The 288,358-nt window shown below is 43.0% G+C and overlaps 2 protein-coding genes across 4 annotated transcripts; one reads left to right on the top strand and one right to left on the bottom strand.

Annotated features, from left to right (window-relative positions):
* The first annotated feature begins 73,242 nt into the window (after positions 1-73,242).
* On the top strand, positions 73,243-115,194 carry ky (kyphoscoliosis peptidase). The gene is made up of 7 exons (XM_060833973.1): positions 73,243-73,296; positions 75,124-75,243; positions 82,431-82,506; positions 91,356-91,473; positions 106,812-107,000; positions 109,769-109,959; positions 114,287-115,194. The coding sequence occupies exons 1-7, from the start codon at positions 73,243-73,245 to the stop codon at positions 115,192-115,194; spliced, it is 1,656 nt and encodes a 551-aa protein (XP_060689956.1).
* Positions 115,195-121,119: 5,925 nt separating this feature from the next.
* Positions 121,120-241,715, bottom strand: cep63 (centrosomal protein 63). Of its 3 annotated transcripts, XM_060834347.1 has the most exons (14): positions 241,656-241,715; positions 217,642-217,717; positions 214,127-214,310; positions 196,696-196,791; positions 195,887-196,015; positions 194,739-194,852; positions 183,915-184,169; positions 173,884-174,029; positions 160,210-160,353; positions 156,092-156,206; positions 145,257-145,454; positions 138,479-138,678; positions 129,757-130,096; positions 121,120-122,249 (listed from the first exon to the last, which is right to left on the bottom strand). In XM_060834347.1, the coding sequence occupies exons 2-14, from the start codon at positions 217,683-217,685 to the stop codon at positions 122,061-122,063; spliced, it is 2,154 nt and encodes a 717-aa protein (XP_060690330.1). In that variant the 5' UTR covers positions 217,686-217,717; positions 241,656-241,715; the 3' UTR covers positions 121,120-122,060. The 3 variants fall into 3 exon arrangements, with proteins under 3 accessions (XP_060690330.1, XP_060690332.1, XP_060690331.1); XM_060834349.1 differs by lacking the exons at positions 183,915-184,169; positions 194,739-194,852; XM_060834348.1 differs by lacking the exons at positions 214,127-214,310; positions 241,656-241,715 and having other exon boundaries at positions 217,642-217,713.
* Positions 241,716-288,358: the final 46,643 nt, after the last annotated feature.

The following is a 288,358-nucleotide window of genomic DNA, read 5'->3' as shown; positions in this document are numbered from 1 at the left end:
GCAGTGTGGAGAAACTGAGGGATCTTTGTGTTCAAGTGCACAGATCACTCAGAGATGCCACCCAAGTGGATAGGGTTGTTAAGAAAGCATATGGTGTTTTGGCTTTCATTAACAGAGGGATCAAGTTTATGAGCCGCGAGGTTTTGCTACAACTCTACAAGTCCCTGGAATATTGTGTCCAGTTCTGGTCGCCCTATTATTGAAAAGATATGGTGGCTTTGGAGAGGGTGCAAGGAAGGTTTACCAGGATGCTGCTTGGACTGGAGGGCTTGTCTTATGAAGAGAGGTTGACTGAACTTGAACGTTTCTCTTTGGAGAGAAGGAGGAAGAGAGGGGACCAGATCAAGGTTTACAAGGTAATGAGAGGCTTTAGTCAATAGCCAGAGACTTTTCCCAGAGCAGGATGGACTGGCACGAGGGGTCATCATTTTAAAATTAGGAGAAAGGTATAGAGATGTCAGAGGTACATTCTTTATGCAGAGAGTTGTGATTGTATGCAATGCACTACCAGAGGTGATGGTGGAAACAGAGTAATTAGGGACATTTAAGCGACTGCTGGACATGCACATAGATAGCAGTGAATTGAGGGTGCATAAGGTAAGTTATTTATTTTAGATTACAAATAAATCTCGGCACAACATTGTGGATTGTAGGGCCTGTTCTGTGCTGTACTTTTCTATGTTGTATGTTCTAAAAGGTAACTAGCAAGAGAATAGGGCCCCTCAAAAATCAGCAAGGCAACCAATGTGTGGAGCCACAGGAGATGGGGGAGAAATTAGGTGAGTATTTTGCATCAGTATTTACTGTGGAGAAGGAGATGGAAGATACAGAATGTAGGGCAATAGATGGTGACATCTTGAAAAGTGTCCATATTACAGAGGACAAAGTTAAAAATCACAAAACACCAGGTTATCGTCCAACAGGTTTATTTGGAAGCAGTAGCTTTCGGAGCGGTGCTCCTCCATCAGGTTTCTACAGAAATGCAGGAAGGCAGGAAAGATCACAAACCCACTCAGGTCAATCTACAACACAGACTACGTGGAAAGACTGCCACCGCACCTCTCACAAACTCCTCAATCATTCGTGCATCAACTCTAAAGCAGGCACAACAACCTTGAAATTAAGATGGAGTCCACACTCTCAGGTTGCGCTCAGGATACAGCAGTACAGTTGATGGGACATTGCCAAACAAGCAAGGCGCCAAAACTACATCATTTAATTGCAAACCAAGAACAAGAAACTGGAGTCAACTTGGACCCCACTGGAGGGCCACTGCCCTGGGCATGACACGTATGCTCAAACTGTCAGGAGATGTGTAAATGCCAGATTCATCAGCCGTACCCACAAGGTAGAGCAGAACATCACCTGATCACAACGCAATGCCATCTATGCTTTCAAAACCAATCCAACATTGTCATCAACCCAGCAGATAAAGAAGGAGCCATCATCATTCAGAATAGAACAGAATACTGCAAGGAAATGTATCAACAACTGAGCAACCAGGAATACTGCAGACAACTATCGGCCGATCAGATCAAAGAGCACACCCATGAACTAAACACATCGATCATGTCTTTGGATCCAGTCCTTCAGAGATACCTACGCATCCTTATCCCACGTACTTCTCACACAGGCTGCTTCTCCTGTCTTCCAAAAATACACAAAGTCAACACACAAGGACGTTCCATCGTACAAGGCAACGGGGCCCTGTGTGAGAACCTCTCTTGCTATGTTGAAGGCATTTTGAAACCCATTGTGCAGGGGACCCCCAGCATTTGTCATGACACTACAGATTTCATACAGAAACTCAGCACCCATGGATGAGTCGAACCAGGAACATTCTCGTCACAATGGACGTTTCAGCACTCTACACCAACATCCCCCTTAATGACGGCATTGTGGCAATAGCCTCAGTACTCAACACCAATAACTGCCAATCTTCAATCACCATCCTACAACTCATCTGATTTATCCTCAATCACAACATTTTCACATTTGACAACCAGTTCCTTATCCAGACACACGGAACAGCCACAGGAACAAATTTGCACCTAAATATGCCAACATTTTCATTCATAGGTTCAAACAAAACTTCTCTATGCAGAACCTCCAACCAATGCTATATACCAGGTGCACTCATGACATTTTCTTCCTCTGGACTTGTGGCAAGGAGTCACTAATAAAACTACACAGTGATATCAAGGAGTTTCATCCCACTATCAAACTCACCATGGACTACTCTCTACTATCTGTCTCATTCTTGGGCACATGCATCTCCATCAAGGATGGACACCTCAGCACCACACTCTACCGCAAACCCATGGAAAACCTCATGATGCTACACTTCTCCAGCTTCCACACAAAACATATTACAACAACCATCCCCTATGGACGAGCCTTATGCATACTCAGGATCTGTTCAGATGAGGAGGAACGTGACAGGTACCTAGAAGTACTCAAGATGCCCTCATAAGAATGGAGTACAATGTTCAACTCATCGACCACCAGTTCCGATGTACCACAGTGAGAAAAAGTAATGACCTCCTCAGGAGACAGACACGTGCTGCAACTGACAAGTCATTGTCCAGTACTTCCCATCAACTGAAAAACTACACCATGTTCTTCGCAGCCTGCAACACATTATCAATGAGGATAAGCACTTCGCCAAATCTTCCCTAGGGCTCCACTTCTCGCCTCTAAATCTCAAAAAGACCATTGTTCATAGTAAACTGCCTGGCTTTCAGGACAACACCATACAACCATGTCATAGTAGATAATGGAAGACACGTCAGAATGTTGACACAGATAGTACCATTACACGTGGGGATACCTCCCCTCATGTATGTACTCATGCGATTTAGTCAATGTTGTCTATCTCTTACGCTGTAGGCAAGGATGTCCTGAGGCATCGTATATTAGTAAGACTGAGCAGAGGCTACAGCAATGGATAAATTGACACTGCACAGCAATTGCCAGACAGGAGAGTTCCCTCACAGTCAGGGAATACTTCAGTGATCCAGGACATTCAATTTCGGACCTCCGGGTGACAAACCTCCAAGGCGGACTTTGGGACAGGCAACATCACAAAGTGGCTGAGCAGAGGCTGATACCAAGTTCGGTATACATGGGGTTGGGTTCATGTCACACTACAGGTGACCCCGTTGCACTGCACATACACACACACACACACACACACACACACACACACACATACACACACACACAGACATATATAGGTTTGTGTGGTGCGTTTTATTTTGCTGAAAAACTGCACAAATCCATGTAAGATTCTGTAAATCCTTTTTTTTAGATTAGAATCAGTCTGGCACAGACAGTGTCACAGGGCAACTCTCACTGTCAATGCACTGTTTTATTAGCTGGCCTGTATTTATTGCCCATCCCCAGTTGTCCTTGAGAAGGTAACAATGAGCTGCCTTCCTGAACTATGATCCTGTCCCCTAGCTGCCTGGCAAAGGAGCAGTGCTTCAAAACCTTGTACTTCCAAATAAATCTTTTGGACTATAACTTGGTGTTGTGTGATTTTAACTTCCTGAACTTTTGCAGTTCATGTGCTGTAACACGACCCAAAATGCCGTAGGCAGGGAATTCTAAGATTTTGACCCAGTGACAGTGAAGAAACAGCAATATATTTCCTAGACAGGATAGTGAATGGGTTGGAGGGGAACTTGTAGGTGGTATCTGCTGTCCTTGTTCTTCTAGATAGTAGTGGTCACGGGTTTGGAAGGTGCTAGTAAAGGAGCTTTGGTGGTTAGCTTTAGTGCATCTTGTAGATGGTACGCATTGCTGTTAATAAGCTTAAGTTCTGGGGGAAATAACTGTTGAAGATGTTGATGGGATGCTGATCAAGCTGACTGTTTTGTTTTGGATGGTTTAGAATTTCTCAGGAATGTGGAAACAGGGATAGGCCATTCATTACAATCATGGTTGATTAAATACTTCAATGTCTATTACTCACTACATCTCCATAACCTAAAACCACATGATAATCAGAAATCTATTAATCTCTACCTTAAACATACTCAAATACAGCACTTTGTGGTAGAGAATTCCACAGATTCTCAATCCTCTGAGTAAAATAATTTCTCCTCCTTTCTAGCTTAAATGGCATTCCTCTTTTTTCACTTGAATGTTGTTGGAGCTGTATTCATCCAGGCCAAGGGGTGCATTCCCTGACAATCCTGTCTTTTCCTTGTAGATTGTGGACAGGTTTTGGGGAGTCATAAGGTGAGTTACTCACTGCAGTAATCCTAGCCTCTGATCTACTCTTGTAGCCATTGTATTTATCCAGCTGATCCAGTTCAGTTGCTGGCCAATGAAGACGGGCAAATTATTTTGTTAGTTTCAGGCCTTCTCAAATAAATATCATAATTTAAAAAGTTAATCTCTGAATGCGTATTGGAAATATTCTGCTTTGCAACTTCTGGAATTAATGGACAAACAGAAAAACTGTGAAGCATGCTCAACATTCACCTGATAAGAGATTATATTCAATTCACATTGTAATATTCCAATGAGTTCATATGTGTGAAAGTATGACCTGTGCAGGGGAAAATGAGCCCTCTTGGGCAAACCCAGATTGGAGCATCTGCAGGCTTAAGGAAGGACAGTAATATTTGATTTTTTTAACTTTATTTCTTTTCTACTTTTATACTAGGAAGACTGTAGTACTGAACTTTTTGACTTATTTCTTTATTTTTCAACTTCTGTAACTAAAATGGCACCATGTGTGGCAATATTGTACACTTTTCACTGTACTCTTGTATCCTGTACTTGGGTGCACATGACAATAAAGCCTAAATCTAAATCTAAACCTAAGGCACTATATTCTGCCAGTCACTGGGCTAGGTTTCACTTACTGAGCTCAATAACAGAAAATATTCCATTTTTCTTGCAGGAAATCTTCCAAAAGAAAGTGAAGATATTGACACTGTGAGCATGGGAGGTAAGAGAGAGATCCATGATCATTACTTGCAGCAAGGTGTAGATTGGAATTGTCAATGAATGATTGAATCGATCATAATTGAAGGCAACTTGAAGAGAGAATTAGGCAGGTTGAAGAGCAACTGTGTTTTCTGCTGTTGAGCCTGAAGACGAATTGCTTTTCTTTAATTCACTACCTGTTCTCAAAGCAAAATACTGCAGAGAGAGTCATTGAGACATAAAACCTACATCACGGAACCAGACTCTTCAATCCAACTCATCCGCACTGGCCAGACATCCCAATCTCTCCCAAGTCCATTTTCCAATATTTGGCCTTTAAGCCTCGAAACCTTTCCTGTTGGTATGCCCATTCGGGTGCCTTTTAAATGTTGTGATTGTACTTGGTCCAGCCAAACACACTATCCTCTCATTGAAAAGATCACCCCTCGGATCATTTTAAAATCTTTCCCCTCTCATCTTAAACCACTGTTCTCTAGTTTTGGGCTCCCCCACACTAGGAAAAAGATTGGCTATTCACCCTACCCATGCCCCTCACGATCTTATATATCTCTATATGGCCACCTCTGAGTTTCTGACACTCCATAGAAAAAAAGCCCCACTTAATCAGCCTTTCCCTTTAGATCAAACCATATGCTGGAAATCTTAAATAAAAATAAAAGTCCCAGAGAAACTCAGCAGCTGTGGTGGCATCTGTGGAGAGAGAAGCAGAGTTAATGTTTCAAGTTGAATGACTCATCTTCTGTACTATTTTTATCATTAAATATTTACTTACCATCAGTTGGATTCTGTTCGGGTATCAGGATAGTTGATCAGCAAAATAGTACATTTGGCTTAAACCCTGACATAGTCTGAATGTGTAACACAGCTTTTTCTTGAAAGATTGATTCTTGGGAAAAGAATTGCTCTTGAGAAAGTGATAAACCCAGTGTCATTGAAGGAATGGGATATATTTCCAAGTCAGAATGGCATGTGACTTGGAGGGCAACTTGCAGGTGGTGTTCCCATGTATCATCTACTCTTGACCTTCTAGTTGGTAGTGGTTGTGGATTTGGAAGGCACTGTCAAAGGAACCTTGGTGAGTTACAGCAGTGTCTCTTGTAAATGATACATGCTACCGTGTGTTGGTGTTGAAAGGAATGAATGTTGAAAGTGGTGGATAGGATGCCAATCAAACTATCTGCTTTGACCTAGATGGTGTCAAATTTTGAATGTTGTTGGAGCTGCACTCATCCATACAAGTGGAGAGTATTCCTCCCACTCCTGACTTGTGCCGTGCAGATGGTGAACAGGCTTTGGGGAGTCAGGAGGTGAGTTACTCACTGTAGAATTCACAGTCTCTGACCTCTTCATTCAGCCATAGTATCTTTATGAAAGGTTCAGTTAAGCTTCTGGTCAATGGTGAGGGTCCTTCTCTTCTGTTGGTTTGTAACCTTGTCACACTAGTATTACTTATAAGGTTATTTTGGGAGACATGGTATTAAGATATACTGTACTTTGTAATATTCTCAATTGTCGGACAGTTATGGTTAAGGTGAAGAATGTTTAATGTTCATCTGATCAGAGATTACATTCTAATCATTTTGAGATAGATCTGAGCTGAAATTTCTGATGTGGTCATGCAATATGTTAAGTTCTGTCAGTCACATGGTTCAGTTTTATTTACAAACTGAATAACAAACATTTACAAGAGAACCTCCAATAGAAGTAAAAGTCAATTCCTTTAGCTCAGGAAGTAAGAGAGATACCCCGATCATAATTTATGGTTTTCCCTGTACAGAGTGTAGATCGTAAAATCCATGATTGTCAGAGAGAGCAGGACAAGTTGAAAAGCAACCAGGAGTTACTAGTTTCTGCACTGACTCTCCAAATGATAATCTCACCCAATGGCATTCTCCTGTCTTCTCCTCATGGTCTTGTACATTTTCCCTTTTCAATTAACAGTCCAATTTCATCACGAATGCTTCAATTGAGCCTGTCTCCACCATAATCTCGAGCTGCGCAGACTCCATTCCAACCACTTGCTGTGAGTTAACATTTTTTACTTTGTTACTTTTGCCAACTACTTTAAATCCTCCCACTCTTGAACCCTTCAAACGTGGAAACAGTTTCTCCCTATTTGCTCGTTCCAGACCCTTCATGAGTTTGAACAACTTTATCCTATCTTTTCTCAGCCTTCTCCCCTTTAAGGAAAACTGTTCTTAATTCTTCAATCTATTGGTCTAGCAAAAAGGTTCATATAGGTGCCCATGATATCTGCTAGCCTGTCTGTGCATGGAGAGGCTAGTGTCTCCCTGACTCTGCCGTAAAAATATTAAAGGATTCTGCTTTCACTAAGTTTCCAGGAAGAGAGTTCCAAAGACTCTCAACCCTCTGGGGAAAGAAATTTTGTCTCATGTTTTTGTCAGGTAAGGACTAGAAAAGGTCCAATCCAGCCCTCTAGCTCCTCAAGAATAGTCTAGCAATGAAAACTAATCTTGAACAGGCCCAGGGTCAGCTCAGTTGTGACCCTGGTTGAGTGACAAAGGACATTGTAATGTTCTTTGGCGATACTGTGTGAGGCTCCTCAATGTCATTGGCTCTGCCATAGATGGACACTGAGGATAGTGTTGAAGTACAGAGACCTCATGTCTGTTCCTGGGAATCAGGTCACTTTGTGCAGGGTTTTCATTCTACGGTTCCACATCAGTTGGACACTGATCGAGTGGAAACAGTGCTCATTTTTCAAGGCACTGGCTGGTCTTGGAAAACTATAATGGCTACAGGGTGTAAGGAGATACAGCTTGTATCTGGGAAATGCCGATAGACATCTTGATCTGTCAGTCCAGTCGGACTGATGACACACAAACTCAAAGCTGAATGTTGCACTAGTGACCTACTGGATGCAGCTGAGCAGCTACTTTGGAATCCTCATACTTCCCTGGTGCAACCCAGCAGAATATTCAACACGTTAGTATTTGGGTACTTACCAGTTCTAGGGTCACCTGCAGTCTCAAATATATTGGGGAGGTTGGTGACTGTCTCCCTCAACAATTACAGTGCTCCCCTGATGGCTCTAATGCTCTGATAGTGGGAGGCAGTTGATACAAGTCAGCATTACACTGTAATATGCTACATCAAGTCCTGAGGGTCACTCCTGTTGTCAGACACTGTGAAGCCTTGGACAGTTTGATCTGTCACAAGCTGCACCATTCACCTTGATCACTCTCTCCTCCCGCCATTCCCTTTGACCATTCTCCCCCCATGAATTATAACATATAAGACAGATGAACTAAGAGCATTGATTACTGCATGGAATTCTGATGTTATTGCCATTACAGAGACATGGTTAACAGGGCGAGCAGCTTAACATTCCAGTATATCGCTGTTTTAATGTGATAGAAAGACAAACAAAAGCGGTAGGGGAGTTGCATTGCTGATTAGGGATCACATTATGGCTGTGTTGAGGGAGGACACATCGGATGGATCTTGCAGTGAAGCATTATGGGTAGTCCTCAGGAATTGGAAGGGTGAAATCACAATGTTGGGAGATCTCTATTGACCTCCTGACAGTCCACGAGACACAGAGGAGTAGAGATGTAGTCAGATACTGGGAAGATGTGGAAAATGCAGGGTAGGTCTGATGGATGAATTCAACTTTCCTCTTATTGTATAGGATTCCCTTAGAGCCAGGGGCTCAGATGGAGAGTAATTTGTTTGATGTGTCCAGGAGGGCTCTTTTAAACAGTATGTTGACCATCTGAAAGAGACAAGGTCACACTTGTTAATGTATTAGGGAATGAGCCAGGACAGGTGATTGATGTTTCAGTAGGACAGCATTTTGGGCTTAGTGACCATAACTCCGTAAGATTTTCCTGAAGAAGGGCTTATGCCCGAAACGTTGAATTTTCTGTTCCTTGGATGCTGCCTGACCTGCTGCACTTTTCCAGCAACACATTTTCAGCTCTGATCTCCAGCATCTGCAGACTTCACTTTCTCCTCGAAGATTTTGAGTAGTCATGGACAAGGACAAGAGTGACCCTCGGGTGAGGGTGCTTAATTGGGAAAGGGCCAACTACACTCAAATTAGACAGGAACTGGGGAATGTTGATTGGGAGCAGTTATTTGAGGGCAAATCTACATCTGACATGTGGGCAGCTTTTAAAGACCAGTTGATGAACATGCAAGACATATATGTCCCTGCATAACTGAAGGATAGGAATGGAAGGATTTAGGAACCATAGATTACAAGGGAAATTGTAAGTTTACTCAAAAGGAAAAAGGAAGCATATGATACAACTAGGTAGCTACAAACTGATAAAGCCCTTGAGGAATTAGGAAGGAACTTAGACATGGTGTTAGGAAGGCGAAAAGGGGTCATGAAATGCTTTGGCAAACAGGGTCAAGGAATACCCCAAAGTTTTTCATGCATATGTTAGAAGAAAAAGGATAGCAAATGAAAGAGGACTTAAGGACAAAAGAGGGAAGTTATGTGTGGAGTGACAGGAGGTGGAAGAGATCCATAATGTGTACTTTGTATCGACTATCACCAAGGAGGACATGATTGGGGTCTGGACGTCTGGATTGGGGTGTGAATACTCCAAAGCATGTCAATATATTGAAGGAGGAAGTTTTGGGTATCCTCAATTGCGTTTCAGTAGGCAAGTCCCCAGTCGGGATCTATCCCATGTTACTGCGAGAGACAAGCAAAGAAATAGCTGGGGCATATTGTCACATCCTTTTTGACCACAGGCAAGGTTACAGATGACTGGAGATTAGCCAATGTTGTTCCCTTGTTTAAGAAAGGAAGCAGGGATAATCCAGGAAACTATAGGCGGATGAGCCTGACATCTATGGTGGGGAAGCTCTTAGAACATAGAACATAGAACATTACAGCTCAGTACAGGCCCTTCAGCTATTAATGTTGTACTGACTGTGAAACCAATCTGAAGCCCATCTAACCATACTATTCCAATATCATTCATATGTTTATCTAATGACCATTTAAATGCCCTTAAAGTTGGAGAGTTTACTACTGTTACAGGCAAGGCATTCAAGCCCTGACTACTTTCTGAGTAAAGAAACTACCTCTGACCTCTGTCCTATATCTATCACCCCTTGGTTTAAAGTTATGCCCTCTCGTGCTAGCCATCAATGTCTGAGGAAAGAGGGTCTCACTGTCCACCCTGTCTAATCCTATGATCATCTTATATATCTCTATTAAGTCACCGCTCAACCTTCTTGTTTCTAACTAAAACAGACTCAAGTCCTTCAACCTTTCCTCATGAGACCTTCCTTCCATACCAAGCAACATCCTAGTAAATCTTCTCTGAACCCTTTCCAATCCTTCTTTTGATGTGGTGACCAGAACTGTATGCAATACTCCAAGTGTGGCTGCACCAGAGTTTTGTACAGCTACCAATAATGGTTAACGCACCGTACACTTTCTTAACAACCCTATCAACCTGGGTGGAAACTTCCAGGGATCTATGTATATGACACCAAGATCTCTCTGCTCATCTACACTGCCAAGAACCCTGCCATTAGCCCAGTACTCTATATTTCTGTTACTACTTGCAAAGTGAATCACTTCACACTTTTCCTCATTAAACACCATTTGCCACCCCTCAGCCCAGCTCTGCAGCTTATCTATGTCCCTCTGTAACCTGCAACATTCTTCGCAATTATCCACAACTCCACCAACCTCAATGTCATTTGCAAATTGACTAACCCATCCTTCAACGCTCTCATTCAGGTCATTTATAAAATGACAACCAGCAGTGGCCCCAAAACAGATTCTTGTGGCACACCACACATAACAGAACTCCAGGATGAACATTTCACATCAACTACTACCCTCTGTCTTCTTTCAGCAAGCCAATTTCCAATCCAAACCATTAAATCATCCTCAATCCCATGCCTCTGTATTTTGTGAAATAGCCTACCATGGGAAACCTTATCAAACGCCTTACTGAAATCCATGTACACTACATCAACCGCTTTACCCTCATCCACCTGTTTGGTTACCTTCTCAAAGAACCTCAAGGGTTAGGTGGATGTGGACTTCAAATGAACACAATATAACACTGTTGATGTTGTTGTACACAACTATCCAAATAGAAATGGGTGCAGTGCCTTGACGAGAATCCACACTCCAGCTGACCTCTCTCCATGGGACAGCCCATCTGGAGCTTGGCAGTTACTGGGACATAGGGGAGCACTCAGATGCATATAAGCCCAAAAGAAGATTTAATTCCATCTTGCACTGTACAATAGTCAGAGTATCCATTGGTCAGAACAAACACTCAAGCTAACTGCTTTGTCTGACTTTCAATGCTGCTGACTGGTAACTCCATGGAGACGGAGATCAACATGAAAGCCCTGAGACTTTTTTTTTGTGCGAATTCTAATGTGCATACACGCAATCCTCCTCAGTGAATACAGAAAGCAACAAAGAACTTTCTTGTTGATATACTCAAGGCTCAGAGTGTCTGTGCAGCTGAGACTGTTGTTGAACTTCCAATGGGGATTTCCACTCCTGAGCTTGTTTCTAACACTACCTTGAATGTGATCAACACTTCACCTGTGTGGGAACACTCTCCTGGAGGTGTACACTAAGCTGGTAGAACGTGTACATAAATAATGGGTCCATGTTTCCTCAAAGGATTCTTTGGTCTGGTACTTCACAACCTCCTGCCATCTGTAAAGGATTTCTGGGAATTAAAAGAGTTTAGTGCCGACAAGAGGGAAGGGTTTCACTTCTCTAATTTGCATGTCGTATAGTTTAATTTACCAGTGACAAAAGTTTGATAGTTACAAATATATGATATCAATATGGACTTCAGCAAAGCGCTCAACAAGGTTCCACAGGGTAGACTGTTAGACTATGAAGGTTAGATTACATAGAATCCAGGCGAGCTATCTAGTTGGTGAAAAATTACCTTCAAGGTAAGAGACAGGTGGTAGAGGGTTGCTTTTCCCTGTAGGGGGCAGTGTATCAGGAGTCTGTACTCTGCTGTAATTGGAAGTTGGAGGCTGAAGTGGCAACATTTCATAGAATCCCTACAATGTGGAAACAGTCCCTTTGCCCTAACATTTCCACACTGACCCTCTGAAGAGTGTCCTACCTAAACCCATTCCCCTACTCTATTACTCCACATTTACCCCTAACTAATATATTCCTGAACACTATGGGCAATTTACCATGACCAATTCACTGAACCTGCATATCTACGGATTGTGGGAGGAAACCCATGCCGACACCTAGAGAATGTGCAAACTCCACACAGACAGTCGCCTGAGGCTGCAATTGAATCCGAGTCCTAGGCAGCAGTGCTAACCACTGATCCACTGTGTCACCTATTGCAACTGAGCAGCTGGAGCTGATTGAGGCCTTGAGCCTGAAGCCTCTTTCCCTGCAGCCTGTCTGGAAGCACTCAGGAGTTTGGGATTCTCTTTGCTGCTGTCTTTGGAAACCTGGTGCTGAAAATACGTTGCTGGAAAAGCGCAGCAGGTCAGGCAGCATCCAAGGAGCAGGAGAATTGACATTTCGGGCATGAGCCTTCTTCAGGAAGGGTCATGCCCGAAATGTCGATTTTCCTGCTCCTTGGATGCTGCCTGACCTGCTGCGCTTTTCCATCAACACATTTTCAGCTCTGGTCTCCAGCATCTGCAGTCCTTACTTTCTCCTTGGAAACCTGGTGGCCTGCATTTCTCCTCAGTGAGTTGAAGATTGCTGTAATAACACCCGCTACATCTGGGGAGCGCTGGGATTGAGGCCAGAGCTTGGGGCTTTGTTTGCTGCCTACTTGGAATGCTCAAGTTTGGGACTTGCTGTTGTTGCTGCTGGCATGAGAAGTCTAGTGGCCTGTACCTCTCTCCAGTAGGTACCTAGTGGCCTGTACCTCTCTCCAGTAGGTACCTAGTGGCCTGTATTTCTCTCCAGTTCCGAGACCCTAGACTTTTCTGTTGTGTGCTGCTGGTGAGGCTCGTTCCTGAAGCCGGGACACTTTCTATAGTTGGGGGATTCAGGCCTAGCCAATAATGGTTTGGGGCCTGAGCCATTGCCTGTGAGTAACTGTGGTTTGGAGCCTGGGGCCTGTGATGGACGGAGGCCTGGACCCTCTCCTTAATACAAATTCCTACTTATGGGTCTGTACTATCACATTTTGCTGCCAGTGACTGCTGCTTTTGGACTTTACCGAACTATTGTTTAGACCTGAGAGTTGGATAGTGGGTCGGAAAACGGTGTGGCTTAATAAACCTTTATTTTTATTTACCATTTCTTTCTGTTACTTATGTAAGGGGTTGTGGTGGTCCTGGTGGGGAGGGTGTTGTTAACTGCAGGATCCACTAAAGTAACTTCTAGGGTGGGGTCCAGTTGTTCCTGTGTGGGGCATGGTTGCATCTTCTGCTGGCTAGGGGACATGTGATCAGGGATGGTGATGCTGCTGCTTGGTCTGGAGGAGGCCTGCCTGACACACATTTACTCCTTCCTGTGCTAAATTTTCATCTACTTGGGCTAGGAGGAGGCCCCGGAAGGTGCATTTTCAGTAGAGCACGAGGGCGATGCTTACCGGGTGTTCTGTTCAATGGAGGTAATGCAGTCCCATACCTGCAAGGAGGTAGGCCACCTCTGGAAAACAACCATTCAGCCCCCACAGGAGGGTGCCGCATCAGCCCAGGATGCCCGTGAGGTGGAGGGAGAACATCTGAAGCAGTAGATGTTCTGGAAGAAAACCAAGCATTTGGGGGCGGCCTCCAAGAAGGATTCCCCAGGTAGCCCTGAGACATTTGGCCCCCAGACTGGTCTGCGTCCTCTTCCAGAAGATAATGACACTGGGCCATCATGAAAGAAAGAGTTTTGGAACCCAGTCTGTGGTTCATTGATACAAATATATGAGTGAAAAGGCAGGATCTACAGGCACTTAGAGATGTAAGCACTCATTTGGGGTAGGCAAAAATGAGGACTGAAGATGCCAGAGATCAGAGTTTAGATTAGAGTGATATTGGAAAAGCACAGGAGGTCAGGCAGCAATGAAGGAGCAGGATTCGAGGGGATCCTGCTCCTCAGATGCTGCCTGACCTGCTGTGCTTTTCCAGCACCACTCTAATCTTGACTCATTTGTGATAGTCAGCATGGCTTTGTGCATGGGAAATCATGTCTCATGAATTTGATTAAGTTTTTTGAAAGGGTGACCATGAAAGTAGGACTTTTGCCCGAAACGTCGATTTCGCTGCTCCTTGGATGCTGCCTGAACTGCTGTGCCTTTCCAGCACCACTAATCCAGAATGAAAGTAGTGCAGTAGACATTGTCTGCATGCATTTTAGCAAGCCCTTTGACGAGCTACTGTATGGTGGTTTATTGAGTAAGATTAAATCTCTTAGGATCCAGAGAGAGCTAGTCTATTGGATACAAAATTGACTTGTTGGTAAAAGACAGACGATGATAGAGGGTTGTTTTTCAACCTAGGGGACTGTGACCAGTAGTGTGCCACAGTGATTAATGCTGGGTCCACTATTATTCATCATTTATATAAATGATTTGGATGATAACTTAGGAGATATGGTTATAAGTTTGCAGATGACACCAAGATTGGTGATATAGTGGACAGTGAAGACGGTTTTCTGGGAATATAGTGAGCTCTTGATCGCTTGGCCCAATGTGTTATGGAATGGCAGATGAAGTTTAATTTAGATAAATATGAGGTGTTGCATTTTGGTAGGTCAAACTGAGTCAGGACTTGTCAATGGCAGTGCCCTGGGTCTGTTATTAGAACAAAGAGATCTAGGGGTACACATTCATAGCTCATTTAAAGTGGAGTCACAGATAGACAAGGTAGTGAAGAAGGCTTTAACATGGTTGCTTTGGTCAGAGCATTAAGTATAGGAATTGGGACATCCCGTTGCAGTTGTACAAGAAATTGTTAAGGCCACATTTGGAGAACAGATACCCTCAACTATCCAAAAGTAAAGGACTGCAATGAAACCTTTCATAAGCCAAAATGACATAAAGTGAAGAAGCATTAATTTATTTAGGAATAATTTCACTTTTCTTTGTCAAATCAAAAATCCTTTTCGGATTTCTTTTGGTTAGCGAAAACAGATTCTAATGTAGGTCTTCCATAAAAGTGAAGTGACGTAAAGTGGACTTTCAAAAAGCAGGGGATACCTGTACTATTAGAATTTCTGGTCACTTTATCATCGAGAGTATATTATTTAAATAGAAGAGCGCATTTAGCTATAAGGAGAGGCGAGATAGGCTAGGAATTGTTTCCCTGGACTATAGGAGATTGAGAAGTGAGCTCATAGAAGTTTATAATGTCATGAGAGACGTGGATAGGATAGGTAGTCAACAGCTTTACCCTATGGTAGGGAAGTCTAAAACTAGAAGGCGTACGTTTACAGTGACAGGGGAGAGAATGTGTCCGCATTCACAAGGGCTCCCAGACAGCGAGAGAGTACTTACAGGGAATCCTCAGAGTGTGTCAGTATTTATAAAGTGAAAGAGTCATTATGTACCGGTCATAATGTTAGTGTTTACAAGACATCGCAAAGAGAATAGGAGAAAGTGAGGACTGCAGATGCTGGAGATCAGAGCTGAAAATGTGTTGCTGGAAAAGCGCAGCAGGTCAGGCAGCATCCAAGGAGCAGGAGAATCGACGTTTTGGGCATAAGCCCTTCTTCAGGAATGAGGAAGGTGTGCCAAGTAGGTTAAGATAAAAGGTAAGGAGGAGGGACTTGGGGGATGGGCGTTGGGAATGCGATAGGTGGAAGGAGGTTAAGGCGAGGGTGATAGGCCGGAGAGGGGGTGGGGGCGGAGAGGTCGGGAAGAAGATTGCAGGTCAAGAAGGCAGTGCTGAGTCCGAGGGTTGGGACTGAGGTAACGTGGGGGGAGGGGAAATGAGGAAGCTGGAGAAATCTGCATTCATCCCTTATGGTTGGAGGGTTCCTAGGCGGAAGATGAGGTGCTCTTCCTCCAGGCTTCGTGTTGCCATGTCTGGTGATGGAGAAGGCCAAGGACCTGCATGTCGTTGGCGGAGTGGGAGGGGGAGTTAAATTCCTTCACCTCTGCCACATCTGCTCCCAGAAGGACTGATTCCAATACCGAACAACGCAGATGGCCTCCTTCTTCAAAGACCGCAATCTCCCCTCAGATGTGGTTGACGATGCTCTCCACCGCATTTCCTCTACTTCCCGCTCCTCCGCCCTTGAACCCCACCCCTCCAATCACCACCAGGACAGAAACCCACTGGTCCTCACCTACCACCCCACCAACCTCCAGATACATCGTATCATCCTTCATCATTTCCGCCACCTCCAAACGGACCCCACCACCAGGGATATATTTCCCTCCCCTCCCCTATCAGTGTTCCAGAAAGACCACTCCCTCTGTGACTCCCTTATCTGGTCCTCATCCCCCACCAACCCAACCTTCACTCCTGGCACCTTCCCCTGCAACCACAAGAAATGCAAAATTTGCGCCCACAGCTCCCCCCTCACTTCCCTCCAAGGCCCCAAGGGATCCTTCCATATCCGTCACAAATTCACCTGCACCTCCACACACATCATTTACTGCATTCGCTGCACCTGATGTGGCGTCCTCTACATTGGGGAGACAGACCGCCTACTTGCGGAACATTTCAGAGAACACCTCTGGGACATCCACACCAACCAACCCAACTCCCCCTCCCACTCCGCCAACGACATGCAGGTCCTTGGCCTCCTCCATCGCCAGACATGGCAACACGACGCCTGGAGGAAGAGTGCCTCACCTTCCGCCTGGGAACCCTCCAACCATAAGGGATGAATGCAGATTTCTCCAGCTTCCTCATTTCCCCATCCCCCACGTTACCTCAGTCCCAACCCACGGACTCAGCACTGCCTTCTTGACCTGCAATCTTCTTCCAGACCTCTCCGCCCTCCACCCCCTCTCCGGCCTATCACCCTCACCTTAACCTCCTTCCACCTACCGCATTCCCAACGTCCATCCCCCAAGTCCCTCCTCCCTACCTTTTATCTTAGCCTCCTTGGCACACCTTCCTCATTCCTGAAGAAGGGCTTATGCCTGAAACATCGATTCTCCTGCTCCTTGGATGCTGCCTGACCTGCTGCACTTTTCCAGCAACACATTTTTCATCTCAAAGAGAATGTCTATATGTCTGGGTGTCCATGAGCGTGTGTCATATTTAGACAGCATTAATGCATATTGTCCAGTCATATATTGCAGTATATAAGGGATTACCCTTGAAGTTTATGGGTGCTATAAATGGAGATTTCTTTTTCCAGCTTAAATTAAGCAGCATTATTTAATGAAAATTCTGAATTTACTTTAATTACAATTTCACAGAAAGGTCTTTGCTTGAAGCAGAAAACCCTTTCGTGCAGCGTAGCGACAGCACAGGTTTGTTTTTTCACACAGTATATTTGTTCACATTGTAGATTAAAATTGTCAATAAGCATTGTTTTAAATTAGTAATTATTCTGGCATTTCTAGTTGTTTATTCCCTGCTGGTCCAATAGTTTGCTAATAATTAAATCTATTTTGTTGCTCCAAGAACATTGAAAATAACTAGATTTTCTGTAACATTTTTCTTCAACTTGCATGTCTAAACTTAAATTTACAAGCAACAACATAGAGCTGCAAAACGTTCTATATTTATTATTCCTATCCATTGTTACTTGTTCATTGAACTATCCTCCAAACATGTGAATATATCATTCCCATTAGCATGTGCAAAAGCATTTTATACCCCACCTTATTGAATGCATTTTTTTTTGGAAATCCAAATACAGTTAGTTCTTCAATAATGCGGTGGTTGTGTTCTTGTGTAACATCGCATTGTGGAAAAATCACATTTTAGGAACAGCACTTAAAGTGTTAGCTACTTAATCACATTACAACCAACATATGTTTTAAATGTTTGCACTTTAGAAGCAGTGTCCCCAATTCTTCAATTGCTCTGCAGTGAATTTGTGTTAATGAACTGCAAGTTATAGCAAAATGACCTGGACACCACATCCATTGGTTTTCTTTTTTCCAACTTGCTGCTATACCCTCAAAGAAATGAAATTTGTCCAACATAATTGTATTTTCACAAAACCATGTTGACTCTGCCTTATGATTTTCTAAGTGTGCTGCAAACACTTCCTCAGTAGTGGATCCCAATGACAGATGTTAGATGTTTGACAGTCTCCTACTTTGTCTTTCTCCCTCCTGAGCACATTTTTCCAATCCAATATTACCTGTCCAGAAACCTAGGTATTTTGAAAGATCCATCTACCACCAATCTCTTTAAGGTCAAAAGGACTGGTCAGTCTTAAGTAGGAAAGAGTGAACACTGCAGATTCTGGAGACTCAGAGTCAATTAAGTGTGGCACTGGAAAAAGCATAGCAGGTTAGGCAGCATCTGAAGAGCAAGAGAGTCAACATTTCAGGCATTACCCTTGCTAATTTAAGTTCTCAACCTTCTGGCTTCCCACAACTTTTGGCAGTATTGTACATATTTCCTCTAATTTGATACACTGTTTTACTTGCTTAGTTAGTCACAGGCTTGCAAATTTTTCAGAATCTTTCTTAAACTCATAGAGTTATAGAGATGTACAGCATGGAAACAGACCCTTTGGTCCAACTTGTCAAAGCCAACCAGATATCCCAACCCAACCTATTCCCACCTGCCAGCACCCGGCCCATATCCCTCCAAACCCTTCCTATTTATATACCCATCCAGGTGCCTTTTAACTATTGCAATCGTACCAACCTCCACCACTTCCTCTGGCAGCTCATTCCATACACATACCACCATCTGCACGAGAAGGTTGCCCCTTCAGTGTCTTTTATATCTTCCCCCTCTCACTCTCAACCTATGCCTTCTAGTTCTGGACTCCCCCACCCCAGGGAAAATACTTTGTCTATTAATCCTATCCATGACCCTCATGATTTTATAAACCTCTATAAGGTCACCCCTCAGCCTCCGACAGTCCAGGGAAAACAGCCCCAGCCTATTCAACCTCTCCCTATAGCTCAAATCCTCCAAGCCTGGCAACATCCTTGTAAGTCCTTTCATTGACCCATCTGATCAACATCCCTTCTTCACTGTCCACTACACCTCCAATTTAGGTGTCATCTGCAAACTTACTAACTATACCTCTCATGCTCACATACAAATCATTTATATAAATGATGAAGAGTAATAGACTCAGCACTGATCCTTCTAGCACTCCACTGATCACAGGTCTCCAGTCTGAAAAACAACCCTCTACCACCACCCTCTGTCTTCTACCTTTGAGCCAGTTCTGTATCCAAATGGTGAGTTCTCCCTGTATTCCATGAGATCTAACTTTACTAACCAGCCTCCCATGGGGTACCTTGTCGAAAGCCTTACTTGAAGTCCATAGAGATTAAGTGGACCGCTCTGCCCTCATCAATCCTCTTTGTTACTTCTTCAAAAAACTCAATCAAATTTGTGAGACATGAATTCCCACACACAAAGCCATGTTGACTATCCCTAATCAGTCCTTGCCTTTCCAAATGCATGTACATCCTCTCGCTCAGGATTCCTTCCATCAACTTGCCCACCACCAACATCAGGCTCACTGGTCTATAGTTTCCTGACTTGTCCTTAGCACCCTTCTTAAACAGTGGCACCACGTTAGCCAACCTCCAGTCTTCTAGGACCTCACCTGTGACTATCGATGATATAAATATCTCAGCAAGAGGCCCAGCAATCACTTCCCTAGCTTCCCATTGAGTCCTGGGGATTTATCTAATTTATGCATTTCAAGACATTCAGTACTTTCTCCTCTGTAATATCGACATTTTTCCAGATGCCACCATCTATTTCCCTACATTCTAAATCTTCCATATCCTTTTCCACAGTAAATACTGATGCAAAATACTTGTTTATTATCTCCACCATCCCCTGCAGCTCTACACAAAGGCCGCCTTGCTGATCTTTGAAGGACCCTATTTTCTTCCTAGTTACCCTTTTGTCTCCAATGTATTTGTCAAAACCCTTTGGATTCTCCTTAACTCTATTTGCCAAAGCTATCTCGTGTCCCCTTTTTGCCCTCCTGATTTCCCTCTTAAGTATACTCCTACTGCCTTTATACTCTTCTAAGGATTCACTTGATCTATCCTGTCTATACCTAACATATGCTTCCTTCTTTTTCTTAACCAAACCCTCAATTTCTTTAGTCATCCAACATTCCCTATACCTACCAGCCTTCCCTTTCACCTAACAGGAATATACTGTCTCTGGACTCTTATTATCTCATTCTGAAGGCTTCCCATTTCCCAACTGTCCCTTTACCTGCGAACATCTACCCCCAATCAACTTTCAAAAGTTCTTGCCTAATACCATCAAAATTAGGTCTTTCTCCAATTTAGAACTTCAACTTTTGAATCTGGTCTATCTTTTTCCATCACCATTTTAATCTAATAGAATTATAGTCGCTGGCCTCAAAGTGCTCCCCCACTGACACCTCAGTCACTTGCCCTGCCTTATTTCCCAAGAGTAGATCAAGTTTTGCACCTTCCCCAGTAGGTATATCCACATTCTGAATCAGAAACGTTTCTTGTACACACTTAACAAATTCCTCTCCATCCAAATCCTAAAGACTATAGAATACATCTTTGTTGAGAATCATGAAATATCTCTTGCTACTGTATCTCCAACACATGTTTTTTTTTTATTCCCCATTTCTCTTTCATCAACTCTGGCCTCCTACACTTGCATTGGATTTAATTAAAGTTTCTGAAATAAGTTTTAGACAAATGTTTTTAAACGTCAAACTGAATGTAAACTTCAATCATACTTACATAGAGAAATTTTGACATTAAAATAATTAACTAAGTCTGATTAGTCATAATCATGTCTTATAACCCGTCTAATTGAGATATTATAATATGATAATAGCATTGTTTCAGGAAACTCTCCTGTATAGACTGTGGATGAATCCTCCACACTATTTTTGTCAATTTGATTCATTTAATCCTAAATTAATTATTGTGGTACTTTTCTGACATGCCTCTGTTATTTCTTGGTGTTTACCTTGTATAATCATAAAAATCATACTGAAGATTGATCTTTGGATCCTTAGATGCTTGTCCTGGTTACTTAGCAACCATGGCTCTGTGATGGTTATATCATACTAATGATATAGCTTAGCACTGTTGGATGGGCAGCTGGTTTTACCTGCACAGAGTGACACTAACAGCATGGCTTCAGTTCCTGCACTGGCTGAGGTTACAATGGAGGATTCTCCTTCTCAACCCTTCCCCTCACCTAATGCATTGAGACCCAAAAGTTAAACCACCACCTCATCTCAGCTCCAAGGCATTTCTGCAGCAGTTTCTTAATGTAGTGTCCTTGGCCCAACCATTTTCAATTGCTTCATCAATGACCTTCCTTCCAGCTTAAGGTCAGAAATGGGGATATTCACTGATGATTTGACAATGTTCAGCACCATTTGTGACTCCTCAGATATTGAAGCAGTCTATCTTTAAATACAACAAGATCTGGATAATATCCAGCTTGGGCTCACAAGTGGCAAGATATAGCACATTATCCTCCACCATTTTCATTACCTACAGTCAGACCCCACCACTGAAAATATATTTCCCCTCCCTACCCCATCTGTGTTCCGCAGAGACTATTCCCTCCACGATCCACACCAACCCATCCTCTGCACCCAGCACCTTCCCCAACTGCCCCTCGAGATGCAAAACATGCATCCACACCTCCCTCCTCCTCTGTACAAGGTCTTAAAGGATCATTTCAAATGCAGCAGAGATTCTCCTACACATTCTCCCACTTCATTTACTGAATCCATTGCTGTCGATGTGGTCTCATTTACATCAGTGAGACCATGCACCAACTAGCGGAATTTTTCAGGGAACACCTCTGGTCTGCAAGCACCAGAAGAAGCCCACCATCCTGTGGCCAACTACTTCAACTACCCCTCCTACTCACCTAAGAACATGCAAATCCTGGCCCTCCTCCACCATCAAATCACCCATCAACTGGAGGAAGAACACTTCATCTTCTGGCATGAGACCCTACAAGCATACAACATCAACATTGACTTCATTAGTTTCCAAATCTCCCTACTGCCCACCTCATCCCAGATACAACCCTCCAACGCGGTACTGCCCTCTTAACCTGACCTACCTGACCATCTTCCTTCCCATCTGCTCCAACCTCCCCACTGACCCATCATAATCATCTCTCAACTGCATCCACCTATTGTCATCCCATCTACTTTCACCTCCCCACCACCCCTACATTCTTGATAAAGAACTTAAGCCCGAAACATTGACTCTCCTGGTCCTCGGATGCTGCCTGACCTGCTGAGCTTTATCAAGTGCCACATTTTTTGACAAGTAGCATTCATGCCAAACAAATGCCAAGCTGGACCATTACCAATAAGAGACAATGTAATCACTGCCCCCTGACACTCAATGATGTTACCATCACTGAAACACCCACTATCAACATCCTGGGGATTATTATTCACAAAAAAACTCATCTGGACTCACCACATCAGCACAGTGGTTACAAAAGCAGGTCAGAGCTTATGAAAACTGCTGTGGATAACTCACCTCCTGACTGGCCAAAGTCAGTCCATCATCAACAAGGCACAAGTCAGGAGATGGCTGAATTGGTGAGGCTCCAAATACACTCAATAAGCTTGATACCATCCAGGATGTAGCAGCATGCATGATTGGCACTACATCTATAAATGTCCTCTCCCTCCACAATCGATGCTCAGTAGCAGCAACGTGTACAATCTATAAGATACACTGCAGAAACGATCAAAGATCCCGAAGCAGCATCTTCCAAACCCATGGCCACTTCCACCTGGAAGGACAAAGGCAGCAGAAACATGGGAGTACCACACAATTTAACTTCCCCACGAAGCCACTCACCATCCTGACTTGGGAATGCATCACTGTTCCTTCACTTTTGCTGGGTCAAAATCCTGGAATTTCCTCCCTAATGGCATTGTGGGTCAACCCACAGCAGGTGACTTGCAACAGTTCAAGAAGGCAGTTCACTGCAACTAGGAAGAGGCAATAAATGTTGGCCAGCCAGTGATGTCCTTTTCCCAATAAAATGAATTAAAATATATGCAGCAGACTTTGTCGTATTCACTTATTTATGCCACCAGACCAATCATGCTGCATACAGACATATGATGATTTTTAAAAATTTGTTTTAAATCTTATTTTTAATATTTTGCTTTAAATCCTGTTTTAAATCTTATTAAATCTTATTTGCCAGTGCATTATTATGCTTATGCACTCCATCCATTCCTGCTTATGGTTACTGCTGTACCAATACCACGCTATAACCTTGACTGTTCTCTTTCTGTCTTCAGGAAAGGAAGAAGTGGACATACCCTTCAACCTACCAAAGTTGGCCTTTGATTTCAAAGGTAAGAGAGATTTCTTCCAGTTACAGCAATGATCCTAACTCATTAACAGAAATTCCTAAGAACAACATCATTTGGATTATTTTGGTGAATGGTTAGAAACAATGGCTAAATTATTGATACATTACTTAACAATATTAGTTGAAAGTCTGGCTTTAGCACATAACAAATCACTGATGATCATGGCTTGAACTTGGTGGTGTTAAAACTGACACCTGTGGGTTTAACTCAGCAGTGCTAAGTCAACAAAATTTCTGTAGAGGACTATGTCTGGGCTCCTTTGACACACTTCAGCTGTAAGTGTGATGTCTGCTGCTTGATACAGTGACATGCCCAGGGACTCAGTGAGAGACATTACAGGTTCAGGAATACTGGGGATCATAATGTGGGGGAGGAGGGATATCTGGATCTAAAGTAGGGACGGGGAGGAAGATGTCACCTCATCCTCCTCACCTCCTTGTCCTTAGCCTTCTGTGTTGCGCTGGCTGAGCTCATCCTCCTTCAATTCCTCAAAGAAAACTCTGTTTTAGTGTCAGTCAGTTTCCAAGACTAGATTCTTCTTATCATGGGAGCTGGTGGAATTTAACTCTGGTTAATAAACATCTGGTTAACAAATATCTGGAATAGGAAAGCTATTGTCGTTAATTGTCATCATTAGACTATCAGTTGTTCTGAAAACCCATCTGGTTCACTAAAGTCCAATAAGGAAGGAAATCTGCTGTCTTCGCCTGGTCAGGTCTACACGACTTCAGGCCCACCACAATTTGGTTGGCTCTTAACTTCCCTCCAAAAGGCCTACCCAGCCCCTCTGTTCTAAGGCAATTAGGGATGGTTCAGTGATGCCAATAAATTCCTCGAAAATGGGCAACAAATGACCAGTTAAAAAGTGCTATTAAATTTGTATTGAATTCCTCAGCAATGTATTTAATCTAGTCCACCTGTTCACAATTAACAGAGCTTGGGAGTGAGCTGCCAATTTCTGCATGAACGTTAACAGATTCCTCACAGCCAACCAGCTGCTTCAAGAGCTGCCAGACAGCTATTCCTGAGGCAGGTTATACCTCCTTTTTAGACTAAACAAGAAAAGTTACTGCTTCACCTTCGGAATCAATTTCCAAGTATCTTTACAATCCAACGTTTTCAGGAAAATTACTCCTAAAATGGTTCCGAAAGGCAGGTCTTTGAGCTAAGGCGACATGTTTCATATCTGAAATACTGACCTCTTTGGTTTGCCCTTGACAGAGAGTCACAAGCTTACTGTGGAGTTCCAGTTCCTCGTTACATTCAAATCCATGTTCTCAGAACATTCATATGGAGTTTTGGATTATAGTCCCATGCCATGGTTTTTATACTCCAAAAGATATTCTGCATTCCAGGAGAATTGAAGTTCACATTTTTTATGTGAGTGTTATTTCAGTTCACCACACTCCATAAATCTCACTGTTCTCTGATTACTAGCTCCCCGTATAACCAATAACCAATTCAGACACAATTCATTAATACATCCATCACCCTCATTCCATCAGTCTCAAGTCTTCCTTCAGACCATATTAGATGATGAGTGCCTTTTTCTCTTTAGATAAATCAATATAATAATATTAAAAACAACACATACAAAATAAAAATAGATTATATCCCCCTTTTCAGTTCTAAGTATCTTTTTTCCATTATATCCAACAGTTTTTTTTAGAACTCGTTGCTATCTTTGGAGAACAATCACGCTGCTGCTGTTGACCTATTTCAGTTTGGAGCTCTCTCCATCTTTCTCAAAGCTGCAATATCGACACTCACATTTCGTTAAGTGTACATTATCATGTTGTGTCTTATCATTGATGTGGCACCTAGTGGATATTGTTACTGACCCCCTTTTCAGAATTTCTTCCAATATTTTCAATAAGAAAAGTGCCATATTTACTGCCTCACCAAGAGCAGAGGTCTCTGCCACTAAGGTACGGTTTACAACTCTTCTGGTCTTTTTAGCTTCCCAAGCTAAAGGACAACTTTATGGTTCTAAGGAGTGGTCACCAGACCCTAAAAGTTAACTCTGATTTCTCTTCACAAATGCTGCTAGAGACCTACTAAGAAACTTAAGTTTTTGCATTCACAGTGTCCGCGGGTATTACAGTTTTCTGACTTCACCTGACAAATGAGCAGCATTCTGAAAGCTTGTGATTTTAAATGAACCTTTATATGAAACCCTACTTTGACCAGTAGCAATGGAGCTAACATTCTCCAAACAATTCTGCCGAGGCAAATTGACTGTTGATATATTCTGCATAATTTCCAATCCAAGCCCCCAAAAGCCTAACTTCCAATTTTAAATTCCGCTTTAAGCACACTTATGACATTTTCAAATTGACTGCTCCATTCCACAAAAAAAACTATGTGCATCGTAAACATGCCTGAAAGATGTCCCCTTTGGTTCTAAAAAGTCATGGCAGGATCTGTTTCTAACTAACCCCAACTTTAGCAAGACAGAAGTGTCAAAATCTAGAGTCATCTGTCGTCATATATACATCTATAGGTCAAATATACATCTGTAGGCCATATATACCATCTATATAACTTCCAGAGTAAATTGATGACAAAGAATCTCTTCCACCTTGAGTTGGTCTCCTTACAGAAATGCCTCTTTATTATCAATTGATTTATACTGACAATTATTCATTGATGACAAAGCCATAAAGCTGAATTGCTTTTCCTGCTATTGGCGAATCTATCATTATATCTTGGCCCCTCAGTTTTACTCCAAAATCTCATTCAACTTGTCTTGCTTTAGCTTTGTAAGTTTCATCAGGAGTCTCAATAGGCTGGTTGTCCCCTACCTAATACCTCTTTGTGCACCTTAATTCTCTCCAGTTACATATTTGTTTCTATTTAGCAGCCTTTCTTGATTTGTCTCTTAGAATTTTTGACCATTTTAGACTTTTCAGTCCCATGGGCTTCAGTTTCATAGAACATAGAACATAGAAAAATACAGCGCAGTACAGACCCTTTGGCCCTCGATGTTGTGCCGATCCAAGCCCAGCTACACGAGCCCACTAACCTCCATATCCCTACCCAATGCCCGTTTAAATGTCCATAAAGAGGGAGAGTCCACCACTGCTACTGGCAGGGCATTCCATGAACTCACAACTTGCTGAGTAAAGAATCTACCCCTAACATCTGTCCTATACCTACCACCCCTTAATTTAAAGCTATGCCCCCTCGTAATAGCTGACTCCATACGTGGAAAAAGGTTCTCATGGTCAATCCTATCTAAACCCCTAATCATCTTGTACACCTCTATCAAGTCACCCCTAAACCTTCTTTTCTCCAGCCCCAAGTGCCTCAGCCTTTCCTCATACGATCTTCCTAACATACCAGGCAACATCCTGATAAACCTCCTCTGCACCTGTTCCAGTGCCTCCACATCCTTCCTATAGTATGGCGACCAAAACTGCACACAATACTCCAGATGCGGCCGCACCAGAGTCTTATACAACTGCAACATGACCTCAGGACTCTAGAACTCAATTCCTCTACCTATAAAAGCCAGTACGCCATATGCCTTCTTCACAGCACTATTTACCTGGGTGGCAACTTTCAGAGATCTGTGTACATGGACACCAAGATCCCTCTGCTCATCCACTCTACCAAGTATCCGACCATTAGCCCAGTAATCCATCTTCTTGTTACTCTTACCAAAGTGAATGACTTCACACTTAGCTACATTGAACTCCATTTGCCACCTTTCTGCCCAGTTCTGCAGCTTATCTATATCCCGCTGTAACCTGCCACACCCTTCCTCACTGTCAACAACTTCACCGACTTTCGTATCATCCGCAAACTTGCTCACCCAACCTTCTAGCCCCTCCTCCAGGTCATTTATAAAAACGACAAACAGCAATGGTCCCAAAACAGATCCTTGCAGAACACCGCTAGTAACTGCATTCCAAGATGAACCCTTACCATCAACTATTACCCTCTGTCTTCTTCCAGCCAGCCAATTCCTAATCCATATCTCCAACTCACCGTCAATGCCATACCTCCATATTTTTTGCAGTAGCCTACCATGGGGAACTTTATCAAACGCCTTACTAAAATCTATATACACGACATCTACTGCTTTACCTTCATCCACCGCCTTAGTCACCTTCTCAAAAAATTCAATAAGGTTTGTGAGGCTCGACCTGCCCTTCACAAAACCATGCTGACTATCCTTGATCACATTATTCCTATCCAGATGTTCATAAATCCTATCCCTTACAATTCTCTCTAAGATTTTGCCCATAACAGAAGTGAAACTCACCGGCCTATAGTTACTAGGGATTTCCCTACTCCCCTTCTTGAACAAGGGAACTACATTTGCTATCCTCCAGTCTTCTGGCACTATTCCTGTAGACAACGACGACATAAAAATCAAGGCCAATGGCTCTGCAATCTCCTCCCTTGCTTCCCAGAGAATCCTAGGATAAATGCCATCAGGCCCAGGGGACTTATCTATTTTTACCCTTTCCAGAATTTCCAACACCTCTTCCCTACATACCTCAAAGCCATCCATTCTAATTAATTGTGACTCAATATTCACATCGGCAACAATGTCCTGTTCCTGAGTGAATACTGACGAAAAGTATTCATTCAGTGTCTCCCCAATCTCTTCAGCCTCCACACGCAACTTCCCACTACTATCCTTGACTGGACCTATTCCTACCCTAGTCATCCTTTTATTCCTGACATACCTATAGAAAGCCTTTGGGTTTTCCCTAATCCTATCAACTAAGGACTTTTCATGTCCTCTCCTTGCTGCTCTTAGCTCTCTCTTCAGATCTTCCTGGCTACCTTATAACTCTCAATCGCCCCAATTGAACCTTCACACCTCATCTTTACATAGGCCGCCCCATTCCCTTTATCAAGGGATTCCAATTCCTTATTAAACCACAGCTCCCTCACACAACCCTTTCCTCCCTGCCTGACAGGTACATACTTATCAAGGACACTCAATAGTTGCTCCTTGAACAAGCTCCACATATCGATTGCGCCCTTCCCTTGAAGCCTACTTTTCCAAGCCACACATCCTAAGTCATGCCTCACCGCATCACTAGAGTAAAAGTCACCCAATTATGGTCACTGTCCCCAAAGTGCTCACCTACCTCCAATTCTAACACATGGCCTGGTTCGTTACCCAGAACCAAATCCAGTGTGGCCTCACCTCTTGTTGGCCTGTCTACATATTGTGTCAGGAAATCCTCCTGCACACATTGGACAAACACTGACCCATCTAACGTACTCGAGCTATAGCTTTCCAGTCAATATCTGGAAAGTTAAAGTCCCCCATAACAACCACCCTATTACTTTCACTCTTCTCCTGAATCATCCTCGCAATCCTTTCTTCTATGTCTCTAGGACTATTAGAAGGCCTGTAGAAAACTCCTAACAGGGTGACCTCATCTTTCCTATTTCTAACCTCAGCCCAAACTACCTCAGATCTTCATCCATCGTCCTTTCCACCGCTGTAATACTATCTTTGACAAGCAATGCCACACCTCCCTCTCTTTTACCCCCGCCTCTGACCCTACTAAAACATTTAAACCCTGGAACCTGCAACAGCCAATCCTATCCCTGTTCTACCCATGTCTCCCTAATAGCCACAACATCGAAATCCCATGTACCAACCCAAGCTGCAAGTTCACCTACCTTATTTCGTATACTTCTTGCAGTGAAGTATACACACTTCAATCCACCTTCCTGTTTACAGGCACCCTCCTTCAAGATTGATGCCATGTTCCTAACCTCCCTACACTCAAGGTCCTGCACCCTAAAGCTACAGTCTAGGTTCCCATGCCCCTGCAGAGTTAGCTTAAACTCCCCCAAAGAGCACTAGCAAACCTCCCCCCAAGGATACTGGTGCCCCTCAGGTTCAGGTGTAGACCATCCTGTTTGTAGAGGTCCCACCTTCCCCAGAAAGAACCCCATTTATCCAGATACTGGAATCCCTCCCTCCTGCACCATCCCTGTAGCCACGCATTTAACTGTTCTCACTCCCTATTCCTCGACTCTCTATTATGTAGCACGGGTAACAAACCAGAGACAACAACTCTGTTTGTTCTAACTCTGAGCTTCCAATCTAGCTCCCTGAAAGCCTGCCAAACATCCTCAGCCTTCTTCCTACCTATGTCATTGGTGCCAATGTGGACCACGACTTCGGGCTGCTCCCCCTCCCCCTTAAGGACCCGGAAAACACGATCAGAGACGTCACGTACCCTTGCACCTGGGAGGCAACATACCAAACGTGAGTCTCTCTCGCCCCACAAATCCACCTATCTGTGCCCCGAACTATCGAGTCCCCAATAACTATTGCTCTGCTCTTCTCCACCCTTCCCCTCTGAACAACGGGGACAGGCTCCGTGCCAGAGGCCTGAACCCCATTGCTCACCCCTGGTAAGTCGTCCACCCCCCACAAGTATCCAAAACGGTATACTTATTCGTGAGGGGAACAGCCGCAGGGGGTCCCTGCACTGGCTGCTTCCTCCCAGTCCCCCTCACTGCCACCCATCTGTCTGCAATCTTTGGAGTTACTACTTCCTTAAAGTTCCGATCTATGACTCCCTCTGCCTCATGAATGATCCTAAGTTCATCCAACTCCAGCTTCAGTTCCCTAACACGGTCTTGGAGGAGCTGGAGATGGGTGCACTTCAGCAGGGACGACCATGGCATCCCTCACCTCAAACATGTTGCAAGAGGAACATTGCACTGCCTTCACTGCCATCCCTCTAAAAGTAACCTTTTATATAAAAAAAAACTAGGTCTATAAAGAATAGAACAAGCAAATTGCAGCACTTACCTGCTTCCACAATGGATCTTATTATTAAGTTAGAGGAGGAGGGCGGGTGGGAGACAATACCTCTGTAGTGCCTCAGGTTCCTCTCCTGCGCATTTTTATAGGGAAAAAAAGCCTACCCAGGTAAGCTTGCGCTACACCAGCTTCCGGGTCCGCTCCGTGCTTTTTTTTAAAAAAAGACTTTCAAATGTAAACCGTTAAACAACGTCACCAAGCCGACAAGCAGCCACTGCCAAACAGCCCTTACCTGCTCCGCTGAGAGAGTGAGGCCTAGGCCTTGGAGCTGCGTGCTTTTATAGGGAAAAAAAATCTACCCAGGTAACCTTGCGCCAAACAGCCCTTACCTGCTCCTGGTTTGCCATTCTGTTTTTCCTTGTCAAACTCTATATTGCCTTCTGTCTCTTTCTGAACTGCTACTGTTTGACATCCATGCCTATTAATAGGATTCCTTTCAATGGCTCGTACTCTCTTTCCAGCAGCATGTTCATTCCCGAATCCATTGTTTGATCTTACACTGTTTTCTTCCTTCCAATATTTGTACCTCATGTTTCCAATTCATGAGTGTAATTCCTCATGGTTTGCATTCATCCAGGTTTTATATTTCCCAATGACCTTATTGGCTGTAGTTATAATAGTCACATTTTTCCATTGACTAACCCATTCTGCTAAATATTTGCCGTTAGTTATCCAGCTTAAGCTTTTGTCCTTTGGGAGCAATGGTCTCACTTGTACTATCAAAGCCAAATCATCAGACAAACTGTCAATGGTGATTGTTTGATCCTCATAGCTACGCAACGTCTGCTTATGAGATGTACTTGGTACCTCACTATTTTATATAACTCCTTTAGAATATGCAAGTTTGTACCCAAACGGTCTGATTCCTATGCTTTGCACTTATTATTTTTCCATCTTTATCAATAAAGGACCAATTTCTTTGAGGCCACTGCTTTAATGAGAGCCTCTCCTCATGCAGTACATTCAAATGCTCTGGAAAATGTTGGACTAATTCCCTAGCCAAAGGCTGATCACTCATTGCTTTTGGAGTTTCAGGATTTGTTGAAGTCTTTTATCAATCAGAAATGAGATTTAGATAAATGATTCCTTTGTCCAAACCAGTCTTTATTGTTCTAGGATGCAAGCAGTGAGTACTGATTCACATTATAGGTAATAACTCCAGCAAGTGATTCAAAGTACAACCTTTTAATAACATAAACATGGGAAAATCTTTGCGTGACTACTCAGCAAGCAGTATGTAGTTACAAAATTGCGATAACAGGCCTGACTGATAGCAAGTGAATACTGGTGCAGTTCACTGGGGCTGCCTGTTCTTTCCCAGGCCATCTGCTTTCCCATGGATCCTAGCCAAAAGATGTCTGCTTATTTAAGCTGCAGGTTTCTTTTTACTTACGAGCTGTTAGCAATACTAAATTTTTAAACTTCGAACTATTCTGTCCTTCATTATAGCTTTCAAAACATTTTATTCTTCCATAGATTCCAACAGAAAACTCGTTGATATGGACCATATTCTCCAACTGTTTGCCACCAATTCTTAGCAAGTATAGTCCACATTAGTGCAGATGGTAATTAACATATTGGATGATCTATCAAACTTTTATAAATCATTTTGTACATCACTGCATGTTTCCTCTCATACTAAAAGGATTGATAAAAAGACATTCTGCTGTTATATTCATTACTATTATGTTCATATTCACACACCTACCTCCAAATTCATGAGCAAACTCTCATCCATTATCACTGAGATATTTTGCTAGTGTCCAAGTCCAGTCGTTACCCAACTTTCCATTACATTATCTACTTTTTTTTAATCTTTATTATGCGTTATTATTGACTGACAAAATCTAGTTCCTAAATCTACAAACTGTTAAATGAAAATACTTTTGTTCTTTATCTCTTACATTTAAATCCATAGCTACCATCTCATTGAAATTGCTTGCAATGGGCTGTGTTTCTTACAAGTCTCATATTTATCACTTTTCCCTTCCATGAGATTATCATACAAGTCTTCCCTTATTCTTGATTTTACTGAAAGTATTAAGTTTTTAGAACTTGAAGGGACAAATTGCCTATGTAGTTTTGACAGAACTGGCTTTTTGCCTTCAAAACCTCTACCGCAATGTCAATAAAGCTTAGTTTAGAGTCTTTATGTTCCATTGTAGGAGTACCATAGTGATCTGATTATGCACAACGCAAATTCACAGATTTTCCAAAATGTCATAGCTTTGTCATTTTTCAGATTGAGTTTCATCTGTGCTTTCTCCATCAATGGTTGACTCAATAAACGGTATTTCACTGGACACATTTATGCTCACAAAATTATTGATTCAACTATTTTAAAAAGATTTTAGTGTGTTGTTATCCCCAAATCAGAAACCAGTGGAACTCTCAAATTCCTTAACTTTGTTTCCAATCCTTTTTACTCCGAGAGTCTAGGTAGTATTTTAATCAGCCTTTTCCAGTCACGATTTGGAGATGCCGGTGTTGGACTGGGGTGTACAAAGTTAAAAATCACACAACACCAGGTTATAGTCCAACAGGTGTAATTAGAAGCACTAGCTTTCGGAACGCTGCTCCTTCATCAGGTGGTCACAACTCCTGTCAAAGTTAGAAGTCTGTCTGATACTTTGGCACTGCCAATAAATTAAATGCCAGCACAGTTTGGGAAATTTCCAGAAGGAAGCTCCACAGTCTTATATACAACTTACTGAATTCAATTACATTCTCTTCCATAGAACTGTACTCATTCCTCCTAAATTTGTCAATGTCTGACTACATTGATAAACTGTCACTAAGTCATATTTTTGATCAGTTTTTGTCCGGGAAAATTAATAATCTGTCCAAATCTTCATTGTACTTAAGTGACTGGCTATAATTTCACAGGAACTTTGATTCTTAACAAATAAAAACTGAAAGAACTGCAGATGCTGTAAATCAGGAACACAAAAACAGAAGCTGTTGGAAAAGCTCAGCAGGTCTGGCAACATCTGTGCAGAGAAATCAGAGGTAATGTTTCAGGTCCGGTGACCCTTCCTCGGACACTTGATTCTTATTATGGTTCTATATGATAACAAAAGTGTTAACACTTGTGTTCTCTTTGGTAAAGAAATAACAGGGCCGACATTGTAACTTCATTCTTTTACTGGTCAAAGACTCATTTTCAGAAAATAGTGGTGGGTATATCATATCCTGAAACATCACATTTTGACTCAGCTGTCCCCTTCTGCCAATGTCAACGATAATTGTATTTAAAAAGGAGTTCAAGTTTCGCTTTGACGTGAGATCTTTATTTTAGTTAGCTACAAACACATATTCTTGATTCCCAGCTGCTTATGTTTATACAGCTAATTCAAACCCAATCAGCTATTTATTAATTTTTCCATCATCTCTTCCTCCATTCCATTAGGTCTCAACCATTCTTTGAAACTTCATTACAGAATAATTATCACAGATTGCCTGCCTCTTTGCCACCAAAACACCACACAAATCTGAAGTAATGACCATCAATAAGAAGAGAGAGAATTCTCTGAACACCACCCCTTGTCATTTAGTGGCATTACCATCACTGAAATCCCTGCTATCAAGTTCCTGGGAGTTACTATTGACCAGAAACTCAGTTGGACTCACCATATAAATAGTGTCTGCAAGAGCAGGTCAGGGACGAGGAATACTGCAGTGAATAACTCACATTCGGTCTCCTCAAAGCCATTGACAAAGGTAAAAGTTAGCTGTGTGATGGAGCACTCCCCACTTGCCTGGATGCATACACTTCCAATAACACTCTAGGCTTTCCACCATCCAGAACAAAGCATCCTGTTCAGTTTGAACAGCACCATTCATTCTCTGTACTATCGACACTCAGTATCAACAGTGTATCCTATCTACAAGATGCTCTGCAGAAATTCACCAAGGTTCCTCAGACAATACTTTCCAACTCATGACTGCTTCCATCCAGAAAGACAAGGGCAGCGGGTAAATAGGAACAGCAGCCTCTGCAAATTCCTCTCAAAGCCATACACCATCCTGACTTGGAAATATATTGTCATTGCTTCAGTTTCACTGGGTCAAAATGCTGGAACTCCCTCTCCAACATTGTAGGCATGGATTGGAGTGGTGCAAGAAGGCTGCTGTATCCCTGTAGCAGTTGGGGGTGAAGAACAAATGCTGACCTCAGCCACCATTTCAGCTTGTCCCTTTCAGCTGACAAAGTGCCATAATTTCCTCCTGAGAAATCTGGCTCTAGTTAGTTCCCTCCTCTTTGTCAATGCTCTTTAAACTCCATTTGAGTGACCAAGTTTTCTTAGAGGTTTTTTGGAGTTAGAGTAAGTTTTTGCTTGTTTACACTGTGTGTGTAGTTCTTTTTTTTAAACTTCCTTGATGATGCTATATCAATGCAGGTTATTACTGATGTGGCAATGGGTATTTTCATCTTTCCCACAGATACATGCTGAGAATCCCAGGCTTCATTTTCAATTTACTGATGTGAAATTAATACTTGTTGCAGAACGAAATGAAAAAGGAGAAGAGGTGGAAGAATTCTTAGTTGATAGGATGGCAAAAGTGGAACATGGAGGTAATCAGATTGACTGTGTTTGCCCTAAGCACATTTTAGACTATGGATTGTTTGTTCAGCTGCCATAATGTATAACTTGGTGAAAATCTGCAGTCTTAAACTCATGACTTCCCTGCTTTGTAGTATAAAGGCAGAATCTTTGTTCATGAGACAGGAGCTGGGAAATCCCTGACCCATCCCTGAGTGTCCATATTTTAATTGCAGGGCGGTGGGGATACTAGAGATGATCTGGGCAATCAGATTGGCCAACAACTCTCGGAATGGAACTTGCTCCAGACAATCATCCTCAGTGCAGCATCAAGTGACTGTGAGGCAGCCAGTATCGAGCAGCAATGCATTCGATGCCAGCTAGACAAAGAGACACACACATACACACATACACACACACACACACACACACACACACACACACACACATACATACACACACAGTGAGTGAGTGAGTAAGAGATAGACAGAGAGAGAGAGAGAGACAGAGACAGAGAGAGAGGGGGACAGAAAGAGAAGGAGAGACGTAGAGAGATGGAGAGACAGAGAGACAAAGACACACACAGACGGACACGGGGCAGCTCAGTGGTTAGTGCTGTTACCTCACAGCACCAGGGACCCAGGTTCAATTCCTCAGGTGACTGTCTGTGTGGAGTTTGTACATTCTCCCCACGTCTGGAAGGGTTTCCTCCAGGTGCTCCGATTTCCTCCCACAATCCAAAGATGTGCAGGTCAGGTGACTTGACCATGCTAAATTGCCCATAGTGTTAGGTGCATTAGTCGGGGTAAATATAGGGTAGGGGAATAGTTCTGGGTGGTTTACTCTTCAGAGTGTTGGTGTGGACTTGTTGGGCCAAAGGGCTTGATTCCATACAGTAGGGAATCTAACCTAATCTTAATACAGCAGACTTGTGACCCTTTGGTTAGAATTGCAAAATGAGTTGAAGAGAATATAGAAATTAGTTGACGAAAGTCAGACAAACCTTTCTGCAGCAATGTGTTAAGTGCTGCAAGTGGGAAGGAAAGAATGCCTATTTATGCTATCAACAGTGTTAACCTAGTCAAATCGAAGCTTAAAAGTCCACGGGTTTGAAGCATTGCATCTATTATGTGCAAACATTAGAGAGATGTAATTAACAAAACTAGTTAAAACATTGAACTACATGGACAGGTAAACATGGAAATTTTGGAACAAACTCTATTGGGTCTGGATAGATTTTATTTTGAGTGATGTGACTAGGTTTGGGCACCAAGACACAATGTAGATTTTCGAACATTTAAGACAATGGACGAAAGGAATAAGGAATGAAACAAAAATAGAAGTTGCTAAGAAAGCTCATCAGACCTGGCAGCATCTGTGAAGAGAGATAAAAGTTAATGTTTTGAGTCAGGTGACCATTCCTCAAAATTCAGTTTTGGGTCCCTTCAAGGAAATCGATTCGTAGAAATGCTGGATTACAGTGGGGTCTCAAACTGACTGGATTACTCCATGGGGAGCCTCCTTCTTCCTGCTTCCCACTCTATCGTGATTCCATGATTCTAAAAAATAGATCAGACTTAGCAGGAGCAGCTACAGAAACATCGGTTTAAGCTTAAAGCACTGCTGGCAAATAGGATAGATCCACAAAAAAATGTGGATGCATAATGTATGTAACAAGACGCTGAAAACTACTTTCTGAAAAGTCCTTTCAGAAATAAATGCCAGCAAGATGTTCAAATGAAAGAATACAAATGGAACCAATTAACCACTGAAGCAGCAAATTGAAAAAGTCCAGGCTTCTAAGGAAGCAAAAAATTAAGAACATGCTGAAGAGACTAACCAGTTTTTTAAGCAGGATAAAAAGGGAAAAAAACTGTACTGGATTGACAGAAGGCTAAAACTTCGATAGTTTTGAACAAATCCAATGTGTAAAACTAGCAGTTTCAAAATGAGAATCAAGATCTTAAGAACCAAAACAATAAATACCAAGAAGTTTTGAATCATTCAAAACCGCTTGATAACAAAGTGTAACAAAGCCAGGCTGCAGTACATCAGGATAAAGAAATCTAGAAAAGTAATTGCAGTCCTTGGAAGAAAATCTGGACTAGGCAATAACAGATAGCATTGCTGCTGATATCACTTATAACATCTCCAACTAAAATTACCATCATGAGTCCGAATGCATCAGCAAATTATTTGTGTTACAGAGACTCCTAGGTTCACTTGTCATTTTAACTGTTTAAATCTTTATTTGGAAAGGAGGCAGAGTTTGGTTCTATGGCTTGCCTTGAAGGGAGTCTGTCTTTAATAATTCAATGTGCTGAACGTATACAATGTTGTAACTCTGCCTGTTGCTTTGTTTGTGTGTCTCTAAGTATAGAAGTCAATTAACACAGAAACAGAAACTGCTGGAAAGGCTCAGCAGGTCTGCCAGCATCTGTGGAGAGAAATCATAGTTAACATTTTGATTCGAGTGATCCTTCCTCAGAACTGAAAAATGTCAGTTTATATGCAAAAGGCAGGGTAGAGAAGGGGGTAAGGAATAAACGGTGGGTGGGGGATAGAAAGCAAAGAGAGAAAAAGTTGGACAAACAAAGGAGTGGATAAATGTCTGGCTAGGTTGATGAATAGCTATTACTGGGGACTGTTGGTGGCTAACAATGGGTTGTGTGTAATAGCAGGCTACGTGATAACAAGGCCTGGTATATGAGGGTAGGGACAAGGATATAGGAGAGCTTAAGCCCAAAAGTTGTTGAATTGGATGTTGAGTCCAGGAGGCTGCGGAATCTCTTAAGTGGAAAATGAGGTGGTGTTCTTCCACTTTGCACAGAGCTTTGTTGGAGCACTGCAAAGTCTGAGACAGATGTTAGACAGGGAATGGGCTGTTGTGTTGAAGTGGCAGACAGCTGGAAGCTCAGTGTTTTGTTTTGCGGAAAATAAGTGAATGCGAAGTGAAGTAAATCTTTCTGAACCTGACATGACCAGAACTTGCAGGTCAAATACACTATCATTGTGTCACAAGTCCTGCCAAACTGAGCTACTATCATTTCCTAGCAACCATCAGTTCTGAAGAAGGATCGCTGGACCTGAAATGTTAACTCTGATTTCTGTTGCCACAGCTGTTGCCAAATCTGCTCAGCTTTTCCATCAAATTCTGTTTTTGTTTCTGATATACACCTGAACCAGAGGGGGTACCAATATCCTGGGCAGGGGTGGGGAATTTGCTAATGCTATTTGGGAGGGTTTAAACTAACTCGACAGGCAGATGGGAACCTAAATTGTGATTCCAGTGTCCAAGAGGCTGAGAGTAGTAGGGTCAGAAATATGGTTTCAAGGTCGCAAGAGTTCACCGGCAAGCAGGAAGGTGGTTTGAAGTGTGTCTACTTCAATGTCAGGAGCACCCAGAATAAGGTGGGTGAACTTTGCACCTGGGACTTCGATGTTGTGGGCATTTCAGATAGAGAAGGGTCAGGAATGACTGTTGCAGGTTCATTGGATAGACATATGGATGAAAATGAATAGATGGGCTTCAGATTCATTCCATAGGTCGGCATAACATCGAGGGCTAAAGGGGCTATACTGCACTGTAATATATGTTCTGTGTCCTATACAGTATCTATAGTGCTTTCAGTTTTTATTTTTAAAGAAATCGATTAGTTTGTTACAATGTGTGCATTACAACTTATAATGTGATTAACTGTTTTAAGTAAACCAAACCACACAGTGAATCAATCCCTGAAAAGCGATTGAGTATTAGACCATTTTGTTAACATGATGCAAGACTCTTCATCCCATCATAGGCCATGAAAATGGAAAGTGTTAATGCAGGTCCATATCAGATTCCCTTGGAGACGATATGGTGTCCTCATACAGCAGCAGCCCAAAACTCCAGACCTGTTCAAACTTTTATGACAGAAATTTATATATATTTATACAGTAATTATCATCTGTAAATTCAGATTTTTAAAATAGAGGGAAGACAGATTTCAGTTTCAGTTCCATAAAATAATTTTGTTTTTAAAGAGGTTAGAGAGTAATTTGGAAAAGTCACATCAATATATCACTCCAAGAAAGCATGTGACTTGGTAAGAGCTCAGCCAGATAGCTGTAAAGTTAATTGATATCATGGCCAGTTTCATGACATACAAAATACCGAATGATCAGAGGACACAGCTCGTTGAAGTTGGAGTTCAGGTTACAATCAGTTTCAGTTTTCAGGTTCAGAGCAGTTTCACCCAAGCAGAAGAGTTTTAGTTTGTGATGTCTCTGATCTGTGAGAGTTTGTGTAAAAGTTTTCAAGAATGGAAAAGAAGTTTGGACCATCAGGTCTAAATGGAAAGTAATGCCTAGGTCATCACATCTGAAATGAGTAAGTTAAATTTGAAATTAAAGAATTAAGGTCGAAGTAACACTTCACTGGGATTGAATATCTGAAAAATCATATTGCTTGGGAAAAGTTCGGACCCAAGTTGTTGTGTTAAAATCATTTTGAATTGACTTATCTATAGAGAACTTTGATTGCTTTCTTTTGCGTAATAAAGTTATGTTCTGCGTTAATAGAACATTGGCGGCCTCTTTTGAGTGTGTTCAGTGACTTATAAAAAGAAAACTTAAGGTCTATCAAACAAGTTTAATTCTTATTGGACTTGTACATTATTGGGATCATAGCACCTGGAAGCACACTTAAGGGTATGTAGTGATTAGAACCAGTTGGATCTTGTTAACCACAAGGTTCCTGATCCAGTTAAGGATTGACCCCAAGCTGACTGACCTCAGCCAGTGTGCTGTGGTGGTTTTGTTTTGGGGGACCTAATTCCTGAACTGACTGATCTACATAGACAGTTTGTTACTAGTACATTTCAGTTCCACTGGGGAACTTTTGTTTCACTGGCTGGTTGCAGACTGTGTGTTACTCTTTTTTTTGTTTTGTTTTATTTTGAGAAAGGACTATTCTGATTTTGTGGCAGGGCCTAGCACTTGCACTCTGGCTTTTAGTGCCTGCACTTTCTTTTTTGCGCTTGTTTTCACTTTTTGGTGTTTTGGACTGAGACCCTGTGAGTCACTTGCACCTTTCCAGATGAACTGTTCCTCTGAGAGCAGATCTGGGCCTCTGTGGATGGAACAGGTCTCTGTGGATACTGAACAGCTGTGTGCTGTGGGGTGAGCATTTGTAAAGCCAAGCTTCAGGCAAGTGGCTAAACAGTTCTTCAGGATCCGGTACAGCAAGCCATCGTAGTTACTGCTGATCTGTGGACTCAAGACAGCAAAGGAGTCCTGTAAGGCCTGACTTCGGTAAGAAAGCTGGTTGGCTGGTACTCAGGTGAGTGCACAACCTGGAACTTTCTCCTGTATGTGAGTTAGACAATTAAATTACTTGGTAACACCCAAATCAGAGCCAATTAAAATTAATGTTTGGTTAAATGGTCACCCAGTCACTACGGAAGTCAACAATATTCACTTGGGACTCCAACTTTTAAGCTTGCACAAGATCTCAGCCAGACTGAGAACATACACTGGAGAACCATTGCAAATTTAAGGATACGACTTTGGTTCTGGTCCCTTCGAGATGCAGTCGGTCCACTACCCCTGATGTTGGTGAAAAGACTCATGCCCAAGCCAACTGGAGTGGAATTGGTTGAGAACGGTTCACCTTGATTGCGTGAATATTTTTTTTGTGTGGAAAATGGCTGCTTCAGTGAAGTTCTAGTGAAATACCCAGCAGTGTTTCAAGAAGGGTTTTGGAGTATCAAAGTGGCCAAAGCCACTTACATGTTGACCAGGACACAATTCCAAGATTTTGCAAAGCCTGCTTGGTTCCATTTGCCTCACAGGCAAAAGTAGAGGCGGAAATCAGGAGGCTGGAGAGTGAAGGAATCATCAAACAAGTGCTGTTTGCAGAATGGGACATCACTGGTACCGATTGTGACACCTGACTTCTCGGTTTGCCTTTGCGGGGATTGTTAGTATTGATTGCACAGAAGTTAACCCTTGTCCTTTTAACCCGAATTGTGAAGTGAAATTAGGTGCAAACAAATAAAGTTTAAAAATTAGTTTAGGATTAAAATATATAAAGTGGAAAAGATGAACATTTCTGAAACTATTTAACAAAAGAATCTTGATTTCATAATGAGGGAGCTCCAGATCTTTTTGGACAAATATATTGAAAATGAACACTGAACATTATATCTTGTGTTCTTCTAACATTATGATACTGCAATAGCTTGGCTACAAAGATAGCAAGAGCACACTAAATATTCTCAAATATGACAGTCAGTGTCTAAACTTGAGATTGAAACTTTATGCAGGGAAAGCACGAAAGAAAGGACAAAAAGGAACCTCTGAAAAAAAACAAGTTTCCATCGAGGATAAAGGTAATGAAGATGATTTTGTGTTTTTTTGTTAATTCGAACAGTAATTGTGGGGCGGGGTCAGCTGATTTTAATTTATGTTTTGGCAAGATGACAATTTTCCAAGTTGAAATGTCCAATTAGTCCGGAAAGGATGTTGGTACCAGTGAAATGGAGAAAAAAGTAACCAGAGTGACTGAGGGAATGAAATGTGAAGATTAATGACATGAATCAATGATGTCTTCTCCAGAAAGGAAAATGTACAATGATTTAATGGACTGAATGCCGGTGATGCCATATGTGATTTTTCTATGTTTTAACCCATGTAGCATACACCACAGAGTTGAGTTCTGTTAAGTCAGACAACTTTAATTGTATTTATAACACTGTAATATCACAGAATATAACTCATAGTCTAACCCCAATGCTGTCTGATGATACTGTACATTACAAACATATTACCAACTGACTTCATTACACAGAACAAGTGAAGAGATGAGTACTTGCAGACCAGAATGTCATGTTTCTTAAAAGTACAGGTCAGTCTGTTCTGCAATATATACATGATATAACAGCTGACAAATTGCTTTCCCTCTTGCAAAACACAGCAAACAGCATGGACTTAGAAGAGCAGAAACTCAAACCAGACCGATATTTCATGGGCGGCACAGTGGCACAGTGGATAGTATTGCTGCCTCACAGTGCCAGAGACCTGAGTTTAATTCGTGCCTTAGCAACTGCCTGTGTGGAGTTGCACGTTCTCCCCATGTCTGCGGGTGTTTCCTCTGGGTGCTCCGGTTTCCTTCCACATTCCAAAAATGTGCAGGTTAGGTGAATTGGCCATGCTAAATTGCCCATAATGTTAGGTGTAGGGGAATGGGTCTGGGTGCTCTTCAGAGGGTCGGTGTGGACTTGTTGGGCCGAAGGGCCTGTTTCCACACTGTAAGTAATCTAATCTAATTTCCAGGGGGAGCTGGACAAGGAGCAAATGTTGCCATTTTAAGCTCTCAAAATGGAAGGAATGCATATGTCCTGACAAATGTCGCACCCAAAATTTGGTCAGATTGAGACATTGCTCATTACTGGCCATGGAGATCTCTGGGAGGAGATGGAGGCCAGAAATCAGAGACAGGGATCACAGACTAGAGATTGTGGGTCAGGATTGTTTCAGAGGAATTGGATTGGGTGACCAGTAGCAGTGAGATATCAAGCTCCAGTAAGGGTAGCTGTATTTCCCTTCAAGGCCAGAGAAAGTGCTAGTAAAACATTTGATACTGTTCTCATCTCCCTTCAGCTGTTGAATTTCCTGAGATGCTGCAAACCTACAGCTGTTAAGTTTAAATGGATGCTAAAATCAGATGAAGCAGACTCATTAAAATATTATAATAACTTGCACACTTTTAGGAGAATAGTTTGAATTTTTTTGCATGTTTGAGGATTTGAAGATTGAAGTTTCAAAGTAAAACTGCTGACATCCACAGAACTTCCTGCAAGATCTGATGAGCTGGGTCAATACACGTATTCTCTTTACAAGAAGTTAGAACTCTTATTTCCATCTAACTCTCACTTCTCAATCATGGGGAGTCAGACACCATCACTACCTCATCATCATCATCAATGTTTCTGATGTTAACCTACACTACCATATTTTACTCAAATCTTTATCCACATAATATTAATATTGTAAATATCTTCCCACACTGTCTTAAGCTGTGTGGTGCCTTGACAATCCCTCTGATCTGGCTCTGGTTTCAATCTGAGGCCTGTGCGTATTCCAGGCTCTTTTGTTACAAATCTATTTTTCCATCTCTCTTTGCTTAGCTAGTCACTGTACTATAGTTAATTTATATATTTGAGTCTAGTTTCATTGTCTCTCTGAACTGAGTACTCCACAGACAACCATTCATCTCCCGATGTGTGGATTTATCATATTAAATGCAAATTTCTTGACATTGGCATAAGCTTCTGGTTTCCTTGTCTTTGGAAGAAATGGTTGTTCCATTGCAGCTAATTCAGAGAATTCTATATGACTTCCCAAGAAGCCATGGGCGGCATGGTGGCACAGTGGTTAGCACTGCTGCCTCACAGCGCCTGAGACCTGGGTTCAATTCCCGACTCAGGCGACTGACTGTGTGGAGTTTGTACGTTCTCCCCGTGTCTGCGTGGGTTTCCTCCGGGTGCTCCGGTTTCCTCCCACAGTCCAAAGATGTGCGGATTAGGTGAATTGGCCATGCTAAATTGCCTGTAGTGTTAGGTAAGGGGTAAATCTAGGAGTATGAGTGGGTTGCGCTTCGGCGGGTCGGTGTGGACTTGTTGGGCCGAAGGGCCTGTTTCCACACTGTAAGTAATCTAATCTAAAAAAAGACTTGCCACATTCTTTGGTCAGTTGATCACAGCTGCTACTTTAAGCTCCTCCTTACAAATCATTTTAGCTCATTGATGTCTCTACCACTGAATTCAAATGGTAGAAGCTGGATATTATTAGTCAATATTTACCATTATTATAACACTTCCAAACTATGAAAAACAGGCATAAACAATATTTCTCCTTTTTGTTTAGAAGGTTACAAGGTGGATATGAAATATCTAATACAAAAGTGAGAACTCAAATTCTACATGTAGCTGGCTGGTCCTCATTTCCAAATCTTAACCCTTCACTGCTTAATCATTTCATTCATGAACTGGATTCAAGTGAGTTTTGGAACAGTTTGGCATCTAGTACACCATTGATTGCCTCCTGTAGTGTGTATGGACTTGCACCCCACACCTCTCTCATTTGACTTTATGTCAACTAGATTGGGCTGGTTCAAGTTTGAAACTTGTTTCTGTTCCTGAGATCCCTGTTTTTCCCTCTCTAGTATGCCCCTTGTGACCATCACCCACTGTGTCTCCCATGGTCTTTGTTCCCTGCCATTTTCCCTTTATTTGTGTTTATTTCCATTGATTAAGTTTTCTCCTTAATCTATTCCTTTTCCCTGGAACACTACTGCCATCTAGTTCTCACACTCAGTGGGGCTTCACCTTCACTGGTTACCTTGTAGATTGACCACGAAGGTAACCATTAATTAGATCTTTGGTCCTGGCCTGTCAGAGTGGTCTTTTATTTATTCATTTTGTTGGATATGGGCCTCACTAGCTGGCCAGCATTTTTTGCCCATCCCCAGTTGCCCTTGAGAAGGTGATGGTGAACTACCTTCTTGAACTGCTACAATCCACCTGCTGTGGGTTGACCCACAATGCCATTAGGGAGGGAATTCCATGATTTTGAACCAGTGACAGTGAAGGAATGCCAATATATTTCCAAATCAGGGTGGTGAGTGACTTGGAGGGGAACTTGAAGGTGTTCCCATATATCTGCTGCCCTTGCCCTCTGAGATGGAAGTGGCCATGGGTTTAGAAAGTGCTGACTGAGGATCTTCAGTGAATTTCTGTATGCATCTTGTAGATGGTACATACTGCTACTACTGAGCATTGGCAGAAGGAGTGAATATTTGTAGATGTAGTGCCAATCAGGTGGGCTGTTTTGCCCTGGGAGTGTCAATCTTCTTGAGTGTTGTTGGAGCTGCAGTCATCCAGGTAAGTGGGGAATATTTCATCACACTCCTGACTTGTACCTTGTAGGTGATGATCAGGCTTTGAGGAGTCAGGAGGTGAGTTACTTGCCACAATATCCCTAGCTTCTGACCTGCTCTTGTAGCCACTGTGTTTATATGGTGAGTCCAGTTGAGTTTCTGGTCAATGATAACTCCCAGGATGTCAATAGGGCAGGATTCAATGATGGTAACACCAATGACTGCCAAGGGGCGGTAGTTAGATTGTCTCTTATTCGTGATGATCTTAGTCTGACATTTGTGTGGCATGAACATTATTGGCCACTTGTCAGCACAAGCCTAGACATTGTAGGAGAAAGTGAGGACTGCAGATGCTGGAGATCAGAGCTGAAAATGTGTTGCTGGAAAAGCGCAGCAGGTCAGGCAGCATCCAAGGAGCAGGAAAGTCGACATTTCGGGCATGAGCCCTTCTTCAGATTTCTAAAGAAGGGCTCATGCCCGAAATGTCGACTCTCCTACTCCTTGGATACTGCCTGACCTGCTGCGCTTTTCCAGCAACACAATTTCAAACCTAGATATTGTCCAGATCTTATTGCACTTGAATATAGAACATAGAACATAGAACATAGAACAATACAGCACAGAACAGGCCCTTCGGCCCACGATGTTGTGCCAAACATTTGTCCTAGCTTAAGGACCTATCCAAGTATCTATTCAATTGCCGTTTAATGGTCACCAATGATTCTGACTCTGCCACTCCCACAGGCAGCGCAATCCATGCCCCCACCACTCTCTGGGTAAAGAACCTACCCCTGACATCCCCCCTATACCTTCCACCTTTCACCTTAAATTTATGCCTCCTTGTAACACTCTGTTGTACCCGGGGAAAAAATTCTCTGAATGTCTACTCTATCTATTCCCCTGATCATCATATAAACCTCTATCAAGTCACCCCTCATCCTTCGCCGTTCCAATGAGAAAAGGCCTAGCACTCTCAACCTATCCTCGTACGACCTATTCTCCATTCCAGGCAACATCCTGGTAAATCTCCTTTGCACTCTCTCCAAAGCTTCCACATCTTTCCTAAAATGAGGCGACCAGAACTGCACACAGTACTCCAAATGTGGCCTTACCAAGGTCCTATACAGCTGCAACATTACCTCATGTATCTTGAATTCAATCCTTCTGCTAATGAACGCTAATACACCATAAGCCTTCTTACAAGCTCTATCCACCTGAGTGGCAACTTTCAAAGATCTATGAACATAGACCCCAAGATCCCTCTGCTCCTCCACCTTACTAAGAACCCTACCGTTAACTTATTTGTCCGCATTTAACTTATCCGCATTCTTATTTGTCCTTCCAAAATGGACAACCTTACACTTGACAGGGTCGAACTCCATCTGCCACTCCTCAGCCCAGCTCTGCATCATATCTAAGTCCCTTTGCAGCCGACAACAGCCCTCCTCACTATCCACAACTCCACCAATCTTCGTATCGTCTGCAACTTTACTGACCCACCCTTCGACTCCCTCTTCCAAGTCATTAATAAAAGTTACAAACAGCAGAGGACCCAGAACTGATCCCTGTGGACCTCCACTTGTAACTGGGCTCCAGGCTGAATATTTACCATCTACCACCTCTCTGACTTCGACCGGTTAGCCAGTCCTCTATCCAACTGGCCAAACTTCCCACTATCCCATGCCTCCTGATTTTTCGCATAAGCCTACCATGGGGAACCTTCTCAAAAGCCTTACTAAAATCCATGTACACCACATCCACTGCTCTACCCTCATCCACATGCTTGGTCACTTACTAAATGATTCAATAAGACTTGTAAGGCAAGACCTACTCCTCACAAATCCATGCTGGCTGTCCCTAATCAAGCAGTGTCTTTCCAAATATTCATAAATCCTATCCCTCAGTACCCTTTCCATTACTTTGCCTACCACCAAAGTAAGACCAACTGGCTTGTAATTCCCGGGGTTATCCCTATTCCTTTTTTTGAACAGGAGCACAACACTCGCCACTCTCCAGTCCCCTGGCACCACCCCCATTGACAGTGAAGACGAAAAGATCATTGCCAGTGGCTCTGCAATTTCCTCTCTTGCTTCCCACATAATCCTAGGATATATCCCGTCAGGCCCGGGGGACTTGTCTATCCTCAAGTTTTTCAAAATGCCCAACACATCTTCCTGGAAAAGCGCAGCAGGTCAGGCAGCATCCAAGGAGCAGCGTCGACGTTTTGGGCATGAGCCCTTCTTTCCTGAAGAAGGGCTCATGCCCGAAACGTTGACTCTGCTGCTCCTTGGATGCTGCCTGATCTGCTGCACTTTTCCAGCAACACATTGTCAGCTCTGATCTCCAGCATCTGCAGTCCTCACTTTCTCCTCCAACACATCTTCCTTCCTAACAAGTATCTCCTCTCGTTTACCAGTCCGTTTCATACTCTCCTCTTCAACAATGCGGTCCTTCTCATTTGTAAATACTGAAGAAAAGTACTCATCCAAGACCTCTCCTATCTCTTCCGACTCAATACACAGTCTCCCACTACTGTCCTTGATCGGACCTACTCTTGTTCTCCTCATTCTCATGTTTCTCACATACGCATAAAAGGCCTTGGGGTTATCCTTGATCCTACCTGCCAAAGATTTTTCATGCCCTCTCTTAGCTCTCCTACTCCCTTTCTTCAGCTCCCTCCTGGCTATCCTGTATCCCTCCAACGCTCTGTCTGAACCTTGTTTCCTCAACCTTATGTAAGCCTCCTTCTTCCTCCTTACAAGACATTCAACCTCCCTCTTCAACCAAGGTTCCCTTACACGACCATCTCTTTCCTGCCTGACAGGCACATACATATCAAGGACACGTTGTATCTGTTCCTTGAAAAAGTTCCACATTTCAATGACATCCTTCCCTGACAGCCTATGCTCCCAATTTATGCTCCTCAGATCCTGTCTTGCAGCATCGTATTTACCCTTCCCCCAATTGTAAAACCTACCCTGTTCCACGCACATGTCTCTCTCAATAACCAAGGTGAAAGTCACAGAATTGTGGTACCATCACCAAAATGCTCACCCACTAACAAGCCCATCACTTGTCCCGGTTCGTTACTGAGTACCAAATCCAATATGGCCTCCCCTCTGGTCAGACAATCTACATGCTGAGTTAGAAAAGCTTCCTGGACACACTGCACAAACACTGCCCCATCCAATCTTCTTGATCTAAAGAGCTTCCAATCAATATTTGGGAAGTTAAAATCACCCATGACTACTACCCTGTGGCTTCTGCACCTTTCCAATATCTGTTTCCCAATCTGTTCCTCCACATCTCTGCTGCTATTGGGGGGCCTATAGTAAACACCCAACAAAGTGACTGCTCCTTTCCTATTTCTGACTTCAGCCCATACTGCCTCCAAAGGCAGATCCCCCTCGAACTGCCTTTCTGCAGCCGTTATACCATTTCTAATTAGCAATGCCACCCCCCCTCCTTTTTTAACCACCCCCCCTAATCTTACTGAAACATCTGTAACCAGGAACCTCCAACAACCATTCCTGTCCCTCTTCTATCCACGTTTCTGTGATGGCCACAACATCGTAGTCCCATGTACCGATCCACGCCTTAAGTTCACCCACCTTATTTCTGATACTCTTTGCGTTGAAGCATACACACTTGAGCCCATCTCTGTGTCCGCAAGTATTCCCTGTCAATACAGCCTCCCTATATTCTTGGACATCCTGAAAAACAGCTAACCTACTTGCTGGACTACAAGTCCGGATCCCATCCCTTGCCAAATTAGTTTGACCCCCCCCCCACCCCCCAAAGTGTGCTAGCAAACCTACCTCCCATGATATTGGTGCCCTTCTGGTTCAGGTGCAACCCGTCCTGCTTGTACAGGTCCCACCTTCCCCAGAATGCAGTCCAACTGTCCAAATACCTGAATCCCTCCCTCCTACATCATCCTTGCAGCCACGTGTTCAATTACACTCTCTCCCTGTTCCTTGCCTCACTGTCACGTGGCACCGGCAACAACCCAGAGATGACGACTCTGTCCGTCCTAGCTTTTAGCTTCCAGCCTAACTCTCTGAGCTCCTGAATGACCTCCCTACCCCTCTTCCTACCTATGTCGTTGGTGCCAATGTGCACCACGACTTTTGGCTGCACACCCTCCCCCTTAAGGATTCTGAAGACATGGCCCGAGACGTCTCGGACCCTGGCACCCGGGAGGCAACAAACCATTCGAGAGTCTCACCGATGTCCACAGAACCACCTGTCTGTCCCTGTAACTATAGAGTCTCCTATAACTAGCACTCTCCTCCCCTCCCCCTTTCCCTTCTGGGCCTCAGAGCCGGACCCCGTGCCAGAGACCCGGTCACTGCAGCTTACCCCTGCTAGACCGTCCCCCCCAACAGTATCCAAAGCGGTATACTTATTGTTGAGGGGAACGACCACAGGGGATCCCTGCACTGCCTGCTTCCTCCCCTTCCCAGTTAGAGAACTGTTACCCAGCTACCTCTGTTCTCTGGTGTAACTTTGTCCCTGTATCTTCTATCTATCACCCTCTCAGCCTCTCAAATAATCCTCAGTTCATCCAACTCCAGCTCCAGTTCCCTAACGTGGTCTGTGAGGAGCTGGAGCTGGCTGCACTTCCTGCAGGTGAAGTCAGCAGGAGCATCGACGGTCACCCCTACCTCAAACATCCTGCAGAAGGAACATTCCACTGCCTGGGCTGCCAGAACTCTACACTTAGTCTCCAAAACAAGAGCACTTAGTAGCTTACCTGTTCAGTCGACTGAGTCCTTTTTTTTAGGTTAGAGGAGGCGGGAGGGTGGGAGACACGTGTAGTGTCTCGGGTTCCTTCTCCACTCAAACTTCTTACCTTCCCAGAAGTCTCCGTTGATGACTTCTGGGTTCCCGCTCCTGGTTGAAAAAAAACAGACTGCGAAAAGAAAAACGTTAATTTAAACTGGTCTCCGCTTACCTTCCGGCTCTCCTCTCTGTGCCCCCGCTGTAGCTTCAGTATCTGAGGAATCATGGATGGTGCTGAACATTGTGCAATCATCGGTGAACATCTCCAGTTCTGACCTTATGGTGGAGGGAAGGTCATTGATGAAACAGCTGAAAATTGGTGGGTCAAGGACTACCCTGAAGAACTCCCTCAGAGATGTTCTGGAGCTAATATGATTGATCTCCAGCAACCATAACCATCTTTTTATGTTGAAGAATGTGATGCTGGAAAAGCATTCAATGAGCAGGATAGTCGACGTTTCAGATGCAAGTCTGAAACATCAACTCTCCTGCTTCTCGAGTGCTGCCTGTCCGGATGTGTTTTTCCAGCACCACACTTTTTGACTCTGAACTCAAACATCTGCAGTCCTCACTTTTTCCATTTTCATATGTATGACTCCAACCGCCCACCTGCTGCCTTTATCTTCTCTTTTTGAGGCTATTAGATTATTTGCATTGTGGAAACAGGCCCTTCGGCCCAACAAGTCCACACCGACCCTCCAAAGACCAACCCACCCAGACCCATTCCCCTACTTTTACTCCTTCACCTAACACAATGGGCAATTTAGCATGGCCAATTCACCTAACCTGCACATTTTTGGACTGTGGGAGGAAACCGGAGCACCCGAAGGAAACCCACACAGACACAGGGAGAATGTGCAAACTCCACACGGACAGTTGCTCGAGGCAGGAATTGAACCCAGGTCTCTGCGCTGTGAGGCAGCAGCACTAACCATTGTGCCACCCTGAATTTTTTAGTCAACAGCAAAATATACCTTTCAAATGGGGAAAAGAGCACAGAGAGCTAGGGAGGCTGGACAAAGGCAACAAAACAGCAGCATGGAAGTGTAACTCCAGCTCTTTTCTAATTTCAGGTTCTCCCTTGATCTTATCTGATACTTCCTAACTTTATTTCCGCTCTGTTTAATTCAAGTGGTCCATCATGAGCCAGCCCAAACATTTTGGGTTTTCCTACCCTCTGTAGGATTTCTAAATGCCCATCACTTCCATGCTGCTGTGTTGCTGCCTTTGACCAGCCTCCCCAGCTCTCTGTGCTCTCTTTCCCGGTTGAAAGATCTATTCTGCTGTTGACTAAATAATTCCCCAATAAATTATCCTTGAAGCTTGAGGCAATTCCCATATTTTCCAGACTAATGACAAGTTCACTCTCAGAGTAAAGTATAACTTGTGGCACCTTTATCCTTCCCCCACCTCACACCCCCCTTCCCCCAACCCCTCCCCCCTCCCCCACCCATAATCTTTTACCAACACACTGAATTAAGCTTCCTTCCAGATGGAAAATCTTTTCTTTCCCCATGATGAATGGTTGTGAGTACCTGGGTCATGTTCTGGGGACCCAGAATTGTTTTGGAGAATACTGACTGATTCACTGTCTGACTGTTTAAAACAGCCAGGGGTCAGTGTTTCTTTGAACACAAACCCCTGGCATCTACCCAGTTAACAGTCATACCTGAACAGGCACTGAACACCTTTAATGTTGCAAATATTGGTCTTGCAACTTGAGTTTCCAAGGGAAGCTGAAGTCAACGATTTTCCTTTACATCTCCTGGTTTCCTGCAGTGGAAACACTTGAGGAAGTTTCCCACCTGACTGCCATTCTAATATTTCCTTTTAAAGCCTGGGAACAATTCTGCCTGCTTTCTTTTCCACCTAGCTTTCTCAAGATTATTTGCCATGCTCTCATCTCTACCTCTGGTCTGCAGTAACTTCCAGAAACCAGCTTTCCTGAGTTTAGGGATTTGCATTTGAACACACAGTCCTCAATCCAGGAATGCTGTATGGACCCTGTATCTCAACGTGAAGCCTGATTAGGAATTTTTTGGTCTTCTCAAGAATTACTTACAAAGGTTTTCATAGATGACAGTATATTATAGGTGTGAATGATCAAGCTATTTCCTGAGACTAGGATGTTTTGCCTATACACCACTGATACTAACTGATACATGTATTTAGTTTTATTGCCCCATATTCAGTGGCACTCTCCTCACGTAACACACTAAACTCTGCGTGCACTCCCTATCAGCCTGTTCTTAATAATAATGCCCATTGTCTGAGTTGGCCACTTTAACTGCCACACTAAAGTTTCAAAAGAAATGAAGAAGATGCCAACATTTCTTTCATCAAACATAAGGGTAAAAGTGCAAGTTGGTTATTTCAGTCTTTAGGTTATGTGTTGGGGAAGAGATAGTGTGGTGATGTCGTTGCTGGACTGTTAATTCAGAGACCCGGGTCATGTTCTGGGGACCCAGGATTGAATCCAGCCATTGCAAATGGTAGAATTTGAATTAAATAAAAATCTAGAATTAAGAGTCTAATGATGACTATGAAACCAATGCCAATTGTTGGGAAAAACCCATCAGGTTTACTAATGTCCCGTAGAGACGGAAGCTACCATCCTTAGTTGGTTGGCCTACAGATCCACAGCAATGTGGTTAACTCTTAACTGCCCTCTAACAATTAGGGATGGCCTAGCCAGTGGCGCCCACATCCTGTCAATTTATTTTAAAAAGATGTTGCCTTCATCAGAGCTACTTTTATTTTTCTCAGCCTGAGGTGGATCAATATAAACTCACTTTCTCTTTCCCTTTCTTGGACATTTCTTCTTTCTTTCCTCCATCTATCTCTATTTATTCCATGGAATTGCAATTCTAACCTGAGCTATCCCAATTTTAATTTATCTATTTCACTATCCTTAAGTGTCTTCTCTCGAAATTTAACTTGTCCTAGTGCAACTTCTGTTTCTCTAGCTTTCCTTTTTACTGCCTAGTCACCCTTTTAAACCTGCCAAGACAAAATTTTTAGTTTTGTAGAATCCCTAGTGTGGAAACAGGCCATTTGGCCCAACAAGTCCACACTGACCATACATAGAGTAACTCACCCGGACCCATTCCCCAACATTTCCCCTGACTAATGTCTCTTGCCTACACATCCCTGAATACCATGGGCACTTTAGCATGGCCAATTCACCTAACCTGCACATCTTTGGAACACCCAAATGAAACCCACGCACACACAGGGAGAATGTGCCAAATCCACCCAGGGCTAGAATCGAACCTGGGTCCCTGGTGCTGTGAGGTAGCAGTGCTAGCCACTGACCGACCATGTCACACTTCTCATAAGTTATTTCATTCCAGCCCTAAAATAGCAAGAATATTAAACATGAGCAGCTTAGTACAAACAATGGTACAATAGGAATAGGCCGTTCTGGCCACCAAGACCTTGCAGATACAGGGCACCTTTTTAATCTAAAACACTTCTGCTTCAATGCAGTCCATATCCCTCCCTTGCATATATCTGTCAAGATGCCTTATAAACATTGTTATTATGTCTGCTTCAACCACCACCTCCCCTCACAGCACATTCCGGGCACTTACTAACTTTCATGTAAAAAAAATCTTACATCCACAATAAACATTCCCCCTTTTACCTTAAACTTATGTCCTCAAGTAGATGACATTTCTATTTTGGGAAAAGGACTCCGACTATCCATGCCTTTCATAAGTTTGTAAAGCTCTATCAAGTTGCTCCTTAGCGTCAAGACATTCAAGTGAAAACAAACCAAGTTTGTCCAATCTCCTCTAATGGCTAATATCCTCTAAACCAGGCAACATCATAGTCCACCTTTTCTATACTCTCTTCAAAGCTTCCACATCCTCCTTGTAGTGTCGTGACCACAGCTATGTTCCAAATGTGGCATTACTAAAGTTCTGTACAGATCCAACATGACTTGTCAATTTTTATTTTTTATTTTACATTTACTTTTAATCTTTGAGACTTGGGAAAATGTTTTGCAGTTTTGTTTTTGAAGAAAGCAACTTTTGAGGAAACAATTTGTTTGCCCCTTTACACTGCTTCTTTCACCTGTAGCAACTATTCCAAACGTCAGTCCCCCTCCTCCCTCAAATAAAAACAAACAGTTGCGATGCTGGAGATCTCTTCTGAAAACGTCTCACTGAGTTTGAAACATGAATGCTGTTTTCTCTCCACAGATGCTGCCAGACCTGCTCAATTTCGCCAGCGATTTTATTCTTGTTTATTTCAAAATCCCAAATTTATTACAACCAAGTGTGGGAAAGAAATCAGCTCTGCTCTTTTTAAACTCCTCTCAATCGATTGTAACATTTTGTTTTAATTTGTCTTTTTTTAGCACATAGCTATCATATTTCAATTATAATATAGCTTACTAAAAGAGCCAATCCAAGGTTTTCTGAGTGAAAAAAATAAACTTTATTACCTATCAGCCTGAAAGAAAAGAAATAAAAATGCAGCCTGAAGCAAAATATACAGTACAGGCAATAAGATTAAAAGGAAAACTGGGGTATCTAATAAAAACAAGAAGATTAAAGTTCTCAGAACCTTCACATTGCGAGTGAAAGCTGAGTTCACAATGTTGTCTTGCTTCCTCAGCAGGAGTGAAATTAGTAGACTCCTCGAGTTCTTGAGTAGCAAATTAATCAAAGTGTTCTTTTCAACATATCCTTTTGAGAGATGATAAGGTGTGTAGAGAGAGTGAGAGAGCAAGCTTATCATTTTTCCTTTTCTATCTGCTCTGCATGTAAGCTACTAAGATATGAATCATTTATATACTCTGGAATACAGTTCCATTGTTTTTTCTGAGCTGAATACTCAACAGGCAACCTTTTATCTCCCTGTATATGAACTTACTATGCATGCATGTATTAAACAGCAGATGTGTTGGCAGCAACATAGTTGTCTGGTTTCACTGCCTTTAGACGAAATGGTGATTCCTGTGCAGCCAGTTTAGAGTATTTCAAATGGGCTCCTAGGCTTCTGCTGTATCCTTCTGATGATTACAGCAGAAAGTTAAGGTCAGGATTTGTTCACTTTAACAATCATTTTCATTCATGAAGGGGGTCTCAGTTTTTAAAATCAGATGATACAAGTTGAATACAATCCTTATCATAAAATACTAGAGATCTGCAGCATAGAAAATGCTTCTTCGGCCCACCAGGTCTAACTATTCTAATCCCAGTTTTCAGGACTTGGCTCATAGTCTTGTATCTTAATAACAATACATATCTAAATACCTCTGAAAGGTTATGAGTGTTTATGCCTCTACCACCCTTACAGGCAATGCATTCCAGATTCCCACCACCACTTGGGTAAAAATATGCTTTGGTGATGTCATTATCTTCAAATCCACACAGAGATAAAATGGATACTCATATAAATATTTCAAGAAGATTATATTCTCCTGACCCCATATAATTTTGTAGTTGATTTGTGAGAATTTGTTACAATCTTATGTTGCAAGGACATCTGTTCAGACTTGATTTTCAGGTGTCGAAAATACTACTGTCTGATCTGTGCTTTTCATATTGCCATTTCATTCCAGATTTAACAATTTTTTTCTTGTCTTTGTAGACAAACACAATAGGCTGTAATTGTTTATTTTGATACAGATTCCTATTGAGTTAGAAGGGAAGTCCATGTCCTTATGAATAGAACATAGAACATAGAATGTTACAGTGCAGTTCAGGCCCTTCGGCCCTTGATGTTGTGCCAATCTGTGAAATTAACCTGATGCCCATCTAACCTACACCATTCCATTATTATACAAGTATTTGTCCAATGCCCATTTAAATGCCCTTAATGTTGGCAAGTCTACTACTGTTGCAGCCAGTCCGTTCCATGCCCCTCCTAGTCTCTGAGTAAAGAATCTACCCCAATATCTGTTCAAAATCTATCACCTCTCAATTTAAAGCTATATTCCCTTGTGTTAGCCTTCACCATCCAAGGAAAAAGGCTCTCACTGTCCACCCTATCTAACCTTCTGATTATCTTATACGTCTTGATTAAGTCACATCTCAAACTTCTTCTCTCCAATGAAAACAGCCTCAGTTCCCTCAGTCTTTCCTCGTAAGACCTTCCTTCCATGCCAGGCAATATCCTAGTAAATCTCCTCTGAACCCTTTCCAAAACTTCTACATCCTCCCTATAATGTTGTGACCAGAACTCCAGGTGCGGCCTTACCAGTGTCTTGTACAGCTGCAGCATAACCTCATGGCTCCGAAAGTCCCTTGCCAATAAGTGCCAACACACCATATGCCTTTACAACCCTATCAACCTGGATGGCAACTTTCAGGGATTTATGCACCTGGACACCGAGATCTCTCTGTTCATCTACACTGTCAAGAATTTTACCATTAGCCCAGTACTCTGCATTCCTGTTACTTCTTCCGAAGTGAACTACCTCACACTTTCCACATTAAACTCCATTTACCACTTCTCAGCCCAACGCCTCATCAGAATCCTTCAGCACTGTCCACAACTCCACCGAACTTAGTGTCATCTGCAAATTAACCGACCCATCCTTCTAAGCCCACATTCAGATCATTTATTAAAATGACAAACAGTAGTGGCCCAAAACAGATCCTTGCAGCACACCACTAGTAGCTAAGCTCCAGAATGAACATTTTCTATCAACCACCGCCTTACAGCTAGCCAATTTCTGATCCAACTGTTCAACCACCTTCAGATTTTTAGATCATTGGGATGTTTTCTGGAGCAGAGGTAACCTGTTTGAGAAGAACAGGTTGCTTGTGAACTGGAAGGAGATGAATATCTTGGCGGCCATGTTTGTTAGCGCTACAAGGGAGTATTTAAAGTAGTTTGGCAGTGGTGGTGGGATCCTCGACAGCAGGGAGGCAAGTGTGAGGCTGGAAGGAGATACTGTAATCATAAATAGTAATGTGAAGAGACAGGTTAGGCTGGAACACAACAGGGAGCAAGCAATGTCTGCTGGATTAAATTGCAACTATTTCAATGCAAGAGGGCTGATAGGTAAAGCTGATGAATTCAGAGCCTGGATAGGTACATGGGACTGGGATATTATAGCCCTTACAGAAACATGGCTAAAGGAGGGACAAGACTGGCAGTTGAATGTGCCAGGTGCTTTAGTGGGACAGAGGTGATGGAAAGAAGGGAGGGGGACTTTCATTTTTGGCGAGTATCACCGTAGTAATCAGAGATGAAATAACTGAGGGATCATCCAATGAGGCTTTGTGGGTGGAGCTAAGAAGTAAGAAGGGGAAGGTAAGGTTATTGGAGTTGTACTGTAGGCCCCCAAATAGTCAACGGGAATTAGAAGAACATATATGAAGGGAGATGGGGGAGACTTGCAGGAGCAATAGCGTTGTCATGGTAAGGGATTTTTAATTTTCCTAACATGGGCTGGGACTGCCATAGCATTAAGGGTATGGATGGAATTTGTTAAGCACATCCAGGAAAATTTTTTTAAGCGGTATATTGATGGTCCTACTTGGGAAAGGGCAAAACTTACCTATTCTTGGGAAGTAGGGCAGGGCAGGTGACTGAGGTGACAGTGGAGGAGTACTTTGGGATCAGTGACCATAGTTCTGTTGATTTTAAAATAGTTATGGAGGGGGACAAGACCAGTCCACAGGTTGAAGTTCTAAATTGAGGCAAGGTGAATTTTGATGGAATTAGACATGAGCTTTCAGGGGTTGATTGGAGTAGTTTGTTTGCAGGCAAAGGGACCTCTGACAAGTGGGAGGCCTTTAAAAGTGAGAAAGCTGGAGTTCAAGGTCTATATGTTCCTGTGAGGGTGAAGGGTAGGGTTGGCAGGAACAGGAAACCCTGGATGACGAGAGATATTGAGGCTTTGACCAGAAAAAAAGGGGTGTGGCTCAGATACTGGCAGCTAGGATCAAGGGAATACTTGGAGGTATCTAGGGGATACAGGAGTTTACTGAAGAAGGAAATCAGGAGAACAAGAAAGGAGCATGACACTAAAATAGGCGTTATTGTGGACAGTGACGAAGGTTATCAGAAATTTCTACAGGACCTTGATCAGCTGGGGAAGTGGGCCAAGAAATAGCAAATAGAATTTAATATCAATACGTGTGAGGTGCACAGAACATAGAATATAGAACATTATAGCACAGAACAGGCCTTTCAGCTATTAATGTTACACTGACCTGTGGAATCATCTGAAGTCCATCTAACCAACGCTATTAAAGTTCTTAAATGCTCTTAAAGTTGACGAGTCTACTACTGTTGCAGGCAGTGCATTCCATAACCCTACCACTCTATGAGTAAAGAAACTAGCTCTGACATCTATCCTATGTCTATCACCCCTCAATTTAAAGCTATGTCTCCTTCTGCTAGCCATCACCATCTGAGGAGACAGGCTCTCACTGTCCACCTATCTATCCTTCTGATTATCTTATATGTCTCAATTAAGTCACCTCTCAACCTTCTTCTCTCTAATGAAAACAGCCTCAAGTCCCTCAGCCTTTCCTTGTAAGACTTTCCCTCCATACCAGGCAACATCCTAGTAAATCTTCTCCGAACCCTTTCCAAAGCTTCCACATCCTTCCTTTACTGCGGTGACCAGAACTGTACGTAATATTCCAAATGTGGCCACAGTAGAGTTTTGTACAACTGCAGCAAGGACAGCTGGACAAGTTTCAGCTCAGGAGTCATACTCTACCACTGGACATATCAAGGGGCAATGGTTAGATTTTTTTATTAGAAAAAGAGTCATTGCTTGGCTTTTTTTGAATTGGTACCTACTAGTTTTCGGCCTTTGTCTGGAAAAAATCCAAGTCTCGCTCCATTTGGACATGATTGCTTCAGTATCTGAGGAGTCATGAATGGTGCTGGACATTGTGCAATATTTAGCGAACATCCCGACTTCTGTCCTTATGATGGAATGAATGTCGTTGATGTAACAGCTGCAGATGGTTGGGCTGAGGATACTGCACTGAGGAATTCCTGCAGGGATGTCCAGTAGATGAGACGTATGACGTCCTACAACCACAGCCATCTTCCTATATGCCAGTTATGACTCCTACCAGTAGAGAGTTTGCCCCTGATACTCATTGATTTTAGTTTCGCTCAAGCTCCTTAATGCCACACTCAGGCAAATGCAGCCTTAATGTCAAAGACTGTCACTCTCACCTCATGTCTGGAATTTGACTCTTTTGTCCATGTTTTAACCAAAGCTGTAATGAGGTCAGGAGCTCAGTGGCCCTGGTGAAACATCAAACTGGGCATTACTGAGTAGATGCTGCTTGATAGCTTTGTTGATGACACCTCTCATCACTTTATTGATGATCAAAAGTTGACTGAAGGGTCAGTAATTGGTGGGGATGCATTTGCCCTTATTTTTGTGCACAGGACATACTGAGCAATTTTCTATATTGTTGAGTTGATACCGAAGTTGTTTCTGTACTGGCACAGCTTGGTTAAAGGAGTGGCAAGTTCTGGAGCACAAGTCTTCAGTACCTTTGCTGAAATGTTGTCAGGACCTATACCCTCTACAGGATGAAGCACCTCCAACGTTTTCTTGCTATCACATGGAGTGGTTCAAATTGGCTGAATGCTAGTAAAAGTGATGCTGGGAACAAATGGGAGACACTGACTTGGATCTTGGCACTTCCAGCTAACTATTATAGAATTATAGAGATGTACAGCATAGAAACAGACTCTTCAGTCTAACACATCCATGCCAACCAGATATCCTAAATTAATTTAGACACATTTGCCAGCACTTGGCCCATATTCCTCTAAACGCTTCCTATTCATATACCTATCCAGATGCCTTTCAAATGTTGCAATTGTACCAGCCTCCACCACTTCCTCTGGCAGCTAATTCCATGTACGTACCATCCTCTGCATGAAAACGTTGTCCCTTGGGTCCCTTCCTAAATCTTTCTCCTTCCACTCTAAACTATGCCTTCTAGTTCTGGACTCCCCCAACTAGGAATAAGACCTTTTCTATATATCCTATCCATACCATTCATGATTTAATAAACCTCTATAAGTTCCCTCCTCAGCTTCCATTGCTTCAGGGAAAACAGCCCCAGCTTATTCAGCCTCTCTCAAGAGCTCAAACTCTCCAGCCCTGACAACAACTTGTGAATCTTTTCTGAACCCTTTTAAGTTTCACAAAATCCTTCCTTTAGGAGGGAAACTGGAATTGCACACAATATTCCAATAGTGGTCTAACCAATGTTCTGAACAGCCAAAACATGACCTCCCAACTCCTGTACTCAATGCTCTGACCAATAGAGGAAAGCATACTAAACACTTTCTTCACTATCCTATTTAAGTGAGACTCCACTTTCAAGTAATTAATGAACCTGCACTCCAAGGTCTCTTGTTGAGAATGCTCCAGCCTTACCTTTTGCACCAATATGTGGGGCTTTTCTGTCATTGACAATGGAGACATTTGTGGAGCTGCTTCCTCCAGTGAGTTGTTTAATTGTGCACCAGCATTCGTAAATGGATGTGGCAGGACTGCAGAGCTTAAATGCATTGCTGTTCTGCGCAATATTACAAGATGTTACAGAACTGAAAAAAAAAATTGTTTTGATTTTGCAGGTGCTACCGATGGTCAACAATACAAGTTAAAAGAAATTAAAGGTGAGTATTATGCAGTTGTACCTGTGTGTGTCCTTCCTTCACATGTGCCTGCTCAACTTTTCATCGTAGCAATGCAACACTTCTCTAAAAGTTTGTTTGGAGCAGTTCGCGCTTATTTTTTATTGAGCGATTATTCAAAAAATGATGAATTGTTAAATCAGCATGTTCACATTAATGACAGGTCTAATGTTGAAAATCCAGCTGATTATGAACCAGAATTATCCACAAACTGAACATTTCTCTCCCTGCAGATCAGTGTTTCACTCCAGGATGGAGTAAATGCTGGAATAGAGAGGCCAAGAGTTGAGCCCAGAGATGGTATCACTGACTTTTGTGTACACATAGGGCCCAAGTCTATCATGCGTCTTTAAGATCTCACCTCCATACTACCACCTGATGAAGGAGCGGTGCTCCGAAAGCTAGTGCTTCCAATTAAACCAGTTGGACTATAACCTGCTGCTATGTGATTTTTAACCTCCTCCACCAAGCCCCTCCCCAACCCCACGCCAGTAGCCCCTCCCCCATACTCAAGACATAAAATGGGCAGGATAATAGCTAAGTGGTTAGCACTATTACCTCACAGCACCAGGAACCCAGCTTCAACTCCAGCCTTGGGTGAATGTCTGTGTGGAATTTGCACATTCTCCCCAGAATCGCTAGAGCCAGGGAGTGTCCCAGAGAACTCGAAAATCGTTAACACGACACCCCTGTCTAAACGGGGAGTAAGGCAAATTACTGGCAGATCAGCCAAACTTTGGTCTTGGGAAAGATTTTGAAGTCCATTGTGAAGATTTCACCTTGGTTTCATCAAGGAGACGTCATGCCTGACAAATCTGCTAGAATTCTTTGATGAAATAATGAGCAGGTTTGACCAAGGAGAGTCAATGGATGTTACCTACCTGGACTTCAAGAAGGCCTTTGACAAGGTGCTGCACAGGAGGATGCTCAGTAAGATAAGGACCTATGATGTCAGAGGTAAGGTGCTGGCATGGATAGAAAGTTGGCTGTCTGACAGAAAGCAGGGAGTGCTGATAAAAGGGTCTTTCTCAGAATGGCAGCCAGTGACCAGCACTGTTTCGCAAGGGTCACTGGTGGGCCCACAACATTTCACTTTATACATTAATGATCTGGAGGATGGAACTGAGGGCATTCTGGCTAAGTTTGCAGACGATACACAGACAGGTAGAGGGGCAGGTAGCAATAGGGAGGCAGGGAGGCAGCAGAAGAATTTGGACAGAGTGGGCAACGGAGTGGCAGATTGAGTACAATGTGGGAAAGTGTGAGTTAAGAAAAACAGAAGCATGTACTATTTTCTAAACAGGGAGAAAATTCAGAAGTCTGAAGTGCAAAGAAATTTGGAAGTTCAAGCCCAGGATTCTCTCAAGGTAAACTTGCAGGTTGAGTCAGTAGTTAGGAAGGCAAATGTAATGATACCATTTATTTTGAGAGGTCTTGAATATAAAAGTCTGAATGTACTTCTGAAACTTTACAAGGCTCTGGTCAGGCCACCTTTGGTGTATTGTGCACAGTTTTGGGTTCCACATCTTAAGAAGGATGTACTGGCCCTGGATGGTATTCAGAGGAGGTTTACTAGAATGGTTCCAGGAATGAAACACTTAACATATGAAGAACATTTGAGGACTCTGGATCTATACTCAGAGTTTAGAATGATGAAGGAAGATCAAAATAAAACTCACAAAATATCGAATGGCCTGGACGGAGTGGATGTTGGGAAGATGTTTCTATTGGCAGGAGAGACTAGTATCCGAGATTAAGTCGAAGACCTTTTAGAACAGAGATAAGGAGAGACTTCTTCAGCCAGACTGTGGTAAATATATGGAATTCATTGCCACAGAAGGCTGTAGAGGCAAGCCATTGAGTATATTTATGATGGAGACAGATAGGCTCCTGATTGTCAAGGGTTATGGGGAGAAAGCGGGTGAATGGGGTTGAAAAACTTATCAACCATGTCTGAATGGTGAAGCTGACTTGATGAACTGAATGGCCTAATTTCTGCTTCTATATCTTCTGGTTTCTGATCCCTTCGGATTTCCTTCAGGTGCTCCAGTTACCCCCCACATCCAAGGATGTGCAGGTTAGGCAGATTAGCCATGATAAATGTGGACTTATAGGGAAGGGGACTGGTTCTGATTGGGTGCTCTTTGGAGAATCGGTGTAGACTGGATGGGCTGAATGGCTTCTTTTCACATGGTAGGAATTCTATGATTCTAACTGCTTGTACTTGTCTAAGTGTACTTCTAGCAGCCTTGTTTTCTGACAGAATTCAGGCCAGCACTCCCAATTCATACCATACACGCATTGAAAAGATAAACCACTAAGAAATATGATCTTTCACCAAGAAATTGAAAGTCCTATGGTGGCCTTAAGGTAACTTTTGAGGGAGAATGGATGTACGCCTGGATGACAAGTACCTTCACTGGAAAATAAAGTATCTTATCCTTCTAGATAGTTCCTGCAAGTTGTTCATAAGCCAGCAGTCTGGATAAGAAGTATCTAGACCTGGGTAAATGCAAGCTAACATTCTGCAGTTACATACCTGAGGTAGATATGTTTTGCTAATCCATTGTCATTGATTGTACATCTACACAGAGGGGTGATTCCCAGTATCAGTAATTTTAAAACAGCTTAGAAATATGTTGAAAACAAGTCAAAACATCAGTAGTCTCAGCATTAATGTAAAATCTATGGCATACAATCAGCTGCTTTGAGCCATCTACTCTCTGTAGGTGTTCATATTCCATTTGAACCTCCTCCCAATACATCTTCTGACCCAGCAAATTTACCTGGTATTTTGCATGGGAATACTTCACCAGTATATCCTTTCATTTTTAATAAAGTGCCCTTTGAAAGAGGGAGCCCTTCCCTTCACACTCTTGTGCCAGAGTGCAGTTGCAAGGTGGTTGAAATGGTGTACACCAAGGTCCCTCTGATCCTCAGTCCTTCTCAGGTTCTTACCATTCTTTTGCCATATTTGTCCTGCCTGTGCATCACTTTGCACTTATCCAGATTAAATTCTATTTGCCATTGATCAGCCCATTTGACCAGTCCATCAATATCGTCTTGTAGTCTAATCTGTTATGTTTCCCTCTAACCTTCCATTCCCTGATCATTCAAACAGACACTGGTATACTATGTTGTAAGTTTTTAATTGAAGGTAACAGTATAATATACATAGTGCTGAAGAGCTCAGACTTTGTTACCTTTTAATTGGTCTCCTAACACACTCCAACCATGCCTCCTGTGATAAATGACACAACCTCCTGTCTGCTCATGTACACAAGTAATGGACACACTTAAAGACATTCTACAACATTGTGCACAGATGATGCTTACCAATGTAAGCCTCTGAAAAAGTTAATGCTGAAGAATGAATATAGCACCATCCAATATGATGATGTCACATGGATTTGGGGAGGAGAACAGTTTTGGATCTCGACGGAATAACACTTAATTGTCATTCTCCTTCACAATCTCTGGAGCAACATTCATCACACCAATGTAACCTGTTCCTGATTGCTAGCATGTAATACACGACAGCTTCTTTAAGTCTGTTCTCTTCTGACTACTTAGTGGCTTTCCACTTCCACACTAGGCCTATCAGGCCCTATTGATCCCTATTCAGGAAGAGGGAGGGGACAGCAAATCTAGCAGAAGGACCTTACATCATGGTGAGGATTTATCTTACAAGAGATCGCATTGTTGGATTTAGGAAGGGAATGTTGTTTGATATTAACTAGAATTCTTATTGGATGACATTAAATAATTTTTCACAGCATATTTAAAATATTTTCACAAATGTGAAATGTGCCCTTCCATTTTCACTCTCAAAGACTACATAAATCATTTTTTTTATGTTTGTACATTTTTCGTATTAATTTGATTCTAATGTTCAACTGCCCGCAGTACCACATAATTCTAAATATTTTGTCATTTTGATCAAATGGTTAAGTTCATGGGGAAACAGGAAAATCAAGGACTCTGCCAGGTGCTGACAAAGCTAGCCTACCTGAGAGAGAATTTGCACGATTTTTTACCAGGCCTCTTTAAGATCATGAAATATTATAATATGAATATTAAATATATGATGCATCTCACAGATGTCAAAAAATAATATGGATTTTATTTTACAGATGACATGTACAACCTAAAGTCTATCAAAATGGATTTGTCTGAGTTTGAGGCTCTTGATACATATGCTTGTAAGGTAACAACTGAAATTCTAACCAATAGTCCTTCTAATTAAAAAGCTAAAAACTAGATCAGAATCCTCTCTATGTTCCAATTCCAAATCTTTATTGTTCATAATTTGTCAATTGCTGAAGTTTAAAAGGAAGTTTTGTAAAATTCACCGGTCTTAGCTTTCACCATATCCATGATCACTCAATTGACACTGTCTTCTCTGACTTTAAATTTAATTTCCACTTCACTTTGTAATACTGTTTGCGTACAGTCAGGATTAGACTTACATCCAATTCCTTCCTTCCCATCTTGTGGCAGTTCCCAACACCAGACTTTAAGCAAGCTAGGAGTTTATCCTAAGAAATTGTACAGCTTTGCTCAAGATGTGTCCAGTTTCACATCCAACTGAATTGAAACTGATCTTTGAAAACTCCAGGAGAAAGAAACATTAACTGCCTCAACCTGTCCATCCCTCTCACACACTCCGACCTCTCATCCTCACAACGCACAGCTGTCCCCTCTCTCCACTCCAAACAAAACCTCACCATCAAATTGGCAGACAAGGGAGGCGTGGTGGTAGTTTGGCGCACCAATCTTTACACCACTGAAACTGGACGCCAACTCGCACGGTGGCACAGTGGTTAGCACTGCTGCCTCACAGCGCCAGGGACCTGGGTTCAATTCCCGACTCAGGCGACTGACTGTGTGGAGTTTGCACGTTCTCCCCGTGTCTGCGTGGGTTTCCTTCGGGTCCTCCGGTTTCCTCCCACAGTCCAAAGATGTGCGGGTCAGGTGAATTGGCCATGCTAAATTGCCCGTAGTGTTAGGTAAGGGGTAAATGTAGGGGTATGGGTGGGTTGCGCTTTGGCGGGTCGGTGTGGACTTGTTGGGCCGAAGGGCCTGTTTCCACACTGTAAGTCTAATTTAATCTAAAAAAAAACCTCCTCCTACTGCCCCCTTGACCATGACCCCACCTCACACCACCAAACCATCATCTCTTAGACCATTCATAACGTCAATACCTCAGGAGATCTCCCTTCCACCGCCTCCAACCTCACAGTCCCCCAACCCCGCACCGCCCGTTTCTACCTCCTGCCCAAAATCCACAAACTCGACTGCCCCGGCTGATCCATTATCTCAGCCTGCTCCTGCCCCACCGAACTCATCTCTGCATACATCGACACTGTCCTGTCCCCCTTACTACATACCACCTACGTACGGGACACCACCCACACCCTCCACCTCCTCCATGATTTTCGCTTCCCCGGCCCCCAATGACTTATCTTCACGATGGACATCCAGTCCCTATACACTTCCATCCCCCATCACAAAGGCCTCTAAGCCCTCCGCTTCTTCATCTCCCGCCAACCCAACCAGTACCGTTCCACTGACACCCTCCTTCAACTGACTGAACTGGTCCTCACTCTTAACAACTTCTCCTTCCAATACTCCCACTTCCTCCAAACCAAAGGAGTAGCCATGGGCACCCCATGGGGCCCAGCTATGCCTGCCTCTTCGTAGGATATGTGGAACAGTCCATCTTCCGCAGCTAAACTGGCACCACTCCCCACCTTTTCCTCCGTTACATCGATGACTGTATCGGCACTACCTCGTGCCCCCACAAGGAGGTTGATCAGTTCATCCACTTTACTAACACATTCCACCCTGACCTCAAATTTACCTGGACTGCCTCAGACTCCTCCATCCCCTTCCTAGACCTCTCCATTTCTATCTCGGGCGACCGACTCAACACAGACATTTACTACAAACCGACCGACTCCCACAGCTACCTAGATTACACTTCCTCCCACCCTGCCCCCTCTAAAAATGCCATCCCATATTCCCAATTCCTCCGCCTCCACTGCATCTGCTCCCAGGAGGATCAATTCCACTACTGAACAATTCAAATGGCCTCCTTCTTCAAAGACCGTAATTTCCCCTCCGATGTGGTCGACGATGCTCTCCATCACATCTTCTCCACTTCCCGCACCTCCGCCCTTGAACTCCACCCGTCCAATCACCACCAGGACAGAATCTTCCACCCCACCAACCTCCGGATACATCGTATCATCCTTCGTCATTTCCGCCACCTCCAGACAGATCCCACCACCAGGGATATATTTCCCTCTCCACCCCTATCAGCATTCAGAAAGACCACTCCGTCCGTGACTCCCTTGTCAGGTCCACACTCCCCACCAACCCAACCTCCACCTCCGGCACCTTCCCCTGCAACCGCAAGAAGTGTAAAACTTGCACCCACACCTCCCCCCTCGCCTCCCTCCAAAGGCCCAATGGATCCTTCTATATCCATCGCAAATTCACCTGCACCTCCACACACATCATTTGCTGTATCCGCTGCACCTAATGTGGTCTCCTCTACATTGGGGAGACAGGCTGCCTACTTGCGGAACATTTCAGGGAACACCTCTGAGACACCTGCACCAACCAACTCAACTGCCCCGTGGCTGAACACTTTAGCTCCCCTCCCGCTCTGCCAATGACATGCAGGTCCTTGGCCTCCTCCATCGCCAGACCCTGGCCACACGACGCCTGGAGGAAGAGTGCCTCATCTTCTGCCTAGGAACCCTCCAACCACACGGGATGAATGTAGATTTCTCCAGCTTCCTCATTTTCCCTCCCCCACCTTATCTGAGTCTCAACCCTCAGATTCAGCACCGCCCTCTTGACCGGCAATCTTCTTCCCAACCTCTCCGCCCCCACCCCCTCTCTGACCTATCACCCTCACCCTCACCTCCTTCCACCTATTGTATTCCCAGCACCCCTCCCCCAAATTCCCTCCCCCCTACCTTTTATCTCAGCCCGCTTGACACACCAGCCTCATTCCTGAAGAAGGGCTTATGCCCGAAACGTCAATTCTCCTGCTCCTCGGATGCTGCCTGGCCTGCTGTGTTTTTCCAGCACCACATTTTTCACCTTTGAAAATTCCAGTCAATCCAAGCAACACCTCTCCAATCCCATCCTACAGGCCTGTCTCTGGATGCAGAACCTTGTTGTTGTGTTTAAGCTTGACCTCGACATTCTTGTCTTGAATCATTTCACAACTAAGGCCGCTTTCTTGTACTCAATACATGCCCTACCCTGACAATGAAGCCTTTCTTTTATTCAGGTAGCATCTACATTTATTGATCTGTCCATGTGTCTTGCGTACTTGTTCATTGGTGTTTCAGTCTATATAGTACATGTACTTAAAATTGTTCCTTGTCCTTCTAGACCTGTTTGATGTACACTATCCTCCTTCCAGTATCTCTTCTCTATCATCTGGCTGAGTGGAACTGGAACTGCTCTCGTCTAGTTACATTCTCATCTATCCCATTGCAGCCAAAGTGTTATCTGGAAAAGCTTCTCTTCTGCTCTTGCACTGTTACCTCTGGTGTCCACAGAAATCCAACCTTGGCATCTTCATCCTATTTGCCATTTACAGGCTATTCTTGGGCAATAACATCTGAAAACATTTCATGTGCACCCATCTCAATCTCACTATTGACACTTTTGACTCCTTTAGTGTTGCTGAATCATCAGAATGTTGATCAATGTTCATTACCTGCTGCACAGATGTTTACTGGGAAGGCTGAAACTTTTGCTTTCAGTTCTACTGCAGACTGTCTGTTTCTGTGTCTGACTGACTTCACCTCTGCCTTAACTCATGCATTCATGCCCTCCTCACCTGCAGACATCACTATTCCAACACACACCTGGCTGTTTTGACATGCCCTCTAACACCTTGAGTCCAGCTAATGCTTTGCTTCTTGTGTAGGTTAGGTTAGGCCATGCTAAATTGCCCATTGTGTTTTGGGGATGCATAGGTTAGGTGCATGAGTTTGGGGTAAATGTAGAGTAATAGGGTAGGGAATGGATTTGGGTGGACAACTATTCGGAGGGTTGGTGTGGACTTGTTGGGCCAAATGGCTTGCTTTCACACTTTAGGGATTCTAATCTATTCTATGAAATCTATAAAGTTATTATCATTCAGGAACTTGCTTTCTAAACACGCTTTGAAGGTGCCAGTGTTGGACTGGGATGTGCAAAGTTAAAAATCACACAACACCTGGTTATAGTCCAACAGGTTTATTTAGAAACACTAGCTTTCGGAGCACTGCTCAACCACCTGATGAAGGAGCAGCACTCTGAATGCTAGTGCTTCCAAATAAGCCTGTTGGACTATAACCTGCTGTTGTGTGTTTTTTAATTTTGCTTTCTAAAGAAGAGGAAAATATTGCTTCGAGCTTTTCATTTCTGTGAAAAAAAGGCATGTGTTATCAGCTAGATGGTCAATTAGCTGTCTGGGAAGAATACCAGCTGTAGAGCAAGGCAATAACACCTACACCTTATTAAAGCTGAAGACCTTGACATTTTGAAAGTTTCTAAACCTGATGTTCTCAAAGAATTTTGACCAGCTGATATAAAAACTACAAGTGCATACCCTCACAGCCTGCTGAATATTCAAATCTTTGAGGGACTCATGCCATAACTCAGCCACATGACTCTGGCTATCTGAGCCTATCCAGACTAACCTTTCAAGAGACTGATTTTAATGGAGCTACAATGTATGATTTTACAAGCTTTTCCTTTGTTTTTAATTGGTAAAATTTGTCACAATTATATAACACCAGAACTACTGATTTTCAAATGTGAATGTCTAGTGTAATATCTGGACTAAAACTTACTTTAATAGACTAAAATTATTTTAATATGTGACAAAACCACACATTTAAGTTGGACAAAGGCCTCACCAGGTGCCAGGTGGCCTGCTGCTGCATAGGGCGGGGGACCTAGGTGTGATACCAGCCTTAAAGTACAGTCTGGATGGAGTTTGGATGTTCTCCCCATACCTGCGTGGGTTAAATCCAGGTGCTCTGGTTTTTTCACCCAGTCCAAAGATGTGCAGGTGGATTAACCATGGTGTGCATATCTGATGTCCCTCCTATCGGAAGGCTGTTGTGGCACTTAAAAGCATTCAGAAAAGATTTACAAGGATGTTGTCAGGGTTGGAGGATTTGAGCTACAGTGAGAGGTTGAATAGGCTGGGGCTGTTTTCTCTGGAGCGTCGGAGGCTGAGGGGTGACCTAATAGAGGTTTATAAAATCATGAGAGGCATAGATAGGGTAAATAGAAAAGTCATTTCCCTGGGGTGGAGGAGTCCAGAACTAGAGGGCAAAGATTTCGGATGACAAGGAAAAAAAAATTAAAAGGGTGGTGCGGTGTATGGAATGAGCTGCCAGAGGAAGTGGAGGTTAGTACAATTACGACATTTGAAAGGCATTTGGATTGGTATATGAATAGGAGGGGTATGGACCAAGGTCTGGTAAACGGGACTAGATTAGTTTGGGATACCTGGTCATCATGGACAAGTTGGACTGAAGGGTCTGTTTCCATGTTGTACATCTCTAAGACTCTAAATTGTCCCCACCTGCAGGCTAGGTGGATTTATAGGGTTACAGGGATAGGGTGGGGGAAACTGGGTCTGGTTGGAATAGTCTTTGGAGGGTTGGTGTAGACTTGATAGGCTGAATGTTCTCTTTCAGCACTGTCAATATTCATGGATTACCTAACCCCACAGCTGGCTGAGGTTCAAAGTGGATTTGAGGAGAGGCAGCTGGGCTGAAATTAAATATTCATCCAGAGGCAACAATCCCAGTCAATTCTGCCAAGTAGGAATTAAAAGGCCCTCATCTAAAATGCACCATCATGACAATTTTTCCACATGCTGGAGATGATACCAAAGATGCAGTATTGAACTCTGGCTGAGAATTTTCTCCCTTTGCCTCTCAAGAAGAAAATAGTGCCTCATAATACAATTGGAATAAAGTAACAATGCACTGAGAACTCAAAGGAGAACTGCAATTTTCTCTAATGCTGACAGTCTCAGAAATCATCTGATCAAGTGTGGTCTCAGGTTAAACCCTAATACCTCAAGTGACCCAAAAGAATTTAGTGGGCGGCACGGTGGCACAATGGTTAGCACTGCTGCCTCACAGCGCCAGAGACCCAGGTTCAATTCCCACCTCAGGCGATTGACTGTGTGGAGTTTGCACATTCTCCCCGTGTCTGCGTGGGTTTCCTCCAAGTGCTTCGGTTTCCTCCCACAATCACAAAGATGTGCGGGCCAGGTGAATTGGCCATGCTAAATTGCCCGTAGTCTTAGGTAAGGGGTAAATGTAGGGGTATGGGTGGGTTGCGCTTCAGCGGGTCAGTGCGGACGTGTTGGGCCTGTTTCCACACTGAAAGTAATCTAATTTAAAAAACTTCGTACTGTTATGACACAGGGACAGCAAGCCAAATCAACTCAGATTCACTAAACTTGGATCAATAACCCAGTGAAATCAAAACATTCGATGGATCTCAAAATCACCCCATTGCTCCTAATTGGATATTAAGAATCACAGCTTTTAGATGCTGTGTTTATTACTCAAGCAAAAAATGATCAAATGAATCTATATAGTGTAGAAGTAAAAACAATGACTGCAGATGCTGGAAACCAGATTCTGGATCAGTGGTGCTGGAAGACCACAGCAGTTCAGGCAGCATCCAAGGAGCAGTGAAATCGATGTTTCGGGCAAAAGCCCTTCATCAGGAATAAAGGCAGTGAGCCTGAAGGATGGAGTGATAAGCTAGAGGAGGGTGGGGGTGGGGAGAAAGTAGCATAGAGAACAATGGGTGAGTGGGGGAGGGGATGAAGGTGATAGGTCAGGGAGGAGAGGGTGGAGTGGATAGGTGGAAAAGGAGATAGGCAGGCAGGATAAGTCCAGACAAGTCGTGGGGACAGTGCTGAGCTGGAAGTTTGGAGCTAGTGTGAGGTGGGGGAAGGGGAAATGAGGAAGCTGTTGAAGTCCACATTGATGCCCTGGGGTTGAAGTGTTCCGAGGCGGAAGAAAAGGCGTTCTTCCTCCAGGCGTCTGGTGGTGAGGGAGCGGCGGTGAAGGAGGCCCAGGACTTCCATGTCCTCGGCAGAGTGGGAGGGGGAGTTGAAGTATTGGGCCACGGGGCGGTGTGATTGATTGGTGCGGGTGTCCCAGAGATATTCCCTAAAGCGCTCTGCTAGGAGGCGCCCAGTCTCCTCAATGTAGAGGAGACCGCATCGGGAGCAACGGATACAATAAATGTTATTAGTGGATGTGCAGGTAAAACTTTGATGGATGTGGAAGACTCCGAAGTAGACCATTCAGCCCATTGAGTCCACACCAAACGTATGAAGAGCATCTCACCGAGACCCAATTCCCTACATTTCCCATGGCTAACCCACCTAACCTACACTTCCAAGGACACTGTGGGTAGTTTAGCATAGCTAATCTCCCTAACCCACACATCTTTGGACTGTGGAAGTTAACCGGAGCACCCAGAGGGAACTCACACAGACATGGGGTAACATGCAAACTCCACACAGACAGTCACCTGAGAGTGTAATTAAACATGGCTGCCGGAGTTGTGAGGCAGCAGTGCTAACCACTGATCCATTTATTCCATAATTTATTCCTAATACTTTAATAGAACAAAGCTAAACAATAAGGTAATGTAACTAATGTCTATAAATAATTTTTCATTGTAATCCCCACATAGACAGTCAGAAATGCATAGTTAAAAAATAAATTAAAACAAGATAAGCAGGTAGATAGGATAGTGAAGAAGGCATTTGGTATGCTTTCCTTTATTGGTCAGAGTATTGAGTACAGGAGTTGGGAGGTCATGTTGTGGCTGTACAGGACATTGGTTAGGCCACTGTTGGAATACTGCATGCAATTCTGGTCTCCTTCCTATCGGAAAGATGTTGTGGAACTTGAAAAGGTTCAGAAAAGACTTACAAGGATGTTGCCAGGGTTGGAGGATTTGAGGTTTGGGAGAGTCTGAACAGGCTGGGGCTGTTTTCCCTGGAGCTTTGGAGGCTGAGGGATGACCTTGTAGAGGTTTACAAAATTATGAGGGGCATGGATAGGGTAAATAGGCAAAGTCTTTTCCCTGGGGTCGGGGAGTCCAGAACTAGAGGGCATAGGTTTAGGGTGAGAGAGGAAAGATATGAAAGATACCTAAGGGGCAACTTTTTCACATAGAGGGTATACATGTGTAGAATGAGCTGCCAGTGGAAGTGGTGGAGGCTGGTACAATTGTGACATTTAAGAGGCATTTGGATGGGTATATGAATAGGAAGGGTTTGGAGGGACACAGGCCGGGTGCTGGCAGGTGAGACTAGATTGGGTTGGGATATCTGGTCGGCATGGATGGGTTGGACCGAAGGGTCTGTTTCCATGCTGTACATCTCAATGACTCTATGACTCTAAGATAAGAGTTCTAACTGGCCACTTTGATAATCATTTCAAAAATGAGTACTGAGTCTTTATGACATTTCTTAAATGATGTGCTGTATCACAGGCATGTGGGATTGTATCTTGGTGAACTCCTAAGTCAGTAGTCAATGCAAACAGCTTTCAGCAGGCTCTGAGGAATATTCACGTTTCTTATAAACTGTGACACTTTTCTCAGAACACCCAATGAACTGAGTGTAAAAGTCGAGAGAGGAAAATTCAAAAATATATCTTTCCAGTCTGGCAATTTCTGAACATACAACCTTCTGCTTTCAAAAAGCTGTCAAAGCCAGTTCACTCCATGGCTTCTTTGTTCACTGTATTTGGTTAGCTCGCACCACCTTCTCCTTAATGGACCAACACAACAACCAAGCAGCTGAAAGTCTTTGAGCACCTTGGTGCTAAAATCTCTTCAGTATTCTTAAAACACTCAGTATTCCAAACCCACTCCCATGTGCAAACATCAGTTTGTTCGAATTCTCTTGTAAAACAAGCTGTTGTTCAAAGTTCAAAGTCTGATTCTCAACTTCAGATCATAGCTAGGAGGAAAGATGCTGTTGAAGAGGCTTCTTGCTTTGTTGGGCAGTAAGAGGACCACTCTGTCGTTAGCTCAATCTATCCTGCCACCCTTCTTGAAGATGGTCCCAATTATGGGGTCGAAAAGATCTCTTGGTGTGCTCTCCTCATTCCAGGTGAGGTGAGGTGCATTTGTATAGCACCTTTCACACCCTCAAGATTAGCTAAAGCATTTTAGAGCCAATGATGTACTTCTGAAGTGTAGCCACTCTAATGTAGTAGCCAATCTGCTCTCAGTAATATTCCACATCCAGCAAATTACCAGATAACATTTTAATGATTGTGAAATAGTGGTTAGGACAACAGAGTAAATATCACTGGTCATGTTGAGAAAATCAGCAGTATACAGGACAGCCCAAAACTCAGCTGATGGTCTTATCTGAAAGAAGACACTTCCAACATTATAGCACCTCCTCAGATCCCAATGACAATTAGATTAGATTATATTCCCTACAGTGTGGAAACAGGCCCTTTGGCCCAACAAGTGCACCATCGACCCTCTGAAGAGCAACCCACCCAGTCCCATTTCCCTCTGACTAATGCACCTAACACTATGAGCAATTTGGCATGGCCAATTCACCAGACCTGAAAAACGTGATGCTGGAAAAACACAGCAGGCCAGGCAGCATCCGAGGAGCAGGAGAATCGACGTTTCGGGCAACCTGAAACGTCGATTCTCCTGCTCCTCGGATGCTGCCTGGCCTGCTGTGTTTTTCCAGCATCACGTTTTTCAACTCTGGTCTCCAGCATCTGCAGTCCTCACTTTCTCCCAATTCACCAGACCTGCACACCTTTAGACTGAACAGAGGATAGGGGAATGCTCAACAAGCCTGGCAGCATCTGTGCAGAGTGAAACAGAATTAACATTTCAGGTCAATGACATTAGCTGTGAAGAGTTACAAGTGTAAAGATGGAATGGAGCAAGGTGGAAAAGGGAATGTCTGTGATAGGATGAGGGAAGGGAGTAGCTAAATGACAATAAGATTGGTAGGAATAGCCACATGGAACAACTTTAAGTAAAAGAGAAAAACAAAAGCCCTTGGAGAAAAGAAGAATGGAACTTCTTCAATTTTCTCATTACTACACACAAGTGCGAGCCTGAATTCAATGCTCAAGTCCTTGATATAAAGTCTGAAACCACAACCATCAGACACAGGCTAGATCATGGCACATAGAGTCACAGTGAAGTCATAGAATCATAGAATGCCTACAGTGTGGAAGCATGGCATTCAGCCCATCAAGACCACACTGGCTGTCTGAAGAGCATCCCACCCAGACCCACACCCCACCCTATCCCTATAATCCTGCATTTGCCATGGCTAAGAACATAGCCTGCACATCCCTGAATATTATTGACCATTTAACATGGCCAATCCACCTAACCTGCACATCTTAGGAGTGTGGTAGAAAGCCGGAGGAGTCAGAGGAAACCCATATAGACATGGGGAGAACATGCAAACTCCACACAGACGGTCACCCAAGGGTGGAATCAAACCCCGCCTCTTGGTGCTGGAAGGCAGCATTACCAACCATTGAGTCACCATGCTGCCCTCATTAACTTTCATAACAAAGGTTTTCTTTGTAAACAGCAACACATCTTTCCAATTTTTAAAGAAAATCATTTTCTTTTCATAAATATATTTTTAAAATCTCTGTTCTTATCTTTGTTGGAATTCCCAATAGCTGACCTGCTAAATCATAAAAAAAAGTAAGGGTAGCCACACGCTTCATTCACGCAATACCAAAGGTTACAAATGAATTACTCCTACCTCTTGAATACCTTTATAAATATTTTGATACATCTTATAGATGACAGACTAAACGTTTTGCTCAATTTTAACCAGTAATTGTAAAGTATATACAAATGCAAATTTTGATGAATTGAAGTTTAAATTAATTAAAGTGATTTCATTTATTCATTACATGTCTTTTTGCCTGAACAGATTCCTCCAAAGAGCACTGTGCAAAAACTTGCAAAAGAACTATTAGCATATGCAAGTACAGATCTGGAAAGAGTCCGAGCAATCTGGATCTGGATTTGTTGTCACATCGGTAAATTTTCAGTTGGACAAGGATTAAAATTCTGTGCACGAGTTGTTTGCATCACAACTGAAATGCCTTTAGGCACTGGGCTTATGTTATAATTAGAAGCAGCACAATATCTTTACCCTCTCTCTAGTCTTCTTTCCTATAAAATTATGACAATGCAGGAGGTAATGAACCATGAACCAACAATAAAGGCTTGTACGTATTTACATTGTGTCAGCAACATAGTAAAACTCCTCAGGGTGCTGTACCAGACCCTTGTTAAACATCTAGGAGTTATTAGGGGTTGGCTGAAAGTGTGTTGTAAAGATTGTTTAAAGAGGAATATAGAGAGAGAGAGACACAAGGCTGGCGAGATTTAAAAACAAATGTAAGAGTTTTAATTCAAATGCATCTACTTATTTCACTTATCTATCCTATTAGTTCCATCATTAAAAAAACTCATCAGATTTGTCAAACATGATTTTGCTTTGACAAATTCTTCTGCATTTCTGCCAGCAATATGATTTTCTAAGTTACCTGATTCTATGGTCAGCATGGTAGATTCTAGTATTTTACCTGCAACTATAAGATGAATGGGACTTTAGGACATAGAATAGTACAGCACAGTACAGATTCTGCGGCCCTCGATGTTGTGCTGACCTTTTATCCTAATCTAAGGTCAAACTAACCAACATACACTTCATTTTATTATCATCCATGTGCCTATCCAAGAATTGCTTAAATGTGCCTATTGGACCTGACTCTACTACCGCTGCTGGCAGTGCATTCCATGCACCCGCCATTCTCTGTGTAAAGAACTGACTTCTGACATCTCCCCTAAACCTTACCCCAATCACCTTAAAATTATGCCCCCTTGTGATAGCCATTTCTGCCCTGGGAAAAAGGTTCTGGATATCTTCTCAATCTATGCCTCTGATAATCTTGAAAACCTCTATTAAGTCACCTCTCATCCTTCTTCACTCCAATGAGAAAAGTGTTAGCTTTATCAATCTTTTTTCATAAGACATGCTCTCCAGTCCAGGCAGCATCCTGGTAAATCTCCTCGGCATCTCTCTAAAGCTTCCACATCCTCCTTATAGTGAGGAAAACAGAACTGAACACAATACTCCAAGTGTGGTCTAACTAGGGCTCTACAAAGCTGCAGCATAACCTCACGGCTCTTAAATTCAATCTCCCTGCTAATGAAAGCCAATACACCATACGCCTTCTTAACAATCCTATTAACCTGGGTGGCAACTTTGAGGCATCTATGGACATGGAACCTAAGATCCCTCTGTTCCTCCACACTGCCAAGAATCCGGCCTTTAACCTTGTATTTCTGCATTCAAATTCAACTTCCCAAAATGAATCATTTCACACTTTTCCATGTTGTACTCCATCTGCCACTTATCAGCCCAGTTCTGCATCCTGTCAATGTCCCGTTACAACCTACAACAGCCCTCTACACTATCCACAACTCCATCAACCTTTTTGTCATCGGCAAACGTACTAACTCACCCTTCCACTTCCTCATCTGAGTCATTTCTAAAAATCACAAAGATCAGAGGTGCCAGAACTGAAATCACTGGTCACTGAGCTCCAGGTTGAATACTTTCCATCTACTACCACACTCTGTCTTCTATGGGTCAGCCAATTCTCCATGTTTGACCTTTTTTATATCTTAAGTGGTTGGATTATGTTTGTTGCCTTCCAATCACTAGAAACTGCCCCAGAATTGGAGCAATTTTGGAAATTCAAAACAAAATCTATATCTGTAGTTGCTTCTGGTAACGATCCAGGTCATTAGGATCAAAAGATTGGATTCCATTTATGTCCCCTGTGCTATTTCTTTACTCATCCTGATGCTGCTAAGTTAATCATTCTCACTACGCATTCTACATTATTTGAATCATAGCTTCATTATGGCACAGGAAGAGGCTATTCAGCCCGTCTGTTCCATGTTCATTCTCTATGGAGTTAACCAATCAGTCCCATTTCTGGCATAACTCTAGAGCCTTGGCAATTTAATTGGCTTCTAAAGTCTATCTGTTCAGCCCTCAAGCTATTTAATAAGATAATGACAAATCTGATTGTGGCTTCAACTCCAGATTCCTGCCTACTCCAATACCATTTGATTCCTCTGTTAATCAAGAATCTATCTCAGCCCTCAAAATATTCAATGGCTGCACCTCTACTACACTTTAGAGAAGAGAGCTACACAAACTCACTACCTTCTAAAAGAAGATATTACTCCTCATCTGAATCTTAAATGGAAATTCCCTTATCTTTAAGCTAAGTCTCTGCTTCCAGTTTCCGCACAAAAGGATACATCCAATCAGCATACACCTTCTCAAGTTTCCTTGGGATCTTATTTATTTAAACAAGGTCAACTCTATTTTTCTAAACACTAATGGAAACAGGTCCAGCCCATCCAATCATCCCTCCTGAAGTGATCCTTTCATCCCAGAGACTAGCCAAGTAAACTCTCTCCTAATGCATTGAATCTATTTCTTAAATATGAACCTCAAACTTATGCAGTATTTTAGTTGTGATCTCACCAATGCCTTACATTATTGTAGTAAACCTTCTCCATATTCTATTTCCCTTACAATAATTGACAATATTCCATTTACCTTCCTAATCGCTTGCTGTTCCTGCAATCTAACCTTACGTGATTCATTAAAACATGACTTTCTCCATAAAGGTTGAGAATAATGGTCCTGTTATTGTGCTCAATGTCTCTACTTAGGAAGATCAAAATCCCAAATGCTTTGCCAGCTAGTCTGTCAATGTGTCTTACCATCTTCAAAGATCACCTTCCAGTATCTCTGTACCTACACAAACCTCTCATGTCCCTCTGCTAAAATGCACCATTTCTCATCAAGAAGATATATTTGGTGTGATGAGCTATACCAAGGTCCCAAATTACGCAACTTTCAAATAATGTACATAAAGTCTGGGGGGAGAGAATAAAACAACAGAATTGCTTCTGCATTTTAACATTTTGCATAGCTATGTCAATTTTGAATTCCCCAAAAAAAAGGAAGACTTTCTCCCCCACTGACTAAGAATGATGCAAGAGAACCCTGAGCTATCTGAAAAAGGCCAGAATCCCATACTCTTCAGGCCTTGCTTAAGCCCTATTTGACTGTGCTTTGCTGAATCTCATCCCTTCCCCAAAGCTACTGGTGTTTTATTTTATATAGTCCCCCATTAATCTATTCAGGAGTATAGTCCAAAAAGCAGCAGGCCAGTCTGCACTGTGGTAGTTGAAGAAACTTACTAAGCAGTGATGAGAGCAACACTGCTCAGGAGCTCTGTACTGACATGAGTCTCCTGGGAGAAATTGGCTTGTCGCTGATATGTCGAGGAGAAAGTGAGGTCTGCAGATGCTGGAGATCAGAGCTGAAAATGTGTTGCTGGAAAAGCACAGCAGGTCAGGCAGCATCCAAGGAACAGGAAATTCGATGTTTCGGGCATAAGCCCTTCATCAGCCCTTCCTGATGAAGGGTTTATGCCCAAAACGTCGAATTTCCTTTTCCTTGGATGCTGCCTGACCTGCTGCACTTTTCCAGCAACACATTTTCAGCTTGTTGCTGATATATCCCCATCATTGGCATTATCTCAATGCTGCTCAATGCTGTCATTCCTTTGGTGCTGGAGAAGAAATTACTTCTAACAACTGACCTTAAGGATTAATATTAGCTGTGTCAGGTGTCAGTCATAGACTCAATATACTACAGTGATCCAAATAAGGGAGCGAATAGAAAGTTAGCACATGCTGGGAGAAACTAAATATGGTATTTTAGATTAGATTAGATTACTTACAGTGTGGAAACAGGCCCTTCGGCCCAACAAGTCCACACCGACCCACCGAAGCGCAACCCACCCATACATTTGCCCCTTACCTAACACTACGGGCAATTTAGCATGGCCAATTCACCTGACCCGCACATCTTTGGACTGTGGGAGGAAACCGGAGCACCCGGAGGAAACCCACGTAGACACGGGGAGAATGTGCAAACTCCACACAGTCAGTCGCCTGAGTCAAGAATTGAACCCGGGTCTCTGGCGCTGTGAGGCAGCAGTGCTAACCACTGTGCCACCGTGCCGCCCTAATTTTATAAAGGTCTAGGTTTGGGAAAGGTCGCAACATCTCTTTTTCGGTAATTAGTGCTTAAGTGAAGTGAACATGAAGAATTTGTTTCTTGTGGTTTCTTAGTGGTGTGTCTTCTTGAACCACTGCAGTAGGTAGACCCACAATGCTGTAATGGAGAGGGTTCCTGGATTTTCACACTGTGACACTGAAGGAATAGCGACATAGTTCAAGGTCAGAATTGTATTCCTAAACATCTGCAGTGTTGCAGATCACAAGTTTTGACATCTTTCAGTTACAGAGTTAGACATAAGATTTCTTCTGCAGGTAAGCTAATGATGTGTGCATACAGCAATTGGTGAATCATCATCAATCTCCATGACCAAAGACAGTGCATTTATGACCGTGAATCTCTGTTCAGAAAAACATGCACTGCACGTAGCATGAGCTTCTGCATTGTACTATTTGGAGTTTGATTCATTCATAGAATGTAAGGGTGATTGGCTGGGCCAGCACTTACTGCAAATTCCTAACTGACTTCAAAAAGATGGTGGTGACCTACCTTCTTCAACCACTGCAGTAGGTAAATCCACAATGCTGAAATGGAGGGGTTCCTGGATTTTCACTGAAGGAATAGTGGCATAGTTCAAGGTCAGAATTGTATTCCTAAACATCTGCTGCCTTGTCCTTTTCAGTGTTGTAGACCACAGGGTTTAGAAAGTGGTGTCAAGAAGTCTTGGTGAGTTGTTGTAGACGGTTGTCAGTAGTTGACAGAGTCAATGTTTCAGGTTATACCTTTCAAATAAACACACTGAACACATTTGTACCTTGAACATTGCCATGAGAAACACCTGCAGAGATGTCCTTGAGCTGAGATTACTGACCTCCAACAACCACAACCATCTTCGTTCGAGCCAGATATTGTTCTGATCAGCAGAGAATTTTCCTCCTGGTACAGAATGACTTGAGTTTTGTTAGAGTTCCTTGGTGTCACAGTTGGTTGAATGCAGCCTTGATGTGAAACTTTGTCACTCTCACCTCACCTCAGGAATCCAGCTTATTTGTCCATACTTGTAGCAAGGCTGTAATAAGGTCAGGAACTGAATGGCCCTGGCTAAACTCAAACTGGCCATCACTGAGCAGGTTATTCCTGCACAGGTGCTGCTGGATAGCACTGCCAATGACACCTTGGGGTAATATGGTGGCTCAGTGGCTAGCACTACTGCATCGCAATGCCAGGGACCCAGGTTCGACTCCACTCTCAGATGTCCATCTGTGTGGAGTTTGCACATTCTTCTTGTATCTGCATGGGTTTCCTCCAGGTGCTCTGGTTTCCTCCTACAATCCAAGAATTGCAGATTAGAGAGATTGGCCACGCAAAATTGTTTATAGTGTCCAGGGATGTGCAGACTATGTGGATTAGCCACGGCGGATGAAGGAGTAGTTCTGGGTGTGACTCGATGGGATGAATGGCTTGCTTCCACACTGTAGGGGTTTCATGATTCCATCACTTTACTGATGATCGAGAGTAGACTGACAGGGTGGCAGTAGTTGGATTTCTCTTGCTTTTTGTGTTTAGGACATACCTGGGCAATCTGTTGGGTAGATGCAAAACCAGCACGGAGCTATATTGGAGCAATTTGTCTAGGAATGTCCCACACAAAGATTGTTTGGAACATAAATCTTCACTATTATTGTCAGGATATTGTTAGAGTCTATAGCTATTGTTTTAACCATTTGTGGTCAGGTGGGGTGAATTGAATTGGGAGGAGGAGGCTGGGGTGTATCATTACTTAGTACATCTGACTGAAAATTGTTATGAATGTTTCAACATTGTCTTTGGCACTGATCCACAATCATTATAGATTGGAATATTTGTGGAAGCTCTTCCTTGGGGTTAATTACCTGTTCGTGACAGGATATAGCAGGGCAACAGAGCTACACTCTCTGAGACTATGTCTATGATTTCTCACTTCTGTTTTGCAGTCTGACATTAATGTTTATTTTGTAGCTTTACTAGGTTGACACCTCACTTTCAGGTATGCCTGGTGCTGCTCCTGGCATGCCTTCCTGCATTGGATTTGTTTGAAGTTTTATGTATCACATGGTAGCGTCACACATGCAATGAAAGATATTCTTCATGTGAAGATAGAAATTCACCTCGGTACTCATGTCAACATTGTCACAGGAAGATGCACCTTCAACAAGTAGATTACTGTGTATCCAGTAAATTTCATTGTCTTGATTATTGTCTCACCAATTGTCACAGCTCAGTCTAGTAGAAATATTCAACACCATTTTAGCTGCCTTGATCACAAGTAGTGCAATCTTGGTGATCCCACAGGCAGACTGCATTTTGTATCCTTTGTACACTTGTATTCTTTCCAACTCGTATTCAATACAGTAGAATACAGATTAATCAGTGGAAAGGGAAAACATGGTAATCAACAGGATTGCCCTCTTTAACTTGATGCCATGAGATTTTTTGGGAGTCTGGAGTCAATGCTGAGGACTCCCAGGACAACTCACTCCTGCCTATATACCACTGTGCCTCCACCCTTCAATGATCACTGTTGGGTATACAGTATGAGGAATTAGTATGTGGTAGTGGTTGGGGGAGGGGGTGTTGGCTCAACAGTGTACAGGCCACCCAAACCCAGCACTGCTACTGATGAAATACCTATGGTGCTAGGTCAGTGATGGGCACAGCAGCCACCCCACGCAGTCTAATGTCTCATCCCCTAGGAAGGGTACATGGTGAAATCCCACTTAGTGATTGTATGAAGAATATGTAGAATGTTCCTGAGCATTCCTGTGGTAAAGAACTGGCAGAGGTATAGTGAGAGACAGGCAGACTAGATGAATAGCAGATAATTTGTAGATTCAAGAGCCAGGTGAATAACAATTGTTTTTACAGTTACGATTAAGATTGCAAATGGCATATTGCTGCATACAAGTTGGAAGTCACAGGCATGGAGATACTTCTGGAGAGGGAGGGAGAGCAGTCAACCATAAAAGGTCATGTTGAAACCAGTGACAAAAAGAAGAAAATGTTTGGGCTCTTAAGTTTAAGATCTAATTTGAAGAATTAAGTGGTAATAATCTCTAGACTCCTCTGTATCACAGGTTGATGAGGAGAAAATCAGGAACTTCACTGCACAGTGCCAGTTTGACGAGGGAAAGCCTTGTGATCACAGAAACAGTTGAGGAACAGGGAGCAGTTGTGCTGCAGGAAGGGTCTTCACTTGAACTGAAATGGCAGCATTGTTCCTGCTGAGACACTTTACGGAGCAGTTAAAGTAGAATGAACCAAGGGTGAACAACATTTAGGTGTGAGGGAGCAAAACAAATAAATCTGTCAAATTGAATCATAAAACTGAACTGAAAAAAGTGAAAAGCTATTATCAGGAAGGAAAACAATTTTTTGGGAGATAATGTCCATGATATAGTACAAAAAGGGATTTTAAAAAAATACAAGATAAAGAATAAGACTCAAGCTGTCAAAAGTGGAGTCTAACTTTGATTCCCTTACAGGCCAATCGACGAACTGGGGAAGGAAAGTACTAACAATGGTGTCTGAGGAAGGGATGGGTGTGGAGAGAAATATGATGAAGGATTTTCTCACACTAGTTGGCCAAACAGCACATTTAAGAGGGAGGGCAATTAGGAACTAGCAATCCCATTGTAGGTTTAATGTCAGAATTAAAAGGGATATTGAACTTTCAAAGACAAATGTGCCTGTCATGAAGGTTCAGAGAAGTGAAAAACAATTTAGTTTGAATAAACTTTCTGTAAGGTAATGTGAGAGGACACACTTACAGTGAATATACTGAAGAACAAAGGATGTATAAACGTTTGAAAGAACAGTTGCTAATCACTAACTCATGACTAAGTGGTGAATAGAATCTTGAATAAAAACAATGAATTGGTCAAAAAAATGTCTGTTTGGACCACCACAGAATAAATTGTGCCCCATTATACAAGGGGTCTACTATAAATAAACCTTAAAAATGTGAAAAGGAAGATTATGGGTCAGAGGTGGCAAAGAAGTGACAACTAGTGCAGTGCTCATTTGGAAATACAGTTCTGACACAATGGACTGAATGGCTCCCTCCTGAACCAGAATGATTGCCTGATTCCATGATTTGTAGATTACTCAGGAAGATGTCACAGGGGAATCTATTGTGAAGAAGAATGTCATAAGATACTGAAACGATTTCCATCAGTGCAAGGGAAAGAGAATAATTACTGGGAAATAGAGGTGTTTAAAATTGTGAAAGGTTACGACAGAATCAATAGGGAAGCATTTATTTCCTTTGGTTCACAGTCTGATGTCATCAATTTTAAATGCACAGTAAGTAGAGAGTTTGAGGTGAATGTCTTTACACTGATGGATATTGGAACATGGAATGATTCGCCACAAGGGATATGCAGACTACACTGTTTATGGGAAAACTAGATAATTATTTGACGTAGCAATATTTATCAACAAGACTATAAGATATAAGAGTAGAATTAGGGCATTCATCCCATTGGGTCTGCTCCACCATTCAATCATAGTTGATATGTTTCTCAATCCAGTTTTTCTGCCTTCTCTCCATAACCTTTGATTTTCTTACAAATCAAGAATTTCCGCGCCAATGAGTTCCACAGACTCATCACCCTCTGGCTAAGACATTCCTCCTCATCACAGGACCAAAAAGTCATCACTCAGAGGCTGTGCCTAGTCTCTCCTAGTGGAGGAAGCATCTTCACCACATCCACTCTATCCAGCCTCTGAATTATTTGTACGTTTCAATCAGATCCCCCAACTCCATCAAGTACAGACCCAAAGTCCTTAACTGCTCTTTGTATGACAAGCCCTCCATCCATAGAGTCGTTCTGGCAAACTTCCTGTGGACCCCTCCAACACCAGCACATCTTTCGTTGGATACAGGGCCCAAAACTACTCTCAATATTCCAATATTCAATCACTTGTTTCATATTTGAATATAAATGTGTGATCTGATAAAAGATGATAAAACAGTTACATTTCATCAATTGTAAAAATGTCACATAGAACATATTCATTCAGGCTGTGAACAATACTATTCTTTAACCATTCATGTCATTACTGCTCTAACTGCCACACCCTCTCAGTGGGTTACTGAGTCATAGAAATGTACAGCAAGGAAACAGACCCTTTGGTTCAACTTGTCCATATTGACCAGATATCACAACCCAATCTCGTCCCACCTGCTAGCACCTAGCCCATATGCCTCCAAACCTTTCCTATTCATATACCCATCCAAATGCCTCTTAAATGTTGCAATTGTACCAGCCTCCACCACTACTTCTGGCAGCTCATTCCACACATGCACCACCCTCTGCATGAAAAAGTTGCCCCTGAGGTCTCTTTTATATCTTTCCCCTCTGACCCTAAACCTATGCCCTCTAGTTCTAGACTCCCCCACCTCAGGGAAAAGACTTTGTCTATTTATCCTATCCATTACCTTCATGATTTTGTAAATCTCTATAAGGTCACCCCTCAGCCTTTGATGCTCCAGGGAAAACAGCCCCAGCCTATTCAACCTCTCCCTATTGCTCAAATCCTCCAACCCTGACAACATACTTGTCAATCTTTTCTGAACCCTTTCAAGTTTCACAACATCTTTTCAATAGGAAGGAGACCGCAATTGCATGCAATATTCCAATAGTGGCCTAACCAATGTCCTGCACAGCCGCAAAATGATCTCCCATCTCCTGTACTCAGTACTCTGCCCAATAAAGGAAAGCATACCAAAAGCCTTCTTCACTATCCTATCTACCTGCAACTCCACTTTCAAGGAGCAATGAACCTGTACTCCAAGATCTCTTTGTTCAGCAACACTCCCTAGGACCTTACCATTAAGTGTATAAGTCCTGCTAAGATTTATTTTTCCAAAATGCAGCACCTCGCATTTATCTAAATTAAACTCCATCTGCCACTTCTCAGCCCACTGGCCCATCTGATCAAGATCCCATTGTAATCTGAGGTAACCCTCTTCGCTGTCATCTGCAAACTTACTAACTGTGCCTCTTATGTTCCCATTCAAATCATTTACATAAATGATGAAAAGTAGTGGACTCAGCACCAATCCTTGTGGCACTCCAGTGGTCACATGCCTCCAGTCTAAAAAACAATCTTCCATCACCACCCTCCTCTGTCTTCTACCTTTGAGCCAGTTCTGTATCCAAATGGCAAGTTCTCCTTTTCTTCCATGAGATCTAACCTTGCACACCAGTCTCCCATGGGGAACCTTGTCAAATACCTCACTGAAGTCCATACAGATCACATCTACTGCTATGCCCACGTCAACTCTCTTTGTCACTTCTTCAAAAACCTCAATCAAGTTTGTGAGACATGATTTCCCACACACAAAGCCATGTTGACTATTCCTAACCAGTCCTTGCCTTTTCAAATACACGTACATCCTGTCCCTAAGGATTCCCTCCAACAACTTGCCCATCACTGATGTCAGGCTCACTGGCCCATAGTTCCCTGGCTTATCCTTACCACCTTTCTTAGACAGTGGCACCAAGTTAGCCAGCCTTTAATCTTCCAGCATCTCACCTGTGACTATCGATGATACAAATATCTCAGTAAGAGAACCCGCAATCACTTCCCTAGCTTCCCACAGAGTTCTAGAGTACACCTGATCAGGTTCTAGTGATTTACCAACTTTTATGCATTTCAAGACATCTAGCACGTCCTCCTCTGTAATATGGACATTTTTCAAGGTGTCACCATCTATTTCCCTACATTCTATATCTTCCATGTCCTTTTCCACAGTAAACACTGATGTAAAATACTCGTTTAGTATCTCCCCCACTTTCTGCAGCTCCACACAAAGTCTGTCTTGCTGATCTTTGAGGGGCCCTATTCTCTCCCTAGTTACCCTTTTGTCCTTAATATATTTGTCAAGACCCTTTGGATTCTCCTTAATTCTATTTGCCAAAGCTATCTCATGTCCCCTTTTAAGCCCTCCTGATTTCTCTTTTAAATGCCTCCTATTGCCTTTATAGTTTTCTAAGGATTCATTCAATCTATCTTGTCTATACCTGGCATATGCTTCCTTCTTTTTCTTAAGCATATCCTCAATTTATTTCATCATCCAGCATTCCCTATACCTACCAGCCTTTCCTTTCACCCTGACAGGAATATACTTTCTCTCGACTCTCATTCCCTCATTTCTGAAGGCTTCCCATTTTCCAGCCGTCCCTTTACCTGCAAACAGCTGTGCCCAATCAGCTTTTGAGAGTTCTTACCTAATACCATCAAAATTGGCCTTCCTCTAATTTAGAACTTCAACTTTTAGATCTGGTCTGTCCTTTTCCATCACTAGTTTAAAACTAACAGAATTATGGTCATTGGCGCCAAAGTGCTCCCCCAATGATATCTCAGTCACCTGCTCCGCCTTATTTCCCAAGAGTATCAAGTTTTGCACCTTCTCTAGTAGGTATATCTACATATTGAATCAGAAACTTTTCTTGTACACACTTAACAAATTTCTCTTCATCTAAACCCTTAACACTATGGCAGTCCCAGACTATGTTTGGAAAGTTAAAATCCCCTACCATAACCACCCTATTATTCTTACAGATAGCTGAGATGTCCTTACAAGTTTGTTTCTCAATTTCTCTATGACTATTAGGGGGTCTATAATACAATCCCAATAAGGTGATCATTCCTTTCTTATTTCTCAGTTCCACCCAAATAACTTCCCTGGATGCATTTCCAGGAATATTCTCCCTAAGTGCAGCAGTAATGTTCTCCCTTATCAAAAATGCCATTCCCCCTCCTCTTTTGCCTCCCTTTCTGTCCTTCCTGTAGCATTTGAAATCTTTCCTCACTATCTCCCTGGCTCTCTACACTACCATCACCCACCCCCCCGTCACCATCTTAGCAGTTTAATTCCTCCCAAGCAGCTCTAGCAAATCTCCCTGCCAGTTTATTAGTCCCGTCCTTCATGTACAGGTCACTTCTACCACAAAAAAGCTTCCATTGATCCAAAAGTGTGAATCCTTCTCCCATACAACAGCTCCTCAGCCATGCGTTCACCTGCTCTATCCTCCTATTCCTGCCCTCACTCTCCAGTAGCACTGCAAGTAATCCATTTATTACTACTCTCGAGGACCTCCTTTTTAAATTCCTGCCTAACTCTCTGTAATCTCCCTTCAGAATCTCAATCTTTTCCCTTCCTATGTTGTTGATTCCAATGTGTTGAGAACATTCTGCACCCTCTCTGAGACATCCTTGATTCTGGCACCAGGGAAGTAACTCACCATTCTGATTTTTCACTGCTGACCACAGAAACATCTGTCTGTACCTCAGGCTAGAGAGTCCCCTAACACAATTGATCGCTTGAAACCTGATGTATCTCTCAAGACATTAGAGCCAGTCTCAATACCAGAAATGTGGCTTTTTGTGCTACATACCCCTGAGTGTCCACCACCTCCTACATTTTCCAAACAGCATACTTGTTTGAAATGGGGATAGCCGCAGCAGATTCTTGCACTACCTGCCGACTGCTCTTACCTTTCCTGGAGTTAACCCGTCTATGTGACTGTATCTGAGACTTTCCCCCCTTCCCATAATTGCCATCCATCATATCCCCATGCCCTTGTAAATTCCTCATTGCCTCTATCTGCCTCTCTAAACGATCCACTTGATCTGATAGGATTTGCAACCAATGGCATTTATTGCAGATATAATCCTCAGTAATCCATAAACTCTCCCTAAACTTCCATATCCGACAAGAAGAGCATGTTCAGCTACTAAAGGCAATTTTTGTTTCTTTCAATCTACAGACCCAGGAAATAGAACTGTCTTATTCCTCTACAAAACACTGCTCCAGGTTAAATTAATACTTATGACATATATATTTAAAGTTTAATCAAGAGACATAGCTCAATAAAACATGTAATCAAGAAAGAACCCACTCTACTCACTGCTGTAGACTTATTTTAAGGCCACGCTTAAAATTCACTTATCTGCTTCTGTGCTGTGACCTCTCCAAATAGGTTCCTCCAAGATCAGTTGTGAATTTCACTGTTTTTAATTTTCCCAGACGCACTCCGGTGTCCAACAATACATGTATTCAACAGCAAAGGCAGTAACTGCTAACTCTCAGTTAGCAATGTGGGTTTCTTCCTCTCTCTCTCTCTCTCTCTCTCTCCTGCACTGCCCTCACCATGTGCTTCCTTTGTATGTTCCTCTCCCGTTTAAAACTGTTGTTGTTTTGACTTTTTTTTTCAAAGTTCCAAAACAATGCAACAGCATATAAAACAGTAAATGCTGCTCATGGAATTTGAGAAAATCACCTCCAACACCTAAAATATGTCAAAAAGGGGCAGCTGTTACAGCCAGAAATTCTTCCTGTTCTCTATCTTTGATTACCCTATCAGAAGGATGTTGTGAAACTTAAAAGGGTTCAGAAAAGATTTGCAAGCATTTTGCCAGTGTTGGAGGATTTGAGCTATAGAGAGAGCCTGAATAGGCTGGGACTGTTTTCCCTGGAGGGTTGAAGGCTGAGGGGTAACCTTATAGAGATTAATAAAATCATGAGGGGCTTGGATAGAATAAATAGACAAAGTCTTTTTCCTGGGGTGAGGGAGTAAGAATGAGAGGGCATAGGTTTAGGCTGAGTGAGGAAAGATATAAACGAGACTTATGGGGCAACTTTTCATGCAGAGGATGGTGTGTGTATGTAATGAGCTGCCAGAGGAAGTGGTAGAGGCTGGTACAATTACAACATTTAAAAGACATCTGGATGGGTACATGAATAAGGAGGGTTCAGAGGGATATGGTCCAAGTGCTGGCAAATGGGACTAGATTAAGTTAGGATGTCTGGGTGGCATGGACGAGTTGGACTGAAGGGTCTGTTTCCATGTTGTACAGCTCTATGACTCTTGTTAGTTCCATGCCCCCTACCAACCCACCCTGCCCTCCCAGCACCTTCCTCTGCTGCTGTAAGAATTGCAAAACCTGTGCTCACATCTCCCCCCTCACCTCCGTCCTAGGCCCCAAAGTATCCTTCCACATCCAAATTTATCTGTACTTCCACACACGTAATCTACTATGTCTGTCGCTCCCGATGTGGTCTCCTCTACATTGGAGAGACAGGATGCCAACTTGCAGAACATTTCAGAGAACATCTCTAGAATATTCGGACTAAACAATCTCACCATTTTGTGGCCAAACACTTTAATCCACCTTCCACTCTGCTAAGGACATGCAAGCCCTGGGCCTCCTCCGCCGCCAAACCCTAACCACCTGACGCCTGGAAGAAGAATGCCTCATCTTCCGCCTTGGGACACTCCAACCACATGGGATCAACGTGGATTTCACCAAGTTCCTTAATTCCACTCCCCCACCTTATCCCAGATCCAACCTTCCAACTTGGCACCGTCCTCTTGAACTGTCCTACCTATCCATCTTTCTTCCCACTTATCCGCTCCACCCTCCTCTCCAACCTATCACCTTCAGCCCCACCTTCATCTCCCTATTGCATTTCCAGCTACATTCCCCCAGCTCAATCCCCCTCCCATTTGTGTTTCAGCCCCCCCGGGACACAATTTTCATTCCTGATGAAGGGCTTATGCTCGAAACATTGATTCTCCTGCTCCTTGGATGCTGCCTGACCGGCTGTGCTTTTCCAGCACTCCACTCTATGACACTGATCTCCAGCATCTGGAGTCCTCATTTTCTCCTGAATACATTCAGTCTTTTTCCCAGAGCTGGGGACTCAAAGAGTAGAGGGCATCAGTTTAAGATAAGAGGGCAAAGAATCAAAAGGAACCTGGGGGGCAACGTTTTTACACAGAGGATGATACGTATATGGAATGAGCTGCCAGTGAAAGTGGTTGAGGTGGATACATTAACAACATTTAAAAGGTATTTGGACAAATACATGAATAGGAAAGTTTTAGAAGGATATGGGCCCAGTGCAGAGAAAGGGGGTTAACATGGATGGAAATTTTGGTTGGCAGAGACCAGTTTATGCCAAAGGGCCTTGTCTCCATGTGGTAGGAAAAAGAAAGATGAATGTAGTTTATTGCAGGAGAACATCTGTTCTGTCAGAATTATGTCCTTGCATCATACTTAAAAAGAAATTAATCACAGGTTTTCTACCTTTTAGAGGTGGCTGATTTAACAGAGTCACCTATCCAGCTATAACTTGTAAAGATCCTTGAAATAGCGCTTCAAGCAAATACAAAGTTACATTTGTAACCTGCAAACAGGGGGGCAAAGAAATTTTCCCCTCTCCCAATTAGATTAGACTCCCTACGGTATGGAAACAGGCCATTTGTCCCAACAAGTCCACACCGACCCTTTGAAGACCCACCCAGACTCATTCCCCTACTCTATATTTACCCCTGACTCATGCACCTAACACTATGGGTAATTTAGCATGGCCAATTCACCTGGCCTGCACATCTTTGGACTGTGGGAGGAAACCATGCAGACACTGGGTGAATGTGCAAACTCCACACAGACAGTTACCCAGGCTGGAATCGAACCTGGGTCCCTGGCTCTGTGAAGTGCTAACCAGTGAGCCACCATGGAGTAATTAAGTTTATTTTTAAATGGACATGCCTTTACCTTCACAAAATCTGTTGTGTCTATCAACACCAAAATATCAATACATCAGAAGTAATTTGTACAAAATCCTTTTCAACACCTCTCAAAGGTATGATAAGTGCTATAAAATTTATTGTCTTTCATAATTCAAAAACGTAGTTTAAACCTCCATAAGTCATTTATACGTGTATTGCTTATAAGTTGCTGTCACCTGAGATTTAATTCTGTGTTTGACAGTTTATTATCTAACTTTCTCGTTCACTGTATGCCTTCCTGTAATAGTAACAAGTGAGCTTTCTACAGGTGGCAATGCTCTAGGTGCTCCTGAGTGTAGTTTTTGTCAATATTTTCGGATTTCTGTGGAACATTAAAGAAACAAATAATTCTATTACCATATATTCCTTGTTAAAATTGGAAGTGAAAGTAGCCAATTTTTAATATCTTTGCAGAATATGACGTGAAGGGATTTCACAACAAGGACACAAAGCACAATGGCCCTACTGATGTATTGAAGTCTGGAAAAGCAGTGTGTGCTGGATATTCAGGTCTCTTTTGTGAAATGTGCAGGTAATTTTGTTTCATTTCTACCTTTGCTCTCTTTTCCCACACTACTCTCTTTTTCTCTCTCTATCTCTTTGCAAATTTGAAATTTATATGGACTTTTCTCAACGTGCTGAGGTTGTAGAACATTGTTTTCAGTGGTCAGAACCAAGCTCAGGCACCATGGCTGGTTAATTCTTCAATTCCATTGTTGTTACAGCACTAGGTAATAAATTATTTACTGTCTGACCTTCTTTGAATTTTGCCACACAACAGAAGTGTAGGAAAGAGGCAGGAGGAGGCCATTCCACCCATCAAACCTGCTGAATAGATTAGTTTAGATTCCCTACAGTGTGGAAACAGGCCCTTTGACCCAACAAGTCCACACCGACTCTCCAAAGAGTAACCCACCCAGACCCAGTTCCCTTTGACTAATGCAACTAACACTATGGGAAACTTAGCATGGCCAATTCACCTAACCTGCACATCTTTGGATTGTGGGAGGAAACTGGAGCACCGAGAGGAAACCTACGCAGACACGGGGAGAATGTGCAAACTCCACACAGTCAATCACCTGAGACTGTAATCAAATCTGGGTCCCTGACACTGTGAGGCAGCAGTGCTAACCACTGACCTACCATGCCACCATCAACCTGAATCAAAAAGCTGAGTAAATGTGACATGCAAAGATTATAATCTCTGACATGATGACATTCCTTTAAGCATTGCACTGCAACCTTGATCACATGCTCAGGTCCTGGATTGGATTTTCTAGACTCAGTGTCAGCAAAAAGTGTCATTAATTAAGCCAAGCTCTGGTTTTTCAATGGTGGTGGAGGGTTGTTTTTCAGACTGGAAGCCTGGGACCAGTGAAGTGCCACAAGGATCGGTGCTGGGTCCTCTACTTTTTGTCATTTATATAAATGATTTGGATGGAGCATAAGAGGTACAGTTAGTAAGTTTGCAGATGACACCAAAATTGCAGGTGTAGTGTACAGCGAAGTGGGTTACCTCAGATTACAACAGGATCTGGACCAGATGGGCCAATGGGCTGAGAAGTGGCAGATGGAGTTTAATTCAGATAAATGAGAGATGCTGCATTTTGGGAAAGCAAATCTTAGCAGGGCTTATACACTTAATGGTAAGGTCCTAGGGAGTGTGGCTGAACAAAGATGCCTTGTAGTGCAGATTCATAGCTCCTTGAAAGTGGAGTCACAGGTAGATAGGATAGTGAAGAAGGTGTTTGGTATGCTTTCCTTTATTAGTCAGAGTTTTGAGTACAGGAGTTGGGAGGTCATGTTGCGGCTGTACAGGACATTGGTTAGGCCACTGTTGGAATATTGTTTGCAATTTTGGTCTCCTTCCTATTGGAAAGATGTTGTGAAACTTGAAAGGGTTCAGAAAAGATTTACAAGGATATTGCCAGGGTTGGAGCATTTGAACTATACGGAGAGGCTGCGCTGCCAGAGGAATTGGTGGAGGCTGGTAAATTGCAACATTAAAAGGCATTTGGATGGGTATATGATTAGGAAGATTTGGAAGGATATGGGCCAGGTGCTGGCAGGTGGAACTAAATTGGATTGGGATATCTGGTCGGCATGGACAGGTTGGACCAAAGGGTCTGTTTCCATGCTGTACATCTCTATGACTCTATCAGGAGGATGTAAAAGTTACAAAGCGGAAGTCACAACAAATCCTGATACTTACTTCTCTCTTGTGCATTATCCATGGGAATAGGACTCAATCATATGATCTGGAAATACAGCCCTGAAGAATTTTCATCTTTATTAGTGAGGATTGCTGGCAACTATTTTCAACTTCCTTCACGCTGGGGTAATTCATGTTCCAACTACGGCAAAACATTATTTAACTTTCCTTGGTCAGTCTGTTTTCCATTGCCATGTCTTCAAAATTCTTGAGAAGATTGGTAGCTCAGGTTGTAGATGAGGTTGTTGACTTTCTCACTGAGCTGGTAAGTTTGTTTGCAGACTTTTTGTCACCATGCTAAGTAAACTCATCAGTGCACCTCCAGAGAAGTGTTGGTGTTCTCTTCTGCTTGTTAATATGTCCCAGTTTGCTGAGCTGGGTGGTACCATTTCTGGTGTCATTTCTTAGTGGTTAGTGTAGGGGGTCTAACTCTACATGTCTGTTAATGGAGTTCTGGGTTGATTGCCAGTCCTCTAAGGAATTCTCAAGCATGTCTTTGGTTGGCTTGTCCTAGGATGGATATGTTATCCCAGTCGAATTTGTGTCCTTCTTTGTCCGTGTGTGGACACAATTGATAGTTGATCATGTCTCTTGGTGGTTAATTGGTGTTCATGTACCCTGATGGCTAGTTCTCATCTGGTTTGCCCTATGTAATGTTTGTGGCAGTCTTTACATGGATTCACAGAAGAAACCCAGAATTCCAGCAGTTGACATCCCCACCGCTAAGCAAAATGAGTGAATGGAACACCCTTAACAGAGGAATGCCCAAGAAGGGCTCGGGAAAGACAAGAACATTGTAATCCAACTGCTTCACAAAGGATGCAAGGCTATCATAATAAACAGGGCACAATACATTGAGAAAGCAAACACACTACTAGCACATCTGTACTTCACAACCCACTTCATCTTCAATGGTTAGTTATATAGGCAAATCAACAGAACACCCATGGGATCACCAATATCAGGATTAATAGTAGAAGATGTAAAGCAAAGTCTACAATAGACAACCCTTCCCACTATCCAGCCTAAACTTAGAGGATCCTTTATGTCATTACTAAACGTGCTCAACTAGAAGAAACCCATAAACTCATAAACAAGACTCTCACTGATGTAAAATTCACCAAAGAAGAAAAGAACAACAACCAACTTCCCCTCCTGGACATGATGATCAAGTGCAAGGCCACTGGTGACCTTGAGACCAGTGCACACAGGAAGGCCACCCATACACATCAAGTACTCAACTACCACAGCAGCCATCCCAACACCCACAAACGAAGCTAATCAGAATATTGTTTAAGTGAGCCATAACACACTGCAGCACCCCGGAGCTGTGCAAAGCTGAAGAAGAACATCTATACAGTATCTTCAAAAACAACACTTACCCAAAATCTGTCAGTACCTACACAACAGGAAGACACAACATATCTGGATACACTGGTCATCTTGCCATACTTCAAGGATATATTGGAAATAGCCACCAGACTTCTCTGATCCCTAGGTATCATGGTAGCCCACAAACCAACAAATACACTGACATCTATTGATGAGTACACAGATCCCAAATCCACAACTAATAGAACCAACATTATATAGAAATACCATGTAAATACTGCCACAAAGGGCAAACTGGAGGAAAACTAACCATCAGGGTACACAAACACCAGCTAGCCAGCAAGAGACACGCTCAACTATCATTTGTGCCCATATGCATAGACAAAGGACACCAATTCGACTGGGACAATCCATCCTCGGACAAGCTGAACAAAGACGTGCATGGGCATTGCTGGAAGTGTGGCACTCAACCTGGAAGTCCATCAACAAACATGTAGAGTTAGCCCCCATATACCAACCATGAAGAAAACCAGAAACAACACCACCCACTCAGCGAACTGAGCCACTTAATTTGCAATTGGGCGAGAACACCCACACTTCACTGGTGAGTAATGATGTTACTTTGTCTGCAAACAAACTTACCAGCTCAGTGAGAAAGTCAACAACCTCATCTCTTCAAAGTTCAACTTGCATTTATCAACTGTCTTACAAAATTCATTTTGAATCTTTGAAACTTGACAGCTCCAAGCTTGATTGTCAAGATTATACAAATGCACATTCTTCTTCACTCCTTCACTGTTACGCCATTGGTCTACCTGCTTGCCTCACTGTTCACCATTAGAAATCCCCTTTATGAAGATCTAAGGTCCTGTTGGCATTGATTAAGTCAGAGGGGGAGATACTAGTTTGTGTTTTAAAAGCAACAAGATTAAGGGAGGAATAGGAGACTGTGCAAGGTGAAGCAGTGTCCAGTCAGGCTGGGCAATATGTCTTAATATCGATGCAATGAATAAAAGGGATGTAGGTGGAAAGAACTGCATATATTGTGACTTGGTGGGAATTCATCGATTCAATAAAACATACAGTCAAAAAGTCAGAATTTCATACAGCACAGAATAGGCCCTTTGGCCCATTGAATCAGCACTGACGATAACTACTATTAAAGGCACACAAATCCCAATTTCCTGCAGTGTCCCCATATCATTGAATGTTATATTTCAAGTGCTCATCTATATATTTTTTAAAAGTTGTAGGTTTTTGGCAACCACTACCTTCCCAGACAATCTGTACCAGATTCCTACCATCACCACCCCACCCACAACTGAGTGAAAAGACTTTTTTTTATCTGAAATACCCTCTGAATCTCTTGTCTCTGACCCCAAAATTGTATCCTCCCATGTTTGACACCTCAATCATGGGGCCATCAGCTCTTTATTCACCCTGTCTAAATACCTCATAATCTTATACATTGCAATCATTTCCCCCTAAGCCTCCTTTAATCTAAAGAAAACAATGCAAGCCTGTCTAGACTCTTCTTAACGCTCAAATGAGCTAGGCAATGGCCTAGTGGTATTAATCCAGAGACCCAGATAATGTCTGGAGAATCGAGTTTAAATCCTGCCGTGGCAGATGGTGGAATTTGTTTTCAATAAAATCTGGAGTTAAGAGTCAAATGATAACTATGAAGCCGTGTACATTGCCCATCTGGTTCACAGTTCTTTAGCGAGGAAACTATCATTCTTACCTGGTCTGGCTTACATGTGATTCCAGGACCACAGCAATGTGGTTGACTCTTAACAGTTCCCTGGGATGGACAATAAACACAGGTCTAGCCAGCAGGCCCTCATCCAAGATATTAATTTTTTAAAAAATTCTCCATCCCAAGGAACATGCTATTGGATCTCCTTTGTACCCCTTCAAGTGCTATCACATCCTTCTTGTTGTGAGGTGATCAGAATTGCACACAATATTCCATGTCAACATGTCAACAAAAACTATGAGCATAAGAAATGGGAAAAGTAATAGGCCATTCAGCCCCTCAAGGCAGCTACAATAAACTTATGGATGAATTTTAACATTAGCTGCAACAATCCCAGGTACATTGATCCTCTTAACATCAAATAAACTGTCAGTCTCTGTCTGGAAAATGGACAATGAGCGAGCATGTTTAGGACCAACATCAGACACATGAGAACATAATCCAGGTCAAGTCCTGCCTGGAGGGAGCGTTGTGTTGCCAGAGCTGCTGTCTATTAAATCAATGCCCTTTCTACTGTCTCAAAAAGATTCCAAGACATAGTTCAAACAGCAAAGAAAGCAAATCATTTGTTCCATTTATTTTACTTTTTTTGTGGAATCCTGTTATGCAAAAATTTCCTGTTGCACCACCTGACAACAACCCTTCAACACAAATGACATGTATGTATTTAGAGTTATAGAGTCATAGAGATGTATAGCACGGAAACAGACCCGTCAGTCCAACCCGACCATGCTGACCAGATATCCCAACCCAAGCTAGTCCCATTTGCCTGCACTTGGCCCATATCCCTGTAAACCCTTCCTCTTCATATACCCATCAAGATGCCTTTTAAATGCTGCAATTGTACTAGCCTTCACCATCACCTCTGGCAGCTCATTTCATACCTGCATCACCCTCTTCGTGAAACAGTTGTCCCTTAGTTCCCTTTTATATCTAATCCCTCTCACCTTAACCTACACCATATAGTTTTGAATCTCCCACGCCAAAGAAAAGACTTTGTCTATTTACCCTATCCATGCCCCTCATGATTTTATAAGCCTCTATGAGGTCACCCCTCAGCCTTCAACACTCCAGGGAAAACAGCCCCAGCCTATTAAGCCTCTCCCTATAGCTCAAATCCTCCAACCCTGGCAGCATCCTTGTAAATCTATTCTGAACCCTCTCAAGTTTCACAACATCCTTATGATAGGAAGGGAACTAGAACTGCACGCAATATTCCAAAACTAGCATAACCAACGTCCTGTACAGGTGCAAGATGACCACCCAACTCCGATACTCAATGCTCTGACCAATAAAGGAAAGCATACCAAATGCCTTCACTATCCTATCTACCTACAACTCTACTTTCAAGGAGCTATGAACCTGCACTCCAAGGTCTCTTTGTTCAGCAACACTCCCTAGGACCTTACCATTAAGTGTGTAAGTCCTTCTAAAATTTGATTTCCCAAAATGCAGCACCTCACATTTATCTGAATTAAACTCCATCTACCACTTCTTAGCCCAATGGTCCATCTGATCAAGAGCCCATTGTAATCTGAGGCAAGCTACTTCGCCTACCATTACACCTCCAATTTTGGTGTCATCTGCAAACTTACTAACTATATCTCCTACGTTCATATAGAAATCATTTATGTAAATGATGAAAGGTAGTGGACCCAACACAGATCCTTATGACACTCCACTGGTCACAGGCCTCCGGTCTGAAAAACAACTATCCACTACCACCCTCTGTCTTCTATCTTTGAGCCAGTTCGATATCCAAATGGCGAGATTTCCTTGTCTTCCATGAGATCTAATCTTGCTAACCAGGGAATCTTGTTGAATTCCTTACTGAAGTCCATATAGATCACATCCACCTCTCTGCCCTCATCCTCTTTGTTACTTTTTCAAAAAACTCAATCAAATTTGTGAGATATGATTTCCCACGCACAAAGCCATGTTGACTATCCCGAATCAATCCTTGCCTTTTCAAATACGTGTAAACCTTGTCCCTCAGGATTCCCTCCAACAACTAGCCTAACAGTGACGTCAGGCTCACTGGTCTATCGTCCTTATCACCTTTCTTAAATAATGGTACCACCTCCAGTCAACCTGCAGTCTTTCAGCATCTCACCTGTGACTATCCATGATACAAATATCTCAGCAAGGGGCTGAATAATCACTTCCTGAGCTTCCAGAATAGACTTGATCAAGTCCTGGGGATTTGTCCACCTTTGCGCATTTCAAGACATCTAGCACTTCCTCCTCTGTAATATGGCCATTTTTCAAGATGTCACCATCTATTTCCCTATATTCTATATCTTCCACGTCCTTCTCCACAGTAAACACTGATGTAAAATACTCGTTTAGTATCTCTCCCATCTCCAGCAGCTCCACACAAAGGCCGCCTTGCTGATCTTTGAGGGGTTCTATTCGCTCCCTAGTTACCCTTTTGTCCTTCATATATTTGTAAAAACCTTCTGGATTCTCCTTAACCCTATTTGCCAAAGCTATCTTATGTTCCCTTTTTGCCCTCCTGATTCCCCTTTAGAGTATACTCCTACTGCCTTTATACTCTTCTAAGGATTCACTCGATCTATTCTGTATAGACCTGACATGTGCCTCTTCTTTTTCTTTACCAAGACCTCAATTACTCTAGTCATCCAGCATTCCCTATACCTACCAGCGTTTCCTTTCACCCTAAGAGGAATATACTGTCTCTGGACTCTCATTATCTCATTTCTGAAGGCTCCCCATTTTCCAGCCATCCCTTTACCTGTGAACATCTGCACCCAATCAACTTTTGAAAGTTCTTGCCTAATACAGTCAAAATTACCCTCCTCTAATTTGGAATTTCAACTTTAGATCTAGTCTATCCTTTTCCATCACCATTTTAAAACTAATAGAATTATGGTTGCTGCCCCCAAAGTGCTCCCCCACTGACACCTCAGTCATCTGCCTTATTTCCCAAGAATAGGTCAAGTTTTGCAAGTTTTCTAGTAGGTACATTCATATACTGACTCAGAAAATTGTCTTGTACACACTTAACAAATGCCTCACCATCTAAACCTTTAACACTATGGCTGTTCCAATTTGTGTTTGGAAACTTACCCGTAGACATCCTCTTATTCTTACAGATAATTGTAATCTCCTGACAAATTTGTTTCTCAATTTCCTGCTAACTATTAGGAGTCTATAATCCAATCCCAATAAGGTGATCATCCCTTTCTTATTTCTCAGTTCCACCCCAAATAACATCCCTGGATGTATTTCCAGGAATATCCTCCCTCAGCACAGCTGTAATGCTATCCCTTATCAAAATTGCCACTCCCCCTTCTCTCTTGCCTCCCTTTCCATCCTTCCTGTGGCATTTGTATCCTGGAACATTAAGCTGCCAGTCCTGCTCATCCCTGAGCCATGTTTCTGTAATTGCTATGATATCCCAGTCCCATGGTCCTCACCATGCACTGAGTTCATCTGCTTTCCCTGTTAGACCTCTTGCATTGAAATAAATATAGTTTATCAGTCCTATCTCGTTCTCTGCTTTATCTCTACCTGCCCTAACTGTTTGACTCATTTCTTTTCTCAACTGTATCAGTCTCAGGTTGATGTCTTCATCTCTTTCCTCCCCGCCCTCCTCCCCCCAACCCTGGAGTTTAAATCCTCCCGAGTAGCTCTAGCAAATCTCCAAACCTGCCTCATGAACCTCTCCAGCAATTTCTATCTCCACCTGATGTCCCCTTAGAGTTCTGTTCAGATAATTTCCTTCCTCCTTGTTTCATTAACCCTTGAATTAACCCAGTATCAACTGTCTCATAAATCAGTGAATTAAATTGGTTGCTTGTCTATTTCATCAATTTTAACACAACAAATCCCTCAAGCCATATTGGTTGTGGCCCAGGGTAGGCAATACTATACTCAAACACTAATGCTCTGATTATAATTCCCCACGTCTAGAGGAAACAGTTAGGGGCAGTTCAAATGAGGGCAACAGTTTACCCTCTCTGGTCCAGCTATTTTCTTATTATTGATGTGTCCTACTCAGCATGTGCCATTAAATGGATCCAAGCTAGCTGGTGACGGACAAAACAAGACCATTCTTATCCTTGCCAATGGGTTTATTGGCAGGACATAGCATTACACAGATCAGTGCTGCCTCACTACCAATTTAGTGTTCCTGCTGATTTACGTTATACATTTTTGAGAATATATATTGTAAATCATACAACCTCTCTTGTCAAGAGGAAGAAGAAGGCTTATGTTAGGATGAGATGTGAAGGCTCAGTTAGGGGGCTTGAGAGTTTCAAGTTAGCCAGAAAAGACCTAAAGAGAGAGCTAAGAAGAGCCAGCAGGTGACATGAGAAGTCATTGGCGGATAGGATCAAAGAATACCCTAAAGCTTCCGATAGGTATATCAGAAATAAAAGAATGACTAGAGAAAGATTAGGGCCAATCAAGGATAGTAGTGGAAAGTTGTGCATGAAGTCAGAAAAGATAGGAGAAGTGCTAAATGAATATTTTTCATCAGTATTCACATTGGAAAAAGACAATGTTGTCGAGAAGAATCCGGAGATACAGGCTCTGAGGCTAGATGGGATTGAGGTTCACAAGGAGGAGGTGTTAGCAATTCTGGAAAATGTAAAAATAGATAAATCCCATAGGCCAGATGGGATTTATCCTAGGATTCTCTGGGAATCCAGGGACGAGATTGCAGAGCCTTTAGCTTTGACCTTTATGTCGTCATTGTCTGCAGGAATAGTGCCGTAAGACTGGAGGATAGCAAATGTTGTTCCCTTGTTCAAGGAGGGGAGTAGAGACAACATGGTAATTATAGACCAGTGAGCCATACTTTGGTTGTGGGTAAAGTGTTGGAAAGGGTTATAAAGGATAGGATTTACTGTCATCTCAAGAAGAATAAGTTGATTATTCTTACGTCAACATGGTTTTGTGAAGGGTAGTTCGTGCCTCACAAACCTAATTGAGTTCTTTGAGAAGGTGACCAAACAGATGGATGAAGGTAAAGCAGTTGATGTGGTGGATATGGATTTCAATAAGGCATTTGATAAGGTTCCCCAAGGTGGGCTATTACACAAAATACGGAGGTGTAGGATTGTGGGTGATTTAGTGGTTCAGATCAGAAATTGTTACTAGTGGTGTATTGCAAGGATCTGTTTTGGATCCATTGCTGTTTGTCATTTTTATAAATGACCTGAATGAGGGTATAGAACGATGGGTTAGTAAGTTTGCTGACAACATTAAAGTCAGTAGAGTCGTGAATAGTGACGACTGATGTTGTAGGCTACATAGGGGCACAGATAAGCCGCAAGCTGGGTTGAGAGGTTTAAATGGAGTTTAATGTGTAAAAGTGTGAGGTAATTCACTTTGGAAGGAGTACCAGGATTCAGAGTACTGGCTAATGATAAGAATCTTGGCAGTGTAGATGAACAGAGAGTTCTCGTTGTGCATGTACACAGATCTTTGAAAGTTGCCACTCAGGCTGATAGGGTTGCTAAGAAGGCATAAGGTGTGTTAATTTTTATTGGTAGATGGATTGAGTTTCGGAACCATGAGGTCATGCTGCAGATGTACAAAACTCTGGACCGGCTGAATTTGGCATATTGCGTACTCTTCTGGTCACTGCATTATGGAAGGATGTGGAAGTGTTGGCAAAGGTTCAGAGGAGATTTACCAGGATGTTGCGTGGTATGGAGGTAACGTCTTATGAGGAAAGGCTAAGGGACTTGAGACTGTTTTTATTCGAGAGAAGAAGGTTGAGAGATGATTAATTGAGACATATAAGAAAATCAATGGGTTTTCCCTAGATGGTGATGGCTAGCATGAGGGGACATAGCTTGAAATTGAGGGGCGATAGATACATTGGACAGATGTCAGAGGTTGTTTCTTTAATCAGAAAGGAGTATGGGCATGGATCGCACTACCTGCAACAGCAGTAGACCCACCAACTTTAAGGACGTTTACGTGGTCATTGATAGGCATATGGACGGGAATGGAGTAGTGTAGATTAGATGGGCTTCAGATTGGTTTCACAGGTCAACGTAACATCGAGGGCTGAAGAGCCTGTATTGCGCTGTAATATTCTATTTTCTATATCTCCCTACAGTGCAGAAACAGAGCTTTTGACCCAACAAGTCCACACTGACCCTCTGAAGAGTAACCCACCCAGAATAAGTGGTCACCCTATTACTCTATATTTACTGCTGGCTATTGCACCTAACCCCCACATCCCTGACCACTATGGACATTTAGCACGGCCAATTTACCTAAGCTGCACATCTTTGGTTTGTGAGAGGAAGCCGGAACACCCGGAGGAAACCCACGCAGGCATAGGGAGAATGTGCAAACTTCACACCTGAGGCTGAACTCAAACCTAGGTCCCAAGCGCTGTGAGGCAGCAGTGCTAACCACTGAGCCACCGTGCCGCCCAAAGTAACTGAACAAAACCCCTTGAATTAAAAGAAGCATAACGAGTTAAATTGAAACTGCTATTGTGGGGTGAGATACTGCACTCATGATCCCATGTTGCCTACTGGTCAGAAAGACTCAAGTATACACAAAGGGACTGAGCGCTCTGTCTCAAGCGTTGCCCCAGAATGGGCACAAACACAGAAGAAAGGCAACAAGTCAGGTTTAATTAGCCCATTTATGTGACATTGCCTACTCCTGTTGGCTATCTGGCCAGGAATAAGAGCAGATCCAAGCGAGGGTTGGTGGGGGGGTGCAGGTGGGGGTTAGAATGCGCAAAGATCAGGAGCACAAGGCTGAAGTGAAATCAAAAGTTGAGTAGTTGCCTGTCAAATAATGAAATGGGGCAACATCCTGTCACAGCCCATATACATATGAAGAGCAAGTGACCTGGGATTCTGTGGACCATCTTCATCATCTATTACATAATTGCAACATCTTCTACGTTAAATCCCCACTGGTGAAGGGAAGAACTTAGGGTGGCATGGTGGCTCAGTAGTTAACACTGCTGCCTTACAGCATCAGGGTCTCAGGTTCAATTCCAGCCTCAGGCAACTGTCTGTGTGGAGTTTGCACGTTTTCCCCGTGACTGGGTGCTCTGGTTTCCTCCCACAATCCAAAAACTGTGCAGGTTAGGTGAATTGGCCATGGTAAATTGCCCAGAGTGTTAGGTGCATTAGCCAGAGGGAAATGGGTCTGGGTGGGTTACTCTTCAGAGGGTCGGTGTGGACTGGCTGGGCTGAAGGGCCTGTTTCCACACTGTAGGGAATCTAATCTAAAAACTCTTGCTAAGAGAGACTGTCATCCTTTATATGTGATCCCAGTCCTTGCAAACAATGTATCTAACAGCACAATTAACAAACCGCAATAGATATACTTGACTTCTTTAAACAAAAAGCCCTATATTATACTTGACATATTTAGCATACAACAATGGTTTTACACAATTCTTATGAATCATAACGCAAGATGTCCATCATCTAAGACAGCTATTAATTTCTTGCAACAAGCCAAAGACCCGGGTTCAATTCCCGCCTCAGGCGATTGACTGTCTGGAGTTTGCGTATTCTCCCTGTGTCTACGTGGGTTTCCTCCGGGTGCTCCGGTTTCCTCCCACAGTCCAAAAATGTGCAGGTTAGGTGAATTGGCCATGCTAAATTGCCTGTAGTGTTAGGTGAAGGGGTAAATGTGGGGAAATGGGTCTGGGTGGGTTGCGCTTCGGCGGGTTGGTGTGGGCCAAAGGGCCTGTTTTCACACCGTAAGTAATCTCTAAGTAATCTAAACTAAGACATAATGGGTGATTTTTGTCAACCAATTCTTCTTTAGAATTCACTTTCCTTTCCCAAATTTCCTTTATCGGAATGAAATCAATCCTCAACATTTTCTCAATAACATTCTTCATTGAATGATTATTATTCCAGGAGAATAATTATATACTGAAAGGGCATACTTTCCTCAGAATGCCTGAAATTCAGATTTGCCTCTGAATGTCCAGGAAAGGCAACCCAAGTCTATGGTTTCTGTCAGTGCTTGTATTTCTGCAGTTCAGGTGTTTTGAAAGAGCCCCTTTTATTTCCTTGTGCTCCCTTCCACATCACCTACTTCTCTCAAAAACATACTTCTTTAACATATTCCACCCTGCAAAAATGTGGCGTTTGTACCAATCTACCTACAATCACACTAACTTAGCTAAGAGATGAAAGAGAATCCACAAAAATTACTTTCCCTGCAGTAGGAACATTCGCACTGACATCTTGGTCAGGCAGTCACTTTTCAAAATCCAAAGACCCAAACCTTACTTCCATGCTCCATCAGGAAGTACTTTTGCTCTACAGGCTGGCTGTTCTGGTGCTACAGAGAAGACACCAAATTGTTTCCAAGTATCCAACTCTTTTTGTTTGAAATCTTATCAATTTATTTTCTCACTTGTTTGTCACCACCAAACGTCATGATCATCGCTTCCCTAGTTTGTTCCGCAGTCCTTGATCTAGTTGAACCACAGTCTCTGCTTGCCCTCCAATCTCATTCTGCACCTTGCTAGGTAACCTCTCCTCCTAGAATCACCAGAACATGATCATACCCAAGGGCAATGTAACCTCCAGTTCCATTCTGTGAACCTACACGGCATTATACTTGATGCAATTTCACTCCATTTTGCCAGTCCATAGATAATTTTTTCTGTCCAAAAAAACCCCCAAAGAACTATAGATGCTGGAACTTAGTAACAAAAACAGTAATTGCTAGAAAAACACAGCAAGTCTGGCAGTATCTGTGGAGAGAAAGCAGAGTTAACATTTTGAGTCCACTGACCTTTCTTCAGAAGAGAGACCTTCATTGGTGAGAGAATAAGAATCACCAAGCAAAATATTTAAGTTGATTCTAATATTTTCAATTAGATTCCCTACAGTATGGAAACAGGCCCTTCGGCCCAACAAGTCCACACTGACCCTCCGAAGAGCAACCCACCCAGACCCATTCTTCTGAACTTACCCCTGACTAATGCACCTAACACAATGGGTAATTTAGCATGGCCAATTCACCTGACCTGCACATCTTTGGATTGTAGGAGGAAACCGGAGCTCCCGGAGGAAACCCATGCAGACACGGGGAGTATGTGCAAACTACACACAGACAGTCAGCCAAGGCTGGAATCAAATCCGAGTCTCTGGCACTGTGAGGCTGCAGTGCTAACCACTGAGTCACCATGCCACCATGTCTTCTCAATAATTTCCTTTGCTAAACAGGTCAGACCCCAGAGCATCACCCTACATAGTTTCTCTTCTCAATACATTGAATTCAAGACTCATTGGACCATCCATGATTTTAACTAGGATCTCAAAACTTTCAAGAATTCATTTTTATTAGAGAATATCAAGCCATGTGAGCTAGATATTCAATCTTATTACTATTGCTGAATTCCCCCAACAACGGAATCATGGGTATTACCATTCACCACACTCTGAACTGGACCAGTCACATAATTACTGTGGCTATATGAGTAAGTCAGAGGCTGGAAATTCTATGGTGACTATGTTACATCTTATCATCCCAAATCATCTACAAGGTACAAGTTAGGGGTGTGATGGAATTCTTCTTGTTTGCCTGAATGAGTGCAGCTCCAACAACACTCAAGAAGCTCAACACCATCCTAGGGAAAAAACACAGCCTGCTTGAGTGTCACACCTTCCATCACCTTGAACATTCACTCCCTTGACCACAGATATACACTGGCAGCATTGTTTATTGTCAATAAGCTCAAATACAACAAATCAAACAGTAGGAGCAGCAGATATGTGGGAACACCATCAACTGTGAGTTCCCCTCCAAACCACTCATGATCCTGACTTGGAAATATGTTGCTGTTCCTTCACTGTTGCTAGATCAAAATCCTAGAATTCCCTCTCTAACAACATTTTGGGACCACCTTCAGCATAAGGGCAGCAGCATTTCAAGAAAGCATCTCACTGCTAAATTCTCAAGGGCATTTAGAAATGTGAGGCATAGTGATTGATACCCAGATTCCAAGAATTAAAAACAACAAAGTCATAGAGTCATAGAGATGTACAGCATGGAAACAGACCCTTCAGTCCAACCTGTCCATACCGACCAGATATCACAACCTAATCTAATCCCACCTGCCAATACCTGGCCCATATCCCTCCAAACCCTTCCTATTCATATACCCATCCAAATGCCTCTTAAATGTTGCAATTGTACCAGCCTCCACCACATCCTCTGGCAGCTTATTCCATACATGTACTACCTTCTGCGTGAAAAAGTTGCCCCTTAGGTGTCTTTTATATCTTTCTCCTCTCTCCCTAAACCTATGCCCTCTAGTTCTGGATTCCCTGACCCCAGGGAAAAGATTTTGTCTATTTATCCTATCCATGCCCCTCATAATTTTATAAACCTCCTTCTCTTGCAATCTACAGGCTTCCAAAACCTGACTTGGCATTGCAAACATGACTGATATAATACTCCTACTCTTAATCAAACCCAGTTGTTAACAAACCCTATCAATGTTAGCCCTAACAAGTTTCTCAAAAGAAGATCATAAATTGAATGTGCTTAATGATTGACTATACATTAAATGCCAACAAATTAGTCTTGCAGGTGTACAGTGTACTATAATTGAAGGATACTCTAAAGGCTACAACTATGATGTTGGGAAGAAGTTCACTGGAGAAGCTGATCATGCATGGAATGCTGTGTTTTTGGATGGGAAGTGGCATCTTCTGGACAGTACATGGGGAGCAGGCCATGTTAATGATACCTGCAGCAAGTTTACTTTCAAGTTAGTATTTCCTTTCAAATCATTTAAGCCCTTCATTTAACTTTTTTCTGAATTGCAGGCACTGTAATCATTAAGTATGAATATATTGCTATTTTGCTGTCTAGGATGAGTTATCTTTCCATGTTCTCATCTTTCCCTGAACTGAGGTCTCTTTGATCTTGTCCAAGAATGGAAACAGGTCACCATTTGCAGGCTTTTCGCTGAAGTTGCTCCTCATGCAGCGATCAGGGAATGGCATAGTCATTCATGAAACCCACCTAAAACATGGCACTTGGTGGGAAGTAAGGGATCTCTGTTCAGCCCCTTTCCCCTAAAGTTGGGGTGAACTCCATAGAAACTGGATTGTGATATTTGACACTACCTGATATTTTTAAGCTCTGATCCCCAGCATCTGCAGTCCTCACTTTCTCCTTGTAACCCTAATCCTTTGGCATTCTGCTTCTATCCAATGGACAGGCAGTATAGGTGACAAACGGGAAATGTTGTTCAGGTATTGACCTGGCATTCAAGTTCCAAAATGTCTTCCACAGCATGTGCCCACACCTTTTGGGCCAAATCACACTGGATGGCATGTTGGTGTAGCCTTCATTGCCTATTCTGGACCTATGAATTGTGGGTTAATTAAGAGGGCAATTCTGATCTGATGCTATGTTTGAATTGAACACCTCATTGAACTGCAGAACGTCAAACAGTTGAATGTGCATCAGCAAGGAATAGAACAACAGAGAAGAAAGTGAGGACTGTAGTTGCTGGAGATCAGAGTCAGGAAGTGTGGAATTGGCAAAGCACAGCCAGTCAGGCAGCATCCGAGGAGCAGGAGAGTCAAAGCTTTGGGCATAAGCCCTTCATCAGGAATGTGGAGATAGGGGGGAAGGAGCTAAGAGATAAATAGGAGTGGTGTGGGGCTGGGGCTGGTGGAAAGGTAGCTTGGGAGGTGATAGTTAGATGAAGGTGGGGGGTATCGGTGATATGTTGGAGTGGAGAGTGGAGCAGATTGGTGGGGAGAAAGATGGGCAGGTGGGACAGTTCAAGAGGGTGGTGCCGAGTTGGAGGGTTGGATCTGGGATGAGGTAGGGGGGAGGGGAGATGAGGAAACTGGTGAAATAGACGTTAATACCATGTGGTTAGAGGGTCCCAAGCTGGAAGATAAGGTGTTCTTCCTCCAGGCATCGGGTAACTGGGATTTGGTGTTGGAGGAGGCCCAGGACTTGCATGTTCTTGGTGAAGTGGGAAAGGGAGTTGAAGTGGTCAGCCACAGGACAGTGGGCTGGTTGGTGTGTGTGTGTCCCAGAGATGTTCTCTGAAACATTCCACGAGTTGGCTTCCTGTCTCCCCAATGTAGAGGAGACCACATTGAGAGCAATGGACACAGTAGATGAGGTGTTTGGATGTGCAGAAACACTTCTGCCAGATGTAGAAGGAGTAAAACACGTCTACCTTCCCTCACCATCCCTCCACCAACTGCCTCCCACTTCCCGCACGGTCCCCACTAGTGTGAGAGATCATCAACTACTTCCTGATTTTTTAAAAATACAACAGCAGCTGCTGATTTATTCTGGCTATTGGTGAAATTCCCTAAGAGTTTGGTGCTTCAAGTTATAATGCTTCAAGTTACTCTTGAGCAGACTGTGACGTGACAGATGCTGAAGAATTTTGTCCTGACTTCAAGAATCCTGCACAAAGCAGCTTCTTCCAGAGATGGGTGCACTGGTACACATCAGATAAATCCATCAGCATTCTTGCCCCCATCAAACTGTTCGTCTGAAAAGCTCATGTCTGACCTTGCTCTCAGGGAAGATGGTACCTGAATTATCCTTGCTGCCTGCCCTGGCCGCAAGCCATTCATTTCTAGTATCTCACCACCATGTAGATCCCACTCTGAAGTTATCCTCTCAGATAGACATGGCATCAGAATCTGAACTAATGAGTGTCAGTATGAAATTGAGTGTCAGTGCTGGGTGTGCGTCCATCACTCTGGTCTCCTGTTCCTCTGCTTTCCAGCCAGGGATCATCTCTTCAGGATCTGAATGCAGGAAAGCGCAAGAGTAATTTTCAGAGCATAGAGGTGCCTGCTTACACCATCTGCAGTGTATAGTTCAGCAGTGAGTGAGGGATTAGATGGAAATGGAATCTAAGAAGGAGGATGAGTTATGAAGATATTGTCACCTTCAGTGGTTATTCCTTCTTGTAGCTGATCATGGCCTCAGAAATGAGTATTTCAACAATGACTGGGACTGTCTACTCCATAGCAGCTGGGGCATACTTATGACCCTTCTTATCAGCCAGCTTCTGAATCTTATAGCTCCTTCACATTTATCTATCCTTTTCCAAAAGGATTAGAGTCTGTGCTCCTCAGGAGCAAATTTAACAGCAGAAAGCTGCTGTTTCTTGATCTATCATAGCCTTTGAACAGGCTGACAATTTCAATGAGGTTCCAGCACCTCTCTAATCTTGACAATCTCAATGGTCAACTTCAGATGTTTGGGGCGAGTGGATGCGCTTAAGATAATTGACCCCTCCCCTTTCCCCTCACAAACTTAGAAAACCTCCCAAGTTCTGAATTATGCCAGTGTCACATGCACCATTGATGAAAGGTATTTGGATGATTAGGAGATATGGCTTCACTTGCGTAGGTGATGAAAGTGAGTGATAAAGGTTGTATACTGATCCCAAATTCCTCTGAAAACAAAATAATGCCTGTTATTTTACAATGCAGCTTGGGAATTTTACTCCATGTAATTCTAAAATACTCTGTCTTTATACTGCAGGTATGTTGAATTTTATTTCTTAACTCATCCTACCCTCTTCATCAATAATCATTTCCCCAACGATGAAAAGTGGCAGCTCATTTCTCCAAAGATTCCCCTCAAAATATTTGAAAATATGGTCTTTAGGACAGGAGAATTTTATGATATTGGTTTGACATACATCCATCCAGAAGTACAAGTGGTGTCCACTGGTAAGTGATGAAGACATGTACCCGTTCTCAGAATAGTACAATAAGCTGAAGCATGAAATTATTGAGCTGCAACAGAGAACGAAAGACAAACAGAAAGACTGAGAAGGAGAGAAAGATGGAAAAAATGGTGTTTGGTTAACAGACAGAGAAGATAGGGCAGGAAACAGTGACAGTTGAAAAGAGAAAGACAAAGATATTAGTGTAATGAGCAGTTAAGCAGTTCAGAAAATTCTGAACCACTTGTTTGTACATGTGTCTTTGATTTTATCAAGAATGATATATACAATTGTAGAATTGTTATACTTTACTGTTGCATCCTTCCTACCTTTATTGTAAAATTATGAATAAGATCATTTTGGATAAACTAAACAAAGACAAAGAAGCCAAAAACAAAAACAGAAGTTGCTGAAAAAGCTTAGCAGGTCTGGCAGCATCCATGAAGAGAAATCAGAGTCAAGTTACCTCAGATCTGTTGGTAGCTATGCCTTGTAGCTCAATTTCTCCATCCCAGGCCACATCTTGGTTCATCACCTCTGTACCCCCTCTAGTGCAATCACATCCTGGAGTGAGGTGACCAGAACTGCACACAATACTCCAGCAGTGGCCCGACCCAACACTCTGTACAACTCCAACATTGCTTCCTTGTTCTTATGGTGTATGCCATGAATAATGAAAGCATATGTCTTATGTGGCACATTAACTATTCTATTCACATGTTCTGTCAGGGATCTCTGAATAATTACCCCCAAGATCCTTCTGTTCCTCTGAGCTACCCAGAGTCCTATTTCATCTTGTTTCTTCTTCCAAAGTGTATCACCTCACACTTATCAGGGTTAAATACCATCTGCCACTGGTCTGCCACCTGACCACACATCTATATCTTTGTATAACCTACAGCCATTTTCTTTACAGTTGTTGCTGTCTGAAAAATTGCTTAACCTTCCACCCACATTCTCATCTGTATTATTTATGTATATAACAACTAATAATGGCCCCAGTACTGATCCTTGAGGATCACTGCTGGACACTTGACCTCCAGTTACACAAACAGCCTTTTGCCACTACACTTTGTGACTTAAATCAGCTTATGATCATTTCACTAAGTTTCCCTGAATTTCAAGCTTTAACCTTCTGAATCAATCTCCTGTGTGGGACCTTGTCAAAGGTTTTGCTAAAATCCATATAATCTGCATCAACTCTACTTCTCTCATCCACACATAATCATGTTTTCAAAAAATTATAACGTGTTAGGCAGGACCTCCCTCTGACAAAGCCAAGCTGACGACCCCTACTTAACCCAAGCTTCTCCAAGTGGGTATCAATTCCCTCCTTCAGAATTTTCTCCAATAGTTTCCCTGCCACTGAAGTTAGACTCACCTCTCTGTAATTTCCTGGTTCATCTCCACCACTCCTCTGAGAGGTGGAACCACATTAGCTGTCCTCCAGTCCTCTGGCACCTCCCTCATGGCCAGGGAGGAATTTGCCTCTCCTCTCACAGCAGCCTGGGATGCAATTCATTTGGGTCAGGGGATTTGTCTATTTTTAAGCCTGACAGGCCCTCTGAACTTGCCCATTTCTGGTGTCAAACTGTGCAAGTTTCTCACAGTCCCTTTTCCCGAAGTCCATTCCTACTTTCTCTTTTCCATGGTGAAAACTGAAGAGACATATTCATTCAACACCCTTCTGATATCCTGCAGCTTCACACACAGGTATCCCCCTTGGTCTTTAATGGGCGCTACTCTTTCTTTAGTTAATCTCTTCCATTTAATGCATTTATAAAATGTTTTAGGATTTTCTCTAATCCTGTTTGCAAGTCCTTTTTCATGCTTCCTTTTTGCTCTTCTAATCATTTTCTTAAGCTCCCTCCAATACTCCTTGTATTCCACTAGGGCCATAGCTGAATTAATCTCTTGGACTTGCTAAAAACACCACTTTCCTTCTCTTCCCATTCTGAATTGTCCTAGATGTCCAGGGATCTCTGAACATATTTCTCCTGCACGTCCCTCTAAAGGGCACATGTTGGACCTGTACTCTCCCTCCTTCTTTTTGAATGACCCCCAGTGCTCCAGCTCCACTTCAGACTTACCTGCAAGGAACTGTTGTCAAACTGTTGTGGCCAGATCCTGCTTTGTATTCATGCAAGCTGCCTTCCACCAATCCAAATATAGCTTTTGAAGGCCATTTTTCTCCTTTTTCAAAACAAATTTGGATCGTGCCACATTGTGGTTGCTATTGCTAAAGTGATTCCTGCACTGAATACTTGTCCACTTTCATTCCCCTGAACCTCATCGAACACTGCATCATCCATTCTTGGGAATTCTACACATTTATACAAAAGTTCTCCTGGAATACATTCCAAGAAATTCACACCTTTTAAATCCTTAACACTATGACTGTACTAATTTATGTTGGGAAAGTTGAAACCCCCTCGCATAATTAAGACAAGACTAGATTTCTTACAGTGTGGAACCAGCCCTCCAAAGAGTAACTCACCTCCCTCTGACTAATGCACCTAACACAATAGGCAATTTAGCATGGCCAATTCACGTGACCTGCACATCTTTGGACTGTGGGAGGAAACCCACACAGACAATGGGGTGAATATGCAAATCCCATACAGACAGTTTTCCAAGGCTGGAATCGAACCTGGGACCCTGGTGCTGTGAGGCAGCAGTGCTAATCATCTAGCCACCGTAATGTTTCTCTGTTCCATCAATACTGTGTCCCCTCTCCCAGCCAGACTAATTTAAATCCCTCCCAACAGCATTCACAAATGTACTTGCATGGAAGTTACTCCCAGTGTGGTTCAATTACAGACCATCCCATTTGTACAAGTCCGTCCCATTTGTCAATAAATGATCCCAGTGATCCTGGAATCTAAAACCTTCCCTTGTGCACCAACTCTTGAGCCACACATTCATCAATCCTATTTTACTCTTTTTATACTTGCTAACATATGGCACCGGGAATAATCCAGTGGTTACAACCATTGAGGTTCTGCTTTCTAATAAACTGCCTGACTCCCTGAATAATTGATGCAAGACCTCCTTCCTCACTGTGCCCATGTCTTTGATACCAAAATGTACCATGACATTTAACTCATGACTGTCGCCTTTCAGTCACCTCAAAGAACTTTACAGCCAATGAAGTAATTTTGAAGTTACTGTTCCAACTGTAGGAAATGAGGTAATTAATCTGTACACAGCAAAATTCCAAAAGCACAAATTAGATAACTGACCAGGGAAATATTGTGCTTGAGATGTAAATTTTAGCCAGGATACTGGGGAACATTCTTCCCTTCAAAATATTGCCATGAGATCCTTTCTGCCCAACCAGGAAGTGTACTGGAGGTAGCTGGAGGCATTTGAGAGGACGTCACATGATTATTTAAATAGAAATAGTATGCAGGTTAAGGAATAAGGCATTAGCCCAAAAATGCTCAGAGAGCAGTGCAGACACTAAGACTAAATGGCCTCCCTGTACACTCCTAATGCTTCTGTAACAACAGACAGTTCCTTTACCTGAAAGTTGGTGACTTCAAAGATGCTGCATTCTCTCAATACTACACTGAAGCATCAACTCAGAATTTGTGCAATGTTTTACTTGGGGGTTTGTGGGGAGTCGGGGGCAGGGGGGAATGTAAAAGTGCCAAAGAATCAAGCTTAGCCTGATTGGTGGTCCAGATAATGGACACAGAGCAATTATGTTCATAATTTAGTTGGTTCAAATACAGTAATGAGATTGTAAGGAGATTGACGTGGTCGGGAGCCATAGCCTGTGAATGACTGGAGGAATTTCTCTCCATTAGAAAGAGACAATTGGTTATGTACAGTTTGAGAATAACTACTCCACTACAATGGGCCAAGGTGAGGAGGCAGGGCCTCTATAAGCTTGTAAGGGGATTGAATCTACTCTGTTGGCTTTGGTTTAACACCACACCCTAGTCATCTAGCTAATCAATGCTCTCCACCTGAATTAGTAATTAATTAGTTAAGTAATGTGCTGTTACTTTAAGTATTCCACACCAAACCAGAAGGAAAACCCAGTAAAACCAGATGAATGACACATACTGGTCAGACTTGTCAATATGGAGGTCCAATATGTTAATTTCCATGCAATTCATTTTATGACTGATTTTATATCTCTGGGAAAGCAGTAGGGAAGATCCAGACTTAGCTTTACCATGAAACTATGGCAAATGGCGGGATTACATTGAATAGGTTTATTCAAGAGAATGCTGCAAAGGTATGCTAACTTGAAAAAGTGACAGTTCACCAGTGAGGGGCATCTCTAACATGCTAAACTAATTTTCAATCATTTCAAACAGTGAATGGAAGAGTTATCATCAATGTGGAAGGACTGTATCCAACGTACTTCATTTTCAATCTGGATGGGAAAAAAGACTGTGGCATCCTAACCATAACTAAGTATGGCATGAAGCTTGAGGTTCTGCCACAAAAAGCTGGAGAATTCAGATTAAAGATCTATGCCAAACTATTTGATTCTAAAGAGGAAACTTATTCCTTTATATGTGGATATTTGGTTAAATGTGATTTTATTGAAGAAAACTTCAAGCTGCCAAAGGTATTTCACAATCCTTTAGGACCCAGCTGGATTACTGAGAACAAGGGTCTTTTGAAACCTTCACACCCCGAACCCATTATTTATTGTGATGATGGCAATTGTAGTATAAGGTTCATGCTGAACAGAGATCTCTCATTCACCAGCAAGCTGTCATGTGATGAAGTCAAATTGTCAGAGGAGGTCATGAGAAATCACGTCTTCAAAACTCATCATGGTAACTGGGTCGAATTCCAGATCCACCTCCCTGCAGCCGGTCTTTATGTTTTCACCATATTTTCCAAGGACAAGGCAAAACGCAGTCCAATACATGACCATGTGTGTGAATACTTCATTTTCTGTCGTGATCAGAACGTCCACTGGCCAAGTTTCCCTAAAGTTTTCAGCTCTTGGACTGACGGATGTGAATTAATTGAGCCGCTCTCTGGAATTCTGCCGCGCAACGAGATGGTGACATTCAAGCTTAAAATCCCCCATGTGAGAAAGGTCCAGGTTTATGGCAAATCTCCCTGTCCCTTGACCATGAGCAATGACGGCTACTGGGAAGGAAGGTGTTACACACAAGACTCCAAGTTCCTCAGTGTTGGAGTTTCAGACAAAATGTTTGACACAAAATTTACATTTGCCCTTCAATATGAGATAGAAGGCTCATAGCCCACACACACAGTTAAGACAAGAAATGTTTATTGTCATTCGCTGTGACCGGCAAAAATGGTGCTACTAGAAATAAAGAAACATCTTTAAAGAAAATGAAATTGCTTTGTCATGTGGCACTACCTTTACAATGGACAATAAGCTGTGACAGGTTGACAGTGGCTCACTGCTTCTTAATTCTACTGCTGGACAATAAAACAAATGAAGTGCTCAGAAAAGAAGACAGCACTTGAAATTATATTTGTCTTTTATGTTTTGGAATGCTCAAAAAGCATTTCACAGTTAATAAATTACTTTTGAAGTTTAGTCACATTTGTATTGTTGGGAAACAATTAAGCCACTGACAATAAGAAGTAGGGACAGAGAAGAACCGAGAAGATGGTAAAATTCAGTAAGAACAGTGATGGGAGGTGTGGCATTGTTCATCAAGGACAGTATTATGGTTGCAGAAGGATGTTTGAGGACTCGTCCATTGAGGTAGTATAAGCTGAGGTTAGAAACAGAAAAGGAGGTCACCCTGTTGGAAGCTTTCTACAGGTCTCCGCATAGTTCCAGAGATGTAGAGGAAAGGATGACAAAGATAATTCTTGATAGGTGAAAGTGACAGGGGAGTTGTTACGGAGACTTTACATTTGCAAGTATTGACTGGAAATACTACAGTTCAATGAGTCAGTTTTTTGACAAGTATGTGCAGGAAGGTTTCCTCACACAGTATGCAGACAGGCCAACAAGGGCGAGGCCATATTGGATTTGGTACTGGGTAATGAAACAGGCCAGATGTTAGATTTGGAGTTAGTGAGCACTTTGGTGATAGTGACCACAATTCGGTTATGTTTACTTTAGCGATGGAAAGGGATAGGTATATAATGCAGGGCAGGAGTTATAGCTGTGGGAAAGACAATGATGATGCGATTAGGCAAGATTAAGGAAGCATAGGGTAGGGAAGGAAACTGCAGGGGATGGGCATAATTGAAATGTGGAGCTTATTCAAGGATCAGCCACTACCTTCCTTGATAAGTATGTATCTGTCAGGCAGGGAGGAAGTGGTTGAGCGAGAGAACCATGGTTAACTAAAGAAGTTGAATCTCTTGGCAAGAGGAAGAAGACTTATGTTAAAATGAGACGTGAAGGCTCAGGGTGCTTGAAAGCACAGGTTAGCCAGAAAAGACCTAAAGAGAGAGCTAAGAGGAGCCAGTAAGAGACATGAATAGTCAATGGCGGATAGGATCAAGGAAAACCCTAAAGCTTTCTATAGGTATGTCACGAATAAAAGAATGTCCAGAGTAAGATTAGGGCCAATCAATGATAGTAGTGAAAAGTTGTGCATAGAGTCTGAGGAAATGGGAGAAGTGCCAAATGAATATTTGAAAAAGACAGTTTTTGTCAAGGAAAATACTGAGATACAGGCTACTAGACTAGATGGGATTCAGGTTCACAAGGAGGAGGTGTTAGCAGTTCTGGAAAGTGTGAAAATACATAAGTCCCCTGGACTAGATGGGATTTATCCTAGGATTCTCTGGGAAGATGAGATTGCAGAGCCTTTGGCTTTGATCTTTATGTCGTCATTGTCTACAGGAATAGTGCCAGAAGACTGGAGGACAGCAAATGTTCGCTTGTACAAGAAAGGGAGTGGAGACAATGGGGTAATTATAGACCAGTGAGCCTTACTTTGGTTGTGGGTAAAGTGTTGGAAAAGGCTATAACAGGTAGGATTTATAATCATCTCGAGATGAATAAGTTGATTAGGGATTGTCAACATGGTTTTGTGAAGGGTAGATCGTGCCTCACAAACCTCATTGATTTCTTTAAGCTGGTGACCAAACAGGTGGATGAGGATAAAGCGGTTGATGTGGTGTATATGGATTTCAGTAAGGCATTTGATAAAGGTAGGCTATTGCACAAAATACAAACACATAGGATTGCAGGTGATTTAACAGTTTGGATCAGAAATTGACTCGCTGAAAGAAGACAAAGGGTGGTAGTTGATGGAAAATGTCCATCATGGAGTTCAGTCACTGGTGGTGTCCTGCAAGGATTTGTTTTGGGGCCACTGCTGTTTGCCATTTTTATAAATGACCTGGATGAGGGCGTAGAAGGGTTAGTAGATTTGCGGATGACACAAAGATCAGTGGAGTTGTGGATAGTACAGAAGGATGTTGCAGGTTATATCGATAAGCTGCAGAACTGGGTTGAGAGGTGGAATATGGAGTTGAATGCAGAAAAGTGTGAGGTGATTCACTTTGGAAGGAGCAACAGGAATAAAGAGCTAATGGTAAGATTCTTCGTAGTGTGATTTCGAAGTCCAGGTACATAGATCCCTGAAAGTTGCAACCCAGGTTGATATGGTTGTTAAGAAGGTGCACGGTATGTTGGCTTTTATTGGTAGAGGGATTGGATTTCACAGCCATTAGGTCATGCTGCAGCTGTAGAAAACTCTGGTGCGGTCACACTTGGATTATTGCATACAGTTCTAGTCACCGCATTATAGGAAGGACATGGAAGCTTTGGAAAGGGTTCAGAAAAGATTTATTAGGATGTTGCCTGGTATGGAGGAAAGATCTTATGAGGAAAGCCTGAGGGACTTGAGGCTGCTTTCATTAGAGAGAATAAGGTTGAGAGGTGATTAATTGAGACATACAAGATAATCAGAGGGTTAGATAGAATGGACAGAGAGCGCGATTTTCATCAGATGGTGATGGCTCACCTGAGGGGACATAGCTTTAAATTGAGGGGTGATAGATATAAGACAGATGTCAGAGGTAGTTCCTTTACTCCGAGTGTAGTAGGGGCGCGGCACACCCTGACTGCAAAAGTAGTAGACTCGCCAACTTTAAGGGCTTTTAAATGGTCATCAGGTAAACATATGGATGAAAACGGAATAGTGTAGATTAGATGGGCTTCAGATTGGTTCCACAGGTCGTTGCAATGTTGAGTGCTGAAGGGCCTGTACTGCGCTGTAATGTTCTAACAAGAACTTGCACATGTGTAGAATCTTTAATGTAATAAATCCTCCCAAAGCGATTCACAGGGAGCATATCTGACCCAAAGTGATATAAAGTCAAAAAAGGGATGTTAAAGCCCTATTACATATTCCCTCATTGTTGAAAAGCCCAAAAACTGCTTTCAGCTGAAGATCCAATTTACCCATACTTCTTTCAATCTATTTACTGCATATGGTACACGTGATGCAGTCTCATCGACTGCACTCAACATTGCGACGACCTGTGGAACCAATCTGAAGCCCATCTCATCGACTGCAGAGAAACCAAACCCAGAATGAATGACTGCTTTTGTGAAATATCTATGCTCAGTCCTCAAGCATTCTCTGACCTTCGAGCCAATACAAACCCACATTTTCCCACTGTCCATAACATCTGCCAAATTTTTGCCCACTCATTTAACCTGTGTCCCTTTGCAGACATTAAAGCATCTTCACAACTTTCCATATTTCGCTTTGTATAATCAGCAAGTTTGGCAAAAATAAAGTTGTTCTTTTCATCCATATGTTTAATGCAGATCACACTGATTTATTTTGTTGAAGACTCATCACCGATACATTTCCCATTTCCATTTTCATCTCCAAAGTATAACCACCGGATCTTATTTTCTTTATTTGATCATTGGATGTGGGTGATACTGGCATTTATTATGCATCCCTAATTGCCCTTGAAGTAAATGGCTTCTCAGCCATTTCAGCACAGTCAGCCATACTGCTGTAGGTGGGGGGGAAGTGGGGTAATTGTAGGCAAGACCATATAACTTTCGCCAAATGCGGTTTTGTGACCATCAATGTTAACTTTATTATTATTAAGATTAACATTATTGAGATCAAACACTAATTTGAGACCATTGGTGATAGAGTGAAGTCTGGACTCAGTTTTACGCATCAATTGTACTGTAGGATGTAAATGTTAGGTCAGTTGAAACTTCTGTACCTCATCACCCTGAACTAATGCACTATTCTCCAGCTGTTTCTGAAGTCCCTGTTCTCCACCCTGAATCAGTGTCTGTCAGATTCAGTTTTTTTTTTAACATTACATACAGCATGATCACAGAACTGCAAGAAATTGAATCTAAGAGGCAAGGCGATTAAGTCACCAATAATCCTCCTTGCTAATAACTTTGCAACCCTTTCCCCATTAATTCAAAATAATTTATTTGGCAATCAAAAATTATTCAAAGCAAGCAGTGATTGTTTTTAAATCAGAATTTAAACATCACAGGAGGCATTGAGCACTGGGGGAAAAGTTGAATGATTTTTTTCTATGGTTGGACTATGGTTGACAAGGGAAGTCAGGAGTAGCAGAAAAGCAAAGGAAAAACATATAATATGATGAAGATTAGTGGGAAAACAGAAGATTGGGAAGCCTTTAAAAACCAACAAAGGATAACTAAAAATCAAGTGAGGGTAGAAGATAAACTACAAAAGTAACTCAGATAGTAATGTAACAGAAAATTGCAAGACTTTAAGCGAGGCAGTATTTTGGGAATAGTGATCATACTTCCATAATAAAATTTTAAGATGGTTGGACAAAAATAAGATGGTCCTTGAGTAAAAGTACTAAATTAGGGAAAGGCTAATGACAGTCGTAGCAGTCAGAAACTGGGGAAATTAGATTGGGGATACTGTTTAAGGGTAAATCCAGATCAAGGTCTAATATACAGAAGGATCTAGGTGTACAGGGCCACGGTTCTCAGTTTTGTTGCCACTTTCTGGATAAAGTGGTCAAGGAGGCATTTGGCATGCTTGCCTTCCTCATCAGAGCATAGAGGTAAGTCATGCTGCAATGGTTACAGAGCTTTGGAATGTTGTGTACAGTTCTCGTCACTACGCTACCAGAAGCATGTGGAGGATTTGGAGAGTGTACAGACAAGCAGTTTACCAGGATGTTGCCTGGTATGGAGGGAAATAGCTGAGAGGTAAAATTGGACAAACTCGGTTTGTTTTCACTTGGATGTTGGAGACTGAGGGGACAACCTGATGAAACAAAAGTTTACAAAATTATGAGGGGCATGAATAGAATGAAGTCTTTTTTTTCTCCAGGGTACAAACGGCAATTACTACGGGACGTAAGTTTAAGGTAAAGGGGGAAGTTTAAAGGAGATATGACAGATTTTTTTTTGTACAGAGGTTGGTAAATGGCTTGAATGCATTGCCAGAAGAGATGGTGTAAAGAAAAATGTGAATAGGAGGGGAACAGAAGATAGAGACGGATATGGACCAAGTAAATCCAATCTCTAATTTAAAAAGCCATCAAGTGTTGGTGCAACCTTGTTCCTGTGCTGTACTGTTTTTTGACAGAGGGTGGATGCCTGGAATGCACCATCAGAAATAGAGATGACAGTAATGTTTAAGAGGCACTCAGATGGTCACTTGTTCAGGCAGACAATAGAGGGATATGGACCATGCAGGAGGGATGTTTAGAATGGCACCATAATTGGCACAGATATTGTAGGCTGAAGGGCCAGTTCCTGTGCTGTACTGTTGTGTGTTCAGGTGATACTGTCCCTTCCTCTGAGCCAGGAGGCCTGGGTTCAAGTCCTACTTGCTCCAGAAGTGTGTAATAACATGCCTATTAAAAATGTCTCGGCCCACCTCAACACAAAAACAAAAGAAATCTTAAATAAAATCATAAAATGCTGGAAATGCTCTGCAAGTTAGGTAGCTCTGTGAAAAGTGAGCATAATATTTAAGGTCTGTAATTTTCCATCGTGTAATCTTTCATACTCAATGCATGTATAACATTAGGTCATAATATTACAATTGGCAAAGCAAAAATGCAAAAGGCTTTAGGTTCATTTTATATCAATCTAACACATAGCTAAATGTATTTTCATAAAACAAACTGGAAAAGTTGTTTTTATTGTGTATAAAGTTTATTGATAAATCTTATGTACATAAATATACAATTATGATTCAGCACTGGAGGCTTCCTTCACAAAACTACACTTCACTGATTTGTCCTTTCAGGAATATGCAGATTCTTCTAAGTAAAATTACCACTCTGGAGTGACAACCTGTCACTTTCACATAACTAAAAAGGTAAACATGATCTGAAACAGAGCACAATTTTATTAGTTTCCTTCCTTCAGTTACATTAATATAACTCTGCCAGTGAGAGCTGGAGTTTGAACCAAGCTGTTAAGCAGCATTTATTCACCACTATTTATAACAGCATCAAAAATGTAAACAAGTACCACAACTTCAGACATGGAAAATACTATTTAAACAAAAAAGTTTAAAACACAATTTATTAGTATGTTATTGTTGGCCATGACATTGTACAAACATACAGCAATCACGATGAGAACTGATGCCTTCTTTCCTTTAACAGAAACACTAATTTTCAGCATTTTGGGCAGATTATTGAAAAAGTTGGATCACTTCAATATCCTTAACACAGCATCAACGTAGTGACGTCAGCTAATTTTCAAAGGTCCATGTGTGTTTGCTCAGAAATATTGATGTAACCATTACCTTGTAAGCTTGACAGTTGAAATGTTGTAGGGGCTAGAGTGGTTTCTCAGAGCCATCTCTGAAAATAGAAGCCTTCATAGGCAGAGGTTGGATTTTTTGACAGCTTGATGTTTACCTCCCAAGAACAGCACAAACACACTTTGTGAAGCATGCTGGCTGTACTGGTGCAGACTAACATGATTACACACCACAAGATTACATAACTTTGGGATGAATAAACAAAAAGCTACAATACCACAAGTTATTAAGAAACCAAGTGATAAGAATGGTTAATGTATACCCTAACGCATAATAGGTATAGCTCCAGGAATCAAAATGCACCCATTACTGAGGCCAGATAGCATGAACAGTAGCTCCATTTATTCAGTCTCATGCTGAGTAAAGTTCATTATTTGGAGCCTGAGAATTGCTTTTCCATCACAGTGGAGTATACATATTTGTCAACAGTTCTTTCACTTTCAGTTTTGAGTTCCTCAATATGCGTGTCCAGACGCTGTAAAAGTTTCTGTGACCTCCTGTCCTCTTCCTCGAGATACCTGACTGCAATCGATGTCTTTGTGGATGCAATTTTGGGGCTCTGAAACACATTAACCAACATGAGTACAAACAATAAAACAAGAAGTAGGACCACTATATACAGATTAGCACTATCATGTACAGATATGAGGTGGCTTATGGTATGTGCTCAGAGTATAAATGAAGACCTCTAACTACAAATGGTGGCGATTTGATGCAACATTTGTGCGAAAGCTAAAGTCCTAACCAAACTGCATTCAGAGCAACATTTTTAGGCAACAGATCAAAACAATTTCAGGCACCTTGCATATCTTTTTTTCCACACGCTGCCTAAGAGCTTGGAAAGGGGAGGTGAGTGACAAAGTGCATTACTTATCCATGCACGTATCACGGCACAGGATAAACCTCTCTGCTCATTTAAACCCAACACACAAAAAAGCTCACCTCACGCAGTAATCTGTTATATTTTGAAGCAAACAACCATGTCAAATCTCACTATTTAAAGTAAAAATGAACAATTTTATCCTTTAAGTCCAAAAGAGAACATTAAACAACAACTATTTACAACTTCCTTCTCTTAAACCTATTTCTACATCCCCTCCTCCCCCGCCACCCGCACTCAACAATACTTGCCCGATAAATTCCCTTTTAAATTTATGGCAAAATCAATTTCAAACCAAGTTATTGTCTTCGGATGTCAAACTTTCTCTGTAGATTTCTCGAGGTCGGCTTTGGGGTTCTGCTGCACAAATTTGTTATGGACAGGCACCTTTCAGAGAGCTATCCTGCTGGCAGTCTTGGTGCTTGCTTGGCTGCTCTTTGCTGTTCTCCCCTCTAACTGTTCAAAATGTCTGATTTTATAAACCAAAACATATATAATTTCATTGGTTTGATGTCGTCCAAAACAGTAAAATTCAAACTCGATTGGATCTTGGTATCTGGGACATAATTTAAACTGATTGGCCAAATTTGAATTTGCTTTGGACCATGGCAATGCAGCTCCAGGCTATTTGTTTCAACTGAATATTACATTTTAAACTTTTTCAGCACTCTCTGTGCCTCTCTAGGTCCGTGCCAGGTTCCACCCTCTCAAAGGTACAGTACACACCTACAACTTCATAACATGTTGTTATTGTTGTGGGCAGCTTGTCGAGTTCTGCTACTTGTTAACTGGCAAGGTAGCTGTGGTAACCAGCAAGAAACTGATTTTTTTTATTCATGGTCTGTTGGTACTGCTGGCTAGTCCAGCTTTAACTGCCCACCTTTCATTATCTGGACATTTCTGTGGTCACACATAGGTAAGGATGAGACACAATTGACAACAGTTACTTGGCCTCATTGGAACAGATTTTTATTCCAGATTTTTTACTGAATTCAAATTTTGCCATTTGCTGTGGTTCTGTTCGCCGAGCTGGGAGTTTTTCTTGCAAACGTTTCGTCCCCTTTCTAGGTGACATCTTCAGTGCTTGGGAGCCTCCTGTGAAGCGCTTCTGTGCTGATTCCTCTGGCATTTATACTGGTTTGAATCTGCCGCTTCCGGTTGTCAGTAGCTGTCCGCTGCAGTGGCTGGTATATACGGTCTAGGTCGATGTGTCTGTTGATCGAATTCTATAAAAAGGATGGTCTACACCTGAACCTGAGGGGCACCAGTATCCTTGGGGGGAGGTTTGCTAGTGCTCTTTGGGAGGGTTTAAACTAACTCCGCTGGGGCATGGGAACCTGGACTGTAGCTTTAGGGTACAGGACCTTGAGTGTAGGGAGGTTATGAATAATGCAGCGATCTCGAAGGAGGGTGCTTGTAAACAGAAGGGTGGATTGAAGTGTGTATACTTCAATGCCAGAAGTATAAGGAATAAGGTAGGTGAACTTGCAGCGTGGGTTGGTACCTGGGACTTCGATGTTGTGGCCATTACAGAGACGTGGGTAGAACAGGGACAAGAATGGCTGTTGCAGGTTCCAGGGTTTAAATGTTTTAGTAGGATCAGACATGGGGGTAAAAAAGGGGGAGGTGTGGCATTACTTGTCAAAGATAGTATTACAGCAGTGGAATGGACGATGGAAGAGGACTTGCCATCTGAGGTAGTTTGGGCTGAGGTTAGAAATAGGAAAGGTGAGGTCACCCTGTTAGGTGTTTTCTACAGGCCTCCTAATAGTCCTAGAGAAGTAGAGGATAATATTGCGAGGATGATTCAGGAAAAGAGTGAAGGTAGCAGGGTGGTTGTTATGGGGGACTTTAACTTCCCAGATATTGACTGGGAGAGCTATAGCTCGAGTTCATTAGATGGGTCGGTGTTTGTCCAATGTGTGCAGGAGGGTTTCCTGACACAATATGTAGACAGGCCAACAAGAGGTGAGGCTATACTGGATTTGGTTCTAGGTAATGAACCAGGCCAGGTGTTAGACTTGGAGGTAGGTGAGCACTTCGGGGACAGTGACCACAACTCGGTGACTTTTACTTTAGTGATGGAGAGGGATAAGTGTGCGCCGCAGGGCAAGAGTTATAGCTGGGGGCAGGGAAATTATGATGCAGTGAGGCATGACTTAGGATGTGTGGATTGGAAAAACAGGCTTCAAGAGAAGAACACTAATGAGATGTGGGGATTGTTCAAGGAGCAGCTACTACGTGTCCTCGATAAGTATGTACCAGTCAGGCATGGTGTAAAGGGCCTTGTGAGGCAGCCGTGGTTTACTAAAGAATTGGAATCCCTTGTGAAAGGGAAGAAGGCGGCATATGTACAGATGAGGCGTGAAGGTTCAGTTGGGGCGATAGAGAGTTATAAGGTAGCCAAGAAGAATCTAAAGAGAGAGCTAAGAGAAGCGAGAAGGGGACATGAAAAGTCTTTAGCTGGTAGGATTAGGGAAAACCCAAAGGCTTTCTATAGGTATGTCAGGAATAAAAGGATGACTAGGGTAGGTATCGGTCCAGTCAAGGATAGTAGTCGGAAGTTGTGTGTGGAGGCGGAGGAGATTGGAGAGACACTAAATCAATACTTTTCATCAGTATTCACTCAGGAACAGGACACTGTTGCTGACGTGAACATGGAGTCACAAATGATTAGAATGGATGGCCTGGAAATATGCAGGGAAGAGGTTCTGGGAATATTGGAGAGGATGAAAATAGATAAGTCTCCTGGGCCTGATGGCATTTACCCTAGGATCCTATGGGAAGCTAGGGAGGAGATAGCAGAGCCATTGGCCTGGATTTTTATGTCGTCATTGTCAACGGGAATAGTACCAGAGGACTGGAGGATAGCGAATGTGGTCCCCTTGTTCAAGAAAGGGAGTAGGGATAGCCCTAGTAACTATAGGCCAGTGAGTCTGACTTCAGTGGTGGGCAAAGTCTTAGAGAGAATGGTAAGGGATAAGATTTATGAACATCTGGATAGGAATAACGTGATCAAGGATAGCCAGCATGGTTTTGTGAAGGGCAGGTCGTGCCTCACAAACCTTATTGAGTTCTTTGTGAAGGTGACTAAGGAAGTGGACGAGGGTAAAGCAGTAGATGTTGTGTATATGGATTTTAGTAAGGCGTTCGATAAGGTTCCCCATGGTAGGCTAATGCTAAAACTACGGAGGTATGGCATTGAGGATACATTAGAGGTTTGGATTAGGAATTGGCTGGCTGGAAGGAGACAGAGGGTAGTAGTTGATGGACTAAGTTCATCTTGGAGTGCAGTTACTAGCGGTGTACCACAAGGATCTGTTTTGGGACCATTGTTTTTTGTTATCTTTATAAATGATCTAGAGGAAGGGCTTGAAAGCTGGGTAAGCAAGTTTGCGGATGACACAAAAGTCGGTGGAGTTGTGGATAGTGAGGAAGGAAGTGGTAGGTTACAGCGGGATATAGATAAGTTGCAGAGCTGGGCAGAAAGGTGGCAAATGGAATTCAATGTAGCTAAGTGTGAAGTCATTCACTTTGGTAGGAGTAACAAGATGATGGATTACTGGGCTAATGGTAGGCTACTTGGTAGTGTGGATGAGCAGAGGGATCTTGGTGTCCATGTACACAGATCTCTGAAAGTTGCCACCCAGGTAAATAATGCTGTGAGGAAGGCATATGGTGTACTGGGCTTTATTGGTAGAGGAATTGAGTTCCGGAGTCCTGAGGTCATGTTGCAACTGTATAAGACTCTGGTGCAGCCTCATCTGGAGTATTGTGTGCAGTTTTGGTCGCCATACTATAGGAAGGATGTGGAGGCATTGGAACGAGTGCAGAGGAGGTTTACCAGGATGTTGCCTGGAATGGTAGGAAAATCTTATGAGGAAAGGCTGAGGCACTTGGGGCTGTTCTCATTGGAGAAGAGAAGGTTTAGGGGAGATTTGATAGAGGTGTATAAGATGATTAGGGGTTTAGATAGGGTCGACACTGAGAACCTTTTACCGCTAATGGAGTCCGGTGTTACTAGGGGACACAGCTTTAAATTAAGGGGTGGTAGGTATAGGACAGATGTTAGGGGTAGATTCTTTACACAGCGGGTTGAGTGTTCATGGAATGCCCTGCCAGTAGCAGTGGTGAACTCTCCTTCTTTATGGTCATTTAAGCGGGCATTGGATAGGCATTTGGAAGTTATTGGGCTAGTGTAGGTTAGGTAGGATTCGGTCGGCGCAACATTGAGGGCCGAAGGGCCTGTACTGCGCTGTATCTTTCTATGTTCTATGTTCTATAACGAGCACCCGAGCTACAAATCCTCTCACAAACTTTGCCATTTGCTTCAGTAGGATTCAAACCTTTGCTGCTAGAACATTTGCCTGGGCATCTGAATTATGAGTCTCATGATATTAACATTACACCATCACCTCACCTTACTTCAAGACTTTGTGTAACAGTACTACCATGTAAAGTTATTCTGTACTTTTTAAACAGGTAGGTGTATCCTTGCATTGGAAGCAATTACAGAAAAAGAAACGAAGCATGAAGAACACTGAACTATAGCAGAACAAGGCAGTGAGTAGACAGTAATATCCCTTGATGTTGGGTGTGAAGAGTAGGAGGCCCTCCAGTCAAACTGAACAAAGGCAGAGGGAACAATGTAGCTGTGCAGATGAATGTCAGAAGTCTGGACCTGAGGACGAGATGCAATGCTGGAAGTCGTTCAATGAACTTGCCTGAATACTCAAGGTCAGTATCTCATGCCATATCCACACAAGTGTATGGCTAGCCCCACAAACCACTCAGTGCAAAATCACACACCTACCAATAATCACCATCACAAAAACATACGACCCAGTCATTATTACATTGTTATTTGTGGGAGCCTGCAGTGCATGAACTGGTGCTGCATTATAACAGGGACTATATGTCAAAAGTAGCTATCTGGCTGGAAAGCCTTTTCACACATGCTGCGATTATGAAAAAAACACAAAGGAAGTCAAAAGTCTGCATTGCTATCATCAATCATGATTCACACAGCAGTCATATTGTGTATCCCAGTTCAGCGCTGCTACAAAAATCCCATATCAAGCACAAATCAGCTATTCAACTATGACAATCACATCATACAGATACATTACAGCACACTTCCCAACAGTGCTTGTGAATAATGGATAATAACTGTATTTGGTGGTAGCAGCACTAAATCAGGAAAACACAGGTTAGAAAGCAAATCTGAACACAGATGCAGATGATAAGAGCTGGGGCCAAAAGTGGGCCTGAAAATATCTGATCCCTAGGCATCCCTCCATATGCTCCATAAATTCTTTACCCAGTGCTATCTATCCAAAGGAATCCATGTAATCTGGGAAGGATCTGCAGTCTTCCCCACAAAATCACCAAACATGTTGCAGATATTAAGGTGCACGAGAGTTCCTTTAAAAGAGATGCACACCGGTGAGTAGGAGAATGCGTATATGCAATCTGGCTTGATTCATGAATTTAGGTTGGTGTGGTGACTTTTGTTTTTTGTATTGTGGCCAAACATTTGTGATAGTGGGATGGAAAGTAACATGTGTACAAGTGATTAAGAGGTTTTAAGGACCACGTTTCCGGGAATCTCAGTCAGAGGAGCTGATTATAGACTACCTGGAGAAGACGTAACAAAGAGGATTGATGAGGGCAGAGCAGTGGACATGATCAATATGGATTTCAGCAAGGTGTTTGACAAGGTTTCCCATGGGAGGCTAGTTAGCAAGGTTAGACCTCATGCCATACAGGGAGAACTTGCCATTTTGATACAGAACTGGCTCGAAGATAGGAGACAGAGGGTGGGAGTGGAGGGTTGTTTTTCATACTGGAGGCCTGTGACCAGTGTTGTGTCACAAGGATCGGTGCGGGTTCCACTGCTTTTCATCATTTATATAAATGATTTGGATGTGAACACAGGAGGCATGGTTAGTACGTTTGCAGATGATACCAAAATTGGAGGTGGAGATGACAGTGAAGAAGATAACCTCAAATTATAACAGGATCTTGATCAGATAGGCCAGTGGCTGAGGAGTAGCAGATGGAGCTTAATTTTGATCAATGTGATGTGGTGCATTTTGCAAAAGCAAATCAGAGCAGGACTTATACACTTAATGGTAGGGTCCTGAGGAGTGATGCTGAACAAAGAGACATTGGAGTGCAGGTTCACAGTTTCTTGAAAGTAGAGTCGCAGGTAGATAGGATAGTGATGGCGGCGTTTGGTATGCTTTCCTTTATTGGTCATACTATTGAGTACAGAAGTTGGGAGGTCATGTTGTGGCTGTATAGGACATTGGTTAGGACACTTTTGGAAAATCACGCGCAATTCTGGTCTCCTTCCAGAAGAATGTTGTGAAAGTTGAAAGGGTTCAGAAAAGATTTACAAGGATGTTGCCAAGGTTGGAGGACTTGAGCTGTAGGGAGAAGCTGAATAGGCTGGGGCTGTTTTCCCTGGGGTGTTGGAGGCCGAGGGGTGACATTATTGAGGTTTATAAAATCATGAGGGGCATGGATAGGGTAAATAGGCAAGGTCTTTTCCTTGGGGTGGGGGAGTCCAGAACTAGAGGACATAGGTTTAGGGTAAGAGCAGAAGATATAAATGGAAACTAAGGGGGCAATTTTTTTACACAGATAGTGCGTGCATGGAATGAGGTGTTAGAGGAAGTAGTGGAGGCTGGTACAATTACAGCATTTAAAAGGGATCTGGATGGGTATATGAATAGGAAGGGTTGAGAGAGATATGGGCCAATGGGACTGGATTAAGTTTGAATATCTGGTCGTCATGGCCGAGTTGGACCTTGCTGTACATCTCTATGACTCCAAATGGACCGGGATGAGTGCCTCTTCTCTTCGCCTTCTTCCTTCTCAGTTGTTTACCATACAGCTGGCTGTGAGGGTCTTTCCCCACAACCACCCTCTCTCACACCCCCTCCCTCCTTGATTTACTGCATGTCATGTTACTTTAGGAAATCATCCCTGATAGATTTCTAATTCAGATTGTCAATCATGTGAGGTGTCCCTTCATTGCCAATCCTCCTGCCAGGTAAAACCATTTCTCCTTACTTGCTCCATCAAAACCCCACATGTTTACAGTGTGCAACAAGCTGAAAATTCAGAGAGGAGTGCCATGCCTTCGTTTAAAAATGAATATACAATAAAGCAGACTCACCAAAGGCAGAAACTGCTCATTAGGAAGTGAATGGGCAGACTGTGCTGACAAATTGTCAGAAAAGTCTGCTTCATTTTCATCTGCAGACAAAGTGACACAAGAGGTGGCTCCACGCAAGGACTCAGAAAGCGAAGCATCTGATAAATCACTCCGAATGGTCTTGGAAAAGGTCCTCTCAGTGACTCGACCCTCTGTTAAATTGTGAAGGTTGGACTCAGAACACTGAGCCTGACTTTGCAAGCCACATTTGTCCTCTTCAGAGTGAGCAACCATCTCACGAAGTTTGTTTTGAAGTTCTTCGATTTCCTTCTTGTGTTCAAGCTGGAGCTCCTCCACTCGCCTACAAACATTCATGCAGAGAAATTTTTAGATTACACAACCGTGCTCACTATGAATGGAAATAAAGCTTGTGTTGGATGCTTAAAACGTGAATTCTTCAGTGGACGTTGCATGAACCATTTGGACATTTTAAGGGAATTTTGACTAAAACAAATTATGCAAAATTGATTTTACACCTTTAAGTTAGAAAACCTCATGCTGGTATCTGGTCCAGCCCACACATCACTCTAGTTACATGGCTCTAGTGACTGACTCTCCAGTGGACTAATGAACCACTTTAAAGTCATATCAAAACCAGTACAAAGAGTAATAAGAACAAACAGGATGGTCCATTTATTAACACAGTTTTAACATCGCAGCACCATTATCACAGATTTGCAATTGTTCAAAATGGCAGCCCAATATCACCTCGTCAGGGTGACTAGGGATGGGCTGATTTTTGTCAGAGATGCCCACTGCTTAAGGGTGATGAAGAAGGATCCTTAGAAGAAAATTCTGTAATGTAACCAATCTATTAAGGAGATCTCAATCAAGTCTTTGACCATCACCAACAACAACACACAGACAGAATCAAAGTACTGTCAAAGTTCAGAAGGCAGCTTTGCAGTCCAACATGTGCCGACTTTTCAAATGACCACCTAACTTGGTTCCATTCTTCTACCTTCCTTGCCCCCTCCCAAGCCTGCAGATTCTGCCTTTCCAAATAGCAGTCTAATTTTGACGCTTTGATTTTACCTGCTTCTGCCACACTTTGTGATGTGACCCTTTTGCTGTGTGAGGTTTGTTGTTGCTCAGCGTTTCATTGCACGTGTGAATGAGTTGGACAAGTTTTGAGGAGTCAGGGGTAAGTTACCACTTGCAGAAATCCAAACCCTGGAGCTGCTCTTGTAGCGATACAGTGGTAGGTTTATGGTTGGTCTAGTTCAGCCTTTGGTGAATGATAAGCCCCAAGATGTTGACAATGTTAATTTATTGACCCAGATATTTTGATGGATAGAGGACAACTGGGAGAGTGAGTACTGGAGTAGCACATTGGGATCCTGTGGAAATCCAGATTTATCAGACTCCATGGGTATTACCTTGGAAATTTGTTTATCAATGAACAATTCTGTCGCATTCAGAATCCTCTGAAAAAATCTCTTTAAGATCAGTGCTTAATAATTACATCGAATAAGTTAGAGGAATGTTGACTTGTTCTAACTCCAAAGTAACTATTAAACTGATTCACAACTCCCTGCTGAACATCTCACCTGCAATCTAACTATATGTTGCACTTATACGACAATCACTCTCCTACCTGACCTGATTCTAGCTCCCTGCATCCCTCTACCTGCTATGTTTTTGCCCATTCATCAACTCTGTCCAAATTCTCCTGAAGCCATTTCACATTTTCCTCATAGCCATCTAGTTTTCTGTCATCGGCAAACTTGAAAATTTTGGTTTTGGTCCTCACATACACATAATTGATATATGCTGTGAACAACTGGGACCCCAAGTAGCATTAATCCTGGTGGTACCCCACTAGTCATAGTCTCCCACACGAGAATGATCCCTTTTATTCATACTCTGTTTTCTGTTATGTCCTTAATCCATGCAATACACAACAAACTTGTTTAAAGTGCTTAAATTTGATGAAGTCCACCATAGAAGGTTGCTTAATCAAAAGAATCCACGTATACAATATTCATCAACTCCCTGTTATCAATTTTGTTAGAACTTTCTTCCAAAGACTTTACAAGACTTAATAGACTATAGCAATTTCTCTACTGTTGATACAATGCCACTAGGTCTGCAATTCAATTTTTTCTCTCTTCCTCCCTTCTCAAATAGTGGTGTGAGACAGGCTTTCTTAAAATTTACAGGAGCCATTCCTGAAGCTACAGAATTTTGAAAGATGATCAAAGACACATCAATCATATCAAAGCTGCTCCTTTCAACATTTTGAGAAAAAGAACATGTCCTTTGGAACATCAATTTTCAGTGCCATTAATTTATTCCACAATCTATTCTCCTGAGTCCCTTGGACCTTTAATTTTGGAAGATTTCTTGCATTTTTCACAGTGAAGATGAACATAAAACTAATCATTTAGATATTGTGCCTTTCTTTTACTCCCTATTACAAATTCCACCTCTTCCTGTTATTAACAAAACACCTCACTTTTTAGGTACAATTTGAAGCTTTTAAAGACCTTTTCGATAGTTTATATTCCTATTCTCTTCTTTTTATGATCCTCTATTCTAAAATTCCGCCCCCGCCCCCACTACAATCCTCAGGGCTATTACCATTTCTAGAAACTTTATAGGCTTTTTCTTTTAATATTACATAATCCTCAATTTCTGTTGTTAGCCAAGATTGACTGAGCGTTTTTGGGTTTTTGTGACTTGAAGAAATGCATAGTTGCTATAAGCCAAATTACAGCTCTCTAAAGACTATCCATAGCCTGCATACAGCCATATCTTTTAATCTATTTTCCCTAAATCAATTTGCCACTCATACCTTCATAATTCCCTTTGTTGAAATTTAACACATTCACTTCACATTCATCGTAGAATCATTATTGAAACCCTACATTAGATTAGACTTACAGTGTGGAAACAGGTCCTTCGGCCCAACAAGTCCACACCGACTCGCCGAAGCGCAACCCACCCATACCCCTACATTTACCCCTTACCTAACACTACAGGCAATTTAGCATGGCCAATTCACCTGACCCGCACATCTTTGGGCTGTGGGAAGAAACCGGAGCACCCAGAGGAAACCCACGCAGACACGGGGAGAACGTGCAAACTCGACATAGTCAGTCGCCTGAGTCGGGAATTGAACCCGGGTCTCAGGTGCTGTGAGGCAGCAGTGCTAACCACTGTGAAACCGTGCCGCCCACTACAGTGTGGAAACAGGCCATTTGGCCCAACAAATTCACACTGACTCTCCGAAAAGTAGCTGAAAATGTGTTGCTGGAAAAGCGCAGCAGGTCAGGCAGCATCCAAGGAACGGGAGAATCGACAGGAGCATAAGCCCTTCTTCAGGAATGAGGAAATTGTGTCCAGCAGGCTAAGATAAAAGGTAGGGAGGAGGGACTTGGGGAAGGGGCGTTGGAGATGCGATAGGTGGAAGGAGGTCAAGGCGAGGGTGATAGGCCAGAGTGGGGTGGGGGCGGAGGTGTCAGGAAGAAGATTGCAGGTTAGGAAGGCGGTGCTGAGTTTGAGGGATTTGACTGAAACAAGGTGGGGGGAGGGGAAATGAGGAAACTGGAGAAATCTGAGTTCATCCCTTGTGGTTGGAGGGTTCCTAGGCGGAAGATGAAGCGCTCTACCTCCAACCGTCGTGTTGCTATGGTCTGGCGATGGAGAAGTCCAAGGACCTGCATGTCCTTGGTGGAGTGGGAGGGGGAGTTGAAGTGTTGAGCCACGGGTTGGTTGGGTTGATTGGTCCGGGTGCCCCAGAGGGGTTCTCTGAAACGTTCTGCAAGTAGACGGCCTATCTCCCCAATATAGAGGAGGCCACATCGGGTGCAGCGGATGCAATAAATTGTGTGTGTGGAGGTGCAGGTGAATTTGTGGCGGATACGGAAGGATCCCTTGGGGCCTTGGAGAGAAGTAAGGGAGGAGGCGTGGGCCCAAGTTTTGCATTTCTTGCGGTTGCAGGGGAAGGTGCCGGGAGTGGAGGTTGGGTTGGTGGGGATGTGGACCTGACGAGGGAGTCACGGAGGGAGTGGTCTTTTCGGAACGCTGATAGGGGAGGGAAGGGAAATATATCCCTGGTGGTGGGTCTGTTTGGAGGTGGCGGAAATGATGGCGGATGATGCGCTGTATATGGAGATTGGTGGGGTGGTAGGTGAGAACCAGTGGGGTTCTGTCCTGGTGGCTGTTGGAGGGGCAGGTCTCAAGGACGGAGGTGCGGGAAGTGGAGGAGATGCGGTGGAGGGCATCATCGATCACGTCTGTGGGGAAAGTGCAGTCTTTGAAGACGGAGGCCATCTGGATTGTACGGTATTGGAACTGGTTCTCCTGGGAGCAGATGCGGTGGAGACGAAGGAAATGGGAATAAGGGATGGCGTTTTTACAGGGGGCAGGGTGGGAGGAGGTGTAGTCCAGGTAGCTATGGGAGTCAGTTGGTTTATAGTAAACGTCCGTGTTGATTCGGTTGCCCGAGTTAGAAATGGAAAGGTCTAGGAAGGGGAGGGAGGAGTCTGAGACGGTCCAGGTGAATTTGAGGTCGGGTGGAAGGTGTTGGTAAAGAGGATGAACTGTTCAACCTCCTTGTGGGAGCACGAGGCAGCGCCGATACAGTCATCAATGTAGTGGAGAAAAAGGTGGGGGGTGGTGCCAGTGTAGCTGCGGAAGATGGACTGTTCCACATATCTTACGAAGAGGCAGGCATAGCTGGGGCCCATGCGGGTGCCAATGGCTACTCCTTTGGTTTGGAGGAAGTGGGAGGATTGGAAAGAGAAGTTGTTCAGGGTGAGGTTGTTCAGTTATGCCTGCCTCTTCGTAGGGTATGTGAAACAGTCCATCTTCCGCAGCTACACTGGCACCACCCCCCCACCTTTTTCTCCGCTACATCGATGACTGTATTGGCGCTGCCTCGTGCTCCCACGAGGAGGTTGAACAGTTCATCCACTTTACCAACACTTTCCACCCCGACCTCAAATTCACCTGGACTGTCTCAGACTCCTCCCTCCCCTTCCTAGACCTTTCCATTTCTATCTGGGGCAACCGAATCAACACGGACATTTACTATAAACCGACTGACTCCCACCCTGCCCCCTGTAAAAACGCCATCCCATATTCCCAATTCCTTAGTCTCCGCCGCATCTGCTCCCAGGAGGACCAGTTCCAATACCATACAACCCAGATGGCCTCCTTTTTCAAAGACTGCAATTTCCCCCCAGATGCAATTGACAATGCCCTCCACCGCATCTCCTCCACTTCCCGCTCCTCCGCCCTTGAGCCCTGCCCCTCAAAACGGACCCCACCACCAGGAATATATTTCCTTCCCCATCCCTATCAGCGTTCCGCAAAGACCACTCCCTCTGTGACTCCCTCGTCAGGACCACACCCTCCACCAACCCAACCTCCACTCCCGGCACCTTCCCCTGCAACTGCAAGAAATGCAAAACTTGGGCCCACACCTCCTCCCTTACTTCTCTCCAAGGCCCCAAGGGATCCTTCCGTATCCGCCACAAATTCACCTGCACCTCCACACACATCATCTATTGCATCCGCTGCACCCGATGTGGCCTCCTCTATATTGGGGAGACAGGCTTATTTGCGGAACGCTTCAGAGAACCCCTCTGGGAACACCCGGACCAACCAACCCAACCACCCCGTGGCTCAACACTTCAACTCCCCCTCCCACTCCACCGAAGACATGCAGGTCCTTGGACTCCTCCATCGCCAGACCATAACAACATGACGGTTGGAGGAAGAGCACCTCATCTTCCGCCTAGGAACCCTCCAACCTAGGAGGGACAAACTCAGGATTTCTCCAGTTTCCTCATTTCCCCTTCCCCCACCTTGTCTCAGCCAGCATTTTCAGTCATCTGTGTGATAAGGTATATTAGCCTGGGTGCTCAGAACAAATCTGCCCATTGAAAAGCAATATGTATGGAAGTATACTGTCATAGGCTAGGTGAATTGGCCATGCAAAATTGCCCATAGTTTTCAGGGATGTGTAGGTTAGGTGCATTAGTCATGAGTAACTGTAGAGTAATAGGGTAGGGGAATGACTCTGGGTGGGATACTCTGAGCGTTGGTGTGGACTTGGGCCAAATGGCCTGTTTCCACATTGTATGGTTTCAATGATGATTCTATGATGAATGTGAAGTAAGAGTGTTAAACAAATGATTACTAATTAGTCCTTTTCAAATTATATAATTTGAAAATAGCTTGAACTCCAGTTGGTTCTACATATACAGTGCTTTAGAATACCACCATACCACTCTCCAGAAACTCATCCTCCACTGCATTACAACTCATTAGGTTTAGCCAGTCTGTAAGCAAATTAAAGTCATCCACGGTTTCTTCTATCCATGCTATGTGCTTCTCTAATCTTCTGTTTAACACCATTTCTTTTACAGCCACTCCAGTTTGGTGGCCTATAAACAATCATAAGGGGCTCTTATGATTTCATAGTGGTATCCCTACCTCTGAGCCAGCAGGCTTGGGTTTAAGATATACCCACTCCAGAGTTGTGTAATAACATCATCAAATAACACTGATCAGAAAATAATTTTAATATTGGGGTTTGCGTGGTGCAGTGATATTGCTTCTGTCTCTATATCAGGAGGCCCAGGTTTAGCTCCTATCTGCTCCACAGGTTCTTGGGGCAGGTTGAATTGAAAGTATCCGTCAGAATACTGCGATTCAACTTCTACCTGCTCCAGAGGTACGTCATAACAGGTCGATTAAAAATAACTATAAGTAATCAGCCCCTTGCTGCAATCAGCTTTACTCTCATACCAAAGTAAGAGGCGACTTCTAGATGCAGAAGAAATAAGCACCACCTTTTACCCTTTCTCCCAAATTCCTATTTTATACTCTGTGCACTCATGCAGTACTTTGCTGACCAAAACAGCTCTACACCTAATGAGGGAAGTCTCTCTGTATGTTTTCCAAAATAAAAACTGAATTCAATCTTCTGAAAATCGGAGGTGGAGAGTCCCATTTCAAGGCTGAAAATGTAAACTCAAGTTAGAGTAATTTTCAGCAAATTCCTAATTTAAAAAAAACTTTTTAAAAATAGAACATTAAACTTTAAAACTCTCTCATTCACCAGTTCTCAATGCGACAGGCACAAAGGGGTGAGGGGTGGGATCCAACGCCACAGTATCACGGGTGGTGAGGGAGAGAGGCTAGGCACTGCTCAGGGCCCTTCTGCCCCTGACTATTCTGCTCTATAAGGGAAAGGTTTCATTTCAGGTAGACTCCACATTTCTAAGGAAGCCAGGATCAGAAGATCAGGTTACAAGAGTAGAGCTGAGTCGCAGCACAAATAAATTTGGAGAAAAATGGCAACACAGCCACTAGCAATTTCTTGGAAGGTTTATTATATTTATGTTTAAATATCCCATTGCGACTCATTAACCTTGTTTGTAATTGTGCTGCACATTTGAGAGTTCTTCCAGTCCACTGCATTTCTACTATCTCTTGTAAAGTTTTTATTTTTAGCTTCATGCTGGCTTTTGCTTCATTTATGTCCCACTGCACGCTGAAAGTTTTCCGCAGGAATTTCTAACTAACCAATTGATCTCAGCCTTGAAAGTCTATTCTATTCCTCAGGTTCAACAAGATTTTTTGGAAGCAAAGTGTTGCAGCTTTCCACTATACTTTGTATTAAAAAACTTCCTATTTTTGCTCCTGAAACAACCTGGCATAAATTAGGGGATTAGTTCCACCTGCTGTTGATTCTCCTCTCAGAGGAAATAGTTTCTCATTTGCTAATTTGATTTGCCTTCGCCATTTTAATCACTACAGTTACATCAGTTCTCAATTTTATATAAAAAAGGAACATGAGCCAGGTTAATACAATCCATCTTTAAACTTCTGTGGATTTGTTTATTTTTAGATATTAAAATATTTGATAAATATTGCTGGCTTTCTGAGTTAATCACAGATATTGTGTCTATGACTGTAGAGTTTGGAAGGTATTGTAAGTGTAACTGATGAATTTTTATTCATATTGACACATTTGGTAATGTTGAGCAAAAATGGTCTATCGCTAAGTTGAACAGTATCCTAAGTAACTACTGCAAAATATGTAACCTTCATGTTGTAGCTATGAGATAATAGATGTTACATCTCTCTAAATAATGCCTCAGATTTATAATTTTAAAAAGATCCTCACGATAGGAGTGTCAAGGGCAAGATTTATTGTCCATCCCTAACTGCTGTTGAGCAAATGGCATTGACTCATCTACAAAAGAGAATCTGCAGTATGGAGCCAGACCAGGAAAGGATAGCAGATTTCCTTCTCTGAAGGACTTTACTAATCTTGATAGATTTTAGGGTCAATCCAAAGATATGCAGGTTATATGGATTGGTTTTGCTAAATTGCCCATAGTGTCCAGGGATATGCAAGTTGATTAGCTGTGGGAAATGCAGGCTTACAGGGATAGGGTAGATGGGTAGGTCTGGGTGAGATGTTCTTTGAAGGGTTGGAGTGGACTTGATGGGTCAAATGGCCTGCTTCCACACTGTAGGGATTCTATGAGGTTCATTATTAGTGATAACAGCATTTAATTTCAAAGCTATCACATGGTGTGGTTTGAACACATTTCTCTGGCACATGAGTTGATACTCCAGAGATGATAAACAAGTTAGAAATTAAATGTAGTGCATTAAGATGAGCTTTAACATATATTGCCTGACAAAGATTCCATACCTATCCTCCGTTTCTCTGATATCCGTCAGCTTGCTCTGTATCTGTAATAGAAGCTTTTCATATCTGTCCTGAGACACCTTAGCAGATGTCTCCAGCTTGCTTTTCACATCAGCCAATTCTTTTTGGAGCTGCTGGTTTTCCTGTTCCAGTTGCCTCAGAGATGAAAAATAGCCATTACGAAGGTCTGTTATCGAACAATTCTGTTGTTTTTGGAACAAATGGAGAGATTATTATTTTTTCCCCTTTCTCTCTCCTCCCCTTTGGAAGTCATGGATTCTTCTAGCTTATCAATACCAATCTTCAAGTTTCAATCTAGAGTCACAGACCACTCAACCACAAAGAACATCACTGCTGACCACAATCTTATTATCACGCACCATATACACAGCTCAGAATGAGTTTGGAACTCTTCTCAATGTCCTAGTCATCTACCCCAAAGGCAATGAGGCCAGTTATGCTGTCTGACATTGCAAGCCTGGCTGAACTAAGCAAGAGTGGTTGGATTAGCTAGGATCTTCTGTCAGGCATGGATTACTTTTTAAACAGGGATAAAATTCAGAAATCCAATGTGCAAAGGGACTTGGGAATATCGTCCAGGATTCTCTTAAGGAGTGGCACAGTGGCTTAGTGGTTAGCACTGCTGCCTCACAGCATCGGGACCCGGTTCGATTCCTGCCTTGGGCAACTGTCTGTGTGGAATTTGCACATTCGCCCCGTGTCTTTGTGGGTTTTCTCTAGGTGCTACGGATTCCTCACACAATCCAAAAACGTGCAGGTCAGGTGAATTGGCCATAGTGTTAGGTACATTAGTCAGTGGTAATGGAGGGGAATGGTCTGGGTGGGTTACTCTTCGGAGGGTCAATGTGAATTTGTTGGGCCAAAGGGCCTGTTTCCATATTGTAGGGAATCTAATCTAAAGTTGCAGGTTGAGCCAGTAGTTAGGAAGGAAAAATAAATGGCAATTACAAAAGCAATGATGTACTTCTGACTCTGGTGAGAGTGTTATGAGCAATTCTGGACCCCATACCTCAGGAAGGATGTACTGACTCTGGAACAGGTTCCAGAGAATGAATCCAGGAATGAAAGGCTTAACATATGAGGAGCGTTTCAGAACTCTGGGTCTATACTTAATGGAGTTTAGAAGATTGAGGGGGGATCTAACTGAAACTTACAGAATACTGAATGGCTGGACAGAGTGAGTGTTGGGAAGCTGTTTCCATTGGCAGAAGAGACCAGGACCAAGGGCACAGCCTAGGAAGGGAAGGCCTTTTAGAACGGAGATAAGGAGAAACTTCTTTAGCCAGAGAGTAGTGAATCCTTCGAATAATTGCCACTGAAGACTGTAAAGGCCTTTTAAGTATATTTAAGACAGGGATAGATAGACTCTTGAGTATCAGTGGGATCAAGGATCACAGGGAGAAAGTGGGAGAATGGACTTGAAAAAAATGATCAGCCATGATTGAATGTTGGAGCAGACTCGAATGGTGGTATGGCCTAATTTCTATTCCTATGCCTTATGGTCTAATATGCCCTTATCCCATCTACTTTTAACATTGCTGCTAAACGATCATTTTCCAATTTCAGGGTCTCTAACTGAAGTTGGGTGATCTGGAATGAAAGAAAAAGAAATGCACTTTAATATCTACTTTAAGTATTGAAGCATGTAATATTACCAATTATTCAGCATGTGTCCATTTTGATCTTGAAATATGTGAAAGAATATTAAAGTATATTAAAGTGAAAATCTCAAACTAAGTCAGGTTTGTTAAAATTAAAATAGAATATGAAGCACAAAAGTAGAATCAGTCAATGATGGTGTTTGTACTCCATTCACATCTTCTTTCATCCTTCCTACTCTAACAATTAGCACTTCACAGGAGGCTCCAAAGCAGTGAAGATATCACGTAGACAAAGAACAAAATATCTGCAAATCAACTACCCAGCTCAGCAAACTTTCACACAACTATGACAACAATTAGCCCTGCATCCCTTTTGCTCTCATATGCTCATCGAGCCTCATCTTAAACTTGTTTGTCTAAACTATTTCCTGCTGAATTATCATTTGATTTCTTGGTGACTATTTTATATTGATGGTCTCCAACTGCGTTCTTCCTCACATAGTACCTCTATCACAGAGGAAAAATACGGCAGCAGATGCTTGCAAACACCACTACCATTCATGGACTTGCAGGAACACCTACCTTTTTCATCTTTTCTGTTCACACTATCAAAGGCCTCAAGCACTCCTTCCAAGTGAAGCAGCAAGTTACTTGTATTACTTTCAGTTTAGTTTACTGTACTGGCTGGTCAGAGAAAGTGAGGACTGTAGATGCTAGTTTCCAAATCTTCCCTCCCCACCACCTCATCCCAGATCAACTCGATACCACCCTCTTGTCCTTTACCACTTGTCCATCTTCCCTCCCACCTTTTCTTTCCACCTATCCCACCTCCATCTTCATCTACTTATCGCCTTCCCAGCTACCTTTCCCCCAACCTCAACCCAACTCCCACCCTCCTATTTATCTCTCAGCCACCTTCCGCCCACACACATTCCTGAAGGGCTTTTGCCCGAAACTTCAACTCTCCTGTTCATTGGATGCTGCCTGACCTTCTGTGCTTTTCCAGCACTACACTTTGACTGTATCTACTGGTAACCCTGAAATGTGCTTCACAAGTGGAAAGGTCAAAGATAAATTGGGTAACCACTTTGTAGATCATCTCCCTCTGATCTTCCTGCTGGCTATCTGTTTCTACACCTGCGCCCATGTTGACCCTCTCACTCTTCTGGCTTCCAGAAAGCTCAATGCTAACATGTTTTCATTTGGTACTTTGCAGTTTTCTGTACTCACTACTGAGTTCATTCATTTCAGATCACAATCACTGCCTGTTTCGCATTCACTTTCTTTGCACATTTTGGTTTGACTATCTTGTTTCCTATTTGTTTATTTTCAGTGGCAACTATTCACCATTCTGCTGTTCACTCCCTTTGAGACACACCTTTGGTCCTTTTGTCCCACATTCGTTCCCTTTTGTCTTGCATCACCAATCTCAGTATTTTAATCTCTCCTGGCTTCCAACCTATCACAGACTTTTGCCTTGTAATCTTTGTCAAACTCTTTTTGGTGACTACTTTCATTTGCTTTAAACCTTCTATGTTTCAATCTCTTTCCAGTTTCTGATAAGAGATCAATCTCTTCTAACAGGTGCTGCATAACCTGTGTATTCCCAGCATTTTCTGATGATGTTTCAGACCTGTTTGCCGAGCTGGGAGTTTTTGTTGCAAATGTTTCGTCCCCTTTCTAGGTGACATCTTCAGTGCTTGGGAGCCGCCTGTGAAGCGCTTCACAGGAGGCTCCCAAGCACTGAAGATGTCACCTAGAAAGGGGATGAAACGTTTGCAACAAAAACTCCCAGCTCGGCGAACAGAACCACTACAACGAGCACCCGAGCTACAAATCTTCTCACAAACTTTGAATGTTTCAGACCTCCAGCATTTGCAGATTCTTATTGTGTATTGCCAAGTCGATGAGCTTAGCAATAATCTCTATACTTGTCAATTCTATCCCTGTAGAAATATACTCCAATTTTTGAATTGCATTTTATGGAATTATTAAATGGCTATTCAGTTTGAGTTTGCATTCCCACTCTGCATCTCACCTAGATTCATATTTTCCAAGTAATGGAAATATTTTACTAATCTTACCACAACGCATTAGCTCACACTAATGTGGTGAAATTTATTTGCCAATTACATTGAAAGTTTAGTATTGTCTTCTTGTAGTATGTTCTAATTGAACAACCCTCTATTTCACGTTTCTGCAAAGTTGTGTTTCAAGGCTAAATTATTGATACAGATTGTGAACTGGGGTCTCAGCAGCACTGATCACTGAGACTCCATTTTCCATCCATCACTCTTCTGCTTTGCTATCATAAAATTAACATCTGCATTCTGCCAACATTTTCTTTATTGTGAATATGGTTAATAATGCGATCATGATCAGATAATCTGTTTTGATAATGCAGATTGAGAGATGAATATTGGGCAGGAGACCAGACAGAACTCTCATACACTTCTTTTAAATAGTATCAGTGGATCTAGAGATGAATAGAGCCTTGTTTAATGTCTCATCTCAGAGACCTACCTTCCAACATTGTAGTGTCTCCTCACTGCAACAATGTGCTTATCATGATTTTTCTGCACTCAAGCCATGGAGCTAGTAGCTCAAAGAGTGCAACCAACTGAGCTACAATTTTCATATACTTATCTTTTATCCCTAGTTCTTGCCGGCTGGATATCCATTTTTCTCATTGCCCTGAGCATTTAAACATGCTCTCACTAAATTCATTAGTCTTTTGACAGAATGCAGGAGGCAGTTCTGCCCATTTGACTGTGCTGGTTCTGCAAATGAACAATGCACCTCATGGCATTCCTTTGACTTCTGCCCACAACTATAGTTCCATATTAGGATCCAGATCTCTCCTGAATAGCATCAATTGAATCAGTGTCTCCCACACTCTCAGAAGCACAATATAAACTTTAGCCACTTACTGAGTGAAGAGGTTTCTCCTCATATCTCCATTGCCTCTTTTATCAATTACCTTAAATCGGTGTCCTCTCATTCTCAATCCTTCCACTAATGGGAAGTTTCTCACTATCTGCTATGTCTAGGCAAATTATAGGGGAGTAAATAAAATGCAGTGACAACGACATGTATTTTTTTAACTACTAAGTGCAGGATACAATGAGTTAGGTCATTTAACTTTGTAAGGAAACATTTTATAAAGAAACCTAACTATCACACAATATCCAACCACAGCAGCTCATGTTGAATATAAATACCATCTGCTTCTCTCCCTCATCCTCATGATGGACACCCAAGATAAATCAATACTCTCCTAAAGACCAAACTGTCAATGAATAAAATAACTAAATGAATCAAGTAAAATAGCTCTACTGCCACAGACTGAACTGTGAACAAGATTCATGCGCCCACTTGCTGTGTTTTGTGATAGTATCATTCTGCCCTAATTCACAGTGGGGTGGATGAGGAATGTAACAGGTTGTGATAGGGAGCAACTGCTTTCTCATGGTTTCCTTCAGCCCAACTCATTGTTTCTCAGTCAAAAAAGAAAGGTGAGAAATAACTTTATATTTTTATATAACTTGTATATAACTTCATCATGTTTTTAAAAATGTTTTATGTTTTACGGTAAGTGAAATGAAAAAGTAAATGCTTGAGACTGATTTAAACACAAGAGTTAGGAGAATGGAGCTAGATTTATTACTTTAGGGGGAACAATTCTGATGATGGGCTATATTTGAAATTCTTGCTGTATTTTTCTGGAGCTCAGGTGATTGAGGAGTGAGTAAACAACCAGCTGAACTATATGCAGCAAACAGGTTTTGAGTCTGATCTGTGCTATGTGTGAATGTGGTTAACTCTGTTGTAACAGTAGTTAGATGGAAAAAGAAATAATCAAGGTTAATACCTAGCAACAGTTCTGACATTTCTTTGATAACTGATTCAAAGGTATTCAATGACGAAGGAGCAGCACGCTGAAAGCTTGTACTTTCAAATAAACCTGTTGGACTATAATCTGGTGTTGTGTGATTTTTAACTTTGTCACCCCAGCACCTCCACATCATAATAAGTACCAATTTTCTACCAAATCCTGAGTAGCCATCTGTACGTTTTAAGGCTGAAGAGGAGAAGGTCTAAACGTACTGCCTACATACAAGTGAGATTGAAGTCATGGAGGGAATTGACAATTTTACTTAACAGTCAGAATACACTGCAGGCTTAGATGTTCTTATGACTTCAAATGTTCATAATAAGAACAAACATTAACTTGCAATTATGTAGTATCTTGAATGAAGTATCATATCCCAAGGAGCTGTACAGGTGCACTGCCAAATAAAACGTACAAAAGTAGTAACCGGGACACAGGATATAAAACTTAATCCTTCTCCTTGGTAACTGCTGAGATCAGTGTCACATTTAAGCTGGAGATAATCTTCTGACTTCATGTTCACACTCAGTCTACCCTCTGTAAACTAGAGGTCATCAGAAACTCTGCTGCCATCTTAATTTACACCAAGTCCCTTTCCCTCATCACTCCTGCATTCACTGACCTTCACTAGCTCCCAGCTGAGCAATGTTCTGATTTTCATATTTTGATCTTTGTTTTAAAATCTCTCTATAACCTTCGATGAGCCCTGCAATGTTCTGAGATATCTGCACTCCTCTTGTGTATCCCTGATTTTAATTGTTCAACCAACATAGCATCCTCAGTCCTCAAGCTAAAATTCTCTCCTTGGACTTCTCTTTTTCTTCTTTCTGACAATCATTGCAACTAACCTTTGATGAAACTTTGCTGGCTCAGTGTTGTATGTTACTTTATAATGCTCCTGTGAAGCTTACGAAGTTTTAATATATTTATATTTAAATATAATGTAAGTTAATGTTGTTGCTGATTAAATACATAATTTAAGTGTCTTAGACGAGGAGAGGTAGACAAGGGTTATCAGAGCTAAGGGGCTCAGCAACTGAATGAATAGCAACTAATGACACTACAATCAAAACTAAGGGTGCATAAAGTGCCAGAATTCCAGCAGTGCAGATATCTGTGAGGATTGTGTTGCTGGGGTATAAACCTATCCCATTTTATATCCCACTCTTTGGCACTGATATCCTTCACTTCGATCAACAGAACCTCTTGACAAATTTATAAGTATCATGCAACTGGGACAAAACAAGTTGGGAGTTAGTTTAAATACCTTAACTTCTTTTACTTTCTTATCAGTTTTATCTAATTCAATCCGAAGCTGTCGTTCCATGTTGGAAGTGGCTGCACTCATGGTTGCAATTGTTAAATCACGCTGGTGCAATTCTGTGGTCAATTGGGCAATCTCCAGTTTCATTTCCTTCAGTTCAGTGTGGCGTTGATGCTCAAGAGAATTCAACTGGTCCCTAAGCTGTTACCAAAAGAAAAGACTGAATTAAAAGAAGTAACAGGGTTGTTGTCAAGGGTAACTTTAACTTCCTTAATATTGATTGGATCCTCCTTAGTTCAAATAGTTTGGATGCAACAGTTTTTATCAACTGTGCCCAGGAAGGATTCCTGACTCAATATGTCGATAGGGCAAATAGAGGTGAGGCCATATTGAACTTGGTGCTTGGCAACCGAACCAGGGCAGGTGTCAGATTTCTTGGTGGGAGAGCATTTCAGTGATAGTGGTCACAACTTCCTGACATTTACTACTATCATGGAGAGAGATGGTATGGGAAAGTATTTAATTGGGGAAGGGAGAAATTACAATGCTATTAGGCAGAAACTGGAGCGCCTAAATTAGGAACAGATGCTCTCAAGGAAATACATGACAGAAATGTTGAGGCTATTTAGGATGCACTTGCTGATAGTGCTGATAGGCTTGTCCCACGGAGGCAAGGAAGGGATGGTAGGGTGAAGGAATCTTGGGTGACAAGGGATGTGGAACATCGAGTCAAGAGGAAGTAGGAAGCTTATTTAAGATTGAGGAGGCAAGGATCAGACAGCACTCTAGAGGGTTACAAGGTAGCCAGGAAGCAACTGAAAAATGGATTGAGGAGAGCTGGAAAGAGGCATGAAAAAGCTTTAGTGGGTAGGATGAAGGAAAAACCTAAGGCATTCTACACTTATATGGGGTACAACAAGATTGCCAGGAGTCGGGATAGGGCTGATCAGGGATAGTGGAGAGAATTTGTGCCTGGAGTTGGAGGAGGTAGTGGAGGTCCCTAATGAATACTTTGCTTCAGTATTCACTACTGAGAGGCACCTAGACATAGTGTAAAACAGGCTGATATGCTCAAACAGATTGGTGTTAAGAAGGAAGATGTGCTGAAAATTTTGAAAAGCACAAGGATAGATAAATCCCCTGGGCCAGACAGGATATACAGGAAACAAGGCAAGATTACTGCACCTTTGGCAATGATTTTTGTGTCCTCATTGTCCGCTGGAGTAGCACCAGATGATTGGAGGGTGGCAAATGTTATTCTCTTGTTCAAGAAAGGGAATAGGAATAACACTGGGAATAACAGACCAGTCAGTCTTACTACAGTGGTGTAAAAAATGAGGTCTGCAGATGCTGGAGATCACAGCTGCAAATGTGTTGCTGGTCAAAGCACAGCAGGCCAGGCAGCATCTCAGGAATAGAGAATTCGACGTTTCGAGCATAAGCCCTTCATCAGGAATGAGAGAGAGAGAGCCAAGCAGGCTAAGATAAAAGGTAGGGAGGAGGGACTAGGGGGAGGGGCGATGGAGGTGGGATAGGTGGAAGGAGGTCAAGGTGAGGGTGATAGGCCGGAGTGGGGTGGGGGCGGAGAGGTCAGGAAGAGGATTGCAGGTTAGGAGGGCGGTGCTGAGTTGAGGGAACCGACTGAGACAAGGTGGGGGGAGGGGAAATTAGGAAGCTGGAGAAATCTGAATTTATACCTTGTGGTTGGAGGGTTCCCAGGCGGAAGATGAGGCGCTCCTCCTCCAGCCGTCGTGTAGTTGTGTTCTGCCGGTGGAGGAGTCCAAGGACCTGCATGTCCTCGGTGGAGTGGGAGGGGGAGTTAAAGTGTTGAGCCACGGGGTGATTGGGTTGGTTGGTTCGGGCGGCCCAGAGGTGTTCTCTGAAGCGTTCCGCAAGTAAGCGGCCTGTCTCACCAATATAGAGGAGGCCACATCGGGTGCAGCGGATGCAATAGATGATGTGTGTGGCATCTATTGCATCCGCTGCACCCGATGTGGCCTCCTCTATATTGGTGAGACAGGCCGCTTACTTGCGGAACGCTTCAGAGAACACCTCTGGGCCGCCCGAACCAACCAACCCAATCACCCCGTGGCTCAACACTTTAACTCCCCCTCCCACTCCACCGAGGACATGCAGGTCCTTGGACTCCTCCACCGGCAGAACACAACTACACGACGGCTGGAGGAGGAGCACCTCATCTTCCGCCTGGGAACCCTCCAACCACAAGGTATAAATTCAGATTTCTCCAGCTTCCTAATTTCCCCTCCCCCCACCTTGTCTCAGTCGGTTCCCTCAACTCAGCACCGCCCTCCTAACCTGCAATCCTCTTCCTGACCTCTCCGCCCCCACCCCACTCCGGCCTATCACCCTCACCTTGACCTCCTTCCACCTATCCCACCTCCATCGCCCCTCCCCCTAGTCCCTCCTTCCTACCTTTTATCTTAGCCTGCTTGGCTCTCTCTCTCTCATTCCTGATGAAGGGCTTATGCTCGAAACGTCGAATTCTCTATTCCTGAGATCCTTACTACAGTGGTGGGCAAATTATTGGAGAGGATTCTGACACAGGATTTTTGATTACTTGGAAAAGCATGGTTTAACTAGAGATAATCAGCATGGCTTTTAATTCTTTGAGGATGTGACAAAACACATTGACGAAGGTAGAGCAATGGATGTTGTGTCTGGATATAAGCAAGACATTTGATACAGTTCTCGATGGTAGGCTCATTCAGAAAGTGAGGAGGCGCGGGATATAGGGAAATGTGGCTGTTTGGATACAGAATTGGGTGGCCCATAGAAGACAAAGGGCGATATTAATGGAAATTATTCACCAGTGGTGTTCCTCAGACATCTGCTCTGGGACCTCTGCTCTTTGAGATTTTTAAAAAACGACTTGGATGAGGAAATGGAAGAGTGGATTAGTAAGTTTGCTGATGACAGAAAGGTTGGTGGAGTTGTGAATAGTGTTGAGGGCTGTTGTAGGTTGCAATGGGACATTGACAGGATGTAGAAATGGGCTGAGAAGTGGCAGATGGAGTTCAACCTAGAAAAGTGTGAAATGATTCACTTTGGAAGGTCGAATTTGAATGCAGGTTACAGAATTAAAGGCAGGATTCTTGGCAGTGTAGCTAAACAGAGGGATCTCGGGGTCCATAGATCCCTTAAAGTTTCCACCCAAAGTTGATAGGGCTATGTTATGGACCAGCCAGATCCCCTCAAAATATTTCAAGCAAGTGGCCCAGACACTAGGTGTTTTAAGCAGATATTTCAGTGAGGATGCAGCTGGTCAAATCACTTAGTTTTAATCAAAACAGAATTTATTTACAAGACTACCGAATGAAGCACAAACAAAAGAGCAAAATATAGAATAACTTAACCTAACCGAAAGTCCAAAAGATCATCTGAACTTAATGCTCCAAATACTCACAACATTGCCCATAAACACCCCTTTGCACCAAAGGTAAAATCAAACACAGGAGAGAAGTCAGACAGAGATTACCAGCATGGACCCGATTCTTTGGGTCCAGCTGCTATAGAAGACTACTGTGCTCAAACCAAACCAAACCAAACCAGAGAAAAATTGGAGCTTGGAGAACTGGCCACTCCCCTTTCATTGCATAGGTTCTTTTTTAAAACTTGAAAGCCTTTTGCCTGACTGGTCCTGGTCGAACTGGTCCTAAAACCCTTCAACTTAAGAGACTGCTTTTTTTTGGAGTCTGTGTCTTTTACAACCTCTCAAATAAAAACCAAGGACAACAGAACATTGTTAAAGGAGCAGCATCATCACAGTTGTGAAGGAGGTGTGTGGTGTGTTGGCTTTCATTAGCAGGGGAATTGAGTTAAAGAGCCGCAAAGTTATGCTGCAGCTCTATAAAACTCTAGTTAGACCACACTTGGAATATTGTGTCCAGTTCTGGTCACCTCATTATAGGAAGTATGTAGAAGCTTTAGAGAGGGTGCAGAGATTATCAGGATGCTGTCTGGACTGGAGGGCATGTCTTATGAAGAAAGGTTGAGGGAGCTAGGGCTTTTCTCATGGAACGAAGAAGGATAACAGGTGACTTAATAGAGGTGGACAGAATGATGAGAGGCATAGACAGAGTGGATAGCCAGAGACGTCTTCCCAGGGCAGAAATGGCTATCACGAGGAGTCTTAATTGCAAGGTGACTGGAGGAAGGTTTAGGGGAGATGTCAGAGGTAGGTTCTTTACATAGAGAGTGGTAGTAGAGTTAGATACATTAGGGACATTTAATCAACTTGGATAGGCACATGGACGATAGTAAAATGAAGGGTATGTAGATTAGTTTGATCTTCGATTAGGATAAAAGGTCAGCACAACATCGAAGGCCAAAGGGCCTGTGCTGTGCTGTACGTGACTGTTCGATGTTCTATACCAAAGTCTGTTAAATGTAGAATTAGAAGAGATCCATTTAGCCCATCAAGGTCCAATTGGTTCTATGCATGCCAAAGCAAACTGTTGCAGTATTCAGAAGCAAAAGGAATAAAATTAATGGATGGTGTTTCAGAGAAGGGCAACTGTGAATTAGGATCTCAAGTCATTACAAATTCACATGAATTAACGAACTAATAACTTGACCCCAAAATGCATTGTGACTTGCATTAAGCTGTACAAGGATTAAGTGATTTTTTTTTATTCACTCTGTGGTAGTAGTAAGAACTTGGCATATTGCTGCAAGATGGGATACCTGACCAAGGTAACAGATGACCTGGCTCTCAGTTGTAGTGGAAAATTACAGCTGGAAATAAACAGAGGTTGTGTAGCTCTAGTTTGATATAATATAGTGAGGGTATCTTGAGCTCATTAGTTTGTCTGTCCTTGAGCAACATAAAAAAAAACAAGGAGTAGCTGCACTGTGCTTTTCTTTATCTTGCATTATTGTATTCAACATTACTTGCGTGCGGTACGTAAGCAAAATTGTTTGTATCATTGTATAAATATAGGCTGACTGTTCAGCACGGGAGAATGCTGTGAGACAGTGAAGGCTTGGCAGCCTCTCTCTGAATTCACGAAAAATTAAGCTTCTTGAAACAAGACTTGAAGTCTCAGACTAAGTAATTTTCTTGACAGAATCTGGCATAGTTGGCAGGATCCCAATTAATATGGGATCCGAAAAAGGTAAAGGAGGAAATAGTGTGCAGGACATTCCGAGCTGGAAGGGGGACCGGGCCTTGTACTCCCCCCATGCTGGGGAAATGTAGTCTGGTCGGTGACTCCAGCTAAGCCAAGACTACTGAAAGATGGAGGTAAAATCATGAAGAACACTAAACTTACTAGGGCAGTGAGAGAGACTAAGAAGTGATAGTTATGCACCTGAAATAGGCTCGAGATTTTGAGACCTTGTGGATGGAAGAGAAACACTAGTGAGCACTTATTGTTGATTATGTGGGTAACAGTTTTTTTTCTCTTTTCCTTTCTTGGTGGGTGACATCTCTTTTAGATTGTGGAAATGTAAAATCGAGCCAGCAATCAGTACCTCTCCAGGAACGTGGCTATGAGACACCCAGAAGATGGTCCAAAGACAGAAAAGTGAACAAAACAAAGATGGTGTAAGGTGATAAGATCATGGCAATAGGTAGGAGACCCCATCGTTCAATGGCAGATACGGTGCTCCGTGAAACACAAGATTCAGATAAGTCATTCCTTTTTGTAGCGATCTTTATGGATGGTCCCAGGGCCGATGGCCCGATGGAGGCTGTTTTGGCTCAAGTAAAATTAAGGAGTGGCAAGAAATTAGAACATAGGACATAACAGCCCAGTACAGTCCCTTCAGCCCTCGATTTTGTGCCGCCCTTTGAAACCAATCTGAAGGTCATCTAATCTACACTATTCCTTTCTCGTCCATATGTCTATCCAATGCCCATTTAAATGCCCTTAAAGGTCAACAAGTCTACAACTGTTGCAGGCAGAATGTTCCATGCCCCTACGACATCGAGTAAAGAAACTACCTCTGACATCTGTCCTATATTTATCACCCCTCAATTTAAAGCTATGTCCCCTCGTGCTAGTCATCACCATCCAAGGAAAAAGGTTTTCACTGTCCATCCATGGTAACCCTCTGATTATCTTGTATGTCTCAGCTGCGTCACCTCTCAATCTTCTTTACTCTAACAAAAACAGCCTCAAGTCGTTACCTTTCCCCAGTCCTTGGGCATAGTAGAATGAACTAAATGATGCTAAAAAATACCCTTGCAAAGATTTTCCAGGAAACTGGACTAAAGTTGCCTGAAGCCTTGCTTATCACCCTGTACACCATCCAAAACCAGGTTAATAGAACCACTAGTCTAACCCCATTCAAAACTCTTACGGGAAGACCCATGATGACCAGCACCTGACACTCTCTGTTTACATCAGAAATAGCTCTGATGTGGGTCGATGAGAAAACCCTACAATATGCCCAAGCCCTGAGCGAAGCAGCTCGGACCAATCACTCAAAGGTAATACAGGTCATGCCAAAACCCCATGGGTCAAACACACACCCTTTTAGACTTGGCAATTAAGTGCATGTTAAGTCTCTTAAGCAAAGGCTCTCTCTCCTAGGTCAAAGGGACTATACCAACATTACTGACAACCTGAACTACAGTTAAATTGAAAGGAGATAAGGAGTGGGCACATGTGACCAACTGTAAAATACATAACCCTACCAACTCGGCAACAATGAAAGTGAATGAGGAGAACCCTGTGGATGCAATTCCTGGACCGTCTCACTTGTAAACATTTGAAACTATAGACGCATGGCCTTGTGCTGGGCATGCCAAAAGTACCCATCATTTATGTAATGATGACATAATAAAATGTGTATTGTGTTCTAATGCTGTTTTTAGTCAGAATATGCAGGGAATGGTTCAGGGTCTGAGGAGAGTTAAACATCTATTGCAGTGAAGGGGTTAAAAAGAGTATCAGAGACTTTGCAATGTTAGTTCTTGTAAGTTAAGCCTCCGCTGTCTGGCAGATTTTCCAGGATTCCCTTGTAGCGCTTCTCAGGGACGTGACAGGAGATCATGACCCGCAGGGGAGGATATGGAAACTAAAAGGATTTTCTAGCAAAGTGGGATGTGGTGGCAGGTCGCAGGCATGTATCAGACAGAAATGTGATTTGAATTGACCCCATATCAAGATCACCGACAATTCTTATAATGACACATTGAGTTTGTCAATAGAGGGGTCAGGGAGGCAGAGTGGAATTTTCTATGTGTAGTACCTGGGCAGAAACCCCTTGCACTGCTGCCTGAAGTCTCACTTCAGCTTTTAGAGAAGCTTCAGGTGCCTTAGAGTATGGCTCAGAAAAGCGGCTTCCTCTCAGTTACGGGAATAAAGCAACTAAGACAATTGAGGCACCACAATACTTTTTTGTATTTGGCCTATCAAAGTGTCTGTATGGCAGGAAAAGAAATTGTTGGGGATGTGTCCACATGCCGGCCCATTCACGGTGGGGGTTGGGGGGGGTGGGGGTGGGGGGAAAGAGTTATCCCCTTGTGGTCAGTATTCTTTAACTGGTCTGAAGTTGCCTAACATGCCGAAATACTTCAGGCGACATGATAACTCTGAGGACATACAGAAGTGGAAGTCAGCAGGGTATAATCTAGCCCGATTCAGAGATGAGTACCAACCCATCCATAACAGATCCCATATGCCCCCTTCCCTTGTAGTTGTTAAGAACACTGTTAATGATATAATTTGCTTCACACGAAATGGGAATATCTCTACAGACACTTATATGGCATCTAGTCAATGTCCTTTTATTATCCCCTGGATTGAACCTATCCAAAATTTGAGAAGCCAAGGTCACTTTTCATTTAATTGGTCTTGTGTACTTAATAAGATATCAGGCTTCTTGTAGAAAGACCCAGGTCCCAAATTGTGGAGGGACAGAGATTCCAAACTAACCTTACACGATGGTACCTATTTTATTTGCAATTTTAAAGCCTATCCTTGGTTTCCCTCAGATTGGAAAGGGTCATGTTACATGGGATATGCAGTAATTCGCATCAGAGTTTCGAATGGGTTACCTTCATCCCTGAGGTTCCTCACCTGGGTAGGGATGTCTTCTCCTTCTTTTTGAATCTGCATTCCGAAGAATTGAGCAAACTAAAAACAGTATTGGAAACTGTTGCCAATGATACTGCTGAGGCCCTGATTGAGATCAATGCTGAGCTGGTCACTGTTAAAACAGTGGCTCTTCAGAACCATTTGGCCTTGGATTTTCTATTATCCAAAAAGAGGGCGGCATTTGTGATATGGCATTGGGCAGGAATGCTGTATTTATATACCAGATAATTCGAAAATTGTCTTTGATTTGGTGACTCACATTCGTGTGAAAGCTGAGATTAAGCTCCCCTTTTTGAATCAAAGTGGTGTTCAGACCTCACCTGGCTGGCTAAGTAGGGATCTTCATTAGTCATTGGGCTTGTCACCTTTACTATCATACTCTTGATAAGTTGTATCATATAGAGACCTAAAGGCTGTTGTTGTACACAGTTTTTTCCCCATTTTCTACTCCAAAACTGGTGATAATCTATCGGACCGTACATGATGGCCCTTACAATAAACAAGCACATATGAATATGCACCCTTTTCGAGAAGGATCCTAAACTTAGGTGTTGATCTGGAAGATCACCAAGGAGGGAATTGTGGAAGTAGTAAGAACTGCTACACGATGGGATACTTGACCAAGGTATCAGGTGACCTGGCTCTCGGCTGTGGTGGAAAAATATTGCTGGAGATAAATATTTAGGTTGTGTAATTATAGTTTGATGAAATACAGGGAGTGTATCTTGAGCTTGTTAGTTTGTCTGTCGTTGAGCAACATCAAAAAAAAGGGAGTAGCTGCACTGTGCTTATCTTTATCTTGAATTATTTTAGTCAACATTGCTTACATACCGCACTGAAGTAAGGTTGTTTGTATCATTGTACAAATATAGGCTGACTGTTCAGCATGGGAGAGTGCTATGAGACAGTGAAGACTGTGGCAGCCTCTCCATGAATTCACAAAAAATTAAGCTTCTTGAAACAACTTGAAGCCTCAGACTAAGTAACTTCCTCAACACACTCGTGGGATATCGCTAGCTGGCCAGCGTTTATTTCCCCTCCCTAGATGCTTTTGAAAAGATAGTGGTGAGCTGCCTTCTTGAGTCACTGCAGTCTACATGCTGTAAGTAGATCCAAAGTGCCCCTACGGAGGGAATTACAGGAGTCTGAACTAGTGACAGTGAAAGAATATATTTCCAAGTCAGTGGTTTGCAGTAGAACTTGCAGGTGGTGGTGTTTCCACGTATCTACTGCCCTTAGTTATGGGTTTGGAAGGCGCTGTCCAAAAGATCTTTGATGAATTTCTGCAGTGCATCTTGTTGGTGATACACACTGCTGCTCCTGTGCATCTGTGGTGGAAGGAATGGATGCTTATGGATGTGGAACCAATCAAGCAGGCAGCTTTGTCTTGGATGGTGTCAAGCTTCTTGAGTATTGTTGGAGCTGCATCAATCCAGACAAGTCGGGAGTACACCTTCACACTCCTAACTTTTGCCTTGTAGATGGTGGATAGGCTTTGGGGAGTCAGGAGGGGAGATACTTGTTGTGTCATTCTCTCACCTCTGACCTGCCCTTGTAGCCATTGGTGAACCCAGTTGAGGTTTTGGTCAACGGTAACCCCAAGGCAGTTGATAGTGGGGGAATTCAGTGATGGTAACACGATTGAATTTTGAAGATGGTCACTGTCTGGCATGTGCGTGGCCACGAATACGACATGCCTTCTGTCAGCCCACACTTGGGTATTGTCCAGATCTTGTTGCGTCTGAACATGGACCGCTTCAGTATGAGAATCTGCGAACGGTGCTGAACATTGTACAAACACCAGCAAACCATATGAAGAAGGTAACATCATTGACGGAGCAGGTTGGGAGTAGGACATTATCTTGAGGAACTCCTGCAGAGATGACCTGGAACTGAAATGACTGACCTCCAACAATCACAACCATCTTCCTATGCGCCAGGTAATGACTTGAACAAACTGAGAGTTTGTTCCCTGATACCCACTGATTCCAGTTTTGCTAAGGTTCCTTGGCGCCACTTCTGGTTGAATGCAGTATTAGTGTCAAATGCTGTCAGTCTCACCTCACCTCTGGAATTCAGCTTTTTTGTCCACCTTGAAATCAAGGCTGCAATGATGTCTGGAGCCGAGTGGCCTGGTGGAACCTAAATTGAGTGTCATTGGACATCACAGTGTGCATGCCATCAACAGAAGGGAGGTTTCTGAGAGTTGAGGGCAGACGTAACAGTGAAATGTTAACAATGAAAGGACCAAGGTGCTTTTGGATGGCACAGTGGCTCAGTGGTTAGTACTGCTGCCTCACAGCACCAGAGGTCTGGGCTCAATTCAAGCCTCAGGTGACTGTCTGTGTTGAGTTTGCATATTTTCCCTGTGTCTACCTGGGTTTCCTCAGGGTGCTCTGGTTTCCTCCCACAATTCAAAGATGTGCAGGTTGGGTGAAGTGACAATGCCAGATTGCCTATAGTGTTCAGGGATGTGTGGGTCAGGGATAAATATAGGATAATAGGGTAGGGGAATGGTTCTGGGTGGGTTACTCTTCGGAGGATTGCTGTGGACTCGTTGAGTTGAAGAGCCTGTTTCCACACTGTAGGGATTCTATGATCTATGATGAATGCCAGTTTCTGCAATGGTTATTAGCAAGGTAATAAATAGAAACTGGGGACTGATAGCACAAAGGCAAGTGATTCACTTTAACCAACAAAATTTTTAAAATGAGCAATTAATGTTACTCCAGAAAAAGGAACAGACCGCAGTGTCTAATATTCATTGCATACCTTTCTAATGTCCATTTTGCAGCTACTGTGCTCCTTTTCCATTTGTCTCAGCTCCTCATCTTTTTTGCAAATTTCTCCAGACAGAAATGTACAGCGGTCATTCGATGAATCTAAACTAATAAAAGTGTCCTCTTTTAAAATAGGTATAATGAAGCTAGATGTATTATGACTAATCCAACTACCTTTCCTCTAAAATTTACAGTACTCTATTCAGCCAGACCAACAAAAAGACAAGTTGCTGCAGAAACTCAGCAGGTCTGGCAGAGAAAGCAGAGTTAAAGTTTTAGGTCCAGTGACCCTTCTTTCAGAACTGGTAATAGTTTGGAAATGGTGGTGTATACTCTAAAGACTGCGGTTGGGTGGAGGGTTCTGTGTGTGTGCGCGCCCGCACGCATTAGTAAGAGAGTGGGACACAGGTACAGTTAGCGGGGGGGGGGAGGAGGAAGAGGGAGAGGGTTGGAGACAGATATAGAGAGTGTGAGAGAGAGACAGAGAGAGAGACAGAGAGAGAAAGCTGATAATGGTGACCTTAAGTCAGTGAAAATGGGTTGGCTGTGCTGAAAGCAGCCAATGTAATGTCTGGGGGTGGGTAAAAGACATGGAAGGTGGTGTTCAAGATTGAAAGTTATTGAACATTGGTTCCTGAAATCTGCAGGTTCCCCATCACGTAAATGAGATTCTGTTCTTTCAGCTTGCACCAAAACTTGCTGAAACATCGCAGCAAGCCTGATACAGAGATATTGGCCATGAATCACACTGGTGTGTTGAAGTGACAGGCAACTGATGGGTCATTTTTACGGACAGAACAAATCAATTATCAAATTTGAATTTCGGATCCACTGTGAAGATGACATCACACTGTGAGCAGCAAATACAGCAGACCAGATTGAGTGAAGTGCAGGTGTATCTGGGGCTTTGGATAATGAGGAGAAAACAGGTAAATGGGCAGGTGTTGCACCTTCTACAATTGCATGGGAAGGGGCCATGGGGTGTGGTGAGGTGCTGGGAGTGGAGGATAAGTGGACTAGCATATCCCAAAGGGAATGGTCCCCGCAAAAAGCTGACGAAGGTGGTATCTGTTGTGATGAGGGGGCTTTCACAGGGGGTCTCAGAAACATCCACCTTTTTCTCAACTGCGGATTCCCCATCAGCGTGGTTAACAGGGCCTTTAGCCATGGCCAACCCATTTCCTGCACCTGTGTACTCATCTCTTTCCTTCCACAATAAGGTCCCTATGGTTCTCCTTTACCACTCCACCAGCACTTAAAGGGTCATAGATCGCCACCATCAGACACATAATCCCTTCACTCCCTTGTCAGTGTTTTGCAGGGTCCAGTCTCTCCAAGATACCTTGGTTCACTCCTTCTTCACTCCCAACATCTCCTGCAATTTCAGGAAATGTAACTCTTTCCCATTTACTCCTCTCTCCTCAGTTTGCATGAGCCCAGATATACCTTCCAGGGGAAGCAGTGATTTGTGTGACACAGTAGTTGCAAATTAGTATTGTCCAAAGAACTTGGAAAAAGGGAGAATTGGGCAGCCAAAGTCAATGCTGATACCAAAAGTATTGGGAGGAGTAGCTAAGAGTTTGCTGACTGCTGGAAGTTAGGAGCTAAACTCACTGCCAGGTTAATGTGCTAACTGATGCAAGATAAAAGCAGATTAAAGCCATTTCAAGCCATCTGAACAGGCTGGGACCAGAGTTCAAGTCGTCTGATAAACAGGTCAGTCACAAGGACTAACAGATAGAGATTGGCTTACAAAGTTATATGCTTTGAGGTACTGGGTCGAAAACAAATAAAAACAAAAGTTACAGCCAGAAATAATACTTTAGGAACTACAGGTTAATAAAAGGTGTAACACAGTGAAGCCGGGGTGGGGGGAACATGTACATAAAACAATTCAGCTGAAGGATACATTTGGTCCAATCAAGAGCCCTTGTACAAATACATTGAGCAACAAATGAGTGAGCTGCATGTGCAAATTCAACTCAGAAGGAATGAATGAAATTGTAATCATACTGAGACAGGCAATATCACAGTCAGGAAAGAGTACAAAATGTACAGGTTAGAGTCAGAGGTCGACAACATGGAGACAGGGCCTTTGGCCCAAACTGGTCCACGCTGACCAAAACATCCACCTACGCTAACCCCATTGCCCTGTATTTGGCCTGTATCCTTCTAAACCTTTCCTACACATTTTTCTGTCCAAATGCCATTAATATGGCCTCAACCACTTCCGCCAGCCGCTCATTCCAAATGTATACCACCCTCTGTTTAAAAAAAAGCTGCCCTCAGGCTTCCTTTTATTCATTCCCCTCTAAAGTTAAATCCCTCTAGTCTGCAATTCTTCAACCCTGGGAAAAAAGACTGACTGCATTTATCCTATCCATGATCCTCATGATCTTATGCACTTCTATAAAATCACCCCTCATTTTCCTATGTTCTAAAGAAAAAAGTCCTAACATATCTAACCTTTCTCTATAACTCAGATGGTTGAGTCCTGGCAACACCCTTATAAATTTATTCTGCACTCTTTCCAGTTTAATACCAACCATCCTATAAGCAAAGTGAGCAAAACTGAACATGATACTCCAAGTGTGGTCTCACCAACAGCCTGTACAACTGCAATATAACTTCCCAACTTCTACACTCAATGCCCTGACCGATGAAGGCCAATGTCCAAAAGCTTTCTTCACTGCCCTGTCTACCCGTGACTCTACTTTCAGAGATATGTGCACCTGAACTCCTGAAAAACAGGAAAACGCTGGACAAAGGGGGTGAGGGTAGCAGTAGCTATGGTGATTACAGATGAAATCATTTTGATTGTAGAAGGATATTCTATGAAGTGAGCAGATACAGACTTTATAGGTAGAATTTAGAAATAAAAAAGAAATCAACACTGTAGCAGTGTTAGCATAGGTCTCCCATTAGCAGCTATGAAGTGGTATATTCTATAAATGCATAAAGAAACAACTTGCAAAAGACAAGATAGTTTTAATGTGGGATTTTAATTTCCGTATAGATGGGAAGAATGAGACACAACTAGAAAGGTAGTACATTTGGAATCTTCCCAGACCAGTTTTCTGAACAAGAGGGCAAGTCAGTTTTGTAAAGAGCAATGAGAAGTATTTAGTTCCAAATTGAACTGTGGGTAATCTTCTAACAGTGATTATGACATGATTGAGTTTAATATGCTGTTTGAAAGAAAGAAATGTGAAAATTGGTTTTAGATGGAGGTAATGCTGATTTCAATACAAGTGCCAGTAACAGCCTAGAGTAAACAGAGCAATTCTGTTCATGGAAAGATCATCAGTGGAATACATTTTTAAAAATTGGACTATAGAGCAGTTCATACAGCTAAAGGGCAACAGTTCCATTTGCTAGAAAAGACATACATAGAAACTGATGGATGAGAGGCAATATAAAATGAAAAGGAAAAGCAAACATTGCAAAAAATGCATAAAAGAAAGCACAGGTCCTGACAAAGAAAAAATATATAATGCAGACAATGCAAACAGAGCGACAAGTAGGGATTATGGAAAGAAACACACCAGGATATCAATACCCAAAAGAATTATGAATAGTTTAGGAATATACAGTGTGGTCTGGAGCCATGCTAAAACCAGCAATATCAATAACAAAAAGGGAGAACTGTGCCACTATTTAAGCAGAGCACACGTCAAACATCCCAAGCAAACAAAGGGAATGCGAGGCATATCAAATTCACTAATTCAAAAGCAGAATTCTGTAGATGCTGTGAATCTAAAAACCAGACTATAAAATACTGAGAATGCTCAGTAGGTATGGCAGCATCTGTGGAGGGAAACAGAGTTAATGTCCCATTATTTGTTCTGACAAGTAGTGAATATCAAAACACAATATATTTGAAAAACAAGAATTTTCAAAGCTCTTGGAAAAGAGAAGGGGAATGGGAAGAATTCAGTAGATCGTTCAGCGTTGACATTGACAAGATTGGCACAATGGCTCTCTTTTACGATGTATGATTCACTGATTCACCCATATGCAGATGCTGCAAGAACCTGAACAGAAGTAAAAAGTTACAGTTATTAACTTGTGTCATGGCCTCAGTCTCTTTACAAATCTCTTGGCGCTTACTTGTGCTGAAGAAGCAGGAATTCTTCTTTGAGATCCACATCCTCTTGCAGGCTTTGTTGGATTTGCATAGGTACCTGCTGGAGTTCAGCCTGTCTGTGGGAAATATCACTACATGGCTGCTCCTGCAAGCTATCTTCTAATGATCTGCTCGGATTTAGAGTCAAAAACGGGTGTCAAAAAATATTCCATGCATTTATAAAGAGTTATCAAAATGTCTCACTTCATAACATGATTATTTCAATTCATTTCATTCCATCAGCTGGTGAAAAAGCATTATTTGTGGAGGGAGCAAAGCAGCAATTGATTAAAATAAAGCTAACCATTCTTTCAAATTATAAAATATTGGACTATATTTTTGTTCAAGAGTGTGTTGCTGGCAAGCTCCACATTTATTGTCAATGTCAAATTGTCCTTGGCAAGGTGAGCCTCCTTCTCGAACAGCTACCATTCATGGGTATACATATATCCACAATGCCATTAAGGAGGGAGTTTGAAGGTTTTGACCCAGCAACACTGAAGGAACAATGATATAGGTCCAAGTCAGCATAGTGATTGGCTTGAAGGAAACCTACTTGTGGCAGAGCTGGCATGTATATTGATGTCGCTGACCTTCATGGTGGCAGAGGGAGAGGGTTGGAAGATGCTGTCCAAGGAGAAATGCTAAGTTAGTGCTGTATTTTTGATAATACACACTGCTGGTAATGTGTGCCAGTGGTGAAAACAGCAAATGGTAAAAGCAGTGGCTGAGGTGCCAAACAAATGAGGACTGATTTTTCCTGAATGTTACTGGAACTGAACCCATTCAGGTAACTGAATAGTATTCCATCGCACTCTTGATTTGTGCCTTTATAGATGGTGAGTAGGCATTGAGGAGATAGGACAAGTGTTTTCTTTTGCAGAATTCCCAGCCTCTGAACTGCTTTTGTTGACATAATATTTAAATAATTTGTCCAGTTTAATTTCTATTCAAAGGTATGGAGAGGCAATGACCTAGTGGCATTATTAAATTAAACTATTAATCTAGAGACCCCGATAATAATCTGTAGAACCAGGTTTGAATCCTGCCATGGCAGATGTTTGGATTTAATTTTTTTTTAAAAAAAAACAGCAATTAAGAGTTTAATGATAATAATGAAACTGGTTTGTCAGGAAAAAAATCCATATTGTTCACTAATTGCCTGGCACTTGTACGTCACAAATGTCACTTGCCACTGATCAGCCCAAGCCTGAATGTTGTCCAGGTCTTGTTGCATTTGGTCATGCTTCAGTATCTGAGGAGAGCTGAACATGACCAATAGATGTTCCCACTTCTGACCTTATGATGGAATGAAGCTCATTGATGAAACTGTTGAAAATGGCTGGGTCTGGGACATGACTTGGAGAAATGCTTGTAATGACGTCCTGGAACTGAAATGATTGACTTCCAACAACCACAATTACCTTCCTTTGTCCTAGGTATGACTCCAACTAGAGAGCAGGTTTCCTCAGTTCCCTGAATTCGGTTTTGCGAGATTTCTTGATGCAACACTCAGTCAAATGCTGCTTTGATATCCAGGCCTATTATCCTCACTTCCCTGTTGGAATTTAAATCTTTTGTCCATTTGAGGACCAAGACTGCAATGATGTCATGAGTTAAGTGGCCTTAGTATGAACTAAACTGAACATAAGTGATCGAATTATTGGTAAGCTAAATGCTTTATGATATCATTGTCAATGGTCTCTTTCATGAATTTGCTTATGAGTGAGAGTGCATATAACTTGGAGTGCATTCAATTGATTGAAGATTAGTATCTGTAGTGCTAATCTAATGTTTCAGCCTCATCTTTTGCACTGATTGTGGAGGAAGGAGTTATTTGTGAAGCTGTTTTAATTATTCATCACCATTCATGACTGGATATGTCAGGACTGCAGTGCTTGGACTTGATTTGCTGCCTATGGTATTGCTTACAACTATCGAATGCATGTCGTTTTTGCTGGGCGATAGCCCAGTGGTATTATTGCTGGACTGTTAATCCAGAGACCCAGGTAATGTTCAAGGGACCATGGCAGATGTGGAATTCGAATTCAGTAAGAAATCAATCTGGAATTAAGAGTCTAATAATAACCATTGTCGATTGTCAGAAAAAAACCACTGGGGTCACTAAGGTCCTTTAGGTAAGGAAACTGCCATCCTCACCTGGTTTAGACTAAATGTGACTCCAGACCCACAGTAATGTGGTCATCTGTTAACTACCCTCTGGGATGAATAATAAATGCTGGCCTAGCTAGTGACATTTCCATCCCATGAATGAATTTAAAAATGTAATCTTGGGCTGGAGCTCAGGAGATTATTACAAATAAACTCAATTTAATTCATCAGTCTTTCTCTCATTCCTTGCCATGTTCTTGCCTGCCTTATCAATTTAATTTGCTCTCTTTAATTTCTGTAGCAGTCTCAAACTTCTCTCTTATCTCACTCTTGTCCCATTCCTCTGCCAGCCTAGTTTAAATCCTCTCTAGTAGCTCTGGCAAATGGACATCGGTCTCCCTCCAGTTCAGGAGCAACCCTTCCCTCTTGTACAAATCACTTCTGCCCCAAAAGAAATCCCAGCGATCTACAAATCTGTTTCCCTCGTCAGCCACGGATTCATCTGTCCTATTCATGTATTCCTGCTCTCACGAGCACATGGCACCAGGAGTAATCCAGAGATCACTAAGTGTCCCTTCCGTCTTTCTTCCGGTAAAATGGATGGGAGTAGGATGCTCCAGCCAGAGTTTACCCCACCTCCCGTTTTCCTTACTTTTTTCCTCCCTCTTTTCCTCCTTTCTGTGGTTTTCTTCTCCTTCTTTGTCTGCTCAGACTGTCAGCCTCGGGTACCCGGTCCCAGCCCGTGAAGTGGGGTCGGCAGTCCAAAGTGGGGATGCCAGCAACCAGTGGCCCAGAGCATAGCATGGTGGCAGCCAACAGTCAGATTTATTAACTACTTTTTGCACCAGTGCCCCAGTCTCTATTGATTGGTGTACGTGGAATGCCCAAATCCATTTGCTGCTGTACTGTTCTTAACCTTTACCCATTTGCCTTCGGTGGATCACATCACCATTCCGCACAACAAACAGCCATAGAGTTTCCAAAGTCAGTCTCTGCCTTTTTGGACCTGCCAGTTTCTATCTAACCAGCTTCCCATATATCCTAAATAGCAGCCATCTGCAAAGCTGGATCTATAACACTCTTCCTTCATTCAAGATATAAACAGACGTGGTAAACAGCCAAAGCCACACAACAGACCTTGAGAACTCTGCCTGTCATATGTTGCCAATTCCCATTTTCCCTACACTGTTGCGATCTAACCATTTATCAGTGGACATCGCAAGGTTGCATCCAATTCCATATATTTTCATTTCTTTCTGATAACTCCTTGTAATGGACTGTATTAATTTCTTTCTGTAAATCCAAACTAACTCTGCAGGGGCATGGGAAGCTGGATTGTAGCTTTAGGGTACAGGACCTTGAGTGTAGGGAGATTAGGAACATGGCATCGATCTCGAAGGAGGGTGCCTGTAAACAGGAAGGTGGCTTGAAGTGCGCATACTTCAACGCCAGAAGTATAAGAAATAAGGTAGGTGAACTTGCAGCGTGGGTTGGTACCTGGGACTTCGATGTCGTGGCCATTACAGAGACGTGGGTAGAACAGGGACAGGAATGGCTGTTGCAGGTTCCAGGGTTTAAATGTTTTAGTAGGGTCAGAGGTGGGGGTAAAAGAGGGGGAGGTGTGGCATTGCTTGTCAAGGATAGTATTACAGCAGTGGAAAGGACGATAGAGGAAGACTTGCCATCTGAGGTAGTTTGGGCTGAGGTTAGGAATAGGAAAAGTGAGGTCACCCTGTTAGGAGTTTTCTACAGGCCTCCTAATAGTCTGAGAGACGTAAAGGAAAGTATTGCGAGGATGATTCAGGAGAAGAGTGAAAGTAGTAGGGTGGTTGTTATGGGGGACTTTAACTTCCCAGATATTGACTGGGAAAGCTATAGCTCGAGTTCGTTAGATGGGTCGGTGTTTGTCCAATGTGTGCAGGAGGGTTTCCTGACACAATATGTAGACAGGCCAACAAGAGGTGAGGCTATACTGGATTTGGTTCTAGGTAATGAACCAGGCCAGGTGTTAGACTTGGAGGTAGGTGAGCACTTCGGGGACAGTGACCACAACTCGGTGACTTTTACTCTAGTGATGGAGAGGGATAAGTGTGCACTGCAGGGCAGGAGTTATAGCTGGGGACAGGGAAATTATGATGCGGCGAGGCATGACTTAGGATGCGTGGATTGGAAAAATAGGCTTCAAGGGAAGGACACAAATGAAATGTGGAGCTTGTTCAAGGAGCAGCTATTGGGTGTCCTTGATAAATATGTACCAGACAGGCAAGGAGTAAAGGGTCTTGTGAGGGAGCCGTGGTTTAATAAGAAATTGGAATCCCTTGTGAAAAGGAAGAGGGCAGCCTATGTAAAGATGAGGCGTGAAAGTTCAGTTGGGGCGATTGAGAGTTATAAGGTAGCCAGGAAGGATCTAAAGAGAGAGCTAAGAGCAGCCAGAAGGGGACATGAAAAGTTCTTAGTTGGTAGGATTAGGGAAAACCCAAAGGCTTTCTATAGGTATGTCAGGAATAAAAGGATGACGAGGGTAGGTATCGGTCCAGTCAAGGATAGTAGAGGGAAGTTGCGCGTGGAGGCGGAGGAGATTGGAGAGACACTAAATCAATACTTTTCGTCAGTATTTACTCAGGAACAGGACATTGTTGCTGATGTGAATATTGAGTCACAAGTGATTAGAATGGATGGCTTTGAGGTATGTAGGGAAGAGGTCCGGGGAATACTGGAAAGGGTGAAAATAGATAAGTCCCCTGGGCCTGATGGCATTTATCCTAGGATCCTCTGGGAAGCTAGGGAGGAGATAGCAGAGCCATTGGCCTTGATTTTTATGTCGTCATTGTCTACAGGAATAGTGCCAGAAGACTGGAGGATAGCGAATGTGGTCCCCTTGTTCAAGAAGGAGAGTAGGGATAGTCCTAGTAACTATAGGCCAGTGAGTCTCACTTCTGTTGTGGGCAAAGTCTTAGAGAGAATTGTAAGGGATAGGATTTTTGAACATCTGGATAGGAATAATGTGATCAAGGATAGTCAGCATGGTCTTGTGAAGGGCAGGTCGTGCCTCACAAACCTTATTGAGTTCTTTGAGAAGGTGGCCAAGGAAGTGGACGAGGGTAAAGCAGTTGATGTAGTGTGTATGGATTTTAGTAAGGCGTTCGATAAGGTACCCCATGGTAGGCTACTGCAAAAATTACGGAGGTATGGCATTGAGGGTGCATTAGAGGTTTGGATTAGGAATTGGCTGGCTGGAAGGAGACAGAGGGTAATAGTTGATGGTATAGGTTCATCTTGGAGTGCAGTTACTAGCGGTGTTCCACAAGGATCTGTTTTGGGACCATTGCTGTTTGTCATTTTTATAAATGACCTGGAGGAGGGGCTTGAAGGCTGGATGAGCAAATTTGCGGATGATACGAAAGTCGGTGGAGTTGTGGACAGCGAAGAAGGATATGGCAGGTTACAGCGGGATATACATAAGTTGCAGAACTGGGCAGAAAGGTGCAAATGGAGTTCAATGTAGCTAAGTGTGAAGTCATTCACTTTGGTAGGAGTAACAAGAAGATGGATTACTGGGCTAATGGTAGGCTACTTGGTAGTGTGGATGAGCAGAGGGATCTTGGTGTCCATGTACACAGATCTCTGAAAGTTGCCACCCAGGTAAATAGTGTTGTGAAGAAGGCATATGGTGTACTGGGCTTTATTGGTAGAGGAATTGAGTTCCGGAGTCCTGAGGTCATGTTGCAGTTGTATAAGACTCTGGTGCGGCCTCATCTGGAGTACTGTGTGCAGTTTTGGTCGCCATACTATAGGAAGGATGTGGAGGCATTGGATCGGGTGCAGAGGAGATTTACCAGGATGTTGCCTGGCATGGTAGGAAGATCGTATGAGGAAAGGCTGAGGCACTTGGGGCTGTTCTCATTGGAGAAAAGAAGGTTTGGGGAGATTTGATAGAGGTGTACAAGATGATTAGGGGTTTAGATAGGGTTGACAGTGAGAACCTTTTTCCGCTAATGGAGCCAGCTGTTACTAGGGGACACAGCTTTAAATTAAGGGGAGGTTGGTATAGGACAGATGTTAGGGGTAGATTCTTTACTCAGCGGGTTGAGAGTTCATGGAATGCCCTGCCAGTAGCAGTGGTGGACTCTCCCTCTTTATGGTCATTTAAGCGGGCATTGGATAAGCATATGGAGGTTATTGGGCTAGTGTAGGTTAGGTAGGCTTCGGTCGGCACAACATCGAGGGCCGAAGGGCCTGTACTGCGCTGTATTTTTCTATGTTCTGTGTTCTACGGACAACACTCATCAACACTACTCTACACCATGACTTCTTGAAAACAGCGTAATGCATTTGTTAGACATGGCCTACCCAGTACCAACTCATGTCAACATTCTGGCTGTATTATACTCCCCTAAGTGCTTTGTCACACTGACTCAACAACAGTTCCTAGTAACCTTCCTACAATTCTCACTTAACTGACAATATCTATAGTTATAGGTTTTTCTCTTCTTGAATAATAGAATGTCATTTGTAATTTTCCAATCAATACACACAATTCTTGAATCTAGAGTGCATTATGACTAACACATTTGCCATTTTACTTATTTCTTTTAATAACACAATGCAATATTACTCAAGTATAATGAAGTGTCAACTTAACACAGAATATAGAACATTATGACGCAGTACTGGCCCTCGATGCTGTGCCAACCTGTGGAACCAATCTAAAGCATATCCATCGTATATTATTCCATTTTCAGCCATACGTCTATCCAACGACCATTTAAATGCCCTTAAAGTTGGCAAGTCTATTACTGTTGCAGGCAGTGCATTCCATGCCCCTACTACTATCTGAGTAAAGAAACTTACCTCTGGCATCTGTCCAATATCTATCGCCCCTCAATTTAAAGCTATGCCCTCTCATGCTCGCCATCACCATCCAAGGAAAAAAGCTCTCCCTGTCCCACCCTATCTAACCCTCTTATTATCTTACACCTTAATTAAGTCACCTCTCAACCTCCTTCTCTCTAATGAAAACAGCCTTAAGTCCCTCACCCTTTCCGCGTAAGATCTTCCCTCCATACCAGGCAACATCCTAGTAATCTCCTCTAAACCCTCTCCAAAGCTTCCACATCCTTCCTATAATGCCATGACCAGAACTGTACACAATAATCCAAGTGCAGCAGCACCAGAGTTTTGTACAGCTGCAGCATGACATCATGGCTTTTAAACTCATTCCCTCTACCAATAAAAGCTAACACACTGTATGCCTTCTTAACAAGGCAAAAGTGAGGACTGCAGATGCTGGAAACCAGAGTCTAGATTAAAGTGGTGCTGGAAAAGCACATCAGGTAAGGCAGCATTCGAGGAGCAGGAAAATCTATGTTTTGGGCAAAAGCCCTTCATCAGGAATAGGACTGTGTCTATTGATTGGAAAATTGCAAATGGCATTCTATTTCTGATGAAGGGCTTTTGCCCTAAATGTTGATTTTCCTGCTCCTCAGATGCTGCCCGACCTGCTGTGCTTTTCCAGCACCACTCTAATCTAAACTCTGCCTTCTTAACAAGCCTATCAATCTGGGTAGCAACTTTCAGGGATCTACACAGATTTCTCTGCTCATCTACAGTACCAAGAATCTTATCATTTGCCCAGTACTCTGCATGCCTGTTGCTCCTTCCAAAGTGAATCACCTCACACTTTTCCACATTAAACTCCATTTGCCACCTCTCAACCCAGCTCTGCAGCTTATCTATGTCTTTCTGTAACCAGCAACATCCTTCAGCACTATCCACAACTCCACCACCTTAGTGTCACCCGCAAACTTACTAACTCATCCTTCTATGTCCTCATTTAGGTCATTTATAAAAATGACAAAAGGGTTATAAGAGGTAGGATTTATAATCATCTAGAGAGGAATAAGTTGATTAGGGATAGTCAACGGGGTTTTGTGAAGAGTAGGTCGTGCCTCACAAACCTTATTGAGGTCTTTGAGATAGTCACTAAACAGGTAGTTGAGGCCATAGCTGTTAATGTGGTGTATATTTCAGTAAGGCGTTTGATAAGATTCTCCACAGTAGGCTATTGCACAAAGTACAGAGGCATGGGATTGAGGGTGATCAAAACAGATTCTTGTGGTACCCCACTAGTAACTGAACTCCAGGATGAACATTTCCCATCAACCACCACCCTCTGTCTTCTTACAACTAGCCAATTTCTGATCCAAACCGTATATCACCCTCAATCCCATGCCTCTGTACTTTGTGCAATAGCCTACTGTGGAGAATCTTACCAAACGCCTTTCTGAAATATACACCACATTAACAGCTATGGCCTCAACTACCTGTTTAGTGACTATCTCAAAGACCTCAATAAGGTTTGTGAGGCACGACCTACCCTTCACAAAACCCCGTTGACTATCCCTAATCAACTTATTCCTCTCTAGATGATTATAAATCCTACCTCTTATAACCCTTTCCAACACTTTACCCCAATTGAAGTAAAGCTCACTGGTCTATAATTTCCAGGGATGTCTCTACTCCGTTTCTTGAACAAAGGGGACATTTACTATCTTCTAGTCTTCTGGCACTATTCCTGTAGACAATGATGACAGAAAGATCAAAGCCAAAAGCTCAGCAATCTCCTCCCTGGCTTCCCAGAGAATCCTAAAATAGATCCCATCCAGCTCAGGGGACTTGCCTATTTTCACACTTTCCAGAACTGCTAACACCTCCTTATGAACCTCAATTCAGTCTGGTCTAGTAGGCTGTATCTCATTATTCTCCGCAACACTGTGGTCTTTTCCCTATATGAATACTGATGAAAAATATTCGTTTAGGACCATCTCCTATCTCCTTGGACTCCATGCACAATTTCCTACAACTATCCTTGATTGGCCCTAATCTTTCTGTACTCATTCTTTTATTCTTGATATACCTTTAGAAAACTTTAAGGTTTTCCTTGATCCTACCTGCCAATGACTTCTCATGTCTCCTCCTGGCTTGTCTTAGCTGTATTGTTAGATTTTTCCTGGTTACCATGTAACTCTCATACACCCTAACTGAGCCTTAATGTCTCATCTGTACATACGCCTCCTTCTTCCTCTTGACAAGAAATTCAACATCTTTCATAAACCACGGCTCCCTCGCTCGACCACTTCCTCCCTGCCTGTCAGTGCATACTTGTCCAGGATACACAGTAACTGTTCCTTAAAGAAGTTCCACATTTCAATTGTGCCCATCACCTGCAGTTTCCTTCCCTATCCTATGCATCCTAAATCTTGCCCAATCGCATCATAATTGCCTTTCTCCCAGCAATAACTCGCGTCTTGCAATATCTACCTACCTCTTTCTATCGCTAAAGTAAACATAGCCGAATTGTGGTCATTATCACCAAAGAGCTCACCTACCCCCAAATCTAACACCTGGCCTGGTTCATTACCAGTACCAAATCCAATGTTGCCTCGCCCCTTGTTGCCCTGTCTACATATTGTGGCAGAAAACGCTCATGCACACATTGGATGAAAACTGACCAATCTAAATTACTTAAACTATAGTATTTCCAGACAATATTTGGAAAGTTAAAGTTGCCCATAACAATTACTCTGTTACTCTCACTCCTATCCAGATTTAGCTTTGCTATCCTTTCCACTACATCTCTGGAACTATTTGGAGGCCTATAGAAAACTCCCAACAGGGTGATCTTGCCTTTCCTGTTTCTTACCCCAGCCCATACTATCTCAGTAGGCGAGTCCTCAAAATGTTCTTTCCATCACCATAATAGAAAAAACAAAGAAAATTTACAACCCAGGAACAGGCCCTTCGGCCCTCCAAGCCTGAGCCAATCCAAATCGATCGGCGGCACGGTGGCACAGTGGTTAGCACTGCTGCCTCACAGCACCAGAGACCCGGGTTCAATTCCCGACTCAGGCGACTGACTGTGTGGAGTTTGCACATTCTCCCCGTGTCTGCGTGGGTTTCCTCCGGGTACTCCGGTTTCCTCCCACAGTCCAAAGATGTGCAGGTCAGGTGAATTGGCCATGCTAAATTGCCCATAGTGTTAGATAAGGGGTAAATGTAGGGGAATGGGTGGGTTGCGCTTCGGCGGGTCGGTGTGGACTGGTTGGGCCGAAGGGCCTGTTTCCACACTGTAAGTAATCTGTAAGTAATCTAATCTAATCTAAAAAAAATGTACTGTCTAAACCTGTCGGTCAATTCCTAAGCATTTGTATCCCTCTACTCATTCATCTGTCCAGACGCATCTTAAATTAATCTACCGTGCCTGCCTCTACCACCTCTGCTGGCAACACGTTCCAAACGCTCAGCACCTGCTATGTGAAGTACTTGCCATGTGTATCCCCCTTAAACTTTTCATCTATCACCTTGAAAGCATGACCTCTCGTTATTGAATGCTTCACCCTAGGAAAAAGCTTGTCTCTATCCACCCTGTCTATACCCTTCATGATTTTGTAAACCTCAATCAGGTCCCCCCTCAATCTCCTTTCTTCTAGTGAAAATAAACCTAACCTACTCAACCTCTCTTCATAGCTAGCAACTTCCATACCAGTCATCATCCTCGCAAACCTTCTCTGCACCCTCTCCAAAACATCCACATTCTTTTGGTAATGTAGCGACCAGAACTAATACTATCTTTGACTAGCAATGCTACACCACCCCCTCTTTTACCATCTTCTCTGTTCTTACTGAAACATCTATATCCCGGAACCATTGCATCAACCATTCCTGTCCCTGCTCTATCCATGTCTACGAAATGGCCACAATATCAAAGTCTTAGGTACCAACCTATGCTGCAAGTTCACCCACCTTATTCCGGCTGCTCCTGACACACTTCAAAACACCTTCCTGCTTGTCGGTGAACTCTTGTGACCTTGAAACCTCATTGCTGACCTCACTCTCTCAATCACCCGGACACTGGAACTACAATTTTAGTTCCCATCCGCCTGCTGAATTAGTTTAAACCCTCCCAAAGAGCATTAGCAAACTTCAACCCCGCCCCACGCCCCCCCCCCCCCCCAATCCAGGATATTGATACCCCTCTGGTCCAGGTAGACACCATCCTGTTTGTTGAGGTACCACCTACCCCAGAATGACTTATTCAACTGACACAAAGATTGTTAGTAATGCTCACTATTTTAGATTAGATTAGATTACTTACAGTGTGGAAACAGGCCCTTCGGCCCAACAAGTCCACACCGACCCGCCGAAGCGCAATTCACCCATACCCCTACATATACCCCTTACCTAACACTACGGGCAATTTAGCATGGCCAATTCACCTGACCCGCACATCTTTGGACTGTGGGAGGAAACCGGAGCACCCGGAGGAAACCCACGCAGACACGGGGAGAACGTGCAAACTCCACACAGTCAGTCGCCTGAGGTGGGAATTGAACCGAGGTGCCTGGCGCTGTGAGGCAGCAGTGCTAACCACTGTGCCACCGTGCCGCCAGATATATTTCATGCAACTTCTTTGCATGGATGCAGTATAGAAAGATGAGAAGGCCATATTGAATAGGCTTCTCAAAACTCACGTACCTAAAGAGAGACACAAATTTTAAGGATTTTTTACAACCTTGTCATCAAGATAAAACTCCCAATTCAATTGCCTTTCTTTCAAAGGATTTGAAACAATGGAACAACTTATCTTTTAAAATTTAATGTTTTCAATACAGTAGAATCTTGACTATCCAAATGAGATGGGCAGGGAGTATTTTGTTCAGATAACCAGAAACAGCGGTAATTTATGATGCTGGTTATCCTGCAATGCATACTATAATGCCGTTTTACTGACAACTGAATGCTGAATTGCCTAATACCGTTTTCACGGAACCTTGAGTCTTGTACAGATCATCAGAAATTTGGATAATTGAGGTTTGGCTCATCGAAGTTCTACTGTAGGGCCTGTCCTTGGTAATGAAGTACGTTAAAGTGCACCTGGGTGAAAGCAGCATCAAGACAGAGTTTGTCACTCAAAGTTTTAACCATCTTACAAATGCTAAGGTCATAAGGGCAACACATTTACATTTAGGGGAGGTGATGGCTCAATGGTAGTATCACAGGACTATTAATCCAGAGATCCACATAACGTTCTGGGAACCTGAGTTCGAATCCCACCAAGGCAGGTGCTGGAATTTGAATTCAATAAAAATCTGGAATTAAGAACCTAATGACGACCATGGGTGTACTGCCAATTGTTGGAAAAATGTGGCCTTAGGCATCAACACCCTCATGCCATGAATGAATAAAGATAACCCTTGATCAGATTAGATAAAAATATTTCAAAGTGAACTCCTTTAAATCTATCAAACACAACAGGCCCCAGTGCAAAATAAATGCTGATATGTAGCTTTTGATGCATAGGTTGAGCAAACATTATTGTGCAGGGTACTGGATAAACTGCCTACATTACAAATAGTGCAAAGGGGTCTTTCTTCCCTGCTCTGAAGGACCAGGGTCCTTCCCTGCCCGTCTCATTTGGATAATCGAGGTTCTACTGTATTGAGAGTTCTGAATCTTGGAGCAGAACTTGAAAATGTGGTGTTAAAATGAGTAGTGTTTAGTCACAACAGCAACAAAACAAAGGATCCAAGAATATGGTGTTATACTTTTGTCACCAAGTGCTTTCACTTGGTGACAAAAAATTAGGAAAGAGCTGCATTTATAGAAGACATTACGAGATCTCAGGGCATTCCAAGGTGCTACCTGAAATGCTCCTGAAGCGTTGTAATGAAGACAATATAGTAGCTTTTTTATGCACACCAAGTTTCCATAAAAAGCAATGCATTATAGCAAAGAACTGCAGCTCTACATTTTAGGGAAATATTTCAGTTTTTTGTTTTATTTATTCAAGGGATGAGAGTGCAATTGGCTAGACCAGCATTTGTTGACCATCCCTAAATGCCCAGAGGGCAGTTAAGAATTAACAGGTTGCAGTGCAGACATAGCAGTGATCTGATTAACATCTATAAAATTTCGACTGGACAGGATTGCACTCATGTGGACAATTCCTTTCAAATAAATTAGGTTGAGGCACAAATTAGCTAAGGCTAAACCAAGATTAGATATCAGAAAGTAAATACAGAATAATTACAGTGCAAACTGAGACCACTCGGTCCATAATGTTTGGTACCATTCACCCTCTCTCAGAGATAGGCTTTTGACTGATTGATTGAGCTTCTTCAAGTAGAAACAGAACCTGCCTGAGCGAGTTGGAGACCATCTTGTACTAGAGTTTTGAACTGCATAGAATTAAGAAGGTCAGAGTGATCCCCATAACTAGTTTCATCACTTGATGTTAGAATTGAATTTGCTCACTTTTTTTAAACGTAATTCCCAAATTGACCTGATTTTAACCCTCTCCCAGGAGACTGCAAACTTTTCAGATGCAGTCAAGGAATTGCTGTCCAATGGTGTATGAGATGCAGTCTTCGGTACACTCCAGATGCGGCAGCAAGCCTTTTCTTGAGGTAATATTCTTAGCCAGCTAATGCTATCACACTGCCAAAATCATTTCAATTGACAATATCATCCTTGCAATCGCTGGTTACCTGGCAGTTTTCTCCTTCGCTTGCAGTAATTCATTACACCGGACCAATTCTTTGTACAGTTGCTCCTGGTGAAGATCTTTACTCCGAATGATATTTTCTTGTGCTTGGAGTTTACTCTTTAGTTCTTCATTTTCCTCCACTGATTTCTAGTAACCAAACAAAATACAAAATTTAACTAAATTATAATCTGGACTCTTTATAAAATTAAGAGTTTAAAGGTAACACAATAAAAATGATATGAGAAACATTACATGCAAATTTGATTTCACACTTAAAATCCCACTGATTTTCCAGAGAAGAACATAAACATTAGGAGTAGGAGGGAACTGCACTGTTGTACTGCCTTAAAATTCAAAAATCTATTACTATCATTCTTGAGTATATGCAATGACTAAGCATTTGTAAACTTCTAGGCAGAGAATTTCAAAGGTTTGCAATCCTCTGACTCTACCTCATTCTTACTACTTAGGAGGAAATTCACACCATTATATCTTTAAGTTTCAGATTCCAAAAACAGTCTCTCAGCGTCTACTCTATCACATCCTCTCAAAATGTTGTGTAAGATCACCTCACTCTCTGGATGCTACAGTCTTTTTTTGGAATTCAAGATGGCACTATGGGCATTGCATTTATTGCCCATCACTATTCACTCTGGAGAAAGTGATGGTACTTTCTTGAACCACTCCAATTTTTATTTTGGATGTAGGGACACCCACGGTTGCTTTAGATCCTGCAGCTGCTTGATGTACTTGCTAAGGCATTTGAGGGCAGTTAGGAGTTAAGTACATTGTTATAGGTCTGGAGCCACAAGCAGGGCAGACTTACCTATCAGTGACCAGACTGGTCTTTGTGACAATCAACAGTGGGTACTTGGTAGTAGACTCAGGAACATTTAAGCTACTCTTGGACAGCCACATGGATGATAGTAAAATACAGCGTATGAAAGTGAGTTTGATCTTAGATAGGATAAAAGATCAGCACAACATCAAAGGCTGAACAACCTATGTGTGCTGCACTTTTCTATGTTACCACTGTGCCACTCAGGTTGTAAATAATTGTGGCTACAATACTGATTTTTGTAAGTATTAATAACCTGTCAAACTGAAATTGCCCTATTTATTTCTAATTTATTTTGTCATTCAACCCACGCTTATATGTTATCCTCAACCAAATGAACCCTTACCTTAGAACATAAAACAGTAGGCACAGTACAGGTCCTTTGGCCCACAATGTTGTTTAGATTAGATTAGATTACTTAGTGTGGAAACAGGCCCTTCGACCCAACAAGTGCACACCGACCCGCCGAAGCGCAACCCACCCATACCCCCACATTTACCCCTTACCTAACACTAGGGGCAATTTAGCATGGTCAATTCACCTGACCTGCACATCTTTGGACTGCGGGAGGAAACCGGAGCACCCGGAGGAAACCCACGCAGACACAGGGAGAACGTGCAAACTCCACACAGTCAGTCGCCTGAGGCGGGAATTGAACCCAGGTCTCTGGCGCTGTGAGGCAGCAGTGCTAACCACTGTACTACTGTGCCGCTCAGTTGTGCTAAGGATTTGTCTTAATCGAAGATCATTCTAACCTATATACCCTCAATTTACTGCCGTCCATGTGCTTGTCCACTCGCTTAAATGTCCCCAATGTCTCTGAGTTTACTACCACCACTGGCAGTGCATTCCACTCACCCACCACTCTTGGCATAAAGAACCGACCTCTGACGTCTCCTCTATACCTTCCTCCAATCACTTTGAAATTATGACCCCTTGTGACAGCCATTTCTGCCCTGGGGGAAAGTCTCTGGCTATCTACTCTATCATGCTTCTTATTACCTTGTACACCTCTATCAAGTCATCGCTCTTCCTTCTTCTCACCAGTGTGAAAAGCCTAACCTCACTCAACCTCTCTTCATAAGACAAGCCCTTCAATCCAGGCAGCATTCTGGTAAAGTCTCCTCTACACCCTCTGTAAAGCATCTACATCTTTCCTATGATGAGGAGACCAGAACTGGACACAATATTCCAAGTGTGGTCTGAACAGAGTTTTATAGAGATCAGCAAAACCTCATGGCTCTTAATTCCCCTGTTAATGAAAGCCAAAACATCATAACCCTTCTTAACAACCTGTCAACTTGGGTGGCAGCTTGGAAGGATCTATGTACGTGCACCCCTCTGTTCCTCCACACTGCGAGAATCCTGTCTTTAACCCTGTATTCAGCATTCAAATTGGATCTTCCAAAATGAATCACTTTGCATTTATTCAGGCTGAACTCCATCTGCCACTTCGCAGCCCAGCTTTGCATCCTGTCGCTGTTTTGTTGTAGCCTGCAACAGCCCTTGACACGATCTACAACACCAGCGACCTTTGTGTCATCGGCAATACCAGGAAACAGGCAGATGGGCTACCGTCAGGGGACGGAAAGGGAATAGGCAGGCAGTGCAGGAATCCCTTGTGACTGTTCCCCTCAACATACTGTTTTGGATACTGTTGGGGGGATGACTTATCAGGGGTAGCAATGGGGTACAGGTCTCTGGCACAGAGTCTGTCCTTGCTGCTCAGAAATGGAGGGAGGATAGCATTAGTCATTGGGGACGCCATAGTTAGGGGAAAGACAGGAGATTCTGTGGGAACAAGAGAGAGTCACATTTGGTGTGTTGCCTCCCAAGTGCAAAATTCCGCGATGTCTTGGATCGTGTTTTCAGGATCCTTAAGGGAGAGGGTGAACAGCCTCAAGTCATGTTCCACATAGGCACCAATGACATAGGTAGGAAAAGGGATGGGAATGTAAGGCAGAAATTCAAGGAGATAGGATGGAAGCTGAAAGCTAGAACAAACAGAATTGTTATCTCTGGTTTGTTACCCATGCCACGTACTAGCGAGGCGAGGAATAAGGAGAGAGAGCAATTGAACACGTGGCTACAGGAATGATGCGGGAGGGAGGGTTTCATCCACCTGGAAAACTGGGGCTCATTCCAGGTTAGGTGTGACCTCTACAAACGAGATGGTCTATACCTGAACCAGAGGGGTACCAATATTCTGGGGGGAAATTTTCTAATGCTCTTTGGGAGGGTTTAAACTAATTCAGCAGGGGGGATGAGAACCTGAATTGTAGCTCCATTGTACAGGAGGTTGAGAGGATGTTTCAGTAAAAACTGGGAAGGTGGTAAAACAGGGGGACGTGAGGCATTATTAGTGAAGGATAGGATTACAGTGGCAGAAAGGATACTGGGCCGGATGGGATCTATCCTAGGATTCTCTGGGAAGCCAGGGAAGAGATTGCTGAGTCTTTGGCTTTGATTTTTATGTCAACATTGTCTCCAGGAATAGTGCCAGAAGACTGGAGAACAGCAAATGTTGTGCTCTTGCTCAAGAAGGGAAGTAGAGACAATCCTGATAATTATAGACAAGTGAGCCTTACTTCAATTGTGGGTGAAGTATTTGTGGAAAGGGTTACAAGAGATAAGGTTTATAATCATCTCGAAAGGAATAATTTGATTAGGGATAGTCAACAGGGTTTTGTGAAGGGTAGGTCGTGCCCCAAAAACTTTACCGAGTTCCTTGAGAAGGTGACCAAACAGGCAGATGAGGGCAAAGCGGTTGATGTGGTGTATATGAATGTGGTGTAAGGGATTTGATAAGGTGCCCCACAGTAGACTATTGCACAAAATATAGAGGCATGGGATTGAGGGTGATTTAGTAGTTTGGATCAGAAATTGGCTAGCTGAAAGACAATAGAGTGTGTGACTGATGGGAAATGCTAATCCTGGAGTTCAGTTAGTAGTGGATCTGTTTTGGGGACACTGCTGTTTGATATTTTTATAAATCACCTAGGTGAGGGCGTGTAAGGATTGGTTAGTAAATTTGCGAATGACATTAAGGCTGATGGAGTTGTGGAAGGCTATTGTTGAGCTGCAGAGCTGGACTGAGAGGTGACAAATGGAGTTTAATGCAGAAAAATGGGAGGTGATTCACTTTGGAATGAGTAAAGGAATAAGGAGTACTGGGCTAATGGTAAGATACTTAGTAGTGTGCATGAGCAGAGAGATCTTGATGTCAATGCGCATAGATCCCTGAAAGTTGCCACCCAGGGTTGTTAAGAAGGTGTACGGCGTGTTAGCTTTTATTGGTAGATGAATCCTGTTTCAAAGCCACAAGGTCATGATGCAGGTGTACAAAACCCTAGTTGGGCCACACTTGACATATGGCGTACTGTTCTGGCCACCTCATTATAGGAAGGACATGGAAACTTTGGAAAGGGTACAGAGGAGATTTACAAGAATGCTGCCTGGTATGGAGGGAAGGTCTTATGAAGAAATGCTGAGGGACTTGAGGCTGTTTTCGTTAGAGAGAAGAAAGTTAAGAGGTGACTTAATAGAGACATACAAGATGACCAGAAGATTATATATATATATATATGGTGGACACCTTGGATTGAGATGGCCTACACACAGGGACGTAGCTTTAAATTGAGGGATGATAGATACAGGACAGATATCAAACAGAAGGATCTTTACTCAGAGCAGCAAGGGAGTGGAATGCCCTGCCTCCAACAGTAGTAGACCTGCCAACTTGGAGGGCATTTAAATGGCTATTGGATAAATATATGGATGATAATGGAATAGTATAGGGCTTCAGAGTGGTTTTATAGGTCGGCGCAACATCGAGAGCCAGAAGGCCTGGTACTGCGCTGTAATCTTCTGTGTTCTATAATGGAGAAGACCTTGGGATTTTCCCTAATCTTACTTGCCAAGCTTTTTTTCATTTCCCCTTCTAGCTCTCTAAATAAATCCAATTCTTTCAACAACAGCAACAAATCCACTTTCTGTGTTAGTAACAGCTCTACAGAAACAAATTAATTGCTTTTCAAAAGGCACTACAATACTTACTTCAATAGCCCTTCCTAGTAATTACAAATCTTTGACCTTTGAGTGTTAAGACTCAAAGCTTTTACTGCTGGGAAATACTTGTGTGGAGGTATAATTTGCCATAATGCCAAAATCCAAACCCTAAAATCGCTGAATAAACTGCTGACACATTATGGAAAAATTTGGCAGTTAAGATAAAAATGGGCAATAGTTAAGAAGCCAGGAGCTCCACTGTACCAAGAATATATCATTACAAAGTGAGATAGAGACCAGTCAATCTCCCAGATCTAATTCACTATTCAGACCCCAATTCCATAACCCTCAAGAAAAACCTATCAAGCTCAGATTTGATGTTTTCAGCTGCCCTCCAGCGAAACAAAAGAAACTTGTCAAGAAAAAGCAGAAGAAAATCAGGAAGGAGAAAAGGAAAATAAAAGAGGAACAGTCTGCATTAATGCAAAATTAGAGCTTATTGCTTTAACAAGATATTAAAATCATATATTATCAATGTTCATAACCACAGAATTTAAAAATCAAGTCGAGGATCATTAATAATCATGATTTGAAGGTTTTAGATGTTTGTGTCTGTAATAAAGGTTGCTCCAATAAAATGATGAGTCAAAGTTGATCATTTTGTAGGACATGGCATAAAGCCTGATAACGCAAAAGTAAAAAAATTACTTTTATATTGTGGAAACCTTTCATACCTCAATTTCATAGCAACATGAAATAACAGAAGCACCCTCGTCAGCATTTACACAGGTACTGGATAAAACAGGAAAGCTCACAAACCCAATATGCTCTCAAAACATTTAAAATTTGATCCTTTTGAAATTATGATAAAATTTAGTGGAGTTTGATAATATACAAAACTCAAAAATCAGGAAATGGGCTTCAAGCTGCATATTTACAAAAGCTTGCATTTACATAGTCTTTCCAACTTCAGTCGTTACTTGTGTTACTAACAATGCAAGCAGCAAACTCCTATAAATAGCAACACATTTGTTAGCAATCATCTCTTTTCGTGAGTTCTTTGAGGGATAAATATTGGCCAGGATATTGGGGAGAACTCCACTGCTGTTTCAATTTAGTGCCACAAGACCTGTTATATCTACCAAAAAAGCAGATAGGGCATTAGAGTAATGTTACACCCGAAATATAGTACATCCAACAATGTAGTACTCCCTTTTTACTGCACTAATGGCGTGGGCTGGGCATTGCGTTTTAAATCACTGGTGGCAAAACGACAATCAATTGACACACACAAGATGACTCCTGAAACTAAATTACAATGAATATATATTTTAGTTCCTACAGGACAATGTTTCCAATGGTAGCACAATCTTCTTAGATGTCATTCTCCATGTATAAGCCCAGCATCAACCATGAAGGGCACTGAAATCAACTGTGCATTCATCTTCAACAGAAGGCATAGCATAGAGTTACTAGGCCAATGGCAGAGCTTGACTGAATGGACAGAGATAGATAAAAGGAATGTTGAATGATGGGAAATAGTTCAGGACACCAATTTAATGTCAAATGTCAAAGAAGTAACAGTCCAAACATTAGCTGAACCACATGAATCCAAAAGGTCTCACATTCAGTAGGACTATATGATTACAAACCATTTGAATATCCTGGACTGGGGGGAAAAAGGGTGGGGGGGGGTTGGATTTAACATCAGTCAAGCTTCCTGCTCACTATTTAAAGCTTGTTGCAAAGCTCTGAGCATGGGCATCTGGTTAGAACAGTGAGACAGACTTGCACGTGATGACTTAAACAGCCTACCACCCATTACATAGACTCATGCGTGACAAGAAAACATGTGGGCAAGGTAACAAAGTATAATCATTGCCCACTTTCTTTAGGTTCACATAATCTTGTAAATGGCAAGGGACAAATGGAACTGTAGTGGGCGGCATGGTGGCACAGTGGTTAGCACTGCTGCCTCACAGCGCCTGAGACTCGGGTTCAATTCCCGACTCAGGCGACTGACTGTGTGGAGTTTGCACATTCTCCCCGTGTCTGCGTGGGTTTCCTCCGGGTGCTCCGGTTTCCTCCCACAGTCCAAAGATGTGCGAGTCAGGTGAATTGGCCATGCTAAATTGCCCGTAGTGTTAGGTGGGGTAAATGTAGGGGTATGGGTGGGTTGCACTTCGGCGGGTCGGTGTGGACTTGTTGGGCCGAAGGACCTGTTTCCGGGTTTCTAATCTAATCTAACTATCCAAAACAATAACTCAGAATGAACTGAAGTTTTAGATCACATTCTAGGCATTTCACTTTAGGATTTGAAACCTTTAGAGAGGGTGCAGAATGATTCCAGGATTGATCAAAAACCAGCCTAACTGAACTTTGAGAAGCTGGGATTACTTTCCTACAAAAACGTTTGCAGGCGATTTGATAGATGCTCACAATCCTGAGGGATCTAGATTATTTAGAGAAACAATTATGTCACCAGCAAGCTTGGAGATTTACATTTAGTCCCTTCAACTAACATTAACACATATTGTGAATAGCTTGGGTCTCACTAATCACTACCTGTAATTTGGAAAAGGACCTGTTCATTCCAATTCTTTGTTTCCTGTCTGCCAACCAGTTCTCTATCTATACCAATACAGAACCTCCAATTCCTTCTTCTTCAACCCTATGACTCTAATGTTACATGCTAATCACTTTTGTAGGATCTTAACCACATCCACCTGCTCTTCCTTATCAATTTCTTTAGTTACATTCTCAAAATATTCGCCAAGCACGATTCCTCTTTCGTGGGATCAAGCATCATGTCACACAACAGATCCAAGCTTGTTGGTGAGACAGAAACCAAGACAACTTTTCTTTGTAGATAGAGTTTATTGCTTACTCAGTCTTTTAGCTACTTCTCCATACCAACGCCTAGAATATTTGTCTCTAGATTACTAGTCCTGTTATATTACCACTTCTCCAATAAAACTAACAAAATATCCATGAAGATGTTATCTTTAAGGTGTTGTATTAATAAGCATTAATGATCTCTGTACATGCAGCAAGAACATACAGGGAATAAAATGGCAACACACCCAACTCAGCTTCAGTTTTAAAAAATCAGCTCAAGCTATTGTCATTTATTGGTTGCCCTGTCAGACACACATACCTTGATTTTGCATTGAATCAAAAATTTTAACCATTTGTTTGTCAAATCGGAGAGAGGTATTCACAAATAATGTGTTCAGACATTTTGGACATGATTACACATGCAAGAAGTGAAACTATCACTGTATTCTAACAGATGAAAGGCTTAACAATCAATTTTTCAATGTATAATTTCAGTTACATCACACTGTAAATTTTTGCTATAAATTCTGTGTTACAATCGAGCCTTCCACTATCACCTGATGAAGGAGCGTCGCTCCGAAAGCTAGTGTGCTTCCAATTAAACCTGTTGGACTATAATCTGGTGTTGTGTGATTTTTAACTTTAGACATTTTGGAGACATCTTTGGAGCAAATAGGACTTAAACCCAAGTCTTCTGGCTCAGACACAGGATCTCCACCATTATGCTACATGTGCCAGGGATATACTGAAAAAGGGTTAATTGATTACCTGACTATGACATTAGGATCTAAGAATTACCTATAGGTCAGAAGGTTTCAAGTCCCAACTGTGCCAGAGATGTGTCATAACAAGAGTAAATAAGTTAAATTTTTTAAAAATTAGGTTCAAGAAATGTCTACATTTCCTGGGACTAGCATTGGGAATAGCAACCAAGAAGGATAAATTGTTAGGTAATTGCAGCCTGTACTTTCTGCTTGATACATGAAAACATTATTGCTGTTTCCACTTTAGCAGACCCACCAGACTACTTAATGGGTCACAGAAAGGGCTTTCTTGAATGTTGTGTGTCATCATGAACTGATGTGACCCAAATCAGAGATATTTCATAGACATCCACCATGATAGTGCTAACTGTAGCAGCAGACTTTATATGGATATGACTGTTGGTGAATGTGTCTCAATTGTCAAAGTGGGATGTCAGAGAGCCCTCAGGGTGAAGACCTACTTGGATAAAATGTGAGATTGCAAGTGTTACGCAAAAAGTAAATGGAAGTTCTTGTAATTACACATCTTTGCTGTGTTAACTACTAAAGTGACATGTACCTATTTATTTGGAAAACTCTGATAAAAGCTTTAAAGTGTATTGCTTTTAGTGGTTTATTACAGTCGAAGATGTTAAAAAGTAAAATTTTGTCCATCAGTTTTCTTTCCCCTATTGGTGGCATGAAGACTTCTCTCTTTTTGAATGTTATGAATTGTTCAGTTGACAGCCATTATATACACTAAGTATGAAGTCAGGTTATTGTTGAAAAGGTTATTACATCAAATTGCCTTGAATTATAAACCCATCCACTAATTCAACTAAAAGGACTTTGGATATTCAACTTGATATGGATGTGCTACAATTCCAAAGAGTTGGAACTCTTGTTTCATTAGATTTTGTACCCATAGTAATAAAACATTTTTAAAATGAAACTTGATTAGCTGCTCCAATACAATGATGCTGTAGATGTAGACCACTCTTAAATTTTCAAGCCAGAAGTAATACAAGTCTTTGTTTCATTGCTTCCAGCATTGAAACTGCAAAACGTAACTTGCAATGACTGCTTGTACGCAAACTTTAGGGGTATTACTAATGTGATCATGATTTGGCCTTTTAATAACACATCTTGAGAGAACACAAACAGGGTGTATCCTATTGCTACCAAGTGTACATGCCTGCATCATCAAAAAAGGCTGTACACCCCTTCTTTCCACTGGACTCTACTTGAAAGCAAAATGTTTCTTATTACTCCAAACCCATAATAATGGAAACACAAAGATTTCTAATACAGAAGGAGGACATTGGATTAAATATCAGAGTGCAATACTCCTTACATTGGAGTATGGTTTGCTCCATAAGTTAACTTCCAATCAGAAAATTAGCCACATTCAATCAATTTCAAGCTCTGGACCCAGCTTTCTGTAAAATACTTTAACAGCTCCTTTTGTTATTTTAAAATTCACTATGACCCAATTGTTTCCGTGGGAGAGCAAACTTGATTTCAATTTGTAAATAGATTTTAAAGTACCACAATTTTTCACAAAGGGAAATAACTTATATCACAATTAAATTTGAATGCTCCAACCTGTATGAGTTGCTGCAATTGTTGCAGTTCTTCCTGCAAAAGTTGCTGTCCCTCTTTAAATTGCTGGTTCGCACCCTTCAGTTCATCCACTGTCATGTTCAGCCTCTCCATAGTCATGTCATTTACACAGATTGTGTCATTGGCTCGTTCCAACTGGCTCCTCAGGTGCTGCATTTCTGATTGGTTGGTTAGCTCAGTCTGCTCAATGAGCTGTTTCTGACCATTGAGCTGAGTCTGATATTTTACAGTCTGTTGCTGATGAAGGACACAAACAGAAGAAGGCCTCAGAACAAATCAGGCAAGAGCAAGTGCACAGATGGAACTGAAATTATACCAGCTGGGCAATTAAAATAATCACTATATTCAGGTCAAATCACAGCAGAATGCTCCAAGCAGTCTAATGAGTCAAACAGCCCACATCACTTACAATGCACGTAGGAAAGTCTTGCAGAGAGATGTTATTTAAGGGGAAAACAAAGTGTTCAGAACTTGTCTCCATCAAAAATAGAAATTGAGACCATTTTACATTTTTATTTAGTCACATGTTCAGATCACAGGTGTAAAGGTTTTCTGGTTGGTGGCGAGGTGTAACAGGGCAGGATTTCTAGGCAGTGTTTGACAGCGGAATCACTGATGGGCTGTGCAACTGCAGCTTTTCTGAAAAAGTCAATTCAACAGGGAGCAGCAGCACAGGTGTTTGAATGCACATCACATGACACTAGGCTATAGTGCAACTGGTCTATTTAAAATCAGAAGCTTTCAGAGCACTGCTCCTTTGTCAGGTCAAGTGTAGCCAATTTAATTTTAAATCCCTTCAAACACTGCTCAAATTTCATGACTGATATTCACGAGCAATCAAAAAATCGTGATACTGCTTTCTGAAGTGTAGGAAACAACAAGCTTTCCGTGGCAAACCAAAGGAATAAAGTATAACCCAACCTTCAACTTAGCCTCCTTAGCTTCTAACATTGGCAGACAGAAATAAAGGACCTGGTGCCCATGCAGTCTGCTGTACTGAGCACAAGGAACACTTCTGAATATTTTTCTGATACAATTTTCAGCTCCTGTCTTTGCTCTTTTCATTGTCTGCAACTCTGCTCATTTCTATTTCCCAGACTCCAGGTCTTGCCCATCATTTACACCAGGTTTTCTGCCAAAAGAAAATTCATACGGTGGCTGCTGAAATTTTGGTCTGCTATTCAACTGCTTCATGTTTAAAGAAATCTGTTCTTTCTAGAACTGCCCTCCCTTTACTGTTACCTGCTGAGTTTCAAGATTTCAGGATTGGCTTCTCAGCTTTACCCGGATAGATGGCTTTCTTTTCCTGGGCTGAAGGTCATTCCTCCATTTGCTTCTGAGCCTTACTTTGACTTCCACTTTCACTATTGCTTTGCACTGAACTCTCACTCACTGCTGCACTCCCTCTATTCCAGCATCTGATTTGTTTTTGGGGTCAGTTTATTCTTCATCCACAGAGAATTTTTCATTAGCTCTGACCTGTTGCTTTAGGCTCCCATTCTGTTCCAGATTCTGCACTGTTATTTTCAATTTACTGTAGCTGCTAACTCGTCACCTTTCTGGGTTGAAGAAGCTGCTCTTACTCCTATAGTTAGTGCTGACCAGATGTGCTTCTTGGCTCCTTTCAGCTGCTATTGTGACCAGCTCCCTCAATTGCACCCACGCTGGTATAAAAGGTTTGAAGTCAATGCCTGTCATTCTTGCTTTCAAATCCCTCCATGCCTCACCCAATTCTCTCAGTGTAACTTCTACCAAACTATAACCCTTCGAAATATTTTCACTCCACTGATTCTGATCTCAAACATCATCAACTTCAAGCACTCTCTCCTCCCTGGCTGAGACTTCAGGCACATGAGCTCCGAGATGTAGCTTTCTTTGCTTCTCTTTCCAGCTTTAACATACTTCTTAAGACCAATCTTGCATGACCTATTATTTCATGTAACTATGGTGTTGGTTCACAATATGGCTTTCCTTTCATACAGACTATTCTAAACACATCCAGCATTCTGTTTTCTTCTTCAGGGCCCCTTTCAGCCTCTTCATTCCTATGCTCTCATATTCTTATTACCCAGTCATGACCACCTTTCATTTTACACTTCTTAGTGCCCTAATTCCTAGCCACAACACACCAGCTCCTGTATCTCTCTAATCTCCTGACCAAGGTGTTGAGCTTGGCTCTTCTACAGAATCTTAAAGGAGCCTGCCACAACAGGGCCCCGCATTTAAGGAAAGGTACACTGGCAATGGAGTCAGTTGGAGGACATTCACTAGCTTGATTCTAGATATGCAGTGACTGTCTGATGAAGAGTGGTTGAGTAGGAAGGGCCTATACTCATTGCAGGTGAGAAGAATGAAAGATGACCACATTGAAACATACAAGACTCTTACTAGATTTAACAGAGTAGCTGCAGAGAACATAATCTCAGACTAAGTGGTTACATATTTGAGACGGAATGAAAAGAAATTGTTTCTCTCAAATGGTCACATACCCCTGAATATTTAGTTTCTAGCTTTGATCTTCTTGTAATGGTTTCAAGAACATATTCATTTATTTGCATTTGTGCTATTAATTCATTTATTTCTTTCCAAAAATTACACACATTGATTTTGTCTTTTTACCTTTCTCTACCACTCCCCTACCTCTGTGACTCTACTTACTGTTGTTTTGCTATCTTTGTCTACTCTGTTCCTTCCTTTTCCATTCTGGGTATCGTTATCCAAATAGCTGTGCTGTAAAAATATCATTTCCTCTACCTTCCTAACCTTACATTTCTCATTTCCAAAAATGTCCTCCCACTCTAATTAGAGTACTAATAACACCAAGATCATGGGTTCATTCCCCATCCTGACCAAGTATCGGATGGAGTTCGCATGTGGCAGGTTTGCACTTGCAGGGACTGTGTTTATGGTGGCTCAGCGATTAGCACTGTTGCCTTACAGCACCAGGGATCTGGGTTTGATCCCAGCTTCTGGTGTCTGTATGGAGTTTGCACATTCTCCCTGTGTCTGCATGGGTTTCCTCTGGGTGCTCCGGTTTCCTCCCACAGTGCAAAGAATGTGCAGGTTAGGTAATTTGGCCATGCTAAATTGCCCATAGTGTTCATGGATGTGTAGGTTAGGTGCATTAGTAAATATAGAGTAATAGGGTAGGGGAATGGGTCTGGGTGGGTTACTCTTTGGAGGGTTGGCATAGACTTGTTGGGCTAAAGGGCCTATTTCCACGCTGTAGGAATTCTACCTTCTATCTATAAGATTAAAACTATCTCTACAGCTTAGTTATTTGACTTTCCAGGACACTGCTCCCAGCATGACTCCCTTCTACTCCAGTACAAGTTCCCATGCCCACGAACTGTGAACCAGTCATCCCATACCAATTTCTGAGCCACACATTTCAGTTTCTTTACCCAAGCCTGTTTGACATTATGACCTTGAACATTCTGCTTTTTAATTTAGATTCTCACTGTTCAAATTCTATCAACAGAATTTCCTTTCTTGTCCTATCAATGTACCTGGTACCAATGTGGATGACTCTTCCCTCCCTCCTCCAAGATATTCTCCAGCCTCAACGAGACGTCCTTAACACTGGCACTAGCATGGCAACCTTCAGGATTCCTGCTTACAATTGCAGAGAAACGTATCTGTCCCCTAACACAACAATATTCCTATTTTCTCCTCTCCAACTGAATATTTCCCTATACCAAGATTTCTTGGTTAGTTTGCACGTCCTCCCTACAGTCCCACTGTTATCCACACAGCTTGCAAGAACTTTGTAACCACTAAACAACTGCAGAGGCAAAGGCTCCTCAATTATAACCGCAAGGTTTTCATACCTGCCTCATGTGCAGGCACACCCTCCTTCCTGATCACAGACCAATTCTGAATTACTTACTCTGAAGGATATGACCGATCTATGAAGCAAAGAGTTCAGATAACTTTCTCCTTCCCTAATGTAGTGCCGATTCTGCAGCTCAGACCCCAGCTCCTCATTTGGGATCTAAAGTTCTTCAGGCTGCAAACATTTGCTATAGATGTGGTCACTCTGGATCACATTGCTGTCCAGCAACCCCCATAAGTTGCAGTAATAACATGTCACCTTTTCAGCCATCACGATCGCATTTGATTTAGTTTATAAATTAATGACTCTAAATTTCTTGATCTTTACACTTTAACATAATACTTTGTTTCTGTAAAACATAAAGGTCACTGGTATCAAGTTTATTAGCTATTTTTAAGAAAGAGGAATAAGAAAACTGTTTAAGGTGGAAGATCTTAATTTTACTTTAAATACGATAAATATTCATCAGTTCTATTTGCCTCAGCTTCTTTCCCTGCATTCACATGCTGTGGCTTGCAACGTCACTCTGCAGCTGATCTCACTACAAATCATCCTCCCCCAATAACCTCTCATTCTGGAGACTTTATTTCTTGTAGACATCTCACTGAATAGCACCTCTTTCCCCTTTGCATCAAATTTTCACTTTAGACCAAATTTCCAAGATCATACATATTCACTCAACCTTTATCTCACTCTGCTGAAATTTCCTCACATTGACTGTGTCCCTTATTCACCATATTCTTAAGTAGCTGGTGATTTGTTCAACGCCCTCATCGTGATCAAAGTAGAACCTTTATTCTCTCCCTTCCTGACTGTAGCTTCCTGTAACTGGGCTGCTGATAATGCCAATGATTGTGAAAGGATACAGCAAGATATAGATAGATTGGTGACTTGGCACAGAAATGGCAATTTGAATTTAATCCAGACAAATGGGAAGTGATGCATTTTGGAGGATCAAATTTAGGCGTGAATTATACTGTAAATATGCAAAAACTTTAGTAACACAACATACAGACATATCTGGGAATGCAAATCCACAGAACCTGAAAAGTGGCAACACAGGTGGCCAAAGTGATTAAGGAGGCATATGGCACACTTGCCTTCATCAGCCAGGGCATGACATACAAGAGTTGGCAAACCACGTTGCAGCTGTACAAAAGCCTTGTTAGGCTGCACTTGAAGTACTATGCGCAGTTTTGGTCGTCATGCTACAACGAAGCTTTGGGGAGAGTGTAGAGAAGGTTCATCAGGATGTTGTCTGGTCTTGAGCGTATTGGCTACGAGGAAAGGTTAAAAAGACTAGGATTGTTTGCACTGGAAAGACAGTAGCTGAAAGGTCTACAAAATTATGAGAGACTTTTTCCCAGAGTTGAAGTTTCAATTACAAGGGGGCACAGGCTCAAGGTGAGAAGGGGAAAGTTTGAAAGAGATATGCAAGGGAACAGAGAGTGGTAGGAGTCTGGAACACATTGCCAGAAGAAGTGGTGAAAGAAGGCACGTTGACGACACTTAAAAGGCGTCTGGATGGTTGCATGAAAGGGAGGGAATAAAGGGATATGGAGCGAGTAAGGACAGAAGGTTTGTTTTTTAGTTTAGATTAGATTAGATTCCCTACAGTGTGGAAATAGGCTCCTCGGCCCAACAAGTCCACACCCACCCTCCGAAGAGTAACCCACCCTCCTCTGACTAATGCACCTAGCACTATGGGCAATTTAGCATGGCCAATTCACCTGACCTGCACATCTTTGGATTGTGCAGTTAGGGTATGATGATCGGCACAGGCTTGGAGGGCTGAATGGCTTTATTCTTTTTGTTCTTTTGTGACAGCTACTCAGCTTCACTTCAAGCCTAAGGCATGCAGACAACAGTATACTTAGCACAAAGTCTACTAGATTATACATCACCAGATCTATTTGGACCATAACAATTATTATCTGGCCTCGCTTTCCTTCAACAAAGCCAATGACTGGTCTTGAGTCATCTGGAGATGACACCAACTGATTAGTCCAAAATCTATCATCTTCTTAAGCCCCTCTTCTACCGCCACATGCAACAAGTACAGGATAATCAGGATTGAGACCATTTTCTAAGCTTCCACTTCCCTTGCTCTGCAAACTAAACAGAAATCATCTCCCTTGCCCTGATCTGACTTGTTTGTTTAAATTCTGTCTCTGCATCTTTCCAGGCACTCTTCATGTTTACATTATCCTAAGTATGTATACTCACTTTTGCTCTGTATTGTTTAATTTCTCTGGTTAACAAATATGTATCGGCTCGAGATAAAACTAATTGAGCACCGATGGCCAGTTGTGAAGAAAAATTCCAAATTGCAATGATCCTTTACATGTAGAACTGATTCTGAATGTGCGGCTACTGAAATTTTAGATGATGCCTCCTGGTCTTTGAATCCGCAACCAGTGCAAAGAGTTTTATGTATCTATCTAACCAGCTCCCACTAATATTTTGAAAACTTTAATCTGATCATCCCATCTGCCATATCGCTCTAACAATATATCCTGCCACTTTCAATGATCAAGAGTTGCACATGAACTCACTGGACACTGCCATTTAGTCTATATTGATTCTCCATGACCTTCCAGCCAAAAGGCATCACTACAATTCCCTCTGCCACTTGACTGCCCATTCTGCCAGCTCACGTCCCTTTGCAATCAATAGTTTCCTCTTCACTTTTTGCCATGTCTTCAAGTTTGACATCATTGCTATTTTAGTCTAATAGTCAAGATGTCCCTAGGAATGTGCTTCTTAAATAGTCTAATTTTCACCTATTGACCAATATAGAGTAATATAAAATCAAAATATTTTGTAAAAACAGTTAGAATCAGCAACTGAATAATGCCTTTGCACATTAGTCCAATTGTGCCCACCCTCTGATCCCAGTCCATCTGAAGACTAAACTTGATGTTGAATCCATGTTAGGTGATATTAGCTAATCTAACTTTATTGCTTGAAACATTTCTTTAAAAGGTACTTTTCTTATTTGGGGCTGATAAACTGTTCCACCTCTGTGCTGCCAGACAAAGAAAATATATTAATTTCATTGAGCTATTTACACTGAATGAAGATAGCACTCAAGATTTCAACAACAAATATTTTGAACACTTAGTAACTGTACACATACTGTTGTTCCTTCTGGACCAGAAGGCTTGGGTTCATGTCCCGCCAGAGGTTTGTGCTAACATCTCTCACAGGTTGACTAGATAATAATCTACTCACTATCGATAAATAATGAATTAAAAAGATTTTGGTTAATAAAAACTTCAAAACAGATGTGGTTAACCCACTGAGCCTTTCAGTAACAGAACGTCAGGCATATAGGGAATCAGTGTCAGAGGAAGCTTGAGTAATAAGTAGTCTTAAGAGGTACTAGAATTAGTTTCACATAAAGGGGAATTGGGATACAGAATGCATTATGCAAAGCAGTTCTTAGCAAAGTCTGGCCACATGCAGCTTTTAAAAATGGGGAACTCAAACACTCGATGGGCAAATTTTGGACAGTCACAATCAACATGATTCCAGCACAGTTATGCTCCAGACGTGTACTGCAATATTTGTGACTCATCACCAAAGGAGGTTTACTACAGTCACTTTCCATAATGCTTCCCCATCCAGCTGTTTAGTTCCTTGTAGCTAAAGGGAGTGCAGACTTTCATAAGAGAATGACTCTTCCGATTGACTGCTCTTTCCAAATCCTGTTTACTTGTTCTCCTGGTACTACCTGTTCTTCACTGCTCACTCACTGGGAGTGTCAGTAGCAGTACTTAACATAACCTTAAAACAATTTCATAATCAATAGCTTCAGGCATTTAATTTCCTACAAAGAATCTTATTAGAAATAATCCAGTAATTAATCATGTCAATGAGTTGCATTTTCAAGCAGAATCACAGATGTGGGATAAGCAACCATTATTAAAGGTATCACTCTTTTCTCTCCCCTTGCATTTAAGCATCTAATCATGAATTAATACAATTCCATTTCCACGAGGGTGTCAGTGGAAGGGTACTGGTTGGTGCGGCGGGAAAGGAAGAAGCGGAGGGCTTTGAGTCCTTCGTGATGGGGGATGGAGGTATACAGGGACTGGATGTCCATCGTGAAAATAAGGCGTTGGGGACCGGGGAAGCGAAAATCCTGGAGGAGGTGGAGGGCGTGGGTGGTGTCCCGAACGTAGGTGGGGAGTTCTTGGACTAAATTTTATCTTAGCCTGCCTGGCACCCTCTCCTCATTCCTGATGAAGGGCTTATGCCTGAAACGTCGAATTTCCTATTCCTTAGATGCTGCCTAACCTGCTGTGCTTTAACCAACAACACATTTTCAACATCTTGGTGAACCTCTTCTGTACCCTCATCAGTGCTATCACATCCTTCCCGTAGTGATGCAACCAGAAGTGCAAACAGTACTCCAATTATGGTCTAACCAATTCTCTGTACAACTCCAACATTACCTCCTTGCTCTCATACTCTATGCCACTGCTCAGGGCAGTAAGTGTCTCATATCCTTCTTAACTATCCTATTCACATAGCTTCTACCACTACACTTTATGTCCAATGACTAAGTCAGTTTCTGATCCATCTCGCTAAGTTTCCGTCAGTTTCACTTCTCAATTAGTCTTCCATGTGGGACCTTGTTAAAAGCTTTGCTAAAATTCATATAAATGACATCAACTGAACTTCCCTCATCTACATACCATCATATTTTCAAAAAATTCTAACAAATTTGTTAGGCATGATCTCCCTTGGACCAAGCCACGCTGACGATCCTTAATTAACCCATGCCTTTCCTAGTGGGTATTAATTTGCTCCTTCAGAATTTTCTCCTAATAGTTCCCTATCATTGACGTGAGATTCATTTCTATCACCCTTCCTGAAAGGTGGAACCATGTTAGCTGACCTCCAGTCCTCTGGCACTTCCCTCCTGGCCAGAGGGGAATTAATAATTTGTCAAAGCCCCTGCAATTTTCTGCCTCACCTCCCACAGGAGAATGCATTTCATCAGAGCCAGGAGATTTGTGTTTTTATGCCCGACAGAGCCTCAAAAATCTCCCCATTTCCCAGGTCAAACTGTGCATGTTCCTCATAGTACCTTTTCCTGAATTCTATAGTTCCATTCTCCTTTTCCAGATGAAGACTAGAGAGAAGTTTTCATTCAACACTTTCCAACATCCTGTGGCTTACCCCCTTGGTCGCTAATGGGATCTACTCTTTCAATGGTTAACCTCTTCTCTTTAATTCATGGCTACACAATTTACCAAAACAACAAATGCTTCAACACTGATCTCTATTAGATACACTGGACAGAGGTTTCCAGTTGGAAAAACACTCCTTAATCATCACCCTCTGCTTCCTGTCACTCAGCCAATTGTGGATCTAATTTGCCAAATTTCCTTGTATCCCTTAGGCTCTTACCTTTCCTATCAGCATCCTCTGCAAGACCTTAGAAAAAATCTTGCTGAAGTCCAAGTAGACAAATCAAAAGCACTGCCCTCATCTGCATACCTGATCACGTCTTCAAAAAATTCAATCCAGTTGGTTAGTCAAGAACTCCCCTTGACCAAACCATGCTGACTGTTCTTGATTACTCCCTGACTCGCCACATGTAGATTAGTTCTATCCCTCAGAATTGCTTCCACTAATTTCTCCACCACTGAGGTTAGACTGACCGGCCTACAGTTTCTTGGTTTATCCAATGTTCTCTTCTTGAACAACAGTACCACATTTGCTATCCCTCCACCACCTCTCCTGTGACCAGAAAAGAATTGAAAGTTTTTGCAAGTACCCCTTGCCTTTCTCAACATCTGGCCCTGGAGATTCATCCACCTTTAAATCTGCCAGACCACTCTATCTATGCTCATTTCTTTAATTATATCACAGGCCTTCTCTCTGATTTCTATATCAGAAGCGTCCCTCTGACCAGTGAATACAAACACAAAGTTCACATCATAAAACATGTTATAATTACTATTTCCAGCAAACTTCAGGATGCCTGAATATTTAGTTTTGTTGGAATTCATACAATAAATTGTGTATAAGTAGGGCTACAAAGAGAGGCTAAAAGGAAGGTTAGGTGAGCATGCAATGGTCTACTTAATGAAACAAAGTGGAAACACAAAATTGTCCATTTTGAAGTAGTGCATTCATGAAATGGAGAGAGATTTTAGAGCTCTGAGAAGCAGAGAATTTGGGTGTTCTTGTGCCAAAATCACAAAAGGTTGGTGTGCAGGTGCAGCAAGTAACTTTGAAACCTAATACTTACTGTGAGAGGAAGTGAATAGCAAAGTAGAGAAGTTATGCTTGAGTTACACAGGGCAATACTAAGACTACATGTAGACTACATTTTACAGAATTATTTTCTTTATGCAAGAAATACATTGGAAGCAGTTCAGATAATGTTTATGAGACTAATGAAAGGTATGGCTGGATTAACTAACGAGAAAACAAAACACTAAGTTTTATCTGTAATCACTTACAGTGAGCAGTAAACCCCCTGCCCCTTAAAAAGAATTTGAGGGCCAATCACTTATTGCGGAAATCAGTGACACTGAGCTTGAAAGAATAATTACTGCTGGTCCAACATTCTGTGTATTATTACAATGAAGTAGGGCATCTGAACTAACAATTATTACTTTGACACTCATCGCCAGCAAACAGTAAGTAAAGCAAACAAGAGCATAAATTATCCCAAACTCTGCACTATGTGTATGCAAGATGCTGGATTTTTATGTACCATCTCCAAACTCTTCCAAGTTCAAATAACTGGAAATCACAAAAATAAGAAGATGTTTCATGTCTACTGAGTTCTGTAAGAGGACAGCCTTGTGATTGTTTCTGGCACATAACCTGTTCCATTCAATTTGATTTCTTTTCAAATGATTGAAGTGCATAAGCTGCCCAAGGTATTTTCACATGTGCACAAGACGGGTTGTTTCATGTAGCCAAAAGCAGTTCGAGAGTTATACCTGAATAGTTTTGCACTGTTCTGCCAGCAGCTTCCTCTCTGCATCCAATGATGCCACCTGCTGTTGATAATAAAACCTCTGTTTCTCCCATTCCAGTGATTTCTCTCGAAACTCCTAAAATCAAAAATGCTTTCAGCGAGATTCAGTAAATGAGAAAAAAGTCACTCCCAAAGACAATAAAACAACACACTAGCCTTGAAAACATTCATTTATCCACATTTTTGAAGCATTATAAAATTGGTAATAAAACCTGAAACAATCAACTTCTGAACTGTTAGTGGTGCCGAGTTTAGGATGAGATACTAATCTAAGGCTTCAATTCCAAGGAAAATGTAACATATCTATTCAATTATTTGATGGGGAGCTCTTCAACATTCATCCCTCACACAACATTAAAAAGCATGCTGCTTTTGAGATATTCTTGCATGCAAGTCGCTTATCACATTTCCTACATTCTAAGTGACCATGCTTCAAAAGGATTCACTCTAAAGTATTGTTGAGCCAACTGACTGTTCAGAAACTGAAAAAACTTTTTGCAAGGTTGGCACACGTAACTAAGAACATAGGAAGCAGGATGAGGATAAGGTCACTGTCCTATTTAACATGCTCCATCATTCAAACAGATCACGTAAAGGAGGCATTTACAGTTGTGAAGGAATCCAAAACTAAATATTAAATAATCACTGACAAAGCCAATAAGGAATTCAGGAGAAATTTATTTATCGTTGAGAATGGTGAAAATGTGAAACTTGCCACCACAGAGTAGTTGAGGTGAATCATGTAGCTACACTTGAAGTGAAGTAAGATAAACATGTACAGGAGACAGGAAGAGGAAAATATGATGTTATAAGACTAGATAAAATAGGGTGGAAAGAACTTGTGTACAGCATTAACCCTGGCTCAGAACAACTGGTCGAACGATTGTAAAATTGCATGGAACTCCTGGTATTTACAAAACTGCCATAAAACACAGTGCACACTTACAATGGTCCATGTTTACACACTACTTCCACCTTGCAGTGGAAAGTCAGGCAAAAACAAAAAAACGTTATTGCCTATGTAATGAATACACTGGCAGCTGAACACACTGATGAGACTTTATGACAAAATAATCCAAATCAAACAAACTGAACTGAACAACTGTTTACCTCGACCTTCTTGCTCAACCTGTTAAGTTCAGACATGCCTTCCTTCTCTGATCTCTCCTTGACATCCTCCCTCTTTTCTTTCAACTGTCGTCTCTGCAATTTCTCATAGCTTTTCTTCAATTTCCCAATCTGAAAGTATAAAAGTTGGAATGTAAATTATCCATTTATTTATTACAGTAAACACATACTCCACCTCGCTGTCCACCTTTGCACCCTGTGTGTCACGATGCCATCTGCAATGGGTCAACCACTTTCAGGATTCTGAACAACTTAGGATTATGCACAAAGCAACAAGTCCACTGAGTCAAGGGAATTTCCAGACACATGATAAGCCAATATGTGATATTTTAACATTGAGTTCCATCTCAGGATAAGGTAACAACAGTACCAAAATTCTCCAGTTATAGCTTGCTTACTAATAGGGCATAAGCAACATTACTAAGTCAAATTTTGGATGGGTACAGATGGCAATAATAATTTGGCCAGATTCGGAGAGAGGTGAAGAGAGAAAATAATCAGCTGTGCAGCCAACAAGCATGGCAACATACACTTGTTTTAGGCATCAAGACACAGCAGGATTTATCTGGATTTGCACATTGCCCAGCAGTGCGTATTTAAACACAAATAGTTAGAATGGCCAACTCTCTGAGCGAGAAATGTACAGACCTGGAAACGTGCAACAATCACAGGTCCTCTGTCAGAGGGAAGGAGGAAAAGGGTTTGATGGAGTAAGTGACTGAAAAATACGAATCAACATATAATTTATGGATTTTCCTTTAAAAATGAACTGTGTGATATCTTGTCACTACCTCTTCCCGAAATATGTTCAGCTGTGTTTCATATTGCACCACCATATCATGCTGAACCTTTTCATTGTCCTGCAGCTGCTGTCGTAATATTCCCACCTGAACAACAGAAAGAACACTTATTTGTGGGAAAAAAATGAGCATAATTATTTGGCATATTGATATGTACTCCAAAGAATACAGCCCGTACTGATCTCAGCCTATACTCTTCAAACTTAGTGAACAATTCAAACATGGATTAAAAACAAAAACTACCAGAAGGATTTAGCAGGGTAGGTAGTATCTATTGATAGTATCTCCACCCCCTGAAGCTCCCAGCCTCATTCCTGACAAAGGGTTCCAATCCGAAACGTTGATTTTCCCGCTCCTCGGATACTGCCTGACCTGCTGTACTTTTCCCGCAACATACTATCAACTGTGTGGAAAATGTAACGGTTCCTCTGGGAAATGCAACCAGTGTCCAGCTGCATAAGGGAAGAAGAGCAACACTGGTAGGAGACTCAATTAGCACAGGGTAAAGACAGATGTTTTAGCAGCCATACACGCCACTCCAGAATGGTGTGTTACTTTACACTAACACTGATGAGCTTTCTTAAGGGGAAGGGTGAACTGTTATAGGAACATAAGAATGGGAGTGGATCATTTAGCCTGTTGAATCTACACCAATGGTCATAGCTGATTGAAACATTTCGGTGCTTTTTATCCATAATCCTGTATGCCATTGGTAATCAGTAAACTATCAACATCCACCTTAAGCGTACTCAAAAACTGAGCCGCAACAGCCCTCTACAGCAGAGAATTCCAAAGGTTCACAAACCTCCATGTAAAAGTATTTCTTCTTATTTCAGACTAAAATGGCACTCAGCTTATTTTTCAATTGTGACCCATGGTTCAAAATACCCAAAGAGGATAAACATCTTTTCTGCATCTACTCTGTCTTTCTCTTCAAGTATTTTGTATATTTCATAGAAACATAGAAGTTAGGTGTAGGAGTAGGCTATTTAACTCCTAAACCCCTCTGACATTCAACATGATCATGGTTGATCGTTAGGTTCATGGTGCAGGCATAATGGTGGCTCAGCTGTTAGCACTGCTGCCTCATAATGACAGGATCCTAGCTGCAATTCCAGCCTAGGGTGACTGCTTGCATGGAGTTTGCACATTCTCCCCATGTCTGTGTGGGTTTCCTCTCCATAGTTCAAAGATGTGCAGGGTAGGTGGATTGGCCATGGGAAATTGCCCCATAGTTTCCAGTAATGTGCAGACTATGTGGATTAACCATAGGGAATACAAGGTTACAGGTGTCTGGGCTGCTGTTCGGAGGGTCGGTGTGAATGGCCTGCTTACACACTGTAGGGATCCTATGGTGATTCTATGACATTCAATACCCTAATTCCACCCTTCCCCCATATCCTTTGATCCCTTCAGCCATAAGAGCTATTTCTACATGATGTTTGAAACATAATATCATAGCTTCAACCACTTTCTGTCATGGTGAATTCCACAAGCTCAATGTTCTCTAGGTAAAAACATTTGTCCTCATCTTACTTCTGAAAGGTTTATCCCATATTCTTAAACTGTAATCCCTGCTTCTCAACTCCTCCCACCATCGGGAACATGTTTTGGCTAATTAGAATTTTACAGGTTTCTATGAGATCTTACCTGATTCTTCTAAACTTCAGTCAATACAATCCTAACCCACTCAATTTCTCCACATATGTCAGTGCTGCCGTCCCAGGCATCAATTTGTTAAACCTTTGTTGCATTCGCTGTGTAGCAAGGACATCTCTCCTCAAAAAGAGAAGCCAAAAAACAGTACTTAATATTCCGAATGTAGCCTCATCAATGCCCTGTATAACTGCAGCAAGAAATCCTTAATCCTGTTCTTGAATCCCCTCACTGTGAAGGTCAACATACAGTTTATCATCTTTACTGCCTGCTACACCTGCAGGGCTTGCTTTCAACAACTGGAGCATGAGGACACACCCATGTCCCTTTGAACATTCCCTCCTTCAATTTACAACCATTCAAATAATCATCTCCCTTCCTTTTTTTGCTACCAAAGTGGATAATCTCATATTCATCCGTATTTACGGTATCAGCCCTGCATTTGTACACTCACACAGCCTGTCCAAATCACACTGCTACATCTCTGCATCCTCCTCACAGCTCACCATTTCACCCAGCTTTAAGTCAAATCCAAATGTGAGATATTACATTTAGTTTCCTCATCTAAATCATGAGCATACATTGTGAATAGCTGGGGTCCCAGTGCCAATCCAAGCGATACTCCTCCAGTCAGTGCCTGCCATTCAGAAAAAGGTGTGTTTATTCCTACTCTTTGTTTTTAGTTTGCTAATCAATTTTCAATCCATTTTTAATAAAATCCCACACACTTTAATTTCACACAATAATCTCTTATCTGGGAACACAAAGCCCCTCCCCCAATCATGTCTTCGTGATATCAATTGCATATTCCCATGTTTCAGTCAGCATCTTCAACTCATCTGCTTTCCTCACAATATTCCTTGCATTAAAATAAATACCATGCAGCCTTGCCAAGTTCCCTTGTGTCTTAACTTAACTATATAAGCTCTACCCTCCAGACTGTCATTTTTCCTTCCATACTTGTCTCTGTATTACCTTCCCTATTGTAACTCCACTCCATATCCCATACTCCTGCCAAATTAGTTTAAACCCCCACCAAACGGCACTAGGAAACCCACCGGAATGATGTCAGTCCAGTTTGGCTCAGATGGTGTGGTGTGGTAAATAGCGACGATGGGCAGAATTGTGGCAAATTGAATTTAATATAGGAAAGTGTGAAATAATGCATTTTGAGAGGACTAACAAGGCAGGAGTACACAATAACTGGTAGGACCTTCTAAGTACAGAACATCAGAGGAACGTAGGTGTACATGTCCACAGATGCTTAAATGCAACAGGTTAAGGCAACCTAGTCGCCTTTATTATTCGAAGCACTAAACACAAGAACTAGGAGGTTATGATAGAGCAAGATATTAGCTAAGCCACAGCTGGAATACTGTGTGCAGAACTAGTTGCCACAATATTGGAAGAATGTGACTGCATTATAAAGGCAGCAGACATGATTCACTAGGATGTTGCCTAGGCTGGCGTGTTTCAGCTATGAACAGTGTAGCTAGGTAGCCTTGGATTATTTTATTTAGTGCAGAAAAAGCTAAGAGATTACTGATTGAGGCACTCAAAATCATAAGGGTCACAGATAGAGCGAACAGGGAAGAAATTTTTCCCCTTAGCAGAGGGGTCAATAATTGCCGGGCATGGATTCAAAGGGATTAGATTAGATTAGACTTACAGTGTGGAAACAGGCCCTTCGGCCCAACAAGTCCACACCGACCCGCCGAAGCGCAACCCACCCATACCCCTACATATTACCCCTTACCTAACACTACGGGCAATTTAGCTTGGCCAATTCACCTGACCCGCACATCTTTGGACTGTGGGAGGAAACCGGAGCACCCGGAGGAAACCCACGCAGACACGGGGAGAACGTGCAAACTCCACACAGTCAGTCGCCTGAGTCGGGAAGGAGATATTGTGGGAATTTAAGGAAGACATTTTTCACTCAATGGGTAGTGAATATCTGGAAATCTGTGTCTGAAAGTACAGCAGAGGCAGGAACCATCAAAATATTTAAGAAGGGCAATCCAAGATGGAGGATGGGAACAAAATGTAGCTATAACTTTTTTTGCAGTATTTTAGGTGTTGCAGCTGATTTCCTTGAATTCCAGGAACAGTAATTACTGTTTGATAAGCTGCTGCATTGTTTTGGAACTTTGGGGGGAGAAAAGGATCAAAACGATGGTACTTTAAAAAGGAGGAAGAGAACAAAGGCAGAGAACACATGGTCAGAGCGAGAGCATGAGAGAGCAAGAGAGAGCACGAGTGAGAGCGAAAGAAAGAAAGAAACTACACTGCTGTCTGACATAGCAGTGAATCTGTATAGCTACTGCCTTTGAGTTCAAGTATTTCTGAACATTAGAGTGCGTCTAAGAAAAATTACCAAGCAGCAAAATTCATAGCTGACCTTGGAGGAACCTGGGTGGGAGAGCTCACAGCACAGGAGTAAAGAAGTGCATGGTTTTTAAATGTAACTTTGCTGACTTTATTCTAACCAGCGAGTAGATTGGATTCTTTTTGGTTATGTTTTATTGACATCTGTCTCTTTATTAAAATTTAAAAGTAAAGAACATAGGTATTACGTTTGCCTGCAGCAGTGTTTTTTAGAGCAGTACGATTGTGCTATTTTCTGTAGATTGTTAAGGAGCAAAGATGGCCTTTCGTAGAGTGATGTGCTCTTTCTGTTGGATGTGGTAGATTAGGGAGAATTTCCATGTTACTGATGATAATGTATTTGGTTGTGAATTCTATCAGATCACATGGATCGCTTGGAGCGGCAGTTAGAGGCAATGAGGAATTTACAAGGAGCTGGGGGTGTGATGGAAAGCAGTTAAAAGGAAGGGAGGAAAATTGCAGATACAGTCAGGTAGGTGGGTTACTGCCAGGAAAGGTAAGAGAGGGAGATAAGTAGTGCAGGAATCACCTGTGGCTATCCCCATCTCAAACAAGTGTGCTATTTCGAAAAACGTAGGCGGTGATGGACTTTCAAAGGAATGTAGCACAAATAGCCAAGTTTCTGATACTGAGACTGGCTCTAATATAACAAGGGGTATGGTCAGGTTCCAAGCGATCGATTATGAGAGGGGATACTTTAGTCAGAGGCACAGACAGATGTTTCTGCAGCCGACAGGAAGAAATCAGAATGGTGTGTTGCCACCCTGGTGCCAGGATCAAGGATATCTCGGAGACATTGAAGAATATTCTCAAAGGGGAGTGGGATCAGCAGGTGCTCATTGTACACATTGGAAAAAATGACATAGGAAGGAAAAAAGATGAGATTCTGAACGAAGAATACAGGAAATTAGGCAAGAATTTAAGATTACTCCCAGTGCTATGAGCTAGTGAGGGTAGGAATAGGAGGAAGAGAGCATATGAATGTGTGGTTGAGGAGCTGGTGCAATGGAGAAGGGATTTTTGGATCATTAGAATCTTTGGAGGGGTAGAAGAGACCTGTACAAGAAGGATGGAGTGCACCTGAACTAAACGGGTACTAATATGCTGGCAAGGAGATTTGCTAGAGCTGCTTGGGAGGATTTACATTAGATTAGATTTTAGATTACTTACAGTGTGGAAACAGGCCCTTCGGCCCAACAAGTCCACACCGACCCACCGAAGCGCAACCCACCCATACCCCTTCACCTAACACTATGGGCAATTTAGCATGGCCAATTCACCTAACCTGCACATCTTTGGACTGTGGGATGAAATCGGAGCATCCGGAGGAAACCCACGCAGACACGGGGAGAATGTGTAAACTCCACACAGTCAGTCGTCCGAGGTGGGAGTGAGTCAAACAGTCAGGGCAGGCAGGAACAAAGCAGAGAAAGAGATAAACTAAACAGCATTTAATTCAATGCAAAAAGCCTAACATGGAAGGCAGATAAACTCAGGGCATGGTTAGGAACATGGGCCTGGGATATCATAGCAATTACAGAGATGTGACTCAGGGATGGGCAGGACTGGCAGCTTAATGTTCCAGGATACAAATGCTACAGGAAGGACAGAAAGAGGGGGGGAAACAAGAGAGAAAGGGCAGTGGCATTTTTGATACAGGATTGCATTACAGTGTACTTAAGGAGGCTATTCCTGGGATACATTCAGAGAAGTTATTTGGGTAGAACTGAGAAATAAGAAAGGGATGATCACCTTGCTGGGATTGTACTATAACACCCCCTAATAGTCAGCGGGAAATTGAGAAACAAATTTGTAAGAAGACCTCCGTTACCTGTAACAATAATAGGGTGGTTATGGTCGGGAATTTTAACTTGCCAAACATAGAGTGGAACTGCCATAGTGTTAAGGGTTTAGATGGGAAGGAATTTGTTAAGTGTGCACAAGAAAATTTTCTGATTCAATATGTGAATGTAACCACTAGAGAAAGTGCACAACTTGATCTACTCTTGGGAAATAAGGCTGAACAAGTGACTGAGGTGTCAGTGGGGGAACACTTTGGGGCCAGTGATCATAATTCTATTAGTTTTAAAATAGTGATGGAAAAGGATGGATAGTATCTAAAAGTTGAAGTTCTAAATTGGAGAAAGGCCAATTTTGATGGCAAAAACTTTCAAAAGTTGATTGGATGTGGAGGTTCGCAGGTAAAGGGATGGCTCGAAAATGTGTAATTGCTATGATATCCCAGTCCCATGTTCCTAACCACGTCCTGAGTTTACCTGCTTTTACTGTTAGGAGTCTTGCACTGAAATAAATGCAGCTTAATTTACTTCTTCCTCTGCTTTGTTCCTGCCTGAAACAACAAGAGTCCAGAAACAGTATATTCTTGTTAGGGTGAAAGGCAAGGCTGGTAGGTGAAGGGAATGTTGGATGACTAAAGAAATTGAGGGCTTGGTTAAGAAAAAGAAGGAAGCATATGTCAGGTATAGACAGGAAGAGATCGAATGAATCCTTAGAAGAGTATAAAGGCATTAGAAGTATACTTAAGAGGGAATCAGGATGGCAAAAAGGGGACATGAGATAGCTTTGGCAAATTGAGTTAAGGAGATTCCAAAGGGATTTTAAAAATACATTAAGGGCAAAAGGGTAAGTAGGGAGAGAGTAGGATTCCCCCCACCCCCACCCCCCCAAAAAAAATCAACAAGGCAGCCATTGTGTGGAATCGCAGGAGATGGGGGAGATATTAAATGAGTATTTTGCATCTGTGTTCACCATGGAGAAGGACATAGAAGACACTGAATGTGTGAAAATGGACAGTGACATCTTGAAAAATGTCCATATTAGAGGAAGGAAGTGCTGGATGCCTTAAAATTCATGAGGAGGGGTAAATTCCCAGGACCTGATCAGGTGTACCCTCTAACTCTGTGGGAAGCCAGGGAAGTGATTGCTGGCCCCCTCTTTGACATATTTGGATCATTGATAGTCACAGGTGAGGTGGCGGAAGACTGGAGGTTGGCTAATATGGTGTCACTATTTAAGAAGAGTGGCAAGGAAAAGCCAGGGAACCATATACCGGTGAATCTGACATTGGTGGTGAACATGTTGTTGGAAGGAATCCAGACAGACAGGACTACATATATTTGGAAAGGCAAGGTCTAAATAGGGATAGTCAACATGTTCAAAGTTTGTGCGAAGATTTGTAGCTCGGGTGTTTGTTGTAGTGGTTCTGTTCGCCAAGCTAGAAGTTTTTGTTGCAAACGTTTCGTCCCCTGGCTAGGGGACATCATCAGTGCTCTGGAGCCTCCTGCGAAGCGCTTCTTTGATGTTTCTTCCGGCATTTATAGTGGTCTGTCCTTGCCGCTTCCGGGTGTCAGTTTCAGCTGTCCGCTGTAGTGATTGGTATATTGGGTCCAGGTCGATGTGTCTGTTGATGGAGTTTGTGGATGAATGCCATGCCTCTAGGAATTCCCTGGCTGTTCTCTGAAACGACACGACCAGCTATCCCTAGTAGCCACACACTCAGACAACAAGCAACATGAATTCGACTGGGAAAACACTACTATCATAGGGCAAGCCAGACAGAGAACAGCCAGGGAATTCCTAGAGGCATGGCATTCATCCACAAACTCCATCAACAGACACATCGACCTGGACCCAATATACCAATCACTACAGCGGACAGCTGAAACTGACACCCGGAAGCGGCAAGGACAGACCACTATAAATGCCGGAAGAAACATCAAAGAAGCGCTTCGCAGGAGGCTCCAGAGCACTGATGATGTCCCCTAGCCAGGGGACGAAACGTTTGCAACAAAAACTTCCAGCTCGGCGAACAGAACCACTACAATAGTCAACATGGTTTTGTGCGTGGGAAATTATGTCTCACAAACTTGTTTTGAGTTTTTTGAAATGTAATGAAGAGGACTGATAAGGGCAGAGCAGTGGACATGATCTATATGGACTTCAGAAGGCGTCTGAGAAGGTTCCACATGGTAGACTGGTTAACAAGTTGGATTATGTGGAACACGGAGAAATAGCCACTTGGATACAGAACTGGATCAAACATAGAGGACAGCAAGTAGTGGTGGGGGGGTTGCATTTCAGACTGGAGGCCCGTGACCAGTGCAACGCCACAAGGATCGATGCTGGGTCCACTACTTTTTGTTATTTATATAAATGATTTGGATGTGAATATAGGAGGTATGAGATGACACCAAAATTGGAGGTGTAGTGGACAGGAAAAAGTTTACCTCAGCAAAAAAAGGGATCTTGATCAGATGGGCCAATGGGCTGAGGAGTGGCAGATGGAGTTTAATTTAGATAAATGTAAGGTGCTGCATTTTGGAAAGGCAAATCAGGGCAGGACTTATACATTTAATGGTAAGGTCCTGGGGAGTGTTGCTGAACAGAGAGACCTTCGACTGGAGATTCATAGTGCCTTGAAAGTGGAGTCTCAGATATACTACCTAGTGAAAGCTGCATTTAGAATGCTTTCCTTTTTGGTCAGAGCATCGAGTATAAGAGTTAGGAGGTCATGCTGCAGCTGTACCGGACATTGGTAGGGCCACTTTTGGATTATTGTGTGCAATTCTGGTCTCTCTCCTATAGGAAGCATGTGAAATTTGAAAGGGTTCAGAAAAGATTTACAAGGATGTTGCCATGGTTGGAGCTCTTGAGTTGCAGGGAGAGGCTGAATAGGCTGGGCTGTTTTCCCTGGAGGGTCAGAGGCTGAGGGGTGCTCTTACAGAGGTTTGTAGGGGGCATGGATCTTATAAATAGACAACTGTTCCCCTGAGTTGGGAGAGTCCAGAACCAAAGGGCATATGTTTAGGGTGAGAGGGGAAAGATTTAAAAGGAACCTAAGTGGAAAGTTTTTTACGCAATGTGTGGTGCGTTTATGGAATGAGTTGCCAAAGGAAGTGGAAGGAGGCTGGTACTATTACAACATTTAAAAAGCATCTGGATGGGTACGTCAATAGCAAGGGTTTAAAGGGATATGGGCCATGTGTTGGAAAACGGAACCAGATTAATTTAGAATATCTGGTCGGCATGGATGAGTTGGACCGCAGGGTTTGTTTCCGTTCGTGTATATCTCTATGACTTGAAGCGTTTAGATGATCAATTGAAACATGATTGGATACAAGTGCTGGAAAATTAGTCTGAGGAGCCTTATTTCTGTAAAACTCTAAATCATCACTGAAATCTAAATGGTCACAAATGTTAAAAAATATTTAGTGACTGTTCCAAAAACAAAGATGGCCACTGTGGCTGGAATTGGCAATAATCTTTCAAAGAATCCCCAAGTCACCCAGACAATCAATGCATAATTTATTTTCAAAATTCAGTCATAGGATGAGGGTGTCACTGGGTTGGCCAGCATTTATTGCCCAGAGGGCAGTTAAGAGTAAACCACATCGCTATGGATGTTAGTCCAACCAGGTAAATTGACGGATTTCCTCCCTTAAAAGACATTAGTGAACCAGATGGAGTTTCCTCACAATCAGCAATGGATTCTTGGTAATCACTAGATTCTTAAACCCAGATTTTGATTGAGTTTGAACTCAGTTCATCAGAATATACTCTAGGTTTCTGAAGTGACAGTCCAATAATAATACAACTAGCTCATTGTCTCACCTCATGTACCTCCTGATGGGGTTGGATTGCTTACCACTGTGTTACAAGGTGCACAGAAACCGATTGTCTCTAAGGAAAAGCCTCTACACAACAGGAATTAACTTCTGGAATGGGTCATAAACAGTTGGTTATCTGCAATGCAACCTTTATCTCAATGGTAAATATTCTCCTTCCATGCTGCCAATGAGAATCAGAGGCCTTTGAAAGAATTTTAAAAGAGAATAAAGTGTCTCTGACTCCTTATTGGCAGGCAAGCTAATCAATCACCTCAACAAAGGAATTCCAGACTGTGAACTCTGGACTTTTAGATTTCACCTTGAAAGCAAGATTGTTAAACTGGTCAGCTTCAGTTGTTCTGCATGTTGTTAAATAATTTAAAATTATTAAATAAAATAAATAACTTTATCCTTTTCATACAGATCTTCCTTTGGATGTTTATCAGCATGCATGTGCTGTGAAATATCTTCATAGGCAGGAACTGGAGAATTTTGATGGAAGGCGGCTGTCTGAGGGTAAAACTACTTCGGACATGAGGGAGTATTTCAAACTGCAGTTGATAAAGTGTTCAGGAGTAGCATGTTCCTGCGAGAATGGGATAGGTGTGCTAAGTTACACAAAGCTTAGATGACTATGAATGTTATGACCTTGGTCAGAAAGAAAAAGAAAGCATTCATAAGGTCTGATGGGAACTGATGAAGCCCTTGAAGCATATAAGCTAATAGGAAAGAACTTTAACAAGGAGTTAGAAAGGCTAAAAGGGGTCATGAAAAGTCACTAGCAAACAGGATTAAGGGGAATCCCAAGGCTTTTTACACATATGTAAAAAGCAAGATGGCAGCCAGGCAAAGGGTTGGCCCACTCAAGGACAAAAGAAGGAATCTATGCGTGGAGCCAGAAGAGATAGGTAAGGTTCTTAACAAATACTGTGTATTGGTATTTGCCAAAGACAAAGAATTGGTGGAGGATGACCTCAGGGATGGGAATGTCGACTTCCTAAGCCAACTTGCTATTAAAAAGGAAGAGCTGTTGAACATCTTAAAAAGTATTAAGGTAGACAAGTCTCCAGGTCTTGATGGGATCTATCGCAGAATATTGAGGGAGACAAGAGAACAAATTGCTGAAGCATTGACAGACATCTTTGTATCCTTGTTGGCCACAGGTGAGGTCCCAGAGGGAGATTAGTCAATGTTGTCCCATTGTTTAAGACTGGTAGTAAGAATAATCCTGGAAAACACTCTGTGAATCTTATGTCAGCAATAGGGAAATTATTGGAAAAAGATTTTTAGGGACAAGATCTATACACATTTAGAAGCATGTTTTGTGTGGGGAAGATCGCACCTCAGTGACTTAGTTGAATTTTTTGAGGAGGTGATGAAGATGGGGGAAAAGTGTTTGACACAGGGTCTTCAGTAAAGCCTTTGAAAAGGTCCCTTGTGGCAGCCTGGTACAAGAGGTGAAATCACATGGGTATTAGGTGAGCTGGCAAGATGGATACTGGACTGGGCTTAAGTCACAGAGTAGCGGTGGAAGGTCATTTTTCAGAATGGAGGTCTGTGGTGTTCCACAGGAATCAGTACTGAAACCTCTGCTGTTTGTGATCTACGTAATTGATCTATGTTCTAATTCAGGTGAAATACCAAAGCATTATGTCACTCACTGAAACCTTGGCACCACTTACTTCATCACTCCCTGCCAGCCCAAACCTCAGCAATCCCTCTTACAACTCGCCCACCAATTCTGATCAGCACCACCCCAATCCCACCGCAAATGATGCTCACCATTCCAACAATGCTCACTCCCCTCCCAACTCGCTGCTCAACATCCAGGATCTTTGGCTCCTTACTTTGGTAAATGTTACAGCAACGGCAGTATTGTTGGAAGTGTGGGTTGAGGATGAGCATTTTCAAGGAATACAGAGGGTGGGAGTAACTTCAGAGCATACAACCGGAGTGGGGAAGAACCCACGAAGAAAGCCTGGTTCATTTAAATGAAGTGAAATTCAACAACTAATGACAGAGCTCAAGGTGTAACCCTTCAAAAGGAAGGGAGCCAAAGGAGTATGATGTGGCTGCAATTGTGCTTTCTCGACCTTCCGATTCAGCTCAGAGCTGGATCGACAACATACATAAGACAAGACAATGTGAAAAGTTGAGGCCATTCTTTTAGAGAGGGCCAGCAACGGGAACTCTCACTCGGCTGGCCACCAGAAGATCTGAGTAAAAAGTGAGGTCTGCAGATGCTGGAGCTGAAAATGTGTTGCTGGTTAAAGCACAGCAGGTTAGGCAGCTGCCTAACCTGCTATGCTTTAACCAGCAACACATTTTCAGACCAGAAGATCTGGGCCATTAATTCGGAAGCAAAACAGTACGGCGATTGGACAACTTGAATTAAAATAGAAACTGCTGGAAATGCTTAACAAATCCAGTCGTAACTGAGAGAAAGAATCTGAGATAACATTTCAGGTCAATGACTATTCAGATTAGACGTCCTGATGAAAAGTCATCTATCTTAAAACATTAATGCAAGTTCTCTTCCAAAGGAACTATCTGACCTTAAAACTATGATATAGGAGGAGAATTAGGCCACTTGGTCAATCAAATCTGCTCATGGCTGATATATTTCTCAGCTCCATTCTCTTACCTTCACCAGTGACCCCCAATGCCTTTACTCATCAAGAACTATCCATCTCTGTTTCAAAGACAGTCAATGACTTGGCCTTTACAGTTTTCTGCGGGAAGGAGTCCCACAGATTCACTACCCTCTAGTTGAAAAAATCTTCCTCATCTCAGATCTAAAGGGCCATCCCTTCACTCTGACGTAGTGCCCTTGGGTCCTAAATGCTTGTCTTAATGGAAACATCATCTTCATATCTAGTCTATCCAGGCCTCTCAGTATTCTGCCAGTTTCAATGACACCCCCATTCATCATTCTAAACTCTTAAGTACAGTCCCAGAGTCCTCAACTGCTCCTCATATGACAAGTCCTTCGCCCTCAGGATTAATCTTGCGAACCTCTTCTGGATCTCCTCCAAGGCCAAGCACATCCTTCCTTAGGAATGGTACCCAAAACTGCTCTCAGTATTGCAAATGAGATCTGACCACTGCCTTGCACAGCATCAGCAGTACACTCTGTTGGATTCTAGTCCTGTCAAAATGAAAGCTAACACTGCAATTGTCTTCCCAACTGCCAAATTAACCTGCATGTTAACATTAAAAGAATCCTGAGCTAGGCCTCCTAAATTCCATGTGCTTCAGATTTCCAAAACCTTTTCCCATTCAGAAAGTAATCTGTGCCTTTTTTTTCCTTCCTACCAAAATGCATAACCTCACTTTCCCACATTGTATTCCATCTCCCACTTCTGTGCCCACTCTCCTAAGCTGTCCAAGTCCTTCTTGCCTCCTCGCTTCCTCAACACTACCTGTGCCTCCATCTCGAGTATTTGTAGCAGTCAGCTTTTATTACGTTATTCCTCCTGACTTGGAAACAAGTTGTGCAGCTTAAACGTGATCAGGACAGTAGTTTCACCATAACCTTTGCAGTTTAAAAAAAAGCTACAATATAAAGAACTAATGCCACCTAGAGGCACAATAAACATACAGTGCAATGATAAGCCACAAGAAACATGTTCACTGCTCTGAGAGTACGAAAGAAACACCAGGGAAGACAGACTTTAAAGGTGACATAATAAGGAACCAGTTACAAAAACAGAGTCTTGCTCATGCTGTTGGAGAGAGTTTAAACAAGCTAGGGACAGCAATGATATAGATAATCAGAAAAACAGAATGGGAAATGGAAGGCAGAAAGTTATCTGGAGAGCTCGGAAGGCAAAGCTAACAAAGATTTGGAGTAGAAATAAAAGACGACTGGAGAGACAAACTTATTAACTCCCTCAAATGCTGGTAGACCCGCTGAGCTTTATAGCACTTGTTGTTTATATCAGATGAAAAAGGAAGTTTATTATGCTCAGAGTTTGTGCAAAACAAAATAATATCCAAATGGAGAAATACAGTAAATAGCACAAATAAGCTAAGGACACAGATTGACATGTGAAACTCTGAGTTACAGAAACATACAAACAGGTAAAGGCCCTTCAGCCCATTTCATCCACACCAATCAAAAACAACCATCTCACGATTCCAATCCCATTTTGGGACACTTGGCCCATATCCCTTTATGCATCGGCATCGCAAGTGCAAATCTAAGTACTACTTAAATGTTATTAATGGTTTTTGCCTCTCCCACTTTCAGACAGTGAGTTCCAGATTCCCACTACCCTCTTCCCTCATGTCTCCTCTCAACTTCCTGCCCCTTCCCTAAAATCTGCCCTGGTCATTAATCCCTCCATCAAGGGGAAAAGTTTCTTCCTGTCTACTGTATTTATGTCTCTCAATTTTAAAACTCAATCATATGCCCATCAATCTCTTCTGCTCTAAGAAAACAATTCCAGTCTATTCAAACTCTCTTCATAGCTCAAACCCTCCAGCTTAGGCCACATTCTGGTAAACCTCCTTGACACCCTCTCCAACACAATCAATCAACCACATATCTCCTATGACAGGAATTCCAGAACTGCAGGGAGAAAGTGAGGACTGCAGATGCTGGAGATCAGAGCTGAAAATGTGTTGCTGGAAAAGCGCAGCAAGTCAGGCAGCATCCAAAGAGCAGGAGAATCGACGTTTCGGGAAGGGCTCATGCCCGAAACGTCGATTCTCCTGCTCTTTGGATGCTGCCTGACCTGCTGCGCTTTTCCATTCCAGAACTGCACACAATATTCTATCTGTGGCCTCATCCATGTTTTATACAGTTCAACATAACTTCTTTGTTCTTAAATTGTACGCCTCAGCTAATAAGGGCAAGTATACCACATGCTTTCTTAACCGCTTTATCCACCTGTCCTTAAGAGACTTGTGTACATGCACAAAGTCTCTGATCCTTTCTGTTTCCTGGAATCTTCTGCTTCATGTATTCTCTTGCTTTGTTTGCCTGACCAAGTGCATCATCTCACATTTATCTGGATTTAATTCCATTTGCTACTCACCAGTCCATTTATATCCTCTCGCAAGACTAATAATTTCCTCCTCACGACTTAGAAACCTACCAATTTGTGTATTAACTGTGAACTTACTGCTCAACTTTATTTTCAAGTCTAAATCATTTATATAAACCACGACAGCAAGGGTCCCAACATTAACAACGTGGGACCCTATTGGATACAGACTACCAGTCAGAAAAACACCCCTCAATCATCACTCTCTGTTTCCTCCCATGGGCTCTTGCCTTTGTTATGAGTCTCCCATGTGTGCCTTTATCCAAACCTCGAAGTCCAAGCAAGCTGCATCAAAAGCATTGCCCTCATCTGTACACCTGCTCAACATTTTGAAAATTTCAACCTAGTTGGTGAGACATGACAACACCTGAACAAAACTGGGGTGACTGTTCTTGATTAACCTTGCCCCTCCAATTGCAGATTAATTCTATCCCTCAGAATTGCATCCAATAGCTTCCCCACAACCAAGGGTCAACTGACTAGCGGAGTCTTTGGCTATTACTAAAATGTGGAGACAGGCAGGGTGGCAGCTTAATGCTTCGGAATGAAGTGTTTTTACGGGTGATAGAGGAGAAGCAATAAAACATTATGGTGCAGCGACAAAATGGATCAAAGAAATAATTATAGCTACAAAAAAAATATTAAGAAACAACAAAAGAGCAAGCACACTGGGACTGTACTATAAACATCAAATAACATCCCTGTTGTCTTACTTTAGCTTCTATCCAGGAGGATATAAATTTAGCTTTGCTCATTTTTCCTTGTTGACATTTTTACACTGAACCCCTTGAATACTCTCCATTGCTCTGTCTCTCCTGCTAATGGAAGGATCTTCTCAACATCCACTCTACCCAGACCTTTCAGTATTCTGAAAGTTTCAATTAGATTGCCCTTCATCTTTATAAGCTTCATCCAATGTAGACAGAGCCCTCAAACATTCCTCATGTTAAGCTTTTCAATCCTGAGATTATTCTCATGAACCTCCTCTGGACCTGCTCCAGGGTCAGTATATCCTTCCTGAGATACGGAGCATAAAATTGCTCACAATATTCAAAAAAGAGGTCTGACCAGAGCCTTAAAAAGTACATCCCTGCTTTTATATTCTGCTCCTCTAGAAATAAATACTAACTTTGCATTTGCCTACCTGACTTCCAACTCAACCTCCAAATTTACCTGAAGAGAATCCTGGAATAGGAGTCCCAAGTTCCTTTGCACTTCAGGTTTCTGAATTTTCTCCAATTCTGTACCTCCAATTCTTCCAATCTACATGACCTCACACTTTCCCACGTTGTATTCCATCTTCCACTTCTTTGCCCACTCTCTTAATCTGTCTAAATCCTTCTGCAGCCTTCCCACCTCCTGAAAACTACCTGCCCTTCTACTTATCTTTGTATCATCTACAAACTTAGCCGCAATTCACTCAGTTGCTTAATCTAGATTGTTAATGTATAAAGTGAAAAGTTGTGGTCCCAATACTGAATCTTGCAGAATTCCACTAGTCACCGGCTGCCATCCTGAGAAGGACCCTTTTATCCTCACTTTTTACTTTCTGCCAGACAGCCAAGCTTCTATCCATGCTAGTACTTGCCTCTAACACCATGGGCTTTTATCTTACTCAATAGCCTGCTGTGCGGCACCTTGTCAAAGGCTTTCTGGGAGTCCAAGTAGATGATATCCATTGCTTAACTTGCTCATTTCCTCACAAAGATTTCTAACAGATTTGTCAGGCATGGCCTCCCCTTAATGAAACCATGCTGACTTTTCCCTATTTTACCATGTATTCAAGTATTCAGAAATCTCATCTTTCACAATGAACTCTAAAATGTCACCAATGACTGAGGTCAGGTTAATCTGCCTTTAATTTCTCATCTTTTGCCTCATTTCCTTTTTAAATGGGGGTGGGGGTGGGGGTGGGGGTGGGAGGGATGGTTACACTAACAATTTTCCAGTCCTCTGGGATCCTCTCTGACTCCTGAAAGATCAGCACTAATGCCTCCACTATCTCTTCAGCTCTCTACTTCAGAACTCTACAGTGTAGTCCATCTAGTCCAAGTGATTTATCCACCTATAGACCTTTCAATTTTTCTAGCATCTTCTCCTTGGTGTTGGCCACCATACTCACCTCTGCCCCTGACTCTCTTGAGTTTTTGGGATTTTACTCACGTCATCCACCATAAAGACTGATGCAAAGTACTTGATCAGTTCCTCTGTCATTCTTTGTTCCCCGTTATTATATCTTCAGTATCATTTTCTAGCAGCCCAACGTCCACTCGTGCCTTTCTTTTACCCTTTATATATCAAAAGAAACTTGTAATCTTCTTTGATATTACTGGCTAGCTTACCCAATTTCTATGAGATTAAAGCAAGCAATTTTAGCTCAGGAAGCCAAATACATGTTTAGCCAATGAGAACTCAATGGCCTCAGTAATCTCAAGACTCTGAGCAGGCCACCTGCTACCAGCACACAATTGAAACCTCTATCTCACTCATCAAGATCAGCCAGACTCCACATTCTCATACTCAGCTGGTCTGCTGCCTGCTTCGAGACTCATTGTTAATGTACTCACCACACTCACCATCTTTTAATCACACCCATGGGGAGACTATAGCAATCCCCTCTTGTAAGTAAGAACATGACAGCAACTTCAAAGTGTGTCTGACCACTTCCAGTTGTGGGGTCAAGGGAAATTTTGCTCCTACCTCTGTATGTTTCTGGTCAAGCAATAATCGAAACGAACTGAGCTCCTGTTCTCGGACCTTCAGCCTGGTTTCCACCGACTGGAACTGTGCTTCCCATTCAGACTTTTTCTGGGCTACCATGATATCAATCTGCTTCATCAGCTCTTGCAATTCAGCCTCACAGGTGGTAAGACCACTGTTGCAACTTGGTTCAATCAAAGCCAATAAAATCAAAGAGAAAGAAATTTCAGAAGTTTGAATAAGATCCCTTTCTGAAATGACTAGACAATAAAAGGCAGCAGTTACTATAACAGTTTCAGTAATGACAGAATCCATCTGGTTCACTCATGTTCTTTGTAAATAGAACCAGCCCCAATCCAAGCTGAGTTACTCCAGTACTGTTACAACACTGACACCTAACCAACAATGTTGAAAATTGTTCAAGTATATCTTGCACACAAAAGAAAACAAATCAACCTGGCCAATTACCATCCCTTTAATCTACTCTTGGTGAAAAAGATAGAATAGGTCATCATCAGTCCTATCAAATATTACTTACTCAACTTTTGGTCTTGGTCTGGACATTTCAGCTCCTGGTCTCATTCCAGATTTAGTCCATACACGGACCTAAGAGCCGCATTATACAGGCGAAGAAAGAATGACTGCCCTAGACACTGGCAGCATGCGATCAACTGCAGCAGTGTGGCATCAAGAGGCTCTAACTAAAGGAAAATTTATGTGAATTGACGGGATAACTCTTGAATGACTGGAGCCATAACTAGCATACAGAAAGATAACTGATCATCTCAGCTCCAGGAGATCACTCAGGTGTCTCTGAGGGCAGTACCCTCAGTCTAACAACTACAACTGCTTATTCAATGATGTCCGTAAGAACAGAACGGGGATTGTTTGAACAATGCTCAGAACCTCAGATATAGAAGTAGTCCGTGTCAATATGTAGCAAGCCCTCATAAGGCTTGTGCTGTTAAGGAGCAAATAGTATTCCTGTCAAACAGGTCCCAGGCAATGATCATTTCCAACAAGAGAGAATCTAATCACTGAAGCTTGGCATTCAATAACACTACCATCACTGAATGCAACCTCCACTGTCAACATACTAGGGATTACCATTGACCAGGAACTGATCTGGTCCGGCCATATAAATCAAAACAATAAATCAGAGACGAATAATACACAATCAGCCTCCCAAAGCCTGTCCACTACCACCATCATCCCCAACCAATACACTCCTCATGCTACTCCTACTTACCTTCCTTAGTCACTTATCCCTCATCAACTATGTACAAACCTCAACACATCCTCAAAACGTACAGAATAAAAAAAGAAACAATCTAATAGAATTGCCATATTCAAACATAGAATCCCTACAGTGTGGAAACAGGCCCTTCGGCCCAACAAGTCCACACCGAGCTTCGAAACAGCAACCCACCCAGATCCATTTCCCTACTCTATTGCTCTACATTTACCCCTGACTATTGCACCTAACCTACACACCCTTGAACAATATGGGCAATTTAGCATGGCCAATTCACCTGACCTGCACATCTTTGGATTATGGGAGGAAACCGAAGCACCCGGAGAAAACCCACACTAACACGGAGAAGGTGCAAACTTCACACAGACAGTTGTCCAAGATTGGAATCAAACCTGGGTCCCTGGCACTGTGAGGCAGCAGTGCTAACCACTGGGCCACTGTGTTGCCCTACAGATAATTTTTCATCTGTAAAATTGAGAAAGATGACCTCTTAAGAGGTCAGTCTGTTATAAAAACATGTATTTATCCACTTAAAACAAAGATAAATAATTGCTTATGAAATGATTAAAACCATCAATAAAAATTCAATCCTTCCTGAGGTACACAATCTAAACATTTTGAAACCCAACAAAGCATTCATAATAACCCTAGTCATCAAAACAAATTTGTGAAATATCAATAATGGAGTCCATTTAAATTGAAACACAAGGTGGTATCTTCTGTAAGCTGCAGATACTGCTTCATTGGAGACTCAGGCAACTGTGCAAACTCCACACAGCCATTTTCTCTGTGACTGCATCGGTTTCCTCTGGGTGCTCCTGTTTCATGACACAGTCCAAAGATTTGCAGTTTAGGTGGATTAGCCATGGGAAGTGCAGGGTTAAAGGGTTAGGGTGGGCAGGGGGGTGGGGTGGAGGATGTTAGGTTTGGGTTAGATGCTTTTCAGAGAGTTGATGTGGACTCAATGGGCTAAATGGCACACTTCCACACTGTAGGGATTCTAAGATTCTATGACTGACTGTCAATCACTGGAGCACAGCTAGCATTTGGATTATTTTTGATGCTCAACAATGTGACTACCACTTTTTCAAAACTAAAGATCACTAAACATAATGAAATCAGTCCAAAACATGACAAGAGAGTTTTCCAGCACATACTTCTACAGTAACGAATGCATCATGGTACTTTATCCGTGGGAAAAATAAAATCTAATGTAAAGTCACCACAGTCTACTGCAATATTGACCTGCACTTTGTTTAGAGAGAGATAACTGATGCAGGCTTAACCTGAATGTCATCACACCTGAGGAGAGAGGTTGAGAAGGGAAATCCTTTATGCTAACCTCAGCTGGTGTGGGAATTGAACTCTCACTGTTGGCATTGTTTTTCATCACAAGCTAACCATTCAGCCAACTGAATCACAGGTTTGGATCCTGTTCATCATTTTAAAATTTTCATCCCACAGGAAATGTAATTGCATAGCGTAACAGTCCCTGTAAATTGCATAGCCATATGGTCGAGTCCAGCCCTGTTAAATTATCATGTGCACAGCCACAAACTTTATAAAGATTATCCATGCACTCCAAAAATATTTGAGAGAATTTTATCCCAAATATACTTATTGACTGAAATCCATTTGTTGGCTCAAAAACATCAAGATTAATTGCACCATTTTACAGAATTGTAACGGTGCTGGAGGAGCCCATTTGGTCCATTGTGCATAGATCACATGGGGCGGCATGGTGGCTCAGTAGTTAGCACTGCTGTCTGACAGGTTCGATTCCAGCCTTAGGTGACTGACTGTGTGGAGTTTGCACATTCTCCCCATGTCTGCGTGGGTTTCCTCTCGGTGCTCCGGTTTCTTCCCACAGTCCAGAGATGTGCAAGTCAGATGAATTGGCCATGCTCAATTGCCCATAGTGTTAGGTGCATTAGTCAGAGGGAAATGGGTCTGGATGGGTTACTCTTCGGAGGATCGGTGTGGACTTGATGGGCGAAAGGGCCTATTTCCACAGTGTAGGGAATCTAATCAAATCTAATCATTTTCAAATAAGTCCAATTCTTTTTTGAATACCTCAATGGAACGGAGGCTAAAAGAAATATATAATATGACAGTTAAATTTATGCTAGATTCTCAGCTTTGGTTAACATGAGGAATTACAGCACAGCAACACAATTTAGAAGCTATTTACCATAATGGCAAAAGTGAGATTAAGCCCTCAAAAATTTTCTAAGAACAATCAATAAGTTTTTCTACTTACCCATCTTGGCCAAAGTTTTGCACTGCTTCCAGTAAAGCCTCCATTTCATCCTTTCCGCCCAGCTTCAGATGGACAACTATACACACAGGACAAAGTTAACATGTTTCCTGAAAACTGTATTTGCCATACTTTCCTGACAACTAAACTTTAATGTTTTACTTTTATCATATTTCTCAAATCTGGAGTCATCTCACCCTTTTCTTTCACACTGAAAACATTTTCACTTCCATAATTTTTATATTACCCTTCTAACTCCTACTCTACAATCAAAGCAGAATCGTAGGTTAAATTCACTTTGTTATCGCATTTCTTATCTTAGCTCTTTCAATCACCTGGTAGTGAAAAATGTCTGGGGCTGTGAAAAAAAAGGGGAGTGGAAATGATTGGATACATATTTCATTGATCAGCATAAACAATGCACATAATAGTGTGTTCACAACTGGACATCAGCCTCAGAAACGAGGGACTTCAGTTACGCAGAAAAATGGGATTATTTGAGTAAGTTTGTCTTGGAGAAGAGAAGATTGAAAGGAGACTGGATAAAGATGTTAAAAATCACGAGAGATCTGGTCAACCAGATAGGGAGAAATTGCTCCTGTTAGTAAAATGATCAAGCACAAGGTGGCACAGATTTACTTGGCAAAATAGTACAATGACGACATGAAGAAAAATTTATTTATGTAGTAACTGGTTGGGGGTTGGAATGCACTGCCTGAACATGTGATGGAGGCAGCTTCAATTGATGCATTCAAGAGGGATTAGGCCTGTCCCAGTAGCAAGACGAAGGAGTGGTACAAGGTAAATTGCTTCACAGGTGAGCCAGTGCACACACGATGGGCTGAATTGTCGTCTCAGTACTGAAACAAATCTCTGATTCTGACTAACCACCTCAAGAAGTACACTACCTGAGTTTTTTTTAAAAATTGAAGTGAATACAGCTTTAACTTTTTCATTATTGAATCACCAATATTCACAACTGTACTTTCACTAGAAACCAAACGTTTTTGGTGCTGATTTACAGCATCCACAGTCCTTTTGGTTTTTATTCAATTTTCAACACTAGCTTTACTCCTCTTCACTAATTAACATGGCACTACCTGGTCCTAAGTCTTTCTTTCTAAAGAAAATCTTGAACTATAATCAGTCTCCCCACATACTAATTATTCAGCTATTAATCAGACACCATCCACCAGCATTTCACTTGTTATGACCAGACCATGGGTGAGCTTCCCCAATTTTGCATCTTCAAACCGGTTATCCCAAATGATTTAGCTCCTGGGTGAGGAGAAATCAATGGGCTGCCCTTCTTTATTTGCACATATCACGACAACCAATTGCAACAAGGTTAATTTATAGTCACTCGTAATTTATGAAAATACAGTGAGATGCGTATAAGTTGCCACAACTCGGCACCATTTTAATTATAGAAATTATATTTAATAAATTGAGACCAAGTTAGAACAAAGTTCATCTCTTGTTCCCTCTACAGCTCCTTAGCTCCTAGAGCGGCTACGGGATGTGGCTGTAGCCGCAAAAGGCCACCAAAGGCCTCCTGTTGATATAGCCCTCCCAAACTCAAATGGACTTATGCTTTAAAAAGGAGCCAAATTAACCAGGTTTTTTATATTAACAAAAATAATTTATGAATTACTATACACATCAATAAGAAATGAGAGGTGAGTTCAAAAGATAAAAGTTTAGAGAAAGCATATACACAAATCAGTATCTTGTTGATGGGATAGTTGAACATTTGCAGCCGTTGCAAGAGAGGTCAATGTTCCCTTTAAGCTGTGACAGCCACTAGTGGGGTTTGCACACACCAAATAACATTAACATCCAGTTCAAATAATTGCTATTGTATACGGACCTCAGAGGTCGGCACAGCAGCCGAAATATTAGTAAAAACTTAAGTAGAAGTTGACATCAGTAGTTGAAGTTAATTTGGATCAACCATCAACATCCTGAGGGTTACTGTTAATTAGAAAGTCAACTAGACTCACCACATTAACAGTGGCTACAACAGCAGGTCAGAGATTGGGAATACTGCAGCGAGTAACTCACCTCCTGACTCCCCAAAGCTTGTCCACAAGCCAGGTGTGTGATGGAACACCCCCCACTTGCCTCGATGAGTGCTGCCCCAACAACACTCAAGAAGTTTGGCACCATCCAGAACAAAGCAACACATTTGATTGGCACACATTCATAAGCACCTACTCCCTCCATCACCATTGTTCAGTAGCAGCAGTGTGCACGATCTACAAGATACTCAGCAGAAATTTACCAAAGATCTTCAGATAGCACCTCCCAAACCCACATCCATTTCCACCCAGAAGGACAAGGGCAGCAAATACATAGAATACAAGTTCCCCACCAAGCCAATCGCCATCTTGATTTGGAAATCTATCAGGCAAAAGTGAGGACTGCAGATGCTGGAGATTAGACTTGAGTGTGGGGTATTGGAAAAGCACAGTGGATTGAGGCTGTGAGCTGAGGGGATGGTGAGGTAAATGGGAGGAGGGGGTGGGTAGGTAGCTGAGAGTGCGATAGGCGGATGGAGGTGGGGGAAAGTTGATAAGTCGGAGAGGAGGGTGGAGTGGATAGGTGGGAAGGAAGATGGACAGGTGGGAGAGGTCATGAGGGTGGTGCCGAGTTGAAAGGTTGGAACTGGAATAAGGTGGGGGGAGGGGAAATGAGGAAACTGGTGAAATCCACATTGATGTCGTGCAGTTGGAGGGTCCCAGAGGTGAAGATGAGGTGCTCATTCCTTTACGGTCACTGGGTGAAAATCCTGAAATTCCTTCCCTAATAGCATTGCAGGGCAACACACAGCAAGTGTGTCCTGCAACAGTTCAAAAAGGCAACTCATCACCACCTTCTCAATGGCAACTAGGGATGGGCAATAAATGCTAACACAGCCAGCAATGCCCACATCCCAAGAATGAATAAAAAAAATTGGTCCTTAGTCTTGCAGAGTGGTTGAGATTCTATTCTTTTGATACTTTTTGATTGTGATTGAATTCCAGTATTCAGGGAGAGAGAGCCCTTTGTTGTCCTGTTTCCTTTGTCTGGTTTGTCTTCCATTACTTGCAGCACATGGGTGATTGGGGCTAACTCTTCAACTCTGACACTTCACAGCATGCTAACAGTTGAATTTAGGCTGGTAAACACAAGAACATTTAATCCTACTAGGCCACTCCAGCAGAACTGAAACTTTTAAAAAAAAACTCCTTCTTCAAAGGAGAAAACACAAAATGTGCCTGCAATCTGGAATGTAATCTGGTGCTGTGCTGTTGAGCAGGGGACAGTCAGCTGACCTTGGTTCTCTTTGCAGTATCCAGTCTTCCCCCTTTTAAGTGCCATTCTTTGATGCTACCTCACAACCATAGGTGTTAATTTCTATGGGACTCTCTCTGCAAGCAGCCACTTAATTGACATCCTCAAGATATCGGTTGTGTTGAACATTCTCTGAACAGTTTCTAATGCACTTATGTTCTTTCTAAATAAAGAGACCAAAATTGTAGGGTACTCTAGATCTTGTCTCATTGATTCCTTATGCAACTGCAGTAAAAAAATCTTTATATGTACATTCTGACTTCCTTAAAACAAACAACAATGATCCAAATGCAAAGAGAACTAAGAGAACAACACAGGAATGGGTCTTTAGGCCTAAGAATTGCATTGGCCCATGATCTTGTAAACCTTCTTTCATCTCTACATGATCCAAATCTCTCTATTCCCTGCCTATTCACATATCTGCCAAGATGTCTCCTAAATATTGCTATTGTATTTGCCTCCACCACCACCTCTGACAGCACATTCCAGGCACTTACATCATCTGTGTCAGAAACTTACTTCTCACATCTCCTCTAAACTTACCCCCTTTTACACTAAACCTCTGTCCCCAGTAATTTGCTTTTCAACACTGAGAAAAGGACTCAGACTATCCATTCGACACATCCTCTCAAAATTGGTTAAACTGCTATCAGGTTGGCCGCCAATCCTTGATGTTCAAATGAAAACAAATCAACTTTGTCCAATTCCTCCTCATGCCCTCCCAACCAGGCAACATCCTGTAAAAGTTTTCTGTACCCACTCCAAACCCTCCACATCCTTCAGTTAGTGTAGCAACCAAAATTGTACACAATATTCTGAATGTGGCTTCAGTAAATTTCTATACAGCTGCAGCATGTTATGCCAATTTTTATACTCAATGCCTTGGTGAAGACATTTCCTTTATGGCCACTTTATTCTCTCATGTTAACTGTGGATCTGTATGCCTAGATTCCTCGGCATGCTGATGCCAGTAAGGGTTCCGCCATTTACTACATACTTCTCTCATGCATTATCTCGCAACTGTCCAAATTAAACTCCATCTGCCATAATGCTGACCAGTCTCTAACCTATCCATTCACTGTTGTATTGTCTGGTAATCCTTCTCACTATCTGTGAGCTCCAATCTTTCTGTCAACTGCAAACTTATTGATCAAACCTATGTTTTCAATTTACATATGTTTCAAACAACAGGGGTCCCAGCACCAATCCCTAAGGAACATCACTGGTCGCATATCACCAATCTGGAAAACACCCTTTCATCATTATTTTCTCTTCTATGACTGAGCCAGTTCTGAATCCATCTTACCAGCTCACTCCAGATCTCATATTACTTCATCTTCTGCATCAGCCTCCTCGGCCGATCCTCACCAAAGGCCTTGCTGAAGTCTAAACAGATAACACCCAAGAGCTAAACCTCATTCTCACTTCCTCAAAAAACTCAACTTTGTGAGACACAATCTACCCAAGACAAAGCCATGGGGATAAACATTAAGGCTGTATTTTTCAAAATATGTAAAATCTTAAGAATCTTCTCCAATAATTTCCCTACCGCTGATGTAAGGCTCACCAGCTTGTAATTTCCCGGATTATTCTTGGTGTTCCTCTTAAACAAAGGAACAATATTGGCTATCCTCCAGTCTCTGGCACCTCTTCTTTGCTTAAAGAGGATACAAAGAGTTTGTACAAGACCCAACAATTTCCTTACAAGCCTCACTCAACATTCTGGGATAGATCCCATCAGGTCCTGGGGACTTCTCAATCTTCATTCTTTTCAAAACATTCAACACATCCTCCTTTTTTATAATGATATGCCCTAGAATATCAACATACCTATCCTGAGACACCATTCACCATGTCCTTTTCCTTTGCGAATACTGATGCAAAATATTCCTCTGGCTCCATGCACACATTCCCTCCTTTGTCCTCCAGCGGACCTACCTTTCCTTAGCTACCCTCCTTATATATGTATAAAATGTCTTGGGATTTTCCTTAATCCTGTTTGCCAAAGACATTCCATGACCCCTTTTAACCCTTCTAATTCTATTTGTGAGTTCCTTTCTGTTATCCTTGTATTCTTCAAGAACTGTTTTTAATTTCCTCAACTATATGCCTTTTTCCTTTTCAACATCTCTTCCCTTCCAAGGTTCCTGCATCTTGCCATTCTCCTGCTTTATTTTCACAGGAACATGCTCATCCTGAACTCTAGCGTGGTGCTAGCAAAAGCATAGAAGGTCAGACAATATCCAAGGAGCAAGAGTATCGACATTTCAGACAGGACTCTTCTTCAGGACTCGGGAGGGGGAAGAACACAGAGATAAATAAGGGTGGGGGGAGGGGAGATGGGGCAGGGGCAAGGTAGGTGGACAAAGGTAAGAGGTGATGGTGACAGGTCAGTGCAAAGTGTGGAGCGGAGCAGATAGATGGGTAGGTAGATCAGGTCAAGAGGGCAGATCTGAGATGGGTTGGGGGAAGCCCACTCACCCTCCCCCCATTTATCTCTCAACCCCTTCCCCATCTCAGTCCTGAAGAAGAGTCCTGTCTGAAACATCAACTCTCTTGATCCTCAGATGCTGCCTGACCTGTTGTGCTTCTTCTAGCGCCGCGCTTTATCAACTCTGACTCTCCAGCATCCGCAGTTCTCATTTTCTCATACTTGGTCCGAAATTCTAATCAACTGACTTCAAAAGACATTGAGATGCCAGATGTGGATTTAACCTTAAACAGCTGCCCCCAATCTACATTCCCACTTCCTGCCTAATGTTGTGGTACTAATCCTTCCAGTAGAAAGTGAGGACTGCAGATGCTGGAGATCAGAGTCAAGAGTATAGTGCTGGAAAAGCACAGCCAGTCAGGCACCATCCGAGGAGCAGGAGAATCAATGTTTCAGGCAGAAGCCCTTCATTAGGAATGAGGCTTGTGGGTTGGGAGGCCGAGAGATAAATGGGAGGGGAGTGAGGCTCGGGGAAGGTAACTGAGAATGTAATAGTAGATGAAGGCGAGTGAGAAGATGATAGGCCAGAGAGGAGGGTGGAGTGGATAGATGGGAAAGGTAATGGACAGGTCAGGAGGGCGGTGCCAAGGTGGAGGCTTGGGACTGGGATAATATGGTGGAAGAGGAAATGAGGAAACTGTTGAAATCCACATTGATCACATATGGTTGCAGAGTCCCAAGACAGAATATGAGGCATTCTTCCTCCAGGCTTCGGGTGGTAAGGGTTTGGCAATGGAGGAGGTACAGGACCTGAATGTCCTTGACGGAGTGGGAGAGAGAGCTGAACTGTTCAGCCACGGGGTAGTGGGTTGGTGGGTGCGGGTGTCCCAGAGATGTTCTCTGAAACAATCTGCAAGGAGGCATCCTGTCTCCCCGATGTACAGGAGACCATATCAGGTGCAACGGATACAATAGATGGTATTGATGGAGGTACAGGTAAATTTCTGTCAGCTGTGGAAGGATCCTTTGGGATACTTATCTTTTCCTCAATTTACTGCTTTCATCCAATGACTACTTCTATCTTTATCCATAACTAACTTAAAACTTATAGAATTATGATTACTATTCCCGAAATGCTCCCCCCACTGAAGGTTTGATAGCCTGGTTGGGCTCATTCCCCAATACTAGATCTAGTATGAGCCCTTCCCTAGTTGGACTCTTTACATACACTTCAAAAAAAGCATACTGAATGCACATAACAAATTGTCCCCCATTAAAGCTCTCACACGAAGTGAGTCCCAGTCAATATTGGAGAAACTAAAATCATGGACAACATTTTACATTTTCCCATAATCTGTTGATCTGTTTTAATTGAAGGGCTAAAACGCCTGTCCTGTGCTGCTCTTCCTTTTTGTTCTTTTGTTCAAACAAAGCAGAACTGTTGGCTGTGGTATATTTGTTTTAATGTGAAGAATATGACAGGTAAAACAGGTGAACTTGGATTCATACATTCGGCTAGAATGTTGTAACTACTACAGAGACTTGATGGAGAGAGGGATAGGACTGGCACATTAATGTTCTAGAATTTTAATGTTTCGGGAAAGATACAGAGTAAAAGGGGTGGTTGGTTGTGTTCCTGATAAGGGAGGATAGCAGAGCTGTACTGAGGGATGAAACCTTGGAGGGCTTATCCAAGGAGACAATATGGGTTAAGCTCAGGAATAGAAAGACTGCCTCAAACATCTCCCTTAAACTTTCCCCTCTGACTTTGAACCTGCACTCCCTTGTAATTGAAACCTCAACTCAGGGGGAGAAAAAACCTCTGACTAACCACCCTTTCTATGCCTCTCATAATTTTGTCTCCTCTCAGCTGCTGTCTCTCCAGTGAAAATAATCCTAGTCTTTTTAATTTTTCCTCATAGCCAATGCCCTCGAGACCAGGCAACATCCTGGTGAATAGATTAGATTACTTACAGGATGGAAACAGGCCCTTCAGCCCAACAAGTGCATACCGACCAGACAGGCCAGTTCACCTAACCTGCACATTTTTGGACTGTGGGAGGAAACCGGAGCACCTGGAGGAAACCCACACAGACACAGGGAGAATGTGCAAACTCCACACAGTCAATCCCCCTGAGGTGGGAATTGAACCCGGGTCTCTGGCGCTGTGAGGCAGCAGTGCTAACCACTGTGCCACCATGCTTCCCATGCTGAATACTCTCTGCACTCTCTCCAAAGCTTCCATGTCCTGTGGCAACCAAAACTGCGCACACAGAACACAGAAAATTAAAGCACAGTTTAGGTCCTTCAGTCCATAATGTTCCGCTGACCCATGGAACCAATCTGAAGCTTATCTATCCTACATTGTTCCATTTTCACCCATATATTTATCCAATGACCATTTAAACTTCCTTAAAGTTGACAAGTTTACTACTGTTGCAGGAATTGCATTCCATGCCTCTACTACTCTCTGGGTAAAGTGACTACCACTGACACATTTCTTGTATCTATCACCCCTCAATTTAAAACTATGTCCCCTCATACTAGCCATCACCATTCGAGGAAAAAGGCTCTCCCTGTCCACCCTATCTAACCCTCTGTTTATCTTGTATGTCTCAATTAGGTCACCTCTCAACCTTCTTCTCTCAAACAAAAACAGCCTCAAATCCCTCAGCCTCAGGCAACATCCTAGTACATCTCCTCTGAACCTTCTCCAAAGCTTTCATATCCTTCCCATATTGCTGTGACCAGAACTATACACAATACTCCAAGTGCAGCCGCACCAGAGTTTTGCACAGGTGCAGCATGACCTCGTGGCTCTGAAACTTAATCCCTCCACTAACAAAAGCTAATACATCGCATGCCTTCTTAATAACCCTATCAACCTGGGGCAACTTTCAGAAATCTATGTACATGGACACCGAGATCTCTCTACTCATGTACATGACCAACAATCTTACCATCTGCATTCCTGTTAATCGTTCGAAAGTGAATCACCTCACACTTTTCCGCATTAAACTCCATTTTCCATCTCTCAGTTCAGCTCTGCAGCTTATCCATGTCCCTCTGTAATCTGCAACATTCCTCAGCATTATCCACAACTCCAATGACCTTAGTGTCATTTGCAAATTTACTAACCTCATCCTTCTCCACCTTGACCTAGGTCATTTAAAAAAATGACAAATAGCAGTGGACCCAAAACAGATCCTTGCGGTACCCCACTAGTAACTGAACTCCAGGATGAATATTTCCCATCAGCCACCACCCTCTGTCTTCTTTCAGCTCGCCAATTCCTGATCCAAACCGTAAATCACCCTCAATTCCATGCCTCCATCTTTTGTGCAATAGCCTACCATGGGAAACCTTATCAAATGCCTTACTGAAATCCATATACACCACATCAATCACTTTACCTTCATCCACCTGTTTGGTCACCATCTCAATAAGGTTTGTGAGGCATGACATACCCTTCACAAAATTATGTTGACTATCCCTAATCAACTTATTCCTCTCTAGATTATTATAAATCCTATCTCTCATAACTTTTTCCAACACTTTACCCACAACCAAAGCAAGGTTCACTGGTCTATAATTACCAGGGTTGTCGCTATGCCCCTTCTTGAACAAGGGGACAACATTGCTATTGTTTTCTGGCACTATTCCTATATACAAAGACAACACAAAGATCAAAGCCAAAGGCTCTGCAATCTCTCCCTAGGATAAATCCCATCCGGTGCAGGGAAATTATGTATTTTTACACTTGCCAGAACTGCTAACACTTCCTTCTTGTGAATCTCAACCCCATCTAGTCTAGTAGCCTGTATCTCAGTATTCTCCTCGACAACATTGTCTTTTTCCAGTGTGAATACTGATGAAAAATATTAATTTAGTACTTCCCCTATCTCCTTTGACTCCATGAACAACTTCCCACTACTATCCTTGATTGGTCCTAATTTTTTTCTAGTCATTACTTTATTCCTGATGACATACCTATCGAAAGCTTTAGGGTTTTCTTTGATCCTATCTGCAAACATCCCCTCCTGGCTCTTCTTAACTTTTTTTTAAATCTTTCCATTTAACTTGTAACTCTCAAGCGTCCTGAGCCGTCACATGTCACCTTAACATATAGAACATAGAACATAGAACATAGAAGGATACAGCGCAGTACAGGCCCTTCGGCCCTCGATGTTGCGCCGACCGAATCCTACCTAACCTATACTAGCCCAATAACTTCCAAATGCCTATCCAATGCCCGCTTAAATGACCATAAAGAAGGAGAGTTCACCACTGATACGGGCAGGGCATTCCATGAACTCACAACCCGCTGTGTGAAGAATCTACCTCTAACATCTGTCCTATACCTACCACCCCTTAATTTAAAGCTATGTCCCCTAGTAACACCTGACTCCATTAGCGGTAAAAGGTTCTTAGTATCTACCCTATCTAAACCCCTAATCATCTTATACACTTCTATCAGATCTCCCCTAAACCTTCTCTTCTCCAATGAGAACATATGCTTTCTTCTTCCTCTTGACAAGAGATTCAACTTCTTTTAGTAAACCATGGCTCCCTCACTTGACCACCTTCTCTTGCCCTGACAGGTACGTGCTTATCAAGGACACGCAGTAGCTGTTCCATGAATAAGCTCCATATTTCAATTGTGCCCATCCCTTGCTGTTTCCTCCCCCTCCTATGCATGCTACATCTTGCATGATTGCATCATAATTGCCTTTCCCCCAGCAATAACTTTTGCCGTGCGGTATATATCTATCCCTTTTCATCGCTAAAGTAAACATAACTGAATTGTGGTCACTATCAAACTGCTCATCTACCTCCAAACCTAATATATGGCTCGGTTCATTACATAGTACCAAATCCAATGTGGCCTCGCCCCTTGTTGGCCTGTCTACATACTGCGTCAGGAAACCCTGTCTACATGGCACACACTGGACAAAAACTGACCCATCTGAAGTACTCAAACTATAATATTTCCAATCAATGTTTGTAAAGTTAAAGACCCCATAACAATTACCCTGTTACTCTCGCTGCTATCCAGAATTAACTTTGCTATCCTTTCCTCTACACTTCTGGAACTATTCGGAGACCAGTAGAAAACTCCCAACAGTGTGACCTCTCCTTTCCTATTTCTAACCTCAGCCCATACCATCTTAGTAGTCAAGTCCTCAAACCATTCTTTATGCCATCTGCTCCTACTGAAGCATCTAAATCCCTGTCCCTCTTCTATCCATGACTCCGAAATGGTCACAATATTGAAGTCCCACGTACCAACCCATACCTGAAGTTCACCCACCCTATTCCGGATGCCCCTGGTGTTGAAGTAGACACACTTCAGGCTAACTTCCTGTTTGCTAGTGAACTCTTGCAACCTTGAAACCTCATTTCTGACCTCACTGCTCTCCTGTATATGGGAACTACAATTTAGGTTCCCATTCCCCGGCTGAATTAGTTAAACCCACTCGAAGAACATTAGCAATATCCCTCCCACCCCCCAACCCTTGCACACTGGTACCCCTCTGGTTTAGGTATAGACTATCCTGTTTGTAGAGGTCCCACCTACCCCAGAATGAGCCCCAATTATACAGGTATCCGAATCCCTCCCTCCTGCACCATCCATGTAGCCATGTGTTCAAATCCTCTCTCCCTATTTTTCACCTCACTAACACATGGCATGGGTAACAAACCAGAGATAACAACTCTGTTTGTTTGAGCTCCAAGCTTCCACCCCAGCCCCCTGAACTTCTGCCTTACATCCCCATCCCTTTTCCTACCTATGTCATTGGTGCCTATGTGGACCATGACTTGGGGCCGCTCCACCTCTCCCTCAAGGATCCTGAAAAAACAATCAGAGACATCACGATCCCTGGCACCTGGGGGGCAAACACACCAACTGTGAGTCTTTCCCATTACCACAGAACCTCCTATCTGTCCCCCTAACCATGTGGTCCCCAATGACTAACGCTCTGCTCCTCTCCCCCTTCCCTTCTGAGTAACAAGGACAGAGACCTGCACCCCATGGCTTATCCCTGGTAAGTAGTCTCCCCCAATAGTATCCGAAACAGTATACTTGTTATTGAGGGGAACTGCAACAGGGGTTCCCTGCACTGCCTGCCGGTTCCCTTTCTGTCCTCTGACTGTAACCCATCTGCTTCTTTCTTGCACCCGAGGTGTGACTACCTCCCTGTAACTCCTCTCAATAACCCCCTCTGCCTCCCGAATGATCCAAAGTTCATCCAGCTCCAGTTCTCTAATGTGGTTTTCAAGGAGCTGGAGTTGGGTGCACTCCCCACAGCTGCAGTCAGCAGGGACACCAGTGGTGACCCTTACCTCCCACATTCTGCAGGAGGAACATTCAACTGCCCTAACTGCCATTCCCACTTTTCGAAATTCCCAAAGAGACTGTCGAAAAATAAAGAATAAAAAAAAATTAGCTTACCAATCCAGTGCACAGAACCTTTCGTTTTGGTTAGAGGAGGATGTTTGGGAAACACTACCTAAGTAGTGTTTCAGGTCACGCACCCATCCAAGTAGATTACTTCATTTACTCAGCAGTCTAGTGTCTGCTCTGCCTATTCACAAGGTAAGTGTTTAAATCAGTGACTCACCATCAGCCCACTGGTTGACGAAGGGCTTTTGCCCGAAACGTCGATTTCGCTGCACTTTGGATGCTGCCTGAACTGCTGTGCTCTTCCAGCACCACTGATCCAGACAATGGTTGACACTCCCACTCTTCCTGCTGCTGAAAATCAATGTTCCTCACAATACTCCAAATGCGGCTACCAAGGATTTTATATAGCTGCAACGTGGTTTGTCAACCCATTTACTCCATGTCCCAGCTAATGAAGGCAAATGTGCCATGTGCTTTAATCACCTTGACCATCTGTGTTGCCATTTTTAAGGAACTGTGGACCTGCATGCCCAGATCCATCTGTATGTTAATGCTCCTAAGGTTTGTTCTTTCTTAGTCTTACTAACCTTAGCCTCTACCACCTCCTCAGTCATTTTACTTGCTGATCTACTGCTCTGATTCCTGGCCCCCTGCCACACAGGTTTAAATCTTCCTGAATGGTACTCGTGCCTTCCTCATTACATCCTACCCATTAACCTTTTGTGATTCATGCAGTAAAATACCTGCTTTCCTCTATACAAGCGTGGAAGCTGGGCAGTAGGGATTCTAATCCTAAAACAAATTCTGCAATTTCTACCTATTTAAATAATGTGCTTTTTTTTTATTTTCCCGCTAATGTGAACAGTTTACATTTTTCCACATTATATTCAATCTGCCAAGTTTTTACCTATTTAACTGCGCTTAACCCTTTGTCACCTTTTTACAACTTATTTTCCTATCTCTCTCTTTGCACCTCCAGCAAATTTAGAAACCATGCCTTCAATCGTTTCATCCAAAGACACCGAGATAAATTACAAATACAGTGGAACCTCGAATATCAATTACCCAAAATTCGGATTATCCAAAAGAGATCTCGAGATCCCAACAGAAACATTACATCAAAGACATGTTTCCAACACTGATCGTGTCTTTTGTTTACAGTGATTAAAAAAGTGCACTCAATGCTGCCGAGAACAGTCCTGAACTGATGGGAGCTCAGGCACTGTCTCTAAATGACTGACTTCCCACCTCTTCTCCCTCTCACCAAACACTTTCCCTGGAGTTCCACACAGGCGTGTACCCTAATAATCTCTCTAACATTGTCCTGTACAGAGCAAAGGTGGAACCAGTGGAACCAGTCAAAACATTGCAGTAAAAGGTTGTGTTTGTGTGCGCGCGCGCATGCGTGCATTTGGAGACTCACCCCTCAAAAGGCAGTAGCAATAGCAGCAGCAGTCTTTTTGTTATGTGACCAGTCCGGCTGCCCCACAGAGGGGAACGGGGATGGACAGGAGGGGGTGCACAGGGGGGTAGGGGTGGGGCAGTGTTGGACAGGGTTGGGGGGCGGGCAGGGGGCTGTGTTGGATGGGGTTGGGGCGGTGGGCAGGCGGGCAGTGTTTGATGGGGTGTGGTACGGGGTTGGGGGTGTGGGAGTGGCAGATGGGGGCAGGCAGGATCAGTGTTGGACGGTGTTGTGGGGGTGGGGGGGGTGGGGGGGGTGGGAGGGGGCGGAAGCTCACGCGCGGTGTGCTGCTGCCTAGTCTGAACCAGGAGCACACTTCACAGAAAACTCTGAATCCCAGAGGAAAGGCATTGAATCGATTAACCGAATAACTAATTATCCAAATGATCTCATCCATCTCATTCGGATAATCACAGTTCCTCTGTAGTTGAAATTGTAACCTCTAGCATCTAGAAGGGCAAGGACAGCAAGTAGAGATTCATAGAGTCATAGAGAATGGAAACACACTCTTCAGCCAATGCTAAACACAATCCCAGACTAAACTCATCCCATCTGCCTGCGTTAGCCCCATATCCCTCCAAACATTTCTTATTTATAGACTTAGACTTAAGTGTCTTTTAAACATAGATACATGGGAGCGTTACCACCAGCACACTTTTCCTCCATGTTACAGTCCATCTTGACTAGGAAATATATTTCCGTTCCTTCACTGTCACTGTGTCAAATCCTGGAACCTCCTCCATAACATTACTGTGGGTGAAAAAAACACTTACAAGGACAATACAGATTCAGGAAGGTGGTTCGCCACCACTTTCTCAAGGGCAATTAGAGATGAGCACCAAATGCTGGCTTTGTCAATGACACTGACTCTATAATAGGAAACTTTTAAAAACTAATCACCATGTTCTGATTCGCTTACTACTTTCTTATTCTTTTCAACTTGGGTAACATCTTGCACAAAAGGTGTTGGGACCATCATAGTCAGGCTTGATTCTTCATTTAATCTTTAACTGCTACTCGACCTAGAATCCCGACACTGTGGAAACAGGCCATTTGGCCAAACAAGTCCACACCCACACACTGAAGAGTATGCCACCCATTCCCATTCCCCCTACCCTATTACCCTACATTTCCCTTGACTAATGCACCTAACCTACGCATCCCTGAACACAATGGGTAATTTAGCTTGGCCAATTCACCTAACCTGCACATCTTTGGACTGTGGGAAGAAACGCACGCAGACACAGAGCGAATGAGCAAACTGCACACAGACAGTCATCCAAGGCTGGAATCAAACCTGGGTCCGTAGTGCTGTGAGGCAGCAGTATTAACCACTGAGCCACCATGCTGTCTGCTGTACCTGGAGTTAGTATGACAGGGCTCTTTTATAAATACACAAAAAAAAATGACAGATAACATTTTTCCACATTCATTCAAACGCCTCAACGTCAGATCCAGCACATGTGTATACTACTGGCATTTTCCAGTGACTATTGCCTCTCACCATGCCACTAAACAACTGGACAATTATGAAATGTCGTACTTTCATCACTTCAGCATAATCAATACATCGTGTTATACGGGGCTGAATATTAACTGCACTTTAAAATGCACACAAGAAAACACATCAAGGAAAGATGCTCAATTAAGTTAAATGTAGACCCAGGAAAGATGCAGATGTTTTGCATCACAACTGGTGTGTGTAAATTTCTGTATTTTCTTTACCTCAATACCTACTGACGAGGTTATTCATTCAACCATCCCGTTGTGTACTCGATGAGATAAAGAACGAAACAAAGGGTAAAGCAGTATTGCACATAGAATGCAAGCACAGAGTAAAAAGAAAGAAAGGAAGCAAAGGAAAGTCACAAAAATAATGAAAAAAATCATTTGAGTTAAATGGTTCGAAAAGTGAAGTTATACATTCAGCTTAATGGTCACAATCAGCTTTGTTTGCATTTCATCGACATCACACTACCTCATGCCTTCAGTATACTGTACTGAAGTCAGAAGGAAATTCAAACAGTATTTTGTAAATTAAAAATACTAGAGCTCTCCAGATTGGTGCAGAATTCCAGGGAATTGGAGGAGTCACAATCTTAAGAATTCTTCAGAGACTGAGGTGTGTGGAGTGCCAGGGGAAGCAAAAAGAATGAACTTATCTCAGCCTGCTACCCCTTATTCTAGTCCTTCGCAGCCAGCAGTTTGCTCCCAATTCTCAACATGGCACAATTCTCCAGTCATTGGGTGCAGTTTACCCAGGCCCTCACTGCCCCAATTTCAAAAGGCAGTTCAATCAATCCCTCACATCCCCCGATCGCAGGTTAACCCTCTCCCTCTGTTAGTCCCCATTGACCCCTGCCTGCAGCTTAATCAGCCCCTCATTCTGGCCCAGGAGGCACCCACCCACTCCAGAGGCAGCATAATCACCCCTTCGTTCTCAGATCATGGGGTACAGCTCATCATTGCATCATTCCTCCAAATCTCGGTTACAGCCAAACGCCTTGTAATTTCTCCAATCTTCGAGTACAGTTAGTCACCTCCTCACTCCCCCAGATCGCAGGGTACAGCTAATAACTGGGGAGAAAGTGTTGACTTTCCTGCTCCTCGGATGCTGCCTGGCTGGCTGTGCTTTTCCAGCACCACACTTTTTGACTCTGCACCTAATTTCCCTACACTCACATTTTCCCTGATCCCAGGATCTATCTAATCACCCCCTCAATCCCCTGATCCCAGGGTACAGCTAATCACCCTCGCGCTCCCCTGATCCCAGGGTATAGCTAATCACCCCCTCAATCCCCTGATCCAGGGGTACACCTAATCACCCCACACTCCCCTGATCCCAGAGTACAGCTAATCACCGTCTCACTCCCTTGATCCGGGGGATACACCTAATCACCCCCGAACTCCCCTGATCCCAGGGTACAGCTCATCATTCCCTCACTCCCCTGATCCCAGGAAATAGCTAATCACCCCCTCACTCTCCTGATCCCAGAGTACAGCTAATCAACGCCTCATCCCAGGGTCCATCTAATCACTCCGTTAATCCCCTGATCCCAGGGAACACCTAATCACCCCTCACTCCCCTTATCCCGGAATACAGCTAATCACCCCCTCACTCCCCTGATCCAGGAGTACAGCTAATCACCCCCTCACTCCCCTGATCCCAGGGTACAGCTAATCACCCCCTCACTCCCCTGATTCCAGGGTACAGCTAATCACCCCCTCACTCCCCTGATCCCAGGGTACAGCTAATCACCCCCTCACTCCCCTGATTCCAGGGTACAGCTAATCACCCCCTCACTCCCCTGATTCCAGGGTACAGCTAATCACCCCCTCACTCCCCTGATCCCAGGGTACAGCTAATCACCCCCTCACTCCCCTGATCCCAGGGTACAGCTAATCACCGTTGAAAATGTGTTGCTGGTTAAAGCACAGCAGGTCAGGCAGCATCCAAGGAATAGGAAATTCGATGTTTCGGGCATAAGCCCTTCATCAGGAATGAGGAGAGGGTGCCAGGCAGGCTAAGATAAAAGGTAGGGAGGAGGGACTTGGGGGAGGGGCGATGGAGATGTGATAGGTGGAAGGAGGTCAAGGTGAGGGTGATAGGCCGGAGTGGGGTGGGGGCGGAGAGGTTAGGAAGAGGATTACCCCCACACTCCGCTGATCCCAGGGTACAGCTAATCACCCCCTCACTCCCCTGATCCCAGGGTACAGCTAATCACCCCCGCACTCCCCTGATCCTGGGGTACAGCTAATCACCCTCACACTCCCCTGATCCCAGGGTACAGCTAATCACCCTCACACTCCCCTGATCCCAGGGTACAGCTAATCACCACTTCATTCCCCGATCCTGGGATGCAGATAACCACCTCTTCATTCCTCCTGATCCGGGGGATACACCTAATCACCCTCTCACTCCCCTGATCCCGGGGTATACCTAATCACCCCTGCACTTCCCTGATCCCAGTGTACAGCTAATCACCCCCTCAATCCCCTGATTTGCGGGTACACCTAATCACCCCCTCACTCTCCTGATCCAGGATTACAGCTAATCACCCCCTCACTCCCGATCCCAGGGTACAGCTAATCACCCCCTCACTCCCCTGATCCCAGGGTACAGCTAATCACCCCCTCACTCCCCTGATCCCAGGGTACAGCTAATCACCCTCTCACTCCCCTTATCCCTGAGTACAGCTAATCACCCCCTCACTCTCCTGATCCAGGATTACAGCTAATCACCTCCTCACTCCCGATCCCAGGGTACAGCTAATCACCCCCTCACACCCCTGATCCCAGGGTACAGCTAATCACCCCCTCACACCCCTGATCCCAGGGTAACGCTAATCACTCCCTCATTCCCAATCCCAGGATACAGCTAATCACCCCCGCACTCCCCTGATCCCAGGGTCCATCTAATCACTCCGTTAATTCCCTGATCCCAGGGAACACCTAATCACCCCTCACTCCCCTTATCCCGGAATACAGCTAATCACCCCCTCACTCCCGATTCAGGAGTACAGCTAATCACCCCCTCACTCCCGATTCAGGAGTACAGCTAATCACCCCCTCACTCCCCTGATCCCAGGGTACACCTAACCACCCCCCTCACTCCCCTGATCCCAGGGTACAGCTAATCACCCCCTACTCCCCTTATCCCAGGGTACAGCTAATCACCCCCTCACTCCCCTGATCCTGGGGTACAACTAATCACTCCATTGCAACCTTATTAGAAATGTGCACATGACTCTAACATAACATTAAAGGGCTCATGGCACCGTCATTGTCCACACAAATCTTGATAGGTTGGTGGTCAGGCTTTGCTGACATGTTGAGACTCAAACAACAATGCTGTCTTTGTAACCATTGAGACGCACAATCTTCCCTTAACTGTTCTACTTCTGCAGATGTTTGGATACACACTGCATTTGGCACTTCTCCCTGACCTTGCTGTTATGGATGGTCACACCAGGAGAAATAAGATCACTGAAACAGAAACTGCTGAAGAAACTCAACAGATACTGCCAGATCTGATTAGTTTCTTTAGCAATTTCTGGATTTTGTTTCAGATTTCCAGCATTCCACATTTGTTTATTTTTCTTTAGAGACCACAAATACATTACTTAAAGGATTGTTGGAGTCAACACATTTTTCCATCATATCAAATGGTCATCTATTCAGCCATCTGAATTTTAGGATAGTGTGACAGAAGCAGCATTGGTGAAGCATCAGTAAACCCCCAATAAAATGGCAGTCAATGTAGATAAGGGGAAAAAACTCTCCCCTGGTTGATGTCACACTTAGCGTAAGGATTGTGGCTGCTGGCATTTAATCATTTGAACTCCAGAACATCTCTGCAGGAATTCCTCAGGGTAATATTCTTCACCCAACCATCTTCAGCTACTGCATCAATGACCTTCCACCCATTTTACAATCAGAAATACAATGTTTAGCATTATTCACTCAACTCCTCAATACTGAAGTACAGTCAATTCTGTAGTTATGGAAGGTGTTGCGATGCCTTTTGGGAGGGCTAATAAAGGAATGAACGATATATCCTGCAGGAGTACTGAGGAATAAAGGGACCTTGGTGTACAAGTACATAGATTCCTGAAGGTGTCAGCAGAGTGTAGACAGGATGGTGAAAGCAGCATACAGGATTGCCTCCGTTAGACAGGATGTAAAATATCAGGGCAAGGAAGCTTTTTTTTTGTTCTAACATTGGTTAGGCCACAGATGGAATTGTACACAATTTGGATTGCCATGCTAACGAAGGATGTGATTGCACCGGAGAGGGTCCAGAGGATGTTACCTGTGTTGGAAAGTCTCACTTATGAAGAAACTGGATAAACTAGATTTGTTTTCCTTGGAGCAGAAAAGAGTTTGGGAGGGGAGGGGTCTGATTTAGCTTTACAAAATTATGACAGACGTACACATTGGAATCTTTTTCTTGTGGCAGACATGTCTAAGACATGGCATGGTGTAAGGTGAGGAGTAAATAATTTAGAGAAGATCTGGAGAAACGTTTTTGGAGAAATATGAAAGATGCTACCCGAGAAGGTGGTGAAGGCAGTTAGTTGCATAATATTTAACATAATATTTAAGAAGCAATTAGATGAGCACTTAAAATGCCAGGGCATAGAAGGATATAGACTAACTGCAATAAATGGGATTAGTGTAGTTTGCTGAAAATGTGTTGCTGGTTAAAGCACAGCAGGTTAGGCAGCATCCAAGGAACAGGAAATTCGACGTTTCGGGCCAGAGCCCTTCATCAGGAATTAGTGTAGTTTGGTCAGTACAGACATGGTAGGCCAAATGGCCTGTTCCTATGGTGCATGACTTCACTCATACTGTTTATCTGTCCACAGGTACAGCCAGATGCATTGCCCATTTCCAGCACCTTCTAATTTTCACTCCAAGGATGAATTAAAGCTTGGTCCTGTGTTTCATGTTTACAAGAATGAGATGTGACTAAAACTTATAGGACACAAGCCAGATTACAGCTTGAAGGAAAAATGTAATGGAATTGGACACAGTCCAAAGTAGGTTCACTAGGCTGATACTGGGTATGGAGGGATTGGTTTATAAGGAGACGTGGAGCAGATTGGGCCTGTGCTTTTTGGAATATAGAGGAATGAGAGGCAACTGTATTGAAATATTCAAGATTCCTGCAAACTTATATGCAGGAACTTACTCAAATAGTGAAGCAGGCGAACAAGAAAGGGCCATGAATTGACCTTAGCAAATAGGTTAAAGAGGATTCCAAGGTATTCTACACTAACATTAAAAACAGCATAATAACAGAGAAGGTAAAACCACTCAAGGATAAAGGAGGGAACTTGTGCCTGAAGGCAGGGGACATGGACGAGATCCTAAATCATAGCATCTCCACAGTGGGGAAAAAGTCTATTTGGCTCAACAAGTCCGCACCAAACCTCCAAAGAGCATCCCATCCAGACCTTTCCCCCTACCCCTACCTTATCCCTGTATTCTTGCATTTCCCATGGCTAATGCACCTAACCTACACATCCCTGAACATTGAGCAATTTAGCATGACCAATCCACCTAAATAAGTACTTTGTGTTGGTATTCACCCAGAAGGTGGATAGTGAAGTTCGTGTACAGTATGCTAATGTAGTTGGGCATTTTAAGATCCAGAAATAAGTGGTTAGAGACAGAAATGGTGTTGGGTGGCTTCAAGGCTATTAAGATGGATAAGTCCCCAGAACCTGCTGGGATTGATCCCAGGTTACTGAGAGATTTGTGGAGCCTTGACCAAGATCTTTGTCTCCTCACTAGCCACAGGAGAGGTCACAGAGGATTGGTAAAACTGATGTTGTTCCTCTGTTCAAGAAAGGAAATAGGGATAATTAATGAAGTCATAGACCGGTAAGTTTCATATTGGTGGTTGGGAAGCTATTGCAGAGAAATCTTAAGGATAAGATTTATGCTCATTTGGAAAAGCAGAAACAGGCCATTCAGCCCATCAAGTCCACATCAACCCTCCGAAGAGCATTCCACTCAGATCCAGCCCTAACCCTATAACCGTGCCTTTCCTGTGGTTAATCCACCTAATTTACAGATGCCTGGACACTATGGGCAATTTATCATGGCCAATCCACCTAGCCTGCACGTTGGACTGTGAGAAGAAACTGACATGGACACGAGGAGAATGTGCAAACTCCACACAGACAGTTGCCTAAGGGTGAAATCAAATCCTGGGGCCCTGATGCTGTGAGGCAGCAGTGCAAACCACTCAAGCACCATGTCATCTACAGAAAGTGGAATCCAAAGCTCCTTCATGGCAGACTCATCCAAAAAGATTACGATGCATGGGATGCAAGTGACTTGGCTGCTTGGATTCCGAATTGGCTTGCCCATGCAAGGCAGAGAATAAGATGTTTTTCAGGCTGGAGGTCTGTGATTATCGTTGGTTGGCAGGGATATTTGGAGTATTGTGCAAAATTTTGAGTCCCACTTCTCAGGAAGGTCTTACTGGCCCTGGAGTGTGTTCACAGGAGTTTCACGAGAATGGTCCCAGGAATGAAAAGTTTATAATATGAGGAATGTTTGAGGACTCTAAGTTTATATTCAATGGAGTTTAGAAGGATGGGGGATTTAATTGAAACATACAGAATACTGAATGGCCTGGACAGAGTAGATGTTTCCATTGGTAGGAGAGATAAGGACATGAGGGCATAGCCTTAGAGTAAAGGGAAGACCTTTTAAAATGGAGAAAAGAGAAACTTCTTCAGCCAGAGTGGTGAAGTGAAAGAATTCATTGCCACAGAAGGCTGTGGAGGCCAGGTCATTGAGTATATTTAAGACTGAGATACATAGGTTATTGAGTATCAAGGTAATCAAGGGTTAAAGGGAGAAAGCAGAATTGGGTTGAAAAACGTATCAGCAATGATTGAATGGTGGAGCACACTCAATGGGCTGAATGGCCAAATTTCTGCTCCTATGTCTTATGGATCAGTACCGGGACCTCTAATGTATAGATATATGACTAAAATGAAAATGTAAAGGGGTGGGTTAATGAGTTTGTAGACAACACACAGATTGGCAGAGTGGTGAATAGTGCAGAAGGTTAACAAAGGTTACAGCCAGATATAGATCAGTTGCAGATATGGGCAGAGAAACAGAGTTTAATGCGGGTAAGTGTGAGGTGCTGCACTTTGGGAAATCAAATATTGAGGAAAAATATACAATTAATGACAGGACCCTGAACAGCATTAATGTACAGAGGGATCTTGGGGTTCAAGTCCATAGCTCTCTGAAAGTGGCCATGCAAGTAAATAGGATGGTAAAGACAGCATATGGCATTCTTGCCTTTATTGGTCAGGGAATTGAGTACAAGAGTCAGGATGTCATGTTGTAGCTTTATAAGATTTTGGTTAGACTACACTAACAGTATTGTGTTCAATTTTGGTTGCCACTTTACAGGAAGGTTGTGGAAGCTTTGGAGAGGACGCAGATTGTGGTTTACCAGGACACTGCCTGGATTACAGGGTATGCTTTAGAAGGAGAGGCTAGAAAAACTTGGGTTGTTTACTCCAGAGCAGCAGAGGCTGAAAGGAGACTTGATCAAGGTCTAGAAAATTATGAGATGCATAGATAAGGTTGATGGTCAGAATCGTTTTTCCGCAGTGTCCCAGTACCTAATACTGGGGGCATACATTTAAGATGTGGCGGGTAAGTTCAAAAGAGGTGCGAGGGAAAGATTATTCACACAGAGAGTGGTCAGAGTCTAGAACGTGTTGCCAGCAGTAGTGGTAGAGACAGATATGCTTGGAGAAAGTGAGGACTGGAGATCAGAGCTGAAAAATGTGTTGCTGGAAAAGCGCAGGTCAGGCAGCAACCAAGGAGCAGGAGAATCGACATTTCGGGCATAAGCCCTTCTTCAGGAAACTTGAGACATTTAAAGGACTTTTAGATAACCACGCAAATATGCAAGGAATGGAGGGATATAAACAAAGGGCAGGCAGAAGGGCTTAGTGTAATTTGGCATCACGTTCAGCACACTGTGGGCCAAGAGGCTCACTCCTGTGCTGTAATATTCAATGTTCTAAGATTCTTAGGGGGCTTGACAGGATATGTATGAAGGGTTGGATGTGCAGAGGGCACTTAAGATAGAGATGAGGAGCAACTTCTTCTCACAGAGGGTTATGAACCTGTAGAATTCTTCACCTCATGGGGCTTTTGAAGCTGGGTGATTAAAAGGCAAAGACGGGTAGATTTTTAATAGTAAGGAAATCAAGCGTTATAAAGTAAGGGAGGAAGAGTTAAGCATCTTTACTGAATGGTGCATGAGCTGAATGGACCCATGTCGTCTGATTTAACGTTCTCGGTGGGTGCACGGTGTGTTACACCAGCAGTGAGGCTAACAACAACCAAACAACAGAAGCCAGCAACCGGACGCTGGAAATACACAGCAGCCCAGACAGCCCCTACAGAGCTGAAAATGTGTTGCTGGAAAAGCGCAGCAGGTCAGGCAGCTTCCAAGGACCAGGAGAGTCGACGGTTCGGGCATAAGCCCTTCATCAGGAAACCCTATCAGAGTGACAAACATAAGGTCGGTGACTGATCGTTCACACGAACCGATAAACAGTGAATTTACCCAACAAGGAGCCAGCCAGCTCCACAGGTGACACAGCGAGGCCCGCACTCCCGGGGGGCGGCAAGGGGAACACACCCCAGCCGCCCCTATGCACCTCACCGCCAGGGAGCAGGCTGTTCCAGTCCCTCCCCCCCAGGGCCTTATTGATACTCTCTCCCCTTCCAATGGAGTTAAGATGATTCCCCTTTAACACCCCTAGGAGTTACAGTAACAGTTACAGTTACGTATCCTTCACCTTCCCCCACCCCCTTGCTCTGGTTACCTCAAAATCGCCGCCACCGGTCAGGCCCCACACTTCACTGCGCCTGCGCTTATCCCACCCCCGCATGACCTGACGGGAGTTGTAGTCCTCGCGCCCCGGCGTTGCCACAGCATTGCAGGAGCAGAGACGCGCCCCATTCCCCTCCCAACCAACCAACCAACCAACCAACCAACTAACACACATCTGCGCAGCCGCAGTGACAACTGGCCGCTTCCAGATTGCGCAGCCGCAGTGACGGCCGGCCGGCCCTTCCAGGTCGCGCAGCTGCAGTGACGGCCGGCCGGCCCTTGCAGGTCGCGCAGCCGCAGTGACGGTCCGCCTCCTCCGGGCTGTGCCGGCTGTACAGCCCCTCAGCTGGCAGGTGTGGCGCTGTGGGGCAGTGTCAGCCTTGCTCTGCTGTTGTCCCCAGAGATAGGGCTTGGAGCGTTAGCTCTAGGCGTGAAGGAAGGAGGACGTTGTAGTGCTTTAGAACGGGGATCTGTCAGTGGGTTCAAGGACAGAGTCAATTTGGTTCGAGCTAAACATTTAAAACAGGTGCAGTTACCTATGTTGATGTTGTGTATAGGCCACCAACGTGAAGAACAAATCTGCAGGGAAGTTACAGAAAGAAACCATCATTGAACAGTGTTTATAGTAGACAACTTCAGTTTCTCAAATATAGATTGGGAGGGGGAGTTGAATTGGTCAGCCAGAGAGCGGTGGGATTATTTGGTGGGTGAGTCCTAGAGGTTTGAATGTAGGTTTGCTCGCTGAGCTGGAAGGTTCATTTCCAGATGTTTTGTTACCCTACTAGGTAACATCTTCAGTGGGCCACATGTGAAGCAATGATGAAAATTCTCACTTTCTATTTATATGTTTGGGTTTCTTTGGATTGGTGGTGTCATTTCCTGTGGTGGTGTTATTTCCTATGGTGAAGTCACTTCCTGTTCCTTTTCTCAGGGGGTGGTAGATGGGGTCTAACTCGATGTGTTTATTGATAGAGTTCTGGTTGGAATGCCATGCTTCTAGGAATTCTCATGCATGTCTTTGTTTGGCTTGTCCTAGGTTGGATGTAGTGTCCCAGTGGAAGTGGTGTCCTTCCTCATCCGTATGTGAGGATACCAGTGACAGAGGGTCATGTCTTTTTCTGGCTTACCGCAAGAGGTGTAAAACCCATGCCCATACCTCCCCCCTTACCTCCGTCCAAGGCCCCAAAGGATCTTTTCACACCCAGCAGAGATTTGCCTGCACATCCACCCACCTCATCTAATGCGTCCTTTGCTCTTGGTATGGTCTCCTCTACATCGGTGAGACAGGATGCCAACTTGTGGAGTGTTTCAAGGAACGTCTCTGGGACACACACCAAACAACCCAACTGCTCTATGGCCGACTACTTCAAATCCCCCTCCCACTCTCCCAAGGAAATGCAAGTTCTGGGCCTCCTCCAAATCAAAGCCACCTGCCATAGGAAGAATGCCTCATCTTCCATCTTGGGACCCTTCAACCACACAGCATCAACATCGACCATTAGTTTCCAAAACCCCCTCCCCTCACCTCATCCCAGATCCAACCCTTCAACTTGACACCACCCTCTTGACCTCTCCTACCAATCCATTCACCATCCCCACTGACCTATCACAATTACCCTGCATCTACATCCACCTATTGCCTTCCCACCTGTCTTCCCCCAGCCCCACCCCCATCTTCCTATTTATCTCTCTTCCCCTTACCTCCTCTACATTCCTGATGACGGGCCTATGCCTGAAACGTTGACTCTTCTGCTCTTCAAATGCTGTCTAACCTGCTGTGCTTTTCCAGCACCACCCTTTTTGACTCTGATTCTCAAGCATCTACAGTCCTCACTTTCTCCTCGTAGCGAAAGTTATGGTCTTGTTCAAAAAAGAGAGCAGTAAAGTGTTGTGAGTGAGCTTAGCATTAAATTAGATTCCCTACAGTGTGGAAACAGGCCCTTCAGCTCAACAAGTCCACACTGACCCTCCAAAGAGTACCCACACAGACCCATTTCCCTCTGACAAATGCGCCTAACAATATGGGCAATTTAGCAGAGCCAATTCACTTAACCTGCACATCTTTGGATTGTGGGAGGAAACCGGAGCACCCGGAAGAAACCCACACAGACACCGGGAGAATGTCCACACAGACAATTGACAAAGCTGGAATTGAACCTAGGTCTCTGATGCTGTAAGGCAACAGTGCTAACCACTGAGCCACCGTGCTGCCCCCATGTTGTGTTGTTTAGTTGTGTGGATCTCAATCTAAAGCTTATCAATTTCACCTAGCTAGCTTTGCAATACGTGATTAATCTATTTTGGAATGTTCTAGTTGGATAGCAAGTTTAAAAAAGTGAAAATTAATCTAGGATATGGCTGGCCAGACAAGAGAGTTATGGAGGTAAAAGTAATGACTGCAGATGCTGGAAACCAGATTCTGGATCAGTGGTGCTGGAAGAGCACAGCAGTTCAGGCAGCATCCAACGAGCAGCGAAATCGACATTTTGGGCAAAAGCCCTTCATCAGGAATAAAGGCAGTGAGCTGGAAGCATGGAGAGATAAGCTAGAGGAAGATGGGGGTGGAGAGAGAGTCCCGATTTTTGATCATGGTAAGACTGAGGTGAAGCCAGTCTAGATTATGTGAAGTGGCCCAAATGGATGGACTACTGTACGGATGGTTATCCGGGTCAGGGAATTATGGCCAAATCAATATGGACAAAGGTGCATGGGAATAACTGTAACAAGAACACTAAAAATTGGAAAGGTTGCAGCAATTACTTGTCCCTGAAAGAATTGGGAAAACGGGAAGCAGAAGTAGTCATTTTAAAATGTCACCTGGAATAAATGGAGTTTTGGGCTGATGTGGAAAGGAAAAGCACAGCATTGGAAATGTCAGCATGCCAATTGTACACGACAATGGAGTAGTTTTCAGGATCTGCCTGAGAAGGCTGGGCCCAGTCACTGATACATAGAATGTGCATAGCCCGAAGAAGATATATGAGAAGTGGAGCAGAAATGTACAGATCTCTAAGCTGCACAAATTCTGTTTCAGAGCTCAGTGAGTATGACTGTCAAGGAGCCAAGCCACGTTAAATGTCGGAACAAAACAAACAGGTAAAGAAATCAGTTCTCGGATCAAGGAGGGGTCATTGGACATTAAACAAGGGGGAAGGTGATGATGGTTCATGGAATGATGCCCTCGACTTGGGTTGTAGGATGAGCATTAGATGAGGAATCCTAACAATGTGAGTGAGGCCGTGAGAGCGATGATTACAATAACTAAGGAGACCTCCCCAATGGACACAACACACTGCCGCCACCTGACCCTTGCTCCTGCCACCAGCCTCTCTCCTATTGCAACTGCCTCCACTCTGTCTGCCACTGCCCTTGCCTCACGTTGCCCCTGCATCTGAATCACTCCCCCCTGCCATTGCCTCCACCCTGCCCCTATCCCACCCTCACTTTGCATCTGCCCCTGCCCCTGTCCTTAGCTCTTCTGGATTAGAGTGGTGCTAGAAAAGCACAGCAGTTCAGGCAGCATCCGAGGAGCAGGAAAATTGTTTCGGGCGAAAGCTCTTCATCAGGAATACAGCTGTATTCCTAATCTCTAATCCAGAATCTGGTTTCCAGCATCTGCAGTCATTGTTTTTACTTAGCTCTTGTACCAGAGCCGACGCATCCTCTGGTGACAAAACAGACTGTTGGCAAACACAATAATTAGAATCAGGGTGTGGTTGGGCTGGTAACTCAGGCAGTGCCAGCCCCTTAGGATAACACCAACAACAAGGACAAGTCCAATAGCCAGGAGTAGTGATGTTTATGGGGTAATTGACAATCAGATGGCTGGCTGACCTGACACAGGGTATACCCATCCTTTATGGGTTGGCAGACCTCTACTCTACATTTGCTGCTGGCATACAGTTATAAACTGTACTCAGAGGTATTGAAACTACTTGACACGAGTAGAAATTCCATCCTATTTTCAGCTTCATCACAAGAGAAACAACAAAGGGATGGCACTCTAGACCAGATGAGAAAAGGAATTCTAAATGCAGCTACCGGTGCTGCTTAAACAGTGCCAGCATTTTCAGTCATCTGTGTGATCATTTTGATAAGGTATATTAGCCTGGGTGCTCAGAACAAATCTGCCCATTGAAAAGCAATATGTATGGAAGTATACTGTCATAGATTAGGTGAATTGGCCATGCAAAATTGCCCATAGTTTTCAGGGATGTGTAGGTTAGGTGCATTAGTCATGAGTAACTGTAGAGTAATAGGGTAGGGGAATGACTCTGGGTGGGATACTCTGAGCGTTGGTGTGGACTTGTTGGGCCAAAACGGCCTGTTTCCACATTGTAGGGATTCTATGATTCTATGAACCCAGGCTAAGATGTCAAATTCAATCCCTAGAGGCCTTTGCTCATTGAGGCTTGGATTGTCGCCAGGATGACCAATCTTCACTAAAGGTGATTGAAAAGGAAAGTAGAAACAAAGAGGAGAAAACAAAACAAACAAAGGGGATGATTAGTGCAGTCCTGAACCATCAATGGGTGAACACACAGGAATGAAGGGAGAAACTGACATCAGCGAAGAAGGGATGGGAGTCACAACAGTCTTCACCATAACCATTCCCCTCCATTCAGGGATAGAATGGGGCAGAATGTCAGAACTAACACCCACGCAACCAGTGCAGCAACTGTGGGAGGCTGGGGCATTTTGCTAGGATTTGCAGAACCCCATGATGAACTATCCACAATGCACGCTGGTCCAAAACAACAATTGCCCCATGAGGGTTCAGGTGATCGGGGACCCAACCAGTTGTAGACTGGAGGATGTCTCTAGATGATATCAGCCCTGAGCAAAGGAGGGTATAATGCAGTATTGAAAGCTGCCACGCAAAGTCCAAAACAGACTGATTTGGCTTGGCCCCCACTGAGAGTAAGTGGAATTATAAAATAGTGAAAATTAAAGCACACTTTGATGGCATAACACTTTGGGATGAAATAGAAGAGCAGACAAGCTAGCTCAATCAGGCAGTAAAAGAGAAAGCATGAGACCCCTTCCCATTGTCTGCAGACTCGGGTTTGGAGGATGGAAGAACCTACGGGGCTACAGCAACTACTCCTGCCCCAAAGGTAGAAGATTAAGTGAAACATAAAACTTGCCCCCTTTTACTTAAGCCTATGTCCCCTATTGACATTTCTACCTTGGAAAAAGGACTCAAACTATCCACTCTGTCTATACCTCTCAATTCTGTGTACTTCTATCAGATCACTCCTTCACCTCCCACTTTAAAGTGTATCATCTGTAAACTCACTAACCAGGCCACATACATTTTCCTCCAGATCAATTACAAATATACAGACAGTGCTGGTCCCAGCACTGATCCCTGCAAAACACCACTGGTCACAGACCTCCAGTCAGAAAAACACCCTCCCACTGCTACTCTCTGACTTCTATGGCTAAGCCAGTTCCGTATCCATATCACCAGCTTATCCCATCTGACTTCACCTTTTGTTTCAGCCTGCCATAAGGGACCTTGCCAAAGACCTTGCTAATCTCCATGGAGACAATATCCATCTCCCTGCCCTCAAGTATTTTTGTCACTTACTCCAAAAACTCAATCAGGTTTGAGAGATAAGACTTTCCCCACAGAAAGCCAGGATACTTCCAGTATTTGGACACAAACTGAAAAACTAAAACACATACAGTCATGGAAACCTACAATACAGAAAAAAAAAGCTGTTCATCATATTACATCTCCGCTGGTCAAAAACAACGACCTCACGATTCCAGTCCTATCTTCTAGCACTCGGCCCATAGCCTTGTATGCCTTGGCTTGAAATATTTAGATGTGCAAATACAATGTTATGAGGGTTTTTGCCTTTACCACCCTCACAGGCAGTGAGTTCCAAATTGCCTCAACCTTCTGGGTGAAAAAGTTTTTTTCTCATCTCTTGCAAATTTCCTGCCCCCTACCTTAAACCTGTGCCCCCACCCCCCCCATTCATAACTGAAAGTCTTCAGACCAGGCAGCATCCTGCTAAATCTCCTTTGCACCCTCTCCAGTACAGTCACATCCCCCTATAATGTGGATTCCAGAACTGCACACAATTTTTAAAAAAATTTATTCATTTTGTGAGATGTGAGCATCACTAGCTGGTCAGCATTTATTGCCCTAGTTGTCCTTGAGAAAGTGGTGCTGAGCTGCTTTCTTCAACCACTGCAGTCCACCTGCTGTGGGTTGACCCACAATGCCATCAGGGAGGGAATTCCAGGATTTTGGCACAGTGACAGTGAAGAATGCCAATATATTTCCACGTCAGGATGGTGAGTGGCTTGGAGGGGAATTTGAAGGTGGTGATGTTCCTATACATCTGCTATCCTTGTCCTTCTCGATGGAAGTGGTCGTGGGTTTCGAAAGTGCTACCTGAAGATCTTTGGTGAATTTCTGCAGTGCATATTGTAATTAGTACATACAGCTGCTACTGAGGGAGTGAGTGCTTGTGGATGCAGTGCCAATCAAGCAGGCTGCTTTGTCCTGGATGGTGTCAAGCTTCTTGAGTGTTGTTGGCACTGCACTTATCCAAATGGAAAGTATTCCATCACACTCCTGACTTGGGTCTTGTGGATGGTAGACAGGCTTTCAGGAGTCAGCAGGTGAGTTACTGCAGTATCCCAACTTCTGGCCTGTTCCTATAGCCATTGGGCTCACATGGTGAATCCAGTTGAGTTTCCGATCAAGGATAACTCCCAGGATGTTGACATGAGGGTATTAAGTGATGGTAACACCATTGAATGTCAAGGGATGGTAATTAGATTTTCTCTTAATGGTGATGGTCATAGCCTGGCGTTTGTGTGGCATGAATGTTACTTGCCATTTGTCAGCCCAAGCCTGGATATTGTCCACATCTTGCTGCATTTGGATGTGGACTGCTTTAGTGTCTGAGGAGTCAAGAATGGTGCTGAACATTGTGCAATTGTCAGCAAACATTCCGACATCTGACCCTATGATAGCGGGAAGGTTATTGATGAAGCAGCTGAAGATGGTTGGATCTAGGGCACAACCCTGAGGAACTCCTGCAGAGATGTCCTGGACCTGAAATGACTGACTTCCAACATCCACAACCATCTTCCTCGGTGTCAGGTATGACTCTAACCAAAAGACAGTTTTCTTCTTGATGCCCATTGATTCCAGTTTTGCTTGGGCTCCTTGATGCCACACTTAGTCAAATGCAGCCTTGCTGTCAAGGGCTATCACTCTCACCTCAGCTCTGGAATTCAGCTCTTTTGTCCACGTTTGAACCAAGGCTGTAATGAGGTCAGCAGCTAAATGGCCCAGGCAGAACCCAAACTGGCTGTCACTGAGTAGGTTGTTGCTGAGCAGGTGCTGCTTGATAGCACTGTTGATGACACTTTCTATCACTTTACTGATGATAGGGAGTAAACTGAGGTGGTACTTGGCCGGGTTGGATTTATCCTGCTTTTTATGTACAAGACATACTTGGGCAATTTTCCACATAATTGAGTAGATGCCAGTGTTGTAACTGTACTGGAAGAGCTTGGTTAGGGGAGTGGCAAGTTCTGGAGCATGAGTCTCAGTGCTATCGCCAAAATGTTGTCAGGGCCCATAGCCATTGCAGTATTCTGATTTCACATGGAGTAGATCAAAATGGCTGAAGGCTGGTATCTCTAATGCTGGGGACCATTAGAGAAGCCGAGATGAATCATCCACTCGGCACTTCTGGCTGAAGATTGCTGCGAAAGATATTTTCACAGATGTGCTGGGCTGTTCCATCATTGAGGATGAGGATATTTGTGGAGCCTCCTCTTCCAGTGAGTTGTTTAATTGTCCACTGTCATTCACGACTGTGACAGAGCTGAGATCTGATCTGTTGGTTGTGGGATTGCTTAGCTCTGTCTATCACTTGCTGTTTATGCTGCTTAATAGGCAAGCATGCTGGGCCGTCGGGTTACAGATTGTGCTGGAGTACAATTCTGCTGCTGTTGATGAGCCACAGCGCCTCATGGGTGCCCAGTCTTGAGTTGCTAGATCTGCACAAAGTCTATCCCATTTAGCACGGTGATAATGTCACACAACAAGATGGAGGTTATTCTCAGTGTGAAGGCAGGACTTCATCTCCACAAGGACTATGCGGCGGCTACTCTTACCAATACTGTCACAATACTCTAGCAGTGCTTTAACCAATGTTTTATGTAGTTCCAGCATCTTGCTCCCTGCTCTTCAACTCAATGCTTGATTAATAAAGGCAAGTATTTTGTAACCACTTTGTCCACTTGTCCTGATACCCTAAGGGACCACTGTACATACACGCCAAGATCCCTGTTCCTCAGTGCTTCGCACAACCCACAGCCCTAAAGCTTGTTATTTATTCCTTTGTATTGTTTGTCTTGCCCAAGTGCATCACCTCACATTTATCCCGATTGAATTCCATTTGTCAATGATCAGTCCATCTGACCAGGCTGTTTATCCTCCCGTAATCTACGATTGTCCTTCTCACTACTTGCCATCCCACCAATTTTCATATCCATCTGCAAACTTACTGATCAATCCTCCTACATTCAAGTCTAAATCATTTATATAAACCTGAAACAACAAGAACCCAACACTGGTGCCTATGTGACCACACTAGACACAGATTTCCAGTTGGAAGAATACCTCTTAACCATTACCCTTTGCTTCCCAGCACTCAGCCAATTGTGGATCCAATTTGCTAAATTTTTATGGATCCTATGACTGTTACCTTTGCTATCTGTCTCCCATGCAGAACTTTATCAAAAGCCTTCTTGAAGTTCGAGTAGGCCATATCAAACGCAATACCCTCACCTACAAACCTAGTCACCTCTTCAAAAAATTCAGTTGACTTGGTCAGACATGACCTCCCCTTAACAAAAGCATGCTGACCTTTCTTGATTAATCTGGGCCTCTCCAAGTGCAGATTAAGTCTGTCCTTTAGAATTGCTTCCAATTGTTTCTGCAATTGGTACATACATGCACCACTGGAGTAAGACTGACTGACCTGTAGTTTCCTGGTTTATCCCTTTTTCTCATTTATCCTTAATGAATCTTAGGATTTTCCTTCAGTTCTTGTACCAGTGTCCTGACCAATCCTAACCTCTCTTTTAAATTTCCCCCTTGCACATTCTGTACGCCTTGAGGGTTTCTGATGTTTTGAGCCCTCATTATCTGCCATAAATCTCCCTTTTAATCTTTCCAATCTTTTATATTCCTCGATGTCCAGTGTTCACAAGATTTGACAATCCCACCCTTTATTTTAACAGAGGAAGGAAAAAGGATGAGATTGAGAAAGGAGAATATAGAATGTTAGGCAGGAATTTAACAAGGAAGTCCTCATGGGTAGTAATATCAGGATATCTCCCGATGCTATGGGCTAGTGAGGGTAGGAATATGAGGGTAGAGCAAATGAAAGTGTGGTTGAGGAGCTGGTGCAGGGGAGAAGGGTTCACATTTTTTAATCTCCTCTGGGGTAGAAGTGACTTGTACGAAGAATGAATTGCACCTGAATTGGAAGGGAACTAATATACTGGCAGGGAGATTTGCAAGAGCTGCTATGGAGAATTTAAACTAGTAAGGACAGGGGATGGGACCCAAAGAGATAGTGAGGAAAGAGATCAACCTGAGACTAGTACAGTTGAGAAAAGAAGTGAGTGAAACAATCAGGGTAGGTCTGATCAGTTAAATTGCATTTATTTCAATGCAAGAGGCCTGACAAGGAAGGTAGATGAACTCAGGACATGGTTAGGAACATGAGACTGGGATATCATAGAACTTACAGAGACGTGACTTCGAGATAGACAGGACTGGCAGCTTAATGTTCCAGGATACAAATGCTAGAGGGGGGGATAGAAAGGGAGGAAAGAGAGGAGGGTGAGTGGGGTTTTTGATAAGGGATAACATTATGGCCGTACTTAAGGAGGGTATTCCAGGGAGTACATCCAGGGATGTTATTTGGGTGAATGAGAAAAATAAAAGGGATAGTCACTTTATTGGGATTGTATTATAGACCCTCAATAGTCAGCAAGAAATTGAGAAACAAATTTATAAGGAGATCTCAGCTATCTGTAAGAATAATAGGGTGGTTATGGTAGGGGATTTTAACTTTCCAAACATAGACTGGGACTGCCATAGTATTAAGAGTTTAGACTGAGAGGAATTTGTTGAGTGTGTACAAGAAAATTTTCTGATTCAGTGTGTGGATGTACTTACTAGAGAAATGCAATACTTGACCTACTCTTTGAAAATAAGGCAGGGCAGGTGACTGAGGTGTCAGTGGGGGAGCACTTTGGGGCCAGCGACTATAATTCTATTAGATTTAAAATAGTGATGGAAAAGGATAGACCAGATCTAAAAGTTGAAGTTCTAAATTGGAGAAAGACCAATTTTGACGGTATTAGGCAGAACTTTCAAAAGTTGATTCAGGGCTGTTAACAATGGTGATAGCTAGACAATATGTTGAAGGTGTTGGCCCCCTTGTTCTCTGTCTGTGTTCATTGTCTATGATATACGTTGCAGGCAAGGATGCCCGGAGGCATGGTACATTGGGGAAACCAAGCAAAGGCTACGACAACGGAAGAATGGGCACCGCACAACAATCAACAGACAGGAGGGTTCCCTCCCAGTTGGAGAACACTTCTTTGGTCCAGGACATTCAGCATCGGACCTTCAGGTGACCATGTGTATACACACACACAAATACTCCTACACACATACACACTCACACACACACAGGCACTCCTATACACAATTATACACACATTCTCACACACACACAGGCACTCCTATACACAATTATACACACGGACACATATACACACTGACGCGCACACAGACACCCACACACCTTACAGACACACATACTCCCACACTCACACATACACCCCCTCACAGACTTAAGGCACTCTGCGCTCACTACACACATACACATACACTTTCTCACACTCACAACCCCCAACCCAGATAGACAGACACACACAGACAGACAAAGACCCACATGCACACATATATTTTGTGTGGTGAATTTGTACTTGCAGGGTTACATTGTACTTTGCTCAAAAACTGCATGCATTCATGTAGCACTCTGAGCTCAAAAACTGCATGAATTTATGTAAAACGCCGTTATCTCACTTTTTAGATTAGAATCAATCTAAACATCATGGCATAGACAGCGAACACAGGGGCCAACACCTTCAACATATTGTCTAGCTATCACCATTGTTACCAGCTAACCTGAGAATGCAACTTTTTTAAAAAATGTTTTGTGATTTACACATGAAAAGAAGTGAAACTATCACTGTATTCTAACAGATGAAAGGTTTAACAGACAATCAATTTTTCAATGTATAATTTTAATTACATCACACTGTAAATTTTTGCTACAAATTCTGTGTTAGGATTGAGCCCTCCACTATTACCTGATGAAGGAGTGTCCCTCCGAAAGCTAGTGTGCTTCCACTTAAACATGTTGGACTATAACCTGGTGATGTGTGATTTTTAACTGTGTTCAACAAAATCATGACATGGAGGTGCCAGTGTTGGACTGGGTTGTACAAAGTTAAAAATTACACAATACCCAGGTTATAGTCCAACAGGTTTACTTGGAAGCACTAGCTTTCAGAGCGCTGCTCCTTCACTTGATGAAGGAGCAGCACTCCGAAAGCTAGTGCTTCGAAATAAATTTGTTGGACTATAACCTGGGTGTTGTGTAATTTTTAACTCAGCAAAATCATAGTAGATTTGTATCCCATCTCCATCTGCCTGCCCTCGTTTTGTAACCTTTTAAATGAAAATCGATCAATCACAACTTTGCAATTTTCAAATAATCACTGCAACAGGCTTTGGAGTAAAAGTTCTTCTATATTTTGTATGAGGAATGTCTCCTGACAATACTCCCGAATGAGTCTAGCACAGAATGAGACTATTTAACATATCTTGCCTGCACTGGCCCTCTGAAGGTTCAATTCACCAGGTTCCACTCCTCTGTCTTTTCCTCATAGTCTTACGTGTTTTTTTTCTTTTCAACTGATGATCCAAATCTCTTTTAAAAGTCATGATTGAATCTGCTGCCACTGCACCCTCAGCTAGCTCATTCAGGACTGTAAACACTCACTGTGTAAAGATGTTTTCCACATAGTACTCCTGCTGTTTTGCCAATCACCTTAAATCTATGTCCTGTTGTTCATGATCCCTTCAACAGTAGGAACTGTTTCGAACTGCTCTATCCAGATCACTCATGAATTTAAATACAGTTAAACCTCCTCCCAATATGCTCTTTTTCACAAAAAACAGTCCTAACTTCTCCAAGTTCATCTTTCTTGGAACCACTCTCAAGAGACTTCCTGTGGTCTCTCATGCGGCCTTCATATCTTTCCTAAAGTGCGAAACCCAGAACTGGATGTTTTATACTAGTTACATTTTGTACAGGTTTAACATAGCTCCTTTCATTTTGTGTTCTGTTCCTACTCTTTATTAAATACAGGAACTCGAATTTTGTAAACTGCTTTCTCAACCTGTCCAGTCATCTTCAATTAGTTCTGCATATATATCTCCAGGTCATCTGCTCCTGCATCCCATTTATTTGCTTTACTGCCTCCTCCACATAGAGATTTAGAGATACACAGCACAGAAACAGATCCTTCGGTCCAACTCGCCCATGCCAACCAGATATCCTAAATTAATTTGATCCCATTTGCCAGCACTTGGCCCATATCCCTCTAAACCCTTTCTATTCATATACCGATCCAGATGCCTTTTAAACGTTGGAATTGCATCCGCCTCCATCACTTCCTCTGGCAGCTCATTCCATACACATACCACCCTCTGGGTGAAAATGTTACCCCTTAAGTCCCCTTTAAATCTTTCCCCTCTCACTGTAAATTTATGCCCTCTAGTGGGATGGCATGGTGGCTCAGTGGTTAGCCCTGCAGCCTCACAGTACCAGGACGGGTCTTTTCCTCCGTTCTTATCCCTCAGGCCGCTATCTGTGTAGAGTTTGCACATTCCACCCATGTCTGCGTGGGTTTCCTCCAGGTGCTCTGGTTTCCTCCCACAGTCCAGTCCAAAGATGTGCTGGTCAGTTGAATTGGCCATGCTAATTTGCCCCCCGTGTTAGGTGCATTAGTCAGGGGTAAATTTGGGGTAGGGGAGTGGGTCTGGGTGGGTTACTCTTCGGAGGGTTGGTGTGGACTTGTTGGGCCAAAGGGCTTGTTTCCACACAGTAGGTAATTTAATCTAGTTCTGGACTCCCCCACCCTAGGAAAAAGATCTTGTCTATTTATCCATGTCCCTCATGATTTTATAAACCTCTATAAGTTTAGCCTTCAACCTCCGATGCTCCGGCTTATTCAACCCCTCCCTGGAATTCTTTTCTGAACCCTTTCAAGTTTCACAACATCACTCCTATAGGAGGGACACAAGAATTGCACACAATATTCCAATCAAGGCCTAACCAATGTCCTGTACAGCCGCAACATGACCCCCTAACTCCTATACTCAGTGCTCTGACCAATAAAGGAAAGCATACCAAACGCCTTCTTCACTATCCTATCTACCTGTGACTCCACTTTCAAGGAACTATGAAGCTGCAGCCCAAGGTCTCTTTGTTCAGCAACACTGCTCAGGACTTTACCATTAAGTGTTTCAGTCCTGCTGTGATTTGCTTCTCCAAAGTGCAGCACCTCACATTTATCTAAATTAAACTCCATCTGCCACTTCTCGGACCATTGGCACACCTGATCAAGATCCCGTTGTACTCTGAGGTAACCTTCTTCACTGTCCACTATACCTCCATTTTTAGTGTCATCTGTAAACTTACTAACTATGTCTCCTATGTTCACATCCAGATTATTTATATAAATGAGATTCAGCATTGTATTCAGCACAGATCCTTGTGGCACACCACTAGTCACAGGGCTCCAGTCTGAAAAGCAACCCTCCCCCACATTTCACAGTATTTCCATGTTTTTGATCATATGTACATTTTGAAATTATATCTTATATCTTATTATATGAGTTTCAGGACTAGTGTGAGGTCAGGTATGTAGGTCACATGTCCCAAATGTTGGCTGTGTATCAAACAAACATCTTGTTGACTAATCACAGTGGGCAGTATGCTGATTGTGCTCAACCAGCCTTGTTTGCAAGCCTTCAGAAGATATGTCCATCATTACATGTAATCGTTTATTAAATAATTCAGACTGCTAAGAGTTACAACGGAAATAAATTTCAGAGTCAGAGCCAGGCCCGCACTGTGATGCATTTAGTACACAAATATCCAGGCCCTGTTTTAGAACATAGAACGTTACAGCGCAGTACAGACCCTTCAATCCTTGATGTTGCGCCGACCTGTGAATTAATCTGATGCCTATCTCACCTACACCGTTCCATTATTTTGCATACATATGTCCAATGCCCACTTAAATGCCCTTAATGTCAGCGAGTCTACTATATTGCCAAGAGGAATATAAAGAATACATAGAACACTGAACAGTACAGCACAGCAATAAGTCCTTCAGCTCACCATGTCTGTGCAGACCATGATGCCATTTTAAAGCCCATGTCTGTATCCCTCTGTTCCCTACTTGATCATGTGTCTGTCTAAATGCCTCTTAAACGTTGCCATCATAGCTGTTCAACCACCTCCCCTAACAGCGCGTTCCAGGCACCTACCACCCTCTGTGTAAAACATCTTCCCTTGCACATCTCCTTTAAAATGTCCCCCTCTCACATTAAACCTATGTCCCTTAGTATTTGCCTTTTCCACCCTGGGAAACTTCTTTAAAGTAGCTCCCCAAACCACCCCCCCCCCCCTCCCCCCAAAAAGCCTCCAATGCTCTAGCAACAAATCAGGTTTGTCCAATCTCCCCATGTAGCTAATACATTCTAATCAGGGAACATCCAGGGAAACCTCTCTAGTATCCTCTCCAAAGCCTCCACATCTTTCCTATAGTTTGATGACCAGAACTGCACACAATGTTCCAAATGTAGACTACGTAAATTTTTATATAGCTGCAACATGATTTGCCAATTTTTATACTCAGTGCCCCAACCGATGAAGACAAACATGTTGTACACCTTCTTTATCATCTTATTCACTTGTATTGACAATTTCTGGGAGCAATGGACATGGACCCCAATATTCTGCTGTATATCAATGCTACTTAGGATTCTGCTATTTACAGTATGCTTTCCTCCTGCATTCAACCTCCTAAAATGAATCACCTCACACTTGTCCAGATTAAACTCCACTTGCCATTTCTCCACCCAAGTTTCCAGCTGATCTATATCAGTAGCATCCTTTGATATCCTTCTTCAGTATTTACAACATCATCAATTTTTGTGTTATCTGCAAACTTATGAATCAGACCACTGACATTTTCATCCAAATCAATTATATAAGAAACAGAAGTGACAGCATTAATCATTGTGGAGTACCACTGGTCACAGTTGTTCAGTCAGAAAAACAACCCCCTGCCCCCCCCCCCCAACGACCACACACTATGACCAAGCTAGTTTTGTATCCAGTTTACCAATTCACCATGGATTCTATGCAATTTAATCTTCTGGACCAGCCTACCAGCAACTGACCTTGTCAAGGGCTTTAGTAAAATCCATGTCGACAACATCCACTACCCTACTCTCATCAATCATCTTCATCATTTCCTCAAAAAACTCAATCAATTTGTAAGTCAAGAACTTACTTGCACAAAGGCATGCTGACTATTTCAAAAAAATCCATTCTTTTCTAAATGCAAACAATTCCTGTTCCTAAGAATTTTCTCCAATAATTTCCCCACTACTGATGTAAGGCTCACCAGCCTATAACTTCCTGGATTATCCCTGTTGCTGTTCTTATACAGAGGAACAACATTGGATATTTTTCAGTCTTTTGGGACCTTGCCTGTGACTAAAGAGAATACAAAGCTCTCTATCAAGGCCTCAATAATCTCTTCCATTGCCTCCCTCAGTATCCTGGGATAGATCCCATCAGGCACCTGGACTTACCTACCTTAATGTTCTTCAAGACAACAACACCTCCACTTCCTTAATATCGGTTGCCTCAGAATATCAGTGTGCCCCTCCCTAATCTTACCATCATTCATATCCATCTCTTTGTTGAATACTGATGTGAAGTACTCATTGAGGACCTCACCCATTTTGGCACCACACAAATTACCTTCTTTCTCCTTGAGTGGACCTACCCTTTCCTCTTGCTCCTAATAAACATATAAAATGCCTTGCCACTTGCCAAGGACATTTTGTGATCCCATTTAGAATCAGAGAACCCCTACAATGTGGAAACAGCCTATTTGGCCCAACAAGTCCACACCAATCCTCTGAAAAGTAATCCATTCAGACCCATTCCCCTACCCAATTACTCTACAATTACTGCTGACTAATGTACCTAACCTACACATCCCTGAACACTTTGGGCAATTTAGCATGGCCAATTCACCTAATCTGCACACCTTTGGATTGTGGGATTTAACCCTCCTAATTTCTGATTTAAGTTCTTTCCTGCTTCCTTTGTATTCCTTCCTTTATCCTTTTTAATTTTAAACTTTCAATAATCTCTTATCATCAGATTTCCACCTTTATTTTTCATCCTCACAGGAATATGTTGGTTCTAAACTCTGATCAACTGACCTTTAAAAAAACCTCCACGTCAGATGTAGATTCACCTTCAAACAGCCATCCCCAATATAATTTCTCCAGTTCATGCCTCATACAGTCATAACTAACCCTCCTCCAATTTAACACTTTCGACCAAGGACCATTCCTATCTTGATTGCACCTTTTCTAAAAAAAACGGTGATCATCGAGGTTGTCAAATTCTTATGCATCCCATGGTAGCAATCTGACCAATCAGACTCTACCTACCTCATCTGAGAATTAAGATTGACAGTTGATGCTCTTGATTAGATTACTTACAGTGTGGAAACAGGCCCTTCGGCTCAACAAGTCCACACCGACTCTCCGAAGAGCAACCCACACAGATCCATTTACCTACATCTAACACTACGGGCAATTTTAGCATGGCAATTCACCTAACCTGCACATCTTTGGACTGTGGGAGGAAACCGGAGCACCGGAGGAAACCCACACAGCCACGGGGAGAATGTGCAAACTCCACACAGACAGTTGCCCGAGGTGGGAATTGAACCCAGGTCGCTGGCGCTGTGAGGCAGCAGTGCTAACCACTGTGTCACTGTGTCACTGTGCCGCCCATTGTTGCATCTCCAGCCAATGATGACTGACCCAATCATCACCCTTTTTTCATTTTGTATAAAATGGTGTCCTTTTTCCTCAAGTCTGTGTTTTGTCCTGGTTTGATGAATGCAGGATGAAAAGCTTCAAATCTAGTCTCCTTTTAGCATTGTTTAAACACATGACTTTGGATTCTTGCCAGGCAGGTGAATCAAAGGTCATCAGAGGAAGATGGAAATGTTGGAATTCAGAGTGCAAACAGATTATGGTGAAGAAGGGGTCATTTGGGTCATTCCCAAATAAGCGATTAGTTTCTGCATAAGGAGAAAACTCAGGAGGTAGAAACTTCTGCTTGTACTGAACTGTAAATTAATAATAAATTGTTGGAAACCACAGAATGCTTTCCTCTGCCTGATTTAGTATATGGAGATCTGCCTATTCAACACTCTTGATTGTTTCCTGTCAATGGTAGACCTGTTGGAAATGTAGAAACAAGTGGAACAGTGACTCATTTTCTGACAGATTATCTTCCCATCTGATTCAGGTTGTGAGATTCCTCTTCCTGAAGGAAGTATTTGCTGATGAATTTTTTTTTGTTAATCTCAGAGAGGGGAAAGGTAGTACTGATAATGGCTGTGGAAGGGACCATGGCCCTGAATTTCTTTGCATTGGTGACACCTGTCACATCTCCTAGATAAAGTGGGTAAAAACAAGGACTACACATGCTGGAAACCAGAGTCTAGATTAGAGTGGTGCTGGAAAAGCACAGCAGGTCAGGCAGCATCCGACAAGCAGGAAAATTGATGTTTTGGGCAAAAGCCCTTCTTCAGGAATAGAGTCAGGGTGCTTGCAGAGTGGAGAGATAAATGAGAGGGGGGTGGGGCTTGGGAGATGGTAGCAAAGAGTACAATGGGTGAATGAGGGTGGGATGAAGGTAATAGGTCAGAGATGAAGGTGTAGTGGATAGGTGGAAAGGAAGAGAGGCAGGTAGGACAGGTCATAAGGGCGGTGCTGAGCTGGAAGGTTGGAGCTGGGGTGAGGTGGGGGAAGGGGAAATGAGGAAAATGGTGAAATCCACATTGATGAGGTTGAAGTGTTCCAAGGCGGAAGATGAGGCATTCTTCCCCCAGGCGTCAGGTACTGAGGGAGCAGCAATGGAGGAGGCCCAGGACCTGTATGTTCTTGGCAGCGTGGGAGGGGGAGTTGAAATGTTGGGCCACAGGGCAGTGTCGTTGATTGATGCGGGTATCCCGGAGATGTTCCCTAAAGTGCTCTGCAGGGAGGCGTCCAGTCTCCCCAATGTACAGGAGACCGCATCAAGAGCAACAGATACAATAAATGATAATGGTGAATGTGCAGGTAAAACTTTGATAGATGTGGAAGGCTCCTTTGGGGCCTTGGATGGAGGTGAGGGAGGAGGTGTGGGCGCAGGTTTTGCAATTCCTGCGGTGGCAGGGGAAGGTGCCAGGAAGGGGAGGATGCCCCCACATCTCCTAGTTTACCAATGCCTGCTGTATTTTGTAGGGAGCCAAGGTCATTGCCTTGACCAGAGAGAAGCAAATCAAACGTGCTTGTGGCATTGCTTCCCAATGATTTAGGGTGCCATCAACTACACACACATAGCTTTGCAGTTATCACTGAGATGCTGAGATATAACACACCCACAGCAGGTTCCACTCTCTGCATGTGAGTCAGTGCGTGGTTCCAGGCTGTAATGATGGTGGATGTATGCTCATGTCAGATCCCACCTCCATGCTGCTCTCTGAACAAATGCAGTATCAGTAGCTGATTTGTTAGTCTTCTATGAGATCAATCAGTAGTGTATCCTTATCCTCAGTGGACAGCTCCCTCTGAACCTCACACTTCCACCCCAGTGATTGACCATCGGAAGTTAATGGGTGACCTAAAGGAAAAACGTGCAAAGTGGGAGGAAGAGTGATTTGGCACAAGGGAGGAAGTGAATGCAGGAGGTATACATTTCTTACATCTTTGGAATTTGTAGCTCAAACAAAATCATAGGGTATGAAGAAGTGAGATGGGAAAGGGAGATTTAGGTATGAGCATATCATCATCCTTGATAGCTTCAGCCCTACCACTGGCCACAAGTTTGGTTATAGTTGGTGAGCATTGTCTCCTCTTTGACGATAAAGACTTGTAGTCATACCTGTCCCATTCAGTACCGCCAGCTATGGGGGACCTCAACTGAGACAAAAATTTATCAGTGTCATCTGTTTGGATGATGTTGCAATGCTCCAGGCCACGCCCACTCAAAACATTTCAAGAAAGTAGCCCAAACCCTAACTTTTCTAGTTGTTTTAAGCAGGTGTAAAGTAGATATCCCAGGAGTGATGCAGCTGGCCCAACCATTTAGTTTTAAACAATACAGAATTTATTTGCAAGATTACCCAATGTAACACAACCAAAAGAGAACAGAATATAGAATAACTTAACTACTTAAAAACACAATATACTCAACAGCAACTTAATAATGTTGTTCCAAATATTTGCAATTGTCCCCATAAACACCCCTTCTGCAAAAAGGTAAAATCAGACTCAGGTTCTTACAGGAGAGATGGTCAGAGAGAGAGAGAGGATCGGCCTGGATCTGTTTGTTTGACCAGCACCCTCAAGAAACTGACTGCTTGCTAAAACCGAACCAAACCAAACCAGAATAAAGCTGAGCTGGGAGAACTGTCCCCTTCATTGTACAAGTGCTTTTTTTAAAACTTAAAAGCTTCTTCAAGTAGATAAACCCAGACATCTCAGCAACTCTGCCCCACACAACCCTTTTGCAAAAAAACCAAGGATGCTGCAACCTTGTTAAAGGAGCATCATCGTCACAACGTTCACATTCTAGTTAAATGGCTGACTATGCTTTCAAGGTGGGAGGCTTGTCGCAGTGCCAAGTGTGTGAGAATGAGATGAGGTTGTGAATGTGATTTCAGATTTGTGGACAATGGCGATTTTTGGTATGTGAGTGAAGGGAGTGCAGTGATTGGAGCAATGTGTAAGGCTAATAGTTCAACTTTATGCCTTTGGCATTTCAAGATGCTTTCACTGACCGCCTCCTTTCATTAACTCCCAGCCTGCAGTGAATCCAGGTGCTCAGGCCAAGTTTCTTGGCACTGATGTTGATAGCTCCTGATTCCTATTGATTTCTCAGTGGCTTCTGGAGAGTTTCCTTGGTCTCTTGAGGGAAAAACTCAGTCTCTCCCTGTGTCCACCATCTACACCTTCAGCGCTGAATCAAAGAAACTCTCATCCTTTGGCTCCGTGATATTTTATTTGTTTCTATTTAGAGATTCTTCTGTATCCAGTAGGAAGCAGGCAGAATGCTTTTTATAAAGGACAGGCTGCCTTTAGTGGTGACAAACCTTCTCAAGTTTGAGCCTTAAACCTGGTGTACAGAATTAGGAAAATATATTTGTGCAAGGTTCTACTTTTCACTGATGAGAACCAACAGAAGGCGGGGTAAAGAATGACCAAAGTGTCATAGACCATGAGATCATGTTAAAATGGCAGATCATTTGGACTTAGACCTTAACTTCAGGTCAACAAATACTCAAGTCCTGAAGTTTTATGTAATGAGATCAGCCAGGTGGAACTCATAGTATATGATTTCCCCATTTGGGGCTATTAATCTGGTCCAATCAGGATGGCCTAGCTGACAGATAGGGACAGGAGCATCAGACATCCAGTTCACTCTAAAATCTGGCTCTGAGAGAGCTGGATCAGTGTCAAGGACTGTCCATGTGGAAATAAAGTGTGACTTGATGACAGGTCACCAGTCTATGTGGAATTATTTCAGTTTTCATCTGAGGGTTTTAAAAAAGTGATCAATGAAGTAGGTGATGTATTTGGTATCAAGTTTTCAAAATTTTATAAGTTTTGGGGAAGGTAGCACTCAATTAAAAAGCAGGAATTGTAGCTTCTTTATTTGAAAAAGGGAGAGAGGCAAAAAGCAGGGATGCCTCAGACCAGTTAGCTTTTAATGTCTGTCAAAGGGAAAATGTTAAAGTTTCTATAACAGGGCACTTGGATAAATTCATTGTAATCAGGCAGACCCAATATCATTTGTGAAAAGGAAATCACCTTTATTGGAGTCCTTTGAAGAAGTGATATATGTGCTGTGGGTTCCAGTGGATGTGCTGTATTTATGTTTTCAGTAGGTGTTCGATAAGATGTCATATCAAAGATTACTAGGAAAAATAAGAGCAAATGGTGTAGGGTGTAACATATTGGCATAGCTAGGAGATTCATCGACGAACAGAAAACAGCAAGTAAATTAAGCCGGTCATTTTCTAGATAGCAAAACAGTGATCACAACTCAGGAAACTGGGCCTGAGGCTGTAGCGGGGCTCTTAGTGCTCAGGTCAAGGTTGGGGCTGCTATACCTGGATTAGGATTGGGGTCTATGATCTCTGTCCATGGCCCTGAATCATGAACATCCATTCATCCCCCCTACCACTAACACTCAGTAACAGCATTGTGTACAGTCTACAAAATTAACTGCAGTAACTGCAGAGCTCCTTCAATACCATTATCCAAACCTTCAGCCTCTATCATTTAAAAGGCTGCAGATACCACCTGGGAAAACCACTTGTAGGTTCCCCTCCAAGTCATTCACTTCACTGATTGGAAATATATTGCTGTTCCTTCAGCGTTGTTGGTCAAAATCCTGGAACTCAATTTCAACAGCATTATGACTGTACCCAAAATACAAGGATTGCAGCAGTTCAAAAAGGCAGATCACCACTATCTGCAGCAGGACAACTAGGTTTGGGCAATAAAACGCTGGGCGAATCACATTTCATGAATGAATTTCATACTGCATAGAATGAAGGGCCAGCTGAGCCTGCAGGTTCAGTCACATCCTACAGGCTCAATTCTGATTAGTTTAGACTCCCGACAGTGTGGAAACAGGCCCTTCAGACTAACAAGTCCATACCTATCCTCTGAAGAGCAACCCACCCAGACCCGTTCCCCTACATTTACCCCTGACTAATGCACCTAACACTACCGGCAATTTAGCATAAATGATTTACCTAACCTGCACATCTTTGGACTGTGGAGGAAACCAGAGCACCCGAAGGGAACCCACGTAGACATGGGGAGAACGTGCAAACTCCACACATTGTTGCCCGAGGTGGGAATTGAACCTGGGTCCCTGGTGCCTTGAGGCAGCAGTGCTAACCATTGAGTCACCATGCCACCCTAGATGGTAATATAAACAAATGCAAAAGCACATGCACATACACACACAAACACACACAGACAAATATGCACACACAAACACAGATACACACACACATGCACAAAATATCCTTTCTGAATTCACTCTGTTAATCCCTTTAAGAGTTTTGTAAATTTTTATAAGATTGCCTCTCATTCTTTTTAACTCCACAGAATAGAGGGCCAGTCTCCTGACAGTCATCAGTCCAGTCATCATTTGCTACACTCACTCGACATCAATTAGACTTTCATTCATGTAGTGAAACATCCCAAGCATTCCAAGATACTTCACAGGAGTATGAAGGACATCAGGTCACATAGTATAGGAAATGATTAAAATCTTGTTCAAGGCAGTAGGCCACTGCTCCATAAAAAACAGGTGAGGTGCCAGAAGACTGGAGGTTGGCTATTAAAGAAAGGTGGTAAGGATAAGCCAGGGAACTATAGACCAGTGAGCCTGACTTTGGTGGTGGGCAAGTTGTTGGAGGGAATCCTGAGGGATAGGATTTACATGTATTTGGAAAGGCAAGGACTGATTAGATAGTCAACATGGCTTTGTGTGTGGGAAATCATGTTACACAAACTTGATTAGCTTTTTTTGAAGAAGTAACAAAGAGGATTGATGAGGGCAGAGCAGTTGTCATGATCTAAATGGACTTCAGTAAGTCATTCAACAAGGTTTCCCATGGGAGACTGATTAGCAAGGTTAGATCTCATGAAATACAGGGACAACTAGCCAGTTGGGTACAGAACTGTCTCAAGATAGAAACAGAGGGTGGTGGTAAAGGGTTGTTTTTCAAACTGGAGGCCTGAGACCAGTGGAGTGGCACAAAGATCAGTGCTTTTCGTCACCACTACTTTTCGTCATTTATATAAATGATTTAGATATGAACATAGTGGGCGGCACGGTGGCACAGTGGTTAGCACTGCTGCCTCACAGCGCCTGTAGACCCGGGTTCAATTCCCGACTCAGGCGACTGACTGTGTGGAGTTTGCACGTTCTCCCCGTGTCTGCGTGGGTTTCCTCCGGGTGCTCCGGTTTCCTCCCACAGTCCAAAGATGTGCGGGTCAGGTGAATTGGCCAAGCTAAATTGCCCGTAGTGTTAGGTAAGGGGTAAATGTAGGGGTATGGGTGGGTTGCGCTTCGGCGGGTCGGTGTGGACTTGTTGGGCCGAAGGGCCTGTTTCCACACTGTAAGTCTAATCTAATAGGAGGTATAGTTAGTAAGTTTGCAGATGACACCAAAATTGGAAGAGAGTGGACAGTGAAGAAAGTAATCTCAGATTACAACAGGATCTTGACCAGATGGGACAATGGGCTGAGAAATGGCAGATGGAGTTTAATTCAGATAAATGCAAGGTGCTGCATTTTGGGAAAGCAAATCTTAGCAAGACTTATACACTTAATGGTAAGGTCCTAGGGAGTGTTGCTGAACAAAGAGACCTTGGAGTGTAGGTTCATAGCTCCTTGAAAGTGGAGTCGCAGGTAGATAGGATAGTGAAGAAGGCATTTGGTATGCTTTCCTTTATTGATCAGAGTATTGACTACAGGAGTTGGGAGGTCATGTTGCGGCTGTACAGGACGTTGAGTAGGCCACTTTTGGAAGATTGTGTGCAGTTCTAGTCTCCTTCTTATAAGAATGATGTAGTGAAACTTGAAAGAGTTCAGAAAAGATTTACAAGGAAGTTGCCAGGGTTGGAGGATTTGAGCTATAGGGAGAGGCTGAACAGGCTGGGGCTGTTTTCACTGGAGCATCGGAGGCTGAGGGGTGAACTTATAGAGGGTTATAAAAACATGAGCATGGATAGGGTAAATAGATAAATCATTTCCCTAGGGTGGTGGGGTGGGGGGGGGGGATGGGGGTGTCCAGAACTGGAGGGCATAGGTTTAGGGGTGAGAGGGGATAGGTATAAAAGAGACCTAAGGGGCAACTTTTTCACACTGAGAGTGGTGCATATATGGAACGAACTGCCAGAGGAAGTGATGGAGGCTGATACATTACAGCATTTAAAAGGCACCTGAATTGGAAGGGTTTAGAGGGATATGGTGCAAGTGCTGGCAAATGGGACTAGATTAGGTTGGGATATCTGGTCAGCATGGACGAGTTGGACCGAAGGGTCTGTTTCTATGCTGTTCATCTCTATAGTGGGTGGCACGGTGGCACAGTGGTTAGCACTGCTGCCTCACAGCGCCAGACACCTGGGTTCAATTCCCGCCTCAGGCGACCGACTGTGTGGAGTTTGCACGTTCTCTCTGTGTCTGCATGGGTTTGCTCCGGTTTCCTCCCACAGTCCAAAGATGTGCGGGTCAGGTGAATTGGGCATGCTAAATTGCCCGTAGTGTTATATAAGGGGTAAATGTAGGGGTATGGGTGGGTTGCGGGTCGGTGTGGACTTGTTGGGCCGAAGGGCCTGTTTCCACACTGTAAGTAATCTAAAAAGACTCTATGACTCTAAATATGTTTCTCACTGTAACACCATTTTGAGGCTTGAAAGTTGTTACAATGCCTTGGTGAAGACTTGAGTGTGATGGGTGGTGTAGTAGGAAGGTAAGACGGCCTGTGAGAGTAGGAGAAGAGAAAGTAGGACTTGTATGACCACATCTTGTATGACCACATCTGACTTATTGACCCACATTGACTCCAGTTCAACAACTGCATTAACAGAACATAGAACATTACGACGCAATACAGGCCCTTTGGACCTCGATGTTGCATCGAACTATGAAACCAATCTGAAACCCATCTATCCTACACTATTCCATTTTCATCCAAATGTTTATCCAATGTTTGAATGCCCTTAAATTTGGCGAGTCTACTACTGTTGCAGTTAGTGCATTCCACTACCACTCTGAGTAAAGATACTACTTCTGACATCTGTCCTATATCTATCATTCCTCAATTTAAAGCTGTGTCCCCTCATGCTAGCCATTACCATCCAAGGAAAAAGGCTCTGACTGTCCACCCTAAGTAACTCTCTGATTACCTTAATTGTCTCAATTAAGTCACCTCTCAGCCTTCTTCTAATAAAAACAGCCTCAAGTTCCTCAGCCTTTCCTCCTAAGACCTTCTCTCCATACCAGATAACATCCTAGTAAATCTCCTCTGAACCTTTTCCAAAGCTTCCACATTCTTCCTCTTAATGCAATGACCATACTGTATGCTATACTCCAAGTGCAGCTGCACCAGAGTTTTGTACAGTGCAGCATGACCTCATGGCTCCGAAACTCAATCCCTCTACCAATAAAAGCTAACACACTGTATGCCTTCTTAACCACCCTATCAATCTGGGTGGCAACTTTCAGGGATCTATGTACGTAGACACCAGGAACTCTTTGCTCATCTACACTACCAAGAATCTTACCATTAGCCTTGTACTCTTTATTCCTGTTGCTCCTTCCAAAGTGAATCACCTCATGCTTTTCCACATTCAACTCCATCTGCTACTCTCAGCCCAGCTCTGCAGCTTATCGATGTCCCTCTGTAACCTTCAACATCCTTCAGTACTATCCACAACTCCACCGACCTTAATGTCATCCACAAATTTACTAACCCATACTTCAATGCCCTCATCTAGGTCATTTATAAAAATGACAAACAACAGTGGACCACAAACACATCTTTACAGAACCCCACTAGTAACTGAACTCCAGGATGAACATTTCCCATCAACCACCACCCTTTGTCTTCTTTCAGCTAGCTAATTTCTGATCCAAACCGCTAAATCCCCCTCAATCCCATATCTCCATATTTTGTGCAATAGCCTACTATGGGGAACCTTATCAAAGCCTTGCTGAAATCAATAAAGCTTGATTGTTGCTCCATTGTTTAGCCTCTCTTTAGTCTCCTTTTAATCTCCTCCTGTCCTAGTAGTATCTCTCTGCCCTTCCAATCCTGCCCATTTGTGCATCCTCAATTTTAATTGCCCCCACGATCAATAGTTGGACCTCCAGGTTTATTAAATGCTTTGTGGAGGACATTTTGTGTTCATTCATGGGGTGGGAGTGACACTGGCTAGGACCAACATTATCCTCAAAATCCCCAACTAAGAGACAATAACTTTGCTCTCATTCCACATTCATATGTAGGCTTTGGACAGGGTAAAGTTGGCAGATTCCCTTCCCTGAAAGAACCTGATGAATTTTTAGAACAATCGACAATGGTTACATGGTCACTTCGGTCCAGCTTTTAAGTTAACTTATATTTAACCATCTGTCATGATGGTATTTGAACCCATATCTCCAGATATTAGCCTGATGTTCTGTATTATTGGTCTCATAACAATGTAATTGCATCCATTGTTAATTTGCATAAGAAATAGCTTGATATTACTTTAACTTTGAAATCAATATGAATAATAGTTTACAGTGAAAGTGGGAGGCAGGGTTAAAATTTAGCTGTAATATTTAAGAGTGCCACATGGTGGCACTGAATGTCTTTGGCTGAGACCTCAAGCCTCCTTCCAGCCAGCTCGATATCTGACTTTCTGAAATGATGAACTAAAATACTTGCTCATCAAATGTGTGACGTTGGAGAAGTGACTTTCTGGCACTGGGCAGTACAATTTCCATGTCAGCGCCAGAGACCTGAGTACAAAGGTGCTACAACCAGCATGGTTTCTAAAAGAAGGATCACTCCTTATGAAGGGCAATACACAGCAGCCAATTTGGGACTAATTTGTCACCAATCAAAAAAAAGAAGAGTGACAACAGCAAGCATTTTGGTTGAAATTTGTGTGTCCAACTCCAATGAGAGAGATTTGGGAGATGTTTTGCTTACCAAGAAAAATTCCATAATGGTGTAAATTGAAGAAAAGAGGCTGCATTTGTGATAACTTCTACCTTTTCAGATCCTCACATTATCCTGCTATTTAACGCACTTCATAGGCTTATGAAGGATATTTGTGCAGAGAATCATGACAACCAATTATAGCTAGCTCTAAACATGGTAATAATGTCTTTGATAATCTTACTTTGATGTGATTCTTTTAGAGGTATAAATAGTGGTCAAGTCACTCAGAGAAATCTTACTCTCATCTGAAGCATTGTGGAATGCAAGATTCTTTTCTACCTGGGTTCTTTTCTCAGCTGCTACTTCTGTACCAACAGGCATTAGCAGCAGTGACAGATAGGCTTAAGCAAGCCCACAACCAACAGATCAAATCTAACTTCTGCTCCACAAATATCCTCATCCATATCTGTTCCAAAGATAATGGTGAAGCACTTGCAACAATCTTCTGTCAGAAGTGCCAAGTGGATAATCCATCTGAATCTTCTTCAGAGGTCCATAGCATCACAGATGCTAGTCTTCTGCCAATCTGATTCTCTCCATGTAATATCAAGAAACTGTCTAAGGCACTGGATACTACAAAGACTATCGGCCCTGACAACATTCCAGCAATAATATTGAAAAGGTCTGATGAAGAATTTGCTGAACATTCCGAGCCAAGCTATTCCAATACATCTACTTGACAATGTAGAACTTGTCCAGGTATGTCCTATACACAATAAGCAAGACAAATCCAAACTGGCCAATTACCACCCATCAGTCTAATCTTGATCATCAGTAAAATGAAGGGAGGTGTCATTGACAGTGTTATCACCGCTCAGCAATAAACTGCTTGGTGACACCCAGTTTGAGTACCACCAGGGCCACTCAGCTCCTGACCTCATCACAGCCTTGGTTCAAACATGGACAAAAGAGCTGAATTCCAGAGGTGAAATGGCAGTGACTGCCCTTGACATGAAGACAATATTTGGCTGAGTATGGTATCAAGGAGAAAGTGAGGACAGCAGATTAGATTAGATTACTTACAGTGTGGAAACAGGCCCTTCGGCCCAACAAGTCCACACCGACCTTCCAAAGAGCAACCCACCCAAACCCATTTCCCTACATTTACCCCCTCACTTAACACTATGGGCAATTTAGCATGGCCAATTCACCTAACCTACACATTTTTTGGTCTGTGGAAGGAAACCGGAGCACCCGGAGGAAACCCACACAGACACAGGGAGAATGTGCAAACTCCACATAGACAGTTGTCTGAAGCGGGAATTGCACCCAGGTCTCTGGCGCTGTGAGTGCTAACCACTGTGCCACCATGCTGCCCACAGATGCTGGAGATCAGAGTCAAAATGTGTTGCACTGGAAATTTCAACAGGTCATATAGCATCCGAGGAACAGGAGAATTCGATGTTTCAGGCATAAGCACTTCATCAAGGCTTATGCCTGAACTGTCAATTCCCCTGCTGTTCGGATACTGCCTGACCTGCTGTACGTTTCCAGCACCACACTCCTTGTGGTATCAAGGAGTTCTAGCAAAATGTCATCAATGGGCATCAGGAAGAAAACTCTCCACTGGTTGGAGTCATGTTGGCATTAAGACAGATAGTTGTGTTGAAGGTTAGTAATCTCAGCTCTAGGACATCTCTACCGGAGTTCCTTAAGGTAGTGTCCCAGGCCAAACTATCTTCAGCTGTTTCATCAATGCGCTTACCTTCATCATAAGGTCTGAAATGGGGATGTTCATTGATGATTGTACAATGTTCAGCACCATTTGTAACTCCTCAGATACTGAAACAGTCCATGTCTAAGTGTGACAAGACCTGGCCATTATCTAGGCTTGGGCTGACAATAGGGAAGTAACATTCATGCCATACAAATGCTAGGCAATGACTATCTCCAATCTAACCACTTGCTCTTGACATTTAACAGCGTTACCATCACAAAATCCCCACTATCCACATCCTGGGCATTACCATTGACCAAACACTCAACTGGACTCACCCGTATAAATATAGAGCAGGTCAGAGATTACTGGGACAAGTAACTCATCTCCTAATACCCCAAAGCCTGTCCACCATCTACAATACAAGAGTTAGGAGTGTGATGGAAGACTCCCCACTTGCCTAGATGAGTGCAACTCCAAGAACATTCGATGAGCTTGATACAGTCCAGGACAAGGCAGCAAGCTTGATTGGCAACACGTCCACAAACATTCATTCCCTCCACCACTAAAGCTCAGTAGCAACAGTGTGTACCATCTGCAAGAAATACTGCAGAAAGGCTCCTTGGATAGCATCTTCCAAACCCACAACAACTATCATCTAGAAGGCAAGGCCAGCAAACATGTGGGCACATTAACATTTCCATCCTGACTTGGAAAGATATCACCATTCGTTCACTGTCACTGGGTAAAAATCCTGGAACTCCCTCCCTAACAACTTTGTGGATCATGATGTGGAGAAGCCAGTTTTGGACTGGGGTGGACAAAGTTAAAAATAGGAAACGCAAAGTGGCTGAGCAGAGGCTGATCGCCAAGTTTGGTACACATAAGAATGGCCTCAACCAGGATCTTAGGTTCATGTCACACTACAGGTAACCCCACTATACGATACACACTCTCTCTCACACATGCACTGCACACACACGTGCACTCTTACATACTGACACACTCATGCAGACCCTCTCTCACACACACGTTCTCTCTCATACATACACACATACATCCCCCACACTCACATCATGCATGCACCCTCTTACAGCCTTACATGACAAAGAATATTACAGCACAGAACAGGTCCTTAGGCCCACGATGCTGTGCCGAGATTTAATCCTAATGTAAAATATTGACCTACTTAACCTACGCACCCCTCAACTCACTACTATTCATGTGCATATCAAGCAGTTGCTTAAATGTCTCCAATGACTCTGCTTCCTCCAGCACAGCTGGCAACGCATTCCGTACATTCACAACTCTCTGTATAAAGGACCTACCTCTGACATCTCCTTTATACCTTCCTCCTAATATCTTCAAACTATGACTTCTCGTACCAGTCAATCCTGCCCTGGGGAAAGGTCTCTGGCTATTGATTATCTATTCCTCTCATCTTCTTATACTCCATCACAACCTCTCACACACTTTACACACACAAACGCACAGTCTCTCACATACACACACTCTCTCATGTGTATTCACACTCACATGTACATATTCATTTTCTCTCTCTTACTCTCTCTCTCTCTCTCTCTCTCCCATGCATGTGCACACACATAGAAGATTATGGGCTGAATTTGTATTTGCAGACTTATATTTGCAGATGCATTCTATTTTGCTCAAAAAATGCGCATTCTGCAGGCAGCCAATACATGTAATATTTTGTAAATTTCACTTTGCAAATAGAACCAATCTGACTTAAAATTGGACTACAGATAGACTCTAGCCTCACAACCTTAAAGCATTGTCTGAGCTGAGATGCCACCTCTTGTTATAAAACCTTAATCTTGAGAAGGTGACTTAAAAGAAGTTCTGGGATTTACATATTAATGAACCGAAACCTGCAACCCATTCTAAAATATGAAACACTGAACAATAATCCAGGTTTGTTCAATATATCATTTCAGTTACATCACACTGTAATCTTTTGCTATAAATTCCGTGTCTTATGGTCTTATTCTCCACAACCACCTGATGAAGAAGCAACGCTTCAAAAGCTAGTGCTTCCAAATAAACCTGTTGGACTATAGCCTGATGTTGTGTGATTTTTAACATTGTGGATGTACCTACACTAAATGGACTGCACTGATTCCAGCTTACCACCACCTTCTCAAGGGCAATTAGTGATAGTCAATAAATGCTGACCCAGCCAGAGACATTCACATCCCATGAATGAATATATTGTCTGAAACCATTTTGCTGCTATGCTCTCAGCCCCTATCCCCTTTGCCCCCAGCACTTTGGACCTAATCCCTTGGATCTCTAATCTCTCATCCTATGTGCTATCAACACTTGGTACCTATTACCTAGCCATGATCCCTCTGCTCCAGTTTCAAAGCTATTAACTGGAAGTAGCAATCTCTTCAATCTATCCCTACTGTGGATGTCACTTGAGCTCTTTTCCAGATGTTGTTTAGTCACGGAGTGTAATAATTCAGGGAGGTGGAAGTGTCATGGTGTTGACACTGGGATGGTAATCCTGAAGCCGGATTAATATTGAGGACATAGGATCAAACCGTGCCATGGTGGCTGGCAAAATGTAAATTCAATTTATAAATCTGAAATTGAAAGCTCGTCTCAGAGTTGGTGACCATGACAACTGTCTTTGACTGTTGTATCAAACATGTTGTTCACTAATTTCCTTCCAGGTAGAAAACCACAGTCCTTGTCTGGTCCTGGAACATTTTAGGAATCTGCTAAAACCCTCTTGAAGAGGTTAACGATCTCTTTTGAGACATGGAAGACTGGTTTGCGATTAACTAAAATCAAGCAGGTTCATTTAAGAAGGCACCAAGCTGGGAGGGACTTTGTCAGGAGCATACACAGGCAAAGTCCAGATATCACAGGTTCTGCACACATCTTCAGATGACTCACCAACCCACCCTTCACCCCTGACCTGTCACATATCTGGCAGAATCTGCAGATCATGCTTTGGATTTGGGTGGCACGGTGGCACAGTGGTTAGCACTGCTGCCTGACAGCGCCAGGGACCTGGTTTCAATTCCTGCCTCAGGCGACTGACTGTGTGGAGTTTGCACGTTCTCCCCGTGTCTGTGTGGGTTTCCTCCGGGTGCTCCGGTTTCCTCCCACAGTCCGAAGATGTGCGGGTCAGGTGAGTTGGCCATGCTAAATTGCCCGTAGTGTTAGGTAAGGGGTATATGTAGGGGTATGGGTGGGTTGCGCTTCGGCGGGTCGGTGTGAACTTGTTGGACCGAAGGGCCTGTTTCCACACTGTAAGTAATCTAATCTAATTTATTGGCCAGCTCAGAAACCATCAAACAGGTGTGAAAGCAAGTTATTCTCCCATGAGGCACTGCCCAAGAAGAATAAAATGGAATAAAGCAGCTTAATGTTTGATGTTGTGTCTTGAACATGTTGGTGAGACAAAGGTAGATGTGTATGGTAGGGAACATGGTTGTTTCAATGGTCCAACAGTTCCTGTAATTGGTCACATAGTTTTTTCCGGGTTATCCTCCTTGACATTTAATACCACAAGTTGCAAAGAGAGAGATGTAAGTGGCACAGAAATCTCTATAATATGTCTAGGATCAGAACAAGCGAGGCAACCAACAACATTGACACTTCAATGTTAGCCAGTGTAATCCTCTGGGTGTTTGTGCACCCACAATGCAGTTAGGTGGGGATTTCCAGGATTTTGACCCAGCAACGCTGAAGGAATAGTGATGCATTTCTGAGTCAAGATGGTGAGTGACTCAGAGGGGAACTTGCAGATGGCCCTGTTCTCATGCACTAAGACCCTGTCTAGCCTCTCTGGATGTAATACAAGATCCTGTGGCCATTGATAGGTTGGTCAGATGGGCTGAACAGTGGAAAATGGAATTTAATCCAGACAAGGTGCATTCAGGGATAACTAATAAGGCAAGGGAGTACACAATGAATGGTAGAACCTTGGGAAGTACAGAAGAAGTATGATGTACCTCTCCATAGATACTTGAAGACAGCAGGACAAGTAGATAAGGTTAGATTACTTACAGTGTGGAAACAAGCCCTTCGGCCCAACAAGTCCACACCGACCCACCGAAGCGCAACCCACCCATACCTCTACATTTGCCCCTTAATTAACACTACGGGCAATTTAGCATGGCCAATTCACCTAACCTGCACATCTTTAGACTGTGGGAGGAAACCGGAGCACCCGGAGGAAACCCACGCAGACATGGGAAGAGCGTGCAAACTCCACACAGTCAATCGCCTGAGGCGGGAATTGAACCCGCTCTGGCGCTGTCAGGCAGCAGTGTTAACCACTGTGCCACCGTGCAGCCAGGTGTTATATAAAACATAATAAAGTACAACACAGGAACAGGCCTTTTTTCTCATCATGGGCAGCACAGTGGCACAGTGGTTAGCACTGCTGCCTCACAGCCAGAGACCCGGGTTCAATTCAGGTGACTGTTTGTGTGGAGTTTGCACATTCTCCCTGTGTCTGCGTGGGTTTCCTCCGGGTGCTCCGGTTTCCTCCCACAGTCCAAAAATGTGCAGGTTAGGTGAATTGGCCATGTTAAATTGCCTGTAGTGTTAGGTGAAGAGGTAACTGTAGGGGAATGGGTCTGGGTGGGTTGCGCTTCAGCGGGTCAGTGTGGACTTGTTGGCCAAAAGGCCTGTTTCCACACTGTAAGTAATCTAATCTAATCTAATGTCTATACCTACCACGATGCTATTCTAAGTTAATTCCATCTGTCTGCACTTTGCCCATATTTTCTGGCTGCCATATGTCTGTTGAAATGCCTCTTAAACTTTGCTAACATTTCAGCTTCTACCACCTCCCCTGGTAGCATCCTTAGGCACCTACCACTCTCACAGAATCCCTACAGTGCCGATAGACCCCATTCAGACCATTGAGTCTGCACTAACAAAACAGCATTCCATCCAGACCCACTTCCCCACCATAACCCAGCATTTGTTATGGCTAATTTACCTAATCTGCATAACACTGGATATTACAGGGCAATTTAGCAAGGCCAATTTATCTAAACTGCACAGCATTGGACTAAGGGGTGAGCCAGAGCATTCAGCAGAAACCCACGCAGAAACAGGGAGAACGTGCAAACTCCACACAGACAGTCACCCAGATTTAGAACCAAACATGGGTCCTAACCACTGAGCCACCGTGCCACCCCCTTGGTGTAAAGGATTTTGCTTGCACATCATCTTTAAAAGTTTCCCCACTCAGCTTAAACATAAATCCCCTAGTATTTGACATTTCCATTTTGGGAAAGAGGCCAGGACTATCCACCCTTTTCCATGACTCTAATAATTTTATCTATTTCTATCAGGTCACCCCTCAACTTCTGACACTCTAGCGAAAACACTCTAAGTTTGTCCAACCCCTCCTTATAGCTCCAATCTAGACAACACGCTGGTAAAACTCTATTGCCCTCTCTCCAAAGCCTCAACATCCTTCCTGTAATGCAAGAACCAGAACTGCGCACAGTATTTCAAATGTGGCCTGATCAAAGTCTTATATAGCTGTAACACAACTTACCAAATGTCATACTCAGTCACATGACTATAACGATTGTAATGAGGTCAGCCAGATGGGCATCACAGAAGATGAGTTCCCTGATTCGGCTGTTCCAATCAGGGAGTACTGGGTGACAGATAAGAACAGGAATGCCCGACATCATCATGTTCAGTAAAGAGTGACCTGGTGATGGGATAGCAGCCTCTGTGGAGTTATTTGAGTGGCAACAAGAGAAAAATACTCTCCTGAAGAAATTCAACATGCAACAGTCATAGAGTCATAGAGACGTACAGCACGGTAACGACTCATCCATGTCGACCAAATATCCTAACTTAGTCTAGTCCCATTTGCCAGCACTTGGCCCATATCCCTCCATACCCTTCCTATTCATATACCCATCCAGATGTCTTTTAAAGGTTGTAATTGCTAGGGCCTCCATTACTTCCTCTGGCAGCTCCTTCCATACATGCACCATCCTCTGCATAAAAAGTTGCCCCTTTGGTCCCTTTTAAATTTTTCCACTTTCACCCTAAACCTCTGCTCTCTAATTAAGTTGGCAGATGACACCAAAATTGAAGGTGTAGTGACAGCAAAATAACTTACCTCAGAGTACAGTAGGTCCTTGATAAGATGGGCCAATGGGTTGAGAGTGGCAGATGGAGCTTGATTTAGATAAATGCAAAGTGCTACAATTTGGAAAGGCAAATCAGAATAGGACTTATTCACTTAATGGTAATGTCCTGAGGAGTGTTGTTGAACAAAGAGCCCTTGCAGTGCAGGTTCACCATTCCTTGAAAGTGGAGTAGCAGGTAGACGGGATAGTGATGAAGACGTTTGGTATGCTTTCCCTTATTGGTCAGAGCATTGAAAATGGGAGTTGGGAGGTCATATTGCTGCTGGACAGGACATTAGTTAGGCCACCTTTGGAATATTGTGTGCATTTCTGCTCCCCCTCCTGTCGGAAGGAGATTGTGATACTTGAATGGGTTCATTAAAAAATTACAAGGATGTTGCCAGGGTTGGAGGATTTGAGCTTTTGGAAGAGGTTGAATAGGCTGGGGCTGTTTTCGCTGGAGCATCGGAGGCTGAAGGTGACCTTATTGAAGTTTATAAAATCATGAGGGGCATGGATACGATTAATAGATAAGGTCTCTTCCCTGGGGTGGGGGAGTCCAGAGGATAAAGGTTTAGGGTGAGAGAAGAAAGGTATGAAAGAGACCTAAGAGGCAGCTTTTTCATGCAGAGGGTGGTATGTTTATGGAATGAGCTGTCAGAGGAAGGGGTGGAGGCTGGTACAATTGAAGCATTTAAAAGGCACCTGGATGGGTATACGAATAGGAAGGGTTTGGAGGGATATGGGTCGGATGTTGGCAGGTTGGGTTGGGATATCTGGTCGCTGTGGTTGAGTTGGAGTGAAGGGTCTGTTTAGTGCTGTACATCTGTATGACTCTATGACTCTTTCAACAGTTGACTGATTTAGTTAAGGAATACTGCGACCCTAAACCTCCTTTAATTCTGAGATCGTATCAATCAGTTTTACTCAGCAATTTGAGAACCAGGGAATCTGTATGAGGATTTTTAATTCGGATTAGACTGGCAGAGGCATGTGACTTTGATTTAACCTTCCATAATGTGCTGAGAGATCATTTGGTATTTGAAGTTAATGTAAACATGGAAAAGTGCCTACTAGTTGAAGTCCAACTGGACTTCAAACAGACTCCACAACTGGCTTTACAATTGGAAAATGCAACAAGTGGAACATATGAGTTGCAGAGGATTCTGATGGAATTGGATACCTTTGCCAGTCCGACTGAGCTTGGGAAACATCACTTGAGCGAAGGCAATTGCATTGACTCCCTCAGGGCATACCCTGAACAGAGGCACTTCAGGTAAGCCCATAGCAAAACCTCAAAACAAAGAAATTGTTTAGTGACAAACAAATCCAAATGGTTAACCGGTCACCTGGGTCTAATGGAGGTCAATGCTGGTGCAGCCATTTCAGTGATTGTAGAACCAGTCCTTAACAAAATTTGCTCTGGACACCAACACTTCAGTTTGCACATGATCTCGGCTAGACTGAGAACTTCTGCCAGGGAGCCATTACAGATTAAAGGTACAACTTCGGTTCTGGTCTCAGTTACCACTGAATGCTGTAATAGTGATTGGGACTAGCTGGACCTCTTTGACTACGAGGTTCTTGACTGGGGTTGTTAACGTGGGCCAAACAGTAAAGCCTTGGAAGTTGAGAAATGACTCCAAGCTGGCTGGCCATATAGCCAGTGTGAAGAAAAATTTAAAAAATAAAAGTTATATATAATCTGGGAAATAGGACACTACTACTCTGTGGCAGTGGTGGGGGTACTGTTGGAGGGAAGACAAAAATGTATGTATACCAGGTGATTAGAATCTCCTCAGTTGAGGACTGACTCTGAGCTGGCTGACCACACAGCCAGTCCACTGCAGGGAAAAGTCCTCTCAGTTAGGAGATATTGCCTTCTTTTTTTGTGTTTTTGTTTTGTTCTGTCTCTCTGTGTTCAACTGCACCTGACCACCATCACCACCACTACTAAAAATATATATAAAACCAGGAGAAATATGAGCACTGCTGCCAATCAGAAAAGCCTTAGCTAATTCATGGGAAATATGAGCAGTACTACCAAATGGCAATGGTGGCGGTTGGGGGATGGTGGGGTGGGTGAGGTGCGTGAAGAGAAAAGATTATATATGCCAGGAGATTAGAATCACATCAGTTGAGAACTGACTCTGAACTGGCTGGCCACACAGCCATGGTACTGCAGGGAAAATTTTTTGAGAAAAGAAATATAACGATGAGAGTAGAATCTTTTCAGTTCAGGGGACTGACTCAGCGCTGGCTGGCCACAGCCAGTGTACTGTGCAAAAAATATATACAGCAGGGAAAATCTGAGCACTACTGCTGTATGGCAATACTGTTGGGGCATGTGTTGGTGGGGTGCAGAAACATACATAAATCTATCAGGGGATAAGAATCTCCTCAGACACTAAAGCCTTCCAAGATTTGACAGAACTGGCTAAGAAATATGATGTCCCCAAGCCGCCTCTAATCCTGAGATGCTATTGCTTTTACTTGGCTGTTAGAGAACCAGGGGAAATCTATATTGGGATTTTTCACACAATTACGACAACTAGCAGAGGCATGTGATTTTGGGTTAACCCTGAATGAGATGCTGAGAGACTGTCTGGTATGTGGGTTTAATGACAAAACCATGAAAAAGTGCCTACTAGCTGAAGCCAAACTAGACTTCAAACAGGCACTACAGCTGGCCTTGTCATTAGAAAATGCAAGGAATGAAGCATGGGAAAGGCAGGGCACCGCAATGGAAGTGGACACGGTCACATGTCCAACTGAGCTTGGAGGACACCACTTGAGTGTAGGCAATCGCAGAGCTTCACACAGAGCATGTCCTGAAGGAGCCTAGGCCAACTCACAGCAGATCCCCACAACAAAGCCAAGCCTTGGCCACAGGGCTAAAACATTCTTCAGGATTAGTTCCAGCAAGCCACTGTAGTGCATTCGAGACAGCAAAGGGATCCAACAAGGCCTGACTGGAGTAGGAAAATTCATAGGCCGGTACCCAGGAGAGTGCACATTTTGGAAGTTCCCTACATGTATTGGAACAGTTAACTTACTTAGTGATACCCAAATCAGAGCCAATTAAAATTAAGATCTGGTGACATTGTTACCAAGTTCCCATGGAGGTAAATACCAGTGCAGCAGTATCTGTGGTTGCAGAATCTGTCCTTAATAAGATTTACTCAGACTCCACCTTTAAAGCTTGCGCAAGACCTCAGCCAGATTGAGCATGTACACTGTGGAGCCACTGCAAATGAAGGGTATGACTGGTTCCGGTCTCCAATGAGAAACATGTCCAGAAAGAGCCTAGGCCAACTCACAGCAGATCCCCACTCTGATGGTAGTAAAAGGCTCAGGCCCAAATCTACTGGGGAAGTTGGTTGAGAAAGATTCACCCGAGATTCACTCAATACTTTTCTATTGGAAAATAACTGTCTTTGTGAAAGTCCTAGTTAAGTGCCCAACAGTTTTTCAAGAAGGCCTTGAGATATAAAGCAGCCAAAGTCACTTTATATGTAGACCAGGATGCAATTCCGAGAGTTTGCAAGGCCCACCCAGTGCCATTTGCCTCACAGGCAAAAGTAGAGGTAGAAATTAGGAGGCTGGAAAGTGAAGGAATCATCAAAGCAGTGCAGTTTGTAGAATGGGCAGCACCGGTCATACCGATGGTGGAGCCTGATATCTCAGTTCACCTTTGTGGGGTTTTAAGCAAATGGTAAGTCGCTTATTGGAGCTGGATAAATACCTGATCATTTGCATAGAGGACTGCTATGCAAAGTTGGCAGCTGGGGCTGTCCTTTCCAAAACTGGACATGAGCCATGCCTACTTGCAATTGCAACTTAATGAGGAGTCTTAGAAGTATGCAGCAATTAATACCCATAGGGTTTATATCAAGATACAAGGCTACCATTTGGAGTATTATCAGTCTGCATTCTTTTCCAGCGGACCATGGAGAATATTTTACAAGGGCTACCACAGGTTTTTCCATTTATCTGGATGACATTAATAATAACAGGGAAGACTGATAAAGAGCACTTGAAGAACTCGAACATAGTGTTTAAGAGTATCTCCCACATGGGTGTAAGCCTTAGGCAGGAAAAATGTGTGTTCCAGGCAGCCCAAGTGACCTTCTTGTGTTACAGTGTCTACAAAACCAGGTTACACCCGCTGGAAGAGGAAGTGAAGGCAATCAAAGGCTCCACCAGAGCTGAGGCCTTCCTTGGGTTAGTGAATTATTACATAACCTGACCTCTATCTTGGCACCCTTACGCCTGATGCTAAAACAGGGTCAGCCTTGGAAATATTTGTGAAGCTAAGAAACAGCCTTTAGCAAAGTGGAAAAGCAGCTTTCATCATCTAACTTGTTAGCCCACTCCAATCCGAAGTGAGAAGTCGTGCTGATGCAGAATGCCTCCCCATACAATACCAGGATAGTGTTGGCCTACCGGTGGCCCAACAGAGAGGAATGCCCAATAGTGCATTCTTCCCAAACTTTAGCTGATGTCGAATGAGTATGCCCAGCTAGAGAAGCAAGGTATAATAGTCATCTTTGGTGTGAGGAAGTTACAACAGTACTTTTGCAGATGGGAAGTTGCCAAAGTAATAGGTCACAGACCCCTGATAGGATATTGTAAGGAAGACAAGATATTGCCACCCATAGCTTCTGGTAAAATTCAGTATTGGAGCCTTATTGTCAGCGCATACAAGTTCAAGTATGAACATCATCCAGCAGATACTCCACCAGTGCTGTTTTGTTTTTAAATTTTCTGGACACCCTTCCAGTCACCATGGACAATATCCAACCGTGGACACAAAAAGATGCTGTCCTGACAAAGCTGAAGTAGCTGGTGATAATGGAGGAAACAGAAGGTCCATCATGACCAGGATTGAAACCTTTTTGGACGTGACGAGAGTAGATCACTTTAAAGGACAGCATATTATTGTGGAGAGCACGGGTGATTGTCCTGAGTAAAGGTCACTGCCAGCTAGTGCCTGATCTCCACCAGGGTCATCCAGAGGTTTCAAAGGTGAAGATGCTGGCAAGAAGCTAGGTGGCCAGTTTTGGATAGTGTCATAGCTGCATTGGAGGGGCAGTGCCTAGAGTGCCAACCAAGACAAAAATTGCCACTTGCAGCACCCCCACATTTGTGGGAATGGCCGGGTAAACCGTGGGCTCGGTTGCATTTTGACTAGTCCGGTCTTTTCATGAGTCATTGTGGATGCCCATTCAAAGTGGTTGGACGTGCATAAAAGTTGTTCATCAAAGTCAGGAATGGTGATTGAGAAGCTGCAAGCATCATTTATTATATTCATACTCCCGGAGGTCATGGACATTGAGACATCATTTACCAGCAGGGAATACAACTATTTCTAAAAGTCCAATTGCATTCGGCACCTTAGGAAAGCTCCAATCTCTCCATCGTCCAATGGTCTAGTGAAAAGAGCAGACCAAACGTTGAAGGCAGGCTGCAAGAAACAACCTACAGCATCATTTGATACCAAATTGTCCCAATTCCTGTTCATTTACAGGACCACTCCACATGCAACAACAGAGATAGCTCCAGTAGAATTGCTGATTGGAAGAAGATTCTAAACTAGGTTAAACCTGATATTTTCAGACCCAGGGGAAGGGGAGGGTGAAATGGCAGCCAGTACATCAATGCTAACTAAATGCCTCCTAAAGCAAGACAAACAATTTAATTCAGGGGATGAAGATTAGTGCCTGAAGCATGGAAGTATGGGTACAAAGTGAGGTTGATCCGAGGTCAGATCCAATGACTTGCAAAGTTTGGGTCGATGATGCAGTCCTGAACAAACATGTGGATCACCTGAAGGCTGTTGCCTTGCAAACGGGCAGGAGCAAAACATACTTGGCCTATCCAAAAGCCAAAAGGCTAGGTTTTCCCCCACCATCTCGTACAGAAAAAACCTAGGAGTCCCAAATAGATGCAGCCTTGATGCCATTACCTCCAGAAGAAGAGGAGGAAACTCTCCCAAGACATTCCAGATGCAAGAGATGGGCCATGGTTCGATATACACCACCTGTGTCTGAGTCAGAGGAACAGGGCCTGAGGTGAAAATGTCAGAAGAGAAGCTACAAGCGAAAGACCAGGTGTGCATCCCTGGACTTGGGGGTTAGGAATGTTGTGATAGGGACCAGGTGGACCTTGCTGACTATGAGGTTCTCGATTGTCCCAGGTTAACAATCCCAATCATGAAGACCTTGGCTGACCAATATAACCAGGAGATTAGAAAGTCCTCAGTTGAGGACTGACTCCAAGTTGACTGGCCATAGATAGGGTACTGTGAACTAGCAAATAAAAAGTGACTGGGACACAGTCTCTGCAGTTATTTCAGCTGTAAAGTGCTTGGGCCCAAGCTTGATGGGATGAAATTGGTTGAGAAAGATTCACTTAAATTGACTCCACATTTTTCAGCTGGAAAGTGAAGTCCTAAATAAATATCCAGAAGTTTTTCAGGAAGGTCTAGGGACTATCAAAGGAGCCAATGCAACTTGCATGTTGACCAGGAAGCCATTCCATGATTCTGAAAGGCCTGCCCAGTACCATTTGCTTTGTGGGCAAAAGTAGAGGTGGCCATCAGGAGGCTGGAGAGGGAAGGAATCATCAAACCAGTCTGTGGAACAAGCAGCATTGGTCCTACTTACTGTGAAGCCTGCTGTATCAACTCGCCTTCATGGAAATTTTCAACAAACAGTAAACTGCATTTTGCTGCTTGATAAATACCTAATCCCTTGCATAGAGGATTTCTAAGCAAAGGTGGCAGGTGGCCAATCCATGATAAAGCTGGACATGAACCATGCATACTTGCAAATGTGGTTAGAACAAAGAACAAAAAAAATTACAACACAGGAACAGGCCCTTTGGCCCTGTGCTGATCCAGATCCTCTATTCTATTTTCTAAGGATCTGTATCCCTCTGTTCCCTGCCCTTTCATGTATCTGTCCAGCTGCATCTTAAATGGCACTATCGTGCCCGCCCCCACCACTCTACTGGCAACGTGTTCCAGGCACCCCACCACCCTCTTCGTAAAGAATTTTCCATGCAGATCTTCCTTGAACTTTTCCCCTCTCATCTTGAACTGGTGACCTCTAAGTAATTGAGTCCCCCACTCTGGGAAAAGGCTTCTTGCTGTCCACCCTGTCTATACATCTCATGAGTTTGTAGACCTCAGTCAGGTACCCCCTCAACCTCCATCTTGCTAATAAAAATAATCCTAATCTACTCAATCTCTCTTAGGTGAGGACTCTGAGAAGTATGTTACAATTGATACCCATAAGGCTTTGTACCAATATACGAGACTGCCATTTGGACTACCATCAGCTTGTGCAATGTTTCAGATGATGACGCAAAACATTTTACAAGGGCTATCCCAGGTGGCCACTTATGTAGACGATGGGCTAATAACAAAGAAGTCGAAAATGGAGCATGTAAAGAACTTTGGATATAGTCCTTAGTTTCTCCCAGGTGTGTGTACACCTGAGAAGGAAAGAATGTGTGTTCCAGGCACTGCAAGTGACCTACTTGGGGTACAGGCTCAACAAGTCTGGGTTACACCCTTTGGAAGATAAAGTGCAGGTGAAATAAAGGTGCCCCAACTCCCACGTCCGTACCGGAGGTGAGGTGTTTCCTTGGACTGAAAAACTATTATAGAAAGGTCATGCATAATCTGGCCTCCATCCTGTCACCTTTGCATCCATTCTTAAAAAATGATCAGCTTTGAAAATGGTTACATAGATGAGCCATAGCCTTCAGGGAAGTAAAGAAACAGATATCATTGTCGAAGGTGTTGGCACACTATGACAACATCTTGTACTGACATGCGATGCTTTCCCATATTGCATCGGGGTAATCTTGGCTCATAGGTGACCCAGTGGAGTAGAACGCCCAATAGCATATGCATCCAGAACTTTGGCTAATACGCCCAAATAGAGAAGGAAGATTTGGCAGTCATGTTTGGAGTCAGTAAGTTCCATCAGTACTTTTTTACAGAAGTAAATTTGTATAACAGATGACAAACTGCTGCTAGGTCGACTTAAAGTCAACAAGGCAGTGGTGCCGATAGCTTCAGGCCAAATTTAGCGATAGGCTGTAGTATCACCATCAGGGAGGCCAAGTAGTAAGTGTGGGTGCATTCAGCCTCCTCTGCTGGCACGTACACCACTAGTGATGCCGCACTCTAAGTATCTGCAATGGTTTTATATTTTCTAGATATACTTTCAGCCACAGCTAACCATATCAGATTTTGGATACAGAAAGAACTGGACCTGGCAAAACTTAAACAGCCGGTGGTGTAGGAGAAGCCATAGGGCCCTGACAAGCCGAATTGAAACCTTTTTGAACCTAGTGAGACTAGATCACAGTAGAGGATAGCATATTAGTATGGGGAGCTAGAGTGATTGTCCTGAGCAAAGATTGCCACCAGATACTGGCTTAACTCCACCAGGGTCTTCCAGTGCTTTCTAAAATGAAGATGTTGGTGAGAAGTTATGTCTGGTGGCCAGCACTGAATGCAAACATAACCACATCGCTGGGGCAGTGCTCAGAGTGCCAACGAGGACAAATATCGCTGCTAGCATCTCCCCCACATTTGTGGAAATGGCCAGGTAAACCCTGGACTCGGTTACTCATCGACTATGCAGATCCTCTCATGGGCTCCATGTTCCTAGCCATTGTGAATGCCCACTCACTAAACAACAAATGAGCCAGTCCATCTCAAAATGTTGCTTGCGGAATCCATTGATAACAAATAAACTTCAATTAATACAACTGTGACTACAGATCAAATGTATATCTTTGACTGTAAGACATCTGGAACATCCAGAGCTTGCAGAAGGTGCTACATAAATGCAAGATCTAGCCTGATAGCCATAAAGAGTGGATGACCCTGATTTTTAGTTTACATGTTTTGAAAGTAGATAGCAGTGAGAATCTCTGCAGTTAATTGTGCAGAGAATTGACATATTGTGTCCAAACTCAGTCGTGGTCTTTGGCTGACTTATTAATGCAGTGAGCCGCAAAAAATGATGGGATGAAAAAGTGAAGTGAATTCATGAGAAATGATGGTGCATCAGTCTTCTGGGAGCACACTTATTTGAAATACCTTGAACTTTCACACAAAACAGAGATAACTTCAAGATAATCACATTCCTCAAATTTAATTCAAGTGCAAGCTTTCCTTTAGTGTCGACTGCCAAGATTTTTTAAAGTGCTCGAATTCCATAAGAACTTGAAAAAAAACCCTGAAAAATGTTTTGCAATTTGCTGAGCTCCAGTACATAGCAATAGGGATTTTTGTTTTTCCCAGAAACTATTTCAGTTCTATTTATAAAATCACTGATCATTGTGCTTAGACATAGTTCAACCCTGTTTGGGTTTTACAGCTTCGAATAAATAAAATGCAATACTACACATAAAAAAAAGTCAGAGTGATTCAGTTTTGATCTTGAGATAAAGAATGAAGTACATTTATATAGCATTGCTTGTGACCTCAGAATATCCCAGAGTGTTTCACAACTGAAGAAGCAGCCCTGACATGAGCTCTGGCCTCATATCTGCTCCAGGATCTAGACTGCCTTTTCCACGGTTGAAACTCCATTTCTGACTAAATTCATCTGCTGCTATCTCCTTACTCATGCTATTGTTGTCTTTGGACTTCATTAGTGCATTATTGTTCTGGCTGGTCTCCCACTTTTCACCGCAACAAAACCTGAACTCATCTGAACCCTGCTGATCACATCCTAACACATCCTGTTCATGTTGTTGTGTTTCTGTTCGCCGAGCTGGGAGTTTTTGTTGCAAACGTTTCGTCCCCTTCTAGGTGACATCTTCAGTGCTTGGGAGCCTCCTGTGAAGCGCGTCTGTGCTGATTCCTCCGGCATTTATACTGGTTTGAATCTGCCGCTTCCTGTTATCAGTTGCTGTCCGCTGCAGTGGTCGGTATATAGGGTCTAGGTCAATGTGTCTGTTGATAGAATTCGTGGATGAGTGCCATGCTTCTAGGAATTCCCTGGCTGTTCTCTGTTTGGCCTGTCCTATAATAGTGGTGTTGTCCCAATCGAATTCATGTTGTTTGTCATCAGAGTGTATGGCTACTAGGGATAGCTGGTCGTGTCGTTTCGTGGCTAGTTGGTGTTCATGGATGCGGGTTGTTAGCTGTCTTCCTACTTTGTCCTATGTAGTGTTTTGTGCAGTCCTTGCATGGGATTTTGTACACTACGTTGGTTTTGCTCCTGCTGGGTATCGGGTCCTTTGACCTGGTGAGCTGTTGTCTGAGAGTGGCTGTTGGTTTGTGTGCTGTTATGACTCCTAGTGGTCGCAGCAGTCTGGCTGTCAGTTCAGAAATGCTCCTGATGTATGGGAGTGTGGCCAGTCCTTTGGGTTTTTTTTAGATTAGACTTACAGTGTGGAAACAGGCCCTTCGGCCCAACAAGTCCACACCGACCCGCCGAAGCGAAACCCACCCATACCCCTACATTACCCCTTACCTAACACTACGGGCAGTTTAGCATGGCCAATTCACCTGACCCGCACATCTTTGGACTGTGGGAGGAAACCGGAGCACCCGGAGGAAACCCACGCAGACACGGGGAGAACGTGCAAACTCCACACAGTCAGTCGCCTGAGTCGGGAATTGAACCCGGGTCTTCAGGCGCTGTGAGGCAGCAGTGCTAACCACTGCGCCACCGTGCCGCCCACATTTTTCATCAACAGATGCCTCAGGGAAAGACAACGAAATGAGGACATGCCACAACCCAAAGGACTGGCCACACTCCCATACATCAGGAGCATTTCTGAACTGACAGCCAGACTGCCTGCACCACTAGGACTCATAACAGCACACAAACCAACAGCCACTCTCAGACAACAGCTCACCAGGACAAAGGACCCGATACCCAGCAGGAGCAAAACCAATGTAGTGTACAAAATCCCATGAAAGGACTGCACAAAACACTACATTGGACAAAGTAGGAAGACAGCTAACAACCCGCATCCATGAACACCAACTAGCCACGAAACGACACGACCAGCTATCCCTAGTAGCCATACACTCTGATGACAAACAACATGAATTCGATTGGGACAACACCACTATTATAGGGCAGGCCAAACAGAGAACAGCCAGGAAATTCCTAGAAGCATGGCACTCATCCACAAATTCTATCAACAGACACATCGACCTAGACCCTATATATCGACCACTGCAGCAGACAGCAACTGACAACCGGAAGCGACAGGTTCAAACCAGTATAAATGCCGGAGGAATCAGCACAGTAGCGCTTCACAGGAGGCTCCCAAGCACTGAAGATGTCACCTAGAAAGGGGACGAAACTTTTGCAACAAAAACTCCCAGCTCGGCGAACAGAACCACAACAACGAGCACCTGAGCTACAAATCTTCTCACAAACTTTGAACACCTGTTCATGTATCACCCTGGTGCTCACTGATCTAGATTGGCTCCAGGTTTGGTAGCATCTTAATTTTAAATTTTCATCCTTATTTTCAAATCCCTCCCCCTGGTCTCACCCCTCCCTATTTGTGTAAACCACTCCAGCTACACAAGGACCTCCCACTTGACCTGACCTCTCTCAAATTCTGGTCCCTTAGGAACAGGAGTAGACTATTC

The sequence above is a fragment of the Hemiscyllium ocellatum genome, chromosome 13 (assembly GCF_020745735.1).
Source record: "Hemiscyllium ocellatum isolate sHemOce1 chromosome 13, sHemOce1.pat.X.cur, whole genome shotgun sequence".
NCBI lineage: Eukaryota > Metazoa > Chordata > Chondrichthyes > Orectolobiformes > Hemiscylliidae > Hemiscyllium > Hemiscyllium ocellatum.
The sequence above is the reverse complement of the archived record's forward strand: the minus strand, read 5'-3'. Positions and strand labels throughout refer to the sequence as shown.

Bases quoted from the DNA above. Each gene is read 5' to 3' on its own strand.
- cep63 (XM_060834347.1), bottom strand. From the start codon at position 217,685: ATGGAGGCTTTACTGGAAGCAGTGCAAAACTTTGGCCAAGATGG. The intron at 145,455-156,091 runs GTATGCAATGAA...TTTTGGTAACAG, and splicing joins GCAAAATGGACATTAGAAAG to CTTAGGGACCAGTTGAATTC. The intron at 130,097-138,478 runs GTATGGAATCTT...GAATGTTTGTAG, and splicing joins ATCAGAGAAACGGAGGATAG to GCGAGTGGAGGAGCTCCAGC.
- ky (XM_060833973.1), top strand. From the start codon at position 73,243: ATGGTCCCAATTATGGGGTCGAAAAGATCTCTTGGTGTGCTCTCCTCA. The intron at 82,507-91,355 runs GTTGAGGAACAG...ATATCTTTGCAG, and splicing joins GCCTTGTGATCACAGAAACA to AATATGACGTGAAGGGATTT. The intron at 109,960-114,286 runs GTAAGTGATGAA...CATTTCAAACAG, and splicing joins AGTACAAGTGGTGTCCACTG to TGAATGGAAGAGTTATCATC.